This window comes from Lethenteron reissneri, unplaced genomic scaffold (assembly GCF_015708825.2).
Source record: "Lethenteron reissneri isolate LAM-NWPU_2019-01 unplaced genomic scaffold, ASM1570882v1 scaffold_141, whole genome shotgun sequence".
NCBI classification, from domain to species: domain Eukaryota; kingdom Metazoa; phylum Chordata; class Hyperoartia; order Petromyzontiformes; family Petromyzontidae; genus Lethenteron; species Lethenteron reissneri.
This window is the reverse complement of record NW_026891124.1, coordinates 24877-313234: the sequence shown is the minus strand read 5'-3', so window position 1 is coordinate 313234 and position 288358 is coordinate 24877. Positions and strand designations below refer to the sequence as shown.

The window sequence follows — 288358 nt, the reverse complement described above, 5'->3', positions numbered from 1 at the left end:
TTCTACGAGTTTTAACGTTAATTTACTTGCAGAACAATTAAAACCTGACATGTTAAAGATAACTAATCGTCCCTTATTGAAGAAGGGAAGTAATAAAATAATAAAAATAAAACAATAAAAAAAATTATAAATTTTTTATTATGTTTGTTTTTAATTAAATAATAAAACAATTAATTTAAAACAGAATAAAAATACGTCATAGAGCTATTTTATTATTTTTATTATTTTATTATTTCCCTTCTTCGTGACTTTACCGAAAGAACCAAGAAGGTTAATTTACTTGCAGAACAATAAAAACCTGACATGTTAAAGATGACTAATCGTCCCTTATTGCTACAATGTTCATAGCGAACACGTGTGGAGGCGAGTTTCAGGTGAAGCATCTCCAGCACACAAGTTGACCCTCACCTGGCAGCATCGTGGCTGTCCGCTGATCACACTCATGACGTCACACTCATGACGTCACACGCACGAGCTGTAGGGGCGGGGCTCTGTCCGCTCAGTGGCGCTGTTTTCATTAATTTAGCACCACGAGCGGGGAGTCTCATCCCTGTAGTTCCCTGTTGTCGTGCCGCATACATTACCACGTTGCCCTCAATTCTTTGTACGAAACAATATAAAAATAAGTTGTGTGTGCGACGTACTTAATTGAAAAATAATATTTTTTTGGTGTGTTGTTGCTGCAAGGTGCCGTGTGTGATGTGGTTGATTGCAAAAGAGAGAATATTTTTGTTGTTGCTGCAAGGTACGACAGGGATAATGGTGTGTTGGTTGCCTGCAGATCTGCTTGCTATTGTGCTTAAATGTAGGCGTGTGATCGCGACATGCTGACTGCATGTGCTGTTACACTGTTCTGTACGGATACGGGGTGCGCTGCATTGGTTGACCATTGGCTTCGGGATTGTTATTAAGTGTGCGTACCTGTTCGGAAATTGGTAAAAATTCGGGGGGGACCCAAAAATTTGGTCGTATGTGTGTTCATGCACACGAGATTGCGTGTGTGTTCGTAGGTAATTGCGCTTGTTGAGAGAGAGGGCGCGCGATGCGAGTGCGCGATGATGCTGTTGTTGGTGACTCTGCTGTTAAGGGTGATGGGGCCGTAAATTGCCGCCAAGTGGCGTCGCTCAATTTGTTGATTGCATGCGGCCAGGGGTTGCTTTGCGAGTTGGTGTGTGTAAGCAATGTGTTTTGGTAAAATATTGGTTAAAATTTCCCCGATATGACTGCTGTGCGCAGCAAACTGGGCCTGTGCGTCTATCATTGGTGGGGTTGTTACAACGTGACGGGGGATGCGTCTTGTGACCCCCAGCAAAGGGCAGCTGGGGTGCACGCACGGGGAAAACTGGCCACGTGTTCGCACGTTGGGCCGCCATTTTGCGCGCACGCGGGGTATAGCGACGATGCACTTGGCGAAGGGGGCCGCCATTTTGAGCGCGCGGAAAAAACCTGTATATGCCTGCCATTGTTGATTGGGTGATGCACGAGTTGTGGTCACATCGGCCTATGGCTGATGGCTGACCTGACAGCCCGGAGGCGAAACCTCAGTGGTATGTCTCAAACTAATGGGCCGTGTGCTCATATGGCTCGGGGAGTCATGGTTCAGTTGTGCGGTGGCAGACTGAACCTGGTGTGCCGGGGGCTCACGGGATTTGGAGTAGAGGGTTTGTTACGTGCCAGCGAACGGGGTGACCTGGCTAGCATGGAGCGGGGATTCTCTATGCGGGTCCTCCAGCAGGAAGGGCCGCGGACTTGTTACCGTCCGGCACCGCGGATGAGGTAGTGGATTATTGTTTATTAAACGTTACTCGTGGCAAGGGAATGCCAAACAACAGGGGGCTCTTCTTCAGAGAAAAACAAACGAATCAAGGGGACGTGGGAGCGTGGCGTAAGGTGTAGAAAGCAGTAAGCGCCAGGCTACCGTGGGCTCACCTCCCAATCAACGGGAGTCGAGGAGTGGTGGTTGCTCATGCATCCACCGAAGATGCATATAAGTCGAGTTAGATTCCTTCTATGTCCTCCTACATTATAACCCAACTATACTTAGATGTATGCATATGTATGCAGATATTTATTTTCGAAACTAGGGACGGATATGCGAACTGGGGGTGCGGGATTAGAATTGCACTATAATTATAAGGATCGTATTGTGGTCGCATTATAATTTGCTGAATGTGCAATCTCAATGGATTGGAATAGCTATTTAACCGCACCATCCTAATCAAAACTCGTTGAGTATATTTATTGTTCCAATTGTAAGCATTCGTTTCTCTGTTAGATCAAGTAACATGTTTATTCATCATCATCATCGAGATCAATGGGCAAAGGGCGCGTAGGTGTGAAGTGCACATTTTGTACTCCTGCGTATACCATAAACCATTACATAGGAAACACTACAACAAGACGAGCACTCGTGTGTGCATGTACATGTATTTGTGTGCATATGTATGTAGGTACAAACGTGCGTGTTCACAGTGGAATGCAATCCTAGTTGACGTACAATGCTTTGAATGTACACCCGTGTGTTTATGTACACTGCGTTGCATATGTGTATGTACACTGCGGTATATGCACATTTGTGTGTATATGTATGCACATTCGTCTATGTATATACACTGCTATGCCCACTCGTGTGTGGGTGTGTGTACAAGGGAGTGTATATGTGTACTCGTGTAAGTATGTGTAGTGGAACACACAACTTATTTTCATATCGTGTCGTACAAAGAATTGAGGGGCAACGTGGTGATGAATGCGGCACCACAACAGGGAACTACAGGGATGAGACTCCCCGCTCGTGGTGCTAAATTAATGAAAACAGCGCCACTGAGCGGACAGAGCCCCGCCCCTACAGCTCGTGCGTGTGACGTCATGAGTGTGACGTCATGAGTGTGATCAGCGGACAGCCACGATGCTGCCAGGTGAGGGTAAACTTGTGTGCTGGAGATGCTTCACCTGAAACTCGCCTCCACACGTGTTCGCTATGAACATTGTAGCAATAAGGGACGATTAGTCATCTTTAACGTGTCAGATTTTTATTGTTCTGCAAGTAAATTAACCTTCTTGGCTCTTTCGGTAAAGTCACGAAGAAGGGAAATAATAAAATAATAAAAAAATAAAGTAGCTTTATGACGTATTTTTATTCTGTTTTAAATTAATTGTTTTATTATTTAATTAAAATAAAACATAATAAAAAAATTATAATTTTTTTTATTGTTTTATTTTTATTATTTTATTACTTCCCTTCTTCAATAAGGGACGATTAGTTATCTTTAACATGTCAGGTTTTAATTGTTCTGCAAGTAAATTAACGTTAAAACTCGTAGAAACACATGCACACTCGTGTGTGAATAAACACCGCTGTATAGACAGTCGTGTTTATAAGCACACTTGTGTGTGTATGTCTACTCGTCCGTGTTTTTTAAAGGAAGGATATGGTTGAAATAACGTATGCTCAGTCATCTTTAAAAACAATTCAGGTCTTTATTAATCTGCAAGAAAATTCACGTTAATACTCGTATCGAAATCTTTATTAATACACATGCTCAAACAGGAAGGAACTGGGCAAATTATTTCCGTATTTCAACAGTTAAAATATATTCTTAAAATCTAACACGTAAACGTCGATTTCCCCTTTGACGTCCTTTTTGACTGAAGCCATTCGTCCAGAAGTCCAAGCCATCAAACAAGAACAACGAACGTGCAATCCACGCACACTCTGAAAACTATTATTTTAAGTTATTTTATTTATTACACAATGATACAATTTTTTTTAAGAACATCTTCTTGGTTCTGTCAGTAAAGTCACGTAGAATGGAAATAATAAAATAATAAAAAACATAATAAAATATTATTATTTTAGTATTTCCATTATACGTGACTTTACCGAAAGAACCAAGAAGATGAATCCCTGCAGTCACGAAAGCTTTAAATCGAAAATTAAAGAACATGTTAAAAATATTGAGCAAAGTTGTGATCAGAGTAAAACCACTTAACCACGAGAGAAAAATTAGAAATTGAACCACCACACAACCACTGCGCTTCACAACACATCAACAAGTAGTCCGATAGGACTACAAAGCACCAACTTAACGTGACGAATTCTAGAATAAACTTTAACACGCAATTAGCGGTGAGAAGATGACATGGCACCTTCTACCATAAACACCAAACATTTACCAGTCCCGATGATACAACCACCAGACGAAGCAACGCATCTATAGAAGTATAACATTGTTGTCATCCTGAAATAAGTGAACACTTCTGGAACTTAAAAGGAATACGTTCATCTGAACACATTATAGAGCATTCACAACATCACTCTAGCTAGGTGTACTGGAAATCACTGAAAAAATATATCTAAGAGACACGAATATTCACAGGGCAACAGTTAACAGATGTACTCAATACGTTTGAGTCTTCAGCCACTCCGCTACATCCAGCCATCTCTCCGGATCCAACTTCATGGGGTCGAAAGAGGAATTGTCGTCAGGACTCATTACATCCGCTACATTCAGCAATCTCTCAGGATCGACCTGCATAGGTTCGAAAGATGCATTTATTTCAGGACTCATTTCAGCACTTTGATGCTTGTTTCGGGGTGATGACCGTGAACATGTCCTCTCCCTCGTAGAGCAATTTAATGGCTTTTCACCCGAGTGTGTTTTCTGGTGCCTGTGAAGATGTGATTTCTCCGCAAATGCCTTCCCACAAACAGAGCACCTGAATGGCTTCTCGCCCGTGTGTGTTTTCTGGTGTCTGTGAAGATATGATTTAAGTAAAAATGCCTTCCCGCACAAAGAGCACCTGAATGGCTTCTCGCCTGTGTGTGTCTTCTGGTGAGTGTTAAGAAGTGATTTCTGTGAAAATGCCTTCCCACACACAGAGCAATTGAATGGCTTCTCGCCCGTGTGTGTTTTCTGGTGCCTGTGAAGATGTGATGAATCTGCAAATGCCTTCCCACACACAGAGCATTTGAATGGCTTCTCGCCCGTGTGTGCGTGGCGCTGTGGAGAGAGTATCTGCTCCATGTGATTCTTCAGATCAGAGTAACAGTCGCGGGTGTTGTTGAGAGTTAAAAGCACCCTCTAAGCTGCGTGGATGTCTGTCTCAAATCGCCAAGAATCAAATTCTCACTAACGTCTAACCGAGACAATAACGCCTCGTAATTCGAACTACACACGCTATTACCAGTTTATCCACTAACAAAGACACTTACTTGTTGATGCACGGCGTGTCGATGTCCCTGTAACCCGTCTGAAGAGATCGCCACGACCTCTCCGAGTCGCCAGGCAATGGTGCTCGCCAGGCTGGGTCTCGCAGGAGAAGGGTAATCTGCAGAGAGAGGAGTTGCGCGTCTATCCTCAGTGAAATCCCTCTCGAAATGGTCTTGAGGTCTGATTTTAAGCCCCTTATTACTCCCCTCTAGCATACAAATCCTTTGTTCACGACTTGGCCATTGCATTAAATAGTTAATTTCTACATTTACAATCCGCATATAAATCTACATAGCTTAACTAATTAAACTTTAATATGTATGTACATCCCACTGTTTGAATAATTACATACATCCACATGCATAATTCCGTGTTTATTGTTTATTTATTCACCCGCAATGTCATAAACTTTACATTTTATTGTTATGTTTTTAAATTTACAATCTGCATTTCTAGCTTAAGGGTACGGGTAAGGAATCAAAACCCGTTTTCGACCTCTGAGTGGAACGCACTACTTATTATATTATAGCTTCGTGTGCAAAGAATTGAGGGGCAACGTGGTGATGAATACGGCACCACAACAGGGAACTACAGGGATGAGACTCCCCGCTCGTGGTGCTAAATTAATGAAAACAGCGCCACTGAGCGGACAGAGCCCCGCCCCTACAGCTCGTGCGTGTGACGTCATGAGTGTGACGTCATGAGTGTGACGTCACGAGTGTGATCAGCGGACAGCCACGATGCTGCCAGGTGAGGGTAAACTTGTGTGCTGGAGATGCTTCACCTGAAACTCGCCTCCACGCGTGTTCGCTATGAACATTGTAGCAATAAGGGACGATTAGTCATCTTTAACATGTCAGGTCTTTATTGTTCTGCAAGTAAATTAACCTTCTTGGTTCATTCGGTAAAGTCACGAAGAAGGGAAATAATAAAATAATTGAAATAAAACATTATACAATTATTTTATTATGTTTTATTTTCTTCTTCATCTTCTTGGCTCTTTCGGTAAAGTCACGTAGAAGGGAAATAATAAAATAATAAAACATAACAAAATTATTTTATGAAGTAATTTGATTCAGTAAAAATTTAATATTTTATTATTTAATTAAAATAAAACATAATAAAGTTATTTTATTAAAAAAAATATTGCTTTATTTGTATTATTTTATTATTTCCCTTCTTCAATAAGGGACGATTAGTCATCTTTAACATGTCAGGTCTTTATTGTTCTGCAAGAAAATTAAAGTTAAAACGCGTAGAAACACATGCACACTCGTGTCTGAATGCACACCGCTGTATAGACAGTCGTGTTTATAAGCACACTTGTGTGTGTATGTCTACTCGTCCGTGTTTTATTAAGGAAGGATATGGTTGAAATAACGTACGAGCAGTCATCTTCAAAAAACAATTCAGGTCTTTATTAATCTGCAAGAAAATTCACGTTAATACTCGTATCGAAATCTTTATTAATACGCATGCTCAAACAGGAAGGAACTAGGCAAATTATTTCCCAATAGGAATTTAACAGTTAAAACATATTCTTAAAATCTAACACGTAAACGTCGATTTCCCCATTGACGTCCTTTTCGACTGAAGCCATTCGTCCAGAAGTCCAAGCCATCAAACACTAGAACAACGAACGTGCAATCCACGCACACTCTGAAACTAATTATTTTAAGTTATTTTACTTATTAAACATTGATAAAAAATATATATGTTGAGCAAAGTTGTGATCACATTATTTCTCCAACTTTAGCTCAACAAAACCACTAGAATAAACTTTAAGTCTAGAATAAACTTGAATACGCAATTAGCTGTGAGAAGATGACATGGCACCTTCTACCATAAACACCACACATTTACCAGTCCCGATGATACAACCACCAGACGAAGCAACGCATCTATAGAAGTATAACATTGTTGTCATCCTGAAATAAGTGAACACTTCTGGAAATTAAAAGGAATACGTTCATCTGAACACAGTATAGACCATTCACAACATCACTCTAGCTCGGAGTACTGGAAATCACTGAAAAAATATATCTAAGAGACACGAATATACACAGGGCAACAGTTAACAGATGTACTCAATACGTCTTCAGCCACTCCACTACATCCAGCCATCTCTCCGGATCCAACTTCATGGGGTCGAAAGAGGAATTGTCGTCAGCGCTGATTACATCCACTACATCTCGCCATCTTTCAGGATCCACCTGCATAGGTTCGAAAGATGCATTTTTTCAGGACTCATTGCAGCACTTTGAATTCTACATTTTGATTTCACTTCCCTATCATTGCGGATCTTCTGGTGCTTGTTTCGGGGTGATGGCCGTGAACATGTCCTCTCCCTCGTAGAGCAATGAAATGGCTTCTAGCCCGAGTGTGTTTTCTGGTGTCTGTTAAGATGTGATTTATGTGAAAATGCCTTCCCACACGCAGAGCATTTGAATGGCTTCTCGCCCGTGTGTCTTCTGGTGATCGTTAAGATTCGATTTCCGTGAAAATGCCTTCCCACAAACAGAGCAATTGAACGGCTTCTCGCCCGCGTGTATTTTATGGTGTCTGTTAAGATGGGATTTCCGTGAAAATGCCTTCCCACACACAGAGCAACTGAACGGCTTCTCGCCCGCGTGTGTTTTATGGTGTCTGTTAAGATGGGATTTCCGTGAAAATGCCTTCCCACACACAGAGCAATTGAACGGCTTCTCGCCCGTGTGTGCGTGGCGATGTGGATAGTTTATCTGCTCCATGTGACTGATTCTTCAGAGCAGAGTAACAGTCGCGGGTGTTGTTGAGAGTTAAAGGCACCCTCTAAGCTGCGTGGATGTCTGTCTCAAATCGCCAAAAAGCAAACTCTCACTAACGTCTAACCGACACACAGTAACGTCTCGTAAGTCGGGCTACACGCGACTACCAGTTGTATCCACTAACGAAGACACTTACTTGTTGATGCACGGCGTGTCGATGTCCCTGTAACCCGTCTGAAGAGATCGCCACGAACTCTCCCAGTCGCCAGGCAATCGAGCTCGCCAGGCTGGGTCTCGCAGGAGAAGGGTAATCTGCAGAGCGAAGAGTTGCGCGTCTATCCTCAGTGAAATCCCTCTCGAAATGGTCTTGAGGTCTGATTTTAAGCCCCTTATAACTCCCCTCTAGCATTCAATTCCTTTGTTCTCGTCTTGGATTATCATCGACTTTGCATTCAATTGTTAATTTCTACATTAACAATCCACATATGTAGCAACATAGCTTAGCTAATCCGGCCATTGCAATTTAACCTTAATACATATGCATATCTCACTGCATAATTGTATGCTTCCGTTTAAATAAAGATATACATATCCATGCATAATTTCGTGCTTCGTGATAATTTGCCAATATTCACCCGACAATGTCCTTTAAACTGAAGCAAGTTTAGAGGATTTAACATCGACATACAGTCTGAAGTATCAAAATGCTGATGTCCAGTTCGATTTCGACTAAGAGGTACAAATATATACTGTACTGACTTTGTTTTATAAAAAATATATTTAAGTATTTGTGTTGATATGAGCGCGTCAGTAAATCAAGGTGATTTGTTTAATTTAATTCACGACAATTATTACGATTGCTGTCATACACTTTTATTGATAATCGAAATTGTATCGCTTGTAAGCGTGTGTGAGCAATGTCTTTCTCCAACTTTAGCTCAACAAGACCACTTAACAACGAGAGTAAAATCAGGAATTGAAACACCTCACAACCAATGCGCATCACACTACATCAACAAGTAATCCGATAGGACTACGAAGCACCACCTTAACGTGACAAAGTTTGGAATCAACAAGACAGCACGCTCACATCATTTGCTGTGCAATAATTACAACACATGCCACCTTCTAGCATAAGCACCAGCCATTACAGCAGGGAACTGTAGCCATGTGTATGGACATGGGTGTGTACTTCTCTGTGGGTATATTCGTGTGTATGTGCACTCGTGTGTGTATTTACACTCGTTCATGGACACGTGTGGGTCTGTACACGTGTGTGTATGTATGTACAATCGTGTGTGCTCGCATATTTGTGTGTGTTGAAACGCAATCCCTGAGCATGCACACTGCTGTATACGTGCACATGTGTTTATGTATATTGCTGTGTGCAATTACACTGTGCATGTATCTACACCCCGATGCATTTACACTCATTTGTGCATCTATACATATGTGTCGTATGTATAAATGCACAAATGGGTGTACGCACTCGTGTATGCATGTGCACCCGTGTGTGTATGTACAAAGCGGTGTGTATGCACATTCGTGCATTTTCCTACAGCACTGTGTATGTCCACTCGTGTGTGGGTGTGTGTACAACGGAGTGTATATGTGGGGAGCGGTGGTGTAGCGGTTAGCGCGCTGCGCTATGAACCCGGCTACACGGGTTCGATTCCCGCTCACGGCCAACACCAGTGACGATTATCTGAACCGGTCCCGGGCCTCCCCTAGGTCGACTCAGCCTCAAATGAGTACCTGGTGCGGTGTGTAAACATTGCCACGAGGGAGACAAAGGCGGTCGGGCGTGGTGCTGGCCACCCACCCCCTCGTGTACCGTTGCGGCCTTCATAGGTGCTCGCTAACAGCACTTGCCCCTACAGTCTGTTAAGGCTATAAGGGGGATCTTTATCTTTGTGTGTACAAAGCGGGGTGGATGCACATTCGTGCATTTTTCTCCACCGCGGTGTATGTAAACTCGTGTGTGGGTGTGTGTACAAGGGAGTGTATATGTGTACTCGTGTAAGTTTGTATAGTGGAACACACAACTTATTTTCATATCGTTTCGTACAAATCATTGAGGGGCAACGTGGTGATGAATGCGGCACCACAACAGGGAACTACAGGGATGAGACTCCCCGCTCGTGGTGCTAAATTAATGAAAACAGCGCCACTGAGCGGACAGAGCCCCGCCCCTACAGCTCGTGCGTGTGACGTCATGAGTGTGACGTCATGAGTGTGATCAGCGGACAGCCACGATGCTGCCAGGTGAGGGTCAACTTGTGTGCTGGAGATGCTTCACCTGAAACTCGCCTCCACGCGTGTTCGCTATGAACATTGTAGCAATAAGGGACGATTAGTCATCTTTAACATGTCAGGTCTTTATTGTTCTGCAAGAAAATTCACGTTAATACTCGTATCGAAATCTTTATTCATACGCATGCTCAAACAGGAAGGAACTAGGCAAATTATTTCCCAATAGGAATTCAACAGTTAAAACATATTCTTAAAATCTAACACGTAAACGTCGATTTCCCCATCGACGTCCTTTTGACTGAAGCCATTCGTCCAGAAGTCCAAGCCATCAAACACAAGAACAACGAACGTGCAATCCACGCACACTCTGAAACCTATTACTTTAAGTTATTTTGTTTATTACACAATGATAAAATATTTTTTAAGAACATCTTCTTGGTTCTTTCGGTAAAGTCACGTAGAATGGAAATAATAAAATAATAAAAATAAAACATCATAAAATATGATTATTTTATTATTTCCATTCTACGTCACTTTACCTGAAAGAACCAAGAGGTGTTACCAGCCCCTCGCACCCGTCCAAAGACCTCGTGGGACGCTGTGGTGGCTACGAGCCTTACCTCCGGGACATTGCTCACATCCACCACAGCGTTACCGTCCAACACCGTCAATGAACGAAGAGGGTTGTTTTTGCAAAACTTTACTCGTGGCAGGAGATTGACAAACAACAGAGAGTGCCTCCTTCTGATAAACAAAAAAACGAATGAAGGGGGCGTGGGAGCGTGGCGTAAGGTGTGGAAAGCTGTAAGTCACAGGTATCAATCGAATTGGGTCAATGACACCAGCACACAAATGGTGGGGTCGTTTGGAATGGTGTTGCATTGATGAAAGATGAAGTTTTCCGACGTTGAATTTCATGAACTTTACATTCAATTGTTATTTTTGGAATTTCCAATCTGCATATCTAGCAATTAGCTTCGTTAATCTGGCTATTGAGCTTAAGTCTGAATGCATATGTGCATCTCACCACATAATTCGCGTTCATTTGCTCATATTCACTCTGCAATGTGTGTACACGTGTATATTTACACTTGTTTTTGTGGATATGTACATGCGTGTATGTGTGTATAGGTATGTACACTAATTTGTTCGCACATTTATTTGTGATGTCAAACGCAATCCCTGTGTACGTACACTGCTGTGTATGTATACTCGTGTGTGTATGCGCACTCGTGTATGCATGTGCATCCGTGTGTGTATGTACAAAGCTGTGTGTATGCACATTCGTGTATGTATCTACAGCTCTGTGTATGATAATTGGTTCTTTACCCTTCTATCTGGCAACAAAACTGACACCTTTTTGCAAGGAGTCATGTTTGCATAGACCGCAATACCTGCAGTCATAATACAAACAAAAGAACATAACTCTGATAATGTGCACTGTCCTTGAAGTTGATTGGTCCACACCCGAGACAGCTTTCCTTCGAGCCTAGTCTCATATGGGTTGGACCAGATGACGCCAAAAGGCGCACAACTCAAGGACAATGCACCATCAGAGTATGAGAGCTCGGGGCAAGCATCTACACTATGGGGACCTCATTTGCCAGTAAAAATATGATAATTGGTTCTTTACCCTTCTATCTGGCAACAAAACTGACACCTTTTTGCAAGGAGTCATGTTTGCATAGACCGCAATACCTGCAGTCATAATACAAACAAAAGAACATAACTCTGATAATGTGCACTGTCCTTGAAGTTGATTGGTCCACACCCGAGACAGCTTTCCTTCGAGCCTAGTCTCATATGGGTTGGACCAGATGACGCCAAAAGGCGCACAACTCAAGGACAATGCACCATCAGAGTATGAGAGCTCGGGGCAAGCATCTACACTATGGGGACCTCATTTGCCAGTAAAAATATGATAATTGGTTCTTTACCCTTCTATCTGGCAACAAAACTGACACCTTTTTGCAAGGAGTCATGTTTGCATAGACCGCAATACCTGCAGTCATAATACAAACAAAAGAACATAACTCTGATAATGTGCACTGTCCTTGAAGTTGATTGGTCCACACCCGAGACAGCTTTCCTTCGAGCCTAGTCTCATATGGGTTGGACCAGATGACGCCAAAAGGCGCACAACTCAAGGACAATGCACCATCAGAGTATGAGAGCTCGGGGCAAGCATCTACACTATGGGGACCTCACGTGTATGTCCACTCGTGTGTGGGTGCGTGTACAAGGGAGTGTATGTGTGTACTCGTGTGTTATTGTTATAATATTGTGTCGTACCAAGAATTGAGGGGCAACGTGGTAATGAATGCGGTACCACAACAGGGAACTGTAGCCATGTGTATGTACATGGGTGTGTACTGCTGTGCGTGTACATTCGTGTGTGTATTTACACTCGTTCATGGACACGTGTGGGTCTGTACACGTGTGTGTATGTATGTACAATCGTGCGTGCTCGCACATTTGTGTGTGTATTGCCCCTACAGTCTGTTAAGGCTATACGGGGGATCTTTATCTTTGTGTGTACAAAGCGGGGTGGATGCACATTCGTGCATTTTTCTACACCGCTGTGTATGTCCACTTATGTGTACAAGGGAGTGTATATGTGTACCCGTGTAAGTATGTGTAGTGGAACACACAACTTATTTTCATATCGTGTCGTACAAATAATTGAGGGGCAACGTGGTGTTGAATGCGGCACCACAACAGGGAACTACAGGGATGAGACTCCCCGCTCGTGGTGCTAAATTAATGAAAACAGCGCCACTGAGCGGACAGAGCCCCGCCCCTACAGCTCGTGCGTGTGACGTCATGAGTGTGACGTCATGAGTGTGATCAGCTGACAGCCACGATGCTGCCAGGTGAGGGTCAACTTGTGTGCTGGAGATGCTTCACCTGAAACTCGCCTCCACACGTGTTCGCTATGAACATTGTAGCAATAAGGGACGATTAGTCATCTTAAACATGTCAGGTCTTTATTGTTCTGCAAGAAAATTAAAGTTAAAACTCGTAGAAACACATGCACACTCGTGTGTGATTGCACACCGCTGTATAGACAGTCGTGTTTATAAGCACACTTGTGTGTGTATGTCTACTCGTCCGTGTTTTTTCAAGGAAGGATATGGTTGAAATAACGTACGATCAGTCATCTTTAAAAACAATATAGGTCTTTATTAATCTGCAAGAAAATTCACGTTAATACTCGTATTGAAATCTTTATTAAAACGCATGCTCAAACAGGAAGGAACTAGACAAATTATTTCCCAATTTCAACAGTTAAAACATATTCTTAAAATTCAACACGTGAACGTCGATTTCCCCATTGACGTCCTTTTCGACTGAAGCCATTCGTCCAGAAGTCCAAGCCATCAAACACTAGAACAACGAACGTGCAATCCACGCACACTCTGAAACCTATACTTTAAGTTATTTATTTATTACACAATGATAAAAAAATTAAGAACATGTTTAAAATATTGAGCAAAGTTGTGATCACAGTATTTCTCCAACTTTAAATCAACAAAACCACTTAACCACGAGAGTAAAATTAGAAATTGAACCACCACACAACCACTGCGCATCACACCACATCAACAAGTAGTCCGATAGGACTACAAAGCACCACCTTAACGTGACGAAGTCTAGAATAAACTTTAACACGCAATTAGCTGTGAGAGGATGACATGGCACCTTCTACCATAAACACCAAACATTTACCAGTCCCGATGATACAACCATCAGACGAAGCAACGCATCTATAGAAGTATAACATTGTTGTCATCCTGAAATAAGTGAACACTTCTGGAAATTAAAAGGAATACGTTCATCTGAACACAGTATAGACCATTCACAACATCACTCTAGCTCGGAGTACTGGAAATCACTGAAAAAATATATCTAAGAGACACGAATATACACAGGGCAACAGTTAACAGATGTACTCAATACGTCTTCAGCCACTCCACTACATCCAGCCATCTCTCCGGATCCAACTTCATGGGGTCGAAAGAGGAATTGTCGTCAGCGCTGATTACATCCACTACATCTCGCCATCTTTCAGGATCCACCTGCATAGGTTCGAAAGATGCATTTTTTCAGGACTCATTGCAGCACTTTGAATTCTACATTTTGATTTCACTTCCCTATCATTGCGGATCTTCTGGTGCTTGTTTCGGGGTGATGGCCGTGAACATGTCCTCTCCCTCGTAGAGCAATGAAATGGCTTCTAGCCCGAGTGTGTTTTCTTGTGACTGAAGATTTTATTTCCGTGAAAATGCCTTCCCGCACACAGCGCAATTGAATGGCTTCTCGTTCGTGTGTGTTTTCTGGTGTCTCTTTAGATGTGATTTCTCCGCAAATGCCTTCCCACAAACAGAGCAACTGAATGGCTTCTCACCCGAGTGTGTTTTCTGGTGTCTGTTAAGATGTGATTTATGTGAAAATGCCTTCCCACACGCAGAGCATTTGAATGGCTTCTCGCCCGTGTGTGTCTTCTGGTGATCGTTAAGATTCGATTTCCGTGAAAATGCCTTCCCACACACAGAGCAATTGAACGGCTTCTCGCCCGCGTGTATTTTATGGTGTCTGTTAAGATGGGATTTCCGTGAAAATGCCTTCCCACACACAGAGCAACTGAACGGCTTCTCGCCCGCGTGTGTTTTATGGTGTCTGTTAAGATGGGATTTCCGTGAAAATGCCTTCCCACACACAGAGCAATTGAACGGCTTCTCGCCCGTGTGTGCGTGGCGATGTGGATAGTTTATCTGCTCCATGTGACTGATTCTTCAGAGCAGAGTAACAGTCGCGGGTGTTGTTGAGAGTTAAAGGCACCCTCTAAGCTGCGTGGATGTCTGTCTCAAATCGCCAAAAAGCAAACTCTCACTACCGTCTAACCGACACACAGTAACGTCTCGTAAGTCGGGCTACACGCGACTACCAGTTGTATCCACTAACGAAGACACTTACTTGTTGATGCACGGCGTGTCGATGTCCCTGTAACCCGTCTGAAGAGATCGCCACGAACTCTCCCAGTCGCCAGGCAATCGAGCTCGCCAGGCTGGGTCTCGCAGGAGAAGGGTAATCTGCAGAGCGAAGAGTTGCGCGTCTATCCTCAGTGAAACCCCTCTCGAAATGGTCTTGAGGTCTGATTTTAAGCCCCTTATAACTCCCCTCTAGCATTCAATTCCTTTGTTCTCGTCTTGGATTATCATCGACTTTGCATTCAATTGTTAATTTCTACATTAACAATCCGCATATGTAGCAACATAGCTTAGCTAATCCGGCCATTGCAATTTAACCTTAATACATATGCATATCTCACTGCATAATTGTATGCTTCCGTTTAAATAAAGATATACATATCCATGCATAATTTCGTGCTTCGTGATAATTTGCCAATATTCACCCGACAATGTCCTTTAAACTGAAGCAAGTTTAGAGGATTTAACATCGACATACAGTCTGAAGTATCAAAATGCTGATGTCCAGTTCGATTTCGACTAAGAGGTACAAATATATACTGTACTGACTTTGTTTTATAAAAAATATATTTAAGTATTTGTGTTGATATGAGCGCGTCAGTAAATCAAGGTGATTTGTTTAATTTAATTCACGACAATTATTACGATTGCTGTCATACACTTTTATTGATAATCGAAATTGTATCGCTTGTAAGCGTGTGTGAGCAATGTCTTTCTCCAACTTTAGCTCAACAAGACCACTTAACAACGAGAGTAAAATCAGGAATTGAAACACCTCACAACCAATGCGCATCACACTACATCAACAAGTAATCCGATAGGACTACGAAGCACCACCTTAACGTGACAAAGTTTGGAATCAACAAGACAGCACGCTCACATCATTTGCTGTGCAATAATTACAACACATGCCACCTTCTAGCATAAGCACCAGCCATTACAGCAGGGAACTGTAGCCATGTGTATGGACATGGGTGTGTACTTCTCTGTGGGTATATTCGTGTGTATGTGCACTCGTGTGTGTATTTACACTCGTTCATGGACACGTGTGGGTCTGTACACGTGTGTGTATGTATGTACAATCGTGTGTGCTCGCATATTTGTGTGTGTTGAAACGCAATCCCTGAGCATGCACACTGCTGTATACGTGCACATGTGTTTATGTATATTGCTGTGTGCAATTACACTGTGCATGTATCTACACCCCGATGCATTTACACTCATTTGTGCATCTATACATATGTGTCGTATGTATAAATGCACAAATGGGTGTACGCACTCGTGTATGCATGTGCACCCGTGTGTGTATGTACAAAGCGGTGTGTATGCACATTCGTGCATTTTCCTACAGCACTGTGTATGTCCACTCGTGTGTGGGTGTGTGTACAACGGAGTGTATATGTGGGGAGCGGTGGTGTAGCGGTTAGCGCGCTGCGCTATGAACCCGGCTACACGGGTTCGATTCCCGCTCACGGCCAACACCAGTGACGATTATCTGAACCGGTCCCGGGCCTCCCCTAGGTCGACTCAGCCTCAAATGAGTACCTGGTGCGGTGTGTAAACATTGCCACGAGGGAGACAAAGGCGGTCGGGCGTGGTGCTGGCCACCCACCCCCTCGTGTACCGTTGCGGCCTTCATAGGTGCTCGCTAACAGCACTTGCCCCTACAGTCTGTTAAGGCTATACGGGGGATCTTTATCTTTGTGTGTACAAAGCGGGGTGGATGCACATTCGTGCATTTTTCTCCACCGCGGTGTATGTAAACTCGTGTGTGGGTGTGTGTACAAGGGAGTGTATATGTGTACTCGTGTAAGTTTGTATAGTGGAACACACAACTTATTTTCATATCGTTTCGTACAAATCATTGAGGGGCAACGTGGTGATGAATGCGGCACCACAACAGGGAACTACAGGGATGAGACTCCCCGCTCGTGGTGCTAAATTAATGAAAACAGCGCCACTGAGCGGACAGAGCCCCGCCCCTACAGCTCGTGCGTGTGACGTCATGAGTGTGACGTCATGAGTGTGATCAGCGGACAGCCACGATGCTGCCAGGTGAGGGTCAACTTGTGTGCTGGAGATGCTTCACCTGAAACTCGCCTCCACGCGTGTTCGCTATGAACATTGTAGCAATAAGGGACGATTAGTCATCTTAAACATGTCAGGTCTTTATTGTTCTGCAAGAAAATTAAAGTTAAAACTCGTAGAAACACATGCACACTCGTGTGTGATTGCACACCGCTGTATAGACAGTCGTGTTTATAAGCACACTTGTGTGTGTATGTCTACTCGTCCGTGTTTTTTCAAGGAAGGATATGGTTGAAATAACGTACGATCAGTCATCTTTAAAAACAATATAGGTCTTTATTAATCTGCAAGAAAATTCACGTTAATACTCGTATTGAAATCTTTATTAAAACGCATGCTCAAACAGGAAGGAACTAGACAAATTATTTCCCAATTTCAACAGTTAAAACATATTCTTAAAATTCAACACGTGAACGTCGATTTCCCCATTGACGTCCTTTTCGACTGAAGCCATTCGTCCAGAAGTCCAAGCCATCAAACACTAGAACAACGAACGTGCAATCCACGCACACTCTGAAACCTATACTTTAAGTTATTTATTTATTACACAATGATAAAAAAATTAAAGAACATGTTTAAAATATTGAGCAAAGTTGTGATCACAGTATTTCTCCAACTTTAAATCAACAAAACCACTTAACCACGAGAGTAAAATTAGAAATTGAACCACCACACAACCACTGCGCATCACACCACATCAACAAGTAGTCCGATAGGACTACAAAGCACCACCTTAACGTGACGAAGTCTAGAATAAACTTTAACACGCAATTAGCTGTGAGAGGATGACATGGCACCTTCTACCATAAACACCAAACATTTACCAGTCCCGATGATACAACCATCAGACGAAGCAACGCATCTATAGAAGTATAACATTGTTGTCATCCTGAAATAAGTGAACACTTCTGGAAATTAAAAGGAATACGTTCATCTGAACACAGTATAGACCATTCACAACATCACTCTAGCTCGGAGTACTGGAAATCACTGAAAAAATATATCTAAGAGACACGAATATACACAGGGCAACAGTTAACAGATGTACTCAATACGTCTTCAGCCACTCCACTACATCCAGCCATCTCTCCGGATCCAACTTCATGGGGTCGAAAGAGGAATTGTCGTCAGCGCTGATTACATCCACTACATCTCGCCATCTTTCAGGATCCACCTGCATAGGTTCGAAAGATGCATTTTTTCAGGACTCATTGCAGCACTTTGAATTCTACATTTTGATTTCACTTCCCTATCATTGCGGATCTTCTGGTGCTTGTTTCGGGGTGATGGCCGTGAACATGTCCTCTCCCTCGTAGAGCAATGAAATGGCTTCTAGCCCGAGTGTGTTTTCTTGTGACTGAAGATTTTATTTCCGTGAAAATGCCTTCCCGCACACAGCGCAATTGAATGGCTTCTCGTTCGTGTGTGTTTTCTGGTGTCTCATTAGATGTGATTTCTCCGCAAATGCCTTCCCACAAACAGAGCAACTGAATGGCTTCTCACCCGAGTGTGTTTTCTGGTGTCTGTTAAGATGTGATTTATGTGAAAATGCCTTCCCACACGCAGAGCATTTGAATGGCTTCTCGCCCGTGTGTGTCTTCTGGTGATCGTTAAGATTCGATTTCCGTGAAAATGCCTTCCCACACACAGAGCAATTGAACGGCTTCTCGCCCGCGTGTATTTTATGGTGTCTGTTAAGATGGGATTTCCGTGAAAATGCCTTCCCACACACAGAGCAACTGAACGGCTTCTCGCCCGCGTGTGTTTTATGGTGTCTGTTAAGATGGGATTTCCGTGAAAATGCCTTCCCACACACAGAGCAATTGAACGGCTTCTCGCCCGTGTGTGCGTGGCGATGTGGATAGTTTATCTGCTCCATGTGACTGATTCTTCAGAGCAGAGTAACAGTCGCGGGTGTTGTTGAGAGTTAAAGGCACCCTCTAAGCTGCGTGGATGTCTGTCTCAAATCGCCAAAAAGCAAACTCTCACTAACGTCTAACCGACACACAGTACCGTCTCGTAAGTCGGGCTACACGCGACTACCAGTTGTATCCACTAACGAAGACACTTACTTGTTGATGCACGGCGTGTCGATGTCCCTGTAACCCGTCTGAAGAGATCGCCACGAACTCTCCCAGTCGCCAGGCAATCGAGCTCGCCAGGCTGGGTCTCGCAGGAGAAGGGTAATCTGCAGAGCGAAGAGTTGCGCGTCTATCCTCAGTGAAACCCCTCTCGAAATGGTCTTGAGGTCTGATTTTAAGCCCCTTATAACTCCCCTCTAGCATTCAATTCCTTTGTTCTCGTCTTGGATTATCATCGACTTTGCATTCAATTGTTAATTTCTACATTAACAATCCGCATATGTAGCAACATAGCTTAGCTAATCCGGCCATTGCAATTTAACCTTAATACATATGCATATCTCACTGCATAATTGTATGCTTCCGTTTAAATAAAGATATACATATCCATGCATAATTTCGTGCTTCGTGATAATTTGCCAATATTCACCCGACAATGTCCTTTAAACTGAAGCAAGTTTAGAGGATTTAACATCGACATACAGTCTGAAGTATCAAAATGCTGATGTCCAGTTCGATTTCGACTAAGAGGTACAAATATATACTGTACTGACTTTGTTTTATAAAAAATATATTTAAGTATTTGTGTTGATATGAGCGCGTCAGTAAATCAAGGTGATTTGTTTAATTTAATTCACGACAATTATTACGATTGCTGTCATACACTTTTATTGATAATCGAAATTGTATCGCTTGTAAGCGTGTGTGAGCAATGTCTTTCTCCAACTTTAGCTCAACAAGACCACTTAACAACGAGAGTAAAATCAGGAATTGAAACACCTCACAACCAATGCGCATCACACTACATCAACAAGTAATCCGATAGGACTACGAAGCACCACCTTAACGTGACAAAGTTTGGAATCAACAAGACAGCACGCTCACATCATTTGCTGTGCAATAATTACAACACATGCCACCTTCTAGCATAAGCACCAGCCATTACAGCAGGGAACTGTAGCCATGTGTATGGACATGGGTGTGTACTTCTCTGTGGGTATATTCGTGTGTATGTGCACTCGTGTGTGTATTTACACTCGTTCATGGACACGTGTGGGTCTGTACACGTGTGTGTATGTATGTACAATCGTGTGTGCTCGCATATTTGTGTGTGTTGAAACGCAATCCCTGAGCATGCACACTGCTGTATACGTGCACATGTGTTTATGTATATTGCTGTGTGCAATTACACTGTGCATGTATCTACACCCCGATGCATTTACACTCATTTGTGCATCTATACATATGTGTCGTATGTATAAATGCACAAATGGGTGTACGCACTCGTGTATGCATGTGCACCCGTGTGTGTATGTACAAAGCGGTGTGTATGCACATTCGTGCATTTTCCTACAGCACTGTGTATGTCCACTCGTGTGTGGGTGTGTGTACAACGGAGTGTATATGTGGGGAGCGGTGGTGTAGCGGTTAGCGCGCTGCGCTATGAACCCGGCTACACGGGTTCGATTCCCGCTCACGGCCAACACCAGTGACGATTATCTGAACCGGTCCCGGGCCTCCCCTAGGTCGACTCAGCCTCAAATGAGTACCTGGTGCGGTGTGTAAACATTGCCACGAGGGAGACAAAGGCGGTCGGGCGTGGTGCTGGCCACCCACCCCCTCGTGTACCGTTGCGGCCTTCATAGGTGCTCGCTAACAGCACTTGCCCCTACAGTCTGTTAAGGCTATACGGGGGATCTTTATCTTTGTGTGTACAAAGCGGGGTGGATGCACATTCGTGCATTTTTCTCCACCGCGGTGTATGTAAACTCGTGTGTGGGTGTGTGTACAAGGGAGTGTATATGTGTACTCGTGTAAGTTTGTATAGTGGAACACACAACTTATTTTCATATCGTTTCGTACAAATCATTGAGGGGCAACGTGGTGATGAATGCGGCACCACAACAGGGAACTACAGGGATGAGACTCCCCGCTCGTGGTGCTAAATTAATGAAAACAGCGCCACTGAGCGGACAGAGCCCCGCCCCTACAGCTCGTGCGTGTGACGTCATGAGTGTGACGTCATGAGTGTGATCAGCGGACAGCCACGATGCTGCCAGGTGAGGGTCAACTTGTGTGCTGGAGATGCTTCACCTGAAACTCGCCTCCACGCGTGTTCGCTATGAACATTGTAGCAATAAGGGACGATTAGTCATCTTAAACATGTCAGGTCTTTATTGTTCTGCAAGAAAATTAAAGTTAAAACTCGTAGAAACACATGCACACTCGTGTGTGATTGCACACCGCTGTATAGACAGTCGTGTTTATAAGCACACTTGTGTGTGTATGTCTACTCGTCCGTGTTTTTTCAAGGAAGGATATGGTTGAAATAACGTACGATCAGTCATCTTTAAAAACAATATAGGTCTTTATTAATCTGCAAGAAAATTCACGTTAATACTCGTATTGAAATCTTTATTAAAACGCATGCTCAAACAGGAAGGAACTAGACAAATTATTTCCCAATTTCAACAGTTAAAACATATTCTTAAAATTCAACACGTGAACGTCGATTTCCCCATTGACGTCCTTTTCGACTGAAGCCATTCGTCCAGAAGTCCAAGCCATCAAACACTAGAACAACGAACGTGCAATCCACGCACACTCTGAAACCTATACTTTAAGTTATTTATTTATTACACAATGATAAAAAAATTAAAGAACATGTTTAAAATATTGAGCAAAGTTGTGATCACAGTATTTCTCCAACTTTAAATCAACAAAACCACTTAACCACGAGAGTAAAATTAGAAATTGAACCACCACACAACCACTGCGCATCACACCACATCAACAAGTAGTCCGATAGGACTACAAAGCACCACCTTAACGTGACGAAGTCTAGAATAAACTTTAACACGCAATTAGCTGTGAGAGGATGACATGGCACCTTCTACCATAAACACCAAACATTTACCAGTCCCGATGATACAACCATCAGACGAAGCAACGCATCTATAGAAGTATAACATTGTTGTCATCCTGAAATAAGTGAACACTTCTGGAAATTAAAAGGAATACGTTCATCTGAACACAGTATAGACCATTCACAACATCACTCTAGCTCGGAGTACTGGAAATCACTGAAAAAATATATCTAAGAGACACGAATATACACAGGGCAACAGTTAACAGATGTACTCAATACGTCTTCAGCCACTCCACTACATCCAGCCATCTCTCCGGATCCAACTTCATGGGGTCGAAAGAGGAATTGTCGTCAGCGCTGATTACATCCACTACATCTCGCCATCTTTCAGGATCCACCTGCATAGGTTCGAAAGATGCATTTTTTCAGGACTCATTGCAGCACTTTGAATTCTACATTTTGATTTCACTTCCCTATCATTGCGGATCTTCTGGTGCTTGTTTCGGGGTGATGGCCGTGAACATGTCCTCTCCCTCGTAGAGCAATGAAATGGCTTCTAGCCCGAGTGTGTTTTCTTGTGACTGAAGATTTTATTTCCGTGAAAATGCCTTCCCGCACACAGCGCAATTGAATGGCTTCTCGTTCGTGTGTGTTTTCTGGTGTCTCATTAGATGTGATTTCTCCGCAAATGCCTTCCCACAAACAGAGCAACTGAATGGCTTCTCACCCGAGTGTGTTTTCTGGTGTCTGTTAAGATGTGATTTATGTGAAAATGCCTTCCCACACGCAGAGCATTTGAATGGCTTCTCGCCCGTGTGTGTCTTCTGGTGATCGTTAAGATTCGATTTCCGTGAAAATGCCTTCCCACACACAGAGCAATTGAACGGCTTCTCGCCCGCGTGTATTTTATGGTGTCTGTTAAGATGGGATTTCCGTGAAAATGCCTTCCCACACACAGAGCAACTGAACGGCTTCTCGCCCGCGTGTGTTTTATGGTGTCTGTTAAGATGGGATTTCCGTGAAAATGCCTTCCCACACACAGAGCAATTGAACGGCTTCTCGCCCGTGTGTGCGTGGCGATGTGGATAGTTTATCTGCTCCATGTGACTGATTCTTCAGAGCAGAGTAACAGTCGCGGGTGTTGTTGAGAGTTAAAGGCACCCTCTAAGCTGCGTGGATGTCTGTCTCAAATCGCCAAAAAGCAAACTCTCACTAACGTCTAACCGACACACAGTACCGTCTCGTAAGTCGGGCTACACGCGACTACCAGTTGTATCCACTAACGAAGACACTTACTTGTTGATGCACGGCGTGTCGATGTCCCTGTAACCCGTCTGAAGAGATCGCCACGAACTCTCCCAGTCGCCAGGCAATCGAGCTCGCCAGGCTGGGTCTCGCAGGAGAAGGGTAATCTGCAGAGCGAAGAGTTGCGCGTCTATCCTCAGTGAAATCCCTCTCGAAATGGTCTTGAGGTCTGATTTTAAGCCCCTTATAACTCCCCTCTAGCATTCAATTCCTTTGTTCTCGTCTTGGATTATCATCGACTTTGCATTCAATTGTTAATTTCTACATTAACAATCCGCATATGTAGCAACATAGCTTAGCTAATCCGGCCATTGCAATTTAACCTTAATACATATGCATATCTCACTGCATAATTGTATGCTTCCGTTTAAATAAAGATATACATATCCATGCATAATTTCGTGCTTCGTGATAATTTGCCAATATTCACCCGACAATGTCCTTTAAACTGAAGCAAGTTTAGAGGATTTAACATCGACATACAGTCTGAAGTATCAAAATGCTGATGTCCAGTTCGATTTCGACTAAGAGGTACAAATATATACTGTACTGACTTTGTTTTATAAAAAATATATTTAAGTATTTGTGTTGATATGAGCGCGTCAGTAAATCAAGGTGATTTGTTTAATTTAATTCACGACAATTATTACGATTGCTGTCATACACTTTTATTGATAATCGAAATTGTATCGCTTGTAAGCGTGTGTGAGCAATGTCTTTCTCCAACTTTAGCTCAACAAGACCACTTAACAACGAGAGTAAAATCAGGAATTGAAACACCTCACAACCAATGCGCATCACACTACATCAACAAGTAATCCGATAGGACTACGAAGCACCACCTTAACGTGACAAAGTTTGGAATCAACAAGACAGCACGCTCACATCATTTGCTGTGCAATAATTACAACACATGCCACCTTCTAGCATAAGCACCAGCCATTACAGCAGGGAACTGTAGCCATGTGTATGGACATGGGTGTGTACTTCTCTGTGGGTATATTCGTGTGTATGTGCACTCGTGTGTGTATTTACACTCGTTCATGGACACGTGTGGGTCTGTACACGTGTGTGTATGTATGTACAATCGTGTGTGCTCGCATATTTGTGTGTGTTGAAACGCAATCCCTGAGCATGCACACTGCTGTATACGTGCACATGTGTTTATGTATATTGCTGTGTGCAATTACACTGTGCATGTATCTACACCCCGATGCATTTACACTCATTTGTGCATCTATACATATGTGTCGTATGTATAAATGCACAAATGGGTGTACGCACTCGTGTATGCATGTGCACCCGTGTGTGTATGTACAAAGCGGTGTGTATGCACATTCGTGCATTTTCCTACAGCACTGTGTATGTCCACTCGTGTGTGGGTGTGTGTACAACGGAGTGTATATGTGGGGAGCGGTGGTGTAGCGGTTAGCGCGCTGCGCTATGAACCCGGCTACACGGGTTCGATTCCCGCTCACGGCCAACACCAGTGACGATTATCTGAACCGGTCCCGGGCCTCCCCTAGGTCGACTCAGCCTCAAATGAGTACCTGGTGCGGTGTGTAAACATTGCCACGAGGGAGACAAAGGCGGTCGGGCGTGGTGCTGGCCACCCACCCCCTCGTGTACCGTTGCGGCCTTCATAGGTGCTCGCTAACAGCACTTGCCCCTACAGTCTGTTAAGGCTATACGGGGGATCTTTATCTTTGTGTGTACAAAGCGGGGTGGATGCACATTCGTGCATTTTTCTCCACCGCGGTGTATGTAAACTCGTGTGTGGGTGTGTGTACAAGGGAGTGTATATGTGTACTCGTGTAAGTTTGTATAGTGGAACACACAACTTATTTTCATATCGTTTCGTACAAATCATTGAGGGGCAACGTGGTGATGAATGCGGCACCACAACAGGGAACTACAGGGATGAGACTCCCCGCTCGTGGTGCTAAATTAATGAAAACAGCGCCACTGAGCGGACAGAGCCCCGCCCCTACAGCTCGTGCGTGTGACGTCATGAGTGTGACGTCATGAGTGTGATCAGCGGACAGCCACGATGCTGCCAGGTGAGGGTCAACTTGTGTGCTGGAGATGCTTCACCTGAAACTCGCCTCCACGCGTGTTCGCTATGAACATTGTAGCAATAAGGGACGATTAGTCATCTTTAACATGTCAGGTCTTTATTGTTCTGCAAGAAAATTCACGTTAATACTCGTATCGAAATCTTTATTCATACGCATGCTCAAACAGGAAGGAACTAGGCAAATTATTTCCCAATAGGAACTCAACAGTTAAAACATATTCTTAAAATCTAACACGTAAACGTCGATTTCCCCATCGACGTCCTTTTGACTGAAGCCATTCGTCCAGAAGTCCAAGCCATCAAACACAAGAACAACGAACGTGCAATCCACGCACACTCTGAAACCTATTACTTTAAGTTATTTTGTTTATTACACAATGATAAAATATTTTTTAAGAACATCTTCTTGGTTCTTTCGGTAAAGTCACGTAGAATGGAAATAATAAAATAATAAAAATAAAACATCATAAAATATTATTATTTTATTATTTCCATTCTACGTCACTTTACCTGAAAGAACCAAGAAGATGAATCCCTGCAGTCACGAAAGCTTTAAATCGAAAATTAAGAACATGTTTAAAATATTGAGCAAAGTTGTGATCACAGTATTTCTCCAACTTTAAATCAACAAAACCACTTAACCACGAGAGTAAAATTAGAAATTGAACCACCACACAACCACTGCGCATCACACCACATCAACAAGTAGTCCGATAGGACTACAAAGCACCACCTTAACGTGACGAAGTCTAGAATAAACTTTAACACGCAATTAGCTGTGAGAGGATGACATGGCACCTTCTACCATAAACACCAAACATTTACCAGTCCCGATGATACAACCATCAGACGAAGCAACGCATCTATAGAAGTATAACATTGTTGTCATCCTGAAATAAGTGAACACTTCTGGAAATTAAAAGGAATACGTTCATCTGAACACAGTATAGACCATTCACAACATCACTCTAGCTCGGAGTACTGGAAATCACTGAAAAAATATATCTAAGAGACACGAATATACACAGGGCAACAGTTAACAGATGTACTCAATACGTCTTCAGCCACTCCACTACATCCAGCCATCTCTCCGGATCCAACTTCATGGGGTCGAAAGAGGAATTGTCGTCAGCGCTGATTACATCCACTACATCTCGCCATCTTTCAGGATCCACCTGCATAGGTTCGAAAGATGCATTTTTTCAGGACTCATTGCAGCACTTTGAATTCTACATTTTGATTTCACTTCCCTATCATTGCGGATCTTCTGGTGCTTGTTTCGGGGTGATGGCCGTGAACATGTCCTCTCCCTCGTAGAGCAATGAAATGGCTTCTAGCCCGAGTGTGTTTTCTTGTGACTGAAGATTTTATTTCCGTGAAAATGCCTTCCCGCACACAGCGCAATTGAATGGCTTCTCGTTCGTGTGTGTTTTCTGGTGTCTCATTAGATGTGATTTCTCCGCAAATGCCTTCCCACAAACAGAGCAACTGAATGGCTTCTCACCCGAGTGTGTTTTCTGGTGTCTGTTAAGATGTGATTTATGTGAAAATGCCTTCCCACACGCAGAGCATTTGAATGGCTTCTCGCCCGTGTGTGTCTTCTGGTGATCGTTAAGATTCGATTTCCGTGAAAATGCCTTCCCACACACAGAGCAATTGAACGGCTTCTCGCCCGCGTGTATTTTATGGTGTCTGTTAAGATGGGATTTCCGTGAAAATGCCTTCCCACACACAGAGCAACTGAACGGCTTCTCGCCCGCGTGTGTTTTATGGTGTCTGTTAAGATGGGATTTCCGTGAAAATGCCTTCCCACACACAGAGCAATTGAACGGCTTCTCGCCCGTGTGTGCGTGGCGATGTGGATAGTTTATCTGCTCCATGTGACTGATTCTTCAGAGCAGAGTAACAGTCGCGGGTGTTGTTGAGAGTTAAAGGCACCCTCTAAGCTGCGTGGATGTCTGTCTCAAATCGCCAAAAAGCAAACTCTCACTAACGTCTAACCGACACACAGTACCGTCTCGTAAGTCGGGCTACACGCGACTACCAGTTGTATCCACTAACGAAGACACTTACTTGTTGATGCACGGCGTGTCGATGTCCCTGTAACCCGTCTGAAGAGATCGCCACGAACTCTCCCAGTCGCCAGGCAATCGAGCTCGCCAGGCTGGGTCTCGCAGGAGAAGGGTAATCTGCAGAGCGAAGAGTTGCGCGTCTATCCTCAGTGAAATCCCTCTCGAAATGGTCTTGAGGTCTGATTTTAAGCCCCTTATAACTCCCCTCTAGCATTCAATTCCTTTGTTCTCGTCTTGGATTATCATCGACTTTGCATTCAATTGTTAATTTCTACATTAACAATCCGCATATGTAGCAACATAGCTTAGCTAATCCGGCCATTGCAATTTAACCTTAATACATATGCATATCTCACTGCATAATTGTATGCTTCCGTTTAAATAAAGATATACATATCCATGCATAATTTCGTGCTTCGTGATAATTTGCCAATATTCACCCGACAATGTCCTTTAAACTGAAGCAAGTTTAGAGGATTTAACATCGACATACAGTCTGAAGTATCAAAATGCTGATGTCCAGTTCGATTTCGACTAAGAGGTACAAATATATACTGTACTGACTTTGTTTTATAAAAAATATATTTAAGTATTTGTGTTGATATGAGCGCGTCAGTAAATCAAGGTGATTTGTTTAATTTAATTCACGACAATTATTACGATTGCTGTCATACACTTTTATTGATAATCGAAATTGTATCGCTTGTAAGCGTGTGTGAGCAATGTCTTTCTCCAACTTTAGCTCAACAAGACCACTTAACAACGAGAGTAAAATCAGGAATTGAAACACCTCACAACCAATGCGCATCACACTACATCAACAAGTAATCCGATAGGACTACGAAGCACCACCTTAACGTGACAAAGTTTGGAATCAACAAGACAGCACGCTCACATCATTTGCTGTGCAATAATTACAACACATGCCACCTTCTAGCATAAGCACCAGCCATTACAGCAGGGAACTGTAGCCATGTGTATGGACATGGGTGTGTACTTCTCTGTGGGTATATTCGTGTGTATGTGCACTCGTGTGTGTATTTACACTCGTTCATGGACACGTGTGGGTCTGTACACGTGTGTGTATGTATGTACAATCGTGTGTGCTCGCATATTTGTGTGTGTTGAAACGCAATCCCTGAGCATGCACACTGCTGTATACGTGCACATGTGTTTATGTATATTGCTGTGCAATTACACTGTGCATGTATCTACACCCCGATGCATTTACACTCATTTGTGCATCTATACATATGTGTCGTATGTATAAATGCACAAATGGGTGTACGCACTCGTGTATGCATGTGCACCCGTGTGTGTATGTACAAAGCGGTGTGTATGCACATTCGTGCATTTTCCTACAGCACTGTGTATGTCCACTCGTGTGTGGGTGTGTGTACAACGGAGTGTATATGTGGGGAGCGGTGGTGTAGCGGTTAGCGCGCTGCGCTATGAACCCGGCTACACGGGTTCGATTCCCGCTCACGGCCAACACCAGTGACGATTATCTGAACCGGTCCCGGGCCTCCCCTAGGTCGACTCAGCCTCAAATGAGTACCTGGTGCGGTGTGTAAACATTGCCACGAGGGAGACAAAGGCGGTCGGGCGTGGTGCTGGCCACCCACCCCCTCGTGTACCGTTGCGGCCTTCATAGGTGCTCGCTAACAGCACTTGCCCCTACAGTCTGTTAAGGCTATACGGGGGATCTTTATCTTTGTGTGTACAAAGCGGGGTGGATGCACATTCGTGCATTTTTCTCCACCGCGGTGTATGTAAACTCGTGTGTGGGTGTGTGTACAAGGGAGTGTATATGTGTACTCGTGTAAGTTTGTATAGTGGAACACACAACTTATTTTCATATCGTTTCGTACAAATCATTGAGGGGCAACGTGGTGATGAATGCGGCACCACAACAGGGAACTACAGGGATGAGACTCCCCGCTCGTGGTGCTAAATTAATGAAAACAGCGCCACTGAGCGGACAGAGCCCCGCCCCTACAGCTCGTGCGTGTGACGTCATGAGTGTGACGTCATGAGTGTGATCAGCGGACAGCCACGATGCTGCCAGGTGAGGGTCAACTTGTGTGCTGGAGATGCTTCACCTGAAACTCGCCTCCACGCGTGTTCGCTATGAACATTGTAGCAATAAGGGACGATTAGTCATCTTTAACATGTCAGGTCTTTATTGTTCTGCAAGAAAATTCACGTTAATACTCGTATCGAAATCTTTATTCATACGCATGCTCAAACAGGAAGGAACTAGGCAAATTATTTCCCAATAGGAACTCAACAGTTAAAACATATTCTTAAAATCTAACACGTAAACGTCGATTTCCCCATCGACGTCCTTTTGACTGAAGCCATTCGTCCAGAAGTCCAAGCCATCAAACACAAGAACAACGAACGTGCAATCCACGCACACTCTGAAACCTATTACTTTAAGTTATTTTGTTTATTACACAATGATAAAATATTTTTTAAGAACATCTTCTTGGTTCTTTCGGTAAAGTCACGTAGAATGGAAATAATAAAATAATAAAAATAAAACATCATAAAATATTATTATTTTATTATTTCCATTCTACGTCACTTTACCTGAAAGAACCAAGAAGATGAATCCCTGCAGTCACGAAAGCTTTAAATCGAAAATTAAGAACATGTTTAAAATATTGAGCAAAGTTGTGATCACAGTATTTCTCCAACTTTAAATCAACAAAACCACTTAACCACGAGAGTAAAATTAGAAATTGAACCACCACACAACCACTGCGCATCACACCACATCAACAAGTAGTCCGATAGGACTACAAAGCACCACCTTAACGTGACGAAGTCTAGAATAAACTTTAACACGCAATTAGCTGTGAGAGGATGACATGGCACCTTCTACCATAAACACCAAACATTTACCAGTCCCGATGATACAACCACCAGACGAAGCAACGCATCTATAGAAGTATAACATTGTTGTCATCCTGAAATAAGTGAACACTTCTGGAAATTAAAAGGAAAACTTTCATCTGAACACATTCACATGACTCTAGCTCGGAGTAATGGAAATGACTGAAAAAATACATCTAAGAGACACGAATATACACAGGGCAACAGTTAACAGATGTACTCAATACGTTTGAGTCTTCAGCCACTCCACTACATCCAGCCATCTCTCCGGATCCAACTTCATGGGGTCGAAAGAGGAATTGTCGTCAGCGCTGATTACATCCACTACATTCGCCATCTTTCAGGATCCACCTGCATAGGTTCGAAAGATGCATTTTTTCAGGACTCATTGCAGCACTTTGAATTCTACATTTTGATTTCACTTCCCTATCATTGCGGATCTTCTGGTGCTTGTTTCGGGGTGATGGCCGTGAACATGTCCTCTCCCTCGTAGAGCAATGAAATGGCTTCTAGCCCGAGTGTGTTTTCTTGTGACTGAAGATTTTATTTCCGTGAAAATGCCTTCCCGCACACAGCGCAATTGAATGGCTTCTCGTTCGTGTGTGTTTTCTGGTGTCTCTTTAGATGTGATTTCTCCGCAAATGCCTTCCCACAAACAGAGCAACTGAATGGCTTCTCACCCGAGTGTGTTTTCTGGTGTCTGTTAAGATGTGATTTATGTGAAAATGCCTTCCCACACGCAGAGCATTTGAATGGCTTCTCGCCCGTGTGTGTCTTCTGGTGATCGTTAAGATTCGATTTCCGTGAAAATGCCTTCCCACACACAGAGCAATTGAACGGCTTCTCGCCCGCGTGTATTTTATGGTGTCTGTTAAGATGGGATTTCCGTGAAAATGCCTTCCCACACACAGAGCAACTGAACGGCTTCTCGCCCGCGTGTGTTTTATGGTGTCTGTTAAGATGGGATTTCCGTGAAAATGCCTTCCCACACACAGAGCAATTGAACGGCTTCTCGCCCGTGTGTGCGTGGCGATGTGGATAGTTTATCTGCTCCATGTGACTGATTCTTCAGAGCAGAGTAACAGTCGCGGGTGTTGTTGAGAGTTAAAGGCACCCTCTAAGCTGCGTGGATGTCTGTCTCAAATCGCCAAAAAGCAAACTCTCACTAACGTCTAACCGACACACAGTACCGTCTCGTAAGTCGGGCTACACGCGACTACCAGTTGTATCCACTAACGAAGACACTTACTTGTTGATGCACGGCGTGTCGATGTCCCTGTAACCCGTCTGAAGAGATCGCCACGAACTCTCCCAGTCGCCAGGCAATCGAGCTCGCCAGGCTGGGTCTCGCAGGAGAAGGGTAATCTGCAGAGCGAAGAGTTGCGCGTCTATCCTCAGTGAAATCCCTCTCGAAATGGTCTTGAGGTCTGATTTTAAGCCCCTTATAACTCCCCTCTAGCATTCAATTCCTTTGTTCTCGTCTTGGATTATCATCGACTTTGCATTCAATTGTTAATTTCTACATTAACAATCCGCATATGTAGCAACATAGCTTAGCTAATCCGGCCATTGCAATTTAACCTTAATACATATGCATATCTCACTGCATAATTGTATGCTTCCGTTTAAATAAAGATATACATATCCATGCATAATTTCGTGCTTCGTGATAATTTGCCAATATTCACCCGACAATGTCCTTTAAACTGAAGCAAGTTTAGAGGATTTAACATCGACATACAGTCTGAAGTATCAAAATGCTGATGTCCAGTTCGATTTCGACTAAGAGGTACAAATATATACTGTACTGACTTTGTTTTATAAAAAATATATTTAAGTATTTGTGTTGATATGAGCGCGTCAGTAAATCAAGGTGATTTGTTTAATTTAATTCACGACAATTATTACGATTGCTGTCATACACTTTTATTGATAATCGAAATTGTATCGCTTGTAAGCGTGTGTGAGCAATGTCTTTCTCCAACTTTAGCTCAACAAGACCACTTAACAACGAGAGTAAAATCAGGAATTGAAACACCTCACAACCAATGCGCATCACACTACATCAACAAGTAATCCGATAGGACTACGAAGCACCACCTTAACGTGACAAAGTTTGGAATCAACAAGACAGCACGCTCACATCATTTGCTGTGCAATAATTACAACACATGCCACCTTCTAGCATAAGCACCAGCCATTACAGCAGGGAACTGTAGCCATGTGTATGGACATGGGTGTGTACTTCTCTGTGGGTATATTCGTGTGTATGTGCACTCGTGTGTGTATTTACACTCGTTCATGGACACGTGTGGGTCTGTACACGTGTGTGTATGTATGTACAATCGTGTGTGCTCGCATATTTGTGTGTGTTGAAACGCAATCCCTGAGCATGCACACTGCTGTATACGTGCACATGTGTTTATGTATATTGCTGTGTGCAATTACACTGTGCATGTATCTACACCCCGATGCATTTACACTCATTTGTGCATCTATACATATGTGTCGTATGTATAAATGCACAAATGGGTGTACGCACTCGTGTATGCATGTGCACCCGTGTGTGTATGTACAAAGCGGTGTGTATGCACATTCGTGCATTTTCCTACAGCACTGTGTATGTCCACTCGTGTGTGGGTGTGTGTACAACGGAGTGTATATGTGGGGAGCGGTGGTGTAGCGGTTAGCGCGCTGCGCTATGAACCCGGCTACACGGGTTCGATTCCCGCTCACGGCCAACACCAGTGACGATTATCTGAACCGGTCCCGGGCCTCCCCTAGGTCGACTCAGCCTCAAATGAGTACCTGGTGCGGTGTGTAAACATTGCCACGAGGGAGACAAAGGCGGTCGGGCGTGGTGCTGGCCACCCACCCCCTCGTGTACCGTTGCGGCCTTCATAGGTGCTCGCTAACAGCACTTGCCCCTACAGTCTGTTAAGGCTATACGGGGGATCTTTATCTTTGTGTGTACAAAGCGGGGTGGATGCACATTCGTGCATTTTTCTCCACCGCGGTGTATGTAAACTCGTGTGTGGGTGTGTGTACAAGGGAGTGTATATGTGTACTCGTGTAAGTTTGTATAGTGGAACACACAACTTATTTTCATATCGTTTCGTACAAATCATTGAGGGGCAACGTGGTGATGAATGCGGCACCACAACAGGGAACTACAGGGATGAGACTCCCCGCTCGTGGTGCTAAATTAATGAAAACAGCGCCACTGAGCGGACAGAGCCCCGCCCCTACAGCTCGTGCGTGTGACGTCATGAGTGTGACGTCATGAGTGTGATCAGCGGACAGCCACGATGCTGCCAGGTGAGGGTCAACTTGTGTGCTGGAGATGCTTCACCTGAAACTCGCCTCCACGCGTGTTCGCTATGAACATTGTAGCAATAAGGGACGATTAGTCATCTTTAACATGTCAGGTCTTTATTGTTCTGCAAGAAAATTCACGTTAATACTCGTATCGAAATCTTTATTCATACGCATGCTCAAACAGGAAGGAACTAGGCAAATTATTTCCCAATAGGAACTCAACAGTTAAAACATATTCTTAAAATCTAACACGTAAACGTCGATTTCCCCATCGACGTCCTTTTGACTGAAGCCATTCGTCCAGAAGTCCAAGCCATCAAACACAAGAACAACGAACGTGCAATCCACGCACACTCTGAAACCTATTACTTTAAGTTATTTTGTTTATTACACAATGATAAAATATTTTTTAAGAACATCTTCTTGGTTCTTTCGGTAAAGTCACGTAGAATGGAAATAATAAAATAATAAAAATAAAACATCATAAAATATTATTATTTTATTATTTCCATTCTACGTCACTTTACCTGAAAGAACCAAGAAGATGAATCCCTGCAGTCACGAAAGCTTTAAATCGAAAATTAAGAACATGTTTAAAATATTGAGCAAAGTTGTGATCACAGTATTTCTCCAACTTTAAATCAACAAAACCACTTAACCACGAGAGTAAAATTAGAAATTGAACCACCACACAACCACTGCGCATCACACCACATCAACAAGTAGTCCGATAGGACTACAAAGCACCACCTTAACGTGACGAAGTCTAGAATAAACTTTAACACGCAATTAGCTGTGAGAGGATGACATGGCACCTTCTACCATAAACACCAAACATTTACCAGTCCCGATGATACAACCACCAGACGAAGCAACGCATCTATAGAAGTATAACATTGTTGTCATCCTGAAATAAGTGAACACTTCTGGAAATTAAAAGGAAAACTTTCATCTGAACACATTCACATGACTCTAGCTCGGAGTAATGGAAATGACTGAAAAAATACATCTAAGAGACACGAATATACACAGGGCAACAGTTAACAGATGTACTCAATACGTTTGAGTCTTCAGCCACTCCACTACATCCAGCCATCTCTCCGGATCCAACTTCATGGGGTCGAAAGAGGAATTGTCGTCAGCGCTGATTACATCCACTACATTCGCCATCTTTCAGGATCCACCTGCATAGGTTCGAAAGATGCATTTTTTCAGGACTCATTGCAGCACTTTGAATTCTACATTTTGATTTCACTTCCCTATCATTGCGGATCTTCTGGTGCTTGTTTCGGGGTGATGGCCGTGAACATGTCCTCTCCCTCGTAGAGCAATGAAATGGCTTCTAGCCCGAGTGTGTTTTCTTGTGACTGAAGATTTTATTTCCGTGAAAATGCCTTCCCGCACACAGCGCAATTGAATGGCTTCTCGTTCGTGTGTGTTTTCTGGTGTCTCTTTAGATGTGATTTCTCCGCAAATGCCTTCCCACAAACAGAGCAACTGAATGGCTTCTCACCCGAGTGTGTTTTCTGGTGTCTGTTAAGATGTGATTTATGTGAAAATGCCTTCCCACACGCAGAGCATTTGAATGGCTTCTCGCCCGTGTGTGTCTTCTGGTGATCGTTAAGATTCGATTTCCGTGAAAATGCCTTCCCACACACAGAGCAACTGAACGGCTTCTCGCCCGCGTGTGTTTTATGGTGTCTGTTAAGATGGGATTTCCGTGAAAATGCCTTCCCACACACAGAGCAATTGAACGGCTTCTCGCCCGTGTGTGCGTGGCGATGTGGATAGTTTATCTGCTCCATGTGACTGATTCTTCAGAGCAGAGTAACAGTCGCGGGTGTTGTTGAGAGTTAAAGGCACCCTCTAAGCTGCGTGGATGTCTGTCTCAAATCGCCAAAAAGCAAACTCTCACTAACGTCTAACCGACACACAGTAACGTCTCGTAAGTCGGGCTACACGCGACTACCAGTTGTATCCACTAACGAAGACACTTACTTGTTGATGCACGGCGTGTCGATGTCCCTGTAACCCGTCTGAAGAGATCGCCACGAACTCTCCCAGTCGCCAGGCAATCGAGCTCGCCAGGCTGGGTCTCGCAGGAGAAGGGTAATCTGCAGAGCGAAGAGTTGCGCGTCTATCCTCAGTGAAATCCCTCTCGAAATGGTCTTGAGGTCTGATTTTAAGCCCCTTATAACTCCCCTCTAGCATTCAATTCCTTTGTTCTCGTCTTGGATTATCATCGACTTTGCATTCAATTGTTAATTTCTACATTAACCATCCGCATATGTAGCAACATAGCTTAGCTAATCCGGCCATTGCAATTTAACCTTAATACATATGCATATCTCACTGCATAATTGTATGCTTCCGTTTAAATAAAGATATACATATCCATGCATAATTTCGTGCTTCGTGATAATTTGCCAATATTCACCCGACAATGTCCTCTAAACTGCAGGGATTCATCCTCATGGTTCTTTCGGTAAAGTCACGTAGAAGGGAAGAAATAAAATAATAAAAATAAAACATAATAAAATAATTCTCACGATGGAAGAGATGGAGGACGAGACAAAGGAGGAGGTGGAGGAGGTGCAGGTGGTGGAGGTGGTGATGCAGGCTCGTGAAGGACGCTACTGGGCAGTTGGAGGCAGTCGCCCTCCAACAACAACGGAGGGCGGAGGAGCGACGCTCACAACAACGAGCGGAGCGCCGGGTGGCTAAAGCACAGCAAGTTGGTACAGTAGGGGGCACAGGTGGTGCATCAGCCAGTCATCTCGGTCATCTCGGTCAGTCGACCCGTGGCACCTGCTGGGTCTGCCCCGTGACCTCCTGCCAGCGGGCGTTCGACACTTCACGTGGTAGCCTCAAGGTGCACTTGGCCTGGCACAAGCGTCGTGGTGACGTCACCGCCACTTAGTGGCGAATGGCGGTTATTGTTGTTGTTGATGCAGGGAAAAAAGAGGAAGCGAGGGGGCCTTGCTCGCGTGGCGAGAGCGATCACCTCACTCCTCCGCCGCGTGCTGCTTTGTGGTGGCATGGCCACCACACAGTAGGGGTGGTTGTTGTGGTCGTGGATCGCTGCCAACCATGACCACTATCACCAGACTACCCACCCACCCCGTGACACATCCCAGGCACACACCCACACTCCCCGTGATACACGTCACACACACACACCACATGGTTCCCCGGAGAGACGGTGCCACTGGGACCACAGCTGTGGAAGGAATCTGAGCAGCAGATGCCAGGACTACAGTGGAGAGCGACTGCTATCAAGACACCTCACACAACAAACACACACGGGACTAGCCAAAAAAAACTAGCCGGCCCCATCTTGGACTAATAGGTGCAAGTTAATACTGTTCTGAACCTGTTTAATAAACATATTTAAGGACACTCGTGTTGAGCATGGTGCTTTTAGCAAACGAGTGTGTTTTGTTATAATTTCTGTCATGAACTTTGAATAATCATCTGAATGGTTTAGCTTGAAAGCGTGGTTTATAATAACGTTAAGCAAAAAAACAATCGTCATCTTCTAGTCTGTAACATACGACCGTCGGTGTGTATATACACCAGTGTGTATGTGTTCAATATTTTGCACGTGTTTAAAATTTGCGACGAGTTTTTTTTTTTTTGATACAGCTGTCTTGGCTGTGATGGTACCACCTGAAGACGGAAGCTTGTGTTGCCTCGGAAACGTCGTGATTTTTATTTTATTTTACTTTTTAATGTGTTTTACCTACGTGACCTTACCGAAAAAACCTAAGAATACGAGTTGTTTTGCTAATTTCATTGACTATTGAGGTGTTACCAGCCCCTCGCACCCGTCCAAAGACCTCGTGGGACGCTGTGGTGGCTACGAGCCTTACCTCCGGGACATTTCTCACATCCACCACAGCGTTACCGTCCAACACCGTCAATGAAGGAAGGGGGTTATTTTTTCAAAACTTTACTCGTGGCTGGGGATTGAACAACAGGGATTGCTTTCTTCTGATTAACAAAAAAACGAATGAAGGGGACGTGGGAGCGTGGCGTAAGGTGTGGAAAGCTGTAAGTCACAGGTATCAATCGAATTGGGTCAATGACACCAGCACACAAATGCTGGGGTCGTTTGGAATGGTGTTGCATTGATGAAAGATGAAGTTTTCCGACGTTGAATTTTATGAACTTTACATTCAATTGTTATTTTTGGAATTTCCAATTTGCATATCTAGCAATTAGCTTCGCTAATCTGGCTATTGAGCTTAAGCCTGAATACATATGTGCATCTCACCACATAATTCGCGTTCATTTGCTAATATTCACCCTGCAATGTGTGTACACATGTATATTTACACTTGTTTATGTGGATACGTACATGCGTGTATGTATGTGTATAGGTATGTACAATCATTTGTTCGCCCATTTATTTGTGATGTCAATCGCAATCCCTGTGTACGTACACTGCTGTGTATGTGTAATAAAGGACTCCGTCACACGATGTCGATCTCCGTCGGTCCTTTATTTGTGTTCGTCTTCCGCTCACCCCGCTGGCTTCCTCCTCGGTCCAGCGTCGTCTCTCCTTGCGCCCCGCGCACTCTGCAGCTCCCCTGCTGCTCCGCTCTGCAGATACTCTGCTGCTGGTGCAACCTCGCACCCCCTGCTAGTCCTCCGCTAGCTCTGCAGCTACTCTGCTGCTCCGTGCAACCTCGCACGCCCTGTGCTAGCCTCCGCTAGCTCTGCAGCTACTCTGCTGCTGGTGCAACCTCGCACCCCCTGCTTGTCCTCCGCTAGCTCTACAGTTACTCTGCTGCTGGTGCAACCTCGCACCCCCTGCTTGTCCTCCGCTAGCTCTGCAGCTACTCTGCTGCTCCGTGCAACCCCTGCACGCCCTGTGCGCCCCGCGCACTCTGCTCTCTCCTCACCCCGCTGGCTGGCGCCGTCCGATGAGCCCCTCAGCCACCAGGCTGAGGCACGGCGGCCAAACAACGTGGTCTCCCTCTTCACTCCCTCGACTGCCCCAGATGTCTTCCGGTCTCCTTCCTATAACCCCTCGCCCACGTGACCCTGACTCCTCCCTCTCCCACGTGACCCTGACTCCTCCCTCTCGGATCGTCACATCCGACCTGCCCATTTAAGCTCGCATTACATTATAATAAACAACGCTTACAAACTATACCATCCAGATTGGTATCCACGGCAATTGTAACCATTTTAATTGATAGAATATACAATTCACCTTCGTTGTCTAGACACACGCTGATCAACAAGTGTCCTTAAACATGTTCATGAAACCACGTCAACACGCAATGAAGCATGCACCTCTTAGTTAAAGTATATCTTGATCAACATTGTGATATTTCATGCTGTATTTCACAGGTAAGGCAAATCAATTGATATTAGTTTACAGGCCATTGTAAATGTGCAAACTAACAACATGCACATGATTATGCCAGACGAATCCCATCCGTATGCATTTACACTCATTTGTGCATCTATACATATGTGTTGTATGTATACTTGCACAAATTGGTGTACGCACTCGTGTATGCATGTGCACCAGTGTATATACAAAGAGGTGTGTATGCACATTCGTGCATTTCCCCACAGCACTGTGTATGTCCACTCGTGTGTGGGTGTGTGTTCAAGGGAGTGTGTATGTGTACTCGTGTAAGTATGTGTAGTGAAACACACAACTTATTTTCATATCGTGTCGTACAAAGAATTGAGGGGCAACGTGGTGATGAATGCGGCACCACAACAGGGAACTACAGGGATGAGACTCCCCGCTCATGGTGCTAAATTAATGAAAACAGCGCCACTGAGCGGACAGAGCCCCGCCCCTACAGCTCGTGCGTGTGACGTCATGAGTGTGACGTCATGAGTGTGATCAGCGGACAGCCACGATGCTGCCAGGTGAGGGTCAACTTGTGTGCTGGAGATGCTTCACCTGCAACTCGCCTCCACGCGTGTTCGCTATGAACATTGTAGCAATAAGGGACGATTAGTCATCTTTAACATGTCAGGTCTTTATTGTTCTGCAAGAAAATTAAAGTTAAAACGCGTAGAAACACATGCACACTCGTGTGTCAATGCACACCGCTGTATAGACGTGTGTTTATAAGCACACTTGTGTGTGTATGTCTACTCGTCCGTGCTTTTTTTTAAGGAAGGATATGGTTGAAATAACGTACGATCAGTCATCTTTAAAAACAATTCAGGTCTTTATTAATCTAAAAGAAAATTCACGTTAACACTCGTATCGAAATCTTTATTAATACGCATGCTCAAACAGGAAGGAACTGGGCAAATTATTTCCCAATTTCAACAGTTATAACATATTCCTAAAGTCTAACACGTAAACGTCGATTTCCCCATTGACGTCCTTTTCGACTGAAGCCATTCGTCCAGAAGTCCAAGCCATCAAACACAAGAACAACGAACGTGCAATCCACGCACACTCTGAAACCTATTACTTTAAGTTATTTTGTTTATTACACAATGATAAAAAAAATTAAAGAACATGTTTAAAATATTGAGTAAAGTTGTGATCACAGTATTTCTCCGACTTTAGCTCAACAAAACCACTTAACCACGAGAGTAAAATTAGAAATTGAACCACCTCATTTCCTGTGCAATAATTACAACACATGCCACCTTCTAGCATAAGCACCAGCCATTACAGCAGGGAACTGTAGCCATGTGTATGTACATGGGTGTGTACTTCTCTGTGGGTACATTCGTGTGCATGTGCACTCGTGTATGTATGTACAATCGTGTGTGCTCACATATTTGTGTGTGTTGAAACGCAATCCCTGAGCTTGCACACTACTGTATACGTGCAAATGTGTTTATGTATATTGCTGTGTGCAATTACACTGTGCATGTATCTACACCACGATGCATTTACACTCATTTGTGCATCTATACATATGTGTTGTATGTATAGATGCACAAATGGGTGTACTCCCTCGTGTATGCATGTGCACCCGTGTGTGTATGTGGTGTTGAATGCGGCACAACAACAGGGAACTACAGGGATGAGACTCCCCGCTCGTGGTGCTAAATTAATGAAAACAGCGCCACTGAGTGGACAGAGCCCCGCCCCTACAGCTCGTGCGTGTGACGTCATGAGTGTGACGTCATGAGTGTGATCAGCGGACAGCCACGATGCTGCCAGGTGAGGGTAAACTTGTGTGCTGGAGATGCTTCACCTGAAACTCGCCTCCACACGTGTTCGCTATGAACATTGTAGCAATAAGGGACGATTAGTCATCTTTAACATGTCAGGTCTTTATTGTTCTGCAAGAAAATTAAAGTTAAATCTCGTAGAAACACATGCACACTCGTGTGTGATTGCACACCGCTGTATAGACAGTTGTGTTTATAAGCACACTTGTGTGTGTATGTCTACTCGTCCGTGTTTTTTCAAGGAAGGATATGGTTGAAATAACGTACGATCAGTCATCTTTAAAAACAATTCAGGTCTTTATTAATCTGCAAGAAAATTCACGTTAATACTCGTATTGAAATCTTTATTAAAACGCATGCTCAAACAGGAAGGAACTAGACAAATTATTTCCCAATTTCAACAGTTAAAACATATTCTTAAAATTCAACACGTGAACGTCGATTTCCCCATTGACGTCCTTTTCGACTGAAGCCATTCGTCCAGAAGTCCAAGCCATCAAACACTAGAACAACGAACGTGCAATCCACGCACACTCTGAAACCTATATTTTAAGTTATTCATTTATTACACAATTGTAATAAAAGGACTCGAACACTTCTTTCTGTCTTCGTGTCTTTATTCAGGTTCACGTCTTTACCCACACGGCACTCTGTCATAACTCCTGTATTTGTAGCCCCCGGCTATTCACTGCTATTATAGCTTCCTCACCCCTCTGACTGTCACTGCTTCATCTACTGTAACCTCCTCCCTGCAGACTTGCTGCTACCCCTATGTGCAGACCCTCTGGCTGTCTCTGTATGCAGACCCGCTGCCCACTCTCTCTGTGCAGCCCCGCTGCTGACTGCAGCCTCCTTGCTGCTTCGGGTCGGTCACCGCTGGCCAACGGTGCCGATCCTCGCTTCCCCCGTGTTCGTGGCGATCTCGCCACACCCCGCTTCGCCCTTCGTGGCCTTCCTCTGTTCCTGGTTCCCCGTCACTCCCCTTGCTCTTCCGGTTCCCCTCCTTCTATACTCAACCCCTCTCCCCCCACGTGACCTAACTCCTCCCCCCCTGACGGCACCTCAGAAGGGCCGTTTACAACCGCATTACATCACCCTCCCCCCTAAAGAAAATCCAGCCGACCTCGGCTGAATTGCAACCTGAAAAGCAATGCGGGTGTAAAGGGCCAACACGCAAAAAGACACGAAGCATTGAAGAACATTATAACAATAACACAACACAACACAATCTAACGAAACGTGAGGGATTTCGAGCGAGTACGGGTAGCCGGGCCGTCCCGGACGGTCGGCGGCCCACCCGCCGAGCGGGAACGTGGAAGGGTTTTAGGGGCGACGGGCGCAAGTTCTTCCGTCGCCATTGGAGGCCCGCCACTGTCCCGCTCGCGTCCAGAAACATCCCGTACTCGCGTCCGCGGAGGGATAGGAAGAGCTGCAGGTCCCGTGGGTTCTGCGGCTCCGGTCGGCGTCCCACAAGCGGAAGGTCCTCCTCCCTGCGCTGTCACGGCCGGCTTGTCTGTGAAGGGTACGACAGGCGCTCTCGCAAGGTCAGCAGACACAGGCAAGGGCGAGTCGGCAGCAACAGACCCCGGCAAGGCAACTTGGGGAGATGACGCATCCGGCCGTGGGGCAATGTATGGCTTCAACCGGGACGTGTGCACGAACCAACGCCGTGCACCAACCTGAACACGCGCCGACTGTGGGTTGGGAACCTCAATGAGGCGGACCGGACCCTGCCAAGGTCGATGTAATTTAGGAGATGTACCTGGCCGCACCTGTGGGCAATGAAGCCAGGCCAGGTCCCCCTTTTTCCAGGGACACTCCCCCTTTGAACGTCGGGCACACCGCTCATTCCTGGCCTGAGCCTTGGCAGTAGCCATGCGGGCATTTTCCCTCGCCTCAGCGACACGCCGAACGTTGTCCTTAATATACTCAGGAAGAGGCTTAACAGGCCCCCTCGCACCGGTTCCCAACTGGTCATGAATCGGCGGCACGTTCTCACGGCCGTACATAAGGAAAAACGGCGAGTATCCAGTAGCCGCGTGCGGCGTCATGCGATACGCCGAAAGCACCCCAGGGATATGCAAATCCCAATCAGATTGGTTTTCCCCGACCGTATGGCACAGCATGGCGGACAGAGTCCGATTCAACCGTTCCACCATACCATCCGTTTGCGGGTGGTAGGGGGACGTCCGTATCTTTTTAGTTCCAAGAGCCGCACACACCTCCCCCAACAATTTAGACGAAAAGTTACGTCCCTGATCCGTAAGGAGCCTCTCCGGAGCCCCTTTGTCCATTACATACCCAAATAGAAAGGCGTCCGTGATAGACGCCGCTGACTGGTCAGGCAAGGGCCAGGCCATCGGCCAGCGAGAGAGGTACTCCACCCCCACCAGTAAATACTTATTCCCTTTAGCTGATGGCGGAAAGGGTCCCAAAATATCTAACGCCACCAACTCATTAACCCGAGATACTTTAATCGATTGTATCGGCGGAACATATGGGTGTTTAGGCGGCTTACGGCGGGCACAATCGGGACACGCGCGAACGTGACCGACGACATCCGTCGTCATGCCGTGCCAATAATAGTCTCGTTGCAGCGTCAATAGGGTTTTCTGCACCCCCAGGTGTAAAAGTGTGTCACAGTGCAAAGATCGAATCAACTCATAGCGCAATGACGCAGGCACAACGAGACGCCAGTGTTCCTGTATCCCTTCCCTCCACATCAGTAACCCATCTCGGAGAGCAGTTTCCGAATTACCACCCGCACCGACTTCCTTACCCGCCTTCTCCGTTCGTTTCCGTAACGACACCAAAGAATCGTCCAACATTTGCTCCCGAATCCACACAGACCTTGGAAGACGCAAAATCCCGTCAGCCGGTCCCCCTTCAACCGGTCCCGGTGTAAGCGGAGGTTCGAGAACATCCACTGCCCGCGCGACAGGTTGAGGGGGGGGCTGAGCCGGTCCACACCTATGCGTCCCCGACGCACACGCACAAGGGGATTGTTGCGGCAACCTGGACAGTGCGTCCGCGTTAGCGTGACGCACACCCTTCCGATGGTGAATTTGGAAGGAGAATTCTTGCAACGTGTCCAGCCATCTCGCCAATTGTCCGGATGGCTGGTCCATCTTAAGAGCGTACTGCAAGGCCGCATGGTCCGTTCGGACAATAAACGACCGACCGTACAGATACGGTCGAAATTGGCGGAGAAAATACACAATAGCCAAAAGTTCCCTGCGAGTGACGCAGTAACGAGTTTCCGCGGGAGACAAAACCCGACTCCCGTACGCCACCACACGCTCAACACCACCTTTTGACTGGGACAACACCGCCCCAATCCCGGTGTCACTCGCATCAGTATCCAGAATGAAGGGATGTTCAAAATCCGGATAATCCAACGTCGGCGCAGTAGCCAGTAGGTCGCGCAGGCTCCGAAACGCCGCCTCCTCCGGCGGTCCCCACACAAATTTGTGCCCCTTCCCAGTAAGGAGATGCAAAGGCCTGGCGATAGTAGCGAAATTCGGAACAAACCTCCGGTAATATGAGGCGAACCCCAAAAACCGACGCACATCACCCACCGTGGCGGGGGTTGCCCAATCCCGGACACACGCAGTTTTCTCTGGATCCGTGGCCACCCCGTCCGCACTAACAATATGTCCCAAGTATCGAACGGAACGTTGCAGTAGATGACATTTCTTAGGCTTGAATTTCAAATTAGCAGAACGCATTCTGGCAAAAACGGCCTCCAACCGCAATAAATGCTCATCAAATGTGCGGCTGAAGACAATAATATCATCTAAATAAATGAGACATGTCTCCCACTGCAACCCCGTCAATACCAACTCCATCAATCTCTGAAAGGTGGCAGGGGCTGCATTCAACCCCATCGGCAGACAGTTAAATTGGAACAACCCCTGCGGCGTACGGAACGCTGTCTTTTCCCGCGAGGGCTCGTCAAGGGGAAGCTGCCAGAAGCCCGAAGAGAGATCTAGCGTTGAAAAAAACTTAGCCCCTGACAAGGCATCGAGAGAATCGTCCATACGCGGCAGGGGATACGCATCTGCCACCGACACTTTATTTAACTTCCGAAAATCCACACAAAATCGTAATTTACCATCTTTCTTTTTAACCAACACGACAGGCGCACCCCACGGGCTATTAGACGGAGATATAATATCCGCTTTCAACATGTCTTCCACTGCCCCTCGAACGTGCTCACGCTCAGCCGGACTCATCCGACGCGAGTTCAAGCGGATAGGGGCCGCGTCCCCCGTTTCGATGTGATGAGAGAGCAGCGAGGTGCGTCCCAAGTCCAAATCGTCCGAGCTAAACACATCGGAATAGCTCGCTAATAATTTATGAATCGCACAACGCTGCTCAGCGGAAAGGGCCGAATTTTCCGCACATAATTCGGCGATCCAACGATCGTCCACCCCTCCGTCGTGTGAAACACCACCCACCAGCCCCCCGTCCGGAATGTCACTCTGAGCCGTAAACGCCGTAGTGGCGTGTGCCACAACGGTACCAGCCGGCACACACACGCTTTCAGAAGTCGCATTTAACACCTGCAAAAACGGGCGCTGATCCGGACGGACAATGGTTTGCGCCCCCACCAGTGCCAATCCGCCCGTAACAGCGGCGGACGGCGACAGCAAAATTCCACAAGCACTCTGCCGACCCGGAACCGGCTTCCGGTATCGTAGGGGAATGAGCATCTGCGAGCCAGGTGGAATATCAACTGAAACTTCCGATAACGCCTGCACCTGGGCAACCGGAGCCGGTCGCCCCCAGGTGGACTGTAAAAACGCCAATTTGCGGCCCCCTGGCAGTTCAATGCAATTTTCATTGATTCTAATTAAAATGGGCATCTTAGCCAAAAAATCCGTGCCCAACAAGCAAGGAACCGCCAGGGACCTCGAAATTAACACAACGCCCGAGGCCGAGACCCCCCCGATAGAAATATTAGCGTCCACCTGTCCCACGATGCCCATACTACCCCCGTTCGCAGCGATGCAGGAAGCGTAAGCCGGCCTCACGGCCCCCGGTGGGATGTTCAAAAGATGGAATATGACATCCGAAATAATGGTCGCGGACGCCCCGGAATCCACCAAAATACGCACGTCCACCCCTTGGATCGACCCCGGTACAGTGGACGAACCTGTAGCGGCCGCGACAACCCGCCGAGCCAACTTACGCCACTGCGTTATCGAGCGACAAGGCGCAGATACTGGCCTCCCATATTTTAGAACATCCGCGTCGCACAACAACGGCGATGAGTGAGGTGTCAGGCCTTGCCGGGTGTCTGGTGCGCACCGACTTGCCTGTGCCGGAGGGTCTTTCTTTGGGACGTCCGCGATCGAGGCCTCCTGCTGGGGCGGCCCCGGAACCCGGGCCCAGCAGTCCCTGGCATAGTGGCCCCGACGGCCGCAGCGGAAACAGTCGACGTCGGGTCGGCGCGCAGCAGGCACCCCGTCCCGACGTGGCCGCGCCGGCGGCGGAGCCCGCGGCCCCGGCTCGCTTCGAGCCGGCCACGGAGTGGAGGCGGCCGACAGCTCCTTTGGGCCGGTCGCATCCGGCACGTACACGGCCTTTGTAGGGTCCCACCCTACGGCCCCCCCATCGACGACAGGACCGCCCGTCCACGCCGTGACTTGTTTCCAGCGGCGGAGATTGAACTGGGCGTCCAAACACTTAGCCGCGGTCCGGGACGTGAGTTTCTCGTGACCGCAAGCCGGCATAGGAATGCCCAGATCCCGGGATAACTCCAACATCTTCCCCAAGATGAGAGGTTCCAGCAGGTCAGGCTCCGTCTCCGGGTAAGCGGCCATCGCGAGTTCCAGCACGGCGCCCCTGTACGCTACAGGCGACTCCTCCGGTGCGCGTTGCCGCTGCACGAAGCGGCGATGGGCGTCATCCGGTGGCTCGTACGCGTCCGCCATTTCGTCGAACACTCCACGCAATGTTTTCTTCTTCGCAGCTTTTATAGAGCGAAAAAAACGAACAGACTCATCGTCAAGGAGAGTCGGAAGCACCTCCAGCGCCTCGGCGTCCGTCCACCTTGCCGTTCGTACCGCCGCCAAAAATCGACAAGCGAACGCACTCCAATCGCCCCCGATGGAGAACTCCTTAACAGTTGTAAGGTGACGACTGCGGCTCCTTGGCCTGCTTCCGTCCGTCACCGACTCTTCCGGCGGCAAGTTCAGCAAGGCGTCGCAACGCGGTGTCGCCAAGATGGCGGACGATCTTCGTGGCGGCCCCAAGATGGCGGCTTCCCGCCTTCCGTGGTGCGCCACGCCCAAGATGGCGTCTTCACGCCGCGTGGTCGATGGCGGCGCCATCGAAGACGACCCGGGCTCCTGCCGATCACCACCATCACCTACCAACGCCGCCCTTGGCGTGACAAGGTCACACAACTCCGTGATGACGGTTTTTAGGGTCGCCAGTTGCTCCGCCATCCGGGTCCATCTTAAATCTTCGTCCTTCAACGCAGATGGGTCGGGCGCAGCGGCAACCTCCTCCACACCCGGGCCCTCACGGATCTCTCCCTCCGCCGAAGTGAAGCCGACCTCAGGAGGAAGATCGTCGTCGTCCGATGATGAAGCCGACGCCGGAGATGGGATATTCTTCTTCCTCAGTTGTTTCGCCATGCCGTTTCACTTCTGACTCCAGTGTAATAAAAGGACTCGAACACTTCTTTCTGTCTTCGTGTCTTTATTCAGGTTCACGTCTTTACCCACACGGCACTCTGTCATAACTCCTGTATTTGTAGCCCCCGGCTATTCACTGCTATTATAGCTTCCTCACCCCTCTGACTGTCACTGCTTCATCTACTGTAACCTCCTCCCTGCAGACTTGCTGCTACCCCTATGTGCAGACCCTCTGGCTGTCTCTGTATGCAGACCCGCTGCCCACTCTCTCTGTGCAGCCCCGCTGCTGACTGCAGCCTCCTTGCTGCTTCGGGTCGGTCACCGCTGGCCAACGGTGCCGATCCTCGCTTCCCCCGTGTTCGTGGCGATCTCGCCACACCCCGCTTCGCCCTTCGTGGCCTTCCTCTGTTCCTGGTTCCCCGTCACTCCCCTTGCTCTTCCGGTTCCCCTCCTTCTATACTCAACCCCTCTCCCCCCACGTGACCTAACTCCTCCCCCCCTGACGGCACCTCAGAAGGGCCGTTTACAACCGCATTACACAATGATAAAAAAAAAATTAAAGAACATGTTTAAAATATTGAGCAAAGTTGTGATCACAGTATTTCTCCAACTTTAGATCAATAAAACCACTTAACCACGAGAGTAAAATTAGAAATTGAACCACCACACAACCACTGCGCTTCACAACACATCAACAAGTAGTCCGATATGACTACAAAGCACCACCTTAACGTGACGAAGTCTAGAATAAACTTTAACACGCAATTAGCTGTGAGAGGATGACATGGCACCTTCTACCATAAACACCAAACATTTACCAGTCCCGATGATACAACCATCAGACGAAGCAACGCATCTATAGAAGTATAACATTGTTGTCATCCTGAAATAAGTGAACACTTCTGGAAATTAAAAGGAATACGTTCATCTGAACACATTATAGAGCATTCACAACATCACTCTAGCTCGGAGTACTGGAAATCACTGAAAAAATATATCTAAGAGACACGAATATACACAGGGCAACAGTTAACAGATGTACTCAATACGTTTGAGTCTTCAGCCACTCCACTACATCCAGCCATCTCTCCGGATCCAACTTCATGGGGTCGAAAGAGGAATTGTCGTCAGCGCTGATTACATCCACTACATCTCGCCATCTTTCAGGATCCACCTGCATAGGTTCGAAAGATGCATTTTTTCAGGATTCATTGCAGCACTTTGAATTCTACATTTTGATTTCACTTCCCTATCATTGCGGCTCTTCTGGTGCTTGTTTCGGGTGATGGCCGTGAACATGTCCTCTCCCTCTGAGAGCAATGAAATGGCTTCTAGCCCGAGTGTGTTTTCTTGTGACTGAAGATTTTATTTCCGTGAAAATGCCTTCCCGCACACAGCGCAATTGAATGACTTCTCGTTCGTGTGTGTTTTCTGGTGTCTGTTTAGATGTGATTTCTCCGCAAATGCCTTCCCACAAACAGAGCAACTGAATGGCTTCTAGCTCGTGTGTGTTTTCTGGTGTCTGTTAAGATGTGATTTACGTGAAAATGCCTTCCCACACGCAGAGCATTTGAATGGCTTCTCGCCCGTGTGTGTCTTCTGGTGATCGTTAAGATGGATTTCCGTGAAAATGCCTTCCCACACACAGAGCAATTGAACGGCTTCTCGCCCGCGTGTGTTTTATGGTGTCTGTTAAGATGGGATTTCCGTGAAAATGCCTTCCCACACACAGAGCAACTGAACGGCTTCTCGCCCGCGTGTGTTTAATGGTGTCTGTTAAGATGGGATTTCCGTGAAAATGCCTTCCCACACACAGAGCAATTGAACGGCTTCTCGCCCGTGTGTGCGTGGCGATGTGGATAGTTTATCTGCTCCATGTGACTGATTCTTCAGAGCAGAGTAACAGTCGCGGGTGTTGTTGAGAGTTAAAGGCACCCTCTAAGCTGCGTGGATGTCTGTCTCAAATCGCCAAAAAGCAAACTCTCACTAACGTCTAACCTACACACAGTAACGTCTCGTAAGTCGGGCTACACGCGACTACCAGTTTTATCCACTAACGAAGACACTTACTTGTTGATGCACGGCGTGTCGATGTCCCTGTAACCCTTCTGAAGAGATCGCCACGAACTCTCCCAGTCGCCACGCAATCGGGCTCGCCAGGCTGGGTCTCGCAGGAGAAGGGTAATCTGCAGAGCGAGGAGTTGCGCGTCTATCCTCGGCGAAATCCCTCTCGAAATAGTCTTGAGGTCTGAATTTAAGCCCCTTATAACTCCCCTCTAGCATTCAAATCCTTTGTTCTCGTCTTGGATTATCATCGACTTTGCATTCAATTGTTAATTTTTACATTAACAATCCGCATATGTAGCAACATAGCTTAGCGAATCTGGCCATTGTAATTTAACCTTAATACGTATGTACATCCTACTGCGTAATTGTACACTTCTGTTTGAATAATTACATACATCTCCATGCATAATTCCGTGCTTCCTGTGAATTTGCTAATATTCACCCGACAATGCCCTCTAAACTGCAGAGATTCATCTTAATGGTTCTGTCGGTAAAGTCACGGAGAAGGGAAGTAATAAAATAATAAAAATAAAACATAATACAATAATTCTCACGACGGAAGAGATGGAGGACGAGACAAAGGAGGAGGTGGAGGAGGTGCACACACCCACACACCCCGTGATACACGTCACACACACACACCACATGGTTCCCCCCGGAGAGACGGTGCCACTGGGACCACAGCTGTGGAAGGAATCTGAGCAGCAGATGCCAGGACTACAGTGGAGAACGACTGCTATCAAGACACCTCACACAACAAACACACACGGGACTAGCCTAAAAAAACTAGCCGGCCCCATCTTGGACTAATAGGTGCAAGTTAATACTGTTCTGAACCTGTTTAATAAACATATTTAAGGACACTCGTGTTGAGCATGGTGCTTTTAGCAAACGAGTGTGTTTTGTTAAAATTTTTGTCATAAACTTTGAATAATCATCTGAATGGTTTAGCTTGAAAGCGTGGTTTATAATAACGTTAAGCAAAAAAAACAATCGTCATCTTCTAGTCTGTAACATACGACCTTCGGTGTGTATATACACCAGTGTGTATGTGTTCAATATTTTGCCCGTGTTTAAAATTTGCGACGAGTTTTTTTTTGATACAGCTGTCTTGGCTGTGATGGTACCACCTGAAGACGGAAGCTTGTGTTGCCTCTGAAACGTCGTGATTTTTATTTTATTTTACTTTTTAATGTGTTTTACCTACGTGACCTTACCGAAAAAACCTAAGAATACGAGTTGTTTTGCTAATTTCATTGACTATTGAGGTGTTACCAGCCCCTCGCACCCGTCCAAAGACCTCGTGGGACGCTGTGGTGGCTACGAGCCTTACCTCCGGGACATTTCTCACATCCACCACAGCGTTACCGTCCAACACCGTCAATGAAGGAAGGGGGTTGTTTTTTCAAAACTTTACTCGTGGCTGGGGATTGACAAACAACAGGGATTGCTTTCTTCTGATTAACAAAAAAACGAATGAAGGGGACGTGGGAGCGTGGCGTAAGGTGTGGAAAGCTGTAAGTCACAGGTATCAATCGAATTGGGTCAATGACACCAGCACACAAATGCTGGGGTCGTTTGGAATGGTGTTGCATTGATGAAAGATGAAGTTTTCCGACGTTGAATTTTATGAACTTTACATTCAATTGTTATTTTTGGAATTTCCAATTTGCATATCTAGCAATTAGCTTCGCTAATCTGGCTATTGAGCTTAAGCCTGAATACATATGTGCATCTCACCACATAATTCGCGTTCATTTGCTAATATTCACCCTGCAATGTGTGTACACATGTATATTTACACTTGTTTATGTGGATACGTACATGCGTGTATGTATGTGTATAGGTATGTACAATCATTTGTTCGCCCATTTATTTGTGATGTCAATCGCAATCCCTGTGTACGTACACTGCTGTGTATGTGTAATAAAGGACTCCGTCACACGATGTCGATCTCCGTCGGTCCTTTATTTGTGTTCGTCTTCCGCTCACCCCGCTGGCTTCCTCCTCGGTCCAGCGTCGTCTCTCCTTGCGCCCCGCGCACTCTGCAGCTCCCCTGCTGCTCCGCTCTGCAGATACTCTGCTGCTGGTGCAACCTCGCACCCCCTGCTAGTCCTCCGCTAGCTCTGCAGCTACTCTGCTGCTCCGTGCAACCTCGCACGCCCTGTGCTAGCCTCCGCTAGCTCTGCAGCTACTCTGCTGCTGGTGCAACCTCGCACCCCCTGCTTGTCCTCCGCTAGCTCTACAGTTACTCTGCTGCTGGTGCAACCTCGCACCCCCTGCTTGTCCTCCGCTAGCTCTGCAGCTACTCTGCTGCTCCGTGCAACCCCTGCACGCCCTGTGCGCCCCGCGCACTCTGCTCTCTCCTCACCCCGCTGGCTGGCGCCGTCCGATGAGCCCCTCAGCCACCAGGCTGTCTTCCGGTCTCCTTCCTATAACCCCTCGCCCACGTGACCCTGACTCCTCCCTCTCCCACGTGACCCTGACTCCTCCCTCTCGGATCGTCACATCCGACCTGCCCATTTAAGCTCGCATTACATTATAATAAACAACGCTTACAAACTATACCATCCAGATTGGTATCCACGGCAATTGTAACCATTTTAATTGATAGAATATACAATTCACCTTCGTTGTCTAGACACACGCTGATCAACAACTGTCCTTAAACATGTTCATGAAACCACGTCAACACGCAATGAAGCATGCACCTCTTAGTTAAAGTATATCTTGATCAACATTGTGATATTTCATGCTGTATTTCACAGGTAAGGCAAATCAATTGATATTAGTTTACAGGCCATTGTAAATGTGCAAACTAACAACATGCACATGATTATGCCAGACGAATCCCATCCGTATGCATTTACACTCATTTGTGCATCTATACATATGTGTTGTATGTATACATGCACAAATTGGTGTACGCACTCGTGTATGCATGTGCACCAGTGTATATACAAAGCGGTGTGTATGCACATTCGTGCATTTCCCCACAGCACTGTGTATGTCCACTCGTGTGTGGGTGTGTGTTCAAGGGAGTGTGTATGTGTACTCGTGTAAGTATGTGTAGTGGAACACACAACTTATTTTCATATCGTGTCGTACAAAGAATTGAGGGGCAACGTGGTGATGAATGCGGCACCACAACAGGGAACTACAGGGATGAGACTCCCCGCTCATGGTGCTAAATTAATGAAAACAGCGCCACTGAGCGGACAGAGCCCCGCCCCTACAGCTCGTGCGTGTGACGTCATGAGTGTGATCAGCGGACAGCCACGATGCTGCCAGGTGAGGGTCAACTTGTGTGCTGGAGATGCTTCACCTGCAACTCGCCTCCACGCGTGTTCGCTATGAACATTGTAGCAATAAGGGACGATTAGTCATCTTTAACATGTCAGGTCTTTATTGTTCTGCAAGAAAATTAAAGTTAAAACGCGTAGAAACACATGCACACTCGTGTGTCAATGCACACCGCTGTATAGACGTGTGTTTATAAGCACACTTGTGTGTGTATGTCTACTCGTCCGTGCTTTTTTTAAGGAAGGATATGGTTGAAATAACGTACGATCAGTCATCTTTAAAAACAATTCAGGTCTTTATTAATCTAAAAGAAAATTCACGTTAACACTCGTATCGAAATCTTTATTAATACGCATGCTCAAACAGGAAGGAACTGGGCAGATTATTTCCCAATTTCAACAGTTATAACATATTCCTAAAGTCTAACACGTAAACGTCGATTTCCCCATTGACGTCCTTTTCGACTGAAGCCATTCGTCCAGAAGTCCAAGCCATCAAACACAAGAACAACGAACGTGCAATCCACGCACACTCTGAAACCTATTACTTTAAGTTATTTTGTTTATTACACAATGATAAAAAAAATTAAAGAACATGTTTAAAATATTGAGCAAAGTTGTGATCACAGTATTTCTCTAACTTTAGCTCAACAAAACCACTTAACCACGAGAGTAAAATTAGAAATTGAACCACCACACAACCACTGCGCTTCACAACACATCAACAAGTAGTCCGATAGGACTACAAAGCACCACCTTAACGTGACGAAGTCTAGAATAAACTTTAACACGCAATTAGCTGTGAGAGGATGACATGGCACCTTCTACCATAAACACCAAACATTTACCAGTCCCGATGATACAACCATCAGACGAAGCAACGCATCTATAGAAGTATAACATTGTTGTCATCCTGAAGTAAGTGAACACTTCTGGAACTTAAAAGGAATACGTTCATCTGAACACATTATACAGCATTCACAACATCACTCTAGCTCGGAGTACTGGAAATCACTGAAAAAATATATCTTAGAGACACGAATATTCACAGGGCAACAGTTAACAGATGAACTCAATACGTTTGAGTCTTCAGCCACTCCACTACATCCAGCCATCTCTTCATATCCAACTTCATGGGGTCGAAAGTGGAATTTCCTTTAGAACTCATTACATCACTTTCGAATTCAGCTTTTGTTTTCTGATGACTTGTGAAGTGTTTTCTAACCGTGAAAATGCTTCAAACACACAGAGCAATCAAACATATTTGTTCAAATGATCACACTAGCTTGGAGTACTGCTGCAAATCACTGATTCAAAAAGAGTTGTACGTTATTAATTGATCTTACAGAGATACAAACATATACGTTCCAGGAATTCAACAGCTAAAAGAAGTGCTCAAAACTTTGATTTTCCAGCCACTCCAGCAGCCAGTATCCAACTGCATGGGGTCGAAAGTGGAATTGTCTTCAGCGCTGATTACATCCACTACATCTAGCCATCTCTCAGGATCCAACTGCATGGGGTCGAAAGATGAATTGTCGTCAGGACTCATTGCATCCGCTACATTCAACAATCTCTCAGGATCCACCTGCCTCGGTTCGAAAGATGCATTTTTTTCAGGACTCATTGAGGCACTCTGCATTTCACTTTTTGATTTCACTTCCCGATCATTGCGGATGTTCTGATGCTTGTTTCGGGGTGATGACTGTGAACATGTCCTCTCCCTCGTAGAGCAATTAAATGGCTTTTCACCCGAGTGTGTTTTCTGGTGCCTGTGAAGATGTGATTTCTCCGCAAATGCCTTCCCACAAACAGAGCACCTGAATGGCTTCTCGCCCGTGTGTGTTTTCTGGTGCCTGTGAAGATGTGATTTATCCGCAAATGCCTTCCCACAAACAGAGCACTTGAACAGATTCTCGCCTGTGTGTGTTTTCTGGTGTCTGTGAAGATGTAATTTCTGTGAAAATGCCTTCCCACACACAGAGCAATTGAACGGCTTCTCGCCCGTGTGTGCGTGGCGCTGTGGAGAGAGTATCTGCTCCATGTGATTCTTCAGATCAGAGTAACAGTCGCGGGTGTTGTTGAGAGTTAAATGCACCCTCTAAGCTGCGTGGATGTCTGGCTCAAATCGCCAAGAAGCAAATTCACACTAACGTCTGACCGAGACAATAACGCCTCGTAAGTCGAACTACACACGCTATTACCAGTTTATCCACTAACGAAGACACTTACTTGTTGATGCATGGAGTGTCGATGTCCCTGTAACCCGTCTGAAGAGATCGCCACGAACTCTCCCAGTCGCCAGGCAATCGTGCTCGCCAGGCTGGGTCCCGCAGGAGAAGGGCAATCTGCAGAGCGAGGAGTTGCGCCTCTATCCTCAGCGAAATCCCTCTCGAAATGGTCTTGAGGTCTGATTTTAAGCCCCTTATAACTCCCCTCTAGCATACAAATCCTTTGTTCTCGACTTGGCCATTGCATTAAATAGTTAATTTCTACATTTACAATCCGCATATCAATCTACATAGCTTAACTAATAAAACTTTAATATGTATGTACATCCCACTGTTTGAATAATTACATACATCTACATGCATAATTCCGTGTTTATTGTTAATTTATTCACCCGCAATTGCATAAACTTTACATTTTATTGTTATGTTTTTAAATTTACAATCTGCATTTCTAGCTTAAGGGTACGGGTAAGGAATCAAAACCCGTTTTCGACCTCTGAGTGGAACGCACTATTTATTATATTATAGCCTCGTGTGCAAAGAATTGAGGGGCAACGTGGTGATGAATGCGGCACCACAACAGGGAACTACAGGGATGAGACTCCCCGCTCGTGGTGCTAAATTAATGAAAACAGCGCCACTGAGCGGACAGAGCCCCGCCCCTACAGCTCGTGCGTGTGACGTCATGAGTGTGACGTCACGAGTGTGATCAGCGGACAGCCACGATGCTGCCAGGTGAGGGTCAACTTGTGTGCTGGAGATGCTTCACCTGAAACTCGCCTCCACGCGTGTTCGCTATGAACATTGTAGCAATAAGGGACGATTAGTCATCTTTAACATGTCAGGTCTTTATTGTTCTGCAAGAAAATTCACGTTAATACTCGTATCGAAATCTTTATTCATACGCATGCTCAAACAGGAAGGAACTAGGCAAATTATTTCCCAATAGGAATTCAACAGTTAAAACATATTCTTAAAATCTAACACGTAAACGTCGATTTCCCCATCGACGTCCTTTTGACTGAAGCCATTCGTCCAGAAGTCCAAGCCATCAAACACAAGAACAACGAACGTGCAATCCACGCACACTCTGAAACCTATTACTTTAAGTTATTTTGTTTATTACACAATGATAAAATATTTTTTAAGAACATCTTCTTGGTTCTTTCGGTAAAGTCACGTAGAATGGAAATAATAAAATAATAAAATAAAACATCATAAAATATTATTATTTTATTATTTCCATTCTACGTCACTTTACCTGAAAGAACCAAGAAGATGAATCCCTGCAGTCACGAAAGCTTTAAATCGAAAATTAAGAACATGTTTAAAATATTGAGCAAAGTTGTGATCACAGTATTTCTCCAACTTTAAATCAACAAAACCACTTAACCACGAGAGTAAAATTAGAAATTGAACCACCACACAACCACTGCGCATCACACCACATCAACAAGTAGTCCGATAGGACTACAAAGCACCACCTTAACGTGACGAAGTCTAGAATAAACTTTAACACGCAATTAGCTGTGAGAGGATGACATGGCACCTTCTACCATAAACACCAAACATTTACCAGTCCCGATGATACAACCACCAGACGAAGCAACGCATCTATAGAAGTATAACATTGTTGTCATCCTGAAATAAGTGAACACTTCTGGAAATTAAAAGGAATACGTTCATCTGAACACAGTATAGACCATTCACAACATCACTCTAGCTCGGAGTACTGGAAATCACTGAAAAAATATATCTTAGATACGCGAATATACACAATGCAACAGTTAACAGATGTACTCAATACGTCTTCAGCCACTCCACTACATCCAGCCATCTCTCCGGATCCAACTTCATGGGGTCGAAAGAGGAATTGTCGTCAGCGCTGATTACATCCACTACATCTCGCCATCTTTCAGGATCCACCTGCATAGGTTCGAAAGATGCATTTTTTCAGGACTCATTGCAGCACTTTGAATTCTACATTTTGATTTCACTTCCCTATCATTGCGGATCTTCTGGTGCTTGTTTCGGGGTGATGGCCGTGAACATGTCCTCTCCCTCGTAGAGCAATGAAATGGCTTCTAGCCCGAGTGTGTTTTCTTGTGACTGAAGATTTTATTTCCGTGAAAATGCCTTCCCGCACACAGCGCAATTGAATGGCTTCTCGTTCGTGTGTGTTTTCTGGTGTCTCTTTAGATGTGATTTCTCCGCAAATGCCTTCCCACAAACAGAGCAACTGAATGGCTTCTCACCCGAGTGTGTTTTCTGGTGTCTGTTAAGATGTGATTTATGTGAAAATGCCTTCCCACACGCAGAGCATTTGAATGGCTTCTCGCCCGTGTGTGTCTTCTGGTGATCGTTAAGATTCGATTTCCGTGAAAATGCCTTCCCACACACAGAGCAATTGAACGGCTTCTCGCCTGCGTGTATTTTATGGTGTCTGTTAAGATGGGATTTCCGTGAAAATGCCTTCCCACACACAGAGCAACTGAACGGCTTCTCGCCCGCGTGTGTTTTATGGTGTCTGTTAAGATGGGATTTCCGTGAAAATGCCTTCCCACACACAGAGCAATTGAACGGCTTCTCGCCCGTGTGTGCGTGGCGATGTGGATAGTTTATCTGCTCCATGTGACTGATTCTTCAGAGCAGAGTAACAGTCGCGGGTGTTGTTGAGAGTTAAAGGCACCCTCTAAGCTGCGTGGATGTCTGTCTCAAATCGCCAAAAAGCAAACTCTCACTAACGTCTAACCGACACACAGTAACGTCTCGTAAGTCGGGCTACACGCGACTACCAGTTGTATCCACTAACGAAGACACTTACTTGTTGATGCACGGCGTGTCGATGTCCCTGTAACCCGTCTGAAGAGATCGCCACGAACTCTCCCAGTCGCCAGGCAATCGTGCTCGCCAGGCTGGGTCTCGCAGGAGAAGGGTAATCTGCAGAGCGAGGAGTTGCGCGTCTATCCTCAGCGAAATCCCTCTCGAAATGGTCTTGAGATTTGAATTTAAGCCCCTTATAACTCCCCTCTAGCATTCAAATCCTTTGTTCTCGTCTTGGATTATCATCGACTTTGCATTCAATTGTTAATTTTTACATTAACAATCCGCATATGTAACAACATAGCATAGCGAATCTGGCCATTGTAATTTAACCTTAATACGTATGTACATTATACTGCGTAATTGTACACTTCTGTTTGAATAATTACATACATCTCCATGCATAATTCCGTGCTTCCTGTGAATTTGCTAATATTCACCCGACAATGCCCTCTAAACTGCAGAGATTCATCTTAATGGTTCTGTCGGTAAAGGCACGTAGAAGGGAAGTAATAAACGAATAAAAAATAAACATAATAAAATAATTCTCACGACGGAAGAGATGGAGGACGAGACAAAGGAGAAGGTGGAGGAGGTGCAGGTGGTGGAGGTGGTGATGCAGGCTCGTGAAGGACGCTACTGGGCAGTTGGAGGCAGTCGCCCTCCAACAACAACGGAGGGCGGAGGAGCGACGCTCACAACAACGAGCGGAGCGCCGGGTGGATAAAGCACAGCAAGTTGGTACAGTAGGGGGCACAGGTGGTGCATCAGCCAGTCATCTCGGTAATCTCGGTCAGTCGACCCGTGGCACCTGCTGGGTCTGCCCCGTGACCTCCTGCCAGCGGGCGTTCGACACTTCACGTGGTAGCCTCAAGGTGCACTTGGCCTGGCACAAGCGTCGTGGTGACGTCACCGCCACTTAGTGGCGAATGGCGGTTATTGTTGTTGTTGTTGTTGATGCAGGGAAAGAAGAGGAAGCGAGGGGGCCTTGCTCGCGTGGCGAGAGCGATCACCTCACTCCTCCGCCGCGTGCTGCTTTGTGGTGGCATGTCCACCACACAGTAGGGGTGGTTGTTGTGGTCGTGGATCGCTGCCAACCATGACCACTATCACCAGACTACCCACCCACCCCGTGACACATCCCAGGCACACACCCACACACCCCGTGATACACGTCACACACACACACCACATGGTTCCCCCCCGGAGAGACGGTGCCACTGGGACCACAGCTGTGGAAGGAATCTGAGCAGCAGATGCCAGGACTACAGTGGAGAACGACTGCTATCAAGACACCTCACACAACAAACACACACGGGACTAGCCTAAAAAAACTAGCCGGCCCCATCTTGGACTAATAGGTGCAAGTTAATACTGTTCTGAACCTGTTTAATAAACATATTTAAGGACACTCGTGTTGAGCATGGTGCTTTTAGCAAACGAGTGTGTTTTGTTATCATTTCTGTCATAAACTTTGAATAATCATCTGAATGGTTTAGCTTGAAAGCGTGGTTTATATTAACGTTACGCAAAAAAAACAATCGTCATCTTTTAGTCTGTAACATACGACCTTCAGTGTGTATATACACCAATGTGCATGTGTTCAATATTTTGCCAGTTTTAAAATTTGTGACGAGTTTTTTTGCTAATTGCATTGACTATTGAGGGGTTACCAGCCCCTCGCACCCGTCCAAAGACCTCGTGGGCCTCTGTGGTGGCTACGAGCCTTCCCGCCGGGACATTGCTCACATCCAGCACAGCGTTACCGTCCGGCACCGCCGATGAGGTAGCAGATTATTTTTATGGAACTTTACTCGTGGCAGGGGAATTCCAAACAACAGGGGGATCTTCTTCAGAGAAAAACAAACGAATCAAGGGGACGTGGGAGCGTGGCGTAAGGTGTAGAAAGCTGTAAGCGCCAGGCTACCGTGGGCTCACCTCCCAATCAACGGGAGTCGAGGAGTGGTGGTTGCTCATGCATCCACCGAAGATGCAATTAAGTCGAGTTAGATTCCTTCTATGTCCTCCTACATTATAACCCAACTATACTCAGATGTATACATATGTATGCATATATTTATTTACGAAACCAGGGACGGATATGCGAACTGGGGGTGCGGGATTAGAATTGCCCTATAATTACTAGGATCGCATTGTGGTCGCATTATAATTTGCTGAATGTGCAATCTCAATGGATTGGAATAGCTCTTTAACCGCACCATCCTAATCAAAACTCGTTGAGTATATTTATTGTTCAAATTGTAAGCATTCGTTTCTCTGTTACATCAAGTAACATGTTATTCATCATCATCATCATCACGATCAATGGGCAAAGGGCGCGTAGGTGTGAAGTGCACATTTTGTACTCCTGCGTATACCATAAACCATTACATAGGAAACACTACAACAAGACGAGCACTCGTGTGTGCATGTACATGTATTTGTGTGCATATGTATGTAGGTACAAACGTGCGTGTTCACAGTGGAATGCAATCCTAGTTGACGTACAATGCTTTGAATGTACACCCGTGTGTTTATGTACACTGCGTTGCATATGTGTATGTACACTCCGGTATATGCACATTTGTGTGTATATGTATGCACATTCGTCTATGTATATACACTGCTATGCCCACTCGTGTGTGGGTGTGTGTACAAGGGAGTGTATATGTGTACTCGTGTAAGTATGTGTAGTGGAACACACAACTTATTTTCATATCGTGTCGTACAAAGAATTGAGGGGCAACGTGGTGATGAATGCGGCACCACAACAGGGAACTACAGGGATGAGACTCCCCGCTCGTGGTGCTAAATTAATGAAAACAGCGCCACTGAGCGGACAGAGCCCCGCCCCTACAGCTCGTGCGTGTGACGTCATGAGTGTGACGTCATGAGTGTGATCAGCGGACAGCCACGATGCTGCCAGGTGAGGGTCAACTTGTGTGCTGGAGATGCTTCACCTGAAACTCGCCTCCACACGTGTTCGCTATGAACATTGTAGCAATAAGGGACGATTAGTCGTCTTTAACATGTCAGGTCTTTATTGTTCTGCAAGAAAATGAACCTTCTTGGCTCTTTCGGTAAAGTCACGAAGAAGGGAAATAAAAAAATAAAAAAAAAAATAAAGTAGCTTTATGACGTATTTTTATTCTGTTTTAAATTAATTGTTTTATTATTTAATTAAAATAAAACAATAAAAAAATTATAATTTTTTTTATTGTTTTATTTTTATTATTTTATTACTTCCCTTCTTCAATAAGGGACGATTCGTTATCTTTAACATGTCAGGTTTTAATTGTTCTGCAAGTAAATTAACGTTAAAACTCGTAGAAACACATGCACACTCGTGTGTGAATAAACACCGCTGTATAGACAGTCGTGTTTATAAGCACACTTGTGTGTGTATGTCTACTCGTCCGTGTTTTTTAAAGGAAGGATATGGTTGAAATAACGTACGATCAGTCATCTTTAAAAACAATTCAGGTCCTTATTAATCTGCAAGAAAATTCACGTTAATATTCGTATTGAAATCTTTATTAAAACGCATGCTCAAACAGGAAGGAACTAGACAAATTATTTCCCAATTTCAACAGTTAAAACATATTCTTAAAATTCAACACGTGAACGTCGATTTCCCCATTGACGTCCTTTTCGACTGAAGCCATTCGTCCAGAAGTCCAAGCCATCAAACACTAGAACAACGAACGTGCAATCCACGCACACTCTGAAACCTATACTTTAAGTTATGTATTTATTACACAATGATAAAAAAATTAAAGAACATGTTTAAAATATTGAGCAAAGTTGTGATCACAGTATTTCTCCAACTTTAGATCAACAAAACCACTTAACCACGAGAGTAAAATTAGAAATTGAACCACCACACAACCACTGCGCTTCACAACACATCAACAAGTAGTCCGATAGGACTACGAAGCACCACCTTAACGTGACGAAGTCTAGAATAAACTTTAACACGCAATTAGCTGTGAGAGGATGACATGGCACCTTCTACCATAAACACCGCACATTTACCAGTCCCGATGATACAACCACCAGACGAAGCAACGCATCTATAGAAGTATAACATTGTTGTCATCCTGAAATAAGTGAACACTTCTGGAACTTAAAAGGAATACGTTCATCTGAACACATTATAGAGCATTCACAACATCACTCTATTTCGATTTAAAGCTTTCGTGACTGCAGGGATCAATCTTCTTGGTTCTTTTGGTAAAGTCACGTAGAAGTGAAGTAATAAAATAATAAAAATAAAACATAATAAAATAATTTTCACGACGTTTCGGCCACAACGCAAGCAGCCATCTTCAGGTGAAGAATAGGTCTGTCAAGTAGACAGAGTCTGAATGACTACTTGACGGACCTGTTCTCCACCTGACGACGGCTGCTTGCGTTGTGGCCGAAACATCACTCTAGCTTGGAGTACTGGAAATCACGGAAATAATATTTCGTACCTTATTAACTGATCTAACAGAGACACAAACATGCACATTCCAGGACTTCAAGAGTTAACAGAAGTTCTCAAAACTTTGACTCTCCAGCCATTCCAGCAGCCATTTCTCAGTATCCACCTGCATGGGGTCGAAAGAGGAATTGTCGGCAGGGCTCATTACATCCAGCAACCTCTCAGGATCCAACTGCATGAGGCCGAAAAAGGAATTGTTGTCAGGACTCATGACATCCACTACATCTAGGGATCTCTCAGGATCCACCTGTACAGGATCAAAAGATGCATTTTTTTCAGGACTCATTGCAGCACGTTGCATTACACCTTTTGATTTCACTTCCCTATCATTGCGGATCTTCTGATGCTTGTTTCGGGGTGATGACTGTGAACATGTCCTCTCCCTCGTAGAGCAATTTAATGGCTTCTCACGCGTTTGTGTTTTCTGGTGACTGTGAAGATCTGACTTCCTTGCAAATGCCTTCCCACAAACAGAGCACTTGAATGGCTTCTCGCCCGAGTGTGTTTTCTGGTGACTGTTAAGAGTTGTTTTCTCCGCAAATGCCTTCCCACAAACAGAGCACTTGAACGGCTTCTCGCCCGTGTGTGTTTTCTGGTGACTGTGAAGATGTGACTTCCTTGCAAATGCCTTCCCACACACAGAGCAATTGAACGGCTTCTCGCCCGAGTGTGTTTTCTGGTGAGTGTGAAGATTTGATTTCAGTGAAAATGCCTTCCCACACACAAAGCATTTGAATGGCTTCTCGCCCGAGTGTGCTTTCTCGTGCCTGTGAAGATTTGATCTCCATGAAAATCCTTTCCCACACAAAGAGCAATTGAACGGCTTCTCGCCCGTGTGTGCGTGGCGCTGTGTAGAGTGTATCTGCTCCATGTGACTGATTCTTCAGAGCAGAGTAACAGTAGCGGGTGTTGTTGAGAGTTAAAGGCACCCTCTAAGCTGCGTGGATGTCTGGATCAAATCGCCAAAAAGCAAACTCTCACTAACGTCTAACCGACACACAGTAACGTCTCGTAAGTCGGGCTACACGCGACTACCAGTTGTATCCACTAACGAAGACACTTACTTGTTGATGCACGGCGTGTCGATGTCCCTGTAACCCGTCTGAAGAGATCGCCACGAACTCTCCCAGTCGCCAGGCAATCGGGCTCGCCAGGCTGGGTCTCGCAGGAGAAGGGTAATCTGCAGAGCGAGGAGTTGCGCGTCTATCCTCCTTGAAATCCCTCTCGAAATGGTCTTGAGGTCTGATTTTAAGCCCCTTATAACTCCCCTCTAGCATTCAATTCCTTTGTTCTCGTCTTGGATTATCATCGACTTTGCATTCAATTGTTAATTTCTACATTAACAATCCGCATATGTAGCAACATAGCTTAGCTAATCCGGCCATTGCAATTTAACCTTAATACATATGCATATCTCACTGCATAATTGTACGCTTCCGTTTAAATAAAGATATACATATCCATGCATAATTTCGTGCTTCGTGATAATTTGCCAATATTCACCCGACAATGTCCTTTAAACTGAAGCAAGTTTAGAGGATTTAACATCGACATACAGTCTGAAGTATCAAAATGCTGATGTCCAGTTCGATTTCGACTAAGAGGTACAAATATATACCTTACTGACTTTGTTTTATAAAAAATATATTTAAGTATTTGTGTTGATATGAGCGCGTCAGTAAATCAAGGTGATTTGTTTAATTTAATTCACGACAATTATTACGATTGCTGTCATACACTTTTATTGATAATCGAAATTGTATCGCTTGTAAGCGTGTGTGAGCAATGTCTTTCTCCAACTTTAGCTCAACAAGACCACTTAACAACGAGAGTAAAATCAGGAATTGAAACACCTCACAACCAATGCGCATCACACTACATCAACAAGTAATCCGATAGGACTACGAAGCACCACCTTAACGTGACAAAGTTTGGAATCAACAAGACAGCACGCTCACATCATTTGCTGTGCAATAATTACAACACATGCCACCTTCTAGCATAAGCACCAGCCATTACAGCAGGGAACTGTAGCCATGTGTATGGACATGGGTGTGTACTTCTCTGTGGGTATATTCGTGTGTATGTGCACTCGTGTGTGTATTTACACTCGTTCATGGACACGTGTGGGTCTGTACACGTGTGTGTATGTATGTACAATCGTGTGTGCTCGCATATTTGTGTGTGTTGAAACGCAATCCCTGAGCATGCACACTGCTGTATACGTGCACATGTGTTTATGTATATTGCTGTGTGCAATTACACTGTGCATGTATCTACACCCCGATGCATTTACACTCATTTGTGCATCTATACATATGTGTCGTATGTATAAATGCACAAATGGGTGTACGCACTCGTGTATGCATGTGCACCCGTGTGTGTATGTACAAAGCGGTGTGTATGCACATTCGTGCATTTTCCTACAGCACTGTGTATGTCCACTCGTGTGTGGGTGTGTGTACAACGGAGTGTATATGTGGGGAGCGGTGGTGTAGCGGTTAGCGCGCTGCGCTATGAACCCGGCTACACGGGTTCGATTCCCGCTCACGGCCAACACCAGTGACGATTATCTGAACCGGTCCCGGGCCTCCCCTAGGTCGACTCAGCCTCAAATGAGTACCCGGTGCGGTGTGTAAACATTGCCACGAGGGAGACAAAGGCGGTCGTGCGTGGTGCTGGCCACCCACCCCCTCGTGTACCGTTGCGGCCTTCATAGGTGCTCGCTAACAGCACTTGCCCCTACAGTCTGTTAAGGCTATACGGGGGATCTTTATCTTTGTGTGTACAAAGCGGGGTGGATGCACATTCGTGCATTTTTCTCCACCGCGGTGTATGTAAACTCGTGTGTGGGTGTGTGTACAAGGGAGTGTATATGTGTACTCGTGTAAGTTTGTATAGTGGAACACACAACTTATTTTCATATCGTTTCGTACAAATCATTGAGGGGCAACGTGGTGATGAATGCGGCACCACAACAGGGAACTACAGGGATGAGACTCCCCGCTCGTGGTGCTAAATTAATGAAAACAGCGCCACTGAGCGGACAGAGCCCCGCCCCTACAGCTCGTGCGTGTGACGTCATGAGTGTGACGTCATGAGTGTGATCAGCGGACAGCCACGATGCTGCCAGGTGAGGGTCAACTTGTGTGCTGGAGATGCTTCACCTGAAACTCGCCTCCACGCGTGTTCGCTATGAACATTGTAGCAATAAGGGACGATTAGTCATCTTTAACATGTCAGGTCTTTATTGTTCTGCAAGAAAATTCACGTTAATACTCGTATCGAAATCTTTATTCATACGCATGCTCAAACAGGAAGGAACTAGGCAAATTATTTCCCAATAGGAATTCAACAGTTAAAACATATTCTTAAAATCTAACACGTAAACGTCGATTTCCCCATCGACGTCCTTTTGACTGAAGCCATTCGTCCAGAAGTCCAAGCCATCAAACACAAGAACAACGAACGTGCAATCCACGCACACTCTGAAACCTATTACTTTAAGTTATTTTGTTTATTACACAATGATAACATATTTTTTAAGAACATCTTCTTGGTTCTTTCGGTAAAGTCACGTAGAATGGAAATAATAAAATAATAAAAATAAAACATCATAAAATATTATTATTTTATTATTTCCATTCTACGTCACTTTACCTGAAAGAACCAAGAAGATGAATCCCTGCAGTCACGAAAGCTTTAAATCGAAAATTAAGAACATGTTTAAAATATTGAGCAAAGTTGTGATCACAGTATTTCTCCACCTTTAGCTCAACAAAACCACTTAACCACGAGAGTAAAATTAGAAATTGAACCACCACACAACCACTGCGCATCACACCACATCAACAAGTAGTCCGATAGGACTACAAAGCACCACCTTAACGTGACGAAGTCTAGAATAAACTTTAACACGCAATTAGCTGTGAGAGGATGACATGGCACCTTCTACCATAAACACCACACATTTACCAGTCCCGATGATACAACCACCAGACGAAGCAACGCATCTATAGAAGTATAACATTGTTGTCATCCTGAAATAAGTGAACACTTCTGGAACTTAAAAGGAATACGTTCATCTGAACACATTATAGAGCATTCACAACATCACTCTATTTCGATTTAAAGCTTTCGTGACTGCAGGGATCAATCTTCTTGGTTCTTTTGGTAAAGTCACGTAGAAGTGAAGTAATAAAATAATAAAAATAAAACATAATAAAATAATTTTCACGACGTTTCGGCCACAACGCAAGCAGCCATCTTCAGGTGAAGAATAGGTCTGTCAAGTAGACAGAGTCTGAATGACTACTTGACGGACCTGTTCTCCACCTGACGACGGCTGCTTGCGTTGTGGCCGAAACATCACTCTAGCTTGGAGTACTGGAAATCACGGAAATAATATTTCGTACCTTATTAACTGATCTAACAGAGACACAAACATGCACATTCCAGGACTTCAAGAGTTAACAGAAGTTCTCAAAACTTTGACTCTCCAGCCATTCCAGCAGCCATTTCTCAGTGTCCACCTGCATGGGGTCGAAAGAGGAATTGTCGGCAGGGCTCATTACATCCAGCAACCTCTCAGGATCCAACTGCATGAGGTCGAAAAAGGAATTGTTGTCAGGACTCATGACATCCACTACATCTAGGCATCTCTCAGGATCCACCTGTATAGGATCAAAAGATGCATTTTTTTCAGGACTCATTGCAGCACTTTGCATTACACCTTTTGATTCCACTTCCCTATCATTGCGGATCTTCTGATGCTTGTTTCGTGGTGATGACCGTGAACATGTCCTCTCCCTCGGAGAGCAATTGATTCGCTTTTCACCCGAGTGTGTTTTCTGGTGACTGTGAAGATTTTGTTTCCGTGAAAATGCCTTCCCGCACACAGCGCAATTGAATTGCTTTTCGTTCTTGTGTGTTTTCTGGTGTCTGTTAAGATTTGATTTATCCGCAAATACCTTTCCACAAATAGAGCAATTGAACGGCTTCTCGCCCGTGTGTGTTTTCTGGTGACTGTAAAGAATAGATTTCCAAGCAAATGCCTTCCCACAAACAGAGCACTTGAATGGCTTCTCGCCCGTGTGTGTTTTCTGGTGACTCTGAAGATGTGATTTCTGTGCAAATGCCTTCCCACACACAGCGCAATTGAATGGCTTCTCGCCTGTGTGTGTTTTCTGGTGAGTGTTAAGATGTGATTTCTGTGAAAATGCCTTCCCACACACAGAGCACTTGAATGGCTTCTCGCCTGTGTGTGTTTTCTGGTGAGTGTTAAGATGTGATTTCCGTGAAAATGCCTTCCCACACACAGAGCAATTGAACGGCTTCTTGCCCGTGTGTGCGTGGCGCTGTGGAAAGAGTATCTGCTCCATGTGAATGATTCTTCAGAGCAGAGTAACAGTCGCGGGTGTTGTTGAGCGTTAAAGGCACCCTCTAAGCTGCGTAGATGTCTGTCTCAAATCGCCAAGAAGCAAACTCTTACTAACGTCTAACCGACACACAGTAACGTCTCGTAAGTCGGGCTACACGCGACTACCAGTTGTATCCACTAACGAAGACACTTACTTGTTGATGCACGGCGTGTCGATGTCCCTGTAACCCGTCTGAAGAGATCGCCACAAACTCTCCCAGTCGCCAGGCAATCGTGCTCGCCAGGCTGGGTCTCGCAGGAGAAGGGTAATCTGCAGAGCGAGGAGTTGCGCGTCTATCCTCAGTGAAATCCCTCTGGAAATGGTCTTGAGGTCTGATTTTAAGCCCCTTATAACTCCCCTCTCGCATCCAAATCCTTTGTTCTCGATTTGGCATATCATGGACTTTGCATTCAATTGATAATTTTTACATTAACAATTCGCATATATAGCAACATAGCTAAGCTAATATGTCCATTGTAATTAAACATTAATACGTATGTACATCTCACTGCATAATTGTACGCATAATTCAGTGCTTCCTGTGAATCTACTAATATTCACCGGACTATGTCCTGTAAACTGCTGCAGGTTAAGAAGATTTAACAGCGACATACAGTTCGAAGTATAGAAATGAAGATGTCGAGTTTGATTTGGACTAAGAGGTGCAAGTTTATACTTTGCTGAACCTGTTTAATAAACCTATTTAATGACATTCGTGTTCAACATGGTGCTTCTAACAAACAAGTGTGTTATATAATAATTTACGTCAAACTTTGAATAATCATCTGAATGGTTTAGCTTGTAAGCGTGGTTTATAATAAAGTAACGCAAAAAAAAACAATCGTCACCTTATAGTCTGTAACATACGACCTTCGGTGTGTATATACACCAGTGTGAATGTGCTCAATATTTTGTTAATGTTCAATATTTTGCACGTGTTGAATATTTTAGACGTATTTTTACGGTAATTGCATTGACTATTGAGGTGTTACCAGCCCCTCGCACCCGTCCAAAGACCTCGTGGGCCACTGTGGTGGCTACGAGCCTTCCCTCCGGGACATTGCTCACATCCACCACGGTGTTACCCTCCGACACCGTCAATGAAGAAAGGGGGTTGTTTTTACAAAACTTTACTCGTGGCAGGGGATTGGCAAACAACAGCGAGTGCCTCCTTCTGAGAAACAAAAAAAATTAACCCGTAAAAAAAAAGTTTTTCACTATATATCCTTTATATGCGTGGCGGCTAGAGTCCTCTCGTCCTCTGGCTTGAGATGGCTGCCACTTATGGGTCAGATGATTGCCTGCCACCATTAAGCAATTGGTAATTAAATATAATAAAATTTTCCTAAAAAGTGTAAAATTTTGGAAATATTTTTTTCACGAAAATACATTGTCACGCACAATGAGTCTGTGTGCAAAATGTCAGCTCGATTGGATCACGGGAAGTGGGTTAAAAAACGACAGAAAGATTTGCACGGTCGTAAGCGCGCAAGCAAGTGAACTTAATATAAAGGATTTTAAAACGAATGAAGGGGGCGTGGGAGCGTGGCGTAAGGTGTGGAAAGCTGTAAGTCACAGGTATCAATCGAATTGGGTCAATGACACCAGCACACAAATGGTGGGGTCGTTTGGAATGATGTTGCATTGATGAAAGATGAAGTTCTCCGACGTTGCATTTCATGAACTTTACATTCAATTGTTATTTTTGGAATTTACAATCTGCATATCTAGCAATTAGCTTCGCTAATCTGGCTATTGAGCTTAAGTCTGAATACATATGTGCATCTCACCACATAATTCGCGTTCATTTGCTAATATTCACTCTGCAATGTGTGTACACGTGTATATTTACACTTGTTTTTGTGGATATGTACATGCGTGTATGTGTGTATAGGTATGTACAATCATTTGTTCGCACATTTATTTGTGATGTCAAACGCAATCCCTGTGTACGTACACTGCTGTGTATGTATACACGTGTGTGTATGCGCACTCGTGTATGCACACTCGTGTATGCATGTGCACCCGTGTGTGTGTATAAAGCGGTGTGTGTGCACATTCGTGTATGTATCTACACCACTGCCTATGGGTGTGTGTACAAGGGAGTGTACTCGTGTATTATTGTTATAATAGTGTCGTACAAAGAATTGAGGGACAACGTGGTAATGAATGCGGCACCACAACAGGGAACTGTAGCCATGTGTATGTACATGGGTGTGTACTGCTGTGCGTGTACATTCGTGTGCATGTGCACTCGTGTGTGTATTTGCCCGGGTGCGATCAAGGGATGGCTCCCTATTGGTCAACCACGTTCTGTATGCCGATGATTTGGTAATAGCTGCTCACTCAGAGGAGGAGTTGGAGACGCTGCTGCTGAGACAGGAGCGTGCCACTAAGAGGTGGGGCCTTACCATCAGCCCCACCAAAACTAAGCACCTGCCTGGGTATTTTGTACCATCGGACACTCCACCCCCACAACTCCCAATTGGTGATGGGGCAGTTGTGGAGAGAGTGGAGAGTTTCCCATACCTGGGCAGTGTGCTTATGACCGGCTCCAGTTTATCAGCAGAGGTCTCACTCCGAATCAGTCGAGCGGCAATATCTTTTCATCGGTTGCGTAACGCTATGTAGAAGCTACCTGGTCTGTCGCTCCGCACGAAGCTTCAGGTCTTCTCGGCCACGGTCATTCCCTCCCTTCTCTACGCTTGCGAAACGTGGACCCCCCTAGTGGATCATCTTCGCCGGTTGTAAACATTTAGGCTGACCTGCCTACGATCCATCCTGGGTTTAACCAGGCTGGATTGTGTGAGGAGCTCACAAATCCTTGAAAGATCTGGGCAAAGTCCCATCGGTGAGCTCCTCCGGCAGGCGAGGCTGCGTTGGCTGGGTCATGTAGCCCGCATGCCCAGCCACCGCATGCCTAAACAGCTTTTGTTCGGCCGGATCGAGGGGGCTAAACGGGCGCAGCACGGGCTAGAGAAGAGATGGAGTGATGTGGTACAGGAGAACGTGGAGCTGAGTGGACTTGCCGATGACCGGTACCAGCGGTGTCAAGATCGGCCTCTGTGGAGGAGGCTCGTGAAGGACGCTACTGGGCAGTTGGAGGCAGTCGCCCTCCAACAACAACGGAGGGCGGAGGAGCGACGCTCACAACAACGAGCGGAGCGCCGGGTGGCTAAAGCACAGCAAGTTGGCACAGTCGGGGGCACAGGTGGTGCATCAGCCAGTCATCTCAGTCAGTCGACCCGTGTCACGCTGTGGTGAGTGTGAGCAATGTGTTTGTACATGGGTGTGCACTTCTCTGTGGGTACATTCGTGTGCATGTGCACTCGTGTGTGTATTTACACTCGTTCATGGACACGTGTGGGTCTGTACACGTGTGTATGTATGTACAATCGTGCGTGCTCGCATATTTGTGTGTGTTGAAACGCAATTCCTGAGCATGCACCCTGCTGTATACGTGCACATGTGTTTATGTATATTGCTGTGTGCAATTACACTGTGCATGCATCTACACCACGATGCATTTACACTCATTTGTGCATCTATACATATGTGTTGTATGTATAGATGCACAAATGGGTGTACGCACTCGTGTATGCATGTGCACCGGTGTGTGTATGCACAAAGCGGTGTGTATGCACATTCGTGCATTTTCCTACCGCACAGTGTATGTCCACTCGTGTGTGGGTGTGTGTACAAGGGAGTGTATATGTGGGGAGCGGTGGTGTAGCGGTTAGCGCGCTGTGCTATGAACCCGGCGACACGGGTTCGATTCCCGATCACGGCCAACACCAGTTACGATTATCTGAACTGGTCTCGGGCCTCCCCTAGGTCGACTCAGGCTCAAATGAGTACCTGGTGCGGTGTGTAAACATTGCCACTGGGGAGACAAAGGCGGTCGGGCGTGGTGCTGGCCACCCACCCCCTCGTGTACCGTTGCGGCCTTCATAAGTGCTCGCTAACAGCACTTGCCCCTAGAGTCTGTTAAGGCTATACGGGGGATCTTTATCTTTGTATATGTGTACTCGTGTAAGTATGTATAGTGGAACACACAACTTATTTTCATATTGTGTCGTACAAAAAATTGAGGGGCAACGTGGTGATGAATGCGGCACCACAACAGGGAACTACAGGGATGAGACTCCCCGCTCGTGGTGCTAAATTAATGAAAACAGCGCCACTGAGCGGACAGAGCCCCGCCCCTACAGCTCGTGCGTGTGACGTCATGAGTGTGACGTCAAGAGTGTGACGTCATGAGTGTGACGTCATGAGTGCGACGTCATGAGTGCGACGTCATGAGTGTGATAATAAAATAATTTTAGGAAGTAATTTGATTCTGATTTAAATGTATTATTTAATTATTTTATTAAAATAAAACATAATAATATTGTTTTAGAAATGTTTTTTTTATTTTCATTATTTTATTATTTTCCTTCTTCAATAAGGGACGATTAGTCATCTTTAGCATGTCAGGTTCTGCAAGTAAATTAAGGTTAAAACTCGTATAAACACATGCACACTCGTGTGTGAATGCACACCGCTGTATAGACAGTCGTGTTTATAAGCACACTTGTGTGTGTATGTCTTCTCGCCCGTGTTTTTCTAAGGAAGGATATGGTTGAAATAACGTACGATCAGTTATTTTTAAAAACAATTCAGGTCTTTATTAATCTGCAAGAAAATTCACGTTAATACTCGTATCAAAATCTTTATTAAAACGCTTGCTCAAACAGGAAGGAACTGGGAAAATTATTTCCCAATTTCAACAGTTAAAACATATTCTTAAAATTTAACACGTGAACGTCGATTTCCCCATTGACGTCCTTTTCGACTGAAGCCAATCGTCCAGAAGTCCAAGCCATCAAACACAAGAACAACGAACGTGCAATCCACGCACACTCTGAAACCTATAATTTTAAGTTATTTTATTTATTACACAATGATAAAAAAAAGTTTAGGAACATGTTTAAAATATGGAGCAAAGTTGTGATCACAGTATTTCTCCAACTTTAGCTCAACAAAACCACTTAACCACGAGAGTAAAATTAGAAATTGAACCACCTGACAACCACTGCGCTTCACAACACATCAACAAGTAGTCCGATAAGACTACAAAGCAAAGTCTGGAAGAAACAAGACAGCACGCACACATCATTTGCTGTAAGAAGATTACAACACATGCCACCTTCTAGCATAAGCACCAGCCATTTAACAGCCCCGATGATCCAACTACCAGACGAAGCAATGTATCTGAAGTAAGCGAACACTTCTGGAACTTAAAAGGAATACGTTCATCTGAACACATTATAGAGCATTCACAACATCACTCTAGCTTGGAGTACTGGAAATCACGGAAATAATATTTCGTACCTTATTAACTGATCTAACAGAGACACAAACATGCACATTCCAGGACTTCAAGAGTTAACAGAAGTTCTCAAAACTTTGACTCTCCAGCCATTCCAGCAGCCATTTCTCAGTATCCACCTGCATGGGGTCGAAAGAGGAATTGTCGGCAGGGCTCATTACATCCAGCAACCTCTCAGGATCCAACTGCATGAGGTCGAAAAAGGAATTGTTGTCAGGACTCATGACATCCACTACATCTAGGAATCTCTCAGGATCCACCTGTATAGGATCAAAAGATGCATTTTTTTTAGGACTCATTTCAGCACTTTGAATTTCACTATTTGATTTCACTTCCCTATCATTGCGGATCTTCTGGTGCTTGTTTCGGGATGAAGACCGTGAACATGTCCTCTCCCTCGGAGAGCAATTGATTTGCTTTTCACCCGAGTGTGTTTTCTGGTGCCTGTGAAGATTTTGTTTCCGTGAAAATGCCTTCCCGCACACAGCGCAATTGAATTGCTTTTCGTTCTTGTGTGTTTTCTGGTGTCTGTTAAGATTTGATTTATCCGCAAATACCTTTCCACAAATAGAGCAATTGAACGGCTTCTCGCCCGTGTGTGTTTTCTGGTGACTGTAAAGAATAGATTTCCAAGCAAATGCCTTCCCACAAACAGAGCACTTGAATGGCTTCTCGCACGTGTGTGTTTTCTGGTGATTGTTTAGAGTTGATTTCTCTGCAAAAGCCTTCAAACAAACAGAGCACTTGAATGGCTTCTCGCCCGTGTGTGTTTTCTGGTGACTGTTTAGAGTTGATTTCTGTGTAAATGCCTTCTCACAAACAGAGCACTTGAATGGCTTCTCACCCGTGTGTATCTTCTGGTGAGAGTTAAGATTGGATTTACGTGAAAATGCCTTCCCACACACAGAGCAATTGAACGGCTTCTCGCCCGTGTGTGCGTGGCGCTGTGGAGAGTTCATCTGCTCCATGTGACTGATTCTTCAGAGCAGAGTAACAGTCGCGGGTGTTGTTGAGAGTTAAAGGCACCCTCTAAGCTGCGTGGATGTCTGGCTCAAATCGCCAAAAAGCAAACTCTCACTAACGTCTAACCGACACACATTAACGTCTCGTAAGTCGGGCTACACGCGACTACCAGTTGTATCCACTAACAAAGACACTTACTTGTTGATGCACGGCGTGTCGATGTCCCTGTAACCCGTCTGAAGAGATCGCCACGAACTCTCCCAGTCGCCAGGCAATCGGGCTCGCCAGGCTGGGTCTCGCAGGAGAAGGGTAATCTGCAGAGCGAGGAGTTGCGCGTCTATCCTCAGCGAAATCCCTCTCGAAATGGTCTTGAGGTCTGATTTTTAGCCCCTTATAACTCCCCTCTAGCATACAAATCCTTTGTTCTCGACTTGGCCATTGCATTAAATAGTTAATTTCTACATTTACAATCCGCATATTAATCAACATAGCTTAACTAATTAAACTTTAATATGTATGTACATCCCACTGTTTGAATAATTACATACATTTACATGCATAATTCCGTGTTTATTGTTAATTTATTCACCCGCAATTTCATAAACTTTACATTTTATTGTTATGTTTTTAAATTTACAATCTGCATTTCTAGCTTAAGGGTACGGGTAAGGAATCAAAACCCGTTTTCGACCTCTGAGTGGAACGCACTACTTATTATATTATAGCCTCGTGTGCAAATAATTGAGGGGCAACGTGGTGATGAATGCGGCACCACAACAAGGAACTACAGGGATGAGACTCCCCGCTCGTGGTGCTAAATTAATGAAAACAGCGCCACTGAGCGGACAGAGCCCCGCCCCTACAGCTCGTGCGTGTGACGTCATGAGTGTGACGTCATGAGTGTGATCAGCGGACAGCCACGATGCTGCCAGGTGAGGGTCAACTTGTGTGCTGGAGATGCTTCACCTGAAACTCGCCTCCACGCGTGTTCGCTATGAACATTGTAGCAATAAGGGACGATTAGTCGTCTTTAACATGTCAGGTCTTTATTGTTCTGCAAGTAAATTAACCTTCTTGGTTCTTTCGGTAAAGTCACGTAGAAGGGAAATAATAAAATAATAAAAATAAAACATAATACAATTATTTTATTATGTTTTATTTTCTTCTTCATCTTCTTGGTTCTTTCGGTAAAGTCACGTAGAAGGGAAATAATACAAATAATAAAATAATGTTTATAAAGTTTTTTATTCTGTTGAATTTTTTTATTATTATTTAATAAAAATAAAACATAATAAAAATAATTTTATAAAAAAATGTAATTTTTTATTTTATTATTTTATTATTTCCCGTCTTCAATAAGGGACGATTAGTCATCTTTAACATGTCAGGTCTTTATTGTTCTGCAAGTAAATTGAAGTTAAAACTCGTAGAAACACATGCACACTCGTGTGTGAATGCATACTGCTGTTTCGACAGTCGTGTTTATAAGCACACTTGTGTGTGTATGTCTACTCGTCCGTGTTTTTTAAGAAAGGATATGGTTGAAATAACGTATGATCAGTCATCTTTAAAAACAATTCAGGTCTTTATTAATCTGCAAGAAAATTCACGTTAATACTCGTATTGAAATCTTTATTAATACGCTTGCTCAAACAGGAAGGAACTAGGCAAATTATTTCCCAATTTCAACAGTTAAAACATATTCTTAAAATCTAACACGTAAACGTCGATTTCCCCATTGACGTCCTTTTCGACTGAAGCCATTCGTCCAAAAGTCCAAGCCATCAAACACAAGAACAACGAACGTGCAATCCACGCACACTCTGAAACCTATTATTGAAAGTTATTTATTTATTACACAATGAAAAAATAAAATAAAGAATATGTTTAAAATATTGATCACAGTATTTCTCCAACTTTAGCTCAACAAAACCACTTAACCACGAGAGAAAAATTCGAAATTGAACCACGACACAACCACTGCGCTTCACAACACATCAACAAGTAGTCCGATAGGACTACGAAGCACCAGCTTAACGTGACACAGTCTGGAATTAACAAGACAGCACGCTCACATCATTTGCTGTGAGAAAATTACAACACATGCCACCTTCTAGCATAAGCACCAGCCATTTAACAGCCCCGATGATCCAACTACCAGACGAAGCAATGTATCTTTCGAAGTATAAAATTGTTGCCATCCTGAAGTAAGTGAACACTTCTGGAACTTAAAAGAAAGACTTTCATCTGAACACATTCACATGACTCTAGCTCGGAGTAATGGAAATGACTGAAAAACTACATCTAAGAGACACGAATATACACAGGGCAACAGTTAACAGATGAACTCAATACGTTTGAGTCTTCAGCCACTCCACTACATCCAGCCATCTCTCAGGATCCAACTTCATGGGGTCGAAAGTGGAATTTCCTTTAGAATTCATTACATCACTTTCGAATTCAGCTTTTTATTCCTGATGACTTGTGAAGTGTTTTCTAACCGTGAAAATGCTTCAAACACACAGAGCAATCAAACATATTTGTTCAAATGATCACACTAGCTTGGAGTACTGCTGCAAATCACTGATTCAAAAAGAGTTGTACGTTATTAATTGATCTTACAGAGATACAGACATGCACGTTCCAGGACTTCAACAGCTAAAAGAAGTGCTCAAAACTTTGATTTTCCAGCCACTCCAGCAGCCATTTTTGAGTATCCAACTGCATGGGGTCGAAAGTGGAATTGTCTTCAGCGCTGATTACATCCACTACATCTAGCCATCTCTCAGGATCCAACTGCATGGGGTCGAAAAATGAATTGTCGTCAGGACTCATTACATCCGCTACATTCAACGATCTCTCAGGATCCACCTGCCTAGGTTCGAAAGATGCATTTTTTTCAGGACTCATTTCAGCACTTTGAATTTCACTATTTGATTTCACTTCCCTATCATTGCGGATCTTCTGATGCTTGTTTCGGGGTGATGACCGTGAACATGTCCTCTCCCTCGGAGAGCAATTGATTCGCTTTTCACCCGAGTGTGTTTTCTGGTGTCTGTTAAGATTTGATTTATCCGCAAATGCCTTTCCACAAATAGAGCAATTGAACGGCTTCTCGCCCGTGTGTGTTTTCTGGTGACTGTAAAGAATAGATTTCCAAGCAAATGCCTTCCGACAAACAGATCACTTGAATGGCTTCTCGCCCGTGTGTGTTTTCTGGTGATTGTTTAGAGTTGATTTCTCTGCAAATGCCTTCAAACAAACAGAGCACTTGAATGGCTTCTCGCCCGTGTGTGTTTTTTGGTGATTGTGAAGATGTGCTGACTGCAAATGCCTTCCCACACACAGTGCACTTGAACGGCTTCTCGCCCGTGTGTGCGTGGCGCTGTGGAGAGTTCATCTGCTCCATGTGACTGATTCTTCAGAGCAGAGTAACAGTCGCGGGTGTTGTTGAGAGTTAAAGGCACCCTCTAAGCTGCGTGGATGTCTGTTTCAAATCGCAAAAAAGCAAACTCTCACTACCGTCTAACCAACACACATTAACGTCTCGTAAGTCGGGCTACACGCGACTACCAGTTTTATCCACTAACGAAGACACTTACTTGTTGATGCATGGCGAAAATGCACGAATGTGCATACACACCGCTTTGTACATACACACACGGGTGCACATGCATACACGAGTGCGTACACCCATTTGTGCATCTATACATACAACACATATGTATAGATGCACAAATGAGTGTAAATGCAACGGGGTGTAGATACATGCACAGTGTAATTGCACACAGCAATATACATAAACACATGTGCACGCATACAAGCAGTGTGCATGCTCAGGGATTGCGTTTCAACACACACAAATATGCGAGCACACACGATTGTACATCCATACACACGTGTACAGACCCACACGTGTCCATGAACGAGTGGAAATACACACACGAATGCACATGCACACGAATTTACCCACAGAGAAGTACACCCCCATGTCCATACACATGGCTACAGTTCCCTGCTGTAATGGCTGGTGCTTATGCTAGAAGGTGGCATGTGTTGTAATTATTGCACAGCAAATGATGTGAGCGTGCTGTCTTGTTTATTCCAAACGTTGTCACGTTAAGGTGGTGCTTCGTAGTCCTATCGGATTACTTGTTGATGTAGTGTGATGCGCATTGGTTGTGAGGTGTTTCAATTCCTGATTTTACTCTCGTTGTTAAGTGGTCTTGTTGAGCTAAAGTTGGAGAAAGACATTGCTCACACACGCTTACAAGCGATACCATTTCGATTATCAATAAAAGTGTATGAGTACCTGGTGCGGTGTGTAAACATTGCCACTGGGGAGACAAAGGCGGTCGGGCGTGGTGCTGGCCACCCACCCCCTCGTGTACCGTTGCGGCCTTCATAGGTGCTCGCTAACAGCACTTGCCCCTACAGTCTGTTAAGGCTATACGGGGGATCTTTATCTTTGTGTGTACAAAGCGGGGTGGATGCACATTCGTGCATTTTTCTCCACCGCTGTGTATGTCCACTCGTGTGTGGGTGTGTGTGCAAGGGAGTGTATATGTGTACTCGTGTAAGTATGTGTAGTGGAACACACAACTTATTTTCATATTGTGTCGTACAAAGAATTGAGGGGCAACGTGGTGATGAATGCGGCACCACAACAGGGAACTACAGGGATGAGACTCCCCGCTCGTGGTGCTAAATTAATGAAAACAGCGCCACTGAGCGGACAGAGCCCCGCCCCTACAGCTCGTGCGTGTGACGTCATGAGTGTGACGTCATGAGTGTGATCAGCGGACAGCCACGTTGCTGCCAGGTGAGGGTCAACTTGTGTGCTGGAGATGCTTCACCTGAAACTCGCCTAAACACGTGTTCGCTATGAACATTGTAGCAATAAGAGACGATTAGTTATCTTTAACATGTCAGGTCTTTATTGTTCTGCAAGTAAATTACAGATAAAACTCGTAGAAACACATGCACACTCGTGTGTGAATGCACACCGCTGTATAGACAGTCGTGTTTATAAGCACACTTGTGTGTGTATGTCTACTCGTCCGTGTTTTTTCAAGGAAGGATATGGTTGAAATAACGTACGATCAGTAATCTTTAAAATCAATTCAGGTCTTTATTAATCTGCAAGAAAATTCACGTTAACACTCGTATTGAAATCTTTATTAATACGCTTGCTCAAACAGGAAGGAACTGGGCAAATTATTTCCCAATTTCAACAGTTAAAACATATTCTTAAAATCTAACACGTAAACGTCGATTTCCCCATTGACGTCCTTTTCGACTGAAGCCATTCGTCCAGAAGTCCAAGCCATCAAACACAAGAACAACGAACGTGCAATCCACGCACACTCTGAAACCTATACTTTAAGTTATTTATTTATTACACAATGATAAAAAAATTAAAGAACATGTTTAAAATATTGAGCAAAGTTGTGATCACAGTATTTCTCCAACTTTAGCTCAACAAAATCACTTAACCACGAGAGTAAAATTAGAAATTGAATCACCACACAACCACTGCGCTTCACAACACATCAACAAGTAGTCCGATAGGACTACAAAGCACCACCTTAACGTGACGAAGTCTAGAATAAACTTGAATACGCAATTAGCTGTGAGAAGATGACATGGCACCTTCTACCATAAACACCACACATTTAGCAGTCCCGATGATACAACCACCAGACGAAGCAACGCATCTATAGAAGTATAACATTGTTGTCATCCTGAAATAAGTGAACACTTCTGGAACTTAAAAGGAATACGTTCATCTGAACACATTATAGAGCATTCACAACATCACTCTATTTCGATTTAAAGCTTTCGTGACTGCAGGGATCAATCTTCTTGGTTCTTTTGGTAAAGTCACGTAGAAGTGAAGTAATAAAATAATAAAAATAAAACATAATAAAATAATTTTCACGACGTTTCGGCCACAACGCAAGCAGCCATCTTCAGGTGAAGAATAGGTCTGTCAAGTAGACAGAGTCTGAATGACTACTTGACGGACCTGTTCTCCACCTGACGACGGCTGCTTGCGTTGTGGCCGAAACATCACTCTAGCTTGGAGTACTGGAAATCACGGAAATAATATTTCGTACCTTATTAACTGATCTAACAGAGACACAAACATGCACATTCCAGGACTTCAAGAGTTAACAGAAGTTCTCAAAACTTTGACTCTCCAGCCATTCCAGCAGCCATTTCTCAGTATCCACCTGCATGGGGTCGAAAGAGGAATTGTCGGCAGGGCTCATTACATCCAGCAACCTCTCAGGATCCAACTGCATGAGGTCGAAAAAGGAATTGTTGTCAGGACTCATGACATCCACTACATCTAGGGATTTCTCAGGATCCACCTGTATAGGATCAAAAGATGCATTTTTTTCAGGACTCATTGCAGCACTTTGCATTACACCTTTTGATTCCACTTCCCTATCATTGCGGATCTTCTGATGCTTGTTTCGTGGTGATGACCGTGAACATGTCCTCTCCCTCGGAGAGCAATTGATTCGCTTGTGTGTTTTCTGATGCCTGTGAAGATTTGATTTATCACCAAATGCCTTTCCACAAATAGAGCAATTGAACGGCTTCTCGCCCGTGTGTGTTTTCTGGTGACTGTGAAGAATAGTTTTCCGTGCAAATGCCTTCCCACAAACAGAGCACTTGAATGGCTTCTCGCCCGTGTGTGTTTTCTGATGACTGTGAAGATTTGATTTCTGTGAAAATGCCTTCCCACAAACAGAGCACTTGAACGGCTTCTCGCCAGTGTGTGTTTTCTGGTGACTGTGAAGATTTGATTTCTCTGCAAATGCCTTCCCACAAACAGAGCACCTGAATGGCTTCTCGCCTGTGTGTGTTTTCTGGTGACTGTGAAGATGTGATTTCCGTGAAAATGCCTTCCCACACAAAGAGCACTTGAACGGCTTCTCGCCCGTGTGTGCGTGGCGCTGTGGAGAGTGTATCTGCTCCATGTGACTGATTCTTCAGAGCAGAGTAATAGTCGCGGGTGTTGTTGAGAGTTAAAGGCACCCTCTAAGCTGCGTGGATGTCTGTCTCAAATCGCCAAGAATCAAATTCTCACTAACGTCTAACCGAGACAATAACGCCACGTAAGTCGAACTACACACGCTATTACCAGTTTATCCACTAACGAAGACACTTACTTGTTGATGTACGGCGTGTCGATGTCCCTGTAACCCGTCTGAAGAGATCGCCACGAACTCTCCGAGTCGCCAGGCAATCGTGCTCGCCAGGCTGGGTCTCGCAGGAGAAGGGTAATCTGCAGAGCGAGGAGTCGAGCGTCTATCCTCAGTGAAATCCCTCTGGAAATGGTCTTGAGGTCTGATTTTAAGCCCCTTATAACTCCCCTCTAGCATACAAATCCTTTGTTCTCGACTTGGCCATTGCATTCAATAGTTAATTTCTACATTTACAATCCGCATATTAATCAACATAGCTTAACTAATTAAACTTTAATATGTATGTACATCCCACTGTTTGAATAATTACATACATTTACATGCATAATTCCGTGTTTATTGTTAATTTATTCACCCGCAATTTCATAAACTTTACATTTTATTGTTATGTTTTTAAATTTACAATCTGCATTTCTAGCTTAAGGGTACGGGTAAGGAATCAAAACCCGTTTTCGACCTCTGAGTGGAACGCACGACTTATTATATTATAGCCTCGTGTGCAAAGAATTGAGGGGCAACGTGGTGATGAATGCGGCACCACAACAGGGAACTACAGGGATGAGACTCCCCGCTCGTGGTGCTAAATTAATGAAAACAGCGCCACTGAGCGGACAGAGCCCCGCCCCTACAGCTCGTGCGTGTGACGTCATGAGTGTGACGTCACGAGTGTGATCAGCGGACAGCCACGATGCTGCCAGGTGAGGGTCAACTTGTGTGCTGGAGATGCTTCACCTGAAACTCGCCTCCACACGTGTTCGCTATGAACATTGTAGCAATAAGGGACGATTAGTCATCTTTAACATGTCAGGTCTTTATTGTTCTGCAAGAAAATTAACCTTCTTGGTTCTTTCGGTAAAGTCACGAAGAAGGGAAATAATAAAATAATAAAAATAAAACATAATACAATTATTTTATTATGTTTTGTTTTCTGCTTCATCTTCTTGGTTCTTTCGGTAAAGTCACATAGAAGGGAAATAATAAAAGAATGTTATGAATTAATTTTATTCTGTTTTAAATTATTATTTTATTATTTAATAAAAAATAAAACATAATAAAATTACGTTATAAAATTTTTGTATTGTTTTGTTTTTATTATTATTTTTTTTTTATTCCCCTTCTTCAATAAGGGACGATAATTCATCTTTAACATGTCAGGTCTTTATTGTTCTGCAAGTAAATTAACCTTCTTGGTAAAATAATAAAAATAAAACATCATACAATTATTTTATTACGTTTTATTTTCTTCTTCATCTTCTTGGTTCTTTCGGTAAAGTCACGTAGAAGGGAAATAATACAATAATTTTATGAATTAATTTTATTCTGTTTTAAATTATTATTTTATTATATAAAAAAAATAAAACATAATAAAATTAAGTTATAAAATTTTTTTATTGTTTTATTTTTATTATTTTTTTTTTATTTCCCTTCTTCAATAAGGGACGATTAGTTATCTTTAACATGTCAGGTCTTTATTGTTCTGCAAGTAAATTAACGTAAAAACTCGTAGAAACACATGCACACTCGTGTGTGAATGCACACCGCTGTATAGACAGTCGTGTTTATAAGCACACTTGTGTGTGTATGTCTACTCGTCCGTCTTTTTCTAAGGAAGGATATGGTTGAAATAACGTACGATCAGTCATCTTTAAAAACAATTCGGGTCTTTATTAATCTGCAAGAAAATTCACGTTAACACTCGTATCGAAATCTTTATTAATACGCATGCTCAAACAGGAAGGAACTGGGCAAATTATTTCCCAATAGGAATTCAACAGTTAAAACATATTCTTAAAATTCAACACGTGAACGTCGATTTCCCCATTGACGTCCTTTTCGACTGAAGCCATTCGTCCAGAAGTCCAAGCCATCAAACACAAGAACAACGAACGTGCAATCCACGCACACTCTGAAACCTATTACTTTAAGTTATTTATTACACAATGATAAAAAAAATGTTTAAAATATAGAGCAAAGTTGTGATCACAGTATTTCTCCAACTTTAGCTCAACAAAACCACTTAACCACGAGAAATTGAACCACCACACAACCACTGCGCTTCACAACACATCAACAAGTAGTCCGATAGGACTACAAAGCACCACCTTAGCGTGACGAAGTCTGGAATAAACAAGACAGCACGCACACATGATTTGCTGCAAGAAGATTACAACACATGCCACCTTCTAGCATAAGCACCAGCCATTTAGCAGCCCCGATGATCCAACTACCAGACGAAGCAATGTATCTTTCGAAGTATAAAATTGTTGCCATCCTGAAATAAGTGAACACTTCTGGAACTTAACAGGAAGACTTTCAACTGAACACATTATAGAGCATTCACAACATAACTCTAGCTTAACAGATGTATTCAATACGTTTGAGTCTTCAACCACTCCACTACATCCAGCCATCTCTCCGGATCCAACTTCACTCTGCATTTTACTTTTATATTTCACTTCCCTATCATTGCGGATCCTCTGATGCTTGTTTCGGTGTGATGACTGTGAACATGTCCTCTCCCTCGTAGAGCAATTAAATGGCGTCTCGCCCGAGTGTGTTTTCTGGTGACTGTGAAGATTTTATTTCCGTGAAAATGCCTTTCCGCACACAGCGCAATTGAATGGCTTCTCGTTCGTGTGTGTTTTCTGGTGTCTGTTTAGATGTGATTTCTCCGCAAATGCCTTCCCACAAACAGAGCAACTGAATGGCTTCTCGCTCGTGTGTGTTTTCTGGTGTCTGTTAAGATGGTGTTTATGTGAAAATGCCTTCCCACACACAGAGCAATTGAACGGCTTCTCGCCCGTGTGTGCGTGGCGATGTGGATAGTTTATCTCCTCCATGTGACTGATTCTTCAGAGCAGAGTAACAGTCGCGGGTGTTGTTGATAGTTAAAGGCACTCTCTAAGCTGCGTGAATGTCTAAATAAAATCCACACAAGCAAACTCTCACTAACGTATAACCGACACACAGTAACGTCTCGTAAGGTGGGCTACACGCGACTACCAGTTTATCCGCTAACGATGACACTTACTTGTTGATGCACGGCGTGTCGATGTCCCTGTAACCCGTCTGAAGATATCTCCACGAACTCTCCCAGTCGCCAGGCAATCGGGCTCGCCAGGCTGGGTCTCGCAGGAGAAGGGTAATCTGCAGAGCGAGGAGTTGCGCGTCTATCCTCAGCGAAATCCCTCTCGAAATGGTCTTGAGGTCTGATTTTAAGGTCTGAATTCAAGCCCCTTATAACTCCCCTCTCGCATTCAAATCCTTTGTTCTCGTTTTTGATTATCATAGACTTTGCATTCAATTGTTAATTTTTACATTAACAATCCGCATATTAATCAACATAGCTTAACTAATTAAACTTTAATATGTATGTACATCCCACTGTTTGAATAATTACATACATACACATGCCTAATTCCTTGTTTATTGTTAATTTATTCACCCGCAATGTCATAAACTTTACATTTTATTGTTATGTTTTTAAATTTACAATCTGCATTTCTAGTTTAAGGGTACGGGTAAGGAATCAAAACCCGTTTTCGACCTCTGAGTGGAACGCACTACTTATTATATTATAGCCTCGTGTGCAAAGAATTGAGGGGTAACGTGGTAATGAATGCGGCACCACAACAGGGAACTACAGGGATGAGACTCCCCGCTCGTGGTGCTAAATTATTGAAAACAGCGCCACTGAGCGGACAGAGCCCCGCCCCTACAGCTCGTGCGTGTGACGTCATGAGTGTGACGTCACGAGTGTGATCAGCGGACAGCCACGATGCTGCCAGGTGAGGGTCAACTTGTGTGCTGGAGATGCTTCACCTGAAACTCGCCTCCACACGTGTTCGCTATGAACATTGTAGCAATAAGGGACGATTAGTCGTCTTTAACATGTCAGCTCTTTATTTTTCTGCAAGTAAATGAACCTTCTTGGTTCTTTCGGTAAAGTCACGTAGAAGGGAAATAATACAAATAATAAAATAATGTTTATAAAGTTATTTTATTCTGTTGAATTTTTTTTTATTATTTAATAAAAATAAAACATCATAAAAATAATTTCATAAAAAAATGTAATTTTTTATTTTTATTATTTTATTATTTCCCTTCTTCAATAAGGGACGATTAGTCATCTTTAACATGTCAGGTCTTTATTGTTCTGCAAGTAAATTGAAGTTAAAACTCGTAGAAACACATGCACACTCGTGTGTGAATGCATACTGCTGTTTCGACAGTCGTGTTTATAAGCACACTTGTGTGTGTATGTCTACTCGTCCGTGTTTTTTAAGAAAGGATATGGTTGAAATAACGTATGATCAGTCATCTTTAAAAACAATTCAGGTCTTTATTAATCTGCAAGAAAATTCACGTTAATACTCGTATTGAAATCTTTATTAATACGCTTGCTCAAACAGGAAGGAACTAGGCAAATTTTTTCCCAATTTCAACAGTTAAAACATATTCTTAAAATCTAACACGTAAACGTCGATTTCCCCATTGACGTCCTTTTCGACTGAAGCCATTCGTCCAAAAGTCCAAGCCATCAAACACAAGAACAACGAACGTGCAATCCACGCACACTCTGAAACCTATAATTTTAAGTTATTTTACTTATTAAACATTGATAAAAAAAATTAAAGAACATCTTCTTGGTTCTTTCAGTAAAGTCACGTAGAATGGAAATAAAAAAATAAAAATAAAACATAATAAAATATTATTATTTTATTATTTCCATTATATGTGACTTTACCGAAAGAACCAAGGAGATGAATCTCTGCAGTTACGAAAGCTTTAAATCGAAAATTAAGAACATGTTTAAAATATTGAGCAAAGTTGTGATCACAGTATTTCTCCAACTTTAGCTCAACAAAACCACTTAACCACGAGAGTAAAATTAGAAATTGAACCACCACACAACCACTGCGCTTCACAACACATCAACAAGTAGTCCGATAGGACTACAAAGCACCACCTTAACGTGACGAAGTCTAGAATAAACTTTAACACGCAATTAGCTGTGAGAAGATGACATGGCACCTTCTACCATAAACACCAAACATTTACCATTCCCGATGATACAACCACCAGACGAAGCAACGCATCTATAGAAGTATAACAATGTTGTCATCCTGAAATAAGTGAACACTTCTGGAAATTAAAAGGAATACGTTCATCTCAACACAGTATAGACCATTCACAACATCACTCTAGCTCGGAGTACTGGATATCACTGAAAAAATATATCTAAGAGACACGAATATACACAGGGCAACAGTTAACAGATGTACTCAATACGCTTGAGTCTCCAGCCACTCCACTACATCCAGCCATCTCTCAGGATTCAACTGCATGGGGTCGAATGAGGAATTGTCGTCAGGACTCATTACATCCACTACATTCAGCAATCTCTCATGATCCACCTGCAAAGGTTCGAAAGATGAAATTTTTTCAGGACTCATTGCAGAACTTAGCATTACACCTTTTGATGTCACTTCCCGATCATTGCGGATGTTCTGATGCTTGTTTCGGGGTGATGACTGTGAACATGTCCTCTCCCTCGTAGAGCAATTAAATGGCTTTTCACCCGAGTGTGTTTTCTGGTGCCTGTGAAGATGTGATTTCTCCGCAAATGCCTTCCCACAAACAGAGCACCTGAATGGCTTCTCGCCCGTGTGTGTTTTCTGGTGTCTGTGAAGATATGATTTAGGTAAAAATGCCTTCCCGCACAAAGAGCACCTGAATGGCTTCTCGCCTGTGTGTGTCTTCTGGTGAGTGTTAAGAAGTGATTTCTGTGAAAATGCCTTCCCACACACAGAGCAATTGAATGGCTTCTCGCCCGTGTGTGTTTTCTGGTGCCTGTGAAGATGTGATGAATCTGCAAATGACTTCCCACACACAGAGCATTTGAATGGCTTCTCGCCCGTGTGTGCGTGGCGCTGTGGAGAGAGTATCTGCTCCATGTGATTCTTCAGATCAGAGTAACAGTCGCGGGTGTTGTTGAGAGTTAAAAGCACCCTCTAAGCTGCGTGGATGTCTGGCTCAAATCGCCAAGAAGCAAATTCACACTAACGTCTGACCGAGACAATAACGCCTCGTAAGTCGAACTACACACGCTATTACCAGTTTATCCACTAACGAAGACACTTACTTGTTGATGCATGGAGTGTCGATGTCCCTGTAACCCGTCTGAAGAGATCGCCACGAACTCTCCCAGTCGCCAGGCAATCGTGCTCGCCAGGCTGGGTCCCGCAGGAGAAGGGCAATCTGCAGAGCGAGGAGTTGCGCCTCTATCCTCAGCGAAATCCCTCTCGAAATGGTCTTGAGGTCTGATTTTAAGCCCCTTATAACTCCCCTCTAGCATACAAATCCTTTGTTCTCGACTTGGCCATTGCATTAAATAGTTAATTTCTACATTTACAATCCGCATATCAATCTACATAGCTTAACTAATTAAACTTTAATATGTATGTACATCCCACTGTTTGAATAATTACATACATCTACATGCATAATTCCGTGTTTATTGTTAATTTATTCACCCGCAATTGCATAAACTTTACATTTTATTGTTATGTTATTAAATTTACAATCTGCATTTCTAGCTTAAGGGTACGGGTAAGGAATCAAAACCCGTTTTCGACCTCTGAGTGGAACGCACTATTTATTATATTATAGCCTCGTGTGCAAAGAATTGAGGGGCAACGTGGTGATGAATGCGGCACCACAACAGGGAACTACAGGGATGAGACTCCCCGCTCGTGGTGCTAAATTAATGAAAACAGCGCCACTGAGCGGACAGAGCCCCGCCCCTACAGCTCGTGCGTGTGACGTCATGAGTGTGACGTCATGAGTGTGATCAGCGGACAGCCACGATGCTGCCAGGTGAGGGTCAACTTGTGTGCTGGAGATGCTTCACCTGAAACTCGCCTCCACGCGTGTTCGCTATGAACATTGTAGCAATAAGGGACGATTAGTCATCTTTAACATGTCAGGTCTTTATTGTTCTGCAAGAAAATTCACGTTAATACTCGTATCGAAATCTTTATTCATACGCATGCTCAAACAGGAAGGAACTAGGCAAATTATTTCCCAATAGGAATTCAACAGTTAAAACATATTCTTAAAATCTAACACGTAAACGTCGATTTCCCCATCGACGTCCTTTTGACTGAAGCCATTCGTCCAGAAGTCCAAGCCATCAAACACAAGAACAACGAACGTGAAATCCACGCACACTCTGAAACCTATTACTTTAAGTTATTTTGTTTATTACACAATGATAAAATATTTTTTAAGAACATCTTCTTGGTTCTTTCGGTAAAGTCACGTAGAATGGAAATAATAAAATAATAAAAATAAAACATCATAAAATATTATTATTTTATTATTTCCATTCTACGTCACTTTACCTGAAAGAACCAAGAAGATGAATCCCTGCAGTCACGAAAGCTTTAAATCGAAAATTAAGAACATGTTTAAAATATTGAGCAAAGTTGTGATCACAGTATTTCTCCAACTTTGGCTCAACAAAACCACTTAACCACGAGAGTAAAATTAGAAATTGAACCACCACACAACCACTGCGCTTCACAACACATCAACAAGTAGTCCGATAGGACTACAAAGCACCAACTTAACGTGACGAATTCTAGAATAAACTTTAACACGCAATTAGCGGTGAGAAGATGACATGGCACCTTCCACCATAAACACCACGCATTTACCAGTCCCGATGATACAACCACCAGACGAAGCAATGCATCTATAGAAGTATAACATTGGTGTCATCCTGAAATAAGTGAACACTTCTGGAACTTAAAAGGAATACGTTCATCTGAACACATTATAGAGCATTCACAACATCACTCTAGCTCGGTGTACTGGAAATCACTGAAAAAATATATCTAAGAGACACGAATATACACAGGGCAACAGTTAACAGATGTACTCAATACGTTAGAGTCTTCAGCCACTCCACTACATCCAGCCATCTCTTCATATCCAACTTCATGGGGTCGAAAGTGTAATTTCCTTTAGAACTCATTGCATCACTTTCGAATTCAGCTTTTTATTCCTGATGACTCGTGAAGTGTTTTCTAACCGTGAAAATGCTTCAAACACACAGAGCAATCAAACATATTTGTTCAAATGATCACACTATACTTGGAGTACTGCTGCAAATCACTGATTCAAAAAGAGTTGTACGTTATTAATTGATCTTACAGAGATACAAACATGAACGTTCCAGGAATTCAACAGCTAAAAGAAGTGCTCAAAACTTTGATTTTCCAGCCACTCCAGCAGCCATTTTTGAGTATCCAACTGCATGGCGTCGAAAGTGGAATTGTCTTCAGCGCTGATTGCATCCACTACATCTAGCCATCTCTCAGGATCCAACTGCATGGGGTCGAAAGATGAATTGTCGTCAGGGCTCATTACATCCAGCAACCTCTCAGGATCCAACTGCATGAGATCGAAAGAGGAATTGTTGTCAGGACTCATGACATCCACTACATCTAGGCATCTCTCAGGATCCACCTGCCTCGGTTCAAAAGATGAATTTTTTTCAGGACTCATTGCAGTACTTTGCATCTTACTTTTTGATATCACTTCATCATAATTGCGCATCTTCTGAGGCTTGTTTTGGAGTGATGGCCGTGAACATGTCCTCTCCTTCGGAGAGCAATTGATTCGCTTTTCACCCGTGTGTGTTTTCTGATGACTGCGAAGAACTGACTTTCGTGCAAATGCCTTCCCACAAAGAGAGCACTTGAATGGCTTCTCACCCGAGTGTGTTGTCTGGTGACTGTGAAGAACTGACTTTCGTGCAAATGTCTTCCCACAAACAGAGCACTTGAATGCCTTCTCACCCGAGTGTGTTTTCTGGTGAGTGTTAAGATTGGGTTTCTGTGAAAATGTCTTCCCACAAACAGAGCACTTGAATGACTTCTCGCCCATGTGTGTTTTCTGGTGCCTGTTTAGATTTGATTTATCCGCAAATGCCTTCCCACAAACAGAGCACTTGGATGGCTTCTCGCCTGTGTGTATTTTCTTGTGAGTGTCAAGATTTGATTTCTGTGAAAATGCCTTCCCGCACACAGCGCAATTGAATGACTTCTCGTTCGTGTGTGTTTTCTGGTGTCTGTTTAGATGTGATTTCTCCGCAAATGCCTTCCCACAAACAGAGCAACTGAATGGCTTCTCGCTCGTGTGTGTTTTCTGGTGTCTGTTAAGATGGCGTTTATGTGAAAATGTCTTCCCACACACAGAGCACTTGAACGGCTTCTCGTCTGTGTGTGTTTTCTAATGACTGTGAAGATGTGATTTCCGTGAAAATGCCTTCCCACACACAGAGCAATTGAACGGCTTCTCGCCCGCGTGTGTTTTATGGTGAGTGTTAAGATGGGATTTCCGTGAAAATGCCTTCCCACACACAAAGCAATTGAACGGCTTCTCGCCCGAGTGTGCTTTCTGGTGCCTTTGAAGATTTGATTTCCATGAAAATCCTTTCCCACACAATGAGCACTTGAACGGCTTCTCGCCCGTGTGTGCGTGGCGCTGTGGAGAGTTTATCTGCTCCATGTGACTGATTCTTCAGAGCAGAGTAACAGTCGCGGGTGTTGTTGAGAGTTAAAGGCACCCTCTAAGCTGCGTGGATGTCTGTCTCAAATCGCAAAAAAGCAAACTCTCACTACCGTCTAACCGACACACAGTAACGTCTCGTAAGCCGGGCTACACGCTACTACCAGTTTTATCCACTAACAAAGACACTTACTTGTTGATGCACTTCGTGTCGATGTCCCTGTAACCCGTCTGAAGAGATCGCACGAATTCTCCCAGTAGCCAGGCAATCGTGCTCGCCAGGCTGGGTCTCGCAGGAGAAGGGTAATCTGCAGAGCGAGGAGTTGCGCGTCTATCCTCAGCGAAATCCCTCTCGAAATGGTCTTGAGGACTGATTTTAAGCCCCTTATAACTGCCCTCTAGCATTCAAATCCTTTGTTCTCGTCTTGGATTATCATAGACTTTGCATTCAATTGTTAATTTTTACATTAACAATCCGCATATGTAGCAACATAGCTTAGCTAATCCGGCCATTGTAATTTAACCTTAATACATATGCATATCTCACTACATAATTGTACGCTTCCGTTTAAATAAAGATCTACATATCCATGCATTATTCCGTGCTTCGTGTTAATTTGCCAATATTCACCCGACAATGTCCTTTAAACTGATGCAAGTTTAGAGGATTTAACATCGACATACAGTCTGAAGTATCAAAATGCTGATGTCCAATTCGATTTGGACGAAGAGTTGCAAATGTATACTGTACTGACTTTGTTTTATAAAAAATATTTAAGTATTTGTGTTGATATGAGCGCGTCAGTAAATCAAGGTGATTTGTTTAATTTAATTCACGACAATTATTATGATTGCTCTCAAACACTTTTATTGATAATCGAAATGGTATCGCTTGTAAGCGTGTGTGAGCAATGTCTTTCTCCAAATTTAGCTCAACAAGACCACTTAACAAAGCGGTGTGTATGCACATTCGTGTATTTTCCTACAGCACTGTGTATGTCCACTCGTGTGTGGGTGTGTGTACAAGGGAGTGTATATGTGGGGAGCGGCGGTGTAGCGGTTAGCGCACTGCGCTATGAACCCGGTGACACGGGTTCGATTCCCGATCACGGCCAACACCAGTGACGATTATCTAAACCGGTCCCGGGCCTCCCTTAGGTCGACTCAGCCTCAAATGAGTACCTAGTGCGGTGTGTAAACATCGTCGTGTACCGTTGCGGCCTTCATAGGTGCTCGCTAACAGCACTTGCCCCTACAGTCTGTTAAGGCTATACGGGGGATCTTTATCTTTGTGTGTACAAAGCCTTGTGGATGCACATTCGTGCATTTTTCTCCACCGCTGTGTATGTCCACTCGTGTGTGGGTGTGTGTACAAGGGAGTGTATATGTGTACTCGTGTAAGTATGTGTAGTGGAACACACAACTTATTTTCATATTGTGTCGTACAAATAATTGAGGGGCAACGTGGTGATGAATGCGGCACCACAACAGGGAAATACAGGGATGAGACTCCCCGCTCGTGGTGCTAAATTGATGAAAACAGCGCCACTGAGCGGACAGAGCCCCGCCCCTACAGCTCGTGCGTGTGACGTCATGAGTGTGACGTCATGAGTGTGATCAGCGGACAGCCACGATGCTGCCAGGTGAGGGTCAACTTGTGTGCTGGAGATGCTTCACCTGAAACTCGCCTCCACACGTGTTCGCTATGAACATTGTAGCAATAAGGGACGATTAGTCATCTTTAACATGTCAGGTCGTTATTGTTCTGTAAGTAAATTAACCTTCTTGGTTCTTTCGGTAAAGTCACGAAGAAGGGAAATAATAAAATAATTGAAATAAAACATTATACAATTATTTTATTATGTTTTATTTTCTTCTTCATCTTCTTGGCTCTTTCGGTAAAGTCACGTAGAAGGGAAATAATAAAATAATAAAACATAACAAAATTATTTTATGAAGTAATTTGATTCAGTAAAAATTTAATATTTTATTATTTAATTAAAATAAAACATAATAAAGTTATTTTATTAAAAAAATTATTGCTTTATTTGTATTATTTTATTATTTCCCTTCTTCAATAAGGGACGATTAGTCATCTTTAACATGTCAGGTCTTTATTGTTCTGCAAGAAAATTAAAGTTAAAACGCGTAGAAACACATGCACACTCGTGTCTGAATGCACACCGCTGTATAGACAGTCGTGTTTATAAGCACACTTGTGTGTGTATGTCTACTCGTCCGTGTTTTATTAAGGAAGGATATGGTTGAAATAACGTACGAGCAGTCATCTTCAAAAAACAATTCAGGTCTTTATTAATCTGCAAGAAAATTCACGTTAATACTCGTATCGAAATCTTTATTAATACGCATGCTCAAACAGGAAGGAACTGGGCAAATTATTTCCCAACAGGAATTCACCAGTTAAAACATATTCTTAAAATATAACACGTAAACATCGATTTCCCCATTGACGTCCTTTTCGACGGAAGCCATTCGTCCAGAAGTCCAAGCCATCAAACACAAGAACAACGAACGTGCAATCCACGCACACTCTGAAACCTATTATTTTAAGTTATTTTATTTATTACACAATAATAAAAAAATTAAAGAACATGTTTGAAATATTGAGCAAAGTTGTGATCACAGTATTTCTCCAAATTTAGCTCAACAAAACCACTTAACCACGAGAGTAAAATAAGAAATTGAACCACCACACAACCACTGCGCTTCACAACACATCAACAAGTAGTCCGATAGGACTACAAAGCACCACCTTAACGTGACGAAGTCTAGAATAAACTTTAACACGCAATTAGCTGTGAGAAGATGACATGGCACCTTCTACCATAAACACCACACATTTACCAGTCCCGATGATACAACCACCAGACGAAGCAACGCATCTATATAAGTATAACATTGTTGTCATCCTGAAATGAGTGAACACTTCTGGAACTTAAAAGGAAGACTTTCATCTGTACACATTATAAAGCATTGACAAGATCACTCTTGCTTGGAGTAATGGAAATCGCTGAAAAAATATCTAAGAGACACGAATATACATAATTCAACAGTTAACAGATGTACTCAATACGTTTGAGTTTTCAGAAACTCCACTACATCCAGCCATCTCTCCGGATCCAACTTCATGGGGTCGAAAGAGGAATTGTCGTCAGGACTCATTGCATCCACTACATTCAGCAATCTCTCAGGATCCACCTGTCTAGGTTCGAAACATGCATTTTTTTCAGGACTCATTTCAGCACTTTGATGCTTGTTTCGGGGTGATGACTGTGAACATGTCCTCTCCCTCGTAGAGCAATTTAATGGCTTTTCACCCGAGTGTGTTTTCTGGTGCCTGTGAAGAGCTGACTTCCATGCAAATGCCTTCCCACAAAGAGAGCACTTGAATGGATTCTCGCTCGAGTGTGTTTTCTGGTGACTGTGAAGATTTGATTTACGTGAAAATGCCTTCCCGCACACAGAGCAATTGAACGGCTTCTCGCCCGTGTGTGCGTGGCGCTGTGGAGAGTTTATCTGCTCCATGTGACTTATTCTTCAGAGCAGAGTAATAGTCGCGGGTGTTGTTGAGAGTTAAAGGCACCCTCTAAGCTGCGTGGATGTCTGTCTCAAATCGCCAAGAATCAAATTCTCACTAACGTCTAACCGAGACAATAACGCCTCGTAAGTCGAACTACACACGCTATTACCAGTTTATCCACTAACAAAGACACTTACTTGTTGATGCACGGCGTGTCGATGTCCCTGTAACCCGTCTGAAGAGATCGCCACGAACTCTCCGAGTCGCCACGCAATCGTGCTCGCCAGGCTGGGTCTCGCAGGAGAAGGGTAATCTGCAGAGCGAGGAGTTGCTCGTCTATCCTCAGTGAAATCCCTCTCGAAATGGTCTTGAGGTCTGATTTTAAGCCCGTTATAACTCCCCTCTAGCATACAAATCCTTTGTTCTCGACTTGGCCATTGCATTAAATAGTTAATTTCTACATTTACAATCCGCAAATTAATCAACATAGCTTAACTAATTAAACTTTAATATGTATGTACATCCCACTGTTTGAATAATTACATACATCTACATGCATAATTCCGTGTTTATTGTTAATGTATTCACCCGCAATTTCATAAACTTTACATTTTATTGTTATGTTTTTAAATTTACAATCTGTATTTCTAGCTTAAGGGTACGGGTAAGGAATCAAAACCCGTTTTCGACCTCTGAGTGGAACGCACTACTTATTATATTATAGCCTCGTGTGCAAAGAATTGAGGGGCAACGTGGTGATGAATGCGGCACCACAAAAGCGAACTACAGGGATGAGACTCCCCGCTCGTGGTGCTAAATTAATGAAAACAGCGCCACTGAGCGGACAGAGCCCCGCCCCTACAGCTCGTGCGTGTGACGTCATGAGTGTGACGTCATGAGTGTGATCAGCTGACAGCCACGATGCTGCCAGGTGAGGGTAAACTTGTGTGCTGGAGATGCTTCACCTGAAACTCGCCTCCACGCGTGTTCGCTATGAACATTGTAGCACTATAGGACGATTTGTCATCTTTAACATGTCAGATCTTTATTGTTCTGCAAGAAAATTAAAGTTAAAACTCGTCGAGACACATGCCCACTCGTGTGTGAATGCACACCGCTGTATAGACAGTCGTGTTTAACACGTTCCTTCGGAGTGGGCAGGTACGAACTTGGTTGGACAGCGCATTCGTGCAATCCGTGTTGGATACCGTAGTCATGTTGGAGGTTGTAGCTGTTACTATTGCATCGGACGTCGTTCACGCGCAGCACGGAGACGTGCCGTTCAACGAGATGCTCCGGCAGGGTGCACTGCTCGGCGACTTGCTCATTGGTGAGGCGGAACGCAACAGGAAGCTGTTCGACGGGGCCGGCTCTCATCATTGAAGACAAAGGCGTCGGGATGGTTTGCGCACAGGTGGAAATACAGCAGCGCCAGACGCGGATCCTTCGCGAAATTTTGCGACTTCGCCAGGAACCTGACGGTCTCCTCACTAGGGTCCTGCTCAGCGAGAGCGGTCTCGGCCAGAGACGCGAGCATGACGTCCTCAGTATCGACGCTGACGCGTCGCTTCTCGGCCTTCGCGACGCGTGCGTGCTCCAGTCGGGCAGCACGCTCTTCGGGCGTCTCGTCCTTTATTGTGCGCTCGCCGCAGTACTGTGGCCAGACGTCGCCGATGGTTGCGAACATCCCCACTTTCTCCACACCGCCGATGGTGGCACTGAACGTCGGCGATCGCGCCAGAAATCTTTTGCAGTCAAGCAAACTGCAATATGCCAGTCACAGTCACTGAACTGCGCAGAGTGCACGACAGACAAATATGCACGACAGTCAGCCAAATAATCCTTGGTGGGCAGTGTGGAACCTGTTGTTCCTCCGTGTATAAGATTCAAATACTGTCAACAATAGCTGTATTATAATAAAATACTTTCAATTATCCATTTTCACACTCACGATGTATGTATCATGTCAGAATAATTTATAAATAAGAAATGCCAAACCTATTTTTAAATCCTTTATATTAAATTCGCGTGCTTGCTTGCTTGCTTAGGACCGTGCAAATCTTTCGGTCGTTTATAACCCACTTCCCGTGATCCAATCGAGTTGACATTTTCCACACAGACTCGTTGTGCCAGACAATTATTGTTCGTGAAAAAAAATTCCCAAAATGTTACATTTTTTAGGCAAAAACAAATTATTTCACATATATTCAAATAGAACTAATTCATGGCTTTGGCTGAACGTCAGAGTGTAAGAGCCAAGAGCGTAACCCCTCCAGAGGCCGTGGCGGAGTAGCGCAGTTGGTAGCGCCCTCGCTTCCCATGCCAAAGGTCGCGGGATCGATCCCCGCGTCCTCCACAGGCGAATATATTTTTAAATCCTTTATATTAAGTTCGCTGCCACCCATATAAAGGATTTATAGTGAAAAACTTTGTTTTTACGGGTTATACTTATTAAATCCTTTATATTAAGTTCGCTTGCTTACTTGCGTGCTTGCTTGCTTACGACCGTGCAAATCTTTCGCTCGTTTTTTAACCCACTTCCCGTGATCCAATCGAGCTGACATTTTCCACACAGACTCCCTTAGGCCCCTCCCCTCTCTGTACCCGGAAGTAGGTCTCCACCAATCAAAGAGCTGTTTATACAGGTAGGAACAATGTTCCACACTGCCCACCAGGGATTTATTGTCTGTCTGTGTGTCTGACTGTCTGTTTGTTTGTCGTGCATAAATAAATATATAACATAAACAGCTCTTTGATTGGTGGAAACCTACTTCCGGGTACGGAGAGGGGAGGTGCCTAAGGGAGGAGGGTCAGGGGAGGGGCCTAAGGGAGGGGGGGGGGGCGATAGTTAAGGGGGCTGTCTACCTGGCTACCTCAAGTCAAGTTATTTTTTCTACATACAGGTAGGAACAACAGGTTCCACACTGCCCACCAGGGATTATTTGTCTGTCTGTCGTGCATCTTATTCGCTGCGTTAACTCTCCCATGCCACTCGAGGCCACCCCACCACCTCTGTGCTCTCTCCCTCCCCCACCGATGGTGCTTCAAACAATGGCGAATAGGCTTCAACGTAAATATTAAGAGTCTTCTATTAAGAGTCTTCAAGGCGGTACGTGACTCCACAGATATTTGCTTTATCACTAAAAACACCATGGGTATATTGATAAGCTATTTTCTCGTATCTCTTGACGCAGAATAAGCCGCCTATGCACATATAATATCGTATTGTAAGTTAGAGTACTGGCGAAGCGTACTCAGTGTTTTGTATCTCCTGCACTTTTATTATAGATTTGTACCGTTTGCTTATGGAATATTGTATTGATTCCTAAGTCATGGAATCTATAATCTTCTACTTTTTGAGTACTTGATCAAACTGCTTGGCGCATGGCACGCATTTTTACAGACGCATGTTGCAATGTCATTGTTCTGATCATTATAGATACAATATAAACAATATAATAAACGTACACCACTTGGTCAAGCCACTGCTAGATGAAGGCCTAACCACGCCATGTCAGTCATTGAGCTTGTTATGACCATATTTCACTCATTGTGGGTGTGCTGAAGATTGGTAATGCTTTTTTAATAGGCTTTTGTGCGTGCAATTATCGCAACACCCTTAAAAATTCAATGAACATCCCTAACTGGACATGTGTGCATGGTGGCAATGGCTGCCTGTGGCCATGTTTACGATTCAACTGGAGTCCCCCCCCCCACTCCCAGCACACTTTCCAGTTTTTCAATTAATTGTGATAGGTTTACAGTCATTATTTCATTATTTTTTTCCCATTTTGACCATCTCTATTTTAATTCATACAGTTATTTTTTGGTTACTTTACTTTCTCCTCAATTCAACATTGCAAAAATGCAAGTAGAGTTTTAATTAGGCTTGCCCAAGACACATCGTGACTAAAAGGGATAATAGCAAGTGGACAGAACTTGGGATGGAATGTCAACCGATGGAGAAAACACGTGTGAGAAAATAACCACCACAGAGATGAAGCAATGAGATCATCTCATGCGCATGAGCTGGGTGGATCACAAGATCATGAGGGATGGTGACAATATCGGGGAAAATATTGGGGAACCTTTTCTCCCAGCAGTAGATTGAGCATGGCTGATGATGATGAACATTGGCATGTAATGTACATGCATTGTAAATAATCTAATCTCACGTGACTTGTTTATTTGTCAGGAGCATAATCAATTTCAGTTGATGAATTTATTTTACGTGCCTACTCAACGCTTTGGGTAGTTGCTACATTTGTGGGTAAGACACGAGGTTGCCATTTATTAATTTGAAAAAAATAGGGTTGGCATTTCTTATTTATAAATTATTCTGACATGATACATACATCGTGAGTGTGAAAATGGATAATTGACAGTATTTTATTATAATACAGCTATTATTGACAGTATTTGAATCTTATACAGGGAGGAACAACAGGTTCCACACTGCCCACCAGGGATTATTTGGCTGTCTGTCGTGCATATTTGTCTGTCGTGCACTCTGCGCAGTTCAGTGACTGTGACTGTCTTGGCATATTGCAGTTTGCTTGACTGCAAACGTTTTCTGGCGCGATCGCCGACGTTCAGTGCAACCATCGGCGGTGTGGAGAAAGTGGGGATGTTCGCAACCATCGGCGACGTCTGGCCACAGTACGGCGGCGAGCGCACAATAAAGGACGAGACGCCCGAAGAGCGTGCTGCCCGACTGGAGCGCGCGCGCGTCGCGAAGGCCGAGAAGCGACGCGTCAGCGTCGATACTGAGGACGCCATGCTCGCGTCTCTGGCCGAGACCGCTCTCGCTGAGCAGGACCCTAGTGAGGAGACCGTCAGGTTCCTGGCGAAGTCGCAAAATTTCGCGAAGGATCCGCGTCTGGCGCTGCTGTATTTCCACCTGTGCGCAAACCATCCCGACGCCTTTGTCTTCAATGATGAGAGCCGGCCCCGTCGAACAGCTTCCTGTTGCGTTCCGCCTCACCAATGAGCAAGTCGCCGAGCAGTGCACCCTGCCGGAGCATCTCGTTGAACGGCACGTCTCCGTGCTGCGCGTGAACGACGTCCGATGCAATAGTAACAGCTACAACCTCCAACATGACTACGGTATCCAACACGGATTGCACGAATGCGCTGTCCAACCAAGTTCGTACCTGCCCACTCCGAAGGAACGTGTTAAACACGACTGTCTATACAGCGGTGTGCATTCACACACGAGTGGGCATGTGTCTCGACGAGTTTTAACTTTAATTTTCTTGCAGAACAATAAAGATCTGACATGTTAAAGATGACAAATCGTCCTATAGTGCTACAATGTTCATAGCGAACACGCGTGGAGGCGAGTTTCAGGTGAAGCATCTCCAGCACACAAGTTTACCCTCACCTGGCAGCATCGTGGCTGTCAGCTGATCACACTCATGACGTCACACTCATGACGTCACACGCACGAGCTGTAGGGGCGGGGCTCTGTCCGCTCAGTGGCGCTGTTTTCATTAATTTAGCACCACGAGCGGGGAGTCTCATCCCTGTAGTTCGCTTTTGTGGTGCCGCATTCATCACCACGTTGCCCCTCAATTCTTTGCACACGAGGCTATAATATAATAAGTAGTGCGTTCCACTCAGAGGTCGAAAACGGGTTTTGATTCCTTACCCGTACCCTTAAGCTAGAAATACAGATTGTAAATTTAAAAACATAACAATAAAATGTAAAGTTTATGAAATTGCGGGTGAATACATTAACAATAAACACGGAATTATGCATGTAGATGTATGTAATTATTCAAACAGTGGGATGTACATACATATTAAAGTTTAATTAGTTAAGCTATGTTGATTAATTTGCGGATTGTAAATGTAGAAATTAACTATTTAATGCAATGGCCAAGTCGAGAACAAAGGATTTGTATGCTAGAGGGGAGTTATAACGGGCTTAAAATCAGACCTCAAGACCATTTCGAGAGGGATTTCACTGAGGATAGACGAGCAACTCCTCGCTCTGCAGATTACCCTTCTCCTGCGAGACCCAGCCTGGCGAGCACGATTGCGTGGCGACTCGGAGAGTTCGTGGCGATCTCTTCAGACGGGTTACAGGGACATCGACACGCCGTGCATCAACAAGTAAGTGTCTTTGTTAGTGGATAAACTGGTAATAGCGTGTGTAGTTCGACTTACGAGGCGTTATTGTCTCGGTTAGACGTTAGTGAGAATTTGATTCTTGGCGATTTGAGACAGACATCCACGCAGCTTAGAGGGTGCTTTTAACTCTCAACAACACCCGCGACTATTACTCTGCTCTGAAGAATAAGTCACATGGAGCAGATAAACTCTCCACAGCGCCACGCACACACGGGCGAGAAGCCGTTCAATTGCTCTGTGTGTGGGAAGGCATTTTCACGTAAATCAAATCTTCACAGTCACCAGAAAACACACTCGAGCGAGAATCCATTCAAGTGCTCTCTTTGTGGGAAGGCATTTGCATGGAAGTCAGCTCTTCACAGGCACCAGAAAACACACTCGGCTGAAAAGCCATTAAATTGCTCTACGAGGGAGAGGACATGTTCACAGTCATCACCCCGAAACAAGCATCAAAGTGCTGAAATGAGTCCTGAAAAAAATGCATGTTTCGAACCTAGACAGGTGGATCCTGAGAGATTGCTGAATGTAGAGGATGTAACGAGTCCTGACGACAATTCTACTTTCGACCCCATGAAGTTGGATCCGGAGAGATGGCTGGATGTAGTGGAGTTTCTGAAAACTCAAACGTATTGAGTACATCTGTTAACTGTTGAATTATGTATATTGGTGTCTCTTAGATATTTTTCAGCGATTTCCATTACTCCAAGCAAGAGTGATCTTGTCAATGCTTTATAATGTGTACAGATGAAAGTCTTGGTTTTAAGTTCCAGAAGTGTTCACTCATTTCAGGATGACAACAATGTTATACTTCTATAGATGCGTTGCTTCGTCTGGTGGTTGTATCATCGGGACTGGTAAATGTTTGGTGTTTATGGTAGAAGGTGCCATGTCATCCTCTCACAGCTAATTGCGTGTTAAAGTTTATTCTAGACTTCGTCACGTTAAGGTGGTGCTTTGTAGTCCTATCGGACTACTTGATGATGTGGTGTGATGCGCAGTGGTTGTGTGGTGGTTCAATTTCTAATTTTACTCTCGTGGTTAAGTGGTTTTGTTGAGCTAAAGTTGGAGAAATACTGTGATCACAACTTTGCTCAATATTTTAAACATGTTCTTAAATTTTTTTATCATTGTGTAATAAATAAATAACTTAAAGTATAGGTTTCAGAGTGTGCGTGGATTGCACGTTCGTTGTTCTAGTGTTTGATGGCTTGGACTTCTGGACGAATGGCTTCAGTCGAAAAGGACGTCAATGGGGAAATCGACGTTTACGTGTTAGATTTAAAGAATATGTTTTAACTGTTGAAATTGGGAAATAATTTGCCTAGTTCCTTCCTGTTTGAGCATGCGTATTAATAAAGATTTCGATACGAGTGTTAACGTGAATTTTCTTGCAGATTAATAAAGACCCGAATTGTTTTAAAAAATGACTGATCGTACGTTATTTCAACCATATCCTTCCTTTAAAAAACACGGACGAGTAGACATACACACACGAGTGTGCTTATAAACACGACTGTCTATACAGCGGTGTGCATTCACACACGAGTGTGTATGTGTTTCTACGAGTTCTAACGTTAATTTACTTGCAGAACAATAAAGACTTGACATGTTAGAGATGACTAATCGTCCCTTATTGAAGAAGAGAAATAATAAAATAATAACAATAAAACAAATTCTTTGTTATAAAATAATTTTATTATGTTTTATTTTAATTAAATAATAAAAGAAATTTATTTTTTACTGAATTAAATAACTTTATAAAAAAAAAATCTTATTTCCCTTCTACGTGACTTTACCGAAAGAACCAATAAGGTTAATTTACTTGCAGAATAATAAAGACCTGACAAGTTAAAGATGACTAATCGTCCCTTATTGCTACAATGTTCATAGCGAACACGCGTGGAGGCGAGTTTCAGGTGAAGCATCTCCAGCACACAAGTTGACTCTCACCTGGCAGCATCGTGGCTGTTTTCATTAATTTAGCACCACGAGCGGGGAGTCTCATCCCTGTAGTTCCCTGTTGTGGTGCTGCATTCATCACCACGTTGCCCCTCAATTCTTTGTACGACACGATATGAAAATAAGTTGAGTGTTCACCACTACACATACTTACACGAGTACACATACACACTCCCTTGAACACACACCCACACACGAGTGGACATACACAGTGCTGTAGAAAAATGAACGAATGTGCATCCACCCCGCTTTGTACACACAAAGATGGTATAGTTTGTAAGCGTTGTTTATTATATTGTAACGCAGCCATTATCACATTTCAGTCTATAGCAGAAAGTCTCGTGTGTATTTAGACCTTTGTGTAATGCAGTACTGTGTGTACGAATTTGTTGACACATTTTCCACGTGTTTTCACGGTAAGTGCATCGAATGTGGAGGGGTAACCAGCCCCTCGCAACATTCCGGAGACCTCGAGGGCCGCTGTGATCGCTATGAGCATTCCATCTGGGACACTGCTCACAGTTACCACAGCTTTACCGTCCGCCGATGCGGTAGGGGGTTGTTTTTACAGAACTTGACTCGTGGAAGGGGAATGCCAAACAACAGGGAGAGTGGCTCTTCTTCTTGGTTCTTTCGGTAAAGTCACGTAGAAGGGAAGTAATAAAATAATAAAATTAAAAACTTAATAAAGAATTCTCACGACTTTTCGGCTACAACGCAAGCAGCCTTCTTCATGAAATTAAATCCCTGCAGTTTAGAGGACATTGTCGGGTGAATATTAGCAAATTCACAGGAAGCACGGAATTATGCATGGAGATGTATGTAATTATTCAAACAGAAGTGTACATTTACGCAGTCGGATGTACATACGTATTAAGGTTAAATTACAATGGCCAAATTCGCTAAGCTATGTTGCTACATATGCGGATTGTTAATGTAAAAATTAACAATTGAATGCAAAGTCTATGATAATCCAAGACGAGAACAAAGGATTTGAATGCTAGAGGGGAGTTATAAGGGGCTAAAAATCAGACCTCAAGACCATTTCGAGAGGGATTTCGCTGAGGATAGACGCGCAACTCCTCGCTCTGCAGATTACCCTTCTCCTGCGAGACCCAGCCTGGCGAGCACGATTGCCTGGCGATTGGCAGAGTTCGTGGCGATCTCTTCAGACGGGTTACAGGGACATCGACACGCCGTGCATCAACAAGTAAGTGTCTTCGTTAGTGGATAAAACTGGTAGTCGCGTGTAGCCCGACTTACGAGACGTTACTGTGTGTAGGTTAGACGTTAGTGAGAGTTTGCTTTTTGGCGATTTGAGACAGACATCCACGCAGCTTAGAGGGTGCCTTTAACTCTCAACAACACCCGCGACTGTTACTCTGCTCTGAAGAATCAGTCACATGGAGCAGATAAACTATCCACATCGCCACGCACACACGGGCGAGAAGCCGTTCAATTGCTCTGTGTGTGGGAAGGCATTTTCACGGAAATCCCATCTTAACAGACACCATAAAACACACGCGGGCGAGAAGCCGTTCAGTTGCTCTGTGTGTGGGAAGGCATTTTCACGGAAATCCCATCTTAACAGACACCATAAAATACACGCGGGCGAGAAGCCGTTCAATTGCTCTTTGTGTGGGAAGGCATTTTCACGGAAATCGAATCTTAACGATCACCAGAAGACACACACGGGCGAGAAGCCATTCAAATGCTCTGCGTGTGGGAAGGCATTTTCACATAAATCACATCTTAACAGACACCAGAAAACACACTCGGGTGAGAAGCCATTCAGTTGCTCTGTTTGTGGGAAGGCATTTGCGGAGAAATCACATCTAAAGAGACACCAGAAAACACACACGAACGAGAAGCCATTCAATTGCGCTGTGTGCGGGAAGGCATTTTCACGGAAATAAAATCTTCAGTCACAAGAAAACACACTCGGGCTAGAAGCCATTTCATTGCTCTACGAGGGAGAGGACATGTTCACGGCCATCACCCCGAAACAAGCACCAGAAGATCCGCAATGATAGGGAAGTGAAATCAAAATGTAGAATTCAAAGTGCTGCAATGAGTCCTGAAAAAATGCATCTTTCGAACCTATGCAGGTGGATCCTGAAAGATGGCGAGATGTAGTGGATGTAATCAGCGCTGACGACAATTCCTCTTTCGACCCCATGAAGTTGGATCCGGAGAGATGGCTGGATGTAGTGGAGTGGCTGAAGACGTATTGAGTACATCTGTTAACTGTTGCATTGTGTATATTCGCGTATCTAAGATATATTTTTTCAGTGATTTCCAGTACTCCGAGCTAGAGTGATGTTGTGAATGGTCTATACTGTGTTCAGATGAACGTATTCCTTTTAATTTCCAGAAGTGTTCACTTATTTCAGGATGACAACAATGTTATACTTCTATAGATGAGTTGCTTCGTCTGGTGGTTGTATCATCGGGACTGGTAAATGTTTGGTGTTTATGGTAGAAGGTGCCATGTCATCCTCTCACAGCTAATTGCGTGTTAAAGTTTATTCTAGACTTCGTCACGTTAAGGTGGTGCTTTGTAGTCCTATCGGACTACTTGTTGATGTGGTGTGATGCGCAGTGGTTGTGTGGTGGTTCAATTTCTAATTTTACTCTCGTGGTTAAGTGGTTTTGTTGATTTAAAGTTGGAGAAATACTGTGATCACAACTTTGCTCAATATTTTAAACATGTTCTTAATTTTCGATTTAAAGCTTTCGTGACTGCAGGGATTCATCTTCTTAGGTCTTTCAGGTAAAGTGACGTAGAATGGAAATAATAAAATAATAATATTTTATGATGTTTTATTTTTATTATTTTATTATTTCCATTCTACGTGACTTTACCGAAAGAACCAAGAAGATGTTCTTAAAAAATATTTTATCATTGTGTAATAAACAAAATAACTTAAAGTAATAGGTTTCAGAGTGTGCGTGGATTGCACGTTCGTTGTTCTTGTGTTTGATGGCTTGGACTTCTGGACGAATGGCTTCAGTCAAAAGGACGTCGATGGGGAAATCGACGTTTACGTGTTAGATTTTAAGAATATGTTTTAACTGTTGAATTCCTATTGGGAAATAATTTGCCTAGTTCCTTCCTGTTTGAGCATGCGTATGAATAAAGATTTCGATACGAGTATTAACGTGAATTTTCTTGCAGAACAATAAAGACCTGACATGTTAAAGATGACTAATCGTCCCTTATTGCTACAATGTTCATAGCGAACACGCGTGGAGGCGAGTTGCAGGTGAAGCATCTCCAGCACACAAGTTGACCCTCACCTGGCAGCATCGTGGCTGTCCGCTGATCACACTCATGACGTCACACTCATGACGTCACACGCACGAGCTGTAGGGGTGGGGCTCTGTCCGCTCAGTGGCGCTGTTTTCATTAATTTAGCACCATGAGCGGGGAGTCTCATCCCTGTAGTTCCCTGTTGTGGTGCCGCATTCATCACCACGTTGCCCCTCAATTCTTTGTACGACACGATATGAAAATAAGTTGTGTGTTCCACTACACATACTTACACGAGTACACATACACACTCCCTTGAACACACACCCACACACGAGTGGACATACACAGTGCTGTGGGGAAATGCACGAATGTGCATACACACCGCTTTGTATATACACTGGTGCACATGCATACACGAGTGCGTACACCAATTTGTGCATGTATACATACAACACATATGTATAGATGCACAAATGAGTGTAAATGCATACGGATGGGATTCGTCTGGCATAATCATGTGCATGTTGTTAGTTTGCACATTTACAATGGCCTGTAAACTAATATCAATTGATTTGCCTTACCTGTGAAATACAGCATGAAATATCACAATGTTGATCAAGATATACTTTAACTAAGAGGTGCATGCTTCATTGCGTGTTGACGTGGTTTCATGAACATGTTTAAGGACACTTGTTGATCAGCGTGTGTCTAGACAACGAAGGTGAATTGTATATTCTATCAATTAAAATGGTTACAATTGCCGTGGATACCAATCTGGATGGTATAGTTTGTAAGCGTTGTTTATTATAATGTAATGCGAGCTTAAATGGGCAGGTCGGATGTGACGATCCGAGAGGGAGGAGTCAGGGTCACGTGGGAGAGGGAGGAGTCAGGGTCACGTGGGCGAGGGGTTATAGGAAGGAGACCGGAAGACATCTGGGGCAGTCGAGGGAGTGAAGAGGGAGACCACGTTGTTTGGCCGCCGTGCCTCAGCCTGGTGGCTGAGGGGCTCATCGGACGGCGCCAGCCAGCGGGGTGAGGAGAGAGCAGAGTGCGCGGGGCGCACAGGGCATGCAGGGGTTGCACGGAGCAGCAGAGTAGCTGCAGAGCTAGCGGAGGACAAGCAGGGGGTGCGAGGTTGCACCAGCAGCAGAGTAACTGTAGAGCTAGCGGAGGACAAGCAGGGGGTGCGAGGTTGCACCAGCAGCAGAGTAGCTGCAGAGCTAGCGGAGGCTAGCACAGGGCGTGCGAGGTTGCACGGAGCAGCAGAGTAGCTGCAGAGCTAGCGGAGGACTAGCAGGGGGTGCGAGGTTGCACCAGCAGCAGAGTATCTGCAGAGCGGAGCAGCAGGGGAGCTGCAGAGTGCGCGGGGCGCAAGGAGAGACGACGCTGGACCGAGGAGGAAGCCAGCGGGGTGAGCGGAAGACGAACACAAATAAAGGACCGACGGAGATCGACATCGTGTGACGGAGTCCTTTATTACACATACACAGCAGTGTACGTACACAGGGATTGCGATTGACATCACAAATAAATGGGCGAACAAATGATTGTACATACCTATACACATACATACACGCATGTACGTATCCACATAAACAAGTGTAAATATACATGTGTACACACATTGCAGGGTGAATATTAGCAAATGAACGCGAATTATGTGGTGAGATGCACATATGTATTCAGGCTTAAGCTCAATAGCCAGATTAGCGAAGCTAATTGCTAGATATGCAAATTGGAAATTCCAAAAATAACAATTGAATGTAAAGTTCATAAAATTCAACGTCGGAAAACTTCATCTTTCATCAATGCAACACCATTCCAAACGACCCCAGCATTTGTGTGCTGGTGTCATTGACCCAATTCGATTGATACCTGTGACTTACAGCTTTCCACACCTTACGCCACGCTCCCACGTCCCCTTCATTCGTTTTTTTGTTAATCAGAAGAAAGCAATCCCTGTTGTTTGTCAATCCCCAGCCACGAGTAAAGTTTTGAAAAAATAACCCCCTTCCTTCATTGACGGTGTTGGACGGTAACGCTGTGGTGGATGTGAGAAATGTCCCAGAGGGAAGGCTCGTAGCCACCACAGTGGCCCACGAGGTCTTTGGACGGGTGCGAGGGGCTGGTAACACCTCAATAGTCAATGCAATTAGCAAAACAACTCGTATTCTTAGGTTTTTTCGGTAAGGTCACGTAGGTAAAACACATTAAAAAGTAAAATAAAATAAAAATCACGACGTTTCAGAGGCAACACAAGCTTCCGTCTTCAGGTGGTACCATCACAGCCAAGACAGCTGAATAAAAAAAAAACTCGTCGCAAATTTTAAACACGGGCAAAATATTGAACACATGCACACAGGTGTATATACACACCGAAGGTCGTAAGTTACAGACTAAAAGATGACGATTGTTTTTTTTGCGTAACGTTATTATGAACCACGCTTTCAAGCTAAACCATTCAGATGATTATTCAAAGTTCATGACAGAAATTATAACAAAACACACTCGTTTGCTAAAAGCACCATGCTCAACACGAGTGTCCTTAAATATGTTATTAAACAGGTTCAGAACAGTATTAACTTGCACCTATTAGTCCAAGATGGGGCCGGCTAGTTTTTTTTGGCTAGTCCCGTGTGTGTTTGTTGTGTGAGGTGTCTTGATAGCAGTCGTTCTCCACTGTAGTCCTGGCATCTGCTGCTCAGATTCATTCCACAGCTGTGGTCCCAGTGGCACCGTCTCTCCGGGGGGGATCCATGTGGTGTGTGTGTGACGTGTATCACGGGTGTGTGGGTGTGTGCCTGGGATATGTCACGGGGTGAGTGGGTAGTCTGGTGATAGTGGTCATTGTTGGCAGCGATCCACGACCACAACAACCACCCCTACTGTGTGGTGGACATGCCACCACAAAGCAGCACGCGGCGGAGGAGTGAGGTGATCGCTCTCGCCACGCGAGCAAGGCCCCCTCGCTTCCTCTTCTTTCCCTGCATCACCACCTCCACCACCTGCACCTCCTGCACCTCCTCCTTTGTCTCGTCCTCCATCTCTTCCGTCGTGAGAATTATTTTATTATGTTTTATTTTTATTATTTTATTACTTCCCTTCTACGTGACTTTACCGAAAGAGCCATGAGGATGAATCCCTGCAGTTTAGAGAATTTTAGCAAATTCACAGGAAGCACGGAATTATGCATGGAGATGTATGTAATTATTCAAACAGAAGTGTACAATTACGCAGTAGGATGTACATACGTATTAAGGTTAAATTACAATGGCCAGATTCGCTAAGCTATGTTGCTACATATGCGGATTGTTAATGTAGAAATTAACAATTGAATGCAAAGTCGATGATAATCCAAGACGAGAACAAAAGATTTGAATGCTAGAGGGGAGTTATAAGCGGCTTAAATTCAGACCTCAAGACCATTTCGAGAGGGATTTCACTGAGGATAGACGCACGACTCCTCGCTCTGCAGATTACCCTTCTCCTGCGAGACCCAGCCTGGCGAGCACGATTGCGTGGCGACTGGGAGAGTTCGTGGCGATCTCTTCAGACGGGTTACAGGGACATCGACACGCCGTGCATCAACAAGTAAGTGTCTTCGTTAGTGGATAAAACTGGTAGTCGCGTGTAGCCCGACTTACGAGACGTTACTGTGTGTCAGTTAGACGTTAGTGAGAGTTTGCTACAGTCTGTTAAGGCTATACGGGGGATCTTTATCTTTGTGTGTACAAAGCCTTGTGGATGCACATTCGTGCATTTTTCTCCACCGCTGTGTATGTCCACTCGTGTGTGGGTGTGTGTACAAGGGAGTGTATATGTGTACTCGTGTAAGTATGTGTAGTGGAACACACAACTTATTTTCATATTGTGTCGTACAAATAATTGAGGGGCAACGTGGTGATGAATGCGGCACCACAACAGGGAAATACAGGGATGAGACTCCCCGCTCGTGGTGCTAAATTGATGAAAACAGCGCCACTGAGCGGACAGAGCCCCGCCCCTACAGCTCGTGCGTGTGACGTCATGAGTGTGACGTCATGAGTGTGATCAGCGGACAGCCACGATGCTGCCAGGTGAGGGTCAACTTGTGTGCTGGAGATGCTTCACCTGAAACTCGCCTCCACACGTGTTCGCTATGAACATTGTAGCAATAAGGGACGATTAGTCATCTTTAACATGTCAGGTCGTTATTGTTCTGTAAGTAAATTAACCTTCTTGGTTCTTTCGGTAAAGTCACGAAGAAGGGAAATAATAAAATAATTGAAATAAAACATTATACAATTATTTTATTATGTTTTATTTTCTTCTTCATCTTCTTGGCTCTTTCGGTAAAGTCACGTAGAAGGGAAATAATAAAATAATAAAACATAACAAAATTATTTTATGAAGTAATTTGATTCAGTAAAAATTTAATATTTTATTATTTAATTAAAATAAAACATAATAAAGTTATTTTATTAAAAAAATTATTGCTTTATTTGTATTATTTTATTATTTCCCTTCTTCAATAAGGGACGATTAGTCATCTTTAACATGTCAGGTCTTTATTGTTCTGCAAGAAAATTAAAGTTAAAACGCGTAGAAACACATGCACACTCGTGTCTGAATGCACACCGCTGTATAGACAGTCGTGTTTATAAGCACACTTGTGTGTGTATGTCTACTCGTCCGTGTTTTATTAAGGAAGGATATGGTTGAAATAACGTACGAGCAGTCATCTTCAAAAAACAATTCAGGTCTTTATTAATCTGCAAGAAAATTCACGTTAATACTCGTATCGAAATCTTTATTAATACGCATGCTCAAACAGGAAGGAACTGGGCAAATTATTTCCCAACAGGAATTCACCAGTTAAAACATATTCTTAAAATATAACACGTAAACATCGATTTCCCCATTGACGTCCTTTTCGACGGAAGCCATTCGTCCAGAAGTCCAAGCCATCAAACACAAGAACAACGAACGTGCAATCCACGCACACTCTGAAACCTATTATTTTAAGTTATTTTATTTATTACACAATAATAAAAAAATTAAAGAACATGTTTGAAATATTGAGCAAAGTTGTGATCACAGTATTTCTCCAAATTTAGCTCAACAAAACCACTTAACCACGAGAGTAAAATAAGAAATTGAACCACCACACAACCACTGCGCTTCACAACACATCAACAAGTAGTCCGATAGGACTACAAAGCACCACCTTAACGTGACGAAGTCTAGAATAAACTTTAACACGCAATTAGCTGTGAGAAGATGACATGGCACCTTCTACCATAAACACCACACATTTACCAGTCCCGATGATACAACCACCAGACGAAGCAACGCATCTATATAAGTATAACATTGTTGTCATCCTGAAATGAGTGAACACTTCTGGAACTTAAAAGGAAGACTTTCATCTGTACACATTATAAAGCATTGACAAGATCACTCTTGCTTGGAGTAATGGAAATCGCTGAAAAAATATCTAAGAGACACGAATATACATAATTCAACAGTTAACAGATGTACTCAATACGTTTGAGTTTTCAGAAACTCCACTACATCCAGCCATCTCTCCGGATCCAACTTCATGGGGTCGAAAGAGGAATTGTCGTCAGGACTCATTGCATCCACTACATTCAGCAATCTCTCAGGATCCACCTGTCTAGGTTCGAAACATGCATTTTTTTCAGGACTCATTTCAGCACTTTGATGCTTGTTTCGGGGTGATGACTGTGAACATGTCCTCTCCCTCGTAGAGCAATTTAATGGCTTTTCACCCGAGTGTGTTTTCTGGTGCCTGTGAAGAGCTGACTTCCATGCAAATGCCTTCCCACAAAGAGAGCACTTGAATGGATTCTCGCTCGAGTGTGTTTTCTGGTGACTGTGAAGATTTGATTTACGTGAAAATGCCTTCCCGCACACAGAGCAATTGAACGGCTTCTCGCCCGTGTGTGCGTGGCGCTGTGGAGAGTTTATCTGCTCCATGTGACTTATTCTTCAGAGCAGAGTAATAGTCGCGGGTGTTGTTGAGAGTTAAAGGCACCCTCTAAGCTGCGTGGATGTCTGTCTCAAATCGCCAAGAATCAAATTCTCACTAACGTCTAACCGAGACAATAACGCCTCGTAAGTCGAACTACACACGCTATTACCAGTTTATCCACTAACAAAGACACTTACTTGTTGATGCACGGCGTGTCGATGTCCCTGTAACCCGTCTGAAGAGATCGCCACGAACTCTCCGAGTCGCCACGCAATCGTGCTCGCCAGGCTGGGTCTCGCAGGAGAAGGGTAATCTGCAGAGCGAGGAGTTGCTCGTCTATCCTCAGTGAAATCCCTCTCGAAATGGTCTTGAGGTCTGATTTTAAGCCCGTTATAACTCCCCTCTAGCATACAAATCCTTTGTTCTCGACTTGGCCATTGCATTAAATAGTTAATTTCTACATTTACAATCCGCAAATTAATCAACATAGCTTAACTAATTAAACTTTAATATGTATGTACATCCCACTGTTTGAATAATTACATACATCTACATGCATAATTCCGTGTTTATTGTTAATGTATTCACCCGCAATTTCATAAACTTTACATTTTATTGTTATGTTTTTAAATTTACAATCTGTATTTCTAGCTTAAGGGTACGGGTAAGGAATCAAAACCCGTTTTCGACCTCTGAGTGGAACGCACTACTTATTATATTATAGCCTCGTGTGCAAAGAATTGAGGGGCAACGTGGTGATGAATGCGGCACCACAAAAGCGAACTACAGGGATGAGACTCCCCGCTCGTGGTGCTAAATTAATGAAAACAGCGCCACTGAGCGGACAGAGCCCCGCCCCTACAGCTCGTGCGTGTGACGTCATGAGTGTGACGTCATGAGTGTGATCAGCTGACAGCCACGATGCTGCCAGGTGAGGGTAAACTTGTGTGCTGGAGATGCTTCACCTGAAACTCGCCTCCACGCGTGTTCGCTATGAACATTGTAGCACTATAGGACGATTTGTCATCTTTAACATGTCAGATCTTTATTGTTCTGCAAGAAAATTAAAGTTAAAACTCGTCGAGACACATGCCCACTCGTGTGTGAATGCACACCGCTGTATAGACAGTCGTGTTTAACACGTTCCTTCGGAGTGGGCAGGTACGAACTTGGTTGGACAGCGCATTCGTGCAATCCGTGTTGGATACCGTAGTCATGTTGGAGGTTGTAGCTGTTACTATTGCATCGGACGTCGTTCACGCGCAGCACGGAGACGTGCCGTTCAACGAGATGCTCCGGCAGGGTGCACTGCTCGGCGACTTGCTCATTGGTGAGGCGGAACGCAACAGGAAGCTGTTCGACGGGGCCGGCTCTCATCATTGAAGACAAAGGCGTCGGGATGGTTTGCGCACAGGTGGAAATACAGCAGCGCCAGACGCGGATCCTTCGCGAAATTTTGCGACTTCGCCAGGAACCTGACGGTCTCCTCACTAGGGTCCTGCTCAGCGAGAGCGGTCTCGGCCAGAGACGCGAGCATGACGTCCTCAGTATCGACGCTGACGCGTCGCTTCTCGGCCTTCGCGACGCGTGCGTGCTCCAGTCGGGCAGCACGCTCTTCGGGCGTCTCGTCCTTTATTGTGCGCTCGCCGCAGTACTGTGGCCAGACGTCGCCGATGGTTGCGAACATCCCCACTTTCTCCACACCGCCGATGGTGGCACTGAACGTCGGCGATCGCGCCAGAAATCTTTTGCAGTCAAGCAAACTGCAATATGCCAGTCACAGTCACTGAACTGCGCAGAGTGCACGACAGACAAATATGCACGACAGTCAGCCAAATAATCCTTGGTGGGCAGTGTGGAACCTGTTGTTCCTCCGTGTATAAGATTCAAATACTGTCAACAATAGCTGTATTATAATAAAATACTTTCAATTATCCATTTTCACACTCACGATGTATGTATCATGTCAGAATAATTTATAAATAAGAAATGCCAAACCTATTTTTAAATCCTTTATATTAAATTCGCGTGCTTGCTTGCTTGCTTAGGACCGTGCAAATCTTTCGGTCGTTTATAACCCACTTCCCGTGATCCAATCGAGTTGACATTTTCCACACAGACTCGTTGTGCCAGACAATTATTGTTCGTGAAAAAAAATTCCCAAAATGTTACATTTTTTAGGCAAAAACAAATTATTTCACATATATTCAAATAGAACTAATTCATGGCTTTGGCTGAACGTCAGAGTGTAAGAGCCAAGAGCGTAACCCCTCCAGAGGCCGTGGCGGAGTAGCGCAGTTGGTAGCGCCCTCGCTTCCCATGCCAAAGGTCGCGGGATCGATCCCCGCGTCCTCCACAGGCGAATATATTTTTAAATCCTTTATATTAAGTTCGCTGCCACCCATATAAAGGATTTATAGTGAAAAACTTTGTTTTTACGGGTTATACTTATTAAATCCTTTATATTAAGTTCGCTTGCTTACTTGCGTGCTTGCTTGCTTACGACCGTGCAAATCTTTCGCTCGTTTTTTAACCCACTTCCCGTGATCCAATCGAGCTGACATTTTCCACACAGACTCCCTTAGGCCCCTCCCCTCTCTGTACCCGGAAGTAGGTCTCCACCAATCAAAGAGCTGTTTATACAGGTAGGAACAATGTTCCACACTGCCCACCAGGGATTTATTGTCTGTCTGTGTGTCTGACTGTCTGTTTGTTTGTCGTGCATAAATAAATATATAACATAAACAGCTCTTTGATTGGTGGAAACCTACTTCCGGGTACGGAGAGGGGAGGTGCCTAAGGGAGGAGGGTCAGGGGAGGGGCCTAAGGGAGGGGGGGGGGCGATAGTTAAGGGGGCTGTCTACCTGGCTACCTCAAGTCAAGTTATTTTTTCTACATACAGGTAGGAACAACAGGTTCCACACTGCCCACCAGGGATTATTTGTCTGTCTGTCGTGCATCTTATTCGCTGCGTTAACTCTCCCATGCCACTCGAGGCCACCCCACCACCTCTGTGCTCTCTCCCTCCCCCACCGATGGTGCTTCAAACAATGGCGAATAGGCTTCAACGTAAATATTAAGAGTCTTCTATTAAGAGTCTTCAAGGCGGTACGTGACTCCACAGATATTTGCTTTATCACTAAAAACACCATGGGTATATTGATAAGCTATTTTCTCGTATCTCTTGACGCAGAATAAGCCGCCTATGCACATATAATATCGTATTGTAAGTTAGAGTACTGGCGAAGCGTACTCAGTGTTTTGTATCTCCTGCACTTTTATTATAGATTTGTACCGTTTGCTTATGGAATATTGTATTGATTCCTAAGTCATGGAATCTATAATCTTCTACTTTTTGAGTACTTGATCAAACTGCTTGGCGCATGGCACGCATTTTTACAGACGCATGTTGCAATGTCATTGTTCTGATCATTATAGATACAATATAAACAATATAATAAACGTACACCACTTGGTCAAGCCACTGCTAGATGAAGGCCTAACCACGCCATGTCAGTCATTGAGCTTGTTATGACCATATTTCACTCATTGTGGGTGTGCTGAAGATTGGTAATGCTTTTTTAATAGGCTTTTGTGCGTGCAATTATCGCAACACCCTTAAAAATTCAATGAACATCCCTAACTGGACATGTGTGCATGGTGGCAATGGCTGCCTGTGGCCATGTTTACGATTCAACTGGAGTCCCCCCCCCCACTCCCAGCACACTTTCCAGTTTTTCAATTAATTGTGATAGGTTTACAGTCATTATTTCATTATTTTTTTCCCATTTTGACCATCTCTATTTTAATTCATACAGTTATTTTTTGGTTACTTTACTTTCTCCTCAATTCAACATTGCAAAAATGCAAGTAGAGTTTTAATTAGGCTTGCCCAAGACACATCGTGACTAAAAGGGATAATAGCAAGTGGACAGAACTTGGGATGGAATGTCAACCGATGGAGAAAACACGTGTGAGAAAATAACCACCACAGAGATGAAGCAATGAGATCATCTCATGCGCATGAGCTGGGTGGATCACAAGATCATGAGGGATGGTGACAATATCGGGGAAAATATTGGGGAACCTTTTCTCCCAGCAGTAGATTGAGCATGGCTGATGATGATGAACATTGGCATGTAATGTACATGCATTGTAAATAATCTAATCTCACGTGACTTGTTTATTTGTCAGGAGCATAATCAATTTCAGTTGATGAATTTATTTTACGTGCCTACTCAACGCTTTGGGTAGTTGCTACATTTGTGGGTAAGACACGAGGTTGCCATTTATTAATTTGAAAAAAATAGGGTTGGCATTTCTTATTTATAAATTATTCTGACATGATACATACATCGTGAGTGTGAAAATGGATAATTGACAGTATTTTATTATAATACAGCTATTATTGACAGTATTTGAATCTTATACAGGGAGGAACAACAGGTTCCACACTGCCCACCAGGGATTATTTGGCTGTCTGTCGTGCATATTTGTCTGTCGTGCACTCTGCGCAGTTCAGTGACTGTGACTGTCTTGGCATATTGCAGTTTGCTTGACTGCAAACGTTTTCTGGCGCGATCGCCGACGTTCAGTGCAACCATCGGCGGTGTGGAGAAAGTGGGGATGTTCGCAACCATCGGCGACGTCTGGCCACAGTACGGCGGCGAGCGCACAATAAAGGACGAGACGCCCGAAGAGCGTGCTGCCCGACTGGAGCGCGCGCGCGTCGCGAAGGCCGAGAAGCGACGCGTCAGCGTCGATACTGAGGACGCCATGCTCGCGTCTCTGGCCGAGACCGCTCTCGCTGAGCAGGACCCTAGTGAGGAGACCGTCAGGTTCCTGGCGAAGTCGCAAAATTTCGCGAAGGATCCGCGTCTGGCGCTGCTGTATTTCCACCTGTGCGCAAACCATCCCGACGCCTTTGTCTTCAATGATGAGAGCCGGCCCCGTCGAACAGCTTCCTGTTGCGTTCCGCCTCACCAATGAGCAAGTCGCCGAGCAGTGCACCCTGCCGGAGCATCTCGTTGAACGGCACGTCTCCGTGCTGCGCGTGAACGACGTCCGATGCAATAGTAACAGCTACAACCTCCAACATGACTACGGTATCCAACACGGATTGCACGAATGCGCTGTCCAACCAAGTTCGTACCTGCCCACTCCGAAGGAACGTGTTAAACACGACTGTCTATACAGCGGTGTGCATTCACACACGAGTGGGCATGTGTCTCGACGAGTTTTAACTTTAATTTTCTTGCAGAACAATAAAGATCTGACATGTTAAAGATGACAAATCGTCCTATAGTGCTACAATGTTCATAGCGAACACGCGTGGAGGCGAGTTTCAGGTGAAGCATCTCCAGCACACAAGTTTACCCTCACCTGGCAGCATCGTGGCTGTCAGCTGATCACACTCATGACGTCACACTCATGACGTCACACGCACGAGCTGTAGGGGCGGGGCTCTGTCCGCTCAGTGGCGCTGTTTTCATTAATTTAGCACCACGAGCGGGGAGTCTCATCCCTGTAGTTCGCTTTTGTGGTGCCGCATTCATCACCACGTTGCCCCTCAATTCTTTGCACACGAGGCTATAATATAATAAGTAGTGCGTTCCACTCAGAGGTCGAAAACGGGTTTTGATTCCTTACCCGTACCCTTAAGCTAGAAATACAGATTGTAAATTTAAAAACATAACAATAAAATGTAAAGTTTATGAAATTGCGGGTGAATACATTAACAATAAACACGGAATTATGCATGTAGATGTATGTAATTATTCAAACAGTGGGATGTACATACATATTAAAGTTTAATTAGTTAAGCTATGTTGATTAATTTGCGGATTGTAAATGTAGAAATTAACTATTTAATGCAATGGCCAAGTCGAGAACAAAGGATTTGTATGCTAGAGGGGAGTTATAACGGGCTTAAAATCAGACCTCAAGACCATTTCGAGAGGGATTTCACTGAGGATAGACGAGCAACTCCTCGCTCTGCAGATTACCCTTCTCCTGCGAGACCCAGCCTGGCGAGCACGATTGCGTGGCGACTCGGAGAGTTCGTGGCGATCTCTTCAGACGGGTTACAGGGACATCGACACGCCGTGCATCAACAAGTAAGTGTCTTTGTTAGTGGATAAACTGGTAATAGCGTGTGTAGTTCGACTTACGAGGCGTTATTGTCTCGGTTAGACGTTAGTGAGAATTTGATTCTTGGCGATTTGAGACAGACATCCACGCAGCTTAGAGGGTGCTTTTAACTCTCAACAACACCCGCGACTATTACTCTGCTCTGAAGAATAAGTCACATGGAGCAGATAAACTCTCCACAGCGCCACGCACACACGGGCGAGAAGCCGTTCAATTGCTCTGTGTGTGGGAAGGCATTTTCACGTAAATCAAATCTTCACAGTCACCAGAAAACACACTCGAGCGAGAATCCATTCAAGTGCTCTCTTTGTGGGAAGGCATTTGCATGGAAGTCAGCTCTTCACAGGCACCAGAAAACACACTCGGCTGAAAAGCCATTAAATTGCTCTACGAGGGAGAGGACATGTTCACAGTCATCACCCCGAAACAAGCATCAAAGTGCTGAAATGAGTCCTGAAAAAAATGCATGTTTCGAACCTAGACAGGTGGATCCTGAGAGATTGCTGAATGTAGAGGATGTAACGAGTCCTGACGACAATTCTACTTTCGACCCCATGAAGTTGGATCCGGAGAGATGGCTGGATGTAGTGGAGTTTCTGAAAACTCAAACGTATTGAGTACATCTGTTAACTGTTGAATTATGTATATTGGTGTCTCTTAGATATTTTTCAGCGATTTCCATTACTCCAAGCAAGAGTGATCTTGTCAATGCTTTATAATGTGTACAGATGAAAGTCTTGGTTTTAAGTTCCAGAAGTGTTCACTCATTTCAGGATGACAACAATGTTATACTTCTATAGATGCGTTGCTTCGTCTGGTGGTTGTATCATCGGGACTGGTAAATGTTTGGTGTTTATGGTAGAAGGTGCCATGTCATCCTCTCACAGCTAATTGCGTGTTAAAGTTTATTCTAGACTTCGTCACGTTAAGGTGGTGCTTTGTAGTCCTATCGGACTACTTGATGATGTGGTGTGATGCGCAGTGGTTGTGTGGTGGTTCAATTTCTAATTTTACTCTCGTGGTTAAGTGGTTTTGTTGAGCTAAAGTTGGAGAAATACTGTGATCACAACTTTGCTCAATATTTTAAACATGTTCTTAAATTTTTTTATCATTGTGTAATAAATAAATAACTTAAAGTATAGGTTTCAGAGTGTGCGTGGATTGCACGTTCGTTGTTCTAGTGTTTGATGGCTTGGACTTCTGGACGAATGGCTTCAGTCGAAAAGGACGTCAATGGGGAAATCGACGTTTACGTGTTAGATTTAAAGAATATGTTTTAACTGTTGAAATTGGGAAATAATTTGCCTAGTTCCTTCCTGTTTGAGCATGCGTATTAATAAAGATTTCGATACGAGTGTTAACGTGAATTTTCTTGCAGATTAATAAAGACCCGAATTGTTTTAAAAAATGACTGATCGTACGTTATTTCAACCATATCCTTCCTTTAAAAAACACGGACGAGTAGACATACACACACGAGTGTGCTTATAAACACGACTGTCTATACAGCGGTGTGCATTCACACACGAGTGTGTATGTGTTTCTACGAGTTCTAACGTTAATTTACTTGCAGAACAATAAAGACTTGACATGTTAGAGATGACTAATCGTCCCTTATTGAAGAAGAGAAATAATAAAATAATAACAATAAAACAAATTCTTTGTTATAAAATAATTTTATTATGTTTTATTTTAATTAAATAATAAAAGAAATTTATTTTTTACTGAATTAAATAACTTTATAAAAAAAAATCTTATTTCCCTTCTACGTGACTTTACCGAAAGAACCAATAAGGTTAATTTACTTGCAGAATAATAAAGACCTGACAAGTTAAAGATGACTAATCGTCCCTTATTGCTACAATGTTCATAGCGAACACGCGTGGAGGCGAGTTTCAGGTGAAGCATCTCCAGCACACAAGTTGACTCTCACCTGGCAGCATCGTGGCTGTTTTCATTAATTTAGCACCACGAGCGGGGAGTCTCATCCCTGTAGTTCCCTGTTGTGGTGCTGCATTCATCACCACGTTGCCCCTCAATTCTTTGTACGACACGATATGAAAATAAGTTGAGTGTTCACCACTACACATACTTACACGAGTACACATACACACTCCCTTGAACACACACCCACACACGAGTGGACATACACAGTGCTGTAGAAAAATGAACGAATGTGCATCCACCCCGCTTTGTACACACAAAGATGGTATAGTTTGTAAGCGTTGTTTATTATATTGTAACGCAGCCATTATCACATTTCAGTCTATAGCAGAAAGTCTCGTGTGTATTTAGACCTTTGTGTAATGCAGTACTGTGTGTACGAATTTGTTGACACATTTTCCACGTGTTTTCACGGTAAGTGCATCGAATGTGGAGGGGTAACCAGCCCCTCGCAACATTCCGGAGACCTCGAGGGCCGCTGTGATCGCTATGAGCATTCCATCTGGGACACTGCTCACAGTTACCACAGCTTTACCGTCCGCCGATGCGGTAGGGGGTTGTTTTTACAGAACTTGACTCGTGGAAGGGGAATGCCAAACAACAGGGAGAGTGGCTCTTCTTCTTGGTTCTTTCGGTAAAGTCACGTAGAAGGGAAGTAATAAAATAATAAAATTAAAAACTTAATAAAGAATTCTCACGACTTTTCGGCTACAACGCAAGCAGCCTTCTTCATGAAATTAAATCCCTGCAGTTTAGAGGACATTGTCGGGTGAATATTAGCAAATTCACAGGAAGCACGGAATTATGCATGGAGATGTATGTAATTATTCAAACAGAAGTGTACATTTACGCAGTCGGATGTACATACGTATTAAGGTTAAATTACAATGGCCAAATTCGCTAAGCTATGTTGCTACATATGCGGATTGTTAATGTAAAAATTAACAATTGAATGCAAAGTCTATGATAATCCAAGACGAGAACAAAGGATTTGAATGCTAGAGGGGAGTTATAAGGGGCTAAAAATCAGACCTCAAGACCATTTCGAGAGGGATTTCGCTGAGGATAGACGCGCAACTCCTCGCTCTGCAGATTACCCTTCTCCTGCGAGACCCAGCCTGGCGAGCACGATTGCCTGGCGATTGGCAGAGTTCGTGGCGATCTCTTCAGACGGGTTACAGGGACATCGACACGCCGTGCATCAACAAGTAAGTGTCTTCGTTAGTGGATAAAACTGGTAGTCGCGTGTAGCCCGACTTACGAGACGTTACTGTGTGTAGGTTAGACGTTAGTGAGAGTTTGCTTTTTGGCGATTTGAGACAGACATCCACGCAGCTTAGAGGGTGCCTTTAACTCTCAACAACACCCGCGACTGTTACTCTGCTCTGAAGAATCAGTCACATGGAGCAGATAAACTATCCACATCGCCACGCACACACGGGCGAGAAGCCGTTCAATTGCTCTGTGTGTGGGAAGGCATTTTCACGGAAATCCCATCTTAACAGACACCATAAAACACACGCGGGCGAGAAGCCGTTCAGTTGCTCTGTGTGTGGGAAGGCATTTTCACGGAAATCCCATCTTAACAGACACCATAAAATACACGCGGGCGAGAAGCCGTTCAATTGCTCTTTGTGTGGGAAGGCATTTTCACGGAAATCGAATCTTAACGATCACCAGAAGACACACACGGGCGAGAAGCCATTCAAATGCTCTGCGTGTGGGAAGGCATTTTCACATAAATCACATCTTAACAGACACCAGAAAACACACTCGGGTGAGAAGCCATTCAGTTGCTCTGTTTGTGGGAAGGCATTTGCGGAGAAATCACATCTAAAGAAACACCAGAAAACACACACGAACGAGAAGCCATTCAATTGCGCTGTGTGCGGGAAGGCATTTTCACGGAAATAAAATCTTCAGTCACAAGAAAACACACTCGGGCTAGAAGCCATTTCATTGCTCTACGAGGGAGAGGACATGTTCACGGCCATCACCCCGAAACAAGCACCAGAAGATCCGCAATGATAGGGAAGTGAAATCAAAATGTAGAATTCAAAGTGCTGCAATGAGTCCTGAAAAAATGCATCTTTCGAACCTATGCAGGTGGATCCTGAAAGATGGCGAGATGTAGTGGATGTAATCAGCGCTGACGACAATTCCTCTTTCGACCCCATGAAGTTGGATCCGGAGAGATGGCTGGATGTAGTGGAGTGGCTGAAGACGTATTGAGTACATCTGTTAACTGTTGCATTGTGTATATTCGCGTATCTAAGATATATTTTTTCAGTGATTTCCAGTACTCCGAGCTAGAGTGATGTTGTGAATGGTCTATACTGTGTTCAGATGAACGTATTCCTTTTAATTTCCAGAAGTGTTCACTTATTTCAGGATGACAACAATGTTATACTTCTATAGATGAGTTGCTTCGTCTGGTGGTTGTATCATCGGGACTGGTAAATGTTTGGTGTTTATGGTAGAAGGTGCCATGTCATCCTCTCACAGCTAATTGCGTGTTAAAGTTTATTCTAGACTTCGTCACGTTAAGGTGGTGCTTTGTAGTCCTATCGGACTACTTGTTGATGTGGTGTGATGCGCAGTGGTTGTGTGGTGGTTCAATTTCGAATTTTACTCTCGTGGTTAAGTGGTTTTGTTGATTTAAAGTTGGAGAAATACTGTGATCACAACTTTGCTCAATATTTTAAACATGTTCTTAATTTTCGATTTAAAGCTTTCGTGACTGCAGGGATTCATCTTCTTAGGTCTTTCAGGTAAAGTGACGTAGAATGGAAATAATAAAATAATAATATTTTATGATGTTTTATTTTTATTATTTTATTATTTCCATTCTACGTGACTTTACCGAAAGAACCAAGAAGATGTTCTTAAAAAATATTTTATCATTGTGTAATAAACAAAATAACTTAAAGTAATAGGTTTCAGAGTGTGCGTGGATTGCACGTTCGTTGTTCTTGTGTTTGATGGCTTGGACTTCTGGACGAATGGCTTCAGTCAAAAGGACGTCGATGGGGAAATCGACGTTTACGTGTTAGATTTTAAGAATATGTTTTAACTGTTGAATTCCTATTGGGAAATAATTTGCCTAGTTCCTTCCTGTTTGAGCATGCGTATGAATAAAGATTTCGATACGAGTATTAACGTGAATTTTCTTGCAGAACAATAAAGACCTGACATGTTAAAGATGACTAATCGTCCCTTATTGCTACAATGTTCATAGCGAACACGCGTGGAGGCGAGTTGCAGGTGAAGCATCTCCAGCACACAAGTTGACCCTCACCTGGCAGCATCGTGGCTGTCCGCTGATCACACTCATGACGTCACACTCATGACGTCACACGCACGAGCTGTAGGGGTGGGGCTCTGTCCGCTCAGTGGCGCTGTTTTCATTAATTTAGCACCATGAGCGGGGAGTCTCATCCCTGTAGTTCCCTGTTGTGGTGCCGCATTCATCACCACGTTGCCCCTCAATTCTTTGTACGACACGATATGAAAATAAGTTGTGTGTTCCACTACACATACTTACACGAGTACACATACACACTCCCTTGAACACACACCCACACACGAGTGGACATACACAGTGCTGTGGGGAAATGCACGAATGTGCATACACACCGCTTTGTATATACACTGGTGCACATGCATACACGAGTGCGTACACCAATTTGTGCATGTATACATACAACACATATGTATAGATGCACAAATGAGTGTAAATGCATACGGATGGGATTCGTCTGGCATAATCATGTGCATGTTGTTAGTTTGCACATTTACAATGGCCTGTAAACTAATATCAATTGATTTGCCTTACCTGTGAAATACAGCATGAAATATCACAATGTTGATCAAGATATACTTTAACTAAGAGGTGCATGCTTCATTGCGTGTTGACGTGGTTTCATGAACATGTTTAAGGACACTTGTTGATCAGCGTGTGTCTAGACAACGAAGGTGAATTGTATATTCTATCAATTAAAATGGTTACAATTGCCGTGGATACCAATCTGGATGGTATAGTTTGTAAGCGTTGTTTATTATAATGTAATGCGAGCTTAAATGGGCAGGTCGGATGTGACGATCCGAGAGGGAGGAGTCAGGGTCACGTGGGAGAGGGAGGAGTCAGGGTCACGTGGGCGAGGGGTTATAGGAAGGAGACCGGAAGACATCTGGGGCAGTCGAGGGAGTGAAGAGGGAGACCACGTTGTTTGGCCGCCGTGCCTCAGCCTGGTGGCTGAGGGGCTCATCGGACGGCGCCAGCCAGCGGGGTGAGGAGAGAGCAGAGTGCGCGGGGCGCACAGGGCATGCAGGGGTTGCACGGAGCAGCAGAGTAGCTGCAGAGCTAGCGGAGGACAAGCAGGGGGTGCGAGGTTGCACCAGCAGCAGAGTAACTGTAGAGCTAGCGGAGGACAAGCAGGGGGTGCGAGGTTGCACCAGCAGCAGAGTAGCTGCAGAGCTAGCGGAGGCTAGCACAGGGCGTGCGAGGTTGCACGGAGCAGCAGAGTAGCTGCAGAGCTAGCGGAGGACTAGCAGGGGGTGCGAGGTTGCACCAGCAGCAGAGTATCTGCAGAGCGGAGCAGCAGGGGAGCTGCAGAGTGCGCGGGGCGCAAGGAGAGACGACGCTGGACCGAGGAGGAAGCCAGCGGGGTGAGCGGAAGACGAACACAAATAAAGGACCGACGGAGATCGACATCGTGTGACGGAGTCCTTTATTACACATACACAGCAGTGTACGTACACAGGGATTGCGATTGACATCACAAATAAATGGGCGAACAAATGATTGTACATACCTATACACATACATACACGCATGTACGTATCCACATAAACAAGTGTAAATATACATGTGTACACACATTGCAGGGTGAATATTAGCAAATGAACGCGAATTATGTGGTGAGATGCACATATGTATTCAGGCTTAAGCTCAATAGCCAGATTAGCGAAGCTAATTGCTAGATATGCAAATTGGAAATTCCAAAAATAACAATTGAATGTAAAGTTCATAAAATTCAACGTCGGAAAACTTCATCTTTCATCAATGCAACACCATTCCAAACGACCCCAGCATTTGTGTGCTGGTGTCATTGACCCAATTCGATTGATACCTGTGACTTACAGCTTTCCACACCTTACGCCACGCTCCCACGTCCCCTTCATTCGTTTTTTTGTTAATCAGAAGAAAGCAATCCCTGTTGTTTGTCAATCCCCAGCCACGAGTAAAGTTTTGAAAAAATAACCCCCTTCCTTCATTGACGGTGTTGGACGGTAACGCTGTGGTGGATGTGAGAAATGTCCCAGAGGGAAGGCTCGTAGCCACCACAGTGGCCCACGAGGTCTTTGGACGGGTGCGAGGGGCTGGTAACACCTCAATAGTCAATGCAATTAGCAAAACAACTCGTATTCTTAGGTTTTTTCGGTAAGGTCACGTAGGTAAAACACATTAAAAAGTAAAATAAAATAAAAATCACGACGTTTCAGAGGCAACACAAGCTTCCGTCTTCAGGTGGTACCATCACAGCCAAGACAGCTGAATAAAAAAAAAACTCGTCGCAAATTTTAAACACGGGCAAAATATTGAACACATGCACACAGGTGTATATACACACCGAAGGTCGTAAGTTACAGACTAAAAGATGACGATTGTTTTTTTTGCGTAACGTTATTATGAACCACGCTTTCAAGCTAAACCATTCAGATGATTATTCAAAGTTCATGACAGAAATTATAACAAAACACACTCGTTTGCTAAAAGCACCATGCTCAACACGAGTGTCCTTAAATATGTTTATTAAACAGGTTCAGAACAGTATTAACTTGCACCTATTAGTCCAAGATGGGGCCGGCTAGTTTTTTTTGGCTAGTCCCGTGTGTGTTTGTTGTGTGAGGTGTCTTGATAGCAGTCGTTCTCCACTGTAGTCCTGGCATCTGCTGCTCAGATTCATTCCACAGCTGTGGTCCCAGTGGCACCGTCTCTCCGGGGGGGATCCATGTGGTGTGTGTGTGACGTGTATCACGGGTGTGTGGGTGTGTGCCTGGGATATGTCACGGGGTGAGTGGGTAGTCTGGTGATAGTGGTCATTGTTGGCAGCGATCCACGACCACAACAACCACCCCTACTGTGTGGTGGACATGCCACCACAAAGCAGCACGCGGCGGAGGAGTGAGGTGATCGCTCTCGCCACGCGAGCAAGGCCCCCTCGCTTCCTCTTCTTTCCCTGCATCACCACCTCCACCACCTGCACCTCCTGCACCTCCTCCTTTGTCTCGTCCTCCATCTCTTCCGTCGTGAGAATTATTTTATTATGTTTTATTTTTATTATTTTATTACTTCCCTTCTACGTGACTTTACCGAAAGAGCCATGAGGATGAATCCCTGCAGTTTAGAGAATTTTAGCAAATTCACAGGAAGCACGGAATTATGCATGGAGATGTATGTAATTATTCAAACAGAAGTGTACAATTACGCAGTAGGATGTACATACGTATTAAGGTTAAATTACAATGGCCAGATTCGCTAAGCTATGTTGCTACATATGCGGATTGTTAATGTAGAAATTAACAATTGAATGCAAAGTCGATGATAATCCAAGACGAGAACAAAAGATTTGAATGCTAGAGGGGAGTTATAAGCGGCTTAAATTCAGACCTCAAGACCATTTCGAGAGGGATTTCACTGAGGATAGACGCACGACTCCTCGCTCTGCAGATTACCCTTCTCCTGCGAGACCCAGCCTGGCGAGCACGATTGCGTGGCGACTGGGAGAGTTCGTGGCGATCTCTTCAGACGGGTTACAGGGACATCGACACGCCGTGCATCAACAAGTAAGTGTCTTCGTTAGTGGATAAAACTGGTAGTCGCGTGTAGCCCGACTTACGAGACGTTACTGTGTGTCAGTTAGACGTTAGTGAGAGTTTGCTTGTGTGGATTTTATTTAGACATCCACGCAGCTTAGAGGGTGCCTTTAACTATCAACAACAACCGAGACTGTTACTCTGCTCTGAAGAATCAGTCACATGGAGCAGATGAACTCTCCACAGCGCCACGCACACACGGGCGAGAAGCCGTTCAATTGCTCTGTGTGTGGGAAGGCATTTTCACTGAAATCAAATCTTAACACTCACCAGAAGACACACACGGGTGAGAAGCCATTCAAGTGCTCTGTTTGTGGGAAGGCATTTTCACTGAAATCACATTTTAACACTCACCAGAAAACACACACGGGCGAGAAGCCATTCAAGTGCTCTGTGTGTGGGAAGGCATTTGCAGAGAAATCAAATCTTCACAGTCACCAGAAGACACACACGGGCGAGAAGCCATTCAAATGCTCTGCGTGTGGGAAGGCATTTGCATGGAAGTCAGCTCTTCGCAGGCACCAGAAAACACACTCGGGGGAAAAGCCATTCATTTGCTCTCCGAGGGAGAAGACATGTTCACGGCCATCACTCCAAAACAAGCCTCAGAAGATGCGCAATTATGATGAAGTGATATCAAAAAGTAAGATGCAAAGTACTGCAATGAGTCCTGAAAAAAATTCATCTTTTGAACCGAGGCAGGTGGATCCTGAGAGATGCCTAGATGTAGTGGATGTCATGAATCCTGACAACAATTCCTCTTTCGATCTCATGCAGTTGGATCCTGAGAGGTTGCTGGATATAATGAGTCCTGACGACAATTCATCTTTCGACCCCATGCAGTTGGATCCTGAGAGATGGCTAGATGTAGTGGATGTAATCAGCGCTGAAGACAATTCCACTTTCGACCCCATGCAGTTGGATACTCAAAAATGGCTGCTGGAGTGGATGGAAAATCAAAGTTTTGAGCACTTCTTTTAGCTGTTGAATTCCTGGAACGTTCATGTTTGTATCTCTGTAAGATCAATTAATAACGTACAACTCTTTTTGAATCAGTGATTTGCAGCAGTACTCCAAGTATAGTGTGATCATTTGAACAAATATGTTTGATTGCTCTGTGTGTTTGAAGCATTTTCACGGTTAGAAAACACTTCACAAGTCATCAGGAATAAAAAGCTGAATTCGAAAGTGATGTAATGAATTCTAAAGGAAATTCCACTTTCGACCCCATGAAGTTGGATCCTGAGAGATGGCTGGATGTAATGGAGTGGCTGAAGACTCAAACGTCATGAGTACATCTGATAACTGTTGCCCTGTGTATTTTCGTGTCTCTTAGATGTATTTTTTCAGTCATTTCCATTACTCCGAGCTAGAGTCATGTGAATGTGTTCAGATAAAAGTCTTTCTTTTAAGTTCCAGAAGTGTTCACTTACTTCAGGATGGCAACAATTTTATACTTCGAAAGATACATTGCTTCGTCTGGTAGTTGGATCATCGGGGCTGTTAAATGGCTGGTGCTTATGCTAGAAGGTGGCATGTGTTGTAATCTTCTCACAGCAAATGATGTGAGCGCGCTGTCTTGTTTATTCCAGACTTCGTCACGTTAAGGTGTGGCTTCGTAGTCCTTTCGGACTACTTGTTGATGTGTTGTGAAGCGCAGTGGTTGTGTGGTGGTTCAATTTCTAATTTTACTCTCGTGGTCAAGTGGTTTTGTTGAGCTAAAGTCGGAGAAATACTGTGATCACAACTTTGCTCAATATTTTAAACATGTTCTTTTATTTTATTTTATCATTGTGTAATAAATAAAATAACTTAAAATAATTGATTTAAGATTGTGCGTCGATTGCACGTTCGTTGTTCTTGTGTTTGATTGCTTCAGTCGAAAAGGACGTCAATGGGGAAATCGACGTTTACGTGTTAGATTTTAAGAATATGTTTTAACTGTTGAATTCCTATTGGGAAATAATTTGCCTAGTTCCTTCCTGTTTGAGCAAGCGTATTAAAAAAGATTTCGATACGAGTGTTAACGTGAATTTTCTTGCAGATTAATAAAGACCTGAATTGTTTTTAAAGATGACTGATCGTACGTTATTTCAACCATATCCTTCCTTTAAAAAACACGGACGAGTAGACATACACACACAAGTGTGCTTATAAACACGACTTTCTATACAGCGGTGTGCATTCACACACGAGTGTGCATGTGTCTCTACGAGTTTTAACTTTAATATCCTTATAAAACAGAAGTGATACCATTTCGATTATCAATAAAAGTGTATGACAGCAATAGTAATAATTGTCGTGAATTAAATTAAACAAATCACCTTGATTTACTGACGCGCTCATATCAACACAAATACTTAAATATTTTTTTATAAAACAAAGTCAGTACAGTATACATTTGCACCTCTTAGTCGAAATCGAACCGGACATCAGCATTTTGATACTTCAGACTCTATGTCGATGTTAAATCCTCTAAACTTGCATCAGTTTAAAGGACATTGTCGGGTGAATATTGGCAAATTAACACGAAGCACTGAATTATGCATGGATATGTAGATCGTTATTTAAACGGAAGCGTACAATTATGCAGTGAGATATGCATATGTATTAAGGTTAAATTACAATGGCCGGATTAGCTAAGCTATGTTGCTACATATGCGGATTGTTAATGTAAAAATTAACAATTGAATGCAAAGTCTATGATAATCCAAGACGAGAACAAAGAATTTGAATGCTAGAGGGGAGTTTTAAGGGGCTTAAAATCTGACCTCAAGACCATTTCGAGAGGGATTTCGCTGAGGATAGACGCGCAACTCCTCGCTCTGCAGATTATCCTTCTCCTGCGAGACCCAGCCTGGCGAGCTCGATTGCCTGGCGACTAGGAGAGTTCGTGGCGATCTCTTCAGACGGGTTACAGGGACATCGACACGCCGTGCATCAACAAGTAAGTGTCTTCGTTAGTGGATACAACTGGTAGTCGCGTGTAGCCCGACTTACGAGACGTTACTGTGTGTCGGTTAGACGTTAGTGAGAGTTTGCTTTTTGGCGATTTGAGACAGACATCCACGCAGCTTAGAGGGTGCCTTTAACTCTCAACAACACCCGCGACTGTTACTCTGCTCTGAAGAATCAGTCACATGGAGCAGATAAACTATCCACATCGCCACGCACACACGGGCGAGAAGCCGTTCAATTGCTCTGTGTGTGGGAAGGCATTTTCACGGAAATCCCATCTTAACAGACACCATAAAACACACGCGGGCGAGAAGCCGTTCAGTTGCTCTGTGTGTGGGAAGGCATTTTCACGGAAATCCCATCTTAACAGACACCATAAAATACACGCGGGCGAGAAGCCGTTCAATTGCTCTGTGTGTGGGAAGGCATTTTCACGGAAATCGAATCTTAACGATCACCAGAAGACACACACGGGCGAGAAGCCATTCAAATGCTCTGCGTGTGGGAAGGCATTTTCACATAAATCACATCTTAACAGACACCAGAAAACACACTCGGGTGAGAAGCCATTCAGTTGCTCTGTTTGTGGGAAGGCATTTGCGGAGAAATCACATCTAAAGAGACACCAGAAAACACACACGAACGAGAAGCCATTCAATTGCGCTGTGTGCGGGAAGGCATTTTCACGGAAATAAAATCTTCAGTCACAAGAAAACACACTCGGGCTAGAAGCCATTTCATTGCTCTACGAGGGAGAGGACATGTTCACGGCCATCACCCCGAAACAAGCACCAGAAGATCCGCAATGATAGGGAAGTGAAATCAAAATGTAGAATTCAAAGTGCTGCAATGAGTCCTGAAAAAATGCATCTTTCGAACCTATGCAGGTGGATCCTGAAAGATGGCGAGATGTAGTGGATGTAATCAGCGCTGACGACAATTCCTCTTTCGACCCCATGAAGTTGGATCCGGAGAGATGGCTGGATGTAGTGGAGTGGCTGAAGACGTATTGAGTACATCTGTTAACTGTTGCCCTGTGTATATTCGTGTCTCTTAGATATATTTTTTCAGTGATTTCCAGTACTCCGAGCTAGAGTGATGTTGTGAATGGTCTATACTGTGTTCAGATGAACGTATTCCTTTTAATTTCCAGAAGTGTTCACTTATTTCAGGATGACAACAATGTTATACTTCTATAGATGCGTTGCTTCGTCTGATGGTTGTATCATCGGGACTGGTAAATGTTTGGTGTTTATGGTAGAAGGTGCCATGTCATCCTCTCACAGCTAATTGCGTGTTAAAGTTTATTCTAGACTTCGTCACGTTAAGGTGGTGCTTCGTAGTCCTATCGGACTACTTGTTGATGTGGTGTGATGCGCAGTGGTTGTGTGGTGGTTCAATTTCTAATTTTACTCTCGTGGTTAAGTGGTTTTGTTGATTTAAAGTTGGAGAAATACTGTGATCACAACTTTGCTCAATATTTTAAACATGTTCTTTAATTTTTTTATCATTGTGTAATAAATAAATAACTTAAAGTATAGGTTTCAGAGTGTGCGTGGATTGCACGTTCGTTGTTCTAGTGTTTGATGGCTTGGACTTCTGGACGAATGGCTTCAGTCGAAAAGGACGTCAATGGGGAAATCGACGTTCACGTGTTGAATTTTAAGAATATGTTTTAACTGTTGAAATTGGGAAATAATTTGTCTAGTTCCTTCCTGTTTGAGCATGCGTTTTAATAAAGATTTCAATACGAGTATTAACGTGAATTTTCTTGCAGATTAATAAAGACCTATATTGTTTTTAAAGATGACTGATCGTACGTTATTTCAACCATATCCTTCCTTGAAAAAACACGGACGAGTAGACATACACACACAAGTGTGCTTATAAACACGACTGTCTATACAGCGGTGTGCAATCACACACGAGTGTGCATGTGTTTCTACGAGTTTTAACTTTAATTTTCTTGCAGAACAATAAAGACCTGACATGTTTAAGATGACTAATCGTCCCTTATTGCTACAATGTTCATAGCGAACACGTGTGGAGGCGAGTTTCAGGTGAAGCATCTCCAGCACACAAGTTGACCCTCACCTGGCAGCATCGTGGCTGTCAGCTGATCACACTCGTGACGTCACACTCATGACGTCACACGCACGAGCTGTAGGGGCGGGGCTCTGTCCGCTCAGTGGCGCTGTTTTCATTAATTTAGCACCACGAGCGGGGAGTCTCATCCCTGTAGTTCCCTGTTGTGGTGCCGCATTCAACACCACGTTGCCCCTCAATTATTTGTACGACACGATATGAAAATAAGTTGTGTGTTCCACTACACATACTTACACGGGTACACATATACACTCCCTTGTACACATAAGTGGACATACACAGCGGTGTAGAAAAATGCACGAATGTGCATCCACCCCGCTTTGTACACACAAAGATAAAGATCCCCCGTATAGCCTCAACAGACTGTAGGGGCAATACACACACAAATGTGCGAGCACGCACGATTGTACATACATACACACACGTGTACAGACCCACACGTGTCCATGAACGAGTGTAAATACATACACGAATGTACACGCACAGCAGTACACACCCATGTACATACACATGGCTACAGTTCCCTGTTGTGGTACCGCATTCATTACCACGTTGCCCCTCAATTCTTGGTACGACACAATATTATAACAATAACACACGAGTACACACATACACTCCCTTGTACACGCACCCACACACGAGTGGACATACACAGAGCTGTAGATACATACACGAATGTGCATACACACAGCTTTGTACATACACACACGGGTGCACATGCATACACGAGTGCGCATACACACACGAGTATACATACACGGCAGTGTACGTACACAGGGATTGCGTTTGACATCACAAATAAATGTGCGAACAAATTAGTGTACATACCTATACACACATACACGCATGTACATATCCACAAAAACAAGTGTAAATATACACGTGTACACACATTGCAGAGTGAATATTAGCAAATGAACGCGAATTATGTGGTGAGATGCACATATGTATTCAGACTTAAGCTCAATAGCCAGATTAGCGAAGCTAATTGCTAGATATGCAGATTGGAAATTCCAAAAATAACAATTGAATGTAAAGTTCATGAAATTCAACGTCGGAAAACTTCATCTTTCATCAATGCAACACCATTCCAAACGACCCCAGCATTTGTGTGCTGGTGTCATTGACCCAATTCGATTGATACCTGTGACTTACAGCTTTCCACACCTTACGCCACGCTCCCACGCCCCCTTCATTCGTTTTTTTGTTAATCAGAAGAAAGCAATCCCTGTTGTTTGTCAATCCCCAGCCACGAGTAAAGTTTTGAAAAAACAACCCCCTTCCTTCATTGACAGTGTTGGACGGTAACGCTGCGGTGGATGTGAGCAAAGTCCCGGAGGGAAGGCTCGTAGCCACCACAGCGGCCCACGAGGTCTTTGGGCGGGTGCGAGGGGCTGGTAACCCCTCAATACTCAATGCATTTAGCAAAAAAACTCGTATTCTTAGGTTTTTTCGGTAAAGTCATGTAGGTAAAACACATTAAAAAGTAAAATAAAATAAAAATCACGACGTTTCAGAGGCAACAGGTGGTACCATCACAGCCAAGACAGCTGTATAAAAAAAAAAACTCGTCGCAAATTTTAAACACGTGCAAAATATTGAACACATACACACTGGTGTATATACACACCGAAGGTCGTATGTTACAGACTAGAAGATGACGATTGTTTTTTTTTTTGCGTAACGTTATTATGAACCACGCTTTCAAGCTAAACCATTCAGATGATTATTCAAAGTTTATGACAGAAATTATAACAAAACACTCTCGTTTGCTAAAAGCACCGTGCTCAACACGAGTGTCCTTAAATATGTTTATTAAACAGGTTCAGAACAGTATTAACTTGCACCTATTAGTCCAAGATGGGGCCGGCTAGTTTTTTTTGGCTAGTCCCGTGTGTGTTTGTTGTGTGAGGTGTCTTGATAGCAGTCGTTCTCCACTGTAGTCCTGGCATCTGCTGCTCAGATTCCTTCCACAGCTGTGGTCCCAGTGGCACCGTCTCTCCGGGGGGGGACCATGTGGTGTGTGTGTGACGTGTATCACGGGGTGTGTGGGTGTGTGCCTGGGATGTGTCACGGGGTGGGTTGGTAGTCTGGTGATAGTGGTCATGGTTGGCAGCGATCCACGACCACAACAACCACCCCTACTGTGTGGTGGACATGCCACCACAAAGCAGCACGCGGCGGAGGAGTGAGGTGATCGCTCACGCCACGCGAGCAAGGCTCCCTCGCTTCCTCTTCTTTCCCTGCATCACCACCTCCACCACCTGCACCTCCTGCACCTCCTCCTTTGTCTCGTCCTCCATCTCTTCCGTCGTGAGAATTATTTTATTATGTTTTATTTTTATTATTTTATTACTTCCCTTCTACGTTACTTTACCGAAAGAACCATGAAGATGAATCCCTGCAGTTTAGAGAATTTTAGCAAATTCACAGGAAGCACGGAAATATGCATGGAGATGTATGCAATTATTCAAACAGAAGTGTACAATTACGCAGTATAATGTACATACGTATTAAGGTTAAATTACAATGGCCAGATTCGCTAAGCTATGTTGCTACATATGCGGATTGTTAATGTAAAATAATTAACAATTGAATGCAAAGTCTATGATAATCCAAGACGAGAACAAAGGATTTGTATGCTAGAGGGGAGTTATAAGGGGCTTAAAATCAGTCCTCAAGACCATTTCGAGAGGGATTTCGCTGAGGATAGACGTGCAAATCCTCGCTCTGCAGATTACCCTTCTCCTGCGAGACCCAGCCTGGCGAGCCCGATTGCGTGGCGACTGGGAGAGTTCGTGGCGATCTCTTCAGAAGGGTTACAGGGACATCGACACGCCGTGCATCAACAAGTAAGTGTCTTCGTTAGTGGATAAAACTGGTAGTCGCGTGTAGCCCGACTTACGAGACGTTACTGTGTGTAGGTTAGACGTTAGTGAGAGTTTGCTTTTTGGCGATTTGAGACAGACATCCACGCAGCTTAGAGGGTGCCTTTAACTCTCAACAACACCCGCGACTGTTACTCTGCTCTGAAGAATCAGTCACATGGAGCAGATAAACTATCCACATCGCCACGCACACACGGGCGAGAAGCCGTTCAATTGCTCTGTGTGTGGGAAGGCATTTTCACGGAAATCCCATCTTAACAGACACCATAAAACACACGCGGGCGAGAAGCCGTTCAGTTGCTCTGTGTGTGGGAAGGCATTTTCACGGAAATCCCATCTTAACAGACACCATAAAATACACGCGGGCGAGAAGCCGTTCAATTGCTCTGTGTGTGGGAAGGCATTTTCACGGAAATCGAATCTTAACGATCACCAGAAGACACACACGGGCGAGAAGCCATTCAAATGCTCTGCGTGTGGGAAGGCATTTTCACATAAATCACATCTTAACAGACACCAGAAAACACACTCGGGTGAGAAGCCATTCAGTTGCTCTGTTTGTGGGAAGGCATTTGCGGAGAAATCACATCTAAAGAGACACCAGAAAACACACACGAACGAGAAGCCATTCAATTGCGCTGTGTGCGGGAAGGCATTTTCACGGAAATAAAATCTTCAGTCACAAGAAAACACACTCGGGCTAGAAGCCATTTCATTGCTCTACGAGGGAGAGGACATGTTCACGGCCATCACCCCGAAACAAGCACCAGAAGATCCGCAATGATAGGGAAGTGAAATAAAAATGTAGAATTCAAAGTGCTGCAATGAGTCCTGAAAAAATGCATCTTTCGAACCTATGCAGGTGGATCCTGAAAGATGGCGAGATGTAGTGGATGTAATCAGCGCTGACGACAATTCCTCTTTCGACCCCATGAAGTTGGATCCGGAGAGATGGCTGGATGTAGTGGAGTGGCTGAAGACGTATTGAGTACATCTGTTAACTGTTGCATTGTGTATATTCGCGTATCTAAGATATATTTTTTCAGTGATTTCCAGTACTCCGAGCTAGAGTGATGTTGTGAATGGTCTATACTGTGTTCAGATGAACGTATTCCTTTTAATTTCCAGAAGTGTTCACTTATTTCAGGATGACAACAATGTTATACTTCTATAGATGCGTTGCTTCGTCTGGTGGTTGTATCATCGGGACTGGTAAATGTTTGGTGTTTATGGTAGAAGGTGCCATGTCATCCTCTCACAGCTAATTGCGTGTTAAAGTTTATTCTAGACTTCGTCACGTTAAGGTGGTGCTTTGTAGTCCTATCGGACTACTTGTTGATGTGGTGTGATGCGCAGTGGTTGTGTGGTGGTTCAATTTCTAATTTTACTCTCGTGGTTAAGTGGTTTTGTTGATTTAAAGTTGGAGAAATACTGTGATCACAACTTTGCTCAATATTTTAAACATGTTCTTAATTTTCGATTTAAAGCTTTCGTGACTGCAGGGATTCATCTTCTTGGTTCTTTCAGGTAAAGTGACGTCGAATGGAAATAATAAAATAATAATATTTTATGATGTTTTATTTTTATTATTTTATTATTTCCATTCTACGTGACTTTACCGAAAGAACCAAGAAGATGTTCTTAAAAAATATTTTATCATTGTGTAATAAACAAAATAACTTAAAGTAATAGGTTTCAGAGTGTGCGTGGATTGCACGTTCGTTGTTCTTGTGTTTGATGGCTTGGACTTCTGGACGAATGGCTTCAGTCAAAAGGACGTCGATGGGGAAATCGACGTTTACGTGTTAGATTTTAAGAATATGTTTTAACTGTTGAATTCCTATTGGGAAATAATTTGCCTAGTTCCTTCCTGTTTGAGCATGCGTATGAATAAAGATTTCGATACGAGTATTAACGTGAATTTTCTTGCAGAACAATAAAGACCTGACATGTTAAAGATGACTAATCGTCCCTTATTGCTACAATGTTCATAGCGAACACGCGTGGAGGCGAGTTTCAGGTGAAGCATCTCCAGCACACAAGTTGACCCTCACCTGGCAGCATCGTGGCTGTCCGCTGATCACACTCATGACGTCACACTCATGACGTCACACGCACGAGCTGTAGGGGCGGGGCTCTGTCCGCTCAGTGGCGCTGTTTTCATTAATTTAGCACCACGAGCGGGGAGTCTCATCCCTGTAGTTCCCTGTTGTGGTGCCGCATTCATCACCACGTTGCCCCTCAATGATTTGTACGAAACGATATGAAAATAAGTTGTGTGTTCCACTATACAAACTTACACGAGTACACATATACACTCCCTTGTACACACACCCACACACGAGTTTACATACACCGCGGTGGAGAAAAATGCACGAATGTGCATCCACCCCGCTTTGTACACACAAAGATAAAGATCCCCCGTATAGCCTTAACAGACTGTAGGGGCAAGTGCTGTTAGCGAGCACCTATGAAGGCCGCAACGGTACACGAGGGGGTGGGTGGCCAGCACCACGCCCGACCGCCTTTGTCTCCCTCGTGGCAATGTTTACACACCGCACCAGGTACTCATTTGAGGCTGAGTCGACCTAGGGGAGGCCCGGGACCGGTTCAGATAATCGTCACTGGTGTTGGCCGTGAGCGGGAATCGAACCCGTGTAGCCGGGTTCATAGCGCAGCGCGCTAACCGCTACACCACCGCTCCCCACATATACACTCCGTTGTACACACACCCACACACGAGTGGACATACACAGTGCTGTAGGAAAATGCACGAATGTGCATACACACCGCTTTGTACATACACACACGGGTGCACATGCATACACGAGTGCGTACACCCATTTGTGCATTTATACATACGACACATATGTATAGATGCACAAATGAGTGTAAATGCATCGGGGTGTAGATACATGCACAGTGTAATTGCACACAGCAATATACATAAACACATGTGCACGTATACAGCAGTGTGCATGCTCAGGGATTGCGTTTCAACACACACAAATATGCGAGCACACACGATTGTACATACATACACACACGTGTACAGACCCACACGTGTCCATGAACGAGTGTAAATACACACACGAGTGCACATACACACGAATATACCCACAGAGAAGTACACACCCATGTCCATACACATGGCTACAGTTCCCTGCTGTAATGGCTGGTGCTTATGCTAGAAGGTGGCATGTGTTGTAATTATTGCACAGCAAATGATGTGAGCGTGCTGTCTTGTTGATTCCAAACTTTGTCACGTTAAGGTGGTGCTTCGTAGTCCTATCGGATTACTTGTTGATGTAGTGTGATGCGCATTGGTTGTGAGGTGTTTCAATTCCTGATTTTACTCTCGTTGTTAAGTGGTCTTGTTGAGCTAAAGTTGGAGAAAGACATTGCTCACACACGTTTACAAGCGATACAATTTCGATTATCAATAAAAGTGTATGACAGCAATCGTAATAATTGTCGTGAATTAAATTAAACAAATCACCTTGATTTACTGACGCGCTCATATCAACACAAATACTTAAATATATTTTTTATAAAACAAAGTCAGTACAGTATATATTTGTACCTCTTAGTCGAAATCGAACTGGACATCAGCATTTTGATACTTCAGACTGTATGTCGATGTTAAATCCTCTAAACTTGCTTCAGTTTAAAGGACATTGTCGGGTGAATATTGGCAAATTATCACGAAGCACGAAATTATGCATGGATATGTATATCTTTATTTAAACGGAAGCATACAATTATGCAGTGAGATATGCATATGTATTAAGGTTAAATTGCAATGGCCGGATTAGCTAAGCTATGTTGCTACATATGCGGATTGTTAATGTAGAAATTAACAATTGAATGCAAAGTCGATGATAATCCAAGACGAGAACAAAGGAATTGAATGCTAGAGGGGAGTTATAAGGGGCTTAAAATCAGACCTCAAGACCATTTCGAGAGGGATTTCACTGAGGATAGACGCGCAACTCTTCGCTCTGCCGATTACCCTTCTCCTGCGAGACCCAGCCTGGCGAGCTCGATTGCCTGGCGACTGGGAGAGTTCGTGGCGATCTCTTCAGACGGGTTACAGGGACATCGACACGCCGTGCATCAACAAGTAAGTGTCTTCGTTAGTGGATACAACTGGTAGTCGCGTGTAGCCCGACTTACGAGACGTTACTGTGTGTCGGTTATACGTTAGTGAGAGTTTGCTTTTTGGCGATTTGAGACAGACATCCACGCAGCTTAGAGGGTGCCTTTAACTCTCAACAACACCCGCGACTGTTACTCTGCTCTGAAGAATCAGTCACATGGAGCAGATAAACTATCCACATCGCCACGCACACACGGGCGAGAAGCCGTTCAATTGCTCTGTGTGTGGGAAGGCATTTTCACGGAAATCCCATCTTAACAGACACCATAAAACACACGCGGGCGAGAAGCCGTTCAGTTGCTCTGTGTGTGGGAAGGCATTTTCACGGAAATCCCATCTTAACAGACACCATAAAATACACGCGGGCGAGAAGCCGTTCAATTGCTCTGTGTGTGGGAAGGCATTTTCACGGAAATCGAATCTTAACGATCACCAGAAGACACACACGGGCGAGAAGCCATTCAAATGCTCTGCGTGTGGGAAGGCATTTTCACATAAATCACATCTTAACAGACACCAGAAAACACACTCGGGTGAGAAGCCATTCAGTTGCTCTGTTTGTGGGAAGGCATTTGCGGAGAAATCACATCTAAAGAGACACCAGAAAACACACACGAACGAGAAGCCATTCAATTGCGCTGTGTGCGGGAAGGCATTTTCACGGAAATAAAATCTTCAGTCACAAGAAAACACACTCGGGCTAGAAGCCATTTCATTGCTCTACGAGGGAGAGGACATGTTCACGGCCATCACCCCGAAACAAGCACCAGAAGATCCGCAATGATAGGGAAGTGAAATCAAAATGTAGAATTCAAAGTGCTGCAATGAGTCCTGAAAAAATGCATTTTTCGAACCTATGCAGGTGGATCCTGAAAGATGGCGAGATGTAGTGGATGTAATCAGCGCTGACGACAATTCCTCTTTCGACCCCATGAAGTTGGATCCGGAGAGATGGCTGGATGTAGTGGAGTGGCTGAAGACGTATTGAGTACATCTGTTAACTATTGCCCTGTGTATATTCGTGTCTCTTAGATATATTTTTTCAGTGATTTCCAGTACTCCGAGCTAGAGTGATGTTGTGAATGGTCTATACTGTGTTCAGATGAACGTATTCCTTTTAATTTCCAGAAGTGTTCACTTATTTCAGGATGACAACAATGTTATACTTCTATAGATGCGTTGCTTCGTCTGATGGTTGTATCATCGGGACTGGTAAATGTTTGGTGTTTATGGTAGAAGGTGCCATGTCATCCTCTCACAGCTAATTGCGTGTTAAAGTTTATTCTAGACTTCGTCACGTTAAGGTGGTGCTTTGTAGTCCTATCGGACTACTTGTTGATGTGGTGTGATGCGCAGTGGTTGTGTGGTGGTTCAATTTCTAATTTTACTCTCGTGGTTAAGTGGTTTTGTTGATTTAAAGTTGGAGAAATACTGTGATCACAACTTTGCTCAATATTTTAAACATGTTCTTTAATTTTTTTTATCATTGTGTAATAAATAAATAACTTAAAGTATAGGTTTCAGAGTGTGCGTGGATTGCACGTTCGTTGTTCTAGTGTTTGATGGCTTGGACTTCTGGACGAATGGCTTCAGTCGAAAAGGACGTCAATGGGGAAATCGACGTTCACGTGTTGAATTTTAAGAATATGTTTTAACTGTTGAAATTGGGAAATAATTTGTCTAGTTCCTTCCTGTTTGAGCATGCGTTTTAATAAAGATTTCAATACGAGTATTAACGTGAATTTTCTTGCAGATTAATAAAGACCTATATTGTTTTTAAAGATGACTGATCGTACGTTATTTCAACCATATCCTTCCTTGAAAAAACACGGACGAGTAGACATACACACACAAGTGTGCTTATAAACACGACTGTCTATACAGCGGTGTGCAATCACACACGAGTGTGCATGTGTTTCTACGAGTTTTAACTTTAATTTTCTTGCAGAACAATAAAGACCTGACATGTTTAAGATGACTAATCGTCCCTTATTGCTACAATGTTCATAGCGAACACGTGTGGAGGCGAGTTTCAGGTGAAGCATCTCCAGCACACAAGTTGACCCTCACCTGGCAGCATCGTGGCTGTCAGCTGATCACACTCATGACGTCACACTCATGACGTCACACGCACGAGCTGTAGGGGCGGGGCTCTGTCCGCTCAGTGGCGCTGTTTTCATTAATTTAGCACCACGAGCGGGGAGTCTCATCCCTGTAGTTCCCTGTTGTGGTGCCGCATTCAACACCACGTTGCCCCTCAATTATTTGTACGACACGATATGAAAATAAGTTGTGTGTTCCACTACACATACTTACACGGGTACACATATACACTCCCTTGTACACATAAGTGGACATACACAGCGGTGTAGAAAAATGCACGAATGTGCATCCACCCCGCTTTGTACACACAAAGATAAAGATCCCCCGTATAGCCTTAACAGACTGTAGGGGCAATACACACACAAATGTGCGAGCACGCACGATTGTACATACATACACACACGTGTACAGACCCACACGTGTCCATGAACGAGTGTAAATACACACACGAATGTACACGCACAGCAGTACACACCCATGTACATACACATGGCTACAGTTCCCTGTTGTGGTACCGCATTCATTACCACGTTGCCCCTCAATTCTTGGTACGACACAATATTATAACAATAACACACGAGTACACACATACACTCCCTTGTACACGCACCCACACACGAGTGGACATACACAGAGCTGTAGATACATACACGAATGTGCATACACACAGCTTTGTACATACACACACGGATGCACATGCATACACGAGTGCGCATACACACACGAGTATACATACACAGCAGTGTACGTACACAGGGATTGCGTTTGACATCACAAATAAATGTGCGAACAAATTAGTGTACATACCTATACACACATACACGCATGTACATATCCACAAAAACAAGTGTAAATATACACGTGTACACACATTGCAGAGTGAATATGAGCAAATGAACGCGAATTATGTGGTGAGATGCACATATGCATTCAGACTTAAGCTCAATAGCCAGATTAACGAAGCTAATTGCTAGATATGCAGATTGGAAATTCCAAAAATAACAATTGAATGTAAAGTTCATGAAATTCAACGTCGGAAAACTTCATCTTTCATCAATGCAACACCATTCCAAACGACCCCAGCATTTGTGTGCTGGTGTCATTGACCCAATTCGATTGATACCTGTGACTTACAGCTTTCCACACCTTACGCCACGCTCCCACGTCCCCTTCATTCGTTTTTTTGTTAATCAGAAGAAAGCAATCCCTGTTGTTTGTCAATCCCCAGCCACAAGTAAAGTTTTGAAAAAATAACCCCCTTCCTTCATTGACGGTGTTGGACGGTAACGCTGTGGTGGATGTGAGAAATGTCCCGGAGGTAAGGCTCGTAGCCACCACAGCGTCCCACGAGGTCTTTGGACGGGTGCGAGGGGCTGGTAACACCTCAATAGTCAATGAAATTAGCAAAACAACTCGTATTCTTAGGTTTTTTCGGTAAGGTCACGTAGGTAAAACACATTAAAAAGTAAAATAAAATAAAATCACGACGTTTCCGAGGCAACACAAGCTTCCGTCTTCAGGTGGTACCATCACAGCCAAGACAGCTGTATCAAAAAAAAAAAAACTCGTCGCAAATTTTAAATACGTGCAAAATATTGAACACATACACACTGGTGTATATACACACCGAAGGTCGTATGTTACAGACTAGAAGATGACGATTGTTTTTTTTGCTTAACGTTATTATAAACCACGCTTTCAAGCTAAACCATTCAGATGATTATTCAAAGTTTATGACAAAAATTTTAACAAAACACACTCGTTTGCTAAAAGCACCATGCTCAACACGAGTGTCCTTAAATATGTTTATTAAACAGGTTCAGAACAGTATTAACTTGCACCTATTAGTCCAAGATGGGGCCGGCTAGTTTTTTTAGGCTAGTCCCGTGTGTGTTTGTTGTGTGAGGTGTCTTGATAGCAGTCGTTCTCCACTGTAGTCCTGGCATCTGCTGCTCAGATTCCTTCCACAGCTGTGGTCCCAGTGGCACCGTCTCTCCGGGGGGAACCATGTGGTGTGTGTGTGTGACGTGTATCACGGGGTGTGTGGGTGTGTGCCTGGGATGTGTCACGGGGTGGGTGGGTAGTCTGGTGATAGTGGTCATGGTTGGCAGCGATCCACGACCACAACAACCACCCCTACTGTGTGGTGGACATGCCACCACAAAGCAGCACGCGGCGGAGGAGTGAGGTGATCGCTCTCGCCACGCGAGCAAGGCCCCCTCGCTTCCTCTTCTTTCCCTGCATCAACAACAACAACAATAACCGCCATTCGCCACTAAGTGGCGGTGACGTCACCACGACGCTTGTGCCAGGCCAAGTGCACCTTGAGGCTACCACGTGAAGTGTCGAACGCCCGCTGGCAGGAGGTCACGGGGCAGACCCAGCAGGTGCCACGGGTCGACTGACCGAGATTACCGAGATGACTGGCTGATGCACCACCTGTGCCCCCTACTGTACCAACTTGCTGTGCTTTAGCCACCCGGCGCTCCGCTCGTTGTTGTGAGCGTCGCTCCTCCGCCCTCCGTTGTTGTTGGAGGGCGACTGCCTCCAACTGCCCAGTAGCGTCCTTCACGAGCCTGCATCACCACCTCCACCACCTGCACCTCCTCCACCTCCTCCTTTGTCTCGTCCTCCAGCTCTTCCGTCGTGAGAATTATTTTATTATGTTTTATTTTTATTATTTTATTACTTCCCTTCTCCGTGCCTTAACCGACAGAACCATTAAGATGAATCTCTGCAGTTTAGAGGGCATTGTCGGGTGAATATTAGCAAATTCACAGGAAGCACGGAATTATGCATGGAGATGTATGTAATTATTCAAACAGAAGTGTACAATTACGCAGTAGGATGTACATACGTATTAAGGTTAAATTACAATGGCCAGATTCGCTAAGCTATGTTGCTACATATGCAGATTGTTAATGTAGAAATTAACAATTGAATGCAAAGTCGATGATAATCCAAGACGAGAACAAAAGATTTGAATGCTAGACGGGAGTTATAAGCGGCTTAAATTCAGACCTCAAGACCATTTCGAGAGGGATTTCACTGAGGATAGACGCACGACTCCTCGCTCTGCAGATTACCCTTCTCCTGCGAGACCCAGCCTGGCGAGCACGATTGCCTGGCGACTGGGAGAGTTCGTGGCGATCTCTTCAGACGGGTTACAGGGACATCGACACGCCGTGCATCAACAAGTAAGTGTCTTTGTTAGTGGATACAACTGGTAGTCGCGTATATCCCGACTTACGAGACGTTACTGTGTGTCGGTTAGACGTTAGTAAGAGTTTGCTTCTTGGCGATTTGAGCCGGACATCCACGCAGCTTAGAGGGTGCCTTTAACGCTCAACAACACCCGCGACTGTTACTCTGCTCTGAAGAATCAGTCACATGGAGCAGATAAACTATCCACATCGCCACGCACACACGGGCGAGAAGCCGTTCAATTGCTCTGTGTGTGGGAAGGCATTTTCACGGAAATCCCATCTTAACAGACACCATAAAACACACGCGGGCGAGAAGCCGTTCAGTTGCTCTGTGTGTGGGAAGGCATTTTCACGGAAATCCCATCTTAACAGACACCATAAAATACACGCGGGCGAGAAGCCGTTCAATTGCTCTGTGTGTGGGAAGGCATTTTCACGGAAATCGAATCTTAACGATCACCAGAAGACACACACGGGCGAGAAGCCATTCAAATGCTCTGCGTGTGGGAAGGCATTTTCACATAAATCACATCTTAACAGACACCAGAAAACACACTCGGGTGAGAAGCCATTCAGTTGCTCTGTTTGTGGGAAGGCATTTGCGGAGAAATCACATCTAAAGAGACACCAGAAAACACACACGAACGAGAAGCCATTCAATTGCGCTGTGTGCGGGAAGGCATTTTCACGGAAATAAAATCTTCAGTCACAAGAAAACACACTCGGACTAGAAGCCATTTCATTGCTCTACGAGGGAGAGGACATGTTCACGGCCATCACCCCGAAACAAGCACCAGAAGATCCGCAATGATAGGGAAGTGAAATCAAAATGTAGAATTCAAAGTGCTGCAATGAGTCCTGAAAAAATGCATCTTTCGAACCTATGCAGGTGGATCCTGAAAGATGGCGAGATGTAGTGGATGTAATCAGCGCTGACGACAATTCCTCTTTCGACCCCATGAAGTTGGATCCGGAGAGATGGCTGGATGTAGTGGAGTGGCTGAAGACGTATTGAGTACATCTGTTAACTGTTGCATTGTGTATATTCGCGTATCTAAGATATATTTTTTCAGTGATTTCCAGTACTCCGAGCTAGAGTGATGTTGTGAATGCTCTATAATGTGTTCAGATGAAAGCCTTCCTTTTAAGTTCCAGAAGTGTTCACTTATTTCAGGATGACAACAATGTTATACTTCTATAGATGCGTGGCTTCGTCTGGTGGTTGTATCATCGGGACTGGTAAATGTTTGGTGTTTATGGTAGAAGGTGCCATGTCATCCTCTCACAGCTAATTGCGTGTTAAAGTTTATTCTAGACTTCGTCACGTTAAGGTGGTGCTTTGTAGTCCTATCGGACTACTTGTTGATGTGGTGTGATGCGCAGTGGTTGTGTGGTGGTTCAATTTCTAATTTTACTCTCGTGGTTAAGTGGTTTTGTTGATTTAAAGTTGGAGAAATACTGTGATCACAACTTTGCTCAATATTTTAAACATGTTCTTAATTTTCGATTTAAAGCTTTCGTGACTGCAGGGATTCATCTTCTTGGTTCTTTCAGGTAAAGTGACGTAGAATGGAAATAATAAAATAATAATATTTTATGATGTTTTATTTTTATTATTTTATTATTTCCATTCTACGTGACTTTACCGAAAGAACCAAGAAGATGTTCTTAAAAAATATTTTATCATTGTGTAATAAACAAAATAACTTAAAGTAATAGGTTTCAGAGTGTGCGTGGATTGCACGTTCGTTGTTCTTGTGTTTGATGGCTTGGACTTCTGGACGAATGGCTTCAGTCAAAAGGACGTCGATGGGGAAATCGACGTTTACGTGTTAGATTTTAAGAATATGTTTTAACTGTTGAATTCCTATTGGGAAATAATTTGCCTAGTTCCTTCCTGTTTGAGCATGCGTATGAATAAAGATTTCGATACGAGTATTAACGTGAATTTTCTTGCAGAACAATAAAGACCTGACATGTTAAAGATGACTAATCGTCCCTTATTGCTACAATGTTCATAGCGAACACGCGTGGAGGCGAGTTTCAGGTGAAGCATCTCCAGCACACAAGTTGACCCTCACCTGGCAGCATCGTGGCTGTCCGCTGATCACACTCATGACGTCACACTCATGACGTCACACGCACGAGCTGTAGGGGCGGGGCTCTGTCCGCTCAGTGGCGCTGTTTTCATTAATTTAGCACCACGAGCGGGGAGTCTCATCCCTGTAGTTCCCTGTTGTGGTGCCGCATTCATCACCACGTTGCCCCTCAATGATTTGTACGAAACGATATGAAAATAAGTTGTGTGTTCCACTATACAAACTTACACGAGTACACATATACACTCCCTTGTACACACACCCACACACGAGTTTACATACACCGCGGTGGAGAAAAATGCACGAATGTGCATCCACCCCGCTTTGTACACACAAAGATAAAGATCCCCCGTATAGCCTTAACAGACTGTAGGGGCAAGTGCTGTTAGCGAGCACCTATGAAGGCCGCAACGGTACACGAGGGGGTGGGTGGCCAGCACCACGCCCGACCGCCTTCGTCTCCCTCGTGGCAATGTTTACACACCGCACCAGGTACTCATTTGAGGCTGAGTCGACCTAGGGGAGGCCCGGGACCGGTTCAGATAATCGTCACTGGTGTTGGCCGTGAGCGGGAATCGAACCCGTGTAGCCGGGTTCATAGCGCAGCGCGCTAACCGCTACACCACCGCTCCCCACATATACACTCCGTTGTACACACACCCACACACGAGTGGACATACACAGTGCTGTAGGAAAATGCACGAATGTGCATACACACCGCTTTGTACATACACACACGGGTGCACATGCATACACGAGTGCGTACACCCATTTGTGCATCTATACATACAACACATATGTATAGATGCACAAATGAGTGTAAATGCATCGGGGTGTAGATACATGCACAGTGTAATTGCACACAGCAATATACATAAACACATGTGCACGTAAACAGCAGAGTGCATGCTCAGGGATTGCGTTTCAACACACACAAATTTGCGAGCACACACGATTGTACATACATACACACACGTGTACAGACCCACACGTGTCCATGAACGAGTGTAAATACACACACGAGTGCACATGCACACGAATTTACCCACAGAGAAGTACACACCCATGTCCATACACATGGCTACAGTTCCCTGCTGTAATGGCTGGTGCTTATGCTAGAAGGTGGCATGTGTTGTAATTATTGCACAGCAAATGATGTGAGCGTGCTGTCTTGTTTATTCCAAACTTTGTCACGTTAAGGTGGCGCTTTGTAGTCCTATGGGATTACTTGTTGATGTGGTGTGATGCGCATTGGTTGTGAGTTGTTCCAATTCCTGATTTTACTCTCGTTGTTAAGTGGTCTTGTTGAGCTAAAGTTGGAGAAAGACATTGCTCACACACGCTTACAAGCGATACCATTTCGATTATCAATAAAAGTGTATGACAGCAATCGTAATAATTGTCGTGAATTAAATTAAACAAATCACATTGATTTACTGACGCGCTCATATCAACACAAAAACTTAAATATATTTTATGAAACAAAGTCAGTATAGTATACATTTGCACCTCTTAGTCGAAATCGAACCGGACATCAGCATTTTGATACTTCAGACTCTATGTCGATGTTAAATCCTCTAAACTTGCATCAGTTTAAAGGACATTGTCGGGTGAATATTGGCAAATTAACACGAAGCACTGAATTATGCATGGATATGTAGATCGTTATTTAAACGGAAGCGTACAATTATGCAGTGAGATATGCATATGTATTAAGGTTAAATTACAATGGCCGGATTAGCTAAGCTATTTTGCTACATATGCGGATTGTTAATGTAAAAATTAACAATTGAATGCAAAGTCGATGATAATCCAAGACGAGAACAAAGGATTTGAATGCTAGAGGGGAGTTATAAGGGGCTTAAAATCAGACCTCAAGACCATTTCGAGAGGGATTTCGCTGAGGATAGACGTTCAACTCCTCGCTTCTCCTGCGAGACCCAGCCTGGCGAGCACAATTGCCTGGCGACTGGGAGAGTTCGTGGCGACCTTTCAGACGGGTTACAGGGACATCGACACGCCGTGCATCAACAAGTAAGTGTCTTCGTTAGTGGATAAAACTGGTAGTCGCGTGTAGCCCGACTTACGAGACGTTACTGTGTGTCGGTTAGACGTTAGTGAGAGTTTGCTTCTTGGCGATTTGAGACAGACATCCACGCAGCTTAGAGGGTGCCTTTAACTCTCAACAACACCCGCGACTGTTACTCTGCTCTGAAGAATCAGTTACATGGAGCAGATAAACTATTCACAGCGCCACGCACACACGGGCCAGAAGCCGTTCAGTTGCTCTGTGTGTGGGAAAGCATTTTCACTGAAATCAAATCTTAACACTCACCAGAAAACACACTCGGGCGAGAAGCCATTCAATTGCTCTGTGTGTGGGAAGGCATTTGCGGATAAATCAAATCTTAACAGTCACCAGAAGACACACTCGGGCGAAAAACCATTCAATTGCGCTGTGTGCGGGAAGGCATTTTCACGGAAATCAATTCTTATAGATCACCAAAAAACACACTCGGGCGAGAAGCCATTCAGGTGCTCTCTTTGTGGGAAGGCATTTGCATGGAAGTCAGCTCTTCACAGGCACCAGAAAACACACTCGGGTGAAAAGACATTTAATTGCTCTACGAGGGAGAGGACATGTTCACAGTCATCACCCCGAAACAAGCATCAAAGTGCTGAAATGAGTCCTGAAAAAAAATGCATCTTTCGAACCTATGCAGTTGGATCCTGAGAGATGGCTGAATGTAGTGGATGTAACGAGTCCTGACGACAATTCAACTTTCGACCCCATGAAGTTGGATCCGGAGAGATGGCTAGATGTAGTGGAGTTTCTGAAAACTCAAACGTATTGAGTACATCTGTTAACTGTTGCATTGTGTATATTCGCGTATCTAAGATATATTTTTTCAGTGATTTCCAGTACTCCGAGCTAGAGTGATGTTGTGAATGGTCTATACTGTGTTCAGATGAACGTATTCCTTTTAATTTCCAGAAGTGTTCACTTATTTCAGGATGACAACAATGTTATACTTCTATAGATGCGTTGCTTCGTCTGGTGGTTGTATCATCGGGAGTGGTAAATGTGTGGTGTTTATGGTAGAAGGTGCCATGTCATCTTCTCACAACTAATTGCGTGTTAAAGTTTATTCTAGACTTCGTCACGTTAAGGTGGTGCTTTGTAGTCCTATCGGACTACTTGTTGATGTGTTGTGAAGCGCAGTGGTTGTGTGGTGGTTCAATTTCTAATTTTACTCTCGTGGTTAAGTGGTTTTGTTGAGCTAAAGTTGGAGAAATACTGTGATCACAACTTTGCTCAATATTTTAAACATGTTCTTTAATTTTTTTTTATCATTGTGTAATAAATAAATAACTTAAAGTATAGGTTTCAGAGTGTGCGTGGATTGCACGTTCGTTGTTCTAGTGTTTGATGGCTTGGACTTCTGGACGAATGGCTTCAGTCGAAAAGGACGTCAATGGGGAAATCGACGTTCACGTGTTGAATTTTAAGAATATGTTTTAACTGTTGAAATTGGGAAATAATTTGTCTAGTTCCTTCCTGTTTGAGCATGCGTTTTAATAAAGATTTCAATACGAGTATTAACGTGAATTTTCTTGCAGATTAATAAAGACCTGAATTGTTTTTAAAGATGACTGATCGTACGTTATTTCAACCATATCCTTCCTTGAAAAAACACGGACGAGTAGACATACACACACAAGTGTGCTTATAAACACGACTGTCTATACAGCGGTGTGCAATCACACACGAGTGTGCATGTGTTTCTACGAGATTTAACTTTAATTTTCTTGCAGAACAATAAAGACCTGACATGTTAAAGATGACTAATCGTCCCTTATTGCTACAATGTTCATAGCGAACACGTGTGGAATGCGAGTTTCAGGTGAAGCATCTCCAGCACACAAGTTTACCCTCACCTGGCAGCATCGTGGCTGTCCGCTGATCACACTCGTGACGTCACACGCACGAGCTGTAGGGGCGGGGCTCTGTCCGCTCAGTGGCGCTGTTTTCATTAATTTAGCACCACGAGCGGGGAGTCTCATCCCTGTAGTTCCCTGTTGTTGTGCCGCATTCAACACCACATACACACACGGGTGCACATGCATACACGAGGGAGTACACCCATTTGTGCATCTATACATACAACACATATGTATAGATGCACAAATGAGTGTAAATGCATCGTGGTGTAGATACATGCACAGTGTAATTGCACACAGCAATATACATAAACACATTTGCACGTATACAGTAGTGTGCATGCTCAGGGATTGCGTTTCAACACACACAAATATGTGAGCACACACGATTGTACATACATACACGAGTGCACATGCACACGAATGTACCCACAGAGAAGTACACACCCATGTACATACACATGGCTACAGTTCCCTGCTGTAATGGCTGGTGCTTATGCTAGAAGGTGGCATGTGTTGTAATTATTGCACAGGAAATGAGGTGGTTCAATTTCTAATTTTACTCTCGTGGTTAAGTGGTTTTGTTGAGCTAAAGTTGGAGAAATACTGTGATCACAACTTTGCTCAATATTTCAAACATGTTCTTTAATTTTCGATTTAAAGCTTTCGTGACTGCAGGGATTCATCTTCTTGGTTCTTTCGGTAAAGTCACGTAGAATGGAAATAATAAAATAATAATATTTTATTATGTTTTTATTTATTTTATTTTTTTCTATTCTACGTGACTTTACTGAAAGAACCAAGAAGATGTTCTTAAATTTTTTTTTATCATTGTGTAATAAACAAAATAACTTTCAATAATAGGTTTCAGAGTGTGCGTGGATTGCACGTTCGTTTTTCATGTGTTTGATGGCTTGGACTTCTGGACTAATAGCTTCAGTCGAAAAGGACGTCAATGGGGAAATCGACGTTTACGTGTTAGATTTTAAGAATATGTTTTAACAGTTGAATTCCTGTTGGGAAATAATTTGCCTAGTTCCTTCCTGTTTGAGCATGCGTATTAATAAAGATTTCGATACGAGTATTAACGTGAATTTTCTTGCAGATTAATAAAGACCTGAATTGTTTTTAAAGATGACTGATCGTACGTTATTTCAACCATATCGTTCCTTTAAAAAACACGGACGAGTAGACATACACACACAAGTGTGCTTATAAACACGACTGTCTATACAGCGGTGTGCATTCACACACGAGTGTGCATGTGTTTCTATGAGTTTTAACTTTATTTTACTTGCAGAACAATAAAGACCTGACATGTTAAAGATGACTAATCGTCCCTTATTGCTACAATGTTCGTAGCGAACACGTGTGGATGCGAGTTTCAGGTGAAGCATCTCCAGCACACAAGTTGACCCTCACCTGGCAGCATCGTGGCTGTCCGCTGATCACACTCGTGACGTCACACTCATGACGTCACACGCACGAGCTGTAGGGGCGGGGCTCTGTCCGCTCAGTGGCGCTGTTTTCATTAATTTAGCACCACGAGCGGGGAGTCTCATCCCTGTAGTTCCCTGTTGTGGTGCCGCATTCATCACCACGTTGCCCCTCAATTCTTTGTACGACACGATATGAAAATAAGTTGTGTGTTCCACTACACATACTTACACGGGTACACATATACACTCCCTTGTACACACACCCACACACGAGTGGACATACACAGCGGTGGAGAAAAATGCACGAATGTGCATCCACCACACTTTGTACACACAAAGATAAAGATCCCCCGTATAGCCTTAACAGACTGTAGGGGCAAGTGCTGTTAGCGAGCACCTATGAAGGCCGCAACGGTAGACGAGGGGGTGGGTGGCCAGCACCACGCCTGACCGCCTTTGTCTCCCCAGTGACGATGTTTACACAGCGTGTATCACGGGGTGTGTGCCTGGGATGTGTCACGGGGTGGGTGGGTAGTCTGGTGATAGTGGTCATGGTTGGCAGCGATCCACGACCACAACAACCACCCCTACTGTGTGGTGGCCATGCCACCACAAAGCAGCACGCGGCGGAGGAGTGAGGTGATCGCTCTCGCCACGCGAGCAAGGCCCCCTCGCTTCCTCTTCTTTCCCTGCATCAACAACAACAACAACAATAACCGCCATTCGCCACTAAGTGGCGGTGACGTCACCACGACGCTTGTGCCAGGCCAAGTGCACCTTGAGGCTACCACGTGAAGTGTCGAACGCCCGCTGGCAGGAGGTCACGGGGCAGACCCAGCAGGTGCCACGGGTCGACTGACCGAGATTACCGAGATGACTGGCTGATGCACCACCTGTGCCCCCTACTGTACCAACTTGCTGTGCTTTAGCCACCCGGCGCTCCGCTCGTTGTTGTGAGCGTCGCTCCTCCGCCCTCCGTTGTTGTTGGAGGGCGACTGCCTCCAACTGCCCAGTAGCGTCCTTCACGAGCCTGCATCACCACCTCCACCACCTGCACCTCCTCCACCTCCTCCATTGTCTCGTCCTCCAGCTCTTCCGTCGTGAGAATTATTTTATTATGTTTTATTTTTATTATTTTATTACTTCCCTTCTACGTGACTTTACCGAAAGAACCATGAAGATGAATCCCTGCAGTTTAGAGGACATTGTCGGGTGAATATTAGCAAATTCACAGGAAGCACGGAAATATGCATGGAGATGTATGTAATTTTTCAAACATAAGTGTACAATTACGCAATAGGATGTACATACGTATTAAGGTTAAATTACAATGGCCAGATTCGCTAAGCTATGTTGCTACATATGCGGATTGTTAATGTAGAAATTAGCAATTGAATGCAAAGTCTATGATAATCCAAGACGAGAACAAAGGATTTGTATGCTAGAGGGGAGTTATAAGGGGATTAAATTCAGACCTCAAGACCATTTCTAGAGGGATTTCACTGAGGATAGACGCTCGACTCCTCTGTCTGCAGATTACCCTTCTCCTGCGAGACCCAGCCTCGCGAGCGCGATTGCCTGGCGACTGGGAGAGTTCGTGGCGATCTCTTCAGACGGGTTACAGGGACATCGACACGCCGTGCATCAACAAGTAAGTATCTTCGTTAGTGGATACAACTGGTAGTCGCGTGTAGCCCGACTTACGAGACGTTACTGTGTGTCGGTTAGACGTTAATGAGAGTTTGCTTTTGGCGATTTGAGGCAGACATCCACGCAGCTTAAAGGGTGCCTTTAACTCTCAACAACACCCGCGACTGTTACTCTGCTCTGAAGAATCAGTCACATGGAGCAGATGAACTCTCCACAGCGCCACACACACACGGGCGAGAAGCCGTTCAATTGCTCTGTGTGTGGGAAGGCATTTGCATGGAAATCACATCTTCACAGTCACCAGAAAACACACTCGGGCGAGAAGCCGTTCAAGTGCTCTGTGTGTGGGAAGGCATTTTCACATAAACAACATCTTAACAGACACCAGAAAACACACACGGGCGAGAAGCCATTCAAGTGCTCTGTTTGTGGGAAGGCATTTGCAGAGAAATCAAATCTTAGCAGACACCAAAAATCACACACGAACGAGAAGCCATTCAATTGCGCTGTGTGCGGGAAGGCATTTTCAAGGAAGTCAGATCTTCACAGGCACCAGAAAACACAAACGGGTGAGAAGCCATTAAATTGCTCTACGAGGGAGAGGACATGTTCACAGTCATCACCCCGAAACAAGCATCAGAAGATCCGCAATGATAGTGAAGTGAAATCAAAAGGTGAAATTCAAAGTACTGCAATGAGTCCTGGAAAAAATACATCTTTCAAACCTAGGCAGGTGGATCCTGAGAGATTACTGAATGTAGCGGATGCAATGAGTCCTGGCGACAATTCCTCTTTCGAACCTATGCAGTTGGATCCGGAGAGATGGCTGGATGTAGTGGAGTGGCTGAAGACTCAAACGTATTGAGTACATCTGTTAACTGTTGCCCTGTGTATATTCGTGTCTCTTAGATATATTTTTTCAGTGATTTCCAGTACTCCGAGCTAGAGTGATGTTGTGAATGCTCTATAATGTGTTCAGATGAACGTATTCCTTTTAATTTCCAGAAGTGTTCACTTATTTCAGGATGACAACAATGTTATACTTCTATAGATGCGTTGCTTCGTCTGATGGTTGTATCATCGGGACTGGTAAATGTTTGGTGTTTATGGTAGAAGGTGCCATGTCATCCTCTCACAGCTAATTGCGTGTTAAAGTTTATTCTAGACTTCGTCACGTTAAGGTGGTGCTTTGTAGTCCTATCGGACTACTTGTTGATGTGGTGTGATGCGCAGTGGTTGTGTGGTGGTTCAATTTCTAATTTTACTCTCGTGGTTAAGTGGTTTTGTTGATCTAAAGTTGGAGAAATACTGTGATCACAACTTTGCTCAATATTTTAAACATGTTCTTTAATTTTTTTATCATTGTGTAATAAATAAATAACTTAAAGTATAGGTTTCAGAGTGTGCGTGGATTGCACGTTCGTTGTTCTAGTGTTTGATGGCTTGGACTTCTGGACGAATGGCTTCAGTCGAAAAGGACGTCAATGGGGAAATCGACGTTCACGTGTTGAATTTTAAGAATATGTTTTAACTGTTGAAATTGGGAAATAATTTGTCTAGTTCCTTCCTGTTTGAGCATGCGTTTTAATAAAGATTTCAATACGAGTATTAACGTGAATTTTCTTGCAGATTAATAAAGACCTATATTGTTTTTGAAGATGACTGATCGTACGTTATTTCAACCATATCCTTCCTTGAAAAAACACGGACGAGTAGACATACACACACAAGTGTGCTTATAAACACGACTGTCTATACAGCGGTGTGCAATCACACACGAGTGTGCATGTGTTTCTACGAGTTTTAACTTTAATTTTCTTGCAGAACAATAAAGACCTGACATGTTAAAGATGACTAATCGTCCCTTATTGCTACAATGTTCATAGCGAACACGTGTGGAGGCGAGTTTCAGGTGAAGCATCTCCAGCACACAAGTTTACCCTCACCTGGCAGCATCCTGGCTGTCAGCTGATTACACTCATGACGTCACACTCATGACGTCACACGCACGAGCTGTAGGGGCGGGGCTCTGTCCGCTCAGTGGCGCTGTTTTCATTAATTTAGCACCACGAGCGGGGAGTCTCATCCCTGTAGTTCCCTGTTGTGGTGCCGCATTCATCACCACGTTGCCCCTCAATTATTTGTACGACACGATATGAAAATAAGTTGTGTGTTCCACTACACATACTTACACGGGTACACATATACACTCCCTTGTACACATAAGTGGACATACACAGCGGTGTAGAAAAATGCACGAATGTGCATCCACCCCGCTTTGTACACACAAAGATAAAGATCCCCCGTATATCCTTAACAGACTGTAGGGGCAATACACACACACAAATGTGCGAGCACGCACGATTGTACATACATACACACACGTGTACAGACCCACACGTGTCCATGAACGAGTGTAAATACACACACGAGTGCACATGCACACGAATGTACACGCACAGCAGTACACACCCATGTACATACACATGGCTACAGTTCCCTGTTGTGGTACCGCATTCATTACCACGTTGCCCCTCAATTCTTGGTACGACACAATATTATAACAATAACACACGAGTACACACATACACTCCCTTGTACACGCACCCACACACGAGTGGACATACACAGAGCTGTAGATACATACACGAATGTGCATACACACAGCTTTGTACATACACACACGGGTGCACATGCATACACGAGTGCGCATACACACACGAGTATACATACACAGCAGTGTACGTAAACAGGGATTGCGTTTGACATCACAAATAAATTGGCGAACAAATGATTATACATACCTATACACATACATACACGCATGTACATATCCACAAAAACAAGTGTAAATATACACGTGTACACACATTGCAGAGTGAATATTAGCAAATGAACGCAAATTATGTGGTGAGATGCACATATGTATTCAGACTTAAGCTCAATAGCCAGATTAGCGAAGCTAATTGCTAGATATGCAGATTGTACATTCTAAAAATAACAATTGAATGTAAAGTTCATAAAATTCAACGTCGGAGAACTTCATCTTTCATCAATGCAACACCATTCCAAACGACCCCACCATTTGTGTGCTGGTGTCATTGACCCAATTCGATTGATACCTGTGACTTACAGCTTTCCACATCTTACGCCACCCTCCCACGCCCCCTTCATTCGTTTTTAAATGCTTTATATTAAGTTCACTCGCTTGCGCGCTTACGACCGTGCAAATCTTTCGGTCGTTTTTTAAACCACTTCCCGTGATCCAATCGAGCTGACATTTTGCACACAGACTCGTTGTGCGTGACAATGTACTTTCGTGAAAAAAAATATTTCCAAAATTTTACACTTTTTAGGAAAATTTGTATTATATTTAATTAACAATTGCTTAATGGTGGCAGGCAATCATCTGACCCATAGGTGGCAGCCATCTCAAGCCAGAGGACGAGAGGACTCTAGCCGCCACGCATATAAAGGATTTATAGTGAAACACTTTGTTTTTACGGGTTATATTTTTTTGTTTCTCAGGAGGCAATCCCTGTTGTTTGTCAATCCCCAGCCACGAGTAAAGTTTTGCAAAAACAACCCCCTTCCTTCATTGACGGTGTTGGACGGTAACGCTGTGCTGGATGTGAGCAATGTCCCGGAGGGAAGGCTCGTAGCCATCACAGTGGCCCACGAGGTCTTTGGACGGGTGCGAGGGGCTGGTAACACCTCAATAGTCAATGCAATTAGCAAAACAACTCGTATTCTTAGGTTTTGTCGGTAAGGTCACGTAGGTAAAACACATTAAAAAGTAAAATAAAATAAAAATCACGACGTTTCAGAGGCAACACAAGCTTCCGTCTTCAGGTGGTACCATCACAGCCAAGACAGCTGTATCAAAAAAAAAACTCGTCGCAAATTTTAAACACGTGCAAAATATTGAACACATACACACTGGTGTATATACACACCGAAGGTCGTATGTTACAGACTATAAGATGACGATTGTTTTTTTTGCGTAACGTTATTATGAACCACACTTTCAAGCTAAACCATTCAGATGATTATTCAAAGTTTAACAGAAATTATAACAAAACACACTTGTTTGTTAAAAGCACCGTGCTCAAAACGAGTGTCCTTAAATATGTTTATTAAACAGGTTCAGAACGGTATTAACTTGCACCTATTAGTCCAAGATGGGGCCGGCTAGTTTTTTTTGGCTAGTCCCGTGTGTGTTTGTTGTGTGAGGTGTCTTGATAGCAGTCGTTCTCCACTGTAGTCCTGGCATCTGCTGCTCAGATTCCTTCCACAGCTGTGGTCCCAGTGGCACCGTCTCTCCGGGGGGGAACCATGTGGTGTGTGTGTGTGACGTGTATCACGGGGTGTGTGGGTGTGTGCCTGGGATGTGTCACGGCGTGGGTGGGTAGTCTGGTGATAGTGGTCATGGTTGGCAGCGATCCACGACCACAACAACCACCCCTACTGTGTGGTGGACATGCCACCACAAAGCAGCACGCGGCGGAGGAGTGAGGTGATCGCTCTCGCCACGCGAGCAAGGCCCCCTCGCTTCCTCTTCTTTCCCTGCATCAACAACAACAACAATAACCGCCATTCGCCACTAAGTGGCGGTGACGTCACCACGACGCTTGTGCCAGGCCAAGTGCACCTTGAGGCTACCACGTGAAGTGTCGAACGCCCGCTGGCAGGAGGTCACGGGGCAGACCCAGCAGGTGCCACGGGTCGACTGACCGAGATTACCGAGATGACTGGCTGATGCACCACCTGTGCCCCCTACTGTACCAACTTGCTGTGCTTTAGCCACCCGGCGCTCCGCTCGTTGTTGTGAGCGTCGCTCCTCCGCCCTCCGTTGTTGTTGGAGGGCGACTGCCTCCAACTGCCCAGTAGCGTCCTTCACGAGCCTGCATCACCACCTCCACCACCTGCACCTCCTCCACCTCCTCCTTTGTCTCGTCCTCCATCTCTTCCGTCGTGAAAATTATTTTATTATGTTTTATTTTTATTATTTTATTACTTCCCTTCTACGTGACTTTACCGAAATAACCATGAAGATGAATCCCTGCAGTTTAGAGGACATTGTCGGGTGAATATTAGCAAATTCACAGGAAGCACGGAATTATGCATGGAGATGTATGTAATTATTCAAACAGAAGTGTACAATTACGCAGTAGGATGTACATACGTATTAAGGTTAAATTACAATGGCCAGATTCGCTAAGCTATGTTGCTACATATGCGGATTGTTAATGTAGAAATTAACAATTGAATGCAAAGTCGATGATAATCCAAGACGAGAACAAAAGATTTGAATGCTAGAGGGGAGTTATAAGCGGCTTAAATTCAGACCTCAAGACCATTTCGAGAGGGATTTCACTGAGGATAGACGCACGACTCCTCGCTCTGCAGATTACCCTTCTCCTGCGAGACCCAGCCTGGCGAGCACGATTGCCTGGCGACTGGTTGGCGAGTTCGTGGCGATCTCTTCAGACGGGTTACAGGGACATCGACACGCCGTGCATCAACAAGTAAGTGTCTTCGTTAGTGGATACAACTGGTAGTCGCGTATATCCCGACTTACGAGACGTTACTGTGTGTCGGTTAGACGTTAGTAAGAGTTTGCTTCTTGGCGATTTGAGCCAGACATCCACGCAGCTTAGAGGGTGCCTTTAACGCTCAACAACACCCGCGACTGTTACTCTGCTCTGAAGAATAATTCACATGGAGCAGATACTCTTTCCACAGCGCCACGCACACACGGGCAAGAAGCCGTTCAATTGCTCTGTGTGTGGGAAGGCATTTTCACGGAAATCACATCTTAACACTCACCAGAAAACACACACAGGCGAGAAGCCATTCAAGTGCTCTGTGTGTGGGAAGGCATTTTCACAGAAATCACATCTTAACACTCACCAGAAAACACACACAGGCGAGAAGCCATTCAATTGCGCTGTGTGTGGGAAGGCATTTGCACAGAAATCACATCTTCAGAGTCACCAGAAAACACACACGGGCGAGAAGCCATTCAAGTGCTCTGTTTGTGGGAAGGCATTTGCTTGGAAATCTATTCTTTACAGTCACCAGAAAACACACACGGGCGAGAAGCCGTTCAATTGTTCTATTTGTGGAAAGGCATTTGCGGATAAATCAAATCTTAACAGACACCGGAAAACACACAAGAACGAAAAGCGAATCAATTGCGCTGTGTGCGGGAAGGCATTTTCACGGAAATAAAATCTTCACAGTCACCAGAAAACACACTTGGGCGAAACGCCATTCAAGTGCTCTCTTTGTGGGAAGGCATTTGCATAGAAGTCAGCTCTTAACACTCACAAGAAAACACACTCGGGCGAGAAGCCATTAAATTGCTCTACGAGAGAGAGGACATGTTTACGTTCATCACCCTGAAACAAACTTCAGAAGATCCGCAATGATAGGGAAGTGAAATCAAAAAGTGAAATGCAATGTGCTGCAATGAGTCCTGAAAAAATGCGTCTTTAGAACCTAGGCAGGTGGATCCTGAGAGATGGCTGAATGTGGTGGAGTGGCTGGAGACTCAAGCGTATTAAGTACATCTGTTAACTGTTGTCCTGTGTATATTCGTGTCTCTTAGATATTTTTTCAGTGATTTCCAGTACACCGAGCTGGAGTGATGTTGTGAATGCTCTATAATGTGTTCAGATGAAAGCCTTCCTTTTAATTTCCAGAAGTGTTCACTTATTTCAGGATGACAACAATGTTATACTTCTATAGATGCGTTGATTAGTCTGGTGGTTGTATCATCGGGACTGGTAAATGTTTGGTGTTTATGGTAGAAGGTGCCATGTCATCTTCTCACCGCTAATTGCGTGTTAAAGTTTATTCTAGACTTCGTCACGTTAAGGTGGTGCTTTGTAGTCCTATCGGACTACTTGTTGATGTGTTGTGAAGCGCAGTGGTTGTGTGGTGGTTCAATTTCTAATTTTACTCTCGTGGTTAAGTGGTTTTGTTGAGCTTAAGTTGGAGAAATACTGTGATCACAACTTTGCTCAATATTTTAAACATGTTCTTAATTTTCGATTTAAAGCTTTCGTGACTGCAGGGATTCATCTTCTTGGTTCTTTCGGTAAAGTCACATAGAATGGAAATAATAAAATAATAATATTTTATTATGTTTTATTTATTTTATTTAATTTTTTCCATTCTACGTGACTTTACTGAAAGAACCAAGAAGATGTTCTTAAAAATGTTTTATCATTGTGTAATAAACAAAATAACTTAAAATAATTAGTTTCAGAGTGTGCGTGGATTGCACGTTCGTTGTTCTAGTGTTTGATGGCTTGGACTTCTGGACGAATGGCTTCAGTCGAAAAGGACGTCAATGGGGAAATCGACGTTCACGTGTTGAATTTTAAGAATATGTTTTAACTGTTGAAATTGTGAAATAATTTGTCTAGTTCCTTCCTGTTTGAGCATGCGTTTTAATAAAGATTTCAATACGAGTATTAACGTGAATTTTCTTGCAGATTAATAAAGACCTGAATTGTTTTTAAAGATGACTGATCGTACGTTATTTCAACCATATCCTTCCTTGAAAAAACACGGACGAGTAGACATACACACACAAGTGTGCTTATAAACACGACTGTCTATACAGCGGTGTGCAATCACACACGAGTGTGCATGTGTTTCTACGCGTTTTAACTTTAATTTACTTGCAGAACAATAAAGACCTGACATGTTAAAGATGACTAATCGTCCCTTATTGCTACAATGTTCATAGCGAACACGCGTGGAGGCGAGTTTCAGGTGAAGCATCTCCAGCACACAAGTTGACCCTCACCTGGCAGCATCGTGGCTGTCCGCTGATCACACTCATGACGTCACACTCATGACGTCACACGCACGAGCTGTAGGGGCGGGGCTCTGTCCGCTCAGTGGCGCTGTTTTCATTAATTTAGCACCACGAGCGGGGAGTCTCATCCCTGTAGTTCCCTGTTGTGGTGCCGCATTCATCACCTCGTTGCCCCTCAATTCTTTGTACGAAACAATATTAAAATAAGTTGTGTGTTCCAATACACATACTTACACGGGTACACATATACACTCCCTTGTACACACACCCACACACGAGTGGACATACACAGCGGTGGAGAACAATGCACGAATGTGCATCCACCCCGCTTTGTACACACAAAGATAAAGATCCCCCATATAGCCTTAACAGACTGTAGGGGCAAGTGCTATTAGCGAGCACCTATGAAGGACCCAACGGTACACGAGGGGTGGGTGGTCAGCACCACGCCCGACCGCCTTTGTCTCCCCAGTGACGATGTTTACACACCATGTATCACGGGGTGGGTGGGTAGTCTGGTGATAGTGGTCATGGTTGGCAGCGATCCACGACCACAACAACCACCCCTACTGTGTGGTGGACATGCATAGAGAGTTCGTGGCGATCTCTTCAGACGGGTTACAGGGACATCGATACGCCGTGCATCAACAAGTAAGTGTCTTCGTTAGTGGATACAACTGGTAGTCGCGTGTAGCTCGACTTACGAGACGTTACTGTGTCTCGGTTAGACGTTAGTGAGAGTTTGCTTTGTGTGGATTTGAGACAGACATTCACGCAGCTTAGAGGGCGCCTTTAACTCTCAACAACACCCGCGACTATTACTCTGCTCTGAAGAATCAGTCACATGGAGCAGATAAACTCTCCACAGCGCCACGCACACACGGGCGAGAAGCCGTTCAATTGCTCTGTGTGTGGGAAGGCATTTTCACGTAAATCAAATCTTCACAGTCACCAGAAAACACACTCGAGCGAGAATCCATTCAAGTGCTCTCTTTGTGGGAAGGCATTTGCATGGAAGTCAGCTCTTCACAGGCACCAGAAAACACACTCGGGTGAAAAGCCATTAAATTGCTCTACGAGGGAGAGGACATGTTCACAGTCATCACCCCGAAACAAGCATCAAAGTGCTGAAATGAGTCCTGAAAAAAATGCATGTTTCGAACCTAGGCAGGTGGATCCTGAGAGATTGCTGAATGTAGCGGATGCAATGAGTCCTGACGACAATTCCTCTTTCGACCCCATGAAGTTGGATCCGGAGAGATGGCTGGATGTAGTGGAGTTTCTGAAAACTCAAACGTATTGAGTACATCGGTTAACTGTTGAATTATGTATATTCGTGTCTCTTAGATATTTTTACAGCGATTTCCATTACTCCAAGCAAGAGTGATCTTGTCAATGCTTTATAATGTGTACAGATGAAAGTCTTCCTTTTAAGTTCCAGAAGTGTTCACTCATTTTAGGATGACAACAATGTTATACTTATATAGATGCGTTGCTTCGTCTGGTGGTTGTATCATCGGGACTGGTAAATGTGTGGTGTTTATGGTAGAATGTGCCATGTCATCTTCTCACAGCTAATTGCGTGTTAAAGTTTATTCTAGACATCGTCACGTTAAGGTGGTGCTTTGTAGTCCTATCGGACTACTTGGTGATGTGTTGTGAAGCGCAGTGGTTGTGTGGTGGTTCAATTTCTAATTTTACTCTCGTGGTTAAGTGGTTTTGTTGAGCTAAAGTTGGAGAAATACTGTGATCACAACTTTGCTCAATATTTTAAACATGTTTTTTAATTGTTTTTATTATAGTGTAATAAATAAAATAACTTAAAATAATAGGTTTCAGAGTGTGCGTGGATTGCACGTTCGTTGTTCTAGTGTTTGATGGCTTGGACTTCTGGACGAATGGCTTCAGTCGAAAAGGACGTCAATGGGGAAATCGACGTTCACGTGTTGAATTTTAAGAATATGTTTTAACTGTTGAAATTGTGAAATAATTTGTCTAGTTCCTTCCTGTTTGAGCATGCGTTTTAATAAAGATTTCAATACGAGTATTAACGTGAATTTTCTTGCAGATTAATAAAGACCTGAATTGTTTTTAAAGATGACTGATCGTACGTTATTTCAACCATATCCTTCCTTGAAAAAACACGGACGAGTAGACATACACACACAAGTGTGCTTATAAACACGACTGTCTATACAGCGGTGTGCAATCACACACGAGTGTGCATGTGTTTCTACGCGTTTTAACTTTAATTTACTTGCAGAACAATAAAGACCTGACATGTTAAAGATGAATAATCGTCCCTTATTGCTACAATGTTCATAGCGAACACGCGTGGAGGCGAGTTTCAGGTGAAGCATCTCCAGCACACAAGTTTACCCTCACCTGGCAGCATCGTGGCTGTCCGCTGATCACACTCATGACGTCACTCATGACGTCACACGCACGAGCTGTAGGGGCGGGGCTCTGTCCGCTCAGTGGCGCTGTTTTCATTAATTTAGCACCACGAGCGGGGAGTCTCATCCCTGTAGTTCCCTGTTGTGGTGCCGCATTCATCACCTCGTTGCCCCTCAATTCTTTGTACGAAACAATATTAAAATAAGTTGTGTGTTCCAATACACATACTTACACGGGTACACATATACACTCCCTTGTACACACACCCACACACGAGTGGACATACACAACGGTGGAGAACAATGCACGAATGTGCATCCACCCCGCTTTGTACACACAAAGATAAAGATCCCCCATATAGCCTTAACAGACTGTAGGGGCAAGTGCTATTAGCGAGCACCTATGAAGGACCCAACGGTACACGAGGGGTGGGTGGTCAGCACCACGCCCGACCGCCTTTGTCTCCCCAGTGACGATGTTTACACACCATGTATCACGGGGTGGGTGGGTAGTCTGGTGATAGTGGTCATGGTTGGCAGCGATCCACGACCACAACAACCACCCCTACTGTGTGGTGGACATGCATAGAGAGTTCGTGGCGATCTCTTCAGACGGGTTACAGGGACATCGATACGCCGTGCATCAACAAGTAAGTGTCTTCGTTAGTGGATACAACTGGTAGTCGCGTGTAGCTCGACTTACGAGACGTTACTGTGTCTCGGTTAGACGTTAGTGAGAGTTTGCTTTGTGTGGATTTGAGACAGACATTCACGCAGCTTAGAGGGCGCCTTTAACTCTCAACAACACCCGCGACTATTACTCTGCTCTGAAGAATCAGTCACATGGAGCAGATAAACTCTCCACAGCGCCACGCACACACGGGCGAGAAGCCGTTCAATTGCTCTGTGTGTGGGAAGGCATTTGCACGTAAATCAAATCTTCACAGTCACCAGAAAACACACTCGAGCGAGAATCCATTCAAGTGCTCTCTTTGTGGGAAGGCATTTGCATGGAAGTCAGCTCTTCACAGGCACCAGAAAACACACTCGGGTGAAAAGCCATTAAATTGCTCTACGAGGGAGAGGACATGTTCACAGTCATCACCCCGAAACAAGCATCAAAGTGCTGAAATGAGTCCTGAAAAAAATGCATGTTTCGAACCTAGGCAGGTGGATCCTGAGAGATTGCTGAATGTAGCGGATGCAATGAGTCCTGACGACAATTCCTCTTTCGACCCCATGAAGTTGGATCCGGAGAGATGGCTGGATGTAGTGGAGTTTCTGAAAACTCAAACGTATTGAGTACATCTGTTAACTGTTGAATTATGTATATTCGTGTCTCTTAGATATTTTTACAGCGATTTCCATTACTCCAAGCAAGAGTGATCTTGTCAATGCTTTATAATGTGTACAGATGAAAGTCTTCCTTTTAAGTTCCAGAAGTGTTCACTCATTTTAGGATGACAACAATGTTATACTTATATAGATGCGTTGCTTCGTCTGGTGGTTGTATCATCGGGACTGGTAAATGTGTGGTGTTTATGGTAGAATGTGCCATGTCATCTTCTCACAGCTAATTGCGTGTTAAAGTTTATTCTAGACATCGTCACGTTAAGGTGGTGCTTTGTAGTCCTATCGGACTACTTGGTGATGTGTTGTGAAGCGCAGTGGTTGTGTGGTGGTTCAATTTCTAATTTTACTCTCGTGGTTAAGTGGTTTTGTTGAGCTAAAGTTGGAGAAATACTGTGATCACAACTTTGCTCAATATTTTAAACATGTTCTTTAATTGTTTTTATTATTGTGTAATAAATAAAATAACTTAAAATAATAGGTTTCAGAGTGTGCGTGGATTGCACGTTCGTTGTTCTTGTGTTTGATGGCTTGGACTTCTGGACGAATGGCTTCAGTCGAAAAGGACGTCAATGGGGAAATCGATGTTTACGTGTTATATTTTAAGAATATGTTTTAACTGTTGAATTCCTATTGGGAAATCATCTGCCTAGTTCCTTCCTGTTTGAGCATGCGTATTAATAAAGATTTTGATACGAGTGTTAACGTGAATTTTCTTGCAGATTAATAAAGACCTGAATTGTTTTTAAAGATGACTGATCGTGCGTTATTTCAACCATATCCTTCCTTAAAAAAAACACGGACGAGTAGACATACACACACAAGTGTGCTTATAAACACGACTGTCTATACAGCGGTGTGCATTCACACACGAGTGGGCATGTGTCTCGACGAGTTTTAACTTTAATTTTCTTGCAGAACAATAAAGATCTGACATGTTAAAGATGACTAATCGTCCCTTATTGCTACAATGTTCATAGCGAACACGTGTGGAGGCGAGTTTCAGGTGAAGCATCTCCAGCACACAAGTTGACCCTCACCTGGCAGCATCGTGGCTGTCCGCTGATCACACTCATGACGTCACACTCATGACGTCACACGCACGAGCTGTAGGGGCGGGGCTCTGTCTGCTCAGTGGCGCTGTTTTCATTAATTTAGCACCACGAGCGGGGAGTCTCATCCCTGTAGTTCCCTGTTGTGGTGCCGCATTCATTACCACGTTGCCCCTCAATTCTTTGCACACGAGGCTATAATATAATAAGTAGTGCGTTCCACTCAGAGGTCGAAAACGGGTTTTGATTCCTTACCCGTACCCTTAAGCTAAACACGGAATTATGCATGTAGATGTATGTAATTATTCAAACAGTGGGATGTACATACATATTAAAGTTTAATTAGTTAAGCTATGTTGATTAATATGCGGATTGTAAATGTAGAAATTAACTATTTAATGCAATAGCCAAGTCGAGAACAAAGGATTTGAATGCTAGAGGGGAGTTATAAGGGGCTTAAAATCAGATCTCAAGACCATTTCGAGAGGGATTTCGCTGTGGATAGACGCGCAACTCCTCGCTGTGCAGATTACCCTTCTCCTGCGAGACCCAGCCTGGCGAGCACGATTGCGTGGCGACTCGGAGAGTTCGTGGCGATCTCTTCAGACGGGTTACAGGGACATCGACACGCCGTGCATCAACAAGTAAGTGTCTTCGTTAGAGGATAAAACTGGTAGTCGCGTGTAGCTCGACTTACGAGACGTTACTGTGTATCGGTTAGACGGTAGTGAGAGTTTTCTTGTGTGGATTTTATTTAGACATCCACGCAGCTTAGAGGGTGCCTTTAACTATCAACAACAACCGAGACTGTTACTCTGCTCTGAAGAATCAGTCACATGGAGCAGATGAACTCTCCACAGCGCCACGCACACACGGGCGAGAAGCCGTTCAATTGCTCTGTGTGTGGGAAGGCATTTTCACGGAAATCACATCTTAACACTCACCAGAAAACACACACGGGCGAGAAGCCATTCAAGTGCTCTGTGTGTGGGAAGGCATTTTTACAGAAATCACATCTTAACACTCACAAGAAAACACACACGGGCGAGAAGCCATTCAATTGTTCTGTGTGTGGGAGGGCATTTGCATGGAAATCAAATCTTCACAGTCACCAGAAAACACACTCAGGCGAGAAGCCATTCAAGTGCTCTCTTTGTGGGAAGGCATTTGCAAGGAAGTCAGATCTTCACAGGCACCAGAAAACACACTCGAGTGAAAAGACATTTAATTGCTCTACGAGGGAGAGGACATGTTCACAGTCATCACCCCGAAACAAGCATCAAAGTGCTGAAATGAGTCCTGAAAAAAATGCATGTTTCGAACCTAGGCAGGTGGATCCTGAGAGATTGCTGAATGTAGTGGATGCAATGAGTCCTGACGACAATTCCTCTTTCGACCCCATGAAGTTGGATCCGGAGAGATGGCTGGATGTAGTGGAGTTTCTGAAAACTCAAACGTATTGAGTACATCTGTTAACTGTTGAATTATGTATATTCGTGTCTCTTAGATATTTTTTCAGCGATTTCCATTACTCCAAGCAAGAGTGATCTTGTCAATGCTTTATAATGTGTACAGATGAAAGTCTTCCTTTTAAGTTCCAGAAGTGTTCACTTATTTCAGGATGACAACAATGTTATACTTCTATAGATGCGTTGCTTCGTCTGGTGGTTGTATCATCGGGACTGGTAAATGTGTGGTGTTTATGGTAGAAGGTGCCATGTCATCTTCTCACAGCTAATTGCGTGTTAAAGTTTATTCTAGACTTCGTCACGTTAAGGTGGTGCTTTGTAGTCCTATCGGACTACTTGTTGAAGTGAAGCGCAGTGGTTGTGTGGTGGTTCAATTTCTAATTTTACTCTCGTGGTTAAGTGGTTTTGTTGAGCTAAAGTTGGAGAAATACTGTGATCACAACTTTGCTCAATAATAGGTTTCAGAGTGTGCGTGGATTGCACGTTCGTTGTTCTTGTGTTTGATGGCTTGGACTTCTGGACGAATGGCTTCAGTCGAAAAGGACGTCAATGGGGAAATCGACGTTTACGTGTTAGATTTTAGGAATATGTTTTAACTGTTGAAATTGGGAAATAATTTGCCCAGTTCCTTCCTGTTTGAGCATGCGTATTAATAAATATTTCGATACGAGTGTTAACGTGAATTTTCTTTTAGATTAATAAAGACCTGAATTGTTTTTAAAGATGACTGATCGTACGTTATTTCAACCATATCCTTCCTTAAAAAAAAACACGGACGAGTAGACATACACACACAAGTGTGCTTATAAACACGACTGTCTATACAGCGGTGTGCAATCACACACGAGTGTGCATGTGTTTCTACGCGTTTTAACTTTAATTTTCTTGCAGAACAATAAAGACCTAACATGTTAAAGATGACTAATCGTCCCTTATTGCTACAATGTTCATAGCGAACACGTGTGGAGGCGAGTTTCAGGTGAAGCATCTCCAGCACACAAGTTGACCCTCACCTGGCAGCATCGTGGCTGTCCGCTGATCACACTCATGACGTCACACTCATGACGTCACACGCACGAGCTGTAGGGGCGGGGCTCTGTCCGCTCAGTGGCGCTGTTTTCATTAATTTAGCACCACGAGCGGGGAGTCTCATCCCTGTAGTTCCCTGTTGTGGTGCCGCATTCATCACCACGTTGCCCCTCAATTCTTTGTACGACATAATATGAAAATAAGTTGTGTGTTCCACTACACAAACTTACACGAGTACACATATACACTCCCTTGTACACACACCCACACACGAGTGGACATACACAGCGGTGGTGAAAAATGCACGAATGTGCATCCACCACGCTTTGTACACACAAAGATAAAGATCACCCGTATAGCATTAACAGACTGTAGGGGCAAGTGCTGTTAGCGAACACCTATGAAGGTCGCAACGGTACACGAGGGGGTGAGTGGCCAGCACCACGCCCGACCGCCTTTGTCTCCCCAGTGGCAATGTTTACACACCGCACCAGGTACTCATTTGAGGCTGAGTCGACCTAGGGGAGGCCCGGGACCAGTTCGGATAATCGTCCCTGGTGTTGGCCGTGAGCGGGAATCGAACCCGTGTCACCGGGTTCATAGCGCAGCGCGCTAACCGCTACACCACCGCTCCCCACATATACACTCCGTTGTACACACACCCACACACGAGTGGACATACACAGTGCTGTAGGAAAATGCACGAATGTGCATACACACCGCTTTGTACATACACACACGGGTGCACATGCATACACGAGTGCGTACACCCATTTGTGCATCTATACATACGACACATATGTATAGATGCACAAATGAGTGTAAATGCATCGGGGTGTAGATACATGCACAGTGTAATTGCACACAGCAATATACATAAACACATGTGCACGTATACAGCAGTGTGCATGCTCAGGGATTGCGTTTCAACACACACAAATATGCGAGCACACACGATTGTACATACATACACACATGTACAGACCCACACGTGTCCATGAACGAGTGTAAATACACACACGAGTGCACATGCACACGAATATACCCACAGAGAAGTACACAACCATGTACATACACATGGCTACAGTTCCCTGCTGTAATGGCTGGTGCTTATGCTAGAAGGTGGCATGTGTTGTAATTATTGCACAGCAAATGATGTGAGTGTGTTGTCTTGTTTATTCCAAACTTTGTCACGTTAAGGTGGTGCTTCGTAGTCCTATCGGATTACTTGTTGATGTGGTGTGATGCGCATTGGTTGTGAGGTGTTTCAATTCCTGATGTTACTCTCGTTGTTAAGTGGTCTTGTTGAGCTAAAGTTGGAGAAAGACATTGCTCACTCACGCTTACAAGCGATACCATTTCGATTATCAATAAAAGTGTAAGACAGCAATCGTAATAATTGTCGTGAATTAAATTAAACAAATCACCTTGATTTACTGACGCGCTCATATCAACACAAATACTTAAATATATTTTATAATACAAAGTCAGTACAGTATACATTTGCACCTCTTAGTCGAAGTCGAAGTGGACATCAGCATTTTGATACTTCAGACTGTATGTCGATGTTAAATCCTCTAAACTTGCATCAGTTTAAAGGACATTGTCGGGTGAATATTGGAAAATTAACACGAAGCACGGAATTATGCATGGATATGTAGATCTTTATTTAAACGGAAGCGTACAATTATGCAGTGAGATATGCATATGTATTAAGGTTAAATTACAATGGACGGATTAGCTAAGCTATGTTGCTACATATGCGGATTGTTAATGTAAAAATTAACAATTGAATGCAAAGTCTATGATAATCCAAGACGAGAACAAAGGATTTGAATGCTAGAGGGGAGTTATAAGGGGCTTAAAATCAGTCCTCAAGACCATTTCGAGAGGGATTTCGCTGAGGATAGACGCGCAACTCCTCGCTCTGCAGATTACCCTTCTCCTGCGAGACCCAGCCTGGCGAGCACGATTGCCTGGCGACTGGGAGAATTCGTGGCGATCTCTTAAGACGGGTTACAGGGACATCGACACGCCGTGCATCAACAAGTAAGTGTCTTCGTTAGTGGATAAAACTGGTAGTCGCATGTAGCCCGACTTACGAGACGTTACCGTGTCCCGGTTAGACGTTAGTGAGAGTTTGCTTTTTGGCGACCTGAGCCAAACATCCACGCAGCTTAGAGAGTGCATTTAACTCTCAACAACACCCGCGACTGTTACTCTGCTCTGAAGAATCAGTCACATGGAGCAGATACTCTCTCCACAGCGCCACGCACACACGGGCGAGAAGCCGTTCAATTGCTCTGCGTGTGGGAAAGGATTTTCACGGAAATCAAATCTTCACAGGCACGAGAAAGCACACTCGGGCGAGAAGCCATTCAAATGCTTTGTGTGTGGGAAGGCATTTGCAAGGAAGTCACATCTTCACAGTCACCAGAAAACACACACGGGCGAGAAGCCGTTCAAGTGCTCTGTTTGTGGGAAGGCATTTGCGGAGAAAACAACTCTTAACAGTCACCAGAAAACACACACGGGCGAGAAGCCATTCAAGTGCTCTATTTGTGGTAAAACATTTTCACAGAAATCTAATCTTCACAGTCACCAGAAAACACACTCGGGCGAGAAGCCATTCAAGTGCTCTCTTTGTGGGAAGGCATTTGCATGGAAGTCAGCTCTTCACAGGCACCAGAAAACACACTCGGGTGAAAAGACATTTAATTGCTCTACGAGGGAGAGGACATGTTCACAGTCATCACCCCGAAACAAGCATCAAAGTGCTGAAATGAGTCCTGAAAAAAAATGCATCTTTCGAACCTATGCAGTTGGATCCTGAGAGATGGCTGAATGTAGTGGATGTAACGAGTCCTGACGACAATTCAACTTTCGACCCCATGAAGTTGGATCCGGAGAGATGGCTAGATGTAGTGGAGTTTCTGAAAACTCAAACGTATTGAGTACATCTGTTAACTGTTGCATTGTGTATATTCGCGTATCTAAGATATATTTTTTCAGTGATTTCCAGTACTCCGAGCTAGAGTGATGTTGTGAATGCTCTATAATGTGTTCAGATGAAAGCCTTCCTTTTAAGTTCCAGAAGTGTTCACTTATTTCAGGATGACAACAATGTTATACTTCTATAGATGCGTTGCTTCGTCTGGTGGTTGTTCATCGGGACTGGTAAATGTGTGGTGTTTATGGTAGAAGGTGCCATGTCATCTTCTCACAACTAATTGCGTGTTAAAGTTTATTCTAGACTTCGTCACGTTAAGGTGGTGCTTTGTAGTGCAATCGGATTACTTGTTGATGTGTTGTGAAGCGCAGTGGTTGTGTGGTGGTTCAATTTCTAATTTTACTCTCGTGGTTAAGTGGTTTTGTTGAGCTAAAGTTGGAGAAATACTGTGATAACAACTTTGCTCAATATTTTAAACATGTTCTTAATTTTCGATTTAAAGCTTTCGTGACTGCAGGGATTCATCTTCTTGGTTCTTTCAGGTAAAGTGACGTAGAATGGAAATAATAAAATAATAATATTTTATGATGTTTTATTTTTATTATTTTATTATTTCCATTCTACGTGACTTTACCGAAAGAACCAAGAAGGTTAATTTACTTGCAGAACAATAAAAACCTGACATGTTAAAGATGACTAATCGTCCCTTATTGCTACAATGTTCATAGCGAACACGTGTGGAGGCGAGTTTCAGGTGAAGCATCTCCAGCACACAAGTTTACCCTTTTTTTTGGCTAGTCCCGTGTGTGTTTGTTGTGTGAGGTGTCTTGATAGCAGTCGTTCTCCACTGTAGTCCTGGCATCTGCTGCTCAGATTCCTTCCACAGCTGTGGTCCCAGTGGCACCGTCTCTCCGGGGGGGAACCATGTGGTGTGTGTGTGTGTGACGTGTATCACGGGGTGTGTGGGTGTGTGCCTGGGATGTGTCACGGGGTGGGTGGGTAGTCTGGTGATAGTGGTCATGGTTGGCAGCGATCCACGACCACAACAACCACCCCTACTGTGTGGTGGACATGCCACCACAAAGCAGCACGCGGCGGAGGAGTGAGGTGATCGCTCTCGCCACGCGAGCAAGGCCCCCTCGCTTCCTCTTCTTTCCCTGCATCAACAACAACAACAATAACCGCCATTCGCCACTAAGTGGCGGTGACGTCACCACGACGCTTGTGCCAGGCCAAGTGCACCTTGAGGCTACCACGTGAAGTGTCGAACGCCCGCTGGCAGGAGGTCACGGGGCAGACCCAGCAGGTGCCACGGGTCGACTGACCGAGATTACCGAGATGACTGGCTGATGCACCACCTGTGCCCCCTACTGTACCAACTTGCTGTGCTTTAGCCACCCGGCGCTCCGCTCGTTGTTGTGAGCGTCGCTCCTCCGCCCTCCGTTGTTGTTGGAGGGCGACTGCCTCCAACTGCCCAGTAGCGTCCTTCACGAGCCTGCATCACCACCTGCACCACCTGCACCTCCTCCACCTCCTCCTTTGTCACGTCCTGCATCTCTTCCGTCGTGAGAATTATTTTATTATGTTTTATTTTTATTATTTTATTACTTCCCTTCTACGTGACTTTACCGACAGAACCATTAAGATGAATCTCTGCAGTTTAGAGGGCATTGTCGGGTGAATATTAGCAAATTCACAGGAAGCACGGAATTATGCATGGAGATGTATGTAATTATTCAAACAGAAGTGTACAATTACGCAGTAGGATGTACATACGTATTAAGGTTAAATTACAATGGCCAGATTCGCTAAGCTATGTTGCTACATATGCGGATTGTTAATGTAGAAATTAACATTTGCATGCAAAGTCCATGATAGGCCAAGACGAGAACAAAAGATTTGTATGCTAGAGGGGAGTTATAAGGGGCTTAAAATCAGACCTCAAGACCATTTCGAGAGGGATTTCGCTGAGGATAGACGCGCAACTCTTCGCTCTGCAGATTACCCTTCTCCTGCAATACCCAGCCTGGCGAGCACGATTGCCTGGCGACTGGGAGAGTTCGTTGCGATCTCTACAGACGGGTTACAGGGACATCGACACGCCGTGCATCAACAAGTAAGTGTCTTCGTTAGTGGATAAAACTGGTAGTCGCGTGTAGCCCGACTCACGAGACGTCACCGTGTCCCGGTTAGACGTTAGTGAGAGTTTGCTTCTTGGCGATTTGAGGCAGACATCCACGCAGCTTAGAGAGTGCATTTAACTCTCAACAACACCCGCGACTGTTACTCTGCTCTGAAGAATCAGTCACATGGAGCAGATACTCTCTCCACAGCGCCACGCACACACGGGCGAGAAGCCGTTCAATTGCTCTGCGTGTGGGAAAGGATTTTCACGGAACACAAATCTTCACAGGCACCAGAAAACACACACGAACGAGAAGCCATTCAGGTGCTCTGTTTGTGGGAAGGCATTTGTGGAGAAATCAACTCTAAACAGTCACCAGAAAATACACTCGGGCGAGAAGCCATTCAAGTGCTCTGTTTGTGGGAAGGCATTTGCTCAGAAATCAACTCTGAACAGGCACCAGAAAAAACACTCGGGCGAGAAGCCATTCAAGTGCTCTGTTTGTGGAATGGCATTTTCAGAAAAATCTAATCTTAACAGTCACCAGAAAACACACACAGGCGAGAAGCCATTCAAGTGCTCTGTTTGTGGGAAGGCATTTGCAAGGAAAACAATTCTTCAAAGTCACCAGAAAACACACACGGGCGAGAAGCCGTTCAATTGCTCTATTTGTGGAAAGGCATTTGGGGATAAATCAAATCATCACAGGCATCAGAAAACACACTCTGGTGAAAAGCGAATCAATTGCTCTCCGAGGGAGAGGACATGTTCACGGTCATCACCACGAAACAAGCATCAGAAGATCCGCAATGATAGGGAAGTGAAATCAAAAGGTGTATTGCAAAGTGCTGCAATGAGTCCTGAAAAAAATGCATCTTTTGATCCTATACAGGTGGATCCTGAGAGATCCCTAGATGTAGTGGATGTCATGAGTCCTGACAACAATTCCTTTTTCGACCTCATGCAGTTGGATCCTGAGAGGTTGCTGGATGTAATGAGTCCTGCCGACAATTCCTCTTTCGACCCCATGCAGGTGGACACTGAGAAATGGCTGCTGGAGTGGCTGGAGAGTCAAAGTTTTGAGAACTTCTGTTAACTCTTGAAGTCCTGGAATGTGCATGTTTGTGTCTCTGTTAGATCAGTTAATAAGGTACGAAATATTATTTCCGTGATTTCCAGTACTCCAAGCTAGAGTGATGTTTCGGCCACAACGCAAGCAGCCGTCGTCAGGTGGAGAACAGGTCCGTCAAGTAGTCATTCAGACTCTGTCTACTTGACAGACCTATTCTTCACCTGAAGATGGCTGCTTGCGTTGTGGCCGAAACGTCGTGAAAATTATTTTATTATGTTTTATTTTTATTATTTTATTACTTCGCTTCTACGTGACTTTACCAAAACAACCAAGAAGATTGATCCCTGCAGTCACGAAAGCTTTTAAATCGAAATAGAGTGATGTTGTGAATGCTCTATAATGTGTTCAGATGAACGTATTCCTTTTAAGTTCCAGAAGTGTTCACTTATTTCAGGATGACAACAATGTTATACTTCTATAGATGCGTTGCTTCGTCTGGTGGTTGTATCATCGGGACTGGTAAATGTGTGGTGTTTATGGTAGAAGGTGCCATGTCATCCTCTCACAGCTAATTGCGTGTTAAAGTTTATTCTAGACTTCGTCACGTTAAGGTGGTGCTTTGTAGTCCTATCGGACTACTTGTTGATGTGGTGTGATGCGCAGTGGTTGTGTGGTGGTTCAATTTCTAATTTTACTCTTGTGGTTAAGTGGTTTTGTTGATCTAAAGTTGGAGAAATACTGTGATAACAACTTTGCTCAATATTTTAAACATGTTCTTAATTTTTTTTATCATTGTGTAATAAATAAAATTGCTTAAAGTAATAGGTTTCAGAGTGTGCGTGGATTGCACGTTCGTTGTTCTAGTGTTTGATGGCTTGGACTTCTGGACGAATGGCTTCAGTCGAAAAGGACGTCAATGGGGAAATCGACGTTCACGTGTTGAATTTTAAGAATATGTTTTAACTGTTGAAATTGGGAAATAATTTGCCTAGTTCCTTCCTGTTTGAGCAAGCGTATTAATAAAGATTTCGATACGAGTATTAACGTGAATTTTCTTGCAGATTAATAAAGACCTGAATTGATTTTAAAGATAACTGATCGTACGTTATTTCAACCATATCCTTTCTTTAAAAAACACGGACGAGTAGACATGTACACACAAGTGTGCTTATATGTTTAAGGACACTTGTTGATCAGCGTGTGTCTAGACAACGAAGGGGAATTGTCATATTCTATCAATTAAAATGGTTACAATTGCCGTGGATACCCACGTGTATGGTATAGTTTGTAAGATTTGTTGATTATAATGTAACGCAGCCATTATCACATTTCATATAGCAGAAAGTCTCGTGTGTATTTAGACCTTTGTGTAATGCAGTACCGTGTGTACGAATTTGTTGACACATTTTCCACGTGTTTTCACGGTAAGTGCATCTAATGTGGAGGGGTAACCAGCCCCTCGCAACATTCCGGAGACCTCGAGGGCCGCTGTGATCGCTATGAGCATTCCCTCTGGGACACTGCTCACAGTTACCACAGCTTTACCGTCCGCCGTTGCGGTAGGGGGTTGTTTTTGCAGAACTTGACTCGTGGAAGGGGAATGCCAAACAACAGGGAGAGTGGCTCTTCTTCTTGGTTCTTTCGGTAAAGTCACGTGGAAGGGAAGTAATACAATAATAAAAATAAAAACGTAATAAAAGAATTCTCACGACGTTTCGGCTACAACGCAAGCAGCCTTCTTCATGAAATTAAATCCCTGCAGTTTAGAGGACATTGTCGGGTGAATATTAGCAAATTCACAGGAAGCACGGAATTATGCATGGAGATGTATGTAATTATTCAAACAGAAATGTACAATTACGCAGTCGGATGTACATACGTATTAAGGTTAAATTACAATGGCCAAATTCGCTAAGCTATGTTGCTACATATGCGGATTGTTAATGTAAAAATTAACAATTGAATGCAAAGTCTATGATAATCCAAGACGAGAACAAGATGAATAAGGGGCTAAAAATCAGACCTCAAGACCATTTCGAGAGGGATTTCGCTGAGGATAGACGCGCAACTCCTCGCTCTGCAGATTACCCTTCTCCTGCGAGACCCAGCCTGGCGAGCCCGATTGCCTGGCGACTGGGAGAGTTCGTGGCGATCTCTTCAGACGGGTCACAGGGACATCGACACGCCGTACATCAACAAGTAAGTGTCTTCGTTAGTGGATAAAACTGGTAGTCGCGTGTGTAGTTCGACTTACGAGACGTTACTGTGTCTCGGTTAGACGGTGGTGAGAGTTTGCTTTTTGGCGATTTGAGACAGACATCCACGCAGCTTAGGGTGCCTTTGACTCTCAACGACAACCGAGACTGTTACTCTGCTCTGAAGAATCAGTCAAATGGAGCAGATAAACTCTCCACAGCGCCACGCACACACGGGCGAGAAGCCGTTCAAATGCTCTGTTTGTGGGAAGGCATTTGCACGAAAATCACATCTTCACAGCCACCAGAAAACACACACGGGCGAGAAGCCGTTCAAGTGCTCTGTGTGTGGGAAGGCATTTTCACGGCAATCACATGTTTACAGTCACCAAAAGACACACACGAACGAGAAGCCATTCATGTGCTCTGTTTGTGCGAAGGAATTTGCGGAGAAATCAGTGCTGCAATGAGTCCTGATAAAAATTATTCTTTCGAACCTAGGCAGGTGGATCCGGAGAGAGGGTTGAATGTAGCGGATGTAATGAGTCCTCACGACAATTCCTCTTTCGAACCTATGCAGTTGGATCCCGAGAGACGGCTAGATGTAGTGGATGTAATCAGCGCTGACGACAATTCCACTTTCGACCCCATGAAGTTGGATCCGGTGAGATGGCTGGATGTCGTGGAGTGGTTGAAGACTCAAACTGAAGCCATTCAAGTGCTCTGTTTGTGGAAAGACATTTGCGGATAAATCAAATCTTAACAGTCACCAGAAAACACACACGGGCGAGAAGCTATTCAAGTGATCTTTGTGTGGGAAAGGATTTTCACAGAAATCAAATCTTAACACTCACCAGAAAACACACACGGGCGAAAAGCCGTTCAATTGCTCTATTTGTGGAAAGGCATTTGCATGGAAGTCAGCTCTTCACAGGCACCAGAAAACACACACGGGTGAAAAGCCATTAAATTGGTCTACGAGGGAGAGGACATGTTCACGGTCATCACCCCGAAACAAGCATCAGAAGATCCGCAATGATAGGGAAGTGAAATCAAATAGTGAAATGCAAAGTGCTGCAATGAGTCCTAAAAAAATGCATCTTTCGTTCCTATACAGGTGGATCCTGAGAGACGGCTAGATGTAGTGGAGTGGCTGAAGACTCAAACGTATTGAGTACATCTGTTAACTGTTGCCCTGTGTATATTCGTGTCTCTTAGATATATTTTTTCAGTGATTTCCAGTACACCGAGCTAGAGTGATGTTGTGAATGCTCTATAATGTGTTCAGATGAACGTATTCCTTTTAAGTTCCAGAAGTGTTCACTTACTTCAGGATGACAACAATGTTATACTTCTATAGATGCGTTGCTTCGTCTGATGGTTGTATCATCGGGACTGGTAAATGTTTGGTGTTTATGGTAGAAGGTGCCATGTCATCCTCTCACAGCTAATTGCGTGTTAAAGTTTATTCTAGACTTCGTCACGTAAAGGTGGTGCTTTGTAGTCCTATCGGACTACTTGATGATGTGGTGTGATGCGCAGTGGTTGTGTGGTGGTTCAATTTCTAATTTTACTCTCGTGGTTAAGTGGTTTTGTTGATCTAAAGTTGGAGAAATACTGTGATAACAACTTTGCTCAATATTTTAAACATGTTCTTTAATTTTTTTTATCATTGTGTAATAAATAAATAACTTAAAGTATAGGTTTCAGAGTGTGCGTGGATTGCACGTTCGTTGTTCTAGTGTTTGATGGCTTGGACTTCTGGACGAATGGCTTCAGTCGAAAAGGACGTCAATGGGGAAATCGACGTTTACGTGTTAGATTTAAAGAATATGTTTTAACTGTTGAAATTGGGAAATAATTTGCCTAGTTCCTTCCTGTTTGAGCATGCGTATTAATAAAGATTTCAATACGAGTGTTAACGTGAATTTTCTTGCAGATTAATAAAGACCCGAATTGTTTTTAAAATGACTGATCGTACGTTATTTCAACCATATCCTTCCTTAGAAAAACACGGACGAGTAGACATACACACACAAGTGTGCTTATGAACACGACTCTATACAGCGGTGTGCATTCACACACGAGTGTGCATGTGTTTCTACGAGTTTAAACTTTAATTTACTTGCAGAAGGGAAATAAAAATGAAATTTTTTTATAAAATAATTTTATTATGTTTTATTAGTTTATTATTTCCCTTCTTCGTGACTTTACCGAAAGAACCAAGAAGGTTCATTTACTTGCAGAACAATAAAGACCTGACATGTTAAAGATGACTAATCGTCCCTTATTGCTACAATGTTCATAGCGAACACGCGTGGAGGCGAGTTTCAGGTGAAGCATCTCCAGCACACAAGTTGACCCTCACCTGGCAGCATCGTGGCTGTCCGCTGATCACACTCATGACGTCACACTCATGACGTCACACGCACGAGCTGTAGGGGCGGGGCTCTGTCCGCTCAGTGGCGCTGTTTTCATTAATTTAGCACCACGAGCGGGGAGTCTCATCCCTGTAGTTCCCTGTTGTGGTGCCGCATTCATCACCACGTTGCCCCTCAATGCTTTGCACACGAGGCTATAATATAATAAGTAGTGCGTTCCACTCAGAGGTCGAAAACGGGTTTTGATTCCTTACCCGTACCCTTAAGCTAAAAATGCAGATTGTAAATTTAAAAACATAACAATAAAATGTAAAGTTTATGACATTGCGGGTGAATAAATTAACAATAAACACGGAATTATGCATGTGGATGTATGTAATTATTCAAACAGTAGGATGTACATACATATTACAGTTTAATTAGTTAAGCTATCTTGCTTAATATGCGGATTGTAAATGTAGAAATTACCTATTTAATGCAATGGCCAAGTCGAAAACAAAGGATTTGTATGCTAGAGGGGAGTTATAAGGGGCTTAAAATCAGACCTCAAGACCATTTCGAGAGGGATTTCGCTGAGGATAGACGAGCAACTCCTCGCTCTGCATATTACCCTTCTCCTGCGAGACCCAGCCTGGCGAGCACGATTGCCTGGCGACTGGGAGAGTTCGTGGCGATCTCTTCAGACGGGTTACAGGGACATCGATACGCCGTGCATCAACAAGTAAGTGTCTTTGTTAGTGGATAAACTGGTAGTCGCGTGTGTAGTACGACTTACGAGACGTTACTGTGTGTCGGTTAGACGTTAGTGAGAGTTTGCTTTTTGGCGATTTGAGACAGACATCCACGCAGCTTAGAGGGTGCCTTTAACTCTCAACAACACCCGCCACTGTTACTCTGCTCTGAAGAATCAGTCACATGGAGAAGATACTCTCTCCACAGCGCCACGCACACACGGGCGAGAAGCCGTTCAAGTGCTCTTTGTGTGGGAAGGCATTTTCACGGAAATCAAATCTTCACAGTCACCAGAAAACACACACTGGCGAGAAGCCGTTCAAGTGCTCTGTTTGTGGGAAGGCATTTGCAGAGAAATCAAATCTTCACAGTCACCAGAAAACACACACTGGCGAGAAGCCGTTCAAGTGCTCTGTTTGTGGGAAGGCATTTGCAGAGAAATCAAATCTTCACAGTCACCAGAAAACACACACTGGCGAGAAGCCATTCAAGTGCTCTGTTTGTGGGAAGGCATTTGCACGGAAAACTATTCTTCACAGTCACCAGAAAACACACACGGGCGAGAAGCCGTTCAATTGCTCTATTTGTGGAAAGGCATTTGGTGATAAATCAAATCTTCACAGGCATCAGAAAACACACAAGCGAATCAATTGCTCTCCGAGAGAGAGGACATGTTCACGGTCATCACCACGAAACAAGCATCAGAAGATCCGCAATGATAGGGAAGTGGAATCAAAAGGTGTAATGCAAAGTGCTGCAATGAGTCCTGAAAAAAATGCATCTTTTGATCCTATACAGGTGGATCCTGAGAGATCCCTAGATGTAGTGGATGTCATAAGTCCTGACAACAATTCCTTTTTCGACCTCATGCAGTTGGATCCTGAGAGGTTGCTGGATGTAATGAGCCCTGCCGACAATTCCTCTTTCGACCCCATGCAGGTGGATACTGAGAAATGGCTGCTGGAATGGCTGGAGAGTCAAAGTTTTGAGAACTTCTGTTAACTCTTGAAGTCCTGGAATGTGCATGTTTGTGTCTCTGTTAGATCAGTTAATAAGGTACGAGTTATTATTTCCGTGATTTCCAGTACTCCGAGCTAGAGTGATAATTTGAACAAATATGTTTGATTGCTCTGTGTGTTTGAAGCATTTTCACGGTTAGAAAACACTTCACAAGTCATCAGGAAACAAAAGCTGAATTCGAAAGTGATGTAATGAATTCTAAAGGAAATTCCACTTTCGACCCCATGAAGTTGGATCCGGAGAGATGGCTGGATGTAGTGGAGTGGCTGAAGACTCAAACGTGTTCTTAAAAATGTTTTATCATTGTGTAATAAACAAAATAACTTAAAATAATTAGTTTCAGAGTATGCGTGGATTGCACGTTCGTTGTTCTTGTGTTTGATGGCTTGGACTTCTGGACGAATGGCTTCAGACGAAAAGGACGTCAATGGGGAAATCGACGTTTATTGTGAAGAGGGAGACCACGTTGGGTGGTCGCCGTGCCTCAGCCTGGTGGCTGAGGGGCTCATCGGACGGCGCCAGCCAGCGGGGCGAGGAGAGAGCAGAGTGCGCGGGGCGTGCAGGGGTTGCACGGAGCAGCAGAGAAGCTGCAGAGCTAGCGTAGGCTAGCACAGGGCGTGCGAGGTTGCACCAGAGCAGAGCAGCAGAGTAGCTGCAGAGCTAGCGGAGGCTAGCTAGCACAGGGCGTGTGAGGTTGCACGGAGCAGCAGAGTAGCTGCAGAGCTAGCGGGGGCTAGCTAGCACAGGGCGTGCGAGGTTGCAAGGAGCAGCAGAGTAGCTGCAGAGCTAGCGGAGGCTAGCTAGCACAGGGCGTGCGAGGTTGCACCAGAGCAGAGCAGCAGAGTAGCTGCAGAGCTAGCGGAGGCTAGCTAGCACAGGGCGTGCGAGGTTGCACCAGAGCGGAGCAGCAGAGTAGCTGCAGAGCGGAGCAGCAGGGGAGCTGCAGAGTGCGCGGGGCGCAAGGAGAGACGACGCTGGACCGAGGAGGAGGCCAGCGGGGTGAGCGGAAGACGAACACAAATAAAGGACCGACGGAGATCGACATCGTGTGACGGAGTCCTTTATTACACATACACAGCAGTGTACGTACACAGGGATTGCGTTTGACATCACAAATAAATGGTCGAACAAATGATTGTACATACCTATACACACATACACGCATGTACATATCCACATAAACAAGTGTAAATATACACGTGTACACACATTGCAGGGTGAATATTCGCAAATGAACGCGAATTATGAGGTGAGATGCACATATGTATTCAGGCTTAAGCTCAATAGCCAGATTAGCGAAGCTAATTGCTAGATATGCAGATTGTCAATTCAAAAAATAACAATTGAATGTAAAGTTCATGAAATGCAACGTCGGAGAACTTCATCTTTCATCAATGCAACACCATTCCAAACGACCCCAGCATTTGTGTGCTGGTGCCATTGACCCAATTCGATTGATACCTGTGACTTACAGCTTTCCACACCTTACGCCACGCTCCCACGCCCCCTTCATTCGTTTTTTTGTTTATCAGAAGGAGGCACTCTCTGTTGTTTGTCAATCTCCTGCCACGAGTAAAGTTTTGCAAAAACAACCCCCTTCGTTCATTGACGGTGTTGGACGGTAACGCTGTGGTGGATGTGAGCAATGTCCCGGAGGTAAGGCTCGTAGCCACCACAGCGTCCCACGAGGTCTTTGGACGGGTGCGAGGGGCTGGTAACCCCTCAATACTCAATGCAATTAGCAAAACAACTCGTATTCTTAGGTTTTTTTCGGTAAAGTCACGTAGGTAAAACACATTAAAAAGTAAAATAAAATAAAAATCACGACGTTTCAGAGGCAACACAAGCTTCCGTCTTCAGGTGGTACCATCACAGCCAAGACAGCTGTATCAAAAAAAACTCGTCGCAAATTTTAAACACGGGCAAAATATTGAACACATGCACACAGGTGTATATACACACCGAAGGTCGTAAGTTACAGACTAAAAGATGACGATTGTTTTTTTTGCGTAACGTTATTATGAACCACGCTTTCAAGCTAAACCATTCAGATGATTATTCAAAGTTCATGACAGAAATTATAACAAAACACACTCGTTTGCTAAAAGCACCATGCTCAACACGAGTGTCCTTAAATATGTTTATTAAACAGGTTCAGAACAGTATTAACTTGCACCTATTAGTCCAAGATGGGGCCGGCTAGTTTTTTTTGGCTAGTCCCGTGTGTGTTTGTTGTGTGAGGTGTCTTGATAGCAGTCGCTCTCCACTGTAGTCCTGGCATCTGCTGCTCAGATTCCTTCCACAGCTGTGGTCCCAGTGGCACCGTCTCTCCGGGAACCATGTGGTGTGTGTGTGTGACGTGTATCACGGGGAGTGTGGGTGTGTGCCTGGGATGTGTCACGGGGTGGGTGGGTAGTCTGGTGATAGTGGTCATGGTTGGCAGCGATCCACGACCACAACAACCACCCCTACTGTGTGGTGGCCATGCCACCACAAAGCAGCACGCGGCGGAGGAGTGAGGTGATCGCTCTCGCCACGCGAGCAAGGCCCCCTCGCTTCCTCTTCTTTCCCTGCATCAACAACAACAACAATAACCGCCATTCGCCACTAAGTGGCGGTGACGTCACCACGACGCTTGTGCCAGGCCAAGTGCACCTTGAGGCTACCACGTGAAGTGTCGAACGCCCGCTGGCAGGAGGTCACGGGGCAGACCCAGCAGGTGCCACGGGTCGACTGACCGAGATTACCGAGATGACTGGCTGATGCACCACCTGTGCCCCCTACTGTACCAACTTGCTGTGCTTTAGCCACCCGGCGCTCCGCTCGTTGTTGTGAGCGTCGCTCCTCCGCCCTCCGTTGTTGTTGGAGGGTGACTGCCTCCAACTGCCCAGTAGCGTCCTTCACGAGCCTGCATCACCACCTCCACCACCTGCACCTCCTCCACCTCCTCCTTTGTCTCGTCCTCCAGCTCTTCCGTCGTGAGAATTATTTTATTATGTTTTATTTTTATTATTTTATTACTTCCCTTCTCCGTGCCTTTACCGACAGAACCATTAAGATGAATCTCTGCAGTTTAGAGGGCATTGTCGGGTGAATATTAGCAAATTCACAGGAAGCACGGAATTATGCATGGAGATGTATGTAATTATTCAAACAGAAGTGTACAATTACGCAGTAGGATGTACATACGTATTAAGGTTAAATTACAATGGCCAGATTCGCTAAGCTATGTTGCTACATATGCGGATTGTTAATGTAGAAATTAACAATTGAATGCAAAGTCGATGATAATCCAAGACGAGAACAAAAGATTTGAATGCTAGAGGGGAGTTATAAGCGGCTTAAATTCAGACCTCAAGACCATTTCGAGAGGGATTTCACTGAGGATAGACGCACGACTCCTCGCTCTGCAGATTACCCTTCTCCTGCGAGACCCAGCCTGGCGAGCACGATTGCCTGGCGATTGGTTGGCGAGTTCGTGGCGATCTCTTCAGACGGGTTACTGGGACATCGACACGCCGTGCATCAACAAGTAAGTGTCTTTGTTAGTGGATACAACTGGTAGTCGCGTATATCCCGACTTACGAGACGTTACTGTGTGTCGGTTAAACGTTAGTAAGAGTTTGCTTCTTGGCGATTTGAGCCAGACATCCACGCAGCTTAGAGGGTGCCTTTAACGCTCAACAACACCCGCGACTGTTACTCTGCTCTGAAGAATCATTCACATGGAGCAGATACTCTTTCCACAGCGCCACGCACACACGGGCAAAAAGCCGTTCAATTGCTCTGTGTGTGGGAAGGCATTTTCACGGAAATCACATCTTAACACTCACCAGAAAACACACACAGGCGAGAAGCCATTCAAGTGCTCTGTGTGTGGGAAGGCATTTTCACAGAAATCACATCTTAACACTCACCAGAAAACACACACAGGCGAGAAGCCATTCAATTGCGCTGTGTGTGGGAAGGCATTTGCACAGAAATCACATCTTCAGAGTCACCAGAAAACACACACGGGCGAGAAGCCATTCAAGTGCTCTGTTTGTGGGAAGGCATTTGCTTGGAAATCTATTCTTTACAGTCACCAGAAAACACACACGGGCGAGAAGCCGTTCAATTGCTCTATTTGTGGAAAGGTATTTGCGGATAAATCAAATCTTAACAGACACCAGAAAACACACTCGGGTGAAAAGCGAATCAATTGCTCTGTGTGTGGGAATGCATTTGCACGAAAATCACATCTTCAGAGTCATCAAAAAACACACACGGGCGAGAAGCCATTCAATTGCTCTGTGTGTGGGAAGGCATTTTCACAGAAATCACATCTTCACAGTCACCAGAAAACACACTCAGGTGAAAAGCGAATCAATTTCTCTCCGAGGGAGAGGACATGTTCACGGTCATCACCACGAAACAAGCATCAGAAGATCCGCAATGATAGGGAAGTGGAATCAAAAAGTGTAATGCAAAGTGCTGCAATGAGTCCTGAAAAAAATGCATCTTTTGATCCTATACAGGTGGATCCTGAGAGATGCCTAGATGTAGTGGATGTCATGAGTCCTGACAACAATTCCTTTTTCGACCTCATGCAGTTGGATCCTGAGAGGTTGCTGGATGTAATGAGCCCTGCCGACAATTCCTCTTTCGACCCCATGCAGGTGGATACTGAGACATGGCTGCTGGAATGGCTGGAGAGTCAAAGTTTTGAGAACTTCTGTTAACTCTTGAAGTCCTGGAATGTGCATGTTTGTGTCTCTGTTAGATCAGTTAATAAGGTACGAAATATTATTTCCGTGATTTCCAGTACTCCAAGCTAGAGTGATGTTTCGGCCACAACGCAAGCAGCCGTCGTCAGGTGGAGAACAGGTCCGTCAAGTAGTCATTCAGACTCTGTCTACTTGACAGACCTATTCTTCACCTGAAGATGGCTGCTTGCGTTGTGGCCGAAACGTCGTGAAAATTATTTTATTATGTTTTATTTTTATTATTTTATTACTTCACTTCTACGTGACTTTACCAAAAGAACCAAGAAGATTGATCCCTGCAGTCACGAAAGCTTTAAATCGAAATAGAGTGATGTTGTGAATGCTCTATAATGTGTTCAGATGAACGTATTCCTTTTAAGTTCCAGAAGTGTTCACTTATTTCAGGATGACAACAATGTTATACTTATATAGATGCGTTGCTTCGTCTGATGGTTGTATCATCGGGACTGGTAAATGTTTGGTGTTTATGGTAGAAGGTGCCATGTCATCTTCTCACAGCTAATTGCGTGTTAAAGTTTATTCTAGACTTCGTCACGTTAAGGTGGTGCTTTGTAGTCCTATCGGACTACTTGTTGATGTGGTGTGATGCGCAGTGGTTGTGTGGTGGTTCAATTTCTAATTTTACTCTCGTGGTTAAGTGGTTTTGTTGATTTAAAGTTGGAGAAATACTGTGATCACAACTTTGCTCAATATTTTAAACATGTTCTTTAATTTTTTTTATCATTGTGTAATAAACAAAATAACTTAAAGTATAGGTTTCAGAGTGTGCGTGGATTGCACGTTCGTTGTTCTTGTGTTTGATGGCTTGGACTTCTGGACGAATGGCTCCAGTCGAAAAGGACGTCAATGGGGAAATCGACGTTTAGGTGTTGAATTTTAAGAATATGTTTTAACTGTTGAATTCCTATTGGGAAATCATTTGCCTAGTTCCTTCCTGTTTGATCAAGCGTATTAATAAAGATTTCGATACGAGTGTTAACGTGAATTTTCTTGCAGATTAATAAAGACCTGAATTGTTTTTAAAAATGACTGATCGTACGTTATTTCAACCATACCCTTACTTTAAAAAACACGGACGAGTAGACATACACACACAAGTGTGCTTATAAACACGACTGTCTATACAGCGGTGTTTATTCACACACGAGTGTGCATGTGTTTCTACGCGTTTTAACTTTAATTTTCTTGCAGAACAATAAAGACCTGACATGTTAAAGATGACTAATCGTACCTTATTGAAGAAGGGAAATAATAAAATAATACAAATAAAGCAATAATTTTTTTAATAAAATAACTTTATTATGTTTTATTTTTATTAAATAATAAAATATTAAAAATTTTACTGAATCAAATTACTTCATAAAATTATTTTGATATGTTTTATTATTTTATTATTTCCCTTCTACGTGACTTTACCGAAAGAACCAAGAAGATGAAGAAGAAAATAAAACATAATAAAATAATTGTATTATGTTTTATTTTCATTCTTTTATTATTTCCCTTCTTCGTGACTTTACCGAAAGAACCAAGAAGGTTCATTTACTTGCAGAACAATAAAGACCTGACATGTTAAAGATGACTAATCGTCCCTTATTGCTACAATGTTCATAGCGAACACGTGTGGAGGCGAGTTTCAGGTGAAGCATCTCCAGCACACAAGTTGACCCTCACCTGGCAGCATCGTGGCTGTCCGCTGATCACACTCATGACGTCACACTCATGACGTCACACGCACGAGCTGTAGGGGCGGGGCTCTGTCCGCTCAGTGGCGCTGTTTTCATTAATTTAGCACCACGAGCGGGGAGTCTCATCCCTGTAGTTCCCTGTTGTGGTGCCGCATTCATCACCACGTTGCCCCTAAATTCTTAGTACGACACAATATGAAAATAAGTTGTGTGTTCCACTACACATACTTACACGGGTACACATATACACTCCCTTGTACACACACCCACACACGAGTGGGCATAGCAGTGTATATACATAGACGAATGTGCATACATATAAACACGAATGTGCATCTACAGGGGTGTACATACAGATAGGCAACGCAGTGTACATAAACACACGAGTGTACATACAAAGCATTGTACATACACTAGGATTGCGTTCCACTGCGAACACGCACGTTTGTACCTACATACATATGCACACAAATACATGTACATGCACACACGAGTGCTCGTCTTGTTGTAGTGTTTCCTATGTAATGGTTTATGGAATACACAGGAGTACAAAATGTGCACTTCACACCTATGCGCTCTTTGCCCATTGATCGTGATGATGATGAAAAACATATTACTTGATGTAACAGAGAAACGAATGCTTACAATTGGAACAATAAATATATTCAACGAGTTTTGATTAGGATGGTGCTGTTAAATAGCTATTCCAATCCATTGAGATTGCACATTCATCAAATTGTAATGCGACCACAATGCGATCCTTATAATTATAGTGCAATTCTAATCCCGCACCCCCAGTTCGCATATCCGTCCCTAGTTTCGAAAATAAATATATGCATACATATGCATACATCTGAGTATAGTTGGATTATAATGTAGGAGGACATAGAAGAAATCTAACTCATCTTCGGTAGATATGAGTCGAGTTAGATTCCTTCTATGTCCTCCTACATTATAATCCCACTTTACTCGGATGAGCAACCACCACTCCTCGACTCCCGTTGATTGGGAGGTGAGCCCACGGTAGCCTGGCGCTTACAGCTTTCTACACCTTACGCCACGCTCCCACGTCCCCTTGATTCGTTTGTTTTTGTCTGAAGAAGAGCCCCCTGTTGTTTGGCATTCCCAAAGGCCAGCAGCGAACCCCGCTTTGCGCTCGAATTACACTTATGCCGATGTGTGCTGTTTTGTTTTAGGAATTTCCCATTTCTGTTTTGCATTTTGTCGTGATGTTTTGTGTTGAGTTCCGTCTCGTGAGTGTTTAAGTTTATTCTCGACTTCGTCACGTTGAGGTGGTGCTTTGTAGTCCGCTGTAGTCCTATTGACGAAGAGCTTAAATCGAAAAGGACTTCAATTTGGAGTTAATGATCGACGTTTACATGTTGGATCTGAGAATATTTTATTACTGTTGCATTTCTGAAAGTGAAATAATTATCCTAGTTCCTTAACTGTTGACCAAGCGAATTAATACAGATTTTAATGCGAGTTTTAACGTTAATATTCTTGTAGATGAATATAGCCCTGTTTGTTTTTAAAGGTGTCTGATCGTTCCTTAACATTGCAGGGTGAATTTTAGCAAATTAACGCGATTTATGCGGTGAGATGCACATGTGTATTCAGGCTTAAGCTAGATATTAAACACGGAATTATGCATGGAGATGTATGTAATTATTCAAACGGTGGTATGTACGTACATATTAAAGTTTAATTACAATGAACAGATTAGTTAAGCTATGTAGATTGATATGCGGATTGGAGTTATAAGGGGCTTAAAATCAGACCTCAAGACCATTTCGAGAGGGATTTCACTGAGGATAGACGCTCGACTCCTCGCTCTGCAGATTACCCTTCTCCTGCGAGACCCAGCCTGGCGAGCCCGATTGCCTGGCGACTGGGAGAGTTCGTGGCGATCTCTTAAGACGAGTTACAGGGACATCGACACGCCGTGCATCAACAAGTAAGTGTCTTCGTTAGTGGATAAAACTGGTAGTCGCGTGTAGCCCGACTTACGAGGCGTTACTGTCTCGGTTAGACGTTAGTAAGAGTTTGCTTCTTGGCGAATTGAGCCAGACATCCACGCAGCTTAGAGGGCGCCTTTAACTCTCAACTACACCCGCGACTTTTACTCTGCTCTGAAGAATCGGTCACATGGAGCAGATACTCTCTCCACAACGCCACGCACACACGGGCGAGAAGCCGTTCAATTGCTCTGTGTGTGGGAAGGCATTTTCACGTAAATCCAATCTTAACACTCACCAGAAGATACACACGGGTGAGAAGCCGTTCAAGTGCTCTGTGTGTGGGAAGGCATTTTCACATAAACAACATCTTAACAGACACCAGAAAACACACACGGGCGAGAAGCCGTTCAATTGCTCTGTGTGTGGGAAGGCATTTGCACAGTCAGCACATCTTCACAATCACTAGAAAACACACACGGGCTTGAAGCCGTTCAAGTGCTCTATTTGTGTGAAGGCATTTTCACGGAAAACAATTCTACGCAATCACCAGAAAACACACACGGGCGAGAAGCCATTCAATTGCTCGGTGTGTGGGAAGGCATTTTCACTTAAAACAATTCTACGCAATCACCAGAAAACACACACGGGCGAGAAGCCATTCAAATGCTCTGTGTGTGGGAAGGCATTTTCACAGAAATCATATCTTCACAGTCATCAGAAAATACACTCGGGTGAGAAGCCATTCAAATGCTCTGTGTGTGGGAAGGCATTTGCACAGAAATCACATCTTCAGAGTCACCAGAAAACACACACGGGCGAGAAGCTATTCAATTGCTCTGTTTGTGGGAAGGCATTTTCTCACAAATCACATCTTAACACTCACCAGAAAACACACTCCGGTGAGAAGCCGTTCAATTGCTCTATTTGTGGAAAGGCATTTGCGGATAAATCAAATCTTAACACTCACCAGAAAACACACTCAGGTGAGAAGCCGTTCAAGTGCTCTGTGTGTGGGAAGGCATTTTCACATAAACCACATCTTCACAGTCACCAGAAAACACACACGGGCGAGAAGCCATTCAAGTGCTCTGTTTGTGGTAAAACATTTTCACAGAAATCAAATCTTAACAGTCACCAGAAAACACACTCGGGCGAGAAGCCATTCAAGTGCTCTGTTTGTGAGAAGGCATTTGCATGGAAATCAGCTCTTCACAGGCACCAGAAAACACACTCGGGTGAAAAGCCATTTAATTGCTCTACGAGAGAGAGTCCTGAAAAAAATGCATCTTTTGATCCTATACAGGTGGATCCTGAGAGATGCCTAGATGTAGTGGATGTCATGAGTCCTGACAACAATTCCTTTTTCGACCTCATGCAGTTGGATCCTGAGAGGTTGCTGGATGTAATGAGCCCTGCCGACAATTCCTCTTTCGACCCCATGCAGGTGGATACTGAGAAATGGCTGCTGGAATGGCTGGAGAGTCAAAGTTTTGAGTACTTCTGTTAACTCTTGAAGTCCTGGAATGTGCATGTTTGTGTCTCTGTTAGATCAGTTAATAAGGTACGAAATATTATTTCCGTGATTTCCAGTACTCCAAGCTAGAGTGATGTTTCGGCCACAACGCAAGCAGCCGTCGTCAGGTGGAGAACAGGTCCGTCAAGTAGTCATTCAGACTCTGTCTACTTGACAGACCTATTCTTCACCTGAAGATGGCTGCTTGCGTTGTGGCCGAAACGTCGTGAAAATTATTTTATTATGTTTTATTTTTATTATTTTATTACTTCACTTCTACGTGACTTTACCAAAAGAACCAAGAAGATTGATCCCTGCAGTCACGAAAGCTTTAAATCGAAATAGAGTGATGTTGTGAATGCTCTATAATGTGTTCAGATGAACGTATTCCTTTTAAGTTCCAGAAGTGTTCACTTATTTCAGGATGACAACAATGTTATACTTCTATAGATGCGTTGCTTCGTCTGGTGGTTGTATCATCGGGACTGGTAAATGTTTGGTGTTTATGGTAGAATGTGCCATGTCATCTTCTCACAGCTAATTGCGTGTTAAAGTTTATTCTAGACTTCGTCACGTTAAGGTGGTGCTTTGTAGTCCTATCGGACTACTTGTTGATGTGTTGTGAAGCGCAGTGGTTGTGTGGTGGTTCAATTTCTAATTTTACTCTCGTGGTTAAGTGGTAGTGTTGAGCTAAAGTTGGAGAAATACTGTGATCACAACTTTGCTCAATATTTTAAACATGTTCTTTAGTTTTTTATAATTGTGTAATAAACAAAATAACTTAAAGTAATAGGTTTCAGAGTGTGCGTGGATTGCACGTTCGTTGTTCTTGTGTTTGATGGCTTGGACTTCTGGACGAATGGCTTCAGTCGAAAAGGACGTCAATGGGGAAATCGACGTTTACGTGTTAGATTTTAAGAATATGTTTTAACTGTTGAAATTGGGAAATAATTTGCCCAGTTCCTTCCTGTTTGAGCAAGCGTATTAATAAAGATTTCAATACGAGTGTTAACGTGAATTTTCTTGCAGATTAATAAAGACCTGAATTGTTTTTAAAGATGACTGAGCATACGTTATTTCAACCATATCCTTCCTTTAAAAAACACGGACGAGTAGACATACACACACAAGTGTGCTTATAAACACGACTGTCTATACAGCGGTGTTTATTCACACACGAGTGTGCATGTGTTTCTACGAGTTTTAACGTTAATTTACTTGCAGAACAATTAAAACCTGACATGTTAAAGATAACTAATCGTCCCTTATTGAAGAATTGAAGTAATAAAATAATAAAAATAAAACAATAAAAAAAATTATAATTTTTTTATTATGTTTTATTTTAATTAAATAATAAAACAATTAATTTAAAACAGAATAAAAATACGTCATAAAGCTACTTTATTTTTTTTATTATTGTTTTATTTCCCTTCTTCGTGACTTTACCGAAAGAGCCAAGAAGGTTCATTTTCTTGCAGAACAATAAAGACCTGACATGTTAAAGACGACTAATCGTCCCTTATTGTTACAATGTTCATAGCGAACACGTGTGGAGGCGAGTTTCAGGTGAAGCATCTCCAGCACACAAGTTGACCCTCACCTGGCAGCATCGTGGCTGTCCGCTGATCACACTCATGACGTCACACTCATGACGTCACACGCACGAGCTGTAGGGGCGGGGCTCTGTCTGCTCAGTGGCGCTGTTTTCATTAATTTAGCACCACGAGCGGGGAGTCTCATCCCTGTAGTTCCCTGTTGTGGTGCCGCATTCATCACCACGTTGCCCCTCAATTCTTTGTACGACACAATATGAAAATAAGTTGTGTGTTCCACTACACATACTTACACGAGTACACATATACACTCCCTTGTACACACACCCACACACGAGTGGACATACACAGCGGTGAAGAAAAATGCACGACTGTGCATCCACCACACTTTGTACACACACAGATAAAGATCCCCCGTTTAGCCTTAACAGACTGTAGGGGCAAGTGCTGTTAGCGAGCACCTATGAAGGCCGCAACGGTACACGAGGGGGTTGGTGGCCAGCACCACGCCCGACCGCCTTTGTCTCCCCTGTTGCGATGTTTACACACCGCACCAGGTACTCATTTGAGACTCATTTGAGACTGAGTCGACCTAGGGGAGGCCCGGGACCAGTTCAGATAATCGTCACATATACACTCCCTTGTACACACACCCACACACGAGTGGGCATAGCAGTGTATATACATAGGCGAATGTGTATACATATACACACGAATGTGCATATACAGGGGTGTACATACAGATATGCAACGCAGTGTACATAAACACACGAGTGTACATTCAAAGCATTGTACGTCAACTAGGATTGCATTCCACTGTGAACACGCACGTTTGTACCTACATACATATGCACACAAATACATGTACATGCACACACGAGTGCTCGTCTTGTTGTAGTGTTTCCTATGTAATGGTTTATGGTATACGCCGGAGTACAAAATGTGCACTTCACACCTACGCGCCTTTTGCCCATTGATCGTGATGATGATGATGAATAACATGTTACTTGATCTAACAGAGAAACGAATGCTTACAATTGGAACAATAAATATACTCAACGAGTTTTGATTAGGATGGTGCGGTTAAATAGCTATTCCAATCCATTGAGATTGAACATTCAGCAAATTATAATGCGACCACAATGCGATTCTAATAATTATAGTGCAATTCTAATCCCGCACCCCCAGTTCGCATATCCGTCCCTAGTTTCGAAAATAAATATATGCATACATATGCATACATCTGAGTATAGTTGGGTTATAATGTAGGAGGACATAGAAGGAATCTAACTCGACTTATATGCATCTTCGGTGGATGCATGAGCAATCACCACTCCTTGACTCCCGTTGATTGGGAGGTGAGCCCACGGTAGCCTGGCACTTACTGCTTTCTACACCTTACGCCACGCTCCCACGTCCCCTTGATTCGTTTGTTTTTCTCTGAAGAAGAGCCCCCTGTTGTTTGGCATTCCCTTGCCACGAGTAACGTTTAATAAACAATAATCCACTACCTCATCCGCGGTGCCGGACGGTAACAAGTCCGCGGCCCTTCCCGCTGGTGGACCCGCATAGAGAATCCCCGCTCCATGCTAGCCAGGTCACCCCGTTCGCTGGCACGTAACAAACCCTCTACTCCAAATCCCGTGAGCCCCGGCACACCAGGTTCAGTCTGCCACCGCACAACTGAACCATGACTCCCCGAGCCATATGAGCACACGGCCCATTAGTTTGAGACATACCACGGAGGTTTCGCCTCCGGGCTGTCAGGTCAGCCATCAGCCATAGGCCGATGTGACCACAACTCGTGCATCACCCAATCAACAATGGCAGGCATATACAGGTTTTTTCCGCGCGCTCAAAATGGCGGCCCCCTTCGCCAAGTGCATCGTCGCTATACCCCGCGTGCGCGCAAAATGGCGGCCCAACGTGCGAACACGTGGCCAGTTTTCCCCGTGCGTGCACCCCAGCTGCCCTTTGCTGGGGGTCACAAGACGCATCCCCCGTCACGTTGTAACAACCCCACCAATGATAGACGCACAGGCCCAGTTTGCTGCGCACAGCAGTCATATCGGGGAAATTTTAACCAATATTTTACCAAAACACATTGCTTACACACACCAACTCGCAAAGCAACCCCTGGCCGCATGCAATCAACAAATTGAGCGACGCCACTTGGCGGCAATTTACGGCCCCATCACCCTTAACAGCAGAGTCACCAACAACAGCATCATCGCGCACTCGCATCGCGCGCCCTCTCTCTCAACAAGCGCAATTACCTACGAACACACACGCAATCTCGTGCGCATGAACACACATACGACCAAATTTTTGGGTCCCCCCCGAATTTTTACCAATTTCCGAACAGGTACGCACACTTAATAACAATCCCGAAGCCAATGGTCAACCAATGCCGCGCACCCCGTATCCGTACAGAACAGTGTAACAGCACATGCAGTCAGCATGTCGCGATCACACGCCTACATTTAAGCACAATAGCAAGCAGATCTGCAGGCAACCAACACACCATTATCCCTGTCGTACCTTGCAGCAACAACAAAAATATTCTCTCTTTTGCAATCAACCACATCACACACGGCACCTTGCAGCAACAACACACCAGAAAAATATTCTTTTTCAATTAAGTACGTCGCACACACAACTTATTTTTATATCGTTTCGTACAAAGAATTGAGGGCAACGTGGTAATGAATGCGGCACGACAACAGGGAACTACAGGGATGAGACTCCCCGCTCGTGGTGCTAAATTAATGAAAACAGCGACACTGAGCAGACAGAGCCCCGCCCCTACAGCTCGTGCGTGTGACGTCATGAGTGTGACGTCACGAGTGTGATCAGCGGACAGCCACGATGCTGCCAGGTGAGGGTCAACTTGTGTGCTGGAGATGCTTCACCTGAAACTCGCCTCCACACGTGTTCGCTATGAACATTGTAGCAATAAGGGACGATTAGTCATCTTTAACATGTCAGGTCTTTATTGTTCTGCAAGTAAATTGAAGTTAAAACTCGTAGAAACACATGCACACTCGTGTGTGAATGCATACTGCTGTTTCGACAGTCGTGTTTATAAGCACACTTGTGTGTGTATGTCTACTCGTCCGTGTTTTTTAAGAAAGGATATGGTTGAAATAACGTATGATCAGTCATCTTTAAAAACAATTCAGGTCTTTATTAATCTGCAAGAAAATTCACGTTAATACTCGTATCGAAATTTTTATTTTTATGCATGCTCAAACAGGAAGGGACTAGGCAAATTATTTTCCAATTTCAACAGTTAAAACATATTCTTAAAATCTAACACGTAAACGTCGCTTTCCCTATTGACGTCCTTTTCGACTGAAGCCATTCGTCCAGAAGTACAAGCCATCAAACACATGAAAAACGAACGTGCAATCCAAAGTTGTGATCACAGTATTTCTCCAACTTTAGCTCAACAAAACCACTTAAACACGAGAGTAAAATTAGAAATTGAACCACTACACAACCACTGCGCTTCACAACACATCAACAAGTAGTCCGATAGGACTGCAAAGCACCACCTTAACGTGACGAAGTCTAGAATCAACTTTAACACGCAATTAGCTGTGAGAAGATGACATGGCACATTCTACCATAAACACCGCACATTTACCAGTCCCGATGATACAACCACCAGACGAAGGAACGCATCTATAGAAGTATAACATTGTTGTCATCCTGAAATAAGTGAACACTTCTGGAACTTAAAAGGAATACGTTCATCTGAACACATTATAGAGCATTCACAACATTAGTCTAGCTTGGTGTACTGTAAATCATGGAATTAATAATTCGTTCCGTATTAACTGATCTAACAGAGACACAAACATGCACATTCCAGGACTTCAAGAGTTAACAGAAGTTCTCAAAACTTTGACTCTCCAGCCACTCCAGCAGCCATTTCTCAGTATCCACCTGCATGGGGTCGAAAGAGGAATTGTCGTCAGGACTCATGACATCCAGCAACCTCTCAGGATCCAACTGCATGAGATCGAAAGAGGTATTGTTGTCAGGACTCATGACATCCACTACATCCAGGCTCATTGCATCCGCTACATTTAGCAATCTCTCAGGATCCACCTGCCTAGGTTCGAAAGATGCATTTTTTTCCGGACTCATTTCAGCACTTTGAATTTCACTATTTGATTTCACTTCCCTATCATTGCGGATCTTCTGATGCTTGTTTCGGGGTGATGACTGTAAACATGTTCTCTCCCTCGTAGAGCAATTTAATGGCTTCTCACCCGAGTGTGTTTTCTGGTGCCTGTGAAGAGCTGACTTCCATGCAAATGCCTTCCCACAAACAGAGCACTTGAATGGCTTCTCGCCCGAGTGTGTTTTCTGGTGATTGTTTAGAGTTGATTTCTGTGAAAATGCCTTACCACAAACAGAGCACTTGAATGGCTTCTCGCCCGAGTGTATTTTCTGGTGACTGTGAAGATTTGATTTCTGTGAAAATGCATTCCCACAAACAGAGCACTTGAATGGCCTCTCGCCCGAGTGTGTTTTCTGGTGCCTGTGAAGATCTGATTTCTGTGAAAATGTGTTCCCACACACGAAGCAATTGAATGGCTTCTCACCCGAGTGTGTCTTCTGGTGCCTGTGAAGATCTGATTTATGTGAAAATGCCTTCCCACACACGGAGCAATTGAACGGCTTCTCGCCCGTGTGTGCGTGGCGCTGTGGAGAGTTTATCTGCTCCATGTGACTGATTCTTCAGAGCAGAGTAATAGTCGCGGGTGTTGTTGAGAGTTAAAGGCACCCTCTAAGCTGCGTGGATGTCTGTCTCAAATCGCCAAGAATCAAATTCTCACTAACGTCTAACCGAGACAATAACGCCTCGTAAGTCGAACTACACACGCTATTACCAGTTTATCCACTAACGAAGACACTTACTTGTTGATGTACGGCGTGTCGATGTCCCTGTAACCCGTCTGAAGAGATCGCCACGACCTCTCCGATTCGCCAGGCAATCGGGCTCGCCAGGCTGGGTCTCGCAGGAGAAGGGTAATCTGCAGAGCGAGGAGTTGCGCGTCTATCCTCAGTGAAATCCCTCTCGAAATGGTCTTGAGGTCTGATTTTAAGCCCCTTATAACTCCCCTCTAGCATTCAAATCCTTTGTTCTCGACTTGGCCATTGCATTAAATAGTTAATTTCTACATTTACAATCCGCATATAAATCTACATAGCTTAACTAATTAAACTTTAATATGTATGTACATCCCACTGTTTGAATAATTACATACTTCTACGTGCATAATTCCGTGTTTATTGTTAATTGATTCACCCGCAATTTCATAAACTTTACATTTTATTGTTATGTTTTTAAATTTACAATCTGCATTTCTAGCTTAAGGGTACGGGTAAGGAATCAAAACCCGTTTTCGACCTCTGAGTGGAACGCACTACTTATTATAGTATAGCCTCGTGTGCAAAGAATTGAGGGGCAACGTGGTGATGAATGCGGCACCACAACAGGGAACTACAGGGATGAGACTCCCCGCTCGTGGTGCTAAATTAATGAAAACAGCGCCACTGAGCGGACAGAGCCCCGCCCCTACAGCTCGTGCGTGTGACGTCATGAGTGTGACGTCATGAGTGTGATCAGCGGACAGCCACGATGCTGCCAGGTGAGGGTCAACTTGTGTGCTGGAGATGCTTCACCTGAAACTCGCCTCCACGCGTGTTCGCTATGAACATTGTAGCAATAAGGGACGATTAGTCATCTTTAACATGTCAGGTCTTTATTGTTCTGCAAGTAAATTAACCTTCTTGGTTCATTCGGTAAAGTCACGAAGAAGGGAAATAATAAAATAATTGAAATAAAACATTATACAATTATTTTATTATGTTTTATTTTCTTCTTCATCTTCTTGGCTCTTTCGGTAAAGTCACGTAGAAGGGAAATAATAAAATAATACAAATAATAAAATAATTCCATGGAGTATGTTTATTCTGTTTTAAATTATTTTTTTATTATTTAATAAAAATAAAACATGATAAAAAATGTTATTTTATTTCCCTTCTTCAATAAGGGACTATTAGTCATCTTTAACATGTCAGGTATTTATTGTTCTGCAAGAAAATTAAAGTTAAAACTCGTAGAAACACATGCACACTCGTGTGTGAATGCACACCGCTGTATAGACATTGTCGGGTAAATATTAGCAAATTCACAGGAAGCACGGAATTATGCATGGAGATGTATGTAATTATTCAAACAGAAGTGTACATTTACGCAGTCGGATGTACATACGTATTAAGGTTAAATTACAATGGCCAAATCGCTAAGCTATGTTGCTACATATGCGAATTGTTAATGTAAAAATTAACAATTGAATGCAAAGTCCATGATATGCCATGACGCGAACAAAGGATTTGGATACTAGACGGGAGTTATAAGGGGCTTAAATTCAGACCTCAAGACCATTTCGAGAGGGATTTCACTGAGGATAGACGCTCGACTCCTCGCTCTGCAGATTACCCTTCTCCTGCGAGACCCAGCCTGGCGAGCCCGATTGCTTGGCGACTGGGAGAGTTCGTGGCGAACTCTTCAGACGGGTTACAGGGACATCGACACGCCGTGCATCAACACGTAAGTGTCTTAGTTAGTGGATAAAACTGGTAGTCGCGTGTAGCCCGACTTACGAGACGTTACTGTGTCTCGGTTAGACGTTAGTGAGAGTTTGCTTTTTGGCGATTTGAGACAGACATCCACGCAGCTTAGAGGGTGCCTTTAACTCTCAACAACACCCGCGACTGTTACTCTGCTCTGAAGAATCAGTCACATGGAGCAGATAAACTATCCACATCGCCACGCACACACGGGCGAGAAGCCGTTCAATTGCTCTGTGTGTGGGAAGGCATTTTCACGGAAATCCCATCTTAACGATCACCAGAAGACACACACGGGCGAGAAGCCATTCAAATGCTCTGTGTGTGGGAAGGCATTTTCACGGAAATCCCATCTTAACGATCACCAGAAGACACACACGGGCGAGAAGCCATTCAAATGCTCTGTGTGTGGGAATACATTTTCACGGAAATCACATCTTCACAGTAATCAGAAAACACACACAGACGAGAAGCCGTTCAGGTGCTCTGTGTGTGGGAAGGCATTTTCACATAAACACCATCTTAACAGTCATCAGAAAACACACACAGACGAGAAGCCGTTCAGGTGCTCTGTGTGTGGGAAGGCATTTTCACGTAAACACCATCTTAACAGACACCAGAAAACACACACGAACGAGAAGTCATTCAATTGCGCTGTGTGCGGGAAGGCATTTTCACGGAAATAAAATCTTCAGTCACAAGAAAACACACTCGGGCTAGAAGCCATTTCATTGCTCTACGAGGGAGAGGACATGTTCACGGCCATCACCCCGAAACAAGCACCAGAAGATCCGCAATGATAGGGAAGTGAAATCAAAATGTAGAATTCAAAGTGCTGCAATGAGTCCTGAAAAAATGCATCTTTCGAACCTATGCAGGTGGATCCTGAAAGATGGCGAGATGTAGTGGATGTAATCAGCGCTGACGACAATTCCTCTTTCGACCCCATGAAGTTGGATCCGGAGAGATGGCTGGATGTAGTGGAGTGGCTGAAGACGTATTGAGTACATCTGTTAACTGTTGCATTGTGTATATTCGCGTATCTAAGATATATTTTTTCAGTGATTTCCAGTACTCCGAGCTAGAGTGATGTTGTGAATGGTCTATACTGTGTTCAGATGAACGTATTCCTTTTAATTTCCAGAAGTGTTCACTTATTTCAGGATGACAACAATGTTATACTTCTATAGATGCGTTGCTTCGTCTGGTGGTTGTATCATCGGGACTGGTAAATGTTTGGTGTTTATGGTAGAAGGTGCCATGTCATCCTCTCACAGCTAAATGCGTGTTAAAGTTTATTCTAGACTTCCTCACGTTAAGGTGGTGCTTTGTAGTCCTATCGGACTACTTGTTGATGTGGTGTGATGCGCAGTGGTTGTGTGGTGGTTCAATTTCTAATTTTACTCTCGTGGTTAAGTGGTTTTGTTGATTTAAAGTTGGAGAAATACTGTGATCACAACTTTGCTCAATATTTTAAACATGTTCTTAATTTTCGATTTAAAGCTTTCGTGACTGCAGGGATTCATCTTCTTGGTTCTTTCAGGTAAAGTGACGTAGAATGGAAATAATAAAATAAAAATATTTTATGATGTTTTATTTTTATTATTTTATTATTTCCATTCTACGTGACTTTACCGAAAGAACCAAGAAGATGTTCTTAAAAAAATATTTTATCATTGTGTAATAAACAAAATAACTTAAAGTAATAGGTTTCAGAGTGTGCGTGGATTGCACGTTCGTTGTTCTTGTGTTTGATGGCTTGGACTTCTGGACGAATGGCTTCAGTCAAAAGGACGTCGATGGGGAAATCGACGTTTACGTGTTAGATTTTAAGAATATGTTTTAACTGTTGAATTCCTATTGGGAAATAATTTGCCTAGTTCCTTCCTGTTTGAGCATGCGTATGAATAAAGATTTCGATACGAGTATTAACGTGAATTTTCTTGCAGAACAATAAAGACCTGACATGTTAAAGATGACTAATCGTCCCTTATTGCTACAATGTTCATAGCGAACACGCGTGGAGGCGAGTTTCAGGTGAAGCATCTCCAGCACACAAGTTGACCCTCACCTGGCAGCATCGTGGCTGTCCGCTGATCACACTCATGACGTCACACTCATGACGTCACACGCACGAGCTGTAGGGGCGGGGCTCTGTCCGCTCAGTGGCGCTGTTTTCATTAATTTAGCACCACGAGCGGGGAGTCTCATCCCTGTAGTTCCCTGTTGTGGTGCCGCATTCATCACCACGTTGCCCCTCAATGATTTGTACGAAACGATATGAAAATAAGTTGTGTGTTCCACTATACAAACTTACACGAGTACACATATACACTCCCTTGTACACACACCCACACACGAGTTTACATACACCGCGGTGGAGAAAAATGCACGAATGTGCATCCACCCCGCTTTGTACACACAAAGATAAATATCCCCCGTATAGCCTTAACAGACTGTAGGGGCAAGTGCTGTTAGCGAGCACCTATGAAGGCCGCAACGGTACACGAGGGGGTGGGTGGCCAGCACCACGCCCGACCGCCTTTGTCTCCCTCGTGGCAATGTTTACACATCGCACCAGGTACTCATTTGAGGCTGAGTCGACCTAGGGGAGGCCCGGGACCGGTTCAGATAATCGTCACTGGTGTTGGCCGTGAGCGGGAATCGAACCCGTGTAGCCGGGTTCATAGCGCAGCGCGCTAACCGCTACACCACCGCTCCCCACATATACACTCCGTTGTACACACACCCACACACGAGTGGACATACACAGTGCTGTAGGAAAATGCACGAATGTGCATACACACCGCTTTGTACATACACACACGGGTGCACATGCATACACGAGTGCGTACACCCATTTGTGCATTTATACATACGACACATATGTATAGATGCACAAATGAGTGTAAATGCATCGGGGTGTAGATACATGCACAGTGTAATTGCACACAGCAATATACATAAACACATGTGCACGTATACAGCAGTGTGCATGCTCAGGGATTGCGTTTCAACACACACAAATATGCGAGCACACACGATTGTACATACATACACACACGTGTACAGACCCACACGTGTCCATGAACGAGTGTAAATACACACACGAGTGCACATACACACGAATATACCCACAGAGAAGTACACACCCATGTCCATACACATGGCTACAGTTCCCTGCTGTAATGGCTGGTGCTTATGCTAGAAGGTGGCATGTGTTGTAATTATTGCACAGCAAATGATGTGAGCGTGCTGTCTTGTTGATTCCAAACTTTGTCACGTTAAGGTGGTGCTTCGTAGTCCTATCGGATTACTTGTTGATGTAGTGTGATGCGCATTGGTTGTGAGGTGTTTCAATTCCTGATTTTACTCTCGTTGTTAAGTGGTCTTGTTGAGCTAAAGTTGGAGAAAGACATTGCTCACACACGCTTACAAGCGATACAATTTCGATTATCAATACAAGTGTATGACAGCAATCGTAATAATTGTCGTGAATTAAATTAAACAAATCACCTTGATTTACTGACGCGCTCATATCAACACAAATACTTAAATATATTTTTTATAAAACAAAGTCAGTACAGTATATATTTGTACCTCTTAGTCGAAATCGAACTGGACATCAGCATTTTGATACTTCAGACTGTATGTCGATGTTAAATCCTCTAAACTTGCTTCAGTTTAAAGGACATTGTCGGGTGAATATTGGCAAATTATCACGAAGCACGAAATTATGCATGGATATGTATATCTTTATTTAAACGGAAGCATACAATTATGCAGAGAGATATGCATATGTATTAAGGTTAAATTGCAATGGCCGGATTAGCTAAGCTATGTTGCTACATATGCGGATTGTTAATGTAGAAATTAACAATTGAATGCAAAGTCGATGATAATCCAAGACGAGAACAAAGGAATTGAATGCTAGAGGGGAGTTATAAGGGGCTTAAAATCAGACCTCAAGACCATTTCGAGAGGGATTTCACTGAGGATAGACGCGCAACTCTTCGCTCTGCAGATTACCCTTCTCCTGCGAGACCCAGCCTGGCGAGCTCGATTGCCTGGCGACTGGGAGAGTTCGTGGCGATCTCTTCAGACGGGTTACAGGGACATCGACACGCCGTGCATCAACAAGTAAGTGTCTTCGTTAGTGGATACAACTGGTAGTCGCGTGTAGCCCGACTTACGAGACGTTACTGTGTGTCGGTTAGACGTTAGTGAGAGTTTGCTTTTTGGCGATTTGAGACAGACATCCACGCAGCTTAGAGGGTGCCTTTAACTCTCAACAACACCCGCGACTGTTACTCTGCTCTGAAGAATCAGTCACATGGAGCAGATAAACTATCCACATCGCCACGCACACACGGGCGAGAAGCCGTTCAATTGCTCTGTGTGTGGGAAGGCATTTTCACGGAAATCCCATCTTAACGATCACCAGAAGACACACACGGGCGAGAAGCCATTCAAATGCTCTGTGTGTGGGAAGGCATTTTCACGGAAATCCCATCTTAACGATCACCAGAAGACACACACGGGCGAGAAGCCATTCAAATGCTCTGTGTGTGGGAATACATTTTCACGGAAATCACATCTTCACAGTAATCAGAAAACACACACAGACGAGAAGCCGTTCAGGTGCTCTGTGTGTGGGAAGGCATTTTCACATAAACACCATCTTAACAGTCATCAGAAACACACACAGACGAGAAGCCGTTCAGGTGCTCTGTGTGTGGGAAGGCATTTTCACGTAAACACCATCTTAACAGACACCAGAAAACACACACGAACGAGAAGTCATTCAATTGCGCTGTGTGCGGGAAGGCATTTTCACGGAAATAAAATCTTCAGTCACAAGAAAACACACTCGGGCTAGAAGCCATTTCATTGCTCTACGAGGGAGAGGACATGTTCACGGCCATCACCCCGAAACAAGCACCAGAAGATCCGCAATGATAGGGAAGTGAAATCAAAATGTAGAATTCAAAGTGCTGCAATGAGTCCTGAAAAAATGCATCTTTCGAACCTATGCAGGTGGATCCTGAAAGATGGCGAGATGTAGTGGATGTAATCAGCGCTGACGACAATTCCTCTTTCGACCCCATGAAGTTGGATCCGGAGAGATGGCTGGATGTAGTGGAGTGGCTGAAGACGTATTGAGTACATCTGTTAACTGTTGCATTGTGTATATTCGCGTATCTAAGATATATTTTTTCAGTGATTTCCAGTACTCCGAGCTAGAGTGATGTTGTGAATGGTCTATACTGTGTTCAGATGAACGTATTCCTTTTAATTTCCAGAAGTGTTCACTTATTTCAGGATGACAACAATGTTATACTTCTATAGATGCGTTGCTTCGTCTGGTGGTTGTATCATCGGGACTGGTAAATGTTTGGTGTTTATGGTAGAAGGTGCCATGTCATCCTCTCACAGCTAAATGCGTGTTAAAGTTTATTCTAGACTTCCTCACGTTAAGGTGGTGCTTTGTAGTCCTATCGGACTACTTGTTGATGTGGTGTGATGCGCAGTGGTTGTGTGGTGGTTCAATTTCTAATTTTACTCTCGTGGTTAAGTGGTTTTGTTGATTTAAAGTTGGAGAAATACTGTGATCACAACTTTGCTCAATATTTTAAACATGTTCTTAATTTTCGATTTAAAGCTTTCGTGACTGCAGGGATTCATCTTCTTGGTTCTTTCAGGTAAAGTGACGTAGAATGGAAATAATAAAATAAAAATATTTTATGATGTTTTATTTTTATTATTTTATTATTTCCATTCTACGTGACTTTACCGAAAGAACCAAGAAGATGTTCTTAAAAAAATATTTTATCATTGTGTAATAAACAAAATAACTTAAAGTAATAGGTTTCAGAGTGTGCGTGGATTGCACGTTCGTTGTTCTTGTGTTTGATGGCTTGGACTTCTGGACGAATGGCTTCAGTCAAAAGGACGTCGATGGGGAAATCGACGTTTACGTGTTAGATTTTAAGAATATGTTTTAACTGTTGAATTCCTATTGGGAAATAATTTGCCTAGTTCCTTCCTGTTTGAGCATGCGTATGAATAAAGATTTCGATACGAGTATTAACGTGAATTTTCTTGCAGAACAATAAAGACCTGACATGTTAAAGATGACTAATCGTCCCTTATTGCTACAATGTTCATAGCGAACACGCGTGGAGGCGAGTTTCAGGTGAAGCATCTCCAGCACACAAGTTGACCCTCACCTGGCAGCATCGTGGCTGTCCGCTGATCACACTCATGACGTCACACTCATGACGTCACACGCACGAGCTGTAGGGGCGGGGCTCTGTCCGCTCAGTGGCGCTGTTTTCATTAATTTAGCACCACGAGCGGGGAGTCTCATCCCTGTAGTTCCCTGTTGTGGTGCCGCATTCATCACCACGTTGCCCCTCAATGATTTGTACGAAACGATATGAAAATAAGTTGTGTGTTCCACTATACAAACTTACACGAGTACACATATACACTCCCTTGTACACACACCCACACACGAGTTTACATACACCGCGGTGGAGAAAAATGCACGAATGTGCATCCACCCCGCTTTGTACACACAAAGATAAATATCCCCCGTATAGCCTTAACAGACTGTAGGGGCAAGTGCTGTTAGCGAGCACCTATGAAGGCCGCAACGGTACACGAGGGGGTGGGTGGCCAGCACCACGCCCGACCGCCTTTGTCTCCCTCGTGGCAATGTTTACACATCGCACCAGGTACTCATTTGAGGCTGAGTCGACCTAGGGGAGGCCCGGGACCGGTTCAGATAATCGTCACTGGTGTTGGCCGTGAGCGGGAATCGAACCCGTGTAGCCGGGTTCATAGCGCAGCGCGCTAACCGCTACACCACCGCTCCCCACATATACACTCCGTTGTACACACACCCACACACGAGTGGACATACACAGTGCTGTAGGAAAATGCACGAATGTGCATACACACCGCTTTGTACATACACACACGGGTGCACATGCATACACGAGTGCGTACACCCATTTGTGCATTTATACATACGACACATATGTATAGATGCACAAATGAGTGTAAATGCATCGGGGTGTAGATACATGCACAGTGTAATTGCACACAGCAATATACATAAACACATGTGCACGTATACAGCAGTGTGCATGCTCAGGGATTGCGTTTCAACACACACAAATATGCGAGCACACACGATTGTACATACATACACACACGTGTACAGACCCACACGTGTCCATGAACGAGTGTAAATACACACACGAGTGCACATACACACGAATATACCCACAGAGAAGTACACACCCATGTCCATACACATGGCTACAGTTCCCTGCTGTAATGGCTGGTGCTTATGCTAGAAGGTGGCATGTGTTGTAATTATTGCACAGCAAATGATGTGAGCGTGCTGTCTTGTTGATTCCAAACTTTGTCACGTTAAGGTGGTGCTTCGTAGTCCTATCGGATTACTTGTTGATGTAGTGTGATGCGCATTGGTTGTGAGGTGTTTCAATTCCTGATTTTACTCTCGTTGTTAAGTGGTCTTGTTGAGCTAAAGTTGGAGAAAGACATTGCTCACACACGCTTACAAGCGATACAATTTCGATTATCAATACAAGTGTATGACAGCAATCGTAATAATTGTCGTGAATTAAATTAAACAAATCACCTTGATTTACTGACGCGCTCATATCAACACAAATACTTAAATATATTTTTTATAAAACAAAGTCAGTACAGTATATATTTGTACCTCTTAGTCGAAATCGAACTGGACATCAGCATTTTGATACTTCAGACTGTATGTCGATGTTAAATCCTCTAAACTTGCTTCAGTTTAAAGGACATTGTCGGGTGAATATTGGCAAATTATCACGAAGCACGAAATTATGCATGGATATGTATATCTTTATTTAAACGGAAGCATACAATTATGCAGAGAGATATGCATATGTATTAAGGTTAAATTGCAATGGCCGGATTAGCTAAGCTATGTTGCTACATATGCGGATTGTTAATGTAGAAATTAACAATTGAATGCAAAGTCGATGATAATCCAAGACGAGAACAAAGGAATTGAATGCTAGAGGGGAGTTATAAGGGGCTTAAAATCAGACCTCAAGACCATTTCGAGAGGGATTTCACTGAGGATAGACGCGCAACTCTTCGCTCTGCAGATTACCCTTCTCCTGCGAGACCCAGCCTGGCGAGCTCGATTGCCTGGCGACTGGGAGAGTTCGTGGCGATCTCTTCAGACGGGTTACAGGGACATCGACACGCCGTGCATCAACAAGTAAGTGTCTTCGTTAGTGGATACAACTGGTAGTCGCGTGTAGCCCGACTTACGAGACGTTACTGTGTGTCGGTTAGACGTTAGTGAGAGTTTGCTTTTTGGCGATTTGAGACAGACATCCACGCAGCTTAGAGGGTGCCTTTAACTCTCAACAACACCCGCGACTGTTACTCTGCTCTGAAGAATCAGTCACATGGAGCAGATAAACTATCCACATCGCCACGCACACACGGGCGAGAAGCCGTTCAATTGCTCTGTGTGTGGGAAGGCATTTTCACGGAAATCCCATCTTAACAGACACCATAAAACACACGCGGGCGAGAAGCCGTTCAGTTGCTCTGTGTGTGGGAAGGCATTTTCACGGAAATCCCATCTTAACAGACACCATAAAATACACGCGGGCGAGAAGCCGTTCAATTGCTCTGTGTGTGGGAAGGCATTTTCACGGAAATCTAATCTTAACGATCACCAGAAGACACACACGGGCGAGAAGCCATTCAAATGCTCTGCGTGTGGGAAGGCATTTTCACATAAATCACATCTTAACAGACACCAGAAAACACACTCGGGTGAGAAGCCATTCAGTTGCTCTGTTTGTGGGAAGGCATTTGCGGAGAAATCACATCTAAAGAGACACCAGAAAACACACACGAACGAGAAGCCATTCAATTGCGCTGTGTGCGGGAAGGCATTTTCACGGAAATAAAATCTTCAGTCACAAGAAAACACACTCGGGCTAGAAGCCATTTCATTGCTCTACGAGGGAGAGGACATGTTCACGGCCATCACCCCGAAACAAGCACCAGAAGATCCGCAATGATAGGGAAGTGAAATCAAAATGTAGAATTCAAAGTGCTGCAATGAGTCCTGAAAAAATGCATCTTTCGAACCTATGCAGGTGGATCCTGAAAGATGGCGAGATGTAGTGGATGTAATCAGCGCTGACGACAATTCCTCTTTCGACCCCATGAAGTTGGATCCGGAGAGATGGCTGGATGTAGTGGAGTGGCTGAAGACGTATTGAGTACATCATTTTTTTTATAAAACAAAGTCAGTACAGTATACATTTGCACATCTTAGTCCAAATCGAACTGGACATCAGCATTTTGATACTTCAGACTCTATGTCGATGTTAAATCCTCCAAACTTGCATCAGTTTAAAGGACATTGTCAGGTGAATATTGGCAAATTAACACGAAACACGGAATAATGCATGGATATGTAGATCTTTATTTAAACGGAAGCGTACAATTATGTAGTGAGATATGCATATGTATTCAAGTTAAATTACAATGGCCGGATTAGCTAAGCTATGTTGCTACATATGCGGATTGTTAATGTAAAAATTAACAATTGAATGCAAAGTCTATGATAATTCAAGACGAGAACAAAGGATTTGAATGCTAGAGGGGAGTTATAAGGGGCTTAAAATCAGACCTCAAGATCATTTCGAGAGGGATTTCACAGAGGATAGACGCGCAACTCCACGCTCTGCAGATTACCCTTCTCCTGCGACACCCAGCCTGGCGAGCCCGATTGCCTGGCGACTGGGAGAGTTCGTGGCGATCACTTCAGACGGGTTACAGGGACATCGACACGCCGTGCATCAACAAGTAAGTGTCTTCGTTAGTGGATACAACTGGTAGTCGCGTTCATCCCGACTTACGAGACGTTACTGTGTGTCGGTTAAACGTTAGTGAGAGTTTGCTTTTTGGCGATTTGAGGCAGACATCCACGCAGCTTAGAGGGTGCCTTTAACTCTCAACAACACCCGCGACTGTTACTCTGCTCTGAAAAATCATTCACATGGAGCAGATACTCTTTCCACAGCGCCACGCACACACGGGCAAGAAGCCGTTCAATTGCTCTGTGTGTGGGAAGGCATTTTCACGGAAATCACATCTTAACACTCACCAGAAAACACACACAGGCGAGAAGCCATTCAAGTGCTCTGTGTGTGGGAAGGCATTTTCACAGAAATCACATCTTAACACTCACCAGAAAACACACACAGGCGAGAAGCCATTCAATTGCGCTGTGTGTGGGAAGGCATTTGCACAGAAATCACATCTTCAGAGTCACCAGAAAACACACACGGGCGAGAAGCCATTCAAGTGCTCTGTTTGTGGGAAGGCATTTGCTTGGAAATCTATTCTTTACAGTCACCAGAAAACACACACGGGCGAGAAGCCGTTCAATTGCTCTATTTGTGGAAAGGTATTTGCGGATAAATCAAATCTTAACAGACACCAGAAAACACACTCGGGTGAAAAGCGAATCAATTGCTCTGTGTGTGGGAATGCATTTGCACGAAAATCACATCTTCAGAGTCATCAAAAAACACACACGGGCGAGAAGCCATTCAATTGCTCTGTGTGTGGGAAGGCATTTTCACAGAAATCACATCTTCACAGTCACCAGAAAACACACTCAGGTGAAAAGCGAATCAATTTCTCTCCGAGGGAGAGGACATGTTCACGGTCATCACCACGAAACAAGCATCAGAAGATCCGCAATGATAGGGAAGTGGAATCAAAAGGTGTAATGCAAAGTGCTGCAATGAGTCCTGAAAAAAATGCATCTTTTGATCCTATACAGGTGGATCCTGAGAGATGCCTAGATGTAGTGGATGTCATGAGTCCTGACAACAATTCCTTTTTCGACCTCATGCAGTTGGATCCTGAGAGGTTGCTGGATGTAATGAGCCCTGCCGACAATTCCTCTTTCGACCCCATGCAGGTGGATACTGAGACATGGCTGCTGGAATGGCTGGAGAGTCAAAGTTTTGAGAACTTCTGTTAACTCTTGAAGTCCTGGAATGTGCATGTTTGTGTCTCTGTTAGATCAGTTAATAAGGTACGAAATATTATTTCCGTGATTTCTAGTACTCCAAGCTAGAGTGATATTTCGGCCACAACGCAAGCAGCCGTCGTCAGGTGGAGAACAGGTCCGTCAAGTAGTCATTCAGACTCTGTCTACTTGACAGACCTATTCTTCACCTGAAGATGGCTGCTTGCGTTGTGGCCGAAACGTCGTGAAAATTATTTTATTATGTTTTATTTTTATTATTTTATTACTTCCCTTCTACGTGACTTTACCGAAAGAACCAAGAAGATGAATCCCTGCAGTCACGAAAGCTTTAAATCGAAAAAAAAGGTGGCATGTGTTGTAATTATTGCACAGCAAATGATGTGAGCGTGCTGTCTTGTTGATTCCAAACTTTGTCACGTTAAGGTGGTGCTTCGTAGTCCTATCGGATTACTTGTTGATGTAGTGTGATGCGCATTGGTTGTGAGGTGTTTCAATTCCTGATTTTACTCTCGTTGTTAAGTGGTCTTGTTGAGCTAAAGTTGGAGAAAGACATTGCTCACACACGCTTACAAGCGATACAATTTCGATTATCAATAAAAGTGTATGACAGCAATCGTAATAATTGTCGTGAATTAAATTAAACAAATCACCTTGATTTACTGACGCGCTCATATCAACACAAATACTTAAATATATTTTTTATAAAACAAAGTCAGTACAGTATATATTTGTACCTCTTAGTCGAAATCGAACTGGACATCAGCATTTTGATACTTCAGACTGTATGTCGATGTTAAACCCTCTAAACTTGCTTCAGTTTAAAGGACATTGTCGGGTGAATATTGGCAAATTATCACGAAGCACGAAATTATGCATGGATATGTATATCTTTATTTAAACGGAAGCATACAATTATGCAGTGAGATATGCATATGTATTAAGGTTAAATTGCAATGGCCGGATTAGCTAAGCTATGTTGCTACATATGCGGATTGTTAATGTAGAAATTAACAATTGAATGCAAAGTCGATGATAATCCAAGACGAGAACAAAGGAATTGAATGCTAGAGGGGAGTTATAAGGGGCTTAAAATCAGACCTCAAGACCATTTCGAGAGGGATTTCACTGAGGATAGACGCGCAACTCTTCGCTCTGCAGATTACCCTTCTCCTGCGAGACCCAGCCTGGCGAGCTCGATTGCCTGGCGACTGGGAGAGTTCGTTAGTGGATACAACTGGTAGTCGCGTGTAGCCCGACTTACGAGACGTTACTGTGTGTAGGTTAGACGTTAGTGAGAGTTTGCTTTTTGGCGATTTGAGACAGACATCCACGCAGCTTAGAGGGTGCCTTTAACTCTCAACAACACCCGCGACTGTTACTCTGCTCTGAAGAATCAGTCACATGGAGCAGATAAACTATCCACATCGCCACGCACACACGGGCGAGAAGCCGTTCAATTGCTCTGTGTGTGGGAAGGCATTTTCACGGAAATCCCATCTTAACAGACACCATAAAACACACGCGGGCGAGAAGCCGTTCAGTTGCTCTGTGTGTGGGAAGGCATTTTCACGGAAATCCCATCTTAACAGACACCATAAAATACACGCGGGCGAGAAGCCGTTCAATTGCTCTGTGTGTGGGAAGGCATTTTCACGGAAATCGAATCTTAACGATCACCAGAAGACACACACGGGCGAGAAGCCATTCAAATGCTCTGCGTGTGGGAAGGCATTTTCACATAAATCACATCTTAACAGACACCAGAAAACACACTCGGGTGAGAAGCCATTCAGTTGCTCTGTTTGTGGGAAGGCATTTGCGGAGAAATCACATCTAAAGAGACACCAGAAAACACACACGAACGAGAAGCCATTCAATTGCGCTGTGTGCGGGAAGGCATTTTCACGGAAATAAAATCTTCAGTCACAAGAAAACACACTCGGGCTAGAAGCCATTTCATTGCTCTACGAGGGAGAGGACATGTTCACGGCCATCACCCCGAAACAAGCACCAGAAGATCCGCAATGATAGGGAAGTGAAATCAAAATGTAGAATTCAAAGTGCTGCAATGAGTCCTGAAAAAATGCATCTTTCGAACCTATGCAGGTGGATCCTGAAAGATGGCGAGATGTAGTGGATGTAATCAGCGCTGACGACAATTCCTCTTTCGACCCCATGAAGTTGGATCCGGAGAGATGGCTGGATGTAGTGGAGTGGCTGAAGACGTATTGAGTACATCATTTTTTTTATAAAACAAAGTCAGTACAGTATACATTTGCACATCTTAGTCCAAATCGAACTGGACATCAGCATTTTGATACTTCAGACTCTATGTCGATGTTAAATCCTCCAAACTTGCATCAGTTTAAAGGACATTGTCAGGTGAATATTGGCAAATTAACACGAAACACGGAATAATGCATGGATATGTAGATCTTTATTTAAACGGAAGCGTACAATTATGTAGTGAGATATGCATATGTATTCAAGTTAAATTACAATGGCCGGATTAGCTAAGCTATGTTGCTACATATGCGGATTGTTAATGTAAAAATTAACAATTGAATGCAAAGTCTATGATAATTCAAGACGAGAACAAAGGATTTGAATGCTAGAGGGGAGTTATAAGGGGCTTAAAATCAGACCTCAAGATCATTTCGAGAGGGATTTCACAGAGGATAGACGCGCAACTCCACGCTCTGCAGATTACCCTTCTCCTGCGACACCCAGCCTGGCGAGCCCGATTGCCTGGCGACTGGGAGAGTTCGTGGCGATCACTTCAGACGGGTTACAGGGACATCGACACGCCGTGCATCAACAAGTAAGTGTCTTCGTTAGTGGATACAACTGGTAGTCGCGTTCATCCCGACTTACGAGACGTTACTGTGTGTCGGTTAAACGTTAGTGAGAGTTTGCTTTTTGGCGATTTGAGGCAGACATCCACGCAGCTTAGAGGGTGCCTTTAACTCTCAACAACACCCGCGACTGTTACTCTGCTCTGAAAAATCATTCACATGGAGCAGATACTCTTTCCACAGCGCCACGCACACACGGGCAAGAAGCCGTTCAATTGCTCTGTGTGTGGGAAGGCATTTTCACGGAAATCACATCTTAACACTCACCAGAAAACACACACAGGCGAGAAGCCATTCAAGTGCTCTGTGTGTGGGAAGGCATTTTCACAGAAATCACATCTTAACACTCACCAGAAAACACACACAGGCGAGAAGCCATTCAATTGCGCTGTGTGTGGGAAGGCATTTGCACAGAAATCACATCTTCAGAGTCACCAGAAAACACACACGGGCGAGAAGCCATTCAAGTGCTCTGTTTGTGGGAAGGCATTTGCTTGGAAATCTATTCTTTACAGTCACCAGAAAACACACACGGGCGAGAAGCCGTTCAATTGCTCTATTTGTGGAAAGGTATTTGCGGATAAATCAAATCTTAACAGACACCAGAAAACACACTCGGGTGAAAAGCGAATCAATTGCTCTGTGTGTGGGAATGCATTTGCACGAAAATCACATCTTCAGAGTCATCAAAAAACACACACGGGCGAGAAGCCATTCAATTGCTCTGTGTGTGGGAAGGCATTTTCACAGAAATCACATCTTCACAGTCACCAGAAAACACACTCAGGTGAAAAGCGAATCAATTTCTCTCCGAGGGAGAGGACATGTTCACGGTCATCACCACGAAACAAGCATCAGAAGATCCGCAATGATAGGGAAGTGGAATCAAAAGGTGTAATGCAAAGTGCTGCAATGAGTCCTGAAAAAAATGCATCTTTTGATCCTATACAGGTGGATCCTGAGAGATGCCTAGATGTAGTGGATGTCATGAGTCCTGACAACAATTCCTTTTTCGACCTCATGCAGTTGGATCCTGAGAGGTTGCTGGATGTAATGAGCCCTGCCGACAATTCCTCTTTCGACCCCATGCAGGTGGATACTGAGACATGGCTGCTGGAATGGCTGGAGAGTCAAAGTTTTGAGAACTTCTGTTAACTCTTGAAGTCCTGGAATGTGCATGTTTGTGTCTCTGTTAGATCAGTTAATAAGGTACGAAATATTATTTCCGTGATTTCTAGTACTCCAAGCTAGAGTGATATTTCGGCCACAACGCAAGCAGACGTCTTCATGTGGCTCTGTCTACTTGACAGACCTGTTCTCTACCTGAAGATGGCTGCTTGCGTTGTGGCCGAAACGTCGTGAGAATTATTTTATTATGTTTTATTTGTATTCTTTTATTATTTTCCTTTTACGTGACTTCACCGAAAGAACCAAGAAGATTAATCCCTGCAGTCATGAAAGCTTTAAATCGAAATACAGTGTTGTTGTGAATGCTCTATAATGTGTTCAGATGAAAGCCTTCCTTTTAAGTTCCAGAAGTGTTCACTTATTTCAGGATGACAACAATGTTATACTTCTATAGATGCGTTGCTTCGTCTGGTGGTTGTATCATCGGGACTGGTAAATGTTTGGTGTTTATGGTAGAATGTGCCATGTCATCTTCTCACAGCTAATTGCGTATTCAAGTTTATTCTAGACTTAAAGTTTATTCTAGTGGTTTTGTTGAGCTAAAGTTGGAGAAATAATGTGATCACAACTTTGCTCAACATATATATTTTTTATCAATGTTTAATAAGTAAAATAACTTAAAATAATTAGTTTCAGAGTGTGCGTGGATTGCACGTTCGTTGTTCTTGTGTTTGATGGCTTGGACTTCTGGACGAATGGCTTCAGTCGAAAAGGACGTCAATGGGGAAATCGACGTTCACGTGTTAGATTTTTAGAATATGTTTTAACTGTTGAAATTGGGAAATAATTTTCCCAGTTCCTTCCTGTTTGAGCATGCGTATTAATAAAGATTTCGATACGAGTGTTAACGTGAATTTTCTTGCAGATTAATAAAGACCTGAATTGTTTTTAAAGATGACTGATCGTACGTTATTTCAACCATATCCTTCCTTTAAAAAACACGGACGAGTAGACATACACACACAAGTGTGCTTATAAACACGACTGTCTATACAGCGGTGTGCATTCACACACGAGTGTGCATGTGTTTCTACGAGTTTTAACTTTAATTTACAGAACAATAAAGACCTGACATGTTAAAGAAGGGAAATAAAAAAAATATAAAAATAAAAGAATTAAAAAAATTTATAATTTTTTTTTCATTTTTTTTTTATTAAATGATAAAAAATAAACATTTAAACAGAATTAAATTACTTTATATTTTTTTTCCCTTCTACGTGACTTTACCGAAAGAACCAAGAAGATGAAGAAGAAAACAAAACATAATAAAATAATTGTATTATGTTTTATTTTTATCATTTTATTATTTCCCTTCTTCGTGACTTTACCGAAAGAACCAAGAAGGTTAATTTTCTTGCAGAACAATAAAGATGACTAATCGTCCCTTATTGCTACAATATTCATAGCGAACACGTGTGGAGGCGAGTTTCAGGTGAAGCATCTCCAGCACACAAGTTGACCCTCACCTGGCAGCATCGTGGCTGTCCGCTGATCACACTCATGACGTCACACTCATGACGTCACACGCACGAGCTGTAGGGGCGGGGCTCTGTCCGCTCAGTGGCGCTGTTTTCATTAATTTAGCACCACGAGCGGGGAGTCTCATCCCTGTAGTTCCCTGTTGTGGTGCCGCATTCATCACCACGTTGCCCCTCAATTATTTGTACGAAACGATATGAAAATAAGTTGTGTGTTCCACTATACAAACTTACACGAGTACACATATACACTCCCTTGTACACACACCCACACACGAGTTTACATACACCGCGGTGGAGAAAAATGCACGAATGTGCATCCACCCCGCTTTGTACACACAAAGATAAAGAACCCCCGTATAGCCTTAACAGACTGTAGGGGCAAGTGCTGTTAGCGAGCACCTATGAAGGCCGCAACGGTACACGAGGGGGTGGGTGGCCAGCACCACGCCCGACCGCCTTTGTCTCCCCAGTGGCAATGTTTACACACCGCACAAGGTACTCATACACTTTTATTGATAATCGAAATGGTATCGCTTGTAAGCGTGTGTGAGCAATGTCTTTCTCCAACTTTAGCTCAACAAGACCACTTAACAACGAGAGTAAAATTACGAATTGAAACACCTCACAACCAATGCGCATCACACCACATCAACAAGTAATCCGATAGGACTACGAAGCACCACCTTAACGTGACAACGTTTGGAATAAACAAGACAGCACGCTCACATCATTTGCTGTGCAATAATTACAACACATGCCACCTTCTAGCATAAGCACCAGCCATTACAGCAGGGAACTGTAGCCATGTGTATGTACATGGTTGTGTACTTCTCTGTGGGTACATTCGTGAGCATGTGCACTCGTGTGTGTATTTACACTCGTTCATGGACACGTGTGGGTCTGTACACGTGTGTATGTACAATCGTGTGTGCTCGCAAATTTGTGTGTGTTGAAACGCAATCCCTGAGCATGCACTCTGCTGTATACGTGCACATGTGTTTATGTACATTGCTGTGTGCAATTACACTGTGCATGTATCTACACCCCGATGCATTTACACTCATTTGTGCATCTATACATATGTGTTGTATGTATAGATGCACAAATGGGTGTACGCACTCGTGTATGCATGTGCACCCGTGTGTTTATGTACAAAGCGGTGTGTATGCACATTCGTGCATTTTCCTACAGCACTGTGTATGTCCACTCGTGTGTGGGTGTGTGTACCCGTGTAAGTATGTGTAGTGGAACACACAACTTATTTTCATATTGTGTCGTACAAAGAGTTGAGGGGCAACGTGGTGATGAATGCGGCACCACAACAGGGAACTACAGGGATGAGACTCCCCGCTCGTGGTGCTAAATTAATGAAAACAGCGCCACTGAGCAGACAGAGCCCCGCCCCTACAGCTCGTGCGTGTGACGTCATGAGTGTGACGTCATGAGTGTGATCAGCGGACAGCCACGATGCTGCCAGGTGAGGGTCAACTTGTGTGCTGGAGATGCTTCACCTGAAACTCGCCTCCACACGTGTTCGCTATGAACATTGTAGCAATAAGGGACGATTAGTCATCTTTAACATGTCAGGTCTTTATTGTTCTGCAAGAAAATTAAAGTTAAAACTCGTAGAAACACATGCACACTCGTGTGTGATTGCACACCGCTGTATAGACAGTCGTGTTTATAAGCACACTTGTGTGTGTATGTCTACTCGTCCGTGTTTTTTCAAGGAAGGATATGGTTGAAATAACGTACGATCAGTCATCTTTAAAAACAATATAGGTCTTTATTAATCTGCAAGAAAATTCACGTTAATACTCGTATTGAAATCTTTATTAAAACGCATGCTCAAACAGGAAGGAACTAGACAAATTATTTCCCAATTTCAACAGTTAAAACATATTCTTAAAATTCAACACGTGAACGTCGATTTCCCCATTGACGTCCTTTTCGACTGAAGCCATTCGTCCAGAAGTCCAAGCCATCAAACACTAGAACAACGAACGTGCAATCCACGCACACTCTGAAACCTATACTTTAAGTTATTTATTTATTACACAATGATAAAAAAATTAAAGAACATGTTTAAAATATTGAGCAAAGTTGTGATCACAGTATTTCTCCAACTTTAAATCAACAAAACCACTTAACCACGAGAGTAAAATTAGAAATTGAACCACCACACAACCACTGCGCATCACACCACATCAACAAGTAGTCCGATAGGACTACAAAGCACCACCTTAACGTGACGAAGTCTAGAATAAACTTTAACACGCAATTAGCTGTGAGAGGATGACATGGCACCTTCTACCATAAACACCAAACATTTACCAGTCCCGATGATACAACCACCAGACGAAGCAACGCATCTATAGAAGTATAACATCGTTGTCATCCTGAAATAAGTGAACACTTCTGGAAATTAAAAGGAATACGTTCATCTGAACACAGTATAGACCATTCACAACATCACTCTAGCTCGGAGTACTGGAAATCACTGAAAAAATATATCTTAGATACGCGAATATACACAATGCAACAGTTAACAGATGTACTCAATACGTCTTCAGCCACTCCACTACATCCAGCCATCTCTCCGGATCCAACTTCATGGGGTCGAAAGAGGAATTGTCGTCAGCGCTGATTACATCCACTACATCTCGCCATCTTTCAGGATCCACCTGCATAGGTTCGAAAGATGCATTTTTTCAGGACTCATTGCAGCACTTTGAATTCTACATTTTGATTTCACTTCCCTATCATTGCGGATCTTCTGGTGCTTGTTTCGGGGTGATGGCCGTGAACATGTCCTCTCCCTCGTAGAGCAATGAAATGGCTTCTAGCCCGAGTGTGTTTTCTTGTGACTGAAGATTTTATTTCCGTGAAAATGCCTTCCCGCACACAGCGCAATTGAATGGCTTCTCGTTCGTGTGTGTTTTCTGGTGTCTCTTTAGATGTGATTTCTCCGCAAATGCCTTCCCACAAACAGAGCAACTGAATGGCTTCTCACCCGAGTGTGTTTTCTGGTGTCTGTTAAGATGTGATTTATGTGAAAATGCCTTCCCACACGCAGAGCATTTGAATGGCTTCTCGCCCGTGTGTGTCTTCTGGTGATCGTTAAGATTCGATTTCCGTGAAAATGCCTTCCCACACACAGAGCAATTGAACGGCTTCTCGCCTGCGTGTATTTTATGGTGTCTGTTAAGATGGGATTTCCGTGAAAATGCCTTCCCACACACAGAGCAACTGAACGGCTTCTCGCCCGCGTGTGTTTTATGGTGTCTGTTAAGATGGGATTTCCGTGAAAATGCCTTCCCACACACAGAGCAATTGAACGGCTTCTCGCCCGTGTGTGCGTGGCGATGTGGATAGTTTATCTGCTCCATGTGACTGATTCTTCAGAGCAGAGTAACAGTCGCGGGTGTTGTTGAGAGTTAAAGGCACCCTCTAAGCTGCGTGGATGTCTGTCTCAAATCGCCAAAAAGCAAACTCTCACTAACGTCTAACCGACACACAGTAACGTCTCGTAAGTCGGGCTACACGCGACTACCAGTTGTATCCACTAACGAAGACACTTACTTGTTGATGCACGGCGTGTCGATGTCCCTGTAACCCGTCTGAAGAGATCGCCACGAACTCTCCCAGTCGCCAGGCAATCGTGCTCGCCAGGCTGGGTCTCGCAGGAGAAGGGTAATCTGCAGAGCGAGGAGTTGCGCGTCTATCCTCAGCGAAATCCCTCTCGAAATGGTCTTGAGATTTGAATTTAAGCCCCTTATAACTCCCCTCTAGCATTCAAATCCTTTGTTCTCGTCTTGGATTATCATCGACTTTGCATTCAATTGTTAATTTTTACATTAACAATCCGCATATGTAACAACATAGCATAGCGAATCTGGCCATTGTAATTTAACCTTAATACGTATGTACATTATACTGCGTAATTGTACACTTCTGTTTGAATAATTACATACATCTCCATGCATAATTCCGTGCTTCCTGTGAATTTGCTAATATTCACCCGACAATGCCCTCTAAACTGCAGAGATTCATCTTAATGGTTCTGTCGGTAAAGGCACGTAGAAGGGAAGTAATAAACGAATAAAAAATAAACATAATAAAATAATTCTCACGACGGAAGAGATGGAGGACGAGACAAAGGAGGAGGTGGAGGAGGTGCAGGTGGTGGAGGTGGTGATGCAGGCTCGTGAAGGACGCTACTGGGCAGTTGGAGGCAGTCGCCCTCCAACAACAACGGAGGGCGGAGGAGCGACGCTCACAACAACGAGCGGAGCGCCGGGTGGATAAAGCACAGCAAGTTGGTACAGTAGGGGGCACAGGTGGTGCATCAGCCAGTCATCTCGGTAATCTCGGTCAGTCGACCCGTGGCACCTGCTGGGTCTGCCCCGTGACCTCCTGCCAGCGGGCGTTCGACACTTCACGTGGTAGCCTCAAGGTGCACTTGGCCTGGCACAAGCGTCGTGGTGACGTCACCGCCACTTAGTGGCGAATGGCGGTTATTGTTGTTGTTGTTGTTGATGCAGGGAAAGAAGAGGAAGCGAGGGGGCCTTGCTCGCGTGGCGAGAGCGATCACCTCACTCCTCCGCCGCGTGCTGCTTTGTGGTGGCATGTCCACCACACAGTAGGGGTGGTTGTTGTGGTCGTGGATCGCTGCCAACCATGACCACTATCACCAGACTACCCACCCACCCCGTGACACATCCCAGGCACACACCCACACACCCCGTGATACACGTCACACACACACACCACATGGTTCCCCCCCGGAGAGACGGTGCCACTGGGACCACAGCTGTGGAAGGAATCTGAGCAGCAGATGCCAGGACTACAGTGGAGAACGACTGCTATCAAGACACCTCACACAACAAACACACACGGGACTAGCCTAAAAAAACTAGCCGGCCCCATCTTGGACTAATAGGTGCAAGTTAATACTGTTCTGAACCTGTTTAATAAACATATTTAAGAACACTCGTGTTGAGCATGGCGCTTTTAGCAAACGAGTGTGTTTTGTTATAATTTCTGTCATGAACTTTGAATAATCATCTGAATGGTTTAGCTTGAAAGCGTGGTTCATAATAACGTTACGCAAAAAAAACAATCGTCATCTTTTAGTCTGTAACTTACGACCTTCGGTGTGTATATACACCTGTGTGCATGTGTTCAATATTTTGCCCGTGTTTAAAATTTGCGACGAGTTTTTTTTTGATACAGCTGTCTTGGCTGTGATGGTACCACCTGAAGACGGAAGCTTGTGTTGCCTCTGAAACGTCGTGATTTTTATTTTATTTTACTTTTTAATGTGTTTTACCTACGTGACCTTACCGAAAAAACCTAAGAATACGAGTTGTTTTGCTAATTTCATTGACTATTGAGGTGTTACCAGCCCCTCGCACCCGTCCAAAGACCTCGTGGGACGCTGTGGTGGCTACGAGCCTTACCTCCGGGACATTGCTCACATCCACCACAGCGTTACCGTCCAACACCGTCAATGAACGAAGAGGGTTGTTTTTGCAAAACTTTACTCGTGGCAGGAGATTGACAAACAACAGAGAGTGCCTCCTTCTGATAAACAAAAAAACGAATGAAGGGGGCGTGGGAGCGTGGCGTAAGGTGTGGAAAGCTGTAAGTCACAGGTATCAATCGAATTGGGTCAATGACACCAGCACACAAATGGTGGGGTCGTTTGGAATGGTGTTGCATTGATGAAAGATGAAGTTTTCCGACGTTGAATTTCATGAACTTTACATTCAATTGTTATTTTTGGAATTTCCAATCTGCATATCTAGCAATTAGCTTCGTTAATCTGGCTATTGAGCTTAAGTCTGAATGCATATGTGCATCTCACCACATAATTCGCGTTCATTTGCTCATATTCACTCTGCAATGTGTGTACACGTGTATATTTACACTTGTTTTTGTGGATATGTACATGCGTGTATGTGTGTATAGGTATGTACACTAATTTGTTCGCACATTTATTTGTGATGTCAAACGCAATCCCTGTGTACGTACACTGCTGTGTATGTATACTCGTGTGTGTATGCGCACTCGTGTATGCATGTGCATCCGTGTGTGTATGTACAAAGCTGTGTGTATGCACATTCGTGTATGTATCTACAGCTCTGTGTATGTCCACTCGTGTGTGGGTGCGTGTACAAGGGAGTGTATGTGTGTACTCGTGTGTTATTGTTATAATATTGTGTCGTACCAAGAATTGAGGGGCAACGTGGTAATGAATGCGGTACCACAACAGGGAACTGTAGCCATGTGTATGTACATGGGTGTGTACTGCTGTGCGTGTACATTCGTGTGTGTATTTACACTCGTTCATGGACACGTGTGGGTCTGTACACGTGTGTGTATGTATGTACAATCGTGCGTGCTCGCACATTTGTGTGTGTATTGCCCCTACAGTCTGTTAAGGCTATACGGGGGATCTTTATCTTTGTGTGTACAAAGCGGGGTGGATGCACATTCGTGCATTTTTCTACACCGCTGTGTATGTCCACTTATGTGTACAAGGGAGTGTATATGTGTACCCGTGTAAGTATGTGTAGTGGAACACACAACTTATTTTCATATCGTGTCGTACAAATAATTGAGGGGCAACGTGGTGTTGAATGCGGCACCACAACAGGGAACTACAGGGATGAGACTCCCCGCTCGTGGTGCTAAATTAATGAAAACAGCGTCACTGAGCGGACAGAGCCCCGCCCCTACAGCTCGTGCGTGTGACGTCATGAGTGTGACGTCATGAGTGTGATCAGCTGACAGCCACGATGCTGCCAGGTGAGGGTCAACTTGTGTGCTGGAGATGCTTCACCTGAAACTCGCCTCCACACGTGTTCGCTATGAACATTGTAGCAATAAGGGACGATTAGTCATCTTAAACATGTCAGGTCTTTATTGTTCTGCAAGAAAATTAAAGTTAAAACTCGTAGAAACACATGCACACTCGTGTGTGATTGCACACCGCTGTATAGACAGTCGTGTTTATAAGCACACTTGTGTGTGTATGTCTACTCGTCCGTGTTTTTTCAAGGAAGGATATGGTTGAAATAACGTACGATCAGTCATCTTTAAAAACAATATAGGTCTTTATTAATCTGCAAGAAAATTCACGTTAATACTCGTATTGAAATCTTTATTAAAACGCATGCTCAAACAGGAAGGAACTAGACAAATTATTTCCCAATTTCAACAGTTAAAACATATTCTTAAAATTCAACACGTGAACGTCGATTTCCCCATTGACGTCCTTTTCGACTGAAGCCATTCGTCCAGAAGTCCAAGCCATCAAACACTAGAACAACGAACGTGCAATCCACGCACACTCTGAAACCTATACTTTAAGTTATTTATTTATTACACAATGATAAAAAAATTAAAGAACATGTTTAAAATATTGAGCAAAGTTGTGATCACAGTATTTCTCCAACTTTAAATCAACAAAACCACTTAACCACGAGAGTAAAATTAGAAATTGAACCACCACACAACCACTGCGCATCACACCACATCAACAAGTAGTCCGATAGGACTACAAAGCACCTCCTTAACGTGACGAAGTCTAGAATAAACTTTAACACGCAATTAGCTGTGAGAGGATGACATGGCACCTTCTACCATAAACACCAAACATTTACCAGTCCCGATGATACAACCATCAGACGAAGCAGCGCATCTATAGAAGTATAACATTGTTGTCATCCTGAAATAAGTGAACACTTCTGGAAATTAAAAGGAATACGTTCATCTGAACACAGTATAGACCATTCACAACATCACTCTAGCTCGGAGTACTGGAAATCACTGAAAAAATATATCTAAGAGACACGAATATACACAGGGCAACAGTTAACAGATGTACTCAATACGTCTTCAGCCACTCCACTACATCCAGCCATCTCTCCGGATCCAACTTCATGGGGTCGAAAGAGGAATTGTCGTCAGCGCTGATTACATCCACTACATCTCGCCATCTTTCAGGATCCACCTGCATAGGTTCGAAAGATGCATTTTTTCAGGACTCATTGCAGCACTTTGAATTCTACATTTTGATTTCACTTCCCTATCATTGCGGATCTTCTGGTGCTTGTTTCGGGGTGATGGCCGTGAACATGTCCTCTCCCTCGTAGAGCAATGAAATGGCTTCTAGCCCGAGTGTGTTTTCTTGTGACTGAAGATTTTATTTCCGTGAAAATGCCTTCCAGCACACAGCGCAATTGAATGGCTTCTCGTTCGTGTGTGTTTTCTGGTGTCTCTTTAGATGTGATTTCTCCGCAAATGCCTTCCCACAAACAGAGCAACTGAATGGCTTCTCACCCGAGTGTGTTTTCTGGTGTCTGTTAAGATGTGATTTATGTGAAAATGCCTTCCCACACGCAGAGCATTTGAATGGCTTCTCGCCCGTGTGTGTCTTCTGGTGATCGTTAAGATTCGATTTCCGTGAAAATGCCTTCCCACACACAGAGCAATTGAACGGCTTCTCGCCCGCGTGTGTTTTATGGTGTCTGTTAAGATGGGATTTCCGTGAAAATGCCTTCCCACACACAGAGCAATTGAACGGCTTCTCGCCCGTGTGTGCGTGGCGATGTGGATAGTTTATCTGCTCCATGTGACTGATTCTTCAGAGCAGAGTAACAGTCGCGGGTGTTGTTGAGAGTTAAAGGCACCCTCTAAGCTGCGTGGATGTCTGTCTCAAATCGCCAAAAAGCAAACTCTCACTAACGTCTAACCGACACACAGTAACGTCTCGTAAGTCGGGCTACACGCGACTACCAGTTGTATCCACTAACGAAGACACTTACTTGTTGATGCACGGCGTGTCGATGTCCCTGTAACCCGTCTGAAGAGATCGCCACGAACTCTCCCAGTCGCCAGGCAATCGAGCTCGCCAGGCTGGGTCTCGCAGGAGAAGGGTAATCTGCAGAGCGAAGAGTTGCGCGTCTATCCTCAGTGAAATCCCTCTCGAAATGGTCTTGAGGTCTGATTTTAAGCCCCTTATAACTCCCCTCTAGCATTCAATTCCTTTGTTCTCGTCTTGGATTATCATCGACTTTGCATTCAATTGTTAATTTCTACATTAACAATCCGCATATGTAGCAACATAGCTTAGCTAATCCGGCCATTGCAATTTAACCTTAATACATATGCATATCTCACTGCATAATTGTATGCTTCCGTTTAAATAAAGATATACATATCCATGCATAATTTCGTGCTTCGTGATAATTTGCCAATATTCACCCGACAATGTCCTTTAAACTGAAGCAAGTTTAGAGGATTTAACATCGACATACAGTCTGAAGTATCAAAATGCTGATGTCCAGTTCGATTTCGACTAAGAGGTACAAATATATACTGTACTGACTTTGTTTTATAAAAAAATATATTTAAGTATTTGTGTTGATATGAGCGCGTCAGTAAATCAAGGTGATTTGTTTAATTTAATTCACGACAATTATTACGATTGCTGTCATACACTTTTATTGATAATCGAAATTGTATCGCTTGTAAGCGTGTGTGAGCAATGTCTTTCTCCAACTTTAGCTCAACAAGACCACTTAACAACGAGAGTAAAATCAGGAATTGAAACACCTCACAACCAATGCGCATCACACTACATCAACAAGTAATCCGATAGGACTACGAAGCACCACCTTAACGTGACAAAGTTTGGAATCAACAAGACAGCACGCTCACATCATTTGCTGTGCAATAATTACAACACATGCCACCTTCTAGCATAAGCACCAGCCATTACAGCAGGGAACTGTAGCCATGTGTATGGACATGGGTGTGTACTTCTCTGTGGGTATATTCGTGTGTATGTGCACTCGTGTGTGTATTTACACTCGTTCATGGACACGTGTGGGTCTGTACACGTGTGTGTATGTATGTACAATCGTGTGTGCTCGCATATTTGTGTGTGTTGAAACGCAATCCCTGAGCATGCACACTGCTGTATACGTGCACATGTGTTTATGTATATTGCTGTGTGCAATTACACTGTGCATGTATCTACACCCCGATGCATTTACACTCATTTGTGCATCTATACATATGTGTCGTATGTATAAATGCACAAATGGGTGTACGCACTCGTGTATGCATGTGCACCCGTGTGTGGGAGCGGTAGTGTAGCGGTTAGCGCGCTGCGCTATGAACCTGGCGACCCGGGTTCGATTCCCGCTCACGGCTAACACCAGTGACGATTATCTGAACCGGTCCTGGGCCTCCCCTAGGTCGACTCAGCCTTAAATGAGTACCTGGTGCGGTGTGTAAACATCGCCACTGGGGAGACAAAGGCGGTCGGGCGTGGTGCTGGCCACCCACCCCCTCGTGTACCGTTCCGGCCTTCATAGGTGCTCGCTAACAGCACTTGCCCCTACAGTCTGTTAAGGCTATACGGGGGATCTTTATCTTTGTGTGTACAAAGCGGGGTGGATGCACATTCGTGCATTTTTCTCCACCGCGGTGTATGTCAACTCGTGTGTGGGTGTGTGTACACGGGAGTGTATATGTGTACTCGTGTAAGTTTGTATAGTGGAACACACAACTTATTTTCATATCGTTTCGTACAAATCATTGAGGGGCAACGTGGTGATGAATGCGGCACCACAACAGGGAACTACAGGGATGAGACTCCCCGCTCGTGGTGCTAAATTAATGAAAACAGCGCCACTGAGCGGACAGAGCCCCGCCCCTACAGCTCGTGCGTGTGACGTCATGAGTGTGACGTCATGAGTGTGATCACCGGACAGCCACGATGCTGCCAGGTGAGGGTCAACTTGTGTGCTGGAGATGCTTCACCTGAAACTCGCCTCCACGCGTGTTCGCTATGAACATTGTAGCAATAAGGGACGATTAGTCATCTTTAACATGTCAGGTCTTTATTGTTCTGCAAGAAAATTCACGTTAATACTCGTATCGAAATCTTTATTCATACGCATGCTCAAACAGGAAGGAACTAGGCAAATTATTTCCCAATAGGAATTCAACAGTTAAAACATATTCTTAAAATCTAACACGTAAACGTCGATTTCCCCATCGACGTCCTTTTGACTGAAGCCATTCGTCCAGAAGTCCAAGCCATCAAACACAAGAACAACGAACGTGCAATCCACGCACACTCTGAAACCTATTACTTTAAGTTATTTTGTTTATTACACAATGATACAATATTTTTTAAGAACATCTTCTTGGTTCTTTCGGTAAAGTCACGTAGAATGGAAATAATAAAATAATAAAAATAAAACATCATAAAATATTATTATTTTATTATTTCCATTCTACGTCACTTTACCTGAAAGAACCAAGAAGATGAATCCCTGCAGTCACGAAAGCTTTAAATCGAAAATTAAGAACATGTTTAAAATATTGAGCAAAGTTGTGATCACAGTATTTCTCCAACTTTAAATCAACAAAACCACTTAACCACGAGAGTAAAATTAGAAATTGAACCACCACACAACCACTGCGCATCACACCACATCAACAAGTAGTCCGATAGGACTACAAAGCACCACCTTAACGTGACGAAGTCTAGAATAAACTTTAACACGCAATTAGCTGTGAGAGGATGACATGGCACCTTCTACCATAAACACCAAACATTTACCAGTCCCGATGATACAACCACCAGACGAAGCAACGCATCTATAGAAGTATAACATTGTTGTCATCCTGAAATAAGTGAACACTTCTGGAAATTAAAAGGAATACGTTCATCTGAACACAGTATAGACCATTCACAACATCACTCTAGCTCGGAGTACTGGAAATCATTGAAAAAATATATCTTAGATACGCGAATATACACAATGCAACAGTTAACAGATGTACTCAATACGTCTTCAGCCACTCCACTACATCCAGCCATCTCTCCGGATCCAACTTCATGGGGTCGAAAGAGGAATTGTCGTCAGCGCTGATTACATCCACTACATCTCGCCATCTTTCAGGATCCACCTGCATAGGTTCGAAAGATGCATTTTTTCAGGACTCATTGCAGCACTTTGAATTCTACATTTTGATTTCACTTCCCTATCATTGCGGCTCTTCTGGTGCTTGTTTCGGGTGATGGCCGTGAACATGTCCTCTCCCTCTGAGAGCAATGAAATGGCTTCTAGCCCGAGTGTGTTTTCTTGTGACTGAAGATTTTATTTCCGTGAAAATGCCTTCCCGCACACAGCGCAATTGAATGACTTCTCGTTCGTGTGTGTTTTCTGGTGTCTGTTTAGATGTGATTTCTCCGCAAATGCCTTCCCACAAACAGAGCAACTGAATGGCTTCTAGCTCGTGTGTGTTTTCTGGTGTCTGTTAAGATGTGATTTACGTGAAAATGCCTTCCCACACGCAGAGCATTTGAATGGCTTCTCGCCCGTGTGTGTCTTCTGGTGATCGTTAAGATGGATTTCCGTGAAAATGCCTTCCCACACACAGAGCAACTGAACGGCTTCTCGCCCGCGTGTGTTTTATGGTGTCTGTTAAGATGGGATTTCCGTGAAAATGCCTTCCCACACACAGAGCAACTGAACGGCTTCTCGCCCGCGTGTGTTTAATGGTGTCTGTTAAGATGGGATTTCCGTGAAAATGCCTTCCCACACACAGAGCAATTGAACGGCTTCTCGCCCGTGTGTGCGTGGCGATGTGGATAGTTTATCTGCTCCATGTGACTGATTCTTCAGAGCAGAGTAACAGTCGCGGGTGTTGTTGAGAGTTAAAGGCACCCTCTAAGCTGCGTGGATGTCTGTCTCAAATCGCCAAAAAGCAAACTCTCACTAACGTCTAACCTACACACAGTAACGTCTCGTAAGTCGGGCTACACGCGACTACCAGTTTTATCCACTAACGAAGACACTTACTTGTTGATGCACGGCGTGTCGATGTCCCTGTAACCCTTCTGAAGAGATCGCCACGAACTCTCCCAGTCGCCACGCAATCGGGCTCGCCAGGCTGGGTCTCGCAGGAGAAGGGTAATCTGCAGAGCGAGGAGTTGCGCGTCTATCCTCGGCGAAATCCCTCTCGAAATAGTCTTGAGGTCTGAATTTAAGCCCCTTATAACTCCCCTCTAGCATTCAAATCCTTTGTTCTCGTCTTGGATTATCATCGACTTTGCATTCAATTGTTAATTTTTACATTAACAATCCGCATATGTAGCAACATAGCTTAGCGAATCTGGCCATTGTAATTTAACCTTAATACGTATGTACATCCTACTGCGTAATTGTACACTTCTGTTTGAATAATTACATACATCTCCATGCATAATTCCGTGCTTCCTGTGAATTTGCTAATATTCACCCGACAATGCCCTCTAAACTGCAGAGATTCATCTTAATGGTTCTGTCGGTAAAGTCACGGAGAAGGGAAGTAATAAAATAATAAAAATAAAACATAATACAATAATTCTCACGACGGAAGAGATGGAGGACGAGACAAAGGAGGAGGTGGAGGAGGTGCACACACCCACACACCCCGTGATACACGTCACACACACACACCACATGGTTCCCCCCGGAGAGACGGTGCCACTGGGACCACAGCTGTGGAAGGAATCTGAGCAGCAGATGCCAGGACTACAGTGGAGAACGACTGCTATCAAGACACCTCACACAACAAACACACACGGGACTAGCCTAAAAAAACTAGCCGGCCCCATCTTGGACTAATAGGTGCAAGTTAATACTGTTCTGAACCTGTTTAATAAACATATTTAAGGACACTCGTGTTGAGCATGGTGCTTTTAGCAAACGAGTGTGTTTTGTTAAAATTTTTGTCATAAACTTTGAATAATCATCTGAATGGTTTAGCTTGAAAGCGTGGTTTATAATAACGTTAAGCAAAAAAAACAATCGTCATCTTCTAGTCTGTAACATACGACCTTCGGTGTGTATATACACCAGTGTGTATGTGTTCAATATTTTGCACGTGTTTAAAATTTGCGACGAGTTTTTTTTTTTTTGATACAGCTGTCTTGGCTGTGATGGTACCACCTGAAGACGGAAGCTTGTGTTGCCTCGGAAACGTCGTGATTTTTATTTTATTTTACTTTTTAATGTGTTTTACCTACGTGACCTTACCGAAAAAAACCTAAGAATACGAGTTGTTTTGCTAATTTCATTGACTATTGAGGTGTTACCAGCCCCTCGCACCCGTCCAAAGACCTCGTGGGACGCTGTGGTGGCTACGAGCCTTACCTCCGGGACATTTCTCACATCCACCACAGCGTTACCGTCCAACACCGTCAATGAAGGAAGGGGGTTATTTTTGCAAAACTTTACTCGTGGCTGGGGATTGACAAACAACAGGGATTGCTTTCTTCTGATTAACAAAAAAACGAATGAAGGGGACGTGGGAGCGTGGCGTAAGGTGTGGAAAGCTGTAAGTCACAGGTATCAATCGAATTGGGTCAATGACACCAGCACACAAATGCTGGGGTCGTTTGGAATGGTGTTGCATTGATGAAAGATGAAGTTTTCCGACGTTGAATTTCATGAACTTTACATTCAATTGTTATTTTTGGAATTTCCAATTTGCATATCTAGCAATTAGCTTCGCTAATCTGGCTATTGAGCTTAAGCCTGAATACATATGTGCATCTCACCACATAATTCGCGTTCATTTGCTAATATTCACCCTGCAATGTGTGTACACATGTATATTTACACTTGTTTATGTGGATACGTACATGCGTGTATGTATGTGTATAGGTATGTACAATCATTTGTTCGCCCATTTATTTGTGATGTCAATCGCAATCCCTGTGTACGTACACTGCTGTGTATGTGTAATAAAGGACTCCGTCACACGATGTCGATCTCCGTCGGTCCTTTATTTGTGTTCGTCTTCCGCTCACCCCGCTGGCTTCCTCCTCGGTCCAGCGTCGTCTCTCCTTGCGCCCCGCGCACTCTGCAGCTCCCCTGCTGCTCCGCTCTGCAGCTACTCTGCTGCTCCGCTCTGGTGCAACCTCGCACGCCCTGTGCTAGCTAGCCTCCGCTAGCTCTGCAGCTACTCTGCTGCTCCTTGCAACCTCGCACGCCCTGTGCTAGCTAGCCCCCGCTAGCTCTGCAGCTACTCTACTGCTCCGCTCTGGTGCAATCTCGCACGCCCTGTGCTAGTCCTCCGCTAGCTCTGCAGCTACTCTGCTGCTCCGTGCAACCTCACACGCCCTGTGCTAGCTAGCCTCCGCTAGCTCTACAGCTACTCTGCTGCTCTGCTCTGGTGCAACCTCGCACGCCCTGTGCTAGCCTACGCTAGCTCTGCAGCTTCTCTGCTGCTCCGTGCAACCCCTGCACGCCCCGCGCACTCTGCTCTCTCCTCGCCCAGCTGGCTGGCGCCGTCCGATGAGCCCCTCAGCCACCAGGCTGAGGCACGGCGACCACCCAACGTGGTCTCCCTCTTCACAATAAACGTCGATTTCCCCATTGACGTCCTTTTCGTCTGAAGCCATTCGTCCAGAAGTCCAAGCCATCAAACACAAGAACAACGAACGTGCAATCCACGCATACTCTGAAACTAATTATTTTAAGTTATTTTGTTTATTACACAATGATAAAACATTTTTAAGAACATCTTCTTGGCTCTTTCAGTAAAGTCACGTAGAATGGAAATAATAAAATAATAATAAAAATAATAAAATATTTTTATTTTATTATTTCCATTCTACGTCACTTTACCGAAAGAACCAAGAAGATGAATCCCTGCAGTCACGAAAGCTTTGAATCGAAAATTAAGAACATGTTTAAAATATTGAGCAAAGTTGTGATCACAGTATTTCTCCAACTTTAGCTCAACAAAACCACTTAACCACGAGAGTAAAATTAGAAATTGAACCACCACACAACAACTGCGCTTCACAACACATCAACAAGTAGTCCGATAGGACTGCAAAGCACCACCTTAACGTGACGAAGTCTGGAGTAAACAAGACAGCGCGCTCACATCATTTGCTGTGAGAAGATTACAACACATGCCACCTTCTAGCATAAGCACCAGCCATTTAACAGCCCCGATGATCCAACTACCAGACGAAGCAATGTATCTTTCGAAGTATAAAACTGTTGCCATCCTGAAGTAAGTGAACACTTCTGGAACTTAAAAGGAAAACTTTCATCTGAACACATTCACATGACTCTAGCTCGGAGTAATGGAAATGACTGAAAAAATACATCTAAGAGACACGAATATACACAGGGCAACAGTTAACAGATGTACTCAATACGTTTGAGTCTTCAGCCACTCCACTACATCCAGCCATCTCTCCGGATCCAACTTCATGGGGTCGAAAGAGGAATTGTCGTCAGCGCTGATTACATCCACTACATCTCGCCATCTTTCAGGATCCACCTGCATAGGTTCGAAAGATGCATTTTTTCAGGACTCATTGCAGCACTTTGAATTCTACATTTTGATTTCACTTCCCTATCATTGCGGATCTTCTGGTGCTTGTTTCGGGGTGATGGCCGTGAACATGTCCTCTCCCTCGTAGAGCAATGAAATGGCTTCTAGCCCGAGTGTGTTTTCTTGTGACTGAAGATTTTATTTCCGTGAAAATGCCTTCCCGCACACAGCGCAATTGAATGGCTTCTCGTTCGTGTGTGTTTTCTGGTGTCTCTTTAGATGTGATTTCTCCGCAAATGCCTTCCCACAAACAGAGCAACTGAATGGCTTCTCACCCGAGTGTGTTTTCTGGTGTCTGTTAAGATGTGATTTATGTGAAAATGCCTTCCCACACGCAGAGCATTTGAATGGCTTCTCGCCCGTGTGTGTCTTCTGGTGATCGTTAAGATTCGATTTCCGTGAAAATGCCTTCCCACACACAGAGCAATTGAACGGCTTCTCGCCCGCGTGTATTTTATGGTGTCTGTTAAGATGGGATTTCCGTGAAAATGCCTTCCCACACACAGAGCAACTGAACGGCTTCTCGCCCGCGTGTGTTTTATGGTGTCTGTTAAGATGGGATTTCCGTGAAAATGCCTTCCCACACACAGAGCAATTGAACGGCTTCTCGCCCGTGTGTGCGTGGCGATGTGGATAGTTTATCTGCTCCATGTGACTGATTCTTCAGAGCAGAGTAACAGTCGCGGGTGTTGTTGAGAGTTAAAGGCACCCTCTAAGCTGCGTGGATGTCTGTCTCAAATCGCCAAAAAGCAAACTCTCACTAACGTCTAACCGACACACAGTAACGTCTCGTAAGTCGGGCTACACGCGACTACCAGTTGTATCCACTAACGAAGACACTTACTTGTTGATGCACGGCGTGTCGATGTCCCTGTAACCCGTCTGAAGAGATCGCCACGAACTCTCCCAGTCGCCAGGCAATCGAGCTCGCCAGGCTGGGTCTCGCAGGAGAAGGGTAATCTGCAGAGCGAAGAGTTGCGCGTCTATCCTCAGTGAAATCCCTCTCGAAATGGTCTTGAGGTCTGATTTTAAGCCCCTTATAACTCCCCTCTAGCATTCAATTCCTTTGTTCTCGTCTTGGATTATCATCGACTTTGCATTCAATTGTTAATTTCTACATTAACCATCCGCATATGTAGCAACATAGCTTAGCTAATCCGGCCATTGCAATTTAACCTTAATACATATGCATATCTCACTGCATAATTGTATGCTTCCGTTTAAATAAAGATATACATATCCATGCATAATTTCGTGCTTCGTGATAATTTGCCAATATTCACCCGACAATGTCCTCTAAACTGCAGGGATTCATCCTCATGGTTCTTTCGGTAAAGTCACGTAGAAGGGAAGAAATAAAATAATAAAAATAAAACATAATAAAATAATTCTCACGATGGAAGAGATGGAGGACGAGACAAAGGAGGAGGTGGAGGAGGTGCAGGTGGTGGAGGTGGTGATGCAGGCTCGTGAAGGACGCTACTGGGCAGTTGGAGGCAGTCGCCCTCCAACAACAACGGAGGGCGGAGGAGCGACGCTCACAACAACGAGCGGAGCGCCGGGTGGCTAAAGCACAGCAAGTTGGTACAGTAGGGGGCACAGGTGGTGCATCAGCCAGTCATCTCGGTCATCTCGGTCAGTCGACCCGTGGCACCTGCTGGGTCTGCCCCGTGACCTCCTGCCAGCGGGCGTTCGACACTTCACGTGGTAGCCTCAAGGTGCACTTGGCCTGGCACAAGCGTCGTGGTGACGTCACCGCCACTTAGTGGCGAATGGCGGTTATTGTTGTTGTTGATGCAGGGAAAAAAGAGGAAGCGAGGGGGCCTTGCTCGCGTGGCGAGAGCGATCACCTCACTCCTCCGCCGCGTGCTGCTTTGTGGTGGCATGGCCACCACACAGTAGGGGTGGTTGTTGTGGTCGTGGATCGCTGCCAACCATGACCACTATCACCAGACTACCCACCCACCCCGTGACACATCCCAGGCACACACCCACACTCCCCGTGATACACGTCACACACACACACCACATGGTTCCCCGGAGAGACGGTGCCACTGGGACCACAGCTGTGGAAGGAATCTGAGCAGCAGATGCCAGGACTACAGTGGAGAGCGACTGCTATCAAGACACCTCACACAACAAACACACACGGGACTAGCCAAAAAAAACTAGCCGGCCCCATCTTGGACTAATAGGTGCAAGTTAATACTGTTCTGAACCTGTTTAATAAACATATTTAAGGACACTCGTGTTGAGCATGGTGCTTTTAGCAAACGAGTGTGTTTTGTTATAATTTCTGTCATGAACTTTGAATAATCATCTGAATGGTTTAGCTTGAAAGCGTGGTTTATAATAACGTTAAGCAAAAAAACAATCGTCATCTTCTAGTCTGTAACATACGACCGTCGGTGTGTATATACACCAGTGTGTATGTGTTCAATATTTTGCACGTGTTTAAAATTTGCGACGAGTTTTTTTTTTTTGATACAGCTGTCTTGGCTGTGATGGTACCACCTGAAGACGGAAGCTTGTGTTGCCTCGGAAACGTCGTGATTTTTATTTTATTTTACTTTTTAATGTGTTTTACCTACGTGACCTTACCGAAAAAACCTAAGAATACGAGTTGTTTTGCTAATTTCATTGACTATTGAGGTGTTACCAGCCCCTCGCACCCGTCCAAAGACCTCGTGGGACGCTGTGGTGGCTACGAGCCTTACCTCCGGGACATTTCTCACATCCACCACAGCGTTACCGTCCAACACCGTCAATGAAGGAAGGGGGTTATTTTTTCAAAACTTTACTCGTGGCTGGGGATTGAACAACAGGGATTGCTTTCTTCTGATTAACAAAAAAACGAATGAAGGGGACGTGGGAGCGTGGCGTAAGGTGTGGAAAGCTGTAAGTCACAGGTATCAATCGAATTGGGTCAATGACACCAGCACACAAATGCTGGGGTCGTTTGGAATGGTGTTGCATTGATGAAAGATGAAGTTTTCCGACGTTGAATTTTATGAACTTTACATTCAATTGTTATTTTTGGAATTTCCAATTTGCATATCTAGCAATTAGCTTCGCTAATCTGGCTATTGAGCTTAAGCCTGAATACATATGTGCATCTCACCACATAATTCGCGTTCATTTGCTAATATTCACCCTGCAATGTGTGTACACATGTATATTTACACTTGTTTATGTGGATACGTACATGCGTGTATGTATGTGTATAGGTATGTACAATCATTTGTTCGCCCATTTATTTGTGATGTCAAACGCAATCCCTGTATACGTACACTGCTGTGTATGTGTAATAAAGGACTCCGTCACACGATGTCGATCTCCGTCGGTCCTTTATTTGTGTTCGTCTTCCGCTCACCCCGCTGGCCTCCTCCTCGGTCCAGCGTCGTCTCTCCTTGCGCCCCGCGCACTCTGCAGCTCCCCTGCTGCTCCGCTCTGCAGCTACTCTGCTGCTCCTTGCAACCTCGCACGCCCTGTGCTAGCTAGCCCCCGCTAGCTCTGCAGCTACTCTACTGCTCCGCTCTGGTGCAATCTCGCACGCCCTGTGCTAGTCCTCCGCTAGCTCTGCAGCTACTCTGCTGCTCCGTGCAACCTCACACGCCCTGTGCTAGCTAGCCTCCGCTAGCTCTGCAGCTACTCTGCTGCTCTGCTCTGGTGCAACCTCGCACGCCCTGTGCTAGCCTACGCTAGCTCTGCAGCTTCTCTGCTGCTCCGTGCAACCCCTGCACGCCCCGCGCACTCTGCTCTCTCCTCGCCCCGCTGGCTGGCGCCGTCCGATGAGCCCCTCAGCCACCAGGCTGAGGCACGGCGACCACCCAACGTGGTCTCCCTCTTCACAATAAACGTCGATTTCCCCATTGACGTCCTTTTCGTCTGAAGCCATTCGTCCAGAAGTCCAAGCCATCAAACACAAGAACAACGAACGTGCAATCCACGCATACTCTGAAACTAATTATTTTAAGTTATTTTGTTTATTACACAATGATAAAACATTTTTAAGAACATCTTCTTGGCTCTTTCAGTAAAGTCACGTAGAATGGAAATAATAAAATAATAATAAAAATAATAAAATATTTTTATTTTATTATTTCCATTCTACGTCACTTTACCGAAAGAACCAAGAAGATGAATCCCTGCAGTCACGAAAGCTTTGAATCGAAAATTAAGAACATGTTTAAAATATTGAGCAAAGTTGTGATCACAGTATTTCTCCAACTTTAGCTCAACAAAACCACTTGACCACGAGAGTAAAATTAGAAATTGAACCACCACACAACCACTGCGCTTCACAACACATCAACAAGTAGTCCGAAAGGACTACGAAGCCACACCTTAACGTGACGAAGTCTGGAATAAACAAGACAGCACGCTCACATAATTTGCTGTGAGAAAATTACAACACATGCCACCTTCTAGCATAAGCACCAGCCATTTAACAGCCCCGATGATCCAACTACCAGACGAAGCAATGTATCTTTCGAAGTATAAAACTGTTGCCATCCTGAAGTAAGTGAACACTTCTGGAACTTAAAAGGAAGGCTTTCATCTGAACACATTCACATGACTCTAGCTCGGAGTAATGGAAATGACTGAAAAACTACATCTAAGAGACACGAAAATACACAGGGCAACAGTTATCAGATGTACTCATGACGTTTGAGTCTTCAGCCACTCCATTACATCCAGCCATCTCTCCGGATCCAACTTCATGGGGTCGAAAGAGGAATTGTCGTCAGCGCTGATTACATCCACTACATCTATCCATCTTTCAGGATCTACCTGCATAGGTTCGAAAGATGCATTTTTTCAGGACTCATTGCAGCACTTTGAATTTCACTATTTGATTTCACTTCCCTATAATTGCGGATCTTCTGATGCTTGTTTCGGGGTGATGGCCGTGAACATGTCCTCTCCCTCGTAGAGCAATTTAATGGCTTCTCGCCCGAGTGTGTTTTCTGGTGACTGTGAAGATTTTATTTCCGTGGAAATGCCTTCCCGCACACAGCGCAATTGAATGGCTTGTCGTCCGTGTGTGTTTTCTGGTGTCTGTTACGATGTGATTTCCGTGAAAATGCCTTCCAACACACAGAGCAATTGAACGGCTTCTCGCCCGTGTGTGCGTGGAGCTGTGGAGAGTTTATCTGCTCCATGTGACTGATTCTTCAGAGCAGAGTAACAGTCGCGGGTGTTGTTGAGAGTTAAAGGCACCCTCTAAGCTGCGTGGATGTCTGTCTCAAATCGCCAAGTATCAAATTATCACTAACGTCTAACCGAGACAATAACGCCTCGTAAGTCGAACTACACACGCTATTACCAGTTTATCCACTAACAAAGACACTTACTTGTTGATGCACGGCGTGTCGATGTCCCTGTAACCCGTCTGAAGAGATCGCCACGAACTCTCCGAGTCGCCAGGCAATGGTGCTCGCCAGGCTGGGTCTCGCAGGAGAAGGGTAATCTGCAGAGCGAAGAGTTGCGCGTCTATCCTCAGCGAAATCCCTCTCGAAATGGTCTTGAGATCTGATTTTAAGCCCCTTATAACTCCCCTCTAGCATTCAAATCCTTTGTTCTCGACTTGGCTATTGCATTAAATAGTTAATTTCTACATTTACAATCCGCATATTAATCAACATAGCTTAACTAATTAAACTTTAATATGTATGTACATCCCACTGTTTGAATAATTACATACATCTACATGCATAATTCCGTGTTTAGCTTAAGGGTACGGGTAAGGAATCAAAACCCGTTTTCGACCTCTGAGTGGAACGCACTACTTATTATATTATAGCCTCGTGTGCAAAGAATTGAGGGGCAACGTGGTAATGAATGCGGCACCACAACAGGGAACTACAGGGATGAGACTCCCCGCTCGTGGTGCTAAATTAATGAAAACAGCGCCACTGAGCAGACAGAGCCCCGCCCCTACAGCTCGTGCGTGTGACGTCATGAGTGTGACGTCATGAGTGTGATCAGCGGACAGCCACGATGCTGCCAGGTGAGGGTAAACTTGTGTGCTGGAGATGCTTCACCTGAAACTCGCCTCCACGCGTGTTCGCTATGAACATTGTAGCAATAAGGGACGATTAGTCATCTTTAACATGTCAGGTCTTTATTGTTCTGCAAGTAAATTAAAGTTAAAACGCGTAGAAACACATGCACACTCGTGTGTGATTGCACACCGCTGTATAGACAGTCGTGTTTATAAGCACACTTGTGTGTGTATGTCTACTCGTCCGTGTTTTTTCAAGGAAGGATATGATTGAAATAACGTACGATCAGTCATCTTTAAAAACAATTCAGGTCTTTATTAATCTGCAAGAAAATTCACGTTAATACTGGTATTGAAATCTTTATTAAAACGCATGCTCAAACAGGAAGGAACTAGACAAATTATTTCACAATTTCAACAGTTAAAACATATTCTTAAAATTCAACACGTGAACGTCGATTTCCCCATTGACGTCCTTTTCGACTGAAGCCATTCGTCCAGAAGTCCAAGCCATCAAACACTAGAACAACGAACGTGCAATCCACGCACACACTGAAACCTATTATTTTAAGTTATTTTATTTATTACACAATAATAAAAACAATTAAAAAACATGTTTAAAATATTGAGCAAAGTTGTGATCACAGTATTTCTCCAACTTTAGCTCAACAAAACCACTTAACCACGAGAGTAAAATTAGAAATTGAACCACCACACAACCACTGCGCTTCACAACACATCACCAAGTAGTCCGATAGGACTACAAAGCACCACCTTAACGTGACGATGTCTAGAATAAACTTTAACACGCAATTAGCTGTGAGAAGATGACATGGCACATTCTACCATAAACACCACACATTTACCAGTCCCGATGATACAACCACCAGACGAAGCAACGCATCTATATAAGTATAACATTGTTGTCATCCTAAAATGAGTGAACACTTCTGGAACTTAAAAGGAAGACTTTCATCTGTACACATTATAAAGCATTGACAAGATCACTCTTGCTTGGAGTAATGGAAATCGCTGTAAAAATATCTAAGAGACACGAATATACATAATTCAACAGTTAACCGATGTACTCAATACGTTTGAGTTTTCAGAAACTCCACTACATCCAGCCATCTCTCCGGATCCAACTTCATGGGGTCGAAAGAGGAATTGTCGTCAGGACTCATTGCATCCGCTACATTCAGCAATCTCTCAGGATCCACCTGCCTAGGTTCGAAACATGCATTTTTTTCAGGACTCATTTCAGCACTTTGATGCTTGTTTCGGGGTGATGACTGTGAACATGTCCTCTCCCTCGTAGAGCAATTTAATGGCTTTTCACCCGAGTGTGTTTTCTGGTGCCTGTGAAGAGCTGACTTCCATGCAAATGCCTTCCCACAAAGAGAGCACTTGAATGGATTCTCGCTCGAGTGTGTTTTCTGGTGACTGTGAAGATTTGATTTACGTGAAAATGCCTTCCCACACACAGAGCAATTGAACGGCTTCTCGCCCGTGTGTGCGTGGCGCTGTGGAGAGTTTATCTGCTCCATGTGACTGATTCTTCAGAGCAGAGTAATAGTCGCGGGTGTTGTTGAGAGTTAAAGGCGCCCTCTAAGCTGCGTGAATGTCTGTCTCAAATCCACACAAAGCAAACTCTCACTAACGTCTAACCGAGACACAGTAACGTCTCGTAAGTCGAGCTACACGCGACTACCAGTTGTATCCACTAACGAAGACACTTACTTGTTGATGCACGGCGTATCGATGTCCCTGTAACCCGTCTGAAGAGATCGCCACGAACTCTCTATGCATGTCCACCACACAGTAGGGGTGGTTGTTGTGGTCGTGGATCGCTGCCAACCATGACCACTATCACCAGACTACCCACCCACCCCGTGATACATGGTGTGTAAACATCGTCACTGGGGAGACAAAGGCGGTCGGGCGTGGTGCTGACCACCCACCCCTCGTGTACCGTTGGGTCCTTCATAGGTGCTCGCTAATAGCACTTGCCCCTACAGTCTGTTAAGGCTATACGGGGGATCTTTATCTTTGTGTGTACAAAGCGGGGTGGATGCACATTCGTGCATTGTTCTCCACCGCTGTGTATGTCCACTCGTGTGTGGGTGTGTGTACAAGGGAGTGTATATGTGTACCCGTGTAAGTATGTGTATTGGAACACACAACTTATTTTAATATTGTTTCGTACAAAGAATTGAGGGGCAACGAGGTGATGAATGCGGCACCACAACAGGGAACTACAGGGATGAGACTCCCCGCTCGTGGTGCTAAATTAATGAAAACAGCGCCACTGAGCGGACAGAGCCCCGCCCCTACAGCTCGTGCGTGTGACGTCATGAGTGTGACGTCATGAGTGTGATCAGCGGACAGCCACGATGCTGCCAGGTGAGGGTCAACTTGTGTGCTGGAGATGCTTCACCTGAAACTCGCCTCCACGCGTGTTCGCTATGAACATTGTAGCAATAAGGGACGATTAGTCATCTTTAACATGTCAGGTCTTTATTGTTCTGCAAGTAAATTAAAGTTAAAACGCGTAGAAACACATGCACACTCGTGTGTGATTGCACACCGCTGTATAGACAGTCGTGTTTATAAGCACACTTGTGTGTGTATGTCTACTCGTCCGTGTTTTTTCAAGGAAGGATATGGTTGAAATAACGTACGATCAGTCATCTTTAAAAACAATTCAGGTCTTTATTAATCTGCAAGAAAATTCACGTTAATACTCGTATTGAAATCTTTATTAAAACGCATGCTCAAACAGGAAGGAACTAGACAAATTATTTCACAATTTCAACAGTTAAAACATATTCTTAAAATTCAACACGTGAACGTCGATTTCCCCATTGACGTCCTTTTCGACTGAAGCCATTCGTCCAGAAGTCCAAGCCATCAAACACTAGAACAACGAACGTGCAATCCACGCACACTCTGAAACTAATTATTTTAAGTTATTTTGTTTATTACACAATGATAAAACATTTTTAAGAACATCTTCTTGGTTCTTTCAGTAAAGTCACGTAGAATGGAAAAAATTAAATAAAATAAATAAAACATAATAAAATATTATTATTTTATTATTTCCATTCTATGTGACTTTACCGAAAGAACCAAGAAGATGAATCCCTGCAGTCACGAAAGCTTTAAATCGAAAATTAAGAACATGTTTAAAATATTGAGCAAAGTTGTGATCACAGTATTTCTCCAACTTAAGCTCAACAAAACCACTTAACCACGAGAGTAAAATTAGAAATTGAACCACCACACAACCACTGCGCTTCACAACACATCAACAAGTAGTCCGATAGGACTACAAAGCACCACCTTAACGTGACGAAGTCTAGAATAAACTTTAACACGCAATTAGCGGTGAGAAGATGACATGGCACCTTCTACCATAAACACCAAACATTTACCAGTCCCGATGATACAACCACCAGACTAATCAACGCATCTATAGAAGTATAACATTGTTGTCATCCTGAAATAAGTGAACACTTCTGGAAATTAAAAGGAAGGCTTTCATCTGAACACATTATAGAGCATTCACAACATCACTCCAGCTCGGTGTACTGGAAATCACTGAAAAAATATCTAAGAGACACGAATATACACAGGACAACAGTTAACAGATGTACTTAATACGCTTGAGTCTCCAGCCACTCCACCACATTCAGCCATCTCTCAGGATCCACCTGCCTAGGTTCTAAAGACGCATTTTTTCAGGACTCATTGCAGCACATTGCATTTCACTTTTTGATTTCACTTCCCTATCATTGCGGATCTTCTGAAGTTTGTTTCAGGGTGATGAACGTAAACATGTCCTCTCTCTCGTAGAGCAATTTAATGGCTTCTCGCCCGAGTGTGTTTTCTTGTGAGTGTTAAGAGCTGACTTCTATGCAAATGCCTTCCCACAAAGAGAGCACTTGAATGGCGTTTCGCCCAAGTGTGTTTTCTGGTGACTGTGAAGATTTTATTTCCGTGAAAATGCCTTCCCGCACACAGCGCAATTGATTCGCTTTTCGTTCTTGTGTGTTTTCCGGTGTCTGTTAAGATTTGATTTATCCGCAAATGCCTTTCCACAAATAGAACAATTGAACGGCTTCTCGCCCGTGTGTGTTTTCTGGTGACTGTAAAGAATAGATTTCCAAGCAAATGCCTTCCCACAAACAGAGCACTTGAATGGCTTCTCGCCCGTGTGTGTTTTCTGGTGACTCTGAAGATGTGATTTCTGTGCAAATGCCTTCCCACACACAGCGCAATTGAATGGCTTCTCGCCTGTGTGTGTTTTCTGGTGAGTGTTAAGATGTGATTTCTGTGAAAATGCCTTCCCACACACAGAGCACTTGAATGGCTTCTCGCCTGTGTGTGTTTTCTGGTGAGTGTTAAGATGTGATTTCCGTGAAAATGCCTTCCCACACACAGAGCAATTGAACGGCTTCTTGCCCGTGTGTGCGTGGCGCTGTGGAAAGAGTATCTGCTCCATGTGAATGATTCTTCAGAGCAGAGTAACAGTCGCGGGTGTTGTTGAGCGTTAAAGGCACCCTCTAAGCTGCGTGGATGTCTGGCTCAAATCGCCAAGAAGCAAACTCTTACTAACGTCTAACCGACACACAGTAACGTCTCGTAAGTCGGGATATACGCGACTACCAGTTGTATCCACTAACGAAGACACTTACTTGTTGATGCACGGCGTGTCGATGTCCCTGTAACCCGTCTGAAGAGATCGCCACGAACTCGCCAACCAGTCGCCAGGCAATCGTGCTCGCCAGGCTGGGTCTCGCAGGAGAAGGGTAATCTGCAGAGCGAGGAGTCGTGCGTCTATCCTCAGTGAAATCCCTCTCGAAATGGTCTTGAGGTCTGAATTTAAGCCGCTTATAACTCCCCTCTAGCATTCAAATCTTTTGTTCTCGTCTTGGATTATCATCGACTTTGCATTCAATTGTTAATTTCTACATTAACAATCCGCATATGTAGCAACATAGCTTAGCGAATCTGGCCATTGTAATTTAACCTTAATACGTATGTACATCCTACTGCGTAATTGTACACTTCTGTTTGAATAATTACATACATCTCCATGCATAATTCCGTGCTTCCTGTGAATTTGCTAATATTCACCCGACAATGTCCTCTAAACTGCAGGGATTCATCTTCATGGTTATTTCGGTAAAGTCACGTAGAAGGGAAGTAATAAAATAATAAAAATAAAACATAATAAAATAATTTTCACGACGGAAGAGATGGAGGACGAGACAAAGGAGGAGGTGGAGGAGGTGCAGGTGGTGGAGGTGGTGATGCAGGCTCGTGAAGGACGCTACTGGGCAGTTGGAGGCAGTCGCCCTCCAACAACAACGGAGGGCGGAGGAGCGACGCTCACAACAACGAGCGGAGCGCCGGGTGGCTAAAGCACAGCAAGTTGGTACAGTAGGGGGCACAGGTGGTGCATCAGCCAGTCATCTCGGTAATCTCGGTCAGTCGACCCGTGGCACCTGCTGGGTCTGCCCCGTGACCTCCTGCCAGCGGGCGTTCGACACTTCACGTGGTAGCCTCAAGGTGCACTTGGCCTGGCACAAGCGTCGTGGTGACGTCACCGCCACTTAGTGGCGAATGGCGGTTATTGTTGTTGTTGTTGATGCAGGGAAAGAAGAGGAAGCGAGGGGGCCTTGCTCGCGTGGCGAGAGCGATCACCTCACTCCTCCGCCGCGTGCTGCTTTGTGGTGGCATGTCCACCACACAGTAGGGGTGGTTGTTGTGGTCGTGGATCGCTGCCAACCATGACCACTATCACCAGACTACCCACCCACGCCGTGACACATCCCAGGCACACACCCACACACCCCGTGATACACGTCACACACACACACCACATGGTTCCCCCCCGGAGAGACGGTGCCACTGGGACCACAGCTGTGGAAGGAATCTGAGCAGCAGATGCCAGGACTACAGTGGAGAACGACTGCTATCAAGACACCTCACACAACAAACACACACGGGACTAGCCAAAAAAAACTAGCCGGCCCCATCTTGAACTAATAGGTGCAAGTTAATACCGTTCTGAACCTGTTTAATAAACATATTTAAGGACACTCGTTTTGAGCACGGTGCTTTTAACAAACAAGTGTGTTTTGTTATAATTTCTGTTAAACTTTGAATAATCATCTGAATGGTTTAGCTTGAAAGTGTGGTTCATAATAACGTTACGCAAAAAAAACAATCGTCATCTTATAGTCTGTAACATACGACCTTCGGTGTGTATATACACCAGTATGTATGTGTTCAATATTTTGCACGTGTTTAAAATTTGCGACGAGTTTTTTTTTTGATACAGCTGTCTTGGCTGTGATGGTACCACCTGAAGACGGAAGCTTGTGTTGCCTCTGAAACGTCGTGATTTTTATTTTATTTTACTTTTTAATGTGTTTTACCTACGTGACCTTACCGACAAAACCTAAGAATACGAGTTGTTTTGCTAATTGCATTGACTATTGAGGTGTTACCAGCCCCTCGCACCCGTCCAAAGACCTCGTGGGCCACTGTGATGGCTACGAGCCTTCCCTCCGGGACATTGCTCACATCCAGCACAGCGTTACCGTCCAACACCGTCAATGAAGGAAGGGGGTTGTTTTTGCAAAACTTTACTCGTGGCTGGGGATTGACAAACAACAGGGATTGCCTCCTGAGAAACAAAAAAATATAACCCGTAAAAACAAAGTGTTTCACTATAAATCCTTTATATGCGTGGCGGCTAGAGTCCTCTCGTCCTCTGGCTTGAGATGGCTGCCACCTATGGGTCAGATGATTGCCTGCCACCATTAAGCAATTGGTAATTAAATATCATAAAAATTTTCCTAAAAAGTGTAAAATTTTGGAAATATTTTTTTTCACGAAAGTACATTGTCACGCACAACGAGTCTGTGTGCAAAATGTCAGCTCGATTGGATCACGGGAAGTGGGTTAAAAAACGACCGAAAGATTTGCACGGTCGTAAGCGCGCAAGCGAGTGAACTTAATATAAAGCATTTAAAAACGAATGAAGGGGGCGTGGGAGGGTGGCGTAAGATGTGGAAAGCTGTAAGTCACAGGTATCAATCGAATTGGGTCAATGACACCAGCACACAAATGGTGGGGTCGTTTGGAATGGTGTTGCATTGATGAAAGATGAAGTTCTCCGACGTTGAATTTTATGAACTTTACATTCAATTGTTATTTTTAGAATGTACAATCTGCATATCTAGCAATTAGCTTCGCTAATCTGGCTATTGAGCTTAAGTCTGAATACATATGTGCATCTCACCACATAATTTGCGTTCATTTGCTAATATTCACTCTGCAATGTGTGTACACGTGTATATTTACACTTGTTTTTGTGGATATGTACATGCGTGTATGTATGTGTATAGGTATGTATAATCATTTGTTCGCCAATTTATTTGTGATGTCAAACGCAATCCCTGTTTACGTACACTGCTGTGTATGTATACTCGTGTGTGTATGCGCACTCGTGTATGCATGTGCACCCGTGTGTGTATGTACAAAGCTGTGTGTATGCACATTCGTGTATGTATCTACAGCTCTGTGTATGTCCACTCGTGTGTGGGTGCGTGTACAAGGGAGTGTATGTGTGTACTCGTGTGTTATTGTTATAATATTGTGTCGTACCAAGAATTGAGGGGCAACGTGGTAATGAATGCGGTACCACAACAGGGAACTGTAGCCATGTGTATGTACATGGGTGTGTACTGCTGTGCGTGTACATTCGTGTGTGTATTTACACTCGTTCATGGACACGTGTGGGTCTGTACACGTGTGTGTATGTATGTACAATCGTGCGTGCTCGCACATTTGTGTGTGTGTATTGCCCCTACAGTCTGTTAAGGCTATACGGGGGATCTTTATCTTTGTGTGTACAAAGCGGGGTGGATGCACATTCGTGCATTTTTCTACACCGCTGTGTATGTCCACTTATGTGTACAAGGGAGTGTATATGTGTACCCGTGTAAGTATGTGTAGTGGAACACACAACTTATTTTCATATCGTGTCGTACAAATAATTGAGGGGCAACGTGGTGATGAATGCGGCACCACAACAGGGAACTACAGGGATGAGACTCCCCGCTCGTGGTGCTAAATTAATGAAAACAGCGCCACTGAGCGGACAGAGCCCCGCCCCTACAGCTCGTGCGTGTGACGTCATGAGTGTGACGTCATGAGTGTGATCAGCTGACAGCCAGGATGCTGCCAGGTGAGGGTCAACTTGTGTGCTGGAGATGCTTCACCTGAAACTCGCCTCCACACGTGTTCGCTATGAACATTGTAGCAATAAGGGACGATTAGTTATCTTTAACATGTCAGGTCTTTATTGTTCTGCAAGAAAATTAAAGTTAAAACGCGTAGAAACACATGCACACTCGTGTGTGAATGCACACCGCTGTAGTGACAGTCGTGTTTATAAGCACACTTGTGTGTCTATGTCTACTCGTCCGTGTTTTTTCAAGGAAGGATATGGTTGAAATAACGTACGATCAGTAATCTTTAAAAACAATTCAGGTCTTTATTAATCTGCAAGAAAATTCACGTTAATACTCGTATCGAAATTTGTATTTATATGCATGATCAAACAGGAAGGAACTGGGCAAATTATTTCCCAATTTCAACAGTTAAAACATATTCTTAAAATCTAACACGTAAACGTCGATTTCCCCATTGACGTCCTTTTCGACTGAAGCCATTCGTCCAGAAGTCCAAGCCATCAAACACAAGAACAACGAACGTGCAATCCACGCACACTCTGAAACCTATACTTTAAGTTATTTATTTATTACACAATGATAAAAAAAAATGTTTAAAATATTGAGCAAAGTTGTGATCACAGTATTTCTCCAACTTTAGCTCAACACTACCACTTAACCACGAGAGTAAAATTAGAAATTGAACCACCACACAACCACTGCGCTTCACAACACATCAACAAGTAGTCCGATAGGACTACAAAGCACCATCTTAACGTGACGAAGTCTAGAATAAACTTTAACACGCAATTAGCTGTGAGAAGATGACATGGCACCTTCTACCATAAACACCACACATTTAGCAGTCCCGATGATACAACCACCAGACGAAGCAACGCATCTATAGAAGTATAACATTGTTGTCATCCTGAAATAAGTGAACACTTCTGGAACTTAAAAGGAATACGTTCATCTGAACACATTATAGAGCATTCACAACATCACTCTATTTCGATTTAAAGCTTTCGTGACTGCAGGGATCAATCTTCTTGGTTCTTTTGGTAAAGTCACGTAGAAGTGAAGTAATAAAATAATAAAAATAAAACATAATAAAATAATTTTCACGACGTTTCGGCCACAACGCAAGCAGCCATCTTCAGATGAAGAATAGGTCTGTCAAGTAGACAGAGTCTGAATGACTACTTGACGGACCTGTTCTCCACCTGACGACGGCTGCTTGCGTTGTGGCCGAAACATCACTCTAGCTTGGAGTACTGGAAATCACGGAAATAATATTTCGTACCTTATTAACTGATCTAACAGAGACACAAACATGCACATTCCAGGACTTCAAGAGTTAACAGAAGTTCTCAAAACTTTGACTCTCCAGCCATTCCAGCAGCCATTTCTCAGTATCCACCTGCATGGGGTCGAAAGAGGAATTGTCGGCAGGGCTCATTACATCCAGCAACCTCTCAGGATCCAACTGCATGAGGTCGAAAGAGGAATTGTTGTCAGGACTTATGACATCCACTACATCTAGGCATCTCTCAGGATCCACCTGTATAGGATCGAAAGATGCATTTTTTTCAGGACTCATTGCAGAACTTAGAATTACACCTTTTGATTTCACTTCCCTATCATTGCGGATCTTCTGATGCTTGTTTGGGGGTGATGAACGTGAACATGTCCTCTCCCTCGTAGAGCAGTTGAATGGCTTTTCACCCGAGTGTGTATTCTGGTGTTTATGAAGAGCTGACTTCCATGCAAATGCCTTTCCACAAATAGAGCAATTGAACGGCTTCTCACCCGAGTGTGTTTTCTGGTGACTGTTAAGAGCTGACTTCCAGGCAAATATCTTCCCACAAAGAGAGCACTTGAATGGCTTCTCGCCCGTGTGTGTTATCTGATGAGTGTTAAGATTTGATTTCTGTGAAAATCCCTTCCCACACAAAGAGCACTTGAATGGCTTCTCGCCCGTGTGTGTTTTCTGGTGACTGTTAAGATTAGATTTTTCCGAAAATGCCTTTACACAAACAGAGCACTTGAATGGCTTCTCGCCCGTGTGTGTTTTCTGGTGACTGTTAAGATTTGATTTTTCCGAAAATGCCATTCCACAAACAGAGCACTTGAATGGCTTCTCGCCCGAGTGTGTTTTCTGGTGCCTATTCAGAGTTGATTTCTGAGCAAATGCCTTCCCACAAACAGAGCACTTGAATGGCTTCTCACCCGTGTGTGTTTTCTGGTGACTGTTAAGATTTGATTTTTCCGAAAATGCCATTCCACAAACAGAGCACTTGAATGGCTTCTCGTCCGAGTGTGTTTTCTGGTGCCTGTTCAGAGTTGATTTCTGAGCAAATGCCTTCCCACAAACAGAGCACTTGAATGGCTTCTCACCCGTGTGTGTTTTCTGGTGACTGTTAAGATTTGATTTATCCGCAAATGCCTTCCCACAAACAGAGCACTTGAATGGCTTCTCACCCGAGTGTATTTTCTGATGACTGTGTTGAATTGTTTTCTGTGAAAATCCTTTACCACACGCAGAGCAATTGAACGGCTTCTCGCCCGTGTGTGCGTGGCGCTGTGGAGAGTTGATCTGCTCCATGTGACTGATTCTTCAAAGCAGAGTAACAGTCGCGGGTGTTGTTGAGCGTTAAAGGCACCCTCTAAGCTGCGTGGATGTCTGGCTCAAATCGCCAAAATGCAAACTCTCACTATTGTCTAACCTACACACAGTAACGTCTCGTAAGTCGGGATATACGCGACTACCAGTTGTATCCACTAACGAAGACACTTACTTGTTGATGCACGGCGTGTCGATGTCCCTGTAGCCCGTCTGAAGAGATCGCCACAAACTCTCCCAGTCGCCACGCAATCGGGCTCGCCAGGCTGGGTCTCGCAGGAGAAGGATAATCTGCAGAGCGAGGAGTTGCGCGTCTATCCTCAGTGAAATCCCTCTCGAAATGGTCTTGAGGTCTGATTTTAAGCCCCTTATAACTCCCCTCTTGCATACAAATCCTTTGTTCTCGTCCTGGCATATCATGGACTTTGCATTCAATTGTTAATTTTTACATTAACAACCCGCATATGTAGCAACATAGCTTAGCTAATCCGGCCATTATAATTAAACCTTAATATGTATGTACATCCCACTGCATAATTGTACACTTCCGTTTGAATAAAGATGTACATCTTCATGCATAAGCCCGCGCTTCCTTTGAATTTGCTAATATTATGTTTTATTTTTATTATTTTATCTACGTGACTTTACCGAAAGAACCAAGAAGAAGAGCCACTCTCCCTGTTGTTTGGCATTCCCCTTCCACGAGTCAAGTTCTGTAAAAACAACCCCCTACCGCATCGGCGGACGGTAAAGCTGTGGTAACTGTGAGCAGTGTCCCAGAGGGAATGCTCATAGCGATCACAGCGGCCCTCGAGGTCTCCGGAATGTTGCGAGGGGCTGGTTACCCCTCCACATTCAATGCACTTACCGTGAAAACACGTGGAAAATGTTTCAACACATTCGTATACACAGCACTGTAATACACAAAGGTCTAAATTCACACGAGACTTTCTGCTATAGAATGTGATAATGGCTGCGTTACAATATAATAAACAACGCTTACAAACTATACCATCTTTGTGTGTACAAAGCGGGGTGGATGCACATTCGTTCATTTTTCTAAAGCACTGTGTATGTCAACTCGTGTGTGGGTGTGTGTACAAGGGAGTGTATATGTGTACCCATGTAAGTATGTGTAGTGGTGAACACTCAACTTATTTTCATATCGTGTCGTACAAAGAATTGAGGGGCAACGTGGTGATGAATGCAGCACCACAACAGGGAACTACAGGGATGAGACTCCCCGCTCGTGGTGCTAAATTAATGAAAACAGCCACGATGCTGCCAGGTGAGGGTAAACTTGTGTGCTGGAGATGCTTCACCAGAAACTCGCCTCCACATGTGTTCGCTATGAATACGGGACGATTAGTCATCTTTAACATGTCAGGTCTTTATTGTTCTGCAAGTAAATTAACCTTATTGGTTCTTTCGGTAAAGTCACGTAGAAGGGAAATAAGATTTTTTTTTTATAAAGTTATTTAATTCAGTAAAAAATAAATTTCTTTTATTATTTAATTAAAATAAAACATAATAAAATTATTTTATAACAAAGAATTTGTTTTATTGTTATTATTTTATTATTTCTCTTCTTCAATAAGGGACGATTAGTCATCTCTAACATGTCAAGTCTTTATTGTTCTGCAAGTAAATTAACGTTAGAACTCGTAGAAACACATACACACTCGTGTGTGAATGCACACCGCTGTATAGACAGTCGTGTTTATAAGCACACTCGTGTGTGTATGTCTACTCGTCCGTGTTTTTTAAAGAAAGGATATGGTTGAAATAACGTACGATCAGTTATCTTTAAAATCAATTCAGGTCTTTATTAATCTGCAATTTCAACAGTTAAAACATATTCTTAAAATCTAACACGTAAACGTCGATTTCCCCATTGACGTCCTTTTCGACTGAAGCCATTCGTCCAGAAGTCCAAGCCATCAAACACAAGAACAACGAACGTGCAATCCACGCACACTCTGAAACCTATACTTTAAGTTATTTATTTATTACACAATGATAAAAAAAAATGTTTAAAATATTGAGCAAAGTTGTGATCACAGTATTTCTCCAACTTTAGCTCAACACTACCACTTAACCACGAGAGTAAAATTAGAAATTGAACCACCACACAACCACTGCGCTTCACAACACATCAACAAGTAGTCCGATAGGACTACAAAGCACCATCTTAACGTGACGAAGTCTAGAATAAACTTTAACACGCAATTAGCTGTGAGAAGATGACATGGCACCTTCTACCATAAACACCACACATTTAGCAGTCCCGATGATACAACCACCAGACGAAGCAACGCATCTATAGAAGTATAACATTGTTGTCATCCTGAAATAAGTGAACACTTCTGGAACTTAAAAGGAATACGTTCATCTGAACACATTATAGAGCATTCACAACATCACTCTATTTCGATTTAAAGCTTTCGTGACTGCAGGGATCAATCTTCTTGGTTCTTTTGGTAAAGTCACGTAGAAGTGAAGTAATAAAATAATAAAAATAAAACATAATAAAATAATTTTCACGACGTTTCGGCCACAACGCAAGCAGCCATCTTCAGATGAAGAATAGGTCTGTCAAGTAGACAGAGTCTGAATGACTACTTGACGGACCTGTTCTCCACCTGACGACGGCTGCTTGCGTTGTGGCCGAAACATCACTCTAGCTTGGAGTACTGGAAATCACGGAAATAATATTTCGTACCTTATTAACTGATCTAACAGAGACACAAACATGCACATTCCAGGACTTCAAGAGTTAACAGAAGTTCTCAAAACTTTGACTCTCCAGCCATTCCAGCAGCCATTTCTCAGTATCCACCTGCATGGGGTCGAAAGAGGAATTGTCGGCAGGGCTCATTACATCCAGCAACCTCTCAGGATCCAACTGCATGAGGTCGAAAGAGGAATTGTTGTCAGGACTTATGACATCCACTACATCTAGGCATCTCTCAGGATCCACCTGTATAGGATCGAAAGATGCATTTTTTTCAGGACTCATTGCAGAACTTAGAATTACACCTTTTGATTTCACTTCCCTATCATTGCGGATCTTCTGATGCTTGTTTGGGGGTGATGAACGTGAACATGTCCTCTCCCTCGTAGAGCAGTTGAATGGCTTTTCACCCGAGTGTGTATTCTGGTGTTTATGAAGAGCTGACTTCCATGCAAATGCCTTTCCACAAATAGAGCAATTGAACGGCTTCTCACCCGAGTGTGTTTTCTGGTGACTGTTAAGAGCTGACTTCCAGGCAAATATCTTCCCACAAAGAGAGCACTTGAATGGCTTCTCGCCCGTGTGTGTTATCTGATGAGTGTTAAGATTTGATTTCTGTGAAAATCCCTTCCCACACAAAGAGCACTTGAATGGCTTCTCGCCCGTGTGTGTTTTCTGGTGACTGTTAAGATTAGATTTTTCCGAAAATGCCTTTACACAAACAGAGCACTTGAATGGCTTCTCGCCCGTGTGTGTTTTCTGGTGACTGTTAAGATTTGATTTTTCCGAAAATGCCATTCCACAAACAGAGCACTTGAATGGCTTCTCGCCCGAGTGTGTTTTCTGGTGCCTATTCAGAGTTGATTTCTGAGCAAATGCCTTCCCACAAACAGAGCACTTGAATGGCTTCTCACCCGTGTGTGTTTTCTGGTGACTGTTAAGATTTGATTTTTCCGAAAATGCCATTCCACAAACAGAGCACTTGAATGGCTTCTCGTCCGAGTGTGTTTTCTGGTGCCTGTTCAGAGTTGATTTCTGAGCAAATGCCTTCCCACAAACAGAGCACTTGAATGGCTTCTCACCCGTGTGTGTTTTCTGGTGACTGTTAAGATTTGATTTATCCGCAAATGCCTTCCCACAAACAGAGCACTTGAATGGCTTCTCACCCGAGTGTATTTTCTGATGACTGTGTTGAATTGTTTTCTGTGAAAATCCTTTACCACACGCAGAGCAATTGAACGGCTTCTCGCCCGTGTGTGCGTGGCGCTGTGGAGAGTTGATCTGCTCCATGTGACTGATTCTTCAAAGCAGAGTAACAGTCGCGGGTGTTGTTGAGCGTTAAAGGCACCCTCTAAGCTGCGTGGATGTCTGGCTCAAATCGCCAAAATGCAAACTCTCACTATTGTCTAACCTACACACAGTAACGTCTCGTAAGTCGGGATATACGCGACTACCAGTTGTATCCACTAACGAAGACACTTACTTGTTGATGCACGGCGTGTCGATGTCCCTGTAGCCCGTCTGAAGAGATCGCCACAAACTCTCCCAGTCGCCACGCAATCGGGCTCGCCAGGCTGGGTCTCGCAGGAGAAGGATAATCTGCAGAGCGAGGAGTTGCGCGTCTATCCTCAGTGAAATCCCTCTCGAAATGGTCTTGAGGTCTGATTTTAAGCCCCTTATAACTCCCCTCTTGCATACAAATCCTTTGTTCTCGTCCTGGCATATCATGGACTTTGCATTCAATTGTTAATTTTTACATTAACAACCCGCATATGTAGCAACATAGCTTAGCTAATCCGGCCATTATAATTAAACCTTAATATGTATGTACATCCCACTGCATAATTGTACACTTCCGTTTGAATAAAGATGTACATCTTCATGCATAAGCCCGCGCTTCCTTTGAATTTGCTAATATTATGTTTTATTTTTATTATTTTATCTACGTGACTTTACCGAAAGAACCAAGAAGAAGAGCCACTCTCCCTGTTGTTTGGCATTCCCCTTCCACGAGTCAAGTTCTGTAAAAACAACCCCCTACCGCATCGGCGGACGGTAAAGCTGTGGTAACTGTGAGCAGTGTCCCAGAGGGAATGCTCATAGCGATCACAGCGGCCCTCGAGGTCTCCGGAATGTTGCGAGGGGCTGGTTACCCCTCCACATTCAATGCACTTACCGTGAAAACACGTGGAAAATGTTTCAACACATTCGTATACACAGCACTGTAATACACAAAGGTCTAAATTCACACGAGACTTTCTGCTATAGAATGTGATAATGGCTGCGTTACAATATAATAAACAACGCTTACAAACTATACCATCTTTGTGTGTACAAAGCGGGGTGGATGCACATTCGTTCATTTTTCTAAAGCACTGTGTATGTCAACTCGTGTGTGGGTGTGTGTACAAGGGAGTGTATATGTGTACCCATGTAAGTATGTGTAGTGGTGAACACTCAACTTATTTTCATATCGTGTCGTACAAAGAATTGAGGGGCAACGTGGTGATGAATGCAGCACCACAACAGGGAACTACAGGGATGAGACTCCCCGCTCGTGGTGCTAAATTAATGAAAACAGCCACGATGCTGCCAGGTGAGGGTAAACTTGTGTGCTGGAGATGCTTCACCAGAAACTCGCCTCCACATGTGTTCGCTATGAATACGGGACGATTAGTCATCTTTAACATGTCAGGTCTTTATTGTTCTGCAAGTAAATTAACCTTATTGGTTCTTTCGGTAAAGTCACGTAGAAGGGAAATAAGATTTTTTTTTTATAAAGTTATTTAATTCAGTAAAAAATAAATTTCTTTTATTATTTAATTAAAATAAAACATAATAAAATTATTTTATAACAAAGAATTTGTTTTATTGTTATTATTTTATTATTTCTCTTCTTCAATAAGGGACGATTAGTCATCTCTAACATGTCAAGTCTTTATTGTTCTGCAAGTAAATTAACGTTAGAACTCGTAGAAACACATACACACTCGTGTGTGAATGCACACCGCTGTATAGACAGTCGTGTTTATAAGCACACTCGTGTGTGTATGTCTACTCGTCCGTGTTTTTTAAAGAAAGGATATGGTTGAAATAACGTACGATCAGTTATCTTTAAAATCAATTCAGGTCTTTATTAATCTGCAAGAAAATTCACGTTAATACTCGTATCGAAATCTTTATTAATACGCTTGCTCAAACAGGAAGGAACTAGGCAAATTATTTCCCAATTTCAACAGTTAAAACATATTCTTAAAATTCAACACGTGAACGTCGATTTCCCCATTGACGTCCTTTTCGACTGAATCCATTCGTCCAGAAGTCCAAGCCATCAAACACTAGAACAACGAACGTGCAATCCACGCACACTCTGAAACCTATACTTTAAGTTATTTATTTATTACACAATGTTAAAAAAATTAATAGAACATGTTTAAAATATTGAGCAAAGTTGTGATCACAGTATTTCTCCAACTTTAGATCAACAAAACCACTTAACCACGAGAGTAAAATTAGAAATTGAACCACCACACAACCACTGCGCATCACACCACATCATCAAGTAGTCCGATAGGACTACAAAGCACCACCTTAACGTGACGAAGTCTAGAATAAGCTTTAACACGCAATTAGCTGTGAGAGGATGACATGGCACCTTCTACCATAAACACCACACATTTACCAGTCCCGATGATACAACCACCAGACGAAGCAACGCATCTATAGAAGTATAACATTGTTGTCATCCTGAAATGAGTGAACACTTCTGGAACTTAAAACCAAGACTTTCATCTGTACACATTATAAAGCATTGACAAGATCACTCTTGCTTGGAGTAATGGAAATCGCTGAAAAATATCTAAGAGACACCAATATACATAATTCAACAGTTAACAGATGTACTCAATACGTTTGAGTTTTCAGAAACTCCACTACATCCAGCCATCTCTCCGGATCCAACTTCATGGGGTCGAAAGTGGAATTGTCGTCAGGACTCATTGCATCCACTACATTCAGCAATCTCTCAGGATCCACCTGTCTAGGTTCGAAACATGCATTTTTTTCAGGACTCATTTCAGCACTTTGATGCTTGTTTCGGGGTGATGACTGTGAACATGTCCTCTCCCTTGTAGAGCAAATTAATGGCTTTTCACCCGAGTGTGTTTTCTGGTGCCTGTGAAGAGCTGACTTCCATGCAAATGCCTTCCCACAAAGAGAGCACTTGAATGGCTTCTCGCTCGAGTGTGTTTTCTGGTGAGTGTTAAGATGTGATTTCCGTGAAAATGCCTTCCCACACACAGAGCAATTGAACGGCTTCTTGCCCGTGTGTGCGTGGCGCTGTGGAAAGAGTATCTGCTCCATGTGAATGATTCTTCAGAGCAGAGTAACAGTCGCGGGTGTTGTTGAGAGTTAAAGGCACCCTCTAAGCTGCGTGGATGTCTGCCTCAAATCGCCAAAAAGCAAACTCTCACTAACGTTTAACCGACACACAGTAACGTCTCGTAAGTCGGGATGAACGCGACTACCAGTTGTATCCACTAACGAAGACACTTACTTGTTGATGCACGGCGTGTCGATGTCCCTGTAACCCGTCTGAAGTGATCGCCACGAACTCTCCCAGTCGCCAGGCAATCGGGCTCGCCAGGCTGGGTCTCGCAGGAGAAGGGTAATCTGCAGAGCGTGGAGTTGCGCGTCTATCCTCTGTGAAATCCCTCTCGAAATGATCTTGAGGTCTGATTTTAAGCCCCTTATAACTCCCCTCTAGCATTCAAATCCTTTGTTCTCGTCTTGAATTATCATAGACTTTGCATTCAATTGTTAATTTTTACATTAACAATCCGCATATGTAGCAACATAGCTTAGCTAATCCGGCCATTGTAATTTAACTTGAATACATATGCATATCTCACTACATAATTGTACGCTTCCGTTTAAATAAAGATCTACATATCCATGCATTATTCCGTGCTTCGTGTTAATTTGCCAATATTCACCTGACAATGTCCTTTAAACTGATGCAAGTTTGGAGGATTTAACATCGACATAGAGTCTGAAGTATCAAAATGCTGATGTCCAGTTCGATTTGGACTAAGATGTGCAAATGTATACTGTACTGACTTTGTTTTATAAAAAAAATATTTAAGTATTTGTGTTGATATTAGCGCGTCAGTAAATCAAGGTGATTTGTTTAATTTAATTCACGACAATTATTACGATTGCTGTCATACACTTTTATTGATAATCGAAATGGTATCGCTTGTAAGCGTGTGTGAGCAATGTCTTTCTCCAACTTTAGCTCAACAAGACCACTCAACAACGAGAGTAAAATCAGGAATTGAAACACCTCACAACCAATGCGCATTACACCACATCAACAAGTTATCCGATAGGACTACGAAGCACCACCTTAACGTGACAAGTTTGGAATCAACAAGACAGCACGCTCACATCATTTGCTGTGCAATAATTACAACACATGCCACCTTTTTTTCGATTTAAAGCTTTCGTGACTGCAGGGATTCATCTTCTTGGTTCTTTCGGTAAAGTCACGTAGAAGGGAAGTAATAAAATAATAAAAATAAAACATAATAAAACAATTCTCACGACGTTTCGGCCACAACGCAAGCAGCCGTCCTCAGGTGAAAACCAGGTCCGTCAGACTCTGTCGCCTCGACGGACCTGGTTTTCACCTGAGGACGGCTGCTTGCGTTGTGGCCGAAACGTCGTGAGAATTGTTTTATTATGTTTTATTTTTATTATTTTATTACTTCCCTTCTACGTGACTTTACCGAAAGAACCAAGAAGACATGCCACCTTCTAGCATAAGCACCAGCCATTACAGCAGGGAACTGTAGCCATGTGTATGTACATGGTTGTGTACTTCTCTGTGGGTACATTCGTGAGCATGTGCACTCGTGTGTGTATTTACACTCGTTCATGGACACGTGTGGGTCTGTACACGTGTGTATGTACAATCGTGTGTGCTCGCAAATTTGTGTGTGTTGAAACGCAATCCCTGAGCATGCACTCTGCTGTATACGTGCACATGTGTTTATGTACATTGCTGTGTGCAATTACACTGTGCATGTATCTACACCCCGATGCATTTACACTCATTTGTGCATCTATACATATGTGTTGTATGTATAGATGCACAAATGGGTGTACGCACTCGTGTATGCATGTGCACCCGTGTGTTTATGTACAAAGCGGTGTGTATGCACATTCGTGCATTTTCCTACAGCACTGTGTATGTCCACTCGTGTGTGGGTGTGTGTACCCGTGTAAGTATGTGTAGTGGAACACACAACTTATTTTCATATTGTGTCGTCCAAATAATTGAGGGGCAACGTGGTGATGAATGCGGCACCACAACAGGGAACTACAGGGATGAGACTCCCCGCTCGTGGTGCTAAATTAATGAAAACAGCGCCACTGAGCGGACAGAGCCCCGCCCCTACAGCTCGTGCGTGTGACGTCATGAGTGTGACGTCATGAGTGTGATCAGCGGACAGCCACGATGCTGCCAGGTGAGGGTCAACTTGTGTGCTGGAGATGCTTCACCTGAAACTCGCCTCCACACGTGTTCGCTATGAACATTGTAGCACTAAGGGACGATTAGTCATCTTTAACACGTCAGGTCTTTATTGTTCTGCAAGCAAATGAACCTTCTTGGTTCATTCGGTAAAGTCACGAAGAAGGGAACTAATAAAATAATAAAAATAAAACATAATACAATTATTTTATTATGTTTTATTTTCTTCTTCATCTTATTGGTTCTTTCTGTAAAGTCACGTAGAAGGGAAATAATAAAATAATAAAATCATGTTTATAAAGTTATTTTATTCTGTTGAATTTTTTTATTATTATTTAATAAAAATAAAACATAATAAAAATAATTTTATAAAAAAATGTAATTTTTTATTTTTATTATTTTATTATTTCCCTTCTTCAATAAGGGACGATTAGTCATCTTTAACATATCAGGTTTTTATTGTTCTGCAAGTAAATTAAAGTTAAAACTCGTAGAGACACATGCACACTCGTGTGTGAATGCACACCGCTGTTTCGACAGTAGTGTTTATAAGCACACTTGTGTGTGTGTGTCTACTCGTCCGTGTTTTTTCAAAGGAAGGATATGGTTGAAATAACGTACGATCAGTCATCTTTAAAAACAATTCGGGTCTTTATTAATCTGCAAGAAAATTCACGTTAATACTCGTATCAAAATCTTTATTAATACGCATGCTCAAACAGGAAGGGACTAGGCAAATAATTTCCCAATTTCAACAGTTAAAACATATTCTTAAAATCTAACACGTGAACGTCGATTTCCCCATTGACGTCCTTTTCGACTGAAGCCATTCGTCCAGAAGTCCAAGCCATCAAACACAAGAACAACGAACGTGCAATCCACGCACACTCTGAAACCTATACTTTAAGTTATTTTATTTATTACACAATGATAAAAAAAAGAACATGTTTAAAATATAGAGCAAAGTTGTGATCACAGTATTTCTCCAACTTTGGCTCAACAAAACCACTTAACCACGAGAGTAAAATTAGAAATTGAACCACCACACAACCACTGCGCTTCACACCACATCAACAAGTAGTCCGATAGGACTACAAAGCACCACCTTAACGTGACGAAGTCTAGAATAAACTTTAACACGCAATTAGCTGTGAGAAGATGACATGGCACCTTCTACCATAAACACCACACATTTACCAGTCCCGATGAACAACCACCAGACGAAGCAACGCATCTATAGAAGTATAACATTGTTGTCATCCTGAAATAAGTGAACACTTCTGGAACTTAAAAGGAAGGCTTTCATCTGAACACATTATAGAGCATTCACAACATCACTCTAGCTTGGAGTACTGGAAATCACGGAAATAATATTTCGTACCTTATTAACTGATCTAACAGAGACACAAAATGCACATTCCAGGACTTCAAGAGTTAACAGAAGTACTCAAAACTTTGACTCTCCAGCCATTCCAGCAGCCATTTCTCAGTATCCACCTGCATGGGGTCGAAAGAGGAATTGTCGGCAGGACTAATGACATCCAGCAACCTCTCAGGATCCAACTGCATGAGGCATCTCTCAGGATCCACCTGTATAGGATCGAAAGATGCATTTTTTTCAGGACTCATTGCAGAACTTAGAATTACACCTTTTGATTTCACTTCCCTATCATTGCGGATCTTCTGATGCTTGTTTGGGGGTGATGAACGTGAACATGTCCTCTCCCTCGTAGAGCAGTTGAATGGCTTTTCACCCGAGTGTGTATTCTGGTGTTTATGAAGAGCTGACTTCCATGCAAATGCCTTTCCACAAATAGAGCAATTGAACGGCTTCTCACCCGAGTGTGTTTTCTGGTGACTGTTAAGAGCTGACTTCCAGGCAAATATCTTCCCACAAAGAGAGCACTTGAATGGCTTCTCGCCCGTGTGTGTTATCTGATGAGTGTTAAGATTTGATTTCTGTGAAAATCCCTTCCCACACAAAGAGCACTTGAATGGCTTCTCGCCCGTGTGTGTTTTCTGGTGACTGTTAAGATTAGATTTTTCCGAAAATGCCTTTACACAAACAGAGCACTTGAATGGCTTCTCGCCCGTGTGTGTTTTCTGGTGACTGTTAAGATTTGATTTTTCCGAAAATGCCATTCCACAAACAGAGCACTTGAATGGCTTCTCGCCCGAGTGTGTTTTCTGGTGCCTATTCAGAGTTGATTTCTGAGCAAATGCCTTCCCACAAACAGAGCACTTGAATGGCTTCTCACCCGTGTGTGTTTTCTGGTGACTGTTAAGATTTGATTTTTCCGAAAATGCCATTCCACAAACAGAGCACTTGAATGGCTTCTCGTCCGAGTGTGTTTTCTGGTGCCTGTTCAGAGTTGATTTCTGAGCAAATGCCTTCCCACAAACAGAGCACTTGAATGGCTTCTCACCCGTGTGTGTTTTCTGGTGACTGTTAAGATTTGATTTATCCGCAAATGCCTTCCCACAAACAGAGCACTTGAATGGCTTCTCACCCGAGTGTATTTTCTGATGACTGTGTTGAATTGTTTTCTGTGAAAATCCTTTACCACACGCAGAGCAATTGAACGGCTTCTCGCCCGTGTGTGCGTGGCGCTGTGGAGAGTTGATCTGCTCCATGTGACTGATTCTTCAAAGCAGAGTAACAGTCGCGGGTGTTGTTGAGCGTTAAAGGCACCCTCTAAGCTGCGTGGATGTCTGGCTCAAATCGCCAAAATGCAAACTCTCACTATTGTCTAACCTACACACAGTAACGTCTCGTAAGTCGGGATATACGCGACTACCAGTTGTATCCACTAACGAAGACACTTACTTGTTGATGCACGGCGTGTCGATGTCCCTGTAGCCCGTCTGAAGAGATCGCCACAAACTCTCCCAGTCGCCACGCAATCGGGCTCGCCAGGCTGGGTCTCGCAGGAGAAGGATAATCTGCAGAGCGAGGAGTTGCGCGTCTATCCTCAGTGAAATCCCTCTCGAAATGGTCTTGAGGTCTGATTTTAAGCCCCTTATAACTCCCCTCTTGCATACAAATCCTTTGTTCTCGTCCTGGCATATAATGGACTTTGCATTCAATTGTTAATTTTTACATTAACAACCCGCATATGTAGCAACATAGCTTAGCTAATCCGGCCATTATAATTAAACCTTAATATGTATGTACATCCCACTGCATAATTGTACACTTCCGTTTGAATAAAGATGTACATCTTCATGCATAAGCCCGCGCTTCCTTTGAATTTGCTAATATTATGTTTTATTTTTATTATTTTATCTACGTGACTTTACCGAAAGAACCAAGAAGAAGAGCCACTCTCCCTGTTGTTTGGCATTCCCCTTCCACGAGTCAAGTTCTGTAAAAACAACCCCCTACCGCATCGGCGGACGGTAAAGCTGTGGTAACTGTGAGCAGTGTCCCAGAGGGAATGCTCATAGCGATCACAGCGGCCCTCGAGGTCTCCGGAATGTTGCGAGGGGCTGGTTACCCCTCCACATTCAATGCACTTACCGTGAAAACACGTGGAAAATGTTTCAACACATTCGTATACACAGCACTGTAATACACAAAGGTCTAAATTCACACGAGACTTTCTGCTATAGAATGTGATAATGGCTGCGTTACAATATAATAAACAACGCTTACAAACTATACCATCTTTGTGTGTACAAAGCGGGGTGGATGCACATTCGTTCATTTTTCTAAAGCACTGTGTATGTCAACTCGTGTGTGGGTGTGTGTACAAGGGAGTGTATATGTGTACCCATGTAAGTATGTGTAGTGGTGAACACTCAACTTATTTTCATATCGTGTCGTACAAAGAATTGAGGGGCAACGTGGTGATGAATGCAGCACCACAACAGGGAACTACAGGGATGAGACTCCCCGCTCGTGGTGCTAAATTAATGAAAACAGCCACGATGCTGCCAGGTGAGGGTAAACTTGTGTGCTGGAGATGCTTCACCTGAAACTCGCCTCCACATGTGTTCGCTATGAATACGGGACGATTAGTCATCTTTAACATGTCAGGTCTTTATTGTTCTGCAAGTAAATTAACCTTATTGGTTCTTTCGGTAAAGTCACGTAGAAGGGAAATAAGATTTTTTTTTTTATAAAGTTATTTAATTCAGTAAAAATACATTTCTTTTATTATTTAATTAAAATAAAACATAATAAAATTATTTTATAACAAAGAATTTGTTTTATTGTTATTATTTTATTATTTCTCTTCTTCAATAAGGGACGATTAGTCATCTCTAACATGTCAAGTCTTTATTGTTCTGCAAGTAAATTAACGTTAGAACTCGTAGAAACACATACACACTCGTGTGTGAATGCACACCGCTGTATAGACAGTCGTGTTTATAAGCACACTCGTGTGTGTATGTCTACTCGTCCGTGTTTTTTAAAGAAAGGATATGGTTAAAATAACGTACGATCAGTTATCTTTAAAATCAATTCAGGTCTTTATTAATCTGCAAGAAAATTCACGTTAATACTCGTATCGAAATCTTTATTAATACGCTTGCTCAAACAGGAAGGAACTAGGCAAATTATTTCCCAATTTCAACAGTTAAAACATATTCTTAAAATTCAACACGTGAACGTCGATTTCCCCATTGACGTCCTTTTCGACTGAATCCATTCGTCCAGAAGTCCAAGCCATCAAACACTAGAACAACGAACGTGCAATCCACGCACACTCTGAAACCTATACTTTAAGTTATTTATTTATTACACAATGTTAAAAAAATTAATAGAACATGTTTAAAATATTGAGCAAAGTTGTGATCACAGTATTTCTCCAACTTTAGATCAACAAAACCACTTAACCACGAGAGTAAAATTAGAAATTGAACCACCACACAACCACTGCGCATCACACCACATCATCAAGTAGTCCGATAGGACTACAAAGCACCACCTTAACGTGACGAAGTCTAGAATAAACTTTAACACGCAATTAGCTGTGAGAGGATGACATGGCACCTTCTACCATAAACACCACACATTTACCAGTCCCGATGATACAACCACCAGACGAAGCAACGCATCTATAGAAGTATAACATTGTTGTCATCCTGAAATGAGTGAACACTTCTGGAACTTAAAACCAAGACTTTCATCTGTACACATTATAAAGCATTGACAAGATCACTCTTGCTTGGAGTAATGGAAATCGCTGAAAAATATCTAAGAGACACCAATATACATAATTCAACAGTTAACAGATGTACTCAATACGTTTGAGTTTTCAGAAACTCCACTACATCCAGCCATCTCTCCGGATCCAACTTCATGGGGTCGAAAGTGGAATTGTCGTCAGGACTCATTGCATCCACTACATTCAGCAATCTCTCAGGATCCACCTGTCTAGGTTCGAAACATGCATTTTTTTCAGGACTCATTTCAGCACTTTGATGCTTGTTTCGGGGTGATGACTGTGAACATGTCCTCTCCCTTGTAGAGCAAATTAATGGCTTTTCACCCGAGTGTGTTTTCTGGTGCCTGTGAAGAGCTGACTTCCATGCAAATGCCTTCCCACAAAGAGAGCACTTGAATGGATTCTCGCTCGAGTGTGTTTTCTGGTGACTGTGAAGATTTGATTTACGTGAAAATGCCTTCCCGCACAGGCGAATATATTTTTAAATCCTTTATATTAAGTTCGCTGCCACCCATATAAAGGATTTATAGTGAAAAACTTTGTTTTTACGGGTTATACTTATTAAATCCTTTATATTAAGTTCGCTTGCTTACTTGCGTGCTTGCTTGCTTACGACCGTGCAAATCTTTCGCTCGTTTTTTAACCCACTTCCCGTGATCCAATCGAGCTGACATTTTCCACACAGACTCCCTTAGGCCCCTCCCCTCTCTGTACCCGGAAGTAGGTCTCCACCAATCAAAGAGCTGTTTATACAGGTAGGAACAATGTTCCACACTGCCCACCAGGGATTTATTGTCTGTCTGTGTGTCTGACTGTCTGTTTGTTTGTCGTGCATAAATAAATATATAACATAAACAGCTCTTTGATTGGTGGAAACCTACTTCCGGGTACGGAGAGGGGAGGTGCCTAAGGGAGGAGGGTCAGGGGAGGGGCCTAAGGGAGGGGGGGGGGCGATAGTTAAGGGGGCTGTCTACCTGGCTACCTCAAGTCAAGTTATTTTTTCTACATACAGGTAGGAACAACAGGTTCCACACTGCCCACCAGGGATTATTTGTCTGTCTGTCGTGCATCTTATTCGCTGCGTTAACTCTCCCATGCCACTCGAGGCCACCCCACCACCTCTGTGCTCTCTCCCTCCCCCACCGATGGTGCTTCAAACAATGGCGAATAGGCTTCAACGTAAATATTAAGAGTCTTCTATTAAGAGTCTTCAAGGCGGTACGTGACTCCACAGATATTTGCTTTATCACTAAAAACACCATGGGTATATTGATAAGCTATTTTCTCGTATCTCTTGACGCAGAATAAGCTGCCTATGCACATATAATATCGTATTGTAAGTTAGAGTACTGGCGAAGCGTACTCAGTGTTTTGTATCTGCTGCACTTTTATTATCGATTTGTACCGTTTGCTTATGGAATATTGTATTGATTCCTAAGTCATGGAATCTATAATATTCAACTTTTTGAGTACTTGATCAAACTGCTTGGCGCATGGCACGCATTTTTACAGACGCATCTTGCAATGCCATTGTTCTGATCATTATAGATACAATATAAACAATATAATAAACGTACACCACTTGGTCAAGCCACTGCTAGATGAAGGCCTAACCACGCCATGTCAGTCATTGAGCTTGTTATGACCATATTTCACTCATTGTGGGTGTGCTGAAGATTGGTAATGCTTTTTTAATAGGCTTTTGTGCATGCAATTATCGCAACACCCTTAAAAATTCAATGAACATCCCTAACTGGACATGTGTGCATGGTGGCAATGGCTGCCTGTGGCCATGTTTACGATTCAACTGGAGTCCCCCCCCCCACTCCCAGCACACTTTCCAGTTTTTCAATTAATTGTGATAGATTTACAGTCAATATTTCATTATTATTTATTATTTTTTTCATTTTGACCATCTCTATTTTAATTCATACAGTTATTTTTTGGTTACTTTACTTTCTCCTCAATGCAACATTGCAAAAATGCAAGTAGAGTTTTAATTAGGCTTGCCCATGACACATCGTGACTAAAAGGGATAATAGCAAGTGGACAGAACTTGGGATGGAATGTCAACCGATGGAGAAAACACGTGTGAGAAAATAACCACCACAGAGATGAAGCAATGAGATCATCTCATGCGCATGAGCTGGGTGGATCACAAGATCATGAGGGATGGTGACAATATCGGGGAAAATATTGGGGAACCTTTTCTCCCAGCAGTAGATTGAGCATGGCTGATGATGATGAACATTGGCATGTAATGTACATGCATTGTAAATAATCTAATCTCACGTGACTTGTTTATTTGTCAGGAGCATAATCAATTTCAGTTGATGAATTTATTTTACGTGCCTACTCAACGCTTTGGGTAGTTGCTACATTTGTGGGTAAGACACGAGGTTGCCATTTATTAATTTGAAAAAAATAGGGTTGGCATTTCTTATTTATAAATTATTCTGACATGATACATACATCGTGAGTGTGAAAATGGATAATTGACAGTATTTTATTATAATACAGCTATTATTGACAGTATTTGAATCTTATACAGGGAGGAACAACAGGTTCCACACTGCCCACCAGGGATTATTTGGCTGTCTGTCGTGCATATTTGTCTGTCGTGCACTCTGCGCAGTTCAGTGACTGTGACTGTCTTGGCATATTGCAGTTTGCTTGACTGCAAACGTTTTCTGGCGCGATCGCCGACGTTCAGTGCAACCATCGGCGGTGTGGAGAAAGTGGGGATGTTCGCAACCATCGGCGACGTCTGGCCACAGTACGGCGGCGAGCGCACAATAAAGGACGAGACGCCCGAAGAGCGTGCTGCCCGACTGGAGCGCGCGCGCGTCGCGAAGGCCGAGAAGCGACGCGTCAGCGTCGATACTGAGGACGCCATGCTCGCGTCTCTGGCCGAGACCGCTCTCGCTGAGCAGGACCCTAGTGAGGAGACCGTCAGGTTCCTGGCGAAGTCGCAAAATTTCGCGAAGGATCCGCGTCTGGCGCTGCTGTATTTCCACCTGTGCGCAAACCATCCCGACGCCTTTGTCTTCAATGATGAGAGCCGGCCCCGTCGAACAGCTTCCTGTTGCGTTCCGCCTCACCAATGAGCAAGTCGCCGAGCAGTGCACCCTGCCGGAGCATCTCGTTGAACGGCACGTCTCCGTGCTGCGCGTGAACGACGTCCGATGCAATAGTAACAGCTACAACCTCCAACATGACTACGGTATCCAACACGGATTGCACGAATGCGCTGTCCAACCAAGTTCGTACCTGCCCACTCCGAAGGAACGTGTTAAACACGACTGTCTATACAGCGGTGTGCATTCACACACGAGTGGGCATGTGTCTCGACGAGTTTTAACTTTAATTTTCTTGCAGAACAATAAAGATCTGACATGTTAAAGATGACAAATCGTCCTATAGTGCTACAATGTTCATAGCGAACACGCGTGGAGGCGAGTTTCAGGTGAAGCATCTCCAGCACACAAGTTTACCCTCACCTGGCAGCATCGTGGCTGTCAGCTGATCACACTCATGACGTCACACTCATGACGTCACACGCACGAGCTGTAGGGGCGGGGCTCTGTCCGCTCAGTGGCGCTGTTTTCATTAATTTAGCACCACGAGCGGGGAGTCTCATCCCTGTAGTTCGCTTTTGTGGTGCCGCATTCATCACCACGTTGCCCCTCAATTCTTTGCACACGAGGCTATAATATAATAAGTAGTGCGTTCCACTCAGAGGTCGAAAACGGGTTTTGATTCCTTACCCGTACCCTTAAGCTAGAAATACAGATTGTAAATTTAAAAACATAACAATAAAATGTAAAGTTTATGAAATTGCGGGTGAATACATTAACAATAAACACGGAATTATGCATGTAGATGTATGTAATTATTCAAACAGTGGGATGTACATACATATTAAAGTTTAATTAGTTAAGCTATGTTGATTAATTTGCGGATTGTAAATGTAGAAATTAACTATTTAATGCAATGGCCAAGTCGAGAACAAAGGATTTGTATGCTAGAGGGGAGTTATAACGGGCTTAAAATCAGACCTCAAGACCATTTCGAGAGGGATTTCACTGAGGATAGACGAGCAACTCCTCGCTCTGCAGATTACCCTTCTCCTGCGAGACCCAGCCTGGCGAGCACGATTGCGTGGCGACTCGGAGAGTTCGTGGCGATCTCTTCAGACGGGTTACAGGGACATCGACACGCCGTGCATCAACAAGTAAGTGTCTTTGTTAGTGGATAAACTGGTAATAGCGTGTGTAGTTCGACTTACGAGGCGTTATTGTCTCGGTTAGACGTTAGTGAGAATTTGATTCTTGGCGATTTGAGACAGACATCCACGCAGCTTAGAGGGTGCTTTTAACTCTCAACAACACCCGCGACTATTACTCTGCTCTGAAGAATAAGTCACATGGAGCAGATAAACTCTCCACAGCGCCACGCACACACGGGCGAGAAGCCGTTCAATTGCTCTGTGTGTGGGAAGGCATTTTCACGTAAATCAAATCTTCACAGTCACCAGAAAACACACTCGAGCGAGAATCCATTCAAGTGCTCTCTTTGTGGGAAGGCATTTGCATGGAAGTCAGCTCTTCACAGGCACCAGAAAACACACTCGGCTGAAAAGCCATTAAATTGCTCTACGAGGGAGAGGACATGTTCACAGTCATCACCCCGAAACAAGCATCAAAGTGCTGAAATGAGTCCTGAAAAAAATGCATGTTTCGAACCTAGACAGGTGGATCCTGAGAGATTGCTGAATGTAGAGGATGTAACGAGTCCTGACGACAATTCTACTTTCGACCCCATGAAGTTGGATCCGGAGAGATGGCTGGATGTAGTGGAGTTTCTGAAAACTCAAACGTATTGAGTACATCTGTTAACTGTTGAATTATGTATATTGGTGTCTCTTAGATATTTTTCAGCGATTTCCATTACTCCAAGCAAGAGTGATCTTGTCAATGCTTTATAATGTGTACAGATGAAAGTCTTGGTTTTAAGTTCCAGAAGTGTTCACTCATTTCAGGATGACAACAATGTTATACTTCTATAGATGCGTTGCTTCGTCTGGTGGTTGTATCATCGGGACTGGTAAATGTTTGGTGTTTATGGTAGAAGGTGCCATGTCATCTTCTCACAGCTAATTGCGTGTTAAAGTTTATTCTAGACTTCGTCACGTTAAGGTGGTGCTTTGTAGTGCAATCGGATTACTTGTTGATGTGTTGTGAAGCGCAGTGGTTGTGTGGTGGTTCAATTTCTAATTTTACTCTCGTGGTTAAGTGGTTTTGTTGAGCTAAAGTTGGAGAAATACTGTGATCACAACTTTGCTCAATATTTTAAACATGTTCTTAATTTTCGATTTAAAGCTTTCGTGACTGCAGGGATTCATCTTCTTGGTTCTTTCAGGTAAAGTGACGTAGAATGGAAATAATAAAATAATAATATTTTATGATGTTTTATTTTTATTATTTCCATTCTACGTGACTTTACCGAAAGAACCAAGAAGATGTTCTTAAAAAAATATTTTATCATTGTGTAATAAACAAAATAACTTAAAGTAATAGGTTTCAGAGTGTGCGTGGATTGCACGTTCGTTGTTCTTGTGTTTGATGGCTTGGACTTCTGGACGAATGGCTTCAGTCGAAAAGGACGTCAATGGGGAAATCGACGTTTACGTGTTAGATTTTAAGAATATGTTTTAACTGTTGAAATTGGGAAATAATTTGCCCAGTTTTTTCCTGTTTGAGCAAGCGTATTAATAAAGATTTCAATACGAGTGTTAACGTGAATTTTCTTGCAGATTAATAAAGACCTGAATTGTTTTTAAAGATGACTGAGCATACGTTATTTCAACCATATCCTTCCTTTAAAAAACACGGACACACACAAGTGTGCTTATAAACACGACTGTCTATACAGCGGTGTTTATTCACACACGAGTGTGCATGTGTTTCTACGAGTTTTAACGTTAATTTACTTGCAGAACAATTAAAACCTGACATGTTAAAGATAACTAATCGTCCCTTATTGAAGAAGGGAAGTAATAAAATAATAAAAATAAAACAATAAAAAAAATTATAATTTTTTTATTATGTTTTATTTTAATTAAATAATAAAACAATTAATTTAAAACAGAATAAAAATACGTCATAAAGCTACTTTATTTTTTTTATTATTTTTTTATTTCCCTTCTTCGTGACTTTACCGAAAGAGCCAAGAAGGTTCATTTTCTTGCAGAACAATAAAGACCTGACATGTTAAAGACGACTAATCGTCCCTTATTGCTACAATGTTCATAGCGAACACGTGTGGAGGCGAGTTTCAGGTGAAGCATCTCCAGCACACAAGTTGACCCTCACCTGGCAGCATCGTGGCTGTCCGCTGATCACACTCATGACGTCACACTCATGACGTCACACGCACGAGCTGTAGGGGCGGGGCTCTGTCCGCTCAGTGGCGCTGTTTTCATTAATTTAGCACCACGAGCGGGGAGTCTCATCCCTGTAGTTCTCTGTTGTGGTGCCGCATTCATCACCACGTTGCCCCTCAATTCTTTGTACGACACGATATGAAAATAAGTTGTGTGTTCCACTACACATACTTACACGAGTACACATATACACTCCCTTGTACACACACCCACACACGAGTGGGCATAGCAGTGTATATACATAGACGAATGTGCATACATATACACACAAATGTGCATATACCGGAGTGTACATACACATATGCAACGCAGTGTACATAAACACACGGGTGTACATTCAAAGCATTGTACGTCAACTAGGATTGCATTCCACTGTGAACACGCACGTTTGTACCTACATACATATGCACACAAATACATGTACATGCACACACGAGTGCTCGTCTTGTTGTAGTGTTTCCTATGTAATGGTTTATGGTATACGCAGGAGTACAAAATGTGCACTTCACACCTACGCGCCCTTTGCCCATTGATCTCGATGATGATGATGAATAAACATGTTACTTGATCTAACAGAGAAACGAATGCTTACAATTGGAACAATAAATATACTCAACGAGTTTTGATTAGGATGGTGCGGTTAAAGAGATATTCCAATCCATTGAGATTGCACATTCAGCAAATTATAATGCGACCACAATGCGATCCTAGTAATTATAGGGCAATTCTAATCCCGCACCCCCAGTTCGCATATCCGTCCCTGGTTTCGTAAATAAATATATGCATACATATGTATACATCTGAGTATAGTTGGGTTATAATGTAGGAGGACATAGAAGGAATCTAACTCGACTTATTTGCATCTTCGGTGGATGCATGAGCAACCACCACTCCTCGACTCCCGTTGATTGGGAGGTGAGCCCACGGTAGCCTGGCGCTTACAGCTTTCTACACCTTACGCCACGCTCCCACGTCCCCTTGATTCGTTTGTTTTTCTCTGAAGAAGATCCCCCTGTTGTTTGGAATTCCCCTGCCACGAGTAAAGTTCCATAAAAATAATCTGCTACCTCATCGGCGGTGCCGGACGGTAACGCTGTGCTGGATGTGAGCAATGTCCCGGCGGGAAGGCTCGTAGCCACCACAGAGGCCCACGAGGTCTTTGGACGGGTGCGAGGGGCTGGTAACCCCTCAATAGTCAATGCAATTAGCAAAAAAACTCGTCACAAATTTTTAAACTGGCAAAATATTGAACACATGCACATTGGTGTATATTCACACTGAAGGTCGTATGTTACAGACTAAAAGATGACGATTGTTTTTTTTGCGTAACGTTATTATAAACCACGCTTTCAAGCTAAACCATTCAGATGATTATTCAAAGTTTATGACAGAAATGATAACAAAACACACTCGTTTGCTAAAAGCACCATGCTCAACACGAGTGTCCTTAAATATGTTTATTAAACAGGTTCAGAACAGTATTAACTTGCACCTATTAGTCCAAGATGGGGCCGGCTAGTTTTTTAGGCTAGTCCCGTGTGTGTTTGTTGTGTGAGGTGTCTTGATAGCAGTCGTTCTCCACTGTAGTCCTGGCATCTGCTGCTCAGATTCCTTCCACAGCTGTGGTCCCAGTGGCACCGTCTCTCCGGGGGGGAACCATGTGGTGTGTGTGTGTGACGTGTATCACGGGGTGTGTGGGTGTGTGCCTGGGATGTGTCACGGGGTGGGTGGGTAGTCTGGTGATAGTGGTCATGGTTGGCAGCGATCCACGACCACAACAACCACCCCTACTGTGTGGTGGACATGCCACCACAAAGCAGCACGCGGCGGAGGAGTGAGGTGATCGCTCTCGCCACGCGAGCAAGGCCCCCTCGCTTCCTCTTCTTTCCCTGCATCAACAACAACAACAATAACCGCCATTCGCCACTAAGTGGCGGTGACGTCACCACGACGCTTGTGCCAGGCCAAGTGCACCTTGAGGCTACCACGTGAAGTGTCGAACGCCCGCTGGCAGGAGGTCACGGGGCAGACCCAGCAGGTGCCACGGGTCGACTGACCGAGATTACCGAGATGACTGGCTGATGCACCACCTGTGCCTCCTACTGTACCAACTTGCTGTGCTTTAGCCACCCGGCGCTCCGCTCGTTGTTGTGAGCGTCGCTCCTCCGCCCTCCGTTGTTGTTGGAGGGCGACTGCCTCCAACTGCCCAGTAGCGTCCTTCACGAGCCTGCATCACCACCTCCACCACCTGCACCTCCTCCACCTCCTCCTTTGTCTCGTCCTCCATCTCTTCCGTCGTGAGAATTATTTTATTATGTTTTATTTTTATTATTTTATTACTTCCCTTCTCCGTGCCTTTACCGACAGAACCATTAAGATGAATCTCTGCAGTTTAGAGGGCATTGTCGGGTGAATATTAGCAAATTCACAGGAAGCACGGAATTATGCATGGAGATGTACGTAATTATTCAAACAGAAGTGTACAATTACGCAGTAGGATGTACATACGTATTAAGGTTAAATTACAATGGCCAGATTCGCTAAGCTATGTTGCTACATATGCGGATTGTTAATGTAGAAATTAACAATTGAATGCAAAGTCGATGATAATCCAAGACGAGAACAAAAGATTTGAATGCTAGAGGGGAGTTATAAGCGGCTTAAATTCAGACCTCAAGACCATTTCGAGAGGGATTTCACTGAGGATAGACGCACGACTCCTCGCTCTGCAGATTACCCTTCTCCTGCGAGACCCAGCCTGGCGAGCACGATTGCCTGGCGACTGGTTGGCGAGTTCGTGGCGATCTCTTCAGACGGGTTACAGGGACATCGACACGCCGTGCATCAACAAGTAAGTGTCTTCGTTAGTGGATACAACTGGTAGTCGCGTATATCCCGACTTACGAGACGTTACTGTGTGTCGGTTAGACGTTAGTAAGAGTTTGCTTCTTGGCGATTTGAGCCAGACATCCACGCAGCTTAGAGGGTGCTTTTAACGCTCAACAACACCCGCGACTGTTACTCTGCTCTGAAGAATCATTCACATGGAGCAGATACTCTTTCCACAGCGCCACGCACACACGGGCAAGAAGCCGTTCAATTGCTCTGTGTGTGGGAAGGCATTTTCACGGAAATCACATCTTAACACTCACCAGAAAACACACACAGGCGAGAAGCCATTCAAGTGCTCTGTGTGTGGGAAGGCATTTTCACAGAAATCACATCTTAACACTCACCAGAAAACACACACAGGCGAGAAGCCATTCAATTGCGCTGTGTGTGGGAAGGCATTTGCACAGAAATCACATCTTCAGAGTCACCAGAAAACACACACGGGCGAGAAGCCATTCAAGTGCTCTGTTTGTGGGAAGGCATTTGCTTGGAAATCTATTCTTTACAGTCACCAGAAAACACACACGGGCGAGAAGCCGTTCAATTGCTCTATTTGTGGAAAGGTATTTGCGGATAAATCAAATCTTAACAGACACCAGAAAACACACTCGGGTGAAAAGCGAATCAATTGCTCTGTGTGTGGGAATGCATTTGCACGAAAATCACATCTTCAGAGTCATCAAAAAACACACACGGGCGAGAAGCCATTCAATTGCTCTGTGTGTGGGAAGGCATTTTCACAGAAATCACATCTTCACAGTCACCAGAAAACACACTCAGGTGAAAAGCGAATCAATTTCTCTCCGAGGGAGAGGACATGTTCACGGTCATCACCACGAAACAAGCATCAGAAGATCCGCAATGATAGGGAAGTGGAATCAAAAGGTGTAATGCAAAGTGCTGCAATGAGTCCTGAAAAAAATGCATCTTTTGATCCTATACAGGTGGATCCTGAGAGATGCCTAGATGTAGTGGATGTCATGAGTCCTGACAACAATTCCTTTTTCGACCTCATGCAGTTGGATCCTGAGAGGTTGCTGGATGTAATGAGCCCTGCCGACAATTCCTCTTTCGACCCCATGCAGGTGGATACTGAGACATGGCTGCTGGAATGGCTGGAGAGTCAAAGTTTTGAGAACTTCTGTTAACTCTTGAAGTCCTGGAATGTGCATGTTTGTGTCTCTGTTAGATCAGTTAATAAGGTAAACCAGGTCTCTGTTAGATCAGTTAATAAGGTACGAAATATTATTTCCGTGATTTCCAGTACTCCAAGCTAGAGTGATGTTTCGGCCACAACGCAAGCAGCCGTCGTCAGGTGGAGAACAGGTCCGTCAAGTAGTCATTCAGACTCTGTCTACTTGACAGACCTATTCTTCACCTGAAGATGGCTGCTTGCGTTGTGGCCGAAACGTCGTGAGAATTATTTTATTATGTTTTATTTGTATTCTTTTATTATTTTCCTTTTACGTGACTTCACCGAAAGAACCAAGAAGATTAATCCCTGCAGTCATGAAAGCTTTTAAATCGAAATAGAGTGATGTTGTGAATGCTATATAATGTGTTCAGATGAAAGCCTTCCTTTTAAGTTCCAGAAGTGTTCACTTATTTCAGGATGACAACAATGTTATACTTCTATAGATGCGTTGCTTCGTCTGGTGGTTGTATCATCGGGACTGGTAAATGTGTGGTGTTTATGGTAGAAGGTGCCATGTCATCTTCTCACAGCTAATTGCGTGTTAAAGTTTATTCTAGACTTCGTCACGTTAAGGTGGTGCTTTGTAGTCCTATCGGACTACTTGTTGATGTGTTGTGAAGCGCAGTGGTTGTGTGGTGGTTCAATTTCTAATTTTACTCTCGTGGTTAAGTGGTTTTGTTGAGCCAAAGGTGGAGAAATACTGTGATCACAACTTTGCTCAACATTTTAAACATGTTCTTTAAATTTTTATCATTGTGTAATAAATAAAATAACTTAAAATAATTAGTTTCAGAGTGTGCGTGGATTGCACGTTTGTTGTTCTTGTGTTTGATGGCTTGGACTTCTGGACGAATGGCTTCAGTCGTTAAAGGACGTCAATGGGGAAATCTACGTTTACGTGTTAGATTATAAGAATATGTTTTAACTGTTGAATTCCTATTGGGAAATAATTTGCCTAGTTCCTTCCTGTTTGAGCATGCGTATTAATAAAGATTTTGATACGAGTATTAACGTGAATTTTCTTGCAGATTAATAAAGACCTGACACGGACGAGAAGACATACACACACAAGTGTGCTTATAAACACGACTGTCTATACAGCGGTGTGCATTCACACACGAGTGTGCATGTGTTTCTACGAGTTTTAACCTTAATTTACTTGCAGAACAATAAAGACCTGACATGTTAAAGATGACTAATCGTCCCTTATTGCTACAATGTTCATAGCGAACACGCGTGGAGGCGAGTTTCAGGTGAAGCATCTCCAGCACACAAGTTGACCCTCACCTGGCAGCATCGTGGCTGTCCGCTGATCACACTCATGACGTCACACTCATGACGTCACACGCACGAGCTGTAGGGGCGGGGCTCTGTCCGCTCAGTGGCGCTGTTTTCATTAATTTAGCACCACGAGCGGGGAGTCTCATCCCTGTAGTTCCCTGTTGTGGTGCCGCATTCATCACCACGTTGCCCTCAATTCTTTGTACGACACAATATGAAAATAAGTTGTGTGTTCCACTACACATACTTACACGAGTACACATATACACTCCCTTGTACACACACCCACACACGAGTGGACATACACAGCGGTGGAGAAAAATGCACGAATGTGCATCCACCCCGCTTTGTACACACAAAGATAAAGATCCCCCGTATAGCCTTAACAGACTGTAGGGGCAAGTGCTGTTAGCGAGCACCTATGAAAGCCGCAATGGTACAAGAGGGGGTGGGTGGCCAGCACCACGCCCGACCGCCTTTGTCTCCCCAGTGACGATGTTTACACACCGTGTATCACGGGGTGTGTGGGTGTGTGCCTGGGATGTGTCACGGGGTGAGTGGGTAGTCTGGTGATAGTGGTCATTGTTGGCAGCGATCCACGACCACAACAACCACCCCTACTGTGTGGTGGCCATGCCACCACAAAGCAGCACGCGGCGCCACGCGAGCAAGGCCCCCTCGCTTCCTCTTCTTTCCCTGCATCACCACCTCCACCACCTGCACCTCTTCCACCTCCTCCTTTGTCTCGTCGTGAGAATTATTTTATTATGTTTATTTTTTATTATTTTATTACTTCCCTTCTACGTGACTTTACCGAAAGAACCATGAAGATGAATCTCTGCAGTTTAGAGGACATTGTCGGGTGAATATTAGCAAATTCACAGGAAGCACGGAATTATGCATGGAGATGTATGTAATTATTCAAACAGAAGTGTACAATTACGCAGTAGGATGTACATACGTATTAAGGTTAAATTACAATGGCCGGATTAGCTAAGCTATGTTGCTACATATGCGAATTGTTAATGTAAAAATTAACAATTGAATGCAAAGTCTATGATAATCCAAGACGAGAACAAAGGATTTGTATGCGAGAGGGGAGTTATAAGGGGCTTAAAATCAGACCTCAAGACCATTTCGAGAGGGGTTTCGCTGAGGATAGACGCGCAACTCCTCGCTCTGCAGATTACCCTTCTCCTGCGAGACCCAGCCTGGCGAGCACGATTGCCTGGCGACTGGGAGAATTCGTGGCGATCTCTACAGACGGGTTACAGGGACATCGACACGCCGTGCATCAACAAGTAAGTGTCTTCGTTAGTGGATAAAACTGGTAGTCGCGTGTAGCCCGACTTACGAGACGTTACCGTGTCCCGGTTAGACGTTAGTGAGAGTTTGCTTTTTGGCGATTTGAGGCAGACATCCACGCAGCTTAGAGAGTGCATTTAACTCTCAACAACACCCGCGACTGTTACTCTGCTCTGAAGAATCAGTCACATGGAGCAGATACTCTCTCCACAGCGCCACGCACACACGGGCGAGAAGCCGTTCAATTGCTCTGCGTGTGGGAAAGGATTTTCACGGAAATCAAATCTTCACAGGCACCAGAAAACACACACGAACGAGAAGCCATTCAGGTGCTCTGTTTGTGGGAAGGCATTTGTGGAGAAATCAACTCTAAACAGTCACCAGAAAATACACTCGGGCGAGAAGCCATTCAAGTGCTCTGTTTGTGGGAAGGCATTTGCTCAGAAATCAACTCTGAACAGGCACCAGAAAACACACTCGGGCGAGAAGCCATTCAAGTGCTCTGTTTGTGGAATGGCATTTTCAGAAAAATCTAATCTTAACAGTCACCAGAAAACACACACAGGCGAGAAGCCATTCAAGTGCTCTGTTTGTGGGAAGGCATTTGCAAGGAAAACAATTCTTCAAAGTCACCAGAAAACACACACGGGCGAGAAGCCGTTCAATTGCTCTATTTGTGGAAAGGCATTTGGGGATAAATCAAATCATCACAGGCATCAGAAAACACACTGTGGTGAAAAGCGAATCAATTGCTCTCCGAGGGAGAGGACATGTTCACGGTCATCACCACGAAACAAGCATCAGAAGATCCGCAATGATAGGGAAGTGAAATCAAAAGGTGTAATGCAAAGTGCTGCAATGAGTCCTGAAAAAAATGCATCTTTTGATCCTATACAGGTGGATCCTGAGAGATCCCTAGATGTAGTGGATGTCATAAGTCCTGACAACAATTCCTTTTTCGACCTCATGCAGTTGGATCCTGAGAGGTTGCTGGATGTAATGAGCCCTGCCGACAATTCCTCTTTCGACTCCATGCAGGTGGACACTGAGAAATGGCTGCTGGAATGGCTGGAGAGTCAAAGTTTTGAAGGTGCCATGTCATATTCTCACAGCTAATTGCGTGTAAAAGTTTATTCTAGACTTCGTCACGTTAAGGTGGTGCTTTGTAGTCCTATCGGACTACTTGTTGATGTGTTGTGAAGCGCAGTTGTTGTGTGGTGGTTCAATTTCTGATTTTTCTCTCGTGGTTAAGTGGTTTTGTTGAGCTAAAGTTGGAGAAATACTGTGATCACAACTTTGCACAATATTTTAAACATGTTCTTTAGTTTTTTTTTATCATTGTGTAATAAACAAAATAACTTAAAGTAATAGGTTTCAGAGTGTTGCGTGGATTGCACGTTCGTTGTTCTTGTGTTTGATGGCTTGGACTTCTGGACGAATGGCTTCAGTCGAAAAGGACGTCAATGGGGAGATCGACGTTTACGTGTTAGATTTTAGGAATATGTTTTAACTGTTGAAATTGGGAAATAATTTGCCCAGTTCCTTCCTGTTTGAGCATGCGTATTAATAAATATTTCGATACGAGTGTTAACGTGAATTTTCTTTTAGATTAATAAAGACCTGAATTGTTTTTAAAGATGACTGATCGTACGTTATTTCAACCATATCCTTCCTTAAAAAAAAGCACGGACGAGTAGACATACACACACAAGTGTGCTTATGAACACGACTCTATACAGCGGTGTGCATTCACACACGAGTGTGCATGTGTTTCTACGAGTTTTAACTTTAATTTACTTGCAGAAGGGAAATAAAAATGAAATTTTTTTATAAAATAATTTTATTATGTTTTATTATTTTATTATTTCCCTTCTTCGTGACTTTACCGAAAAAAACAAGAAGGTTCATTTACTTGCAGAACAATAAAGACCTGACATGTTAAAGATGACTAATCGTCCCTTATTGCTACAATGTTCATAGCGAACACGCGTGGAGGCGAGTTTCAGGTGAAGCATCTCCAGCACACAAGTTGACCCTCACCTGGCAGCATCGTGGCTGTCCGCTGATCACACTCATGACGTCACACTCATGACGTCACACTCATGACGTCACACTCATGACGTCACAAAGACCTGACATGCGAAAGATGACTAATCGTCCCTTATTGAAGAAGGAAAATAATAAAATAATGAAAATAAAAAAAAACATTTCTAAAATAATATTATTATGTTTTATTTAAATAAAATAATTAAATAATACGTTTAAATCAGAATCAAATTACTTCCTAAAATTATTTTATTATCACACCCATGACGTCGCACTCATGAATTCGCACTCATGACGTCGCACTCATGATGTCGCACTCATGACGTCACACTCATGACGTCACACTCATGACGTCACACTCTTGACGTCACACTCATGACGTCACACGCACGAGCTGTAGGGGCGGGGCTCTGTCCGCTCAGTGGCGCTGTTTTCAATAATTTAGCACCACGAGCGGGGAGTCTCATCCCTGTAGTTCCCTGTTGTGGTGCCGCATTCATCACCACGTTGCCCCTCAATTCTTTGTACGACACAATATGAAAATAAGTTGTGTGTTCCACTACACATACTTACACGAGTACACATATACACTCCCTTGTACACACACCCACACACGAGTGGACATACACAGCGGTGGAGAAAAATGCACGAATGTGCATCCACCCCGCTTTGTACACACAAAGATAAAGACCCCCCGTATAGCCTTAACAGACTGTAGGGGCAAGTGCTGTTAGCGAGCACCTATGAAGGCCGCAACGGTACACGAGGGGGTGGGTGGCCAGCACCACGCCCGACCGCCTTTGTCTCCCCAGTGGCAATGTTTACACACCGCACCAGGTACTCATACACTTTTATTGATAATCGAAATGGTATCGCTTGTAAGCGTGTGTGAGCAATGTCTTTCTCCAACTTTAGCTCAACAAGACCACTTAACAACGAGAGTAAAATTACGAATTGAAACACCTCACAACCAATGCGCATCACACCACATCAACAAGTAATCCTATAGGACTACGAAGCACCACCTTAACGTGACAACGTTTGGAATAAACAAGACAGCACGCTCACATCATTTGCTGTGCAATAATTACAACACATGCCACCTTCTAGCAGAAGCACCAGCCATTACAGCAGGGAACTGTAGCCATGTGTATGTACATGGGTGTGTACTTCTCTGTGGGTACATTCGTGAGCATGTGCACTCGTGTGTGTATTTACACTCGTTCATGGACACGTGTGGGTCTGTACACGTGTGTATGTATGTACAATCGTGTGTGCTCGCATATTTGTGTGTGTGTTGAAACGCAATCTCTGAGCATGCACACTGCTGTATACGTGCACATGTGTTTATGTACATTGCTGTGTGCAATTACACTGTGCATGTATCTACACCCCGATGCATTTACACTCATTTGTGCATCTATAGATATGTGTTGTATGTGTAATAAAAGGACTCGAACACTTCTTTCTGTCTTCGTGTCTTTATTCAGGTTCACGTCTTTACCCACACGGCACTCTGTTATAACTCCTGTATTTGTAGCCCCCGGCTATTCACTGCTATTATAGCTTCCTCACCCCTCTGACTCTCTGCTTCATCTACTGTAACCTCCTCCCTGCAGACTTGCTGCTACCCCTATGTGCAGACCCTCTGGCTGTCACTGTATGCAGACCCGCTGCCCACTCTCTCTGTGCAGCCCCGCTGCTGACTGCAGCCTCCTTGCTGCTTCGGGTCGGTCACCGCTGGCCAACGGTGCCGATCCTCGCTTCCCCCGTGTTCGTGGCGATCTCGCCACACCCCGCTTCGCCCTACGTGGCCTTCCTCTGTTCCTGGCTCCCAGTCACTCCCCCTGCTCTTCCGGTTCCCCTCCTTCTATACTCAACCCCTCTCCCCCCACGTGACCTAACTCCTCCCCCCCTGACGGCACCTCAGAAGGGCCGTTTACAACCGCATTACATCACCCTCCCCCCTAAAGAAAATCCAGCCGACCTCGGCTGAATTGCAACCTGAAAAGCAATGCGGGTGTAAAGGGCCAACACGCAAAAAGACACGAAGCATTGAAGAACATTATAACAATAACACAACACAACACAATCTAACGAAACGTGAGGGATTTCGAGCGAGTACGGGTAGCCGGGCCGTCCCGGACGGTCGGCGGCCCACCCGCCGAGCGGGAACGTGGAAGGGTTTTAGGGGCGACGGGCGCAAGTTCTTCCGTCGCCATTGGAGGCCCGCCACTGTCCCGCTCGCGTCCAGAAACATCCCGTACTCGCGTCCGCGGAGGGATAGGAAGAGCTGCAGGTCCCGTGGGTTCTGCGGCTCCGGTCGGCGTCCCACAAGCGGAAGGTCCTCCTCCCTGCGCTGTCACGGCCGGCTTGTCTGTGAAGGGTACGACAGGCGCTCTCGCAAGGTCAGCAGACACAGGCAAGGGCGAGTCGGCAGCAACAGACCCCGGCAAGGCAACTTGGGGAGATGACGCATCCGGCCGTGGGGCAATGTATGGCTTCAACCGGGACGTGTGCACGAACCAACGCCGTGCACCAACCTGAACACGCGCCGACTGTGGGTTGGGAACCTCAATGAGGCGGACCGGACCCTGCCAAGGTCGATGTAATTTAGGAGATGTACCTGGCCGCACCTGTGGGCAATGAAGCCAGGCCAGGTCCCCCTTTTTCCAGGGACACTCCCCCTTTGAACGTCGGGCACACCGCTCATTCCTGGCCTGAGCCTTGGCAGTAGCCATGCGGGCATTTTCCCTCGCCTCAGCGACACGCCGAACGTTGTCCTTAATATACTCAGGAAGAGGCTTAACAGGCCCCCTCGCACCGGTTCCCAACTGGTCATGAATCGGCGGCACGTTCTCACGGCCGTACATAAGGAAAAACGGCGAGTATCCAGTAGCCGCGTGCGGCGTCATGCGATACGCCGAAAGCACCCCAGGGATATGCAAATCCCAATCAGATTGGTTTTCCCCGACTGTATGGCACAGCATGGCGGACAGAGTCCGATTCAACCGTTCCACCATACCATCCGTTTGCGAGTGGTAGGGGGACGTCCGTATCTTTTTAGTTCCAAGAGCCGCACACACCTCCCCCAACAATTTAGACGAAAAGTTACGTCCCTGATCCGTAAGGAGCCTCTCCGGAGCCCCTTTGTCCATTACATACCCAAATAGAAAGGCGTCCGTGATAGACGCCGCTGACTGGTCAGGCAAGGGCCAGGCCATCGGCCAGCGAGAGAGGTACTCCACCCCCACCAGTAAATACTTATTTCCTTTAGCTGATGGCGGAAAGGGTCCCAAAATATCTAACGCCACCAACTCATTAACCCGAGATACTTTAATCGATTGTATCGGCGGAACATATGGATGTTTAGGCGGCTTACGGCGGGCACAATCGGGACACGCGCGAACGTGACCGACGACATCCGTCGTCATGCCGTGCCAATAATAGTCTCGTTGCAGCGTCAATAGGGTTTTCTGCACCCCCAGGTGTAAAAGTGTGTCACAGTGCAAAGATCTAATCAACTCATAGCGCAATGACGCAGGCACAACGAGACGCCAGTGTTCCTGTATCCCTTCCCTCCACATCAGTAACCCATCTCGGAAAGCAGTTTCCGAATTACCACCCGCACCGACTTCCTTACCCGCCTTCTCCGTTCGTTTCCGTAACGACACCAAAGAATCGTCCAACATTTGCTCCCGAATCCACACAGACCTTGGAAGACGCAAAATCCCGTCAGCCGGTCCCCCTTCAACCGGTCCCGGTGTAAGCGGAGGTTCGAGAACATCCACTGCCCGCGCGACAGGCTGAGGGGGGGGCTGAGCCGGTCCACACCTATGCGTCCCCGACGCACACGCACAAGGGGATTGTTGCGGCAACCTGGACAGTGCGTCCGCGTTAGCGTGACGCACACCCTTCCGATGGTGAATTTGGAAGGAGAATTCTTGCAACGTGTCCAGCCATCTCGCCAATTGTCCGGATGGCTGGTCCATCTTAAGAGCGTACTGCAAGGCCGCATGGTCCGTTCGGACAATAAACGACCGACCGTACAGATACGGTCGAAATTGGCGGAGAAAATACACAATAGCCAAAAGTTCCCTGCGAGTGACGCAGTAACGAGTTTCCGCGGGAGACAAAACCCGACTCCCGTACGCCACCACACGCTCAACACCACCTTTTGACTGGGACAACACCGCCCCAATCCCGGTGTCACTCGCATCAGTATCCAGAATGAAGGGATGTTCAAAATCCGGATAATCCAACGTCGGCGCAGTAGCCAGTAGGTCGCGCAGGCTCCGAAACGCCGCCTCCTCCGGCGGTCCCCACACAAATTTGTGCCCCTTCCCAGTAAGGAGATGCAAAGGCCTGGCGATAGTAGCGAAATTCGGAACAAACCTCCGGTAATATGAGGCGAACCCCAAAAACCGACGCACATCACCCACCGTGGCGGGGGTTGCCCAATCCCGGACACACGCAGTTTTCTCTGGATCCGTGGCCACCCCGTCCGCACTAACAATATGTCCCAAGTATCGAACGGAACGTTGCAGTAGATGACATTTCTTAGGCTTGAATTTCAAATTAGCAGAACGCATTCTGGCAAAAACGGCCTCCAACCGCAATAAATGCTCATCAAATGTGCGGCTGAAGACAATAATATCATCTAAATAAATGAGACATGTCTCCCACTGCAACCCCGTCAATACCAACTCCATCAATCTCTGAAAGGTGGCAGGGGCTGCATTCAACCCCATCGGCAGACAGTTAAATTGGAACAACCCCTGCGGCGTACGGAACGCTGTCTTTTCCCGCGAGGGCTCGTCAAGGGGAAGCTGCCAGAAGCCCGAAGAGAGATCTAGCGTTGAAAAAAACTTAGCCCCTGACAAGGCGTCGAGAGAATCGTCCATACGCGGCAGGGGATACGCATCTGCCACCGACACTTTATTTAACTTCCGAAAATCCACACAAAATCGTAATTTACCATCTTTCTTTTTAACCAACACGACAGGCGCACCCCACGGGCTATTAGACGGAGATATAATATCCGCTTTCAACATGTCTTCCACTGCCCCTCGAACGTGCTCACGCTCAGCCGGACTCATCCGACGCGAGTTCAAGCGGATAGGGGCCGCGTCCCCCGTTTCGATGTGATGAGAGAGCAGCGAGGTGCGTCCCAAGTCCAAATCGTCCGAGCTAAACACATCGGAATAGCTCGCTAATAATTTATGAATCGCACAACGCTGCTCAGCGGAAAGGGCCGAATTTTCCGCACATAATTCGGCGATCCAACGATCGTCCACCCCTCCGTCGTGTGAAACACCACCCACCAGCCCCCCGTCCGGAATGTCACTCTGAGCCGTAAACGCCGTAGTGGCGTGTGCCACAACGGTACCAGCCGGCACACACACGCTCTCAGAAGTCGCATTTAACACCTGCAAAAACGGGCGCTGATCCGGACGGACAATGGTTTGCGCCCCCACCAGTGCCAATCCGCCCGTAACAGCGGCGGACGGCGACAGCAAAATTCCACAAGCACTCTGCCGACCCGGAACCGGCTTCCGGTATCGTAGGGGAATGAGCATCTGCGAGCCAGGTGGAATATCAACTGAAACTTCCGATAACGCCTGCACCTGGGCAACCGGAGCCGGTCGCCCCCAGGTGGACTGTAAAAACGCCAATTTGCGGCCCCCTGGCAGTTCAATGCAATTTTCATTGATTCTAATTAAAATGGGCATCTTAGCCAAAAAATCCGTGCCCAACAAGCAAGGAACCGCCAGGGACCTCGAAATTAACACAACGCCCGAGGCCGAGACCCCCCCGATAGAAATATTAGCGTCCACCTGTCCCACGATGCCCATACTACCCCCGTTCGCAGCGATGCAGGAAGCGTAAGCCGGCCTCACGGCCCCCGGTGGGATGTTCAAAAGATGGAATATGACATCCGAAATAATGGTCGCGGACGCCCCGGAATCCACCAAAATACGCACGTCCACCCCTTGGATCGACCCCGGTACAGTGGACGAACCTGTAGCGGCCGCGACAACCCGCCGAGCCAACTTACGCCACTGCGTTATCGAGCGACAAGGCGCAGATACTGGCCTCCCATATTTTAGAACATCCGCGTCGCACAACAACGGCGATGAGTGAGGTGTCAGGCCTTGCCGGGTGTCTGGTGCGCACCGACTTGCCTGTGCCGGAGGGTCTTTCTTTGGGACGTCCGCGATCGAGGCCTCCTGCTGGGGCGGCCCCGGAACCCGGGCCCAGCAGTCCCTGGCATAGTGGCCCCGACGGCCGCAGCGGAAACAGTCGACGTCGGGTCGGCGCGCAGCAGGCACCCCGTCCCGACGTGGCCGCGCCGGCGGCGGAGCCCGCGGCCCCGGCTCGCTTCGAGCCGGCCACGGAGTGGAGGCGGCCGACAGCTCCTTTGGGCCGGTCGCATCCGGCACGTACACGGCCTTTGTAGGGTCCCACCCTACGGCCCCCCCATCGACGACAGGACCGCCCGTCCACGCCGTGACTTGTTTCCAGCGGCGGAGATTGAACTGGGCGTCCAAACACTTGGCCGCGGTCCGGGACGTGAGTTTCTCGTGACCGCACGCCGGCATAGGAATGCCCAGATCCCGGGATAACTCTAACATCTTCCCCAAGATGAGAGGTTCCAGCAGGTCAGGCTCCGTCTCCGGGTAAGCGGCCATCGCGAGTTCCAGCACGGCGCCCCTGTACGCTACAGGCGACTCCTCCGGTGCGCGTTGCCGCTGCACGAAGCGGCGATGGGCGTCATCCGGTGGCTCGTACGCGTCCGCCATTTCGTCGAACACTCCACGCAATGTTTTCTTCTTCGCAGCTTTTATAGAGCGAAAAAAACGAACAGACTCATCGTCAAGGAGAGTCGGAAGCACCTCCAGCGCCTCGGCGTCCGTCCACCTTGCCGTTCGTACCGCCGCCAAAAATCGACAAGCGAACGCACTCCAATCGCCCCCGATGGAGAACTCCTTAACAGTTGTAAGGTGACGACTGCGGCTCCTTGGCCTGCTTCCGTCCGTCACCGACTCTTCCGGCGGCAAGTTCAGCAAGGCGTCGCAACGCGATGTCTCCAAGATGGCGGACGATCTTCGTGGCGGCCCCAAGATGGCGGCTTCCCGCCTTCCGTGGTGCGCCACGCCCAAGATGGCGTCTTCACGCCGCGTGGTCGATGGCGGCGCCATCGAAGACGACCCGGGCTCCTGCCGATCACCACCATCACCTTCCGACGCCGCCCTTGGCGTGACAAGGTCACACAACTCCGTGATGACGGTTTTTAGGGTCGCCAGTTGCTCCGCCATCCGGGTCCATCTTAAATCTTCGTCCTTCAACGCAGATGGGTCGGGCGCAGCGGCAACCTCCTCCACACCCGGGCCCTCACGGATCTCTCCTTCCGCCGAAGTGAAGCCGACCTCAGGAGGAAGATCGTCGTCGTCCGATGATGAAGCCGACGCCGGAGATGGGATATTCTTCTTCCTCAGTTGTTTCGCCATGCCGTTTCACTTCTGACTCCAGTGTAATAAAAGGACTCGAACACTTCTTTCTGTCTTCGTGTCTTTATTCAGGTTCACGTCTTTACCCACACGGCACTCTGTTATAACTCCTGTATTTGTAGCCCCCGGCTATTCACTGCTATTATAGCTTCCTCACCCCTCTGACTCTCTGCTTCATCTACTGTAACCTCCTCCCTGCAGACTTGCTGCTACCCCTATGTGCAGACCCTCTGGCTGTCACTGTATGCAGACCCGCTGCCCACTTTCTCTGTGCAGCCCCGCTGCTGACTGCAGCCTCCTTGCTGCTTCGGGTCGGTCACCGCTGGCCAACGGTGCCGATCCTCGCTTCCCCCGTGTTCGTGGCGATCTCGCCACACCCCGCTTCGCCCTACGTGGCCTTCCTCTGTTCCTGGCTCCCAGTCACTCCCCCTGCTCTTCCGGTTCCCCTCCTTCTATACTCAACCCCTCTCCCCCCACGTGACCTAACTCCTCCCCCCCTGACGGCACCTCAGAAGGGCCGTTTACAACCGCATTACATATGCATAGATGCACAAATGGGTGTATGCACTCGTGTATGCATGTGCACCCGTGTGTATGTACAAAGCGGTGTGTATGCACATTCGTGCATTTTTCTACAGCACTGTGTATGTCCACTCGTGTGTGGGTGTGTGTTCAAGGGAGTGTATATGTGTACTCGTGTAAGTATGTGTAGTGGAACACACAACTTACTTTCATATTGTGTCGTACAAATAATTGAGGGCAACATGGTGATGAATGCGGCACCACAACAGGGAACTACAGGGATGAGACTCCCCGCTGGTGGTGCTAAATTAATGAAAACAGCGCCACTGAGCGGACAGAGCCCCGCCCCTACAGCTCGTGCGTGTGACGTCATGAGTGTGACGTCATGAGTGTGATCAGCGGACAGCCACGATGCTGCCAGGTGAGGGTAAACTTGTGTGCTGGAGATGCTTCACCTGAAACTCGCCTCCACGCGTGTTCGCTATGAACATTGTAGCAATAAGGGACGATTAGTCATCTTTAACATGTCAGGTCTTTATTGTTCTGCAAGAAAATTAAAGTTAAAACGCGTAGAAACACATGCACACTCGTGTGTGAATGCACACAGCTGTATAGACAGTCGTGTTTATAAGCACACTTGTGTGTGTATGTCTACTCGTCCGTGCTTTTTTTAAGGAAGGATATGGTTGAAATAACGTACGATCAGTCATCTTTAAAAACAATTCAGGTCTTTATTAATCTAAAAGAAAATTCACGTTAACACTCGTATCGAAATCTTTATTAATACGCATGCTCAAACAGGAAGGAACTAGGCAGATGATTTCCCAATAGGAATTCAACAGTTAAAACATATTCTTAAAATCTAACACGTAAACGTCGATTTCCCCATTGACGTCCTTTTCGACTGAAGCCATTCGCCCAGAAGTCCAAGCCATCAAACACAAGAACAACGAACGTGCAATCCACGCACACTCTGAAACCTATTACTTTAAGTTATTTTGTTTATTACACAATGATACAAAAAACTAAAGAACATGTTTAAAATATTGAGCAAAGTTGTGATCACAGTATTTCTCCAACTTTAGCTCAACAAAACCACTTAACCACGAGAGAAAAATTAGAAATTGAACCACCACACAACCACTGCGCTTCACACCACATCAACAAGTAGTCCGATAGGACTACAAAGCACCACCTTAACGTGACGAAGTCTAGAATAAACTTTAACACGCAATTAGCTGTGAGAAGATGACATGGCACCTTCTACCATAAACACCAAACATTTACCAGTCCCGATGATACAACCACCAGACGAAGCAACGCATCTATAGAAGTATAGCATTGTTGTCATCCTGAAATAAGTGAACACTTCTGGAACTTAAAATGAAGGCTTTCATCTGAACACAGTATAGAGCTTTCACAACATCACTCTCGCTTGGAGTACTGGAAATCACA

The 288358-nt window shown here is 44.2% G+C and overlaps 5 pseudogenes; 2 read left to right on the top strand and 3 right to left on the bottom strand.

Moving 5' to 3' along the window:
* Positions 1–4609: 4609 nt before the first annotated feature.
* On the bottom strand, positions 4610–49211 carry LOC133362252 (zinc finger protein 208-like; annotated as a pseudogene).
* Positions 49212–54268: 5057 nt separating this feature from the next.
* LOC133362251 (zinc finger protein 721-like) lies at positions 54269–96422 on the bottom strand (annotated as a pseudogene).
* A 2940-nt stretch (positions 96423–99362) lies between these two features.
* LOC133362250 (zinc finger protein 208-like) lies at positions 99363–166992 on the top strand (annotated as a pseudogene).
* Positions 166993–167110: 118 nt separating this feature from the next.
* On the top strand, positions 167111–277807 carry LOC133362249 (uncharacterized; annotated as a pseudogene).
* Positions 228205–261127, bottom strand: LOC133362247 (zinc finger protein 721-like; annotated as a pseudogene).
* Positions 277808–288358: the final 10551 nt, after the last annotated feature.